Raw genomic sequence first — 277,513 nt, 5'->3', positions numbered from 1 at the left:
ATCTTAACCACTGAACCACCAGGGAAGTCTCACTTCATCAATTTTTAAACTAAGAAGAAACGTGTATATACATACCATATACCAAAAATTGGTTTTCTTTTTATTCTTTTCTTTTGGCTGCACTCCACTGCATGTGGGATCCTAGTTCCCCCACCAGGGATCAAACCCACACCCCTGGCAGTGAAAGCGCAGAGTCCCAACCACTGGACTGCCAGGGAATTATTCCCATGATTTCCAAGCTGATGAATTTTGAAAAAGTTCATTGGAGGAAGAGTTCAACTTCACTTGTATTGCACACAAGGGGTCATTCTTCCAACTGGGAGTTCTGAAAAATGCAAATTTAACCTCTTCCTATTACTAAAGAAAGTCAAATATATAGACAGAAGAATGATAAAATGGTAAGTGAAGAAAGGTAGGTGCTACAAAGAGAGAGTTAAGGAGTGGCCAGTGGGACTAGAAGGAAAAATAGACACTCAACAGTAAGGTGGGTAACTCTAGATGACTCAGAAAAGCTAGCTGTCAAACAGTTCCAAGTCTAAAATTAATATGTTTAGTTAAATAATTCATAAAATGAAAAAAGGCAGCAGTAAAAGCACTAACACTTTTACCTTGATACACAGCATTCAAAGCTTGAAAAACACTTCTTTTCATTTAAGAAACTATTTCCTTTTTCAGACTTGAGTACTTCACATAAAAGGGTGACACAAATCGTTTTGTAAAAGGCAGATGTGAAAAAAAAAAAGCAGATGTGGAAGAATAAGACTGAAAATAAGATCACTCATAGTGACCTTAACAAAACAAATGTATGTTTAAAATATTGAAATCATTCAGTCATGATGTGAAATGTAGTTTTTTTTTTAATTAACAAAAATAATAAACTGTGTTGGCCAAATCACCTTGAAACACTTAAAATATTAGGTTACCAGGCTAACTCAGTTTTCACCTTTCTCTTCCTGTTTATTCACAGACTAAAGAGAAAGATAACCTTTCCTGCTTTTTTCCTTTTTAAGATCCCAAAGAGATCTCAATTTACAGAGGTAGATAACATTCTTTCCAAACCTAAAAAGCATCAGTTTCTCTGAAAACTGGACTCACTTCAGGACTCTCCCAGAACTCCAGGCCTTCACATGTCCTTCAACATATCAAGAACAATCCACTGCGCCTTCTTCAAGTTCATCATTAGTGACTCAAATGAATTTATTACAGCCAATCATAACTTTTTCTTGAACTACAGCAGTGTAATTGAATTTTTGAAATACAGGAAAATAAAGTAAAATTTTAAAAAGATGAAACTCTTTCAAAAAAAGCGCCCAAATAAAAAGTATAATATTTTGAAGCAGTAATTTTCCTACACTTTTCAAGGCAAGGAAAAATTCCTGTCTTACAGTTCACATGGCCTCCAGCCAGTAGATCTAATTGTAGGCTGGGAAGGGTGTAACTCTGTAAACTAAAAGGGAGTTGGTCACCTTCGGCTAAAGTTCACTCTGATCTCAAACATCTTATCCCATTATCCATGTAAGTACACTTGGACTTGTCAGATCACTTGAGGAAAATTTTATTTCAAATATATGACCACTGAACCTTTGACATGTGGGCCACTAATGACTTTTGATATTGCTGGAACAAGAATTCTGAAAGAGATGGATTCCTAAGGCTCAATTATGAAACATATTTATCAACCCTCCCATTTTTCCTCCCTGTTTCCAACACTTGTCATGGTTTTGACTCATAATTGAGGTGTTAGCTGAAGAAGTCTTAAACATTGATCCTCCCAGGGATATTTTTATTTCCCTGAAAAATATTTCTTTTTTTAAAAAAAAATGCCTTCAAGAAATAAGTAAAAGAAGCAGTAATAGTGGGCTACTATAGAAGATAGAGTTTGCCAGGCCAGCATGATAGCTCCAGACCTTTCCATCTTTCCTGATAGGAGGTGTGAAGCTTGGTGCGAGTCCCGTAGAGTAAGTCCCCTACGTATGAGCGAGTTCCCATCCAAAAGCATGTTCATAAGTCCAATTTGTTTGTAAGTTCAACAAAGTTAGCATAGATGCCCAACTAACACTATACTGTACTATAACACAAACAATATTCTTCACACAAATAATATACAAAAATCAAACACGCACAAAAAACCAAGGAAACATTTTTAATCTTACAGGACAGCACCTTGAAAGTCCAGTAGTACAGTACAGCAGCTGGCTTACAGGGGCCGGCATCCAGTGAACAGACAGGAAGTGCTACTGACCAGAGGGGAGAGGAGGTGGGGGATAGCATCGTTGAAGGATGGTCAGCAACAGGAGGTGCAGGGCAAGCCACAGTTTCACTCACGCCTGACGCTGATGGAATGCACATTTGCATCTTTGAAAGCTCACAACTTGAAGGTTCGTATGTAGGAGACATTCTGTACTGCAGTAACCCTCTGCCAACCTCCCCTTTCCCTCTGGCCCCTTTTTCTTCCCCCTCCCCCAAGTTCCTGCAGCTGCTTCAGTGTCATCATGTGTCTTAAGTTCCCACCTGAGACTGAATACATGAAAGACATGTTCCTTTGAAGAATGATGGCCTCTGTCCACGACATAAACCAAAGACCCAAAATATCAGTCTAAGTGACCAGCCCCTCATTCTGTCGTTGATTAAGGTTTCAGTTCATGAATTCTGCCAGGCCACTTCCTCTCATTCACTCTCTGAGTGTCTGCAGAAGTGTCAACCTGCCCACAGTCCACAGCAGGCACCTTCCCTTTCTCCAAAGGCTTGGGTGGATGATTTGTGTCAGCTTGACCTCCTACCCCCACCCCCAATGGCCCTCCGCCAAGAATGACTCCAGCAAATTGAGCTCAGAGTATTTAACTTGTATAAATCCTGTCTTTGGGGGACCAACGACTCTGCTCCTGAATAGTTACAACTGATGCTGCAGTACCAGTTGCTCTTCAGCTGCTTCCCCCCCACTCCTTCGACAGTCTTGGTAGCAGCATCCTTTGCCCTTGGGCTGCTAGTTATTATTTTCTAGACCTTACCCAGAGGTCAGGGTTCTCACCTTCATTTCAGTCATGACCCCTTCCAAGAACATAAGGAAAAATGTATACTTCTTCCCCTAAGACACAACACTCACGCGCACACACACACAATTTCACATGATTTTTGTGTGCTCATGGACAGTTTGGTGATTTGGGTCTTATCTTCAGAAACTTTGTATAGACAAAGTTGCCACAATATATTAGAGACAAAGAATATGCTGCATTTATGAAAACTTTGAAATGCATGGCTCAACCCATCTCAGTTCACTTCATTAGGGGACAGTTCAGAAACCCACTCTATCCGAGCCAGCCCAAGATGTCTGCTTCTTTTCAAGGTTTACAGAGTGAAAAACTCAGGTCTCGCTTATTTTAGCTTCAGGAATGCCAACCAGTCTACAGATTTTTGCCTAAGGCTCTATTTCTATTACCAAAACAAAACTGGAATTAGTTCTTTCTTTTGCAATATTTCCAGAATAGTTTACTCTTCCTTGCCCAACCCCATACTCTCACCCTGAATCATATTTTTTTTAGAGAGGAGGAAGAAGGAAATATGATCAGAATAAGAAAATCAAATAGAGTTTGTTAAATATCTATGGTGTCACCAGTCATGAGTTTCAGAGTGCGATTATGTAATAACCCGGGTTGTTGAAGGATAATCAAGTTACAATCTTTCTCATGTAGAACAAATCTTGAGACATGACGAGCTTAATGGTGCCATTATAATTACTGGGGATTATAACTACTTTTGGATTTTGATTGTCCGTTAAGTTGACAGTCACATTTTAAGTGCAGTTTGGCACTTTATGGAGACATTTTTACATTTATATATTGAAATATAAGTATAAGGAATATAGTACTTTAAAAAGCACTTTCAAAGTCTTCTTGATAACATCTATTATAAACCCCCAAACCACTATTTTAGCTTCTTTGAACCTGAAAATTCCTGAGTAAAAGGAGAGTAGGTGGAAAAGGAGAACAGTAAGTAGGAAAAAATGTTCCAACTTTATTTAAAAAATGGTATTTTTGTTGTTCAACATTTCCGAGCATGCATACACTCTTCCTAAAGAACATGAAAAGAGACACAAGTTTGAGCAACTTTTTCATGGGCTCGGTATGTAGCCAGTCTGAGTACAATGCAGCATACAGCTGCAGGACATACCTCTGGAACCAGATGAAGGGCTGCAGGCCTATCCGGCCCATCAGTCTCATCAGAGCATTTCTGAAGGCCGGATGAGTGAGTGGGCTGATGCCTTAAGGAATGAGGGATCAAGGACCCAGGGCTGCTATAGATTCTGTTTAAAGAAAGGAGGCTCTGGCAGTGATCTGGTCAGATGAGGGCTAGGGGACTTTCCCTGAAGCTGCTTCCAAAGCAAGCCTGTGGGGGTTTTGTCTTATACTATAAAAGTGCTGGTTCTAGACTGTACTTATTTGGAGCAGCTTGGGGAAGGCTGATGGTGCTGTGGCGCCAGGGTCTTCGAAATCCCTCTCTCGAGCTTCTCCTGCATGTGCCTTCCTGCTTTTCCCACCCTCTCCACTCTTCTCTCAGAATAAATTGCTAGCCACCCCCATCCCACCTCTTGCCTGAGCCAGGCAAGGGTTCCCATTGAATATTCCCAAGAATACTGGAGTGGGTAGCTAATCCCTTCTCCAGCAGATCTTCCCAACCCAGGAATCAAACCAGGGTCTCCTGCATTACAGCCAGATTCTTTACCAACTGAGCTATCAGGGAAGACCCATACTTTCATTAAGGCTGAGCTAAAAGATAAAAAAGAAGAAGAAGACATTTAGGTTTGAGATGACTTGTTTGTGATTAAGAGTAAGGGAATTCTGAAGGTGTTCTCTTGACTCCCTGAAGTCTTAAGGTGAAGACTAGATCTTAAGAAAGAGATCTTGGGAAAGCAGATAGAAAGAAGTCTTCAGAAGCAGAGGTCATAATATTACAGGATGGGAAAAAAGAAAGAGATCAACTTCTAGGTAGGAGTTCTTGTTCTCCGGAAGCTAAGCTTCCAAGGTAACTTCAATATCAACTGTTTTTTAAATCTTAGAGATCATCTTCTCAGAGTTGTGTGCTGAAGATCAGCTCTGAATGTATCTGTTTCATCCAAGCTTTCTCTAGATGTAGATAAACTGACAATTCCTGGCTTAGAAATTTGGAGAGTCAGCTTTAGCCAAAGCAGGTTTGCTTTGGAAACAGCTTCAGCAGGATTATCCCCTCTAAATCTAAAGTCTTACTACTTTGACCGTGATGATGTGGCTTTGATGAAATTGACCAGATATCTCCTTCACCAATATCATCAAGAGAAGGAATGCACTGAGAAACTGAGGGAGCTACAGAATCTGCCGTGAGGCGACTGGATCTTCTAATCAAGAGAACAGAACATGGAAGTTTGTTTATATTCTTCTTTTTTTACAGAAAAGAACAAACAACATATCCTCATTAAGATGTCAAGAGAAAATGTATAATTCTCTTTATTCTAGCAGAATTTGCCTCTTGTTCAAATTAAACAAATATTTATTAAGCATTTATTATGTGTACTTTCCTGCAGTAAGTCCCACAGGAATATAAAAATAAGTGAGAGACATTTCCTCCTATTAAGACACTTATTATTGGGAAGAAGGGATAAGTCAAATTACAAATTCATAAATAAATCTGTGGAAGATGAAGACTATCAGAAAGAGACTCCCCAAATGGTACAGAAACAAAAAGGAAAGGCAAATCAAATCAAGTTCAGAACAGAGGAAGGACTTTGTGGAGGAGCTGGTAATAGCATTGGCCATGAAGGATGGGTAGAATTTTGATAGTAAAGATAAGACAGAGACTTCCCTGGTGGTCCAGGGACTAAGACTCCATGCTCCAAATGCAAGGGGGCCCAGGTTCAATCCCTGGTCAGAGAACTAGATCCTGCATGCAGCAACTGAAGATTCCACACGCTGGAATTAAGACCTGGAGCAGCCAAAACAAATAAATAATTTAAAAGAATACAAGGATAGATAGAAGAGTGTACCAAATGAAGAAAACAAGGGCAAGTACCATTGGGCTTACAAAAGAGAAATAAGTTTTCTAGTCCCTCCTTGCGGTCCCAGTATACAGGTCAGCAGTCTCGTTCCAAAAATATTTTGTATTTACCTACTATATTAGCTTGCTAGCACTGCCATAATAAAACACTACCAACTGGGTAACTTAAACAACAAAAATTCATTTTCTCACAGTTTTGGAGGCTGGAAATCCAATATCAAGGTGTCAGCAGGTTTGGTTTCTCCCAAGACCTCCCTCCTTGAGTTGCAGATGGCTGTTTTCTGGCTCCGTCCTCACATGGCCTTTTCTCTGTGTGGGCACATCCCTGGTGTCACTCCCTTTCTTGTAAGTACACCAGTCATAATGGATTAGGGCTACACACATGACCTCATTTAATCTCTTTATAGGCCCTAGCTCCAAATACAGTCACGTTCTAAGGTACCAGGGGTTAGTGTTTCAACACAGGAGTTGTGGGCAGAGTACAGTTCAGTCCTTAACATTTATTTAATAACCTTCTCCCGCTTAGTCTGAGAAAAGAGGTCTGGTTTTGTTCACCTCTTTACTCCATGTGCCTTAGTCTGACGCTGGGGTGTTAATATTTCTTCATCCACTTTTTGTTAATTTAGAGGTACAGTACAGATTTGTAGGCTGAAGTCAGATAATGGAGAAGAGCTTTCAACGCTAAAGAGAGGTTTAAATATGTTCGAATAAGGAGTGAAGGTGGGAGTTATATGATGAAGCACTCTTCAAGAAAATCACTCTGGCAACAGTGTAGAGGATATGTTGGAAGTAAGAGGGAAAGGAGACAGGAAAGTCAGTTAGGAGTTTTTCACTGTGGCCCAGGCAAGGGGGACTGAAGATCTGAAAGCTGGTGACTTTGGAGAAGGAGATGAAGGGGGAAACCTCTTTTCAAAACTTAGATATGACAGTCAATTTGGCGTGGGAGGAAAAAAGGGAAAAGTGAACTTTTTTGAGCTTGATATCTTGGCAGAAAAGTTATAGCCCTATTCAAGTCAAGAGATGGTATTCAAGCTGAATATGATGAGTTTGAGATGCAGGTGAGCTACATGATGCTACGGAGGGAGATCTGCAATGTAGGACCTAGAGAGACATGTGTGTTTGTTTAGCTCATTTCCCAACAGAAAGTTGAAAATGCGGATCTGTTGTCCAAGAAAGAGCTGTCAGAGTTAAGTTGCATGAGGGATGAAACTTTTATTTATTTCTTGTATCTGCAACTCCTAGTTCAATGCCTAGCCTATATACAAGTGAAAAGTGAAGTGTTAGTTGCTCAGGTGTGTCTGACTCTGCAACCCCATGGACTGTATGTAGCCCACCTGGCTCCTCAGTTCATGGAGTTCTCCAAGCAAGAATACTGGAGTGGGTAACCATTCCCTTCTCTGGGGCATCTTCCCCACCCAGGGCTCAAACCCAGGTCACCCACATTGCACACAGCCTATATATAATGCTCAATAAATATTTGTTGAATGAATGAAATAGGGATTGAGAAGTGATCTGCCTGGCAGGCAGTGCAATCAAACAGATCATTGTTAAACTCAAGAATATGAAAGGAGGAAAAAGAGAACTAAAGTCTAAGGACATTTTATCTCCCCCATGTAATTTTGAATGATTGCACTGTAAATTATGTGAAATAAAATGGGTTATACTCAAAATAACATAGAGGAAAAGCAATCTCAGTATCTGAACAACAACAACAAAAAAAAAACAGGCATTTTGGAACCAAGGAGAAAAGATTAGTAATATGTTATCTTAACAAATAGCAACACCTAGTGACCAGTTCCAAAAACAACATGGAGACTTATCAGTGCGTTTCTTAGTGAGGCTTTTTGCAGCCCTTTCCCATGTGGGAATTGACCAGTTCTGCTGGTGGTAGTGACAATAATATTGTTTGTATGGCACTTAATAATTTTCAAAACACTCTCCTAAACTTTATCTCATTTGGTAATTGAGATATTTGGTAATTGAGATAAATTGAGACCGATGTAGAGAAGAGGATCATCAGTGTCTGGGATGCTTGGTGTGGTTGAGTACCCTTTGATCTTTGTCACAGAAATGGTGCATGATAAGAAGCGGCAGACAGGAGAAAGGGGATGACATACAGCAATGCTTCACCACTATTGGAATAAATATTAGTTCCAAGGTGAGCTAAACAGCTACACGCACATACACATACACACACTCAAATACGCCCAGCCATGTGATTGCATACTCACATATGCACATACACATACACATTTTTTCCCTTTAACCTTAGGTGGAAACTTAATCTAATTTGTTAAGCCCTCTGTTGATTTCTGCTTGAATTCCCCCTGGCTATCTTTCTAAACTTTTTCTACTCTAAAGCTCTGGACTGCCAGTTTGCTATGGGGTTTGAACACCTGCCCCAAAACTTCTTTGATGCATGACCTTGGTTGCTTGATCTCTCTGTGTCTCATTTCTATCATCTGTACATTGGGAATAATTATAGAACATAATTTAAAGGCTGATGGTGCGGTTTAAATGAGTCAATGTATCTCAAACTCTTAAACATGCCTATCCTATAATAAGGTTTAGCTACTATTTTTTCTATCATTGGATTGCAGTTTTTAATATTTACTTACATTTTCTTTCTTTTCTCCTGGTATGGTTTCTTCGAGTGTAGAGTTTTGTTCACCTCTGAAAACCCCAACAAGTATGGATGGCATGTAGTAGGTCAGGGTAAAGAAGTTAGTCTTCAGGATTTTGGAGGAATAGCAGGATTTTGGAGAAGAAGGAGGAACAGGGGATGACAGAGGATGAGATGGTTGGATGGCATCACCGACTCGATGGACAAGAGTTTGAGCAAGCTCCAGTAATTGGCGATGGACAGGGAAGCCTGGTGTGCTGCAGTTCATGGGGTGGCAAAGAGTCGGACACGACTGAGTGACTGAACTGAACTGAGCAGGATATCTGAACACGTTTCTAGAACATGATGATCTAGAAGGAAATCAGAATATATCTCCCCCAAATGTGCCACTTCGCCCTGAGGATTATTTTGAACTGAAGGCAATCAAGAAGCAGATACTAGAAAAGCTCCTGGCTTTCCCCCCATTTGCCTAAACACAGAACATAAATCTTCAAAGTTGTCCCTTCTCCCTCTCTATCAGGGAAGACAAAAGGCAATGATCATAAGAGGCAGCTTTAGACTCTATCTGGACATGGCTGTGGCCTCTATCTGCATACCCCTTATCACTGGGCATGACTCTGCATGTTGCTTATATGCATCCCAGTTTTCCCAGGACTGTCCTGACATAACTGTTAATAACTCATACTTTTATGTTCATAAGTGGCCCTATTTGGACAAAATTACATGAACATTCTACTTCCTGCTCCCAAGCTCCAGCCATACTTGTCTTCTTTTCATATCTTACCTTTTGCCACTTCAGGGACTTTGCAATGCTGTTCCTTCTGCCTTAAAAGATCTCTCCCTCCTCATTTTTCTACATAATGATCACAGCATAATCAGATTCTTTACACCTTGTTTTCATCAGGTAATGGTCCTACCCTAGATCGTTGGAAGACTTCCATTACCTGTGGGATCAAGTACCAACACTGCATTCATTTATTTATTTTAAAGACAGTAATTTTATTTATTTATTTACTGGCCGCGCTGTGTGGCATGCAGGATCTTCCTGGCCAGGGATTGAACCCATGCCCCCTGCAGTGGAAACGTAGAGTCTTAACCACTGGACCACCAGGAAAGTCCCAAGCACCAGCACTTTAGACTGAGCATTCACCCAGACTAGTCAGCTTACTGTGCCCTCTTCATCCCATTTTAAGATTCGTGCCCACTGCCGAGTCTCCCACCTCACTGTGACCAGAGCTGCCGTATCTGTGTGTATAGGTTTAGCCCTATACAAGCATCCAACCAAGGGGAAGCAGAGTCAGAAGGACAGACTGGCCTCTACACACCACAGGCTGCCTTTTTCTTGTTCATGGAACAGCCCTGAAGAGTCTGAAGGCCCCATCTGTGACCATTCCATCTTAGGAAGTTTGGGCCCTTAATTATCAGTGGTTCCCAAAGGTGAGTCCATTGTCCAGCACATCAGAATCTCTTGGGCCACTTACATCAAGAGGTCTCTGGATTTTCTGAATTAAAACCTCTGAGTGTAGAGACCAGGGATCCATGTTTTTAGCAAGTCCCCTTGGGTGACTGATGCACACTCAGGTCTGGAAGGCATTGGTGTCAGCCATTTCTCACCCAGTTTTCTTGGGCTACCATTTAGTCTGTTGTGTGTACCAGACTTGCTTCTCTGTCTAGAGCATGGCTCCCCTGAGGATGAGGACCCCATCATAAAATACTTGCTATTCATTGAGCACTTAACATGAAACAGTGTGAAGGAATGCATAAACCACAGGGACTAATTTCCCAACAAGGAGAGTTCACACAACATGTAATAAACCCACTTAATTAATACTGCTTGATATGGAGGTGCCTCGGAAAATGAAAAATAGAATTACCATGCAATCAAGCAGTCTCACTCTTGGGAATATATTCAGGCAAAACTAAAAATCAAAAAGGCACATGTACCCCCATGTTCATAATAGCACTACTCACAGTAGCCAAGACATAGAAACAACCTAAATATCCATTGTCAGATGAATGGATAAATAATATGGTACATGTATACAATGGAATACTACCGAGTCATAAGTGAGGTAAGTCAGAAAGACAAATACCATATCACTTATACGTGAATCTAAAGCATGACAAATAAACCTATCTGTGAAACAGAAAGAGAATCATGGACATAGAAAACAGACTGATGGCTGCCAAGGAGGAGGGGGTTGGGGAGGAATGGAGCAAGAGGTTGGGGTTAGCAGATGTAAGCTTTTGTATACAGAATGGATAAACACTAAGGTCTTACTGTATAGTACATAGAATTATATTCAATATCCTATAATAAACCATAATGGCCAAGAAAGAAAAAGAATGTGTGTATACATATATACACACATACACATATAAGCTATATGTATGTATATAAACTAAGTCACTTTTCTGTACAGCAGAAACTACTACAACATTGTAAATTAACTATACTTCAATTAAAAAATATTGAAACAGGGAAAAAACTACAGCTTGAGACTTACTGAGGGCCGGCCTTATGCTAGAGACGGAGGAGACAGCTGTGTCTACACGGTGTTTGGGCTTCTCTCGTGACTCAGTTGGTAAAGAATCCGCCTGCAATGCAGGAGACCCTGGTTCGATTCCTGGGTCGGGAAGATCCCCTGGAGAAGGGACAGGCTACCCATTCCAGTAATCTTGGGCTTCCCTTGTGGCTCCGCTGGTAAAGAATCCGCCCACAATGCGGGAGACCTGGGTTCAATCCCTACGTTGGGAAGATCTTCTTGGGAAGATCCCCCGGAGAAGGGAAAGGCTACCCACGCCAGTATTTCGGCCTGGAGAATTTCATGGACTGTGTAGCCCGTGGGGTCGCAAAGAGTCGGACGCGATTGAGCCACTTTCTCTTTCACTTTCACACGGTGTTTGCTGACGGGAGCACATGGATAAGTCACGCGGCAGTGCCAGTCGGGTGTGGTGGTGCAGAAGGCAGACTCCCAGAGCCTTGAGAGCACAGGGCAGAAGTCACTCAGACGTGCGAGGCCAGGGTTGCTCGGAGGTGATGCGAGTGAAATGGGAAAACAGCCATCTGGGCGGAAGAAACACGTGCAGCGGCCTCGAAGTCAGGAGCTGGTTTGTTAGGGGAGGGTGGAGAGAAGTCAGGAGGGAGGGGGAGGATCTTGGAGAGAGAAACAGAAGCCAGCTCGTGGGGGCTTTGTATGCCGAAGAGGGGGCAGAGGTGGGAGTGGGGGGTAGGCTTGGCCTCAGCATTAGGTGTGAATGTCCCCCAAACACATCAGACCTTTCACATCGCGGCTTGTTGGAAAGAAAAGCCCCCACCTCAAAGCTCCCTGACTCATGCTCCTGGGGTCAGAGGAAGAGCATTGCGCTCTCAAAAGGGCTTCCCGACCCGTAACAGCCCCTCCCGATTCCGTCACTCACAGGTAGAGGGCTGGGATGTCGACCAGCAATGAACAGTCTCGGAGCTCGGTCCTTGCATGGGGTAAGGAAGCTATGCTGAGGATTTACGCTGGATTTAAGTGAACTGCTTATTCTGGAAATTGCCAAGGGCGAGGAATAGAATCTTGGCACAGGACCAAGAACACCAGATTCCAGGACAATTGGAATGATTTAGATTAGGCTCTGAGCTAGGAGATACTATTGATTCAAACAGTATCTTTTTTCTTAGGAGACAGATGTTGAAGTGTTTAGGGGTAAATTGTCATGATTTCTGCAACTCATATATATCTATATCTTTGTGTGTGTCTGTCTGCATACCCGTATCTGTATCTGTAGCTAGGAGAGAGAAAGCAAATGCAAGGCAAAATGTTAACAATTAGTGAACCAAGTTAGATGAAGGCTATAGAGACACTTATTTTGCTATTCTTTCAATTTTTTCTGTAAGTGTGAGACCATCCACTCACTTTTTGATGGACTGCTCACTTGTGCATCTTGAAGTTCCTAGAGGACACAAAATCTTGAAAAATCTGTTTTGAAGTTATAAAAGTACCATTCTTCAAAACCAAAAGACACACACCAAAAGATTAGGAAATTGTTCTGCCCTCCCTGCAAGATTCTGTTGCTCTCCTGTGCTGGAAAATGATTTGTGCAAACAAGCTAGTCAGCAATAGATTTGAAAATACCACATGCAGGAACTGCATCATGCTTTATGTTTTATGTTTCTTGGGATTTTGGGTTTTAACCACCCATCGAATTCTCATTTTAAGCACTTGTGATGTATGCTGCTTTAAATAATTCATAACACAATTCTGTCATCTGTTACCACCATATTCCTCACTCCAGAGATTTACAAAATGTGTTTTCAGATGATTGCATGTGGGCTTAAGAAATACAGCAAGGGTTCTTTTGGGAGAAGAGGAAGAAAGTGGTTTATAACTAGTGAATGTAATAAATGACATGAGTATGGGTGTAATTAGTGAAGAAAAGCTATATGCTTAAACAATTTACGGCTGAGCTTCAACAACTGGCATGTGATATGCACTACTCAGGAAAGTGATTTTATAAAGGAAAACGCAGTTGAATCAGAAATCTTTCAGTTTACTTATCCTTTATCATCTATTTGTTCTGTGGGTATGTTTGAAAATATCCCTAAAGAAATATACCAGATAATCCCACCTTTCAACAAGATTTTATCACACATAATTCAGGTTTTTTTTTACTAAGATATAGTTGATTTACAATATTATATTAGTCAGATAAATCTTGATTCAAAATTTTTATAGATTATACTCCACTTAAAATTTTTATAAAATATTGGCTCTATTCCCTATGCTGTATAATATTTTCTTGTAACTTAATTATTTTATGCATCGTAGTTTGTGCCTCTTAATCTTATGCACTATTTTGCCCCAACCCCCTTCCCTCTACACTCTGGTAACCACTAGTATTTCCCTAGGTCTGTGAGTCTGCTTCTCTTGTTACACACATTCCTTTGTTTTATTTTTCAAATTCCACATATAACTAATAACATACAGTATTGTCTTTCTCTGTCTGATTTACTTAACGAAGCATGACACTCTCCAAGTCCATTTATGTGGTTGCAAATAGCAAAATTTCAGTTTTTCATGACTGAGAAGTATTGAATTGTATGTATATACCTCATCTTCTTTACCTGTTCATCTGTTGATGGATATTTAGATTGCTTCTATATTTTGGCAACTGTAAATAATGCTACTATGAACATTGGGGTGCGTGGATCTTTAAAAATTAGGGTTTTTCCTTTTCTTCAGATATATACCCAGAGTGGAAATGTTGGATCATATGATAGTTCTATTTTCAGGGTTTTTTTTTTAAGAATATCTATACTATTTTTCATAGTGGCTGTACCAATTTACATTTCCACTAACAGCGCACAAGCGTTCTCCATTCTCCACATCTTTGCCAACTGTTTTTATTGTGGCCTTTTTGATGATAGTCATTCTGACAGGTGTGAGGTGATATCTCATTGTGGTTTTTATTTGCATTTCTCTGATGATTAGTGATTCTGAGTATCTCCATAATGGATGTTGAATTTTGTCAAAAGCTTTTTCTGCATCTCTTGAGATGTCCCTATAATTTTTGTTCTTCAATTTGTTAATGTGGTATATCACATTGATTGATTTGCAGATACTGATTTATCCCTGGGATAAATTCCACTTGACCATGGCTTATGATCCTTTACCATGTTGTTGAATTCAGTTTGCTAATATTTTATTAAGGCTTTTTGCATCTATGTTAATCAGTGACATTGGCCTATAATTTTCTTTTTGTGTGGTGTCTTTGTGTGGTTTTGTTATCAGGGTGCTGGTGGCCTCATAGAAAAATTTTAGAGGCATTCCTCCCTCTGCATTTTTTGGGAATAATTTGAGAAGGAAAGGTGTTAATTTTTCTGTAAATGTTTGGTAGAATTCACCTATGAAACTATCTGGTCCTGGGTTTTTGTTGGTTGAAAAGTTTTAAAATTACTGATTCAATTTCATTGCTAGTAATTAGTCTGTTTATATTTTCTATTTCTTCCTGATTCAGTCTCAGGAGAGTGTACATTTCTAGGAACTTGTCCATTGCCTCATAGATTTGATATGTCTACTGGATGGAGACCACCATATGTTTAAGTGCAAGGAACTAGATCAGTGTTCTTCAAATTTTTAAAGCTTGACCCAAAGAAATACATTTTCCACTGAGACCCAGTATACACACATGCCTGTAAAATTGAAACAAAAATTTCATGAGACTACCTATCTTTATTAACTGCTTTCTGATATTTTCTCTTTTTACTCCATTTCTTTTTAAAAAAACTTGAAGTGTAAGACTCATTTAATCAATTTCAAAACTTACTGGGTCCTGACACTGATACTGAAGAACTCTGAAATAGATAACTACTTTTGAGGATGCATCTTTTTAGTGGAGAAATAAAACACTGAAATGGAAGGAAGAAAATGTTTGTACATTGTTTCTTGCATAGACTTTTGGACAAAGGATTATAGTGTCATAGTGTGATGATTCAACAGTGGAAGTTCCTGACACTGTGCATTCCTCCAGCACACAGTAGGCTCTTAACAAAAGTTAGCTAATCAATCAGTGCCTGCAGTGACAGCATTTTCTGCATGATGTTCAGGGCCCTCAATCCTGAGAGTTTACTTTTCCTTCAGATTGTGTTTCTTAGTCTCTTCTCAGAATTGTCATTGTTAGGTATTACCATAGGCAGCAGTTTTGTTCCAGTTTTATCTTTTTCTCTTCATGCATCAAGAATCATAGACCTAAGATTTAAAATATATTTTAAAAATGATACATTGGCTTATAAACCAAAAGACAAAATGTTCTCTTGCTCTTCAAGAGAAGGAAGGCATTGTCATCTCCTAGTCTCAGTTTATGGAGAAGGAAATGGCAACCCCCTCCAGTATTCTTGCCTGGGAAATATCATGGACAGAAGAGCTTGGCAGGGTCACAGAATTCATGGGGTTGCAAAGAATGAGACACAACTTAGCAAGTGAACACACATGTATGCATGCAGTCTTAATGTAATTCTACAAAGATAACTGGAAATTAACCTCTAGCCAGTAACACTCATATCTATTCCTTTTATCCCCCTTTCCTTCTTTTTGGAGATTTGTGGAGAGTAGTTTCCCTGGAACAGCCTTCACTGGGTGTGCCAATTAGATGCTGAAACTTCTTATTCCTCACACTCTGGGAAGAAAGTTATAAGATCTTTAAATTGTCAAAATGACATCAAAGACTTGTGCGAATCCTTACCTTGTTCTGAGACCAACCCTGCCTAGGATGAAAGATTAGATCTCTCAGGATTTTAACAACACAATTAGATGGGAATTCTCTCAACTTACCTGGATGAGTCTAGACTACTTAGTCCTCCTCTGCCATCTTTCTTTGTATATGAAAATACGTAAGTACATATACAAAATACATTTCTTGAGAAAAACCTGTGAAATTAAATCATTTTTATACTCTGCATTATTGTGATGTATTTCCCCATCATGTTTCCTTAGTATTTCTCTCTTGAATGATTCATTATAAGCATTATATAGTAGAAAACAAAAATAACTCGAAACTGTATAATGGTTAAAATAACCCTATCAGTGTTTGCCCAGTGATAGCCACGCTGAGTGAGGGCGTTCTTATGAACCCACTAAATATTCATGTTCCGGTGATTCTGCTTAGAGGTGCTCAAGCTAGTCTCTTCGAAAGGAATGGGGAAATTCCTTAGTGATTTGTTTACTTACTCTTCCCTCTTTAACCAAAGTTTACCACCTAGTATCTATCCTTTCACACGTCCTTCGATTTCATATAATTACATACCATCTATACATACATAAACTTTTTCAATTCACATTTTACAAAAATGAGGTCACATCACATATATTATTTTGCATCTAGCTTTTTTCACTTATAGATACATCATGGAGATTTCCACAAGTCAAATGGTTTAAATCCAACTCATTCTTTGCAATAATCTCATGTATTCCTTGACCTAATCTTAGCACAGTTTATTAGACTATACTGAAGGGAAATTCCTCTGTTTTTGCCACAACAAAAGATGCTGCACTAAAATATCCTTGTACATGTTTGCATGTGTTTACATGCTAGTGCTTTTATATTTAGCACATAGATTTCCTGAAAGATTTATGGTCAAAGGGTATACATATTGCAACTTTTAAAGTATTTACAGATTACCTTCCATAAAAGCTGAAATAATCCAAATTCCCACCAACAGTATGTACAGAAAATAATTTTCTTCGTATCTCCATTGACAGTAGGTATAATTTTCATTGTCTGCTAATCTGGTGGATAACTAAGGATATCTCATTGTTACATTAATTGGCATTTTCTCCACATTAGAGAATATTTTTCATTAGTTTATTGGAAATTTGGATTTCTCATCTACAAATTTCCTTTTCATATTATTTGTCCCTATTTCTGTATTTGTGTTTGCTAATCAATTTGTGAGAGTCTTTTAACTGGTATAGATATTTTTTCTTCTTTTATAGAAGTCAATTTGTGGCATATGTTTTTTCCCAAACTACTGTTTGTCTTGTGCCTTTGTTTTTATATCTTGTTACATAAATTTTTTATTTCATATAACCAAGTATATTTATTTTATGCTTTCTAGATAACATTTGAATGTTTCTTTGTCAGTTTAAGAGTGATATATAAACATCTGGCCTTTGCTTTTGCTTTCTGCTCCACCAGAAATTTTCTACAACTTAATTGATTAGATTATCCTGTTTACACATAGTAAAACAACTGATGCACTTCTCATTACTTTCATTTTTATTTTTTATTATTTACTTTGTCATTTCTCTTTTTTCCTTTTCATTACTATTTAATTCATGTTTCCCCTTTTCAATTAGAAAGTTTACTATACTTTTTCATTTCTAAAAGTCATCTTCTCTCCTGAAATTCACAATAAAATACCTATATTTCTTGATTATTTCATGAAAATGAGTGGTCAACTAGTTCCACCACACACACACCCCTGTCACTACCCAGGTCCTCTACTTACCACTGTCCCCAGATAGAATCTTTACAATATTATTAATTTCTCATTCTCCATACTCACCCTACCCCCAAATAAGATGGACTCAAGAGTTTCTTTTACTTCCTTTTTTTTCTCTACCCTCCATTCCTAGGTTTTGCTGAGATAATTCAATACCTTTCATTCTAATCTTTTATTAGATTTTTGCCTTGCAGAAAATATAGTCTATTTCAAAAACTCAAGTTCTGCCAGTCTTTCAACCATTATCCATCTAAATTTTAGTATGTTTTAAAAGTCTTATTTATCATCATTATTTTCATTTCCTCTTTATCTTCCTCCTCCTGAGGTCTCTATTTTGGTTCTTTTCTACTTTGACTTGATTTCTTTCTTAAACATTTCCTTCACTTGAGGTACCTGGGATGTTTTATTCTCTAATAGCTTTTGTTCCCCCTAATAACTATGTGTTCCCCCATGTAGAATGGGGAGCACCATTCTATCTTGGGAAATAGACACCATTCTATCTTGGTAATAGAAATGGCACTCAAATACTTAAACAGACACTGACCACCTAATAAGAAAGCAGAACCTCTGGTGTGCCAGAAGAAGTTTGCAGGACAGGGATAGGAGAGGTGGAGGAAGAGAGAGAGATGCTCAGGGCCTGAGCTATGTCCTATCCATCGTGGAAGTATTTCAGTATTTTAACAAATGTGGCTAAACAACTGAGTTCTGGCTGTGTATTAATAGAAGCCTTGGGTATCAGTCTTTTTCTTTCAGGAAATGGGATGTTATTTTACTCTCCTTCAGTTTCTAGGAGCAGCTGATGAAAAATCCAATGCCAGTCTAAGATTTTTTTAAACCACTGTATGTCTAGGTGTATGTCTATTTTTTTTAATAAAGTCTTTATAAAACTTGGTGAACTTTTGAAATTTTCATCCTCAAGTATTTGTTTAGGTCACAGAAATTTTTCTCTGTTATTTAATTATTATCTTCCTTTGCTCACCTGTTTTTGAGGCACTTTAAAAAAATAGAGTTTTTTTTCATTTGTTTTTATTAGTTGGAGGCTAATTACTTTACAATATTGTAGTGGTTTTTGCCATACATTGACATGAATCAGCCATGGATTTACATGTGTTCCCCATCCTGAACCCCCCTCCCACCTCCCTCCCCATCCCATCCCTCTGGGTCATCCCAGTGCACCAGCCCCGAGCACTTGTCTCATGCATCCAACCTGGACTGGCGATCTGTTTCACACTTGATAATATACATGTTTCAGTGCTGTTCTCTCAGATCATCCCACCCTCGCCTTCTCCCATAGAGTCCAAAAGTCTGTTCTATACATCTGTGTCTCTTTTTCTGTCTTGCATATAGGGTTATCATTACCATTTTTCTAAATTCCATATATATGTGTTAGTATACTGTATTGGTGTTTATCTTTCTGACTTACTTCACTCTGTATAATGGGCTCCAGTTTTATCCATCTCATTAGAACTGATTCAAATGAATTCTTTTTAATGGCTGAGTAATATTCCATTGTATATATATACCACAGCTTTCTTATCAGTTCGTCTGCTGATGGATATCTAGGTTGCTTCCATGTCCTGGCTATTATAAACAGTGCTGCGATGAACACTGGGGTGCACGTGTCTCTTTCAGTTCTGGTTCCCTCAGTGTGTATGCCCAGGAGTGGGATTGCTGGGTCATATGGCAGTTCTATTTCCAGTTTTTTAAGGAATCTCCACACTGTTCTCCATAGTGGCTGTACTAGTTTGCATTCCCACCAACAGTGTAAGAGGGCTCCCTTTTCTCCACACCCTCTCCAGCATTTATTTTTAAAGGGGTGTCTTAGGTTCACAGCAAAATCGAACAGAAAATATAGAGCTCCCATATGCCTACTGCCTTCACTATGAACATCCTGCACCACAGAGGTATTTTTGTTACAACTGATAAATCTATATTCATGTAGCATAGATACCCAAAGCCCATAGTTCACATTAGGGTTTGCTCTGGTGTTTGTGCATTCTATGGGTTTGGACAAATGTATGGTGAGATGCATCCACCTTTATAGTATTATATAGAATAGTGCCTGGGGGGGTGCAGAAATCTTCTTCTACCCTTTACGGGTCTTCTAACTTGTCTAAGAATTAAATTGACATGAAACAGATTAGCAAGAGAAAATCAAACAAAGGTTTAGCAACATGTGTATGTAAGAGACTCCCAAGAAAATGAGTAACTTGTCAAAATGGCTAAAGTCCTCAGCTTAAATACTATCTTTTGCTAAAGACAGAAAAGGATGATAGGGTAATGATTTAGGACTTCAAAGGGGAAGAAGGCAATTCACATGGAGATGGAAAAGCAAATGTTTGGTAAGCAAATATTGTGCAGACAATGGGATTCAGAGAGGAATTTTAACTAACAGGCTTTGCTTGATTCCTCCCTGTCTACATACCTAGTTCATACTATAGTTATCTATAGTGATGGCGCCTTTCTGGAACAGGTCCTGTATCTACATTTTCTTAGGCATTCAAGGGGTAAGTCAAAGTTTTTTCCTACGTCTTTGGGCCTTGATTGTTTTCAGCTCAAAATAATCGTCAAGCTAAAGAGCTATTTTGGGAAGGCAGATTTTGCTCCCCCTACAATAGTTGCATTCACCAAAAAATTCTCTGTGCTTTGCCTACTTATTCCTCTCCTCTAGCCCTCCTAGTTTTCACAAATAAGATCTCTTGGCTCTGTCCTCCAAATCTTGAATTCTTTCCTAAACACTTTTTGTACCATATTTTGATCTCTTTGTATATTCAGTCATATTTTAGTATGTTGAGCTATTGCTTCTACCTGATCTTCCAGGAAATATATTCAACAGTGACTATTTCCCACTATAATTTTGAACTTAAGATATTCCCTTTTTACTCCAGAAAGTACTTTGCATCCTGTACTTTTTTGTACAGGTTCTAGTAGTTCTTGTACTATTAGAAGGAGCTGCCTGTTCTATGTATTCTTCATGTTTTTTGTCTGACTGCAGAACTCCAGGCCATGCTCATGTCCTCCAGACCTCACCAGTTTGCAGGACCAATAAGTGATTTACTCAGGAGGGGTGCTTGGTAGCTAGATTGGGGTTCAAAGGAGACTATCAGGTACAAAATGATATTCAGTTTCCTGCCTTCCTGCAAAAGAAAAAAAAAAAAACTATTTAAATGATTCTTTGATTTACTCATTTTTTAAAAATCTACTTTTTCAACACTGGAATATAGGCATTTATTCTTTTTTAAACTAAGATGACCAATAAGCATAATCCAGTCCTAGGAAAATACAGGTATGGCGGCTATGGAGGTGTGCTGCTTAATTCCCTGTAAGAGAGATGCTACCACAGGGAATACAGTTAGCTAACCGCCCCCAGGTATACATGGCTTCAGGATCTGCCTCAGCTTTCAGGTCAAGGTCACCTGCTTCCTGGGGTCCCAGGCAAGGACTGGTCCAGGTTACTCCCATTTTGGGGTCAGCAAGAGACTCCTATAGGATCCATCTCTGATGGAGAGCTCCTTATTGATTGCTCATCAGCACTGCAGGGATGCCTGAAACTCTTCTAGCCAATCCTCTTTCCTCTCCCTCTCCCATCACAATCAGACTTGTGCCATGGTGTGCAGGTTCTCCCTGCCTTCCTTCTCCCCTCACCGTTTACAGGTAGAAGCCTCAATAGATCGTTTGCGCTTCTAACTCTGTCTTAGTGTTGGCTTCCTGCTGACCCATCTACACCAACTGAGAGAAATTCTTGCACACAAATATCAGGAAACGTGCATAGGAAAGTTTTTGGCAGTACTGTTCATAACAACAAAAACTGGAAGCCACACAATTTCGCAGACTTCCCTGGTGGCAAAGAAGTATCACACATCATTATTGACTTAACTGAAGACAAAGAACCTGAAAGCTGAAAGGGATCTTCGGCCAAAGATTGCAAAGTGGCAGCTTTTGGGAACAAACAGCCCACAAACACGTTATGTTTGACAGGCACAATGATATTTGAAAAACTGAATGTGTTGGGACTTCCTGGTGGTCCTGTAGTTAAGAATGCACCTACCAAAGCAGGGGACACATGTTAAATCTCTGGTCTGGGAAGATTCCATATGCCTTGAAGCAGCTAACCCCGGGCGCTCCAGCTACTGAGCCCATACGCTGGAGCCTACATGCTGCAACTCCTGAGGCCTGCATGCCGAGAGCCTGTGCTCCACAACAGAGGAAGCCACTGCAATGAGAAGCATACACACTGCAACGAAGACCCAGCACAGTCCCCTCCCCCCCCAAAAAAAAATTGAACGTGCATGACTCTAACAAGGCTTAGATTTTATCTAGCTTGCTATGGTGTGTCTCACATGTTATTGCTACACTGCCTAGTTGACCCATTTATGTTACAAATTTGGACCCTGTAGACATAAGAACTCACCTGATAGTCTGGGCTTCTCAGGTGGTGCAGAGGTACGGCATCTGCCTGCCAGTGCAAGAGACACAAGAGATGTGAGTTCGATCCCTGGGTCAGAAAGATCCCCTGGAGGTGGAAAGATCCCCACTTCAGTATTCTTGCCTGGGAAATCCCATGGACAGAGGAGCATGGCTGGCTACAGTCCATGGGGTCACAGAGTCAGACACAACTTGGCAATTACAATAACCACCACCACCTATGACTGCCTAGGCAAAGACTTTCATCCTTGTTTCTGCTGTGGCCCATGGAAAGTTTTTTCCCCACCTTTTCTGAAACACGTGTCCAGATGTTCACCAACAAGAACCAGTCTGTGGCAGCTTCCAATGAAATGATGTGTAGTATTTTTGTAGCTTTAGTTCCTAGACAAAGACAAATATTATAACACACTTAAATGAACTGGGGAGAGTGGTAAGGGAGTCAGATGAACCACTGGAAATGACTTGCTCCAAAAGGTTTTACAGGTAGATCTGTGTGTTGTTTTCCCCTTTAGAGTAATACGGACCATTCTAAGTTACTCCCTGCAGAAATATCAACTCAGAGCAATATTTGTTTCAGCTCTTTGGGGAACTAAGAATGACAATGTATGAAGAAAGCGCCTGCCTCTGCGTAATAGGCAGCTCACTAGATTCCGTCTACTGGATGACTTCCAAGTGGCTGTATCTTCAAAGATAAGTGACGAGAAGGAAAAAATTAGCTACTGATGATAAAGAATTAACTTATGGTAGGATATTCAGAGCCGTGGGAAACTGTCAAAACTTTCATTCCATATTAAACAAGGTAGAAATAGTCCCCACCTACTCCTCACCTCAAACCCTTGTTGTTGTTCAGTCCCTCAGTCATGTCCAACTCTTTGTGACCCCATGGACTGCAGCATGCCAGGCTTCCCGTCCTTCACTAATTCCCAGAGTTTGCTCAAACTTCATGACCACTGAGTTGATGATGCCATCCAACCATCTCATCCTCTGTCACTCCCTTCTCCTTCTGCCCCCAATCTTCCCAGCATCAGGGACTTTTCCAATGGGTCGGTTCTTTGCATCAGATGGCCAAAGTATTAGACCTTCAGCTTCAGCATCAGTCCGTCCAATGAATATTCAGGGTTGATTTTCTTTCTTTGAATTAAATTCTTTCATACACCTGCTGTTTGCATGGTCTTGTGCCAGAGGTCATGGATGCTATCTATAAGCATGAACAGAGCAGGATTGCCTTTCAGAGCCTGAGTGGGAGGGGAAAGGGGTTGAAAGCAGACATCAACATAGCTATATGTGTAATGTCTTTATGTTTGCTTTTTTTTTTTTTTGGTTGCACTGGGTCTTGGTTGCTGTGCACAGGCTTTCTCTAGTTGTGGTAAGCAGGGGCTACTCTGTTGCAGTGCGTGGGCTTCTCATTACAGTGGCTTCTCTTGTTGCGGACACAGGCTATAGGTGCTCACAGGCTTCAGTAGTTGCAGCTTGCAGGCTCTAGAGCTTGGGCTCTTTAGTTGTAGTGCAGGGGCTTTGCTGCTCCGCAGCATGTAGGATCTTCCCAGACCAGGGATTGAACCTGTGTCCCCTGCATTGGCAAGCAGAGATTCTTATCCACTGCACCACAAGAGAAGTCCTGCGTTTGCATTTTAAGTGATAGAGAAAGGAGAGTTGAATGAACAGTGGATGGAGAAAGAGAAACGAAAAGCAAGAAGAGCAAATTGAGGAATTTGCTTCCACTTGGAAGTCACAACTAGAAATAAGCCACCAAAAACAGATCTGGTTAAACTCACGTGAATTTTCCCCTTTTCATCCCCAGCACTGCCTTTCATGTGGAATGAGAGTTCCTGAGCTGAAAGATACCACAAATGACCATGCTTCACCTCCTTTGACTTGCTTGTTTCCATGCTGCTGGCAGGAGCCATCATCACGTCATCACCTCCATCACTTTGTCCAGCTTTTTTTCTCAGTGTGGTAACTGCTGAGCAAGGAAGGGCTCCAGAGGATGCTTAAGAAAGCTGTTGTGATGGACGCTCTTCACTTGGGCCCATTTAGGGGACAGAGAATGTCATTCCTTGTGGTGGCAAGTCATAACCTGGGGTTCCTATAAAACTTACATAGGGAGCATTTAAAGACACAGATACCTGGAATCAGAATTCCAAGGTTGTGCCCCTGAGATGTGGAGATTTTTTAATTCCCACAGGGGATCCTCCTGGAGGGTAGGGATATACTCCTTGGATTAGGAACCACTGCCCCACAGGAGTCCAGGGACTTGATCCTATGCTAGGACCCTACGGAGATGCACAGTCTTCAGAAGAGAGTGCCGATGTCACTCACACTGTTTTGGGGACATTGTGTATACTTTCCACTCCGCCAAATTTTATTATGAAATAGAGTCAAGTTGGAAGAATAGGACAAGTAATGACCCTGACCCACCATCTAAATTATACCATTAATATTTTACTATACTTGCTTTATATCTATCTACCTCTTCACTCCTCTATCTATCCATCAGTCCATCTTATTTCTGATGCTTTTGAAAGTAAACTGCAGACATTAGCACACTGCCCTCTAAGTACTTCAGGATGGCAGATGATTGCCTAGAGTTCAATATTGGTTTGTTCCATCTAGGGTAATAAAAATCTTAAGGGGGTGTTACATAGCCCAGTGACTCCGCCTACACACACGATCTAAACTACCATCAAGGTACGGAACATGATCCCCAAAGTTCCTCATGCCTCTTCCCAATCAATCCCCTCTCCTACTTCCCAGAGGCAACCATCATTCTAACTTTTTCCACCATAGATTAGTTTTGCCTGTTCTGATCTTTATAATAATGGAATCATATGGTATGTACAGTACTTTTTTGTTTAGGCTTCTTGCATTCAACATATCCTTGAGATTTAATTTTGTTGTGTGTGTGAGCATTCCATTCCTTTTAATTGCTAGGTGGTATTTCATTTTATAAATATACCAGTTTGTTTTTCCATTTTTCTAGTGTTGTCACATTATATATTCTTGAATAAGTAAATATTTGTATCAGACTGTATTTGGGGGGGAGATTGATAGTCTATACTAAGATCTTTCTTACAAATATACCTCACTCAGTTACCTTATAGTAGGATTTTAAGTCTTACAATATTGATGGGGAGTAGTAATTCATAGAAAGAAAATATAGAGGCAACTGAAAGGATGGAGGGAAATGGAGTGCTTCCAGTAGTCCTTTGAGTTTGTTTGTTTTTAAAGAAAACCGTCCTTCCCTGTGCATCCTGTTCTAATGATTCTATCTTTGCTATAACTACATTTTATTATAATTAACTTTTTATGTATTTGCCTCTTCAATTGACTTGAAGCTCCTTGATAGCAGAGGCTGTCTCTTTTGGTTTCCCTAGCACGCAGCCCAGAACCTGACACATAGTAAGTATTTAGTACCTGTTTCATGAATGAATAAATGAGTGAATGAAAAAAAAGCATTCACTGAATGACTTCTTTAGCCCAAGTTTCAGCCTCAGTATTTCTCTATATAATATAGGTAATATTTTATTATATGGGCTGATCTATAGTTGTGGAATATTTCAAATGTTGTTTCAGTCATGTGTGCTTTTATTTCTAACTAGACTCTAAAATCCGAAGGCAAGGGCAGGGATGGATACTGAAGAACAGAGTTGGTGTCACCTGAAGGCAATGGCACCCCACTCCAGTACTCTTGCCTGGAAAATCCCATGGATGGAAGAGCCTGGTAGGCTGAAGTCCATGGGGTTGCAAAGAGTCGGACACAACTGAGCAACTTCACTTTCCTGTATTGGAGAAGGAAATGGCAGCCCACTCCAGTGTTCTTGCCTGGAGAATCCCAGGGACGGGGAGCCTGGTGGGCTGCCATCCATGGGGGCACACAGAGTCAGACACGACTGAAGCAATTTAGCAGCAGCAGCAACAGCAATGCTCATTGTCTTCCGTGTCTTTCAACATAAAGGTAGGATGGAATACTGAAAAACAGTATTCTGCTTGCATGAAAAATGCTGTTTGCATGAAAGATCTTTTTTTTTTTAAAGATCATATTTGGAATGAGAAGCCTCAAGTCCTGGAAGATGCTTAGATCATAGCATCCCACTTTCTGATTCTTCAAAAAGACCAGGAGCATCCAGAGGACAGAGAATGTTTTTTGTATTTTTGTGTCTCCAGGATCCAATAGATCACCTACCAGTAGTTGTCACTGGATAAATTTTTAATAGAAAAAAAGAAGGAAGGAAGGGCAGATGGGAGGTGGGTGGGTGGGTGGAAGCAGGGAACTGAAGCTAGAGTTGAAAAATGATTTTGCCAAAATTTGCATCAGAATCCAGGTCTCTTCTTTTCCAACACAGCTCTGTTTCCACTAGCTGGTTCACATTGTAAGCATTACGAGCATCGTCAAAAATGCCTCTATTTTCCTGTTACTGATGGCAATTTAATTATGAGAGCAGTCGCTTTGCTTCACTGCATCTGTTTCCACCAGGGTACCTGAAATGCCAGTGCCCCAGCTGTCTTGATTGAGAGGCCTAGTTTGCAGGAAAACAAGACAAAATACTTTGCTGCCTTAATTCTAGTGGGAACTTAATTTAATTAGCATCTGATTTACACAATGCACTTCTGACAGCTGTGTTTGTGGAGTATCCGTGGAAGCAAGAAATTATCATCTATTGAAACCATCATCAAAGCTTATTTATCTTCCTGCTGCATCTTCCCAGCCTTCAGCTTTGGGGACTTCTGCGTGTTTATCGCGCACTTCATGGAGGTTACAGTAAATAAAACTGTAGTTCGTGCATAAGGATTTGCGGAGTGTTTAGTGCAGGCATGTTGCGGGGCCTTAATAGGATGAATCCGAAAATGAGACTTTGGCGGGTTGATCAAAAGACAGGTGTTTTTTTAATGTTAGGTTCTAAGGATCATTAAGGATCTCAAATGAGAGAATCTTACCACCTGGGCCAAAGGAGCAACCCCAGAGGCAGCATTTGGGGCTTGCGCTTGCGCAAAGCGCTCTGCTCGTCGCTGCTCTGGAAGGACGTGGTTGATCGTGAAAGGGCTGAGCGCTGGGGCCTCTGCATGAGCTCCTGGAGCTATCTTGGGGGAACAAGAGACTGGTTTCAGGACCTTACCACTGCTTATATTACCCAAAGCCCGGCACACAGTAGATAGTTGGTGAATGAGAGAACAAATGAATGTGATCAGGTATAACTGAATTGGAGGCAGAATGATTAGCACGATTTTACAAATCACAATAATACTGGCAGGGGACTAAACTAGATAAAGGAGGTTCTAACCAGGTACAGAGAAGGGAGCTCACACATCTAAATAAGGGCTCAGGAGTGGGTTGGGAGGGAGGCTCACGAGGGAGGGGTATATGTATACTTACGACTGAGTCACCTTGTACAGCAGAAACCAACAAAATACTGTAAAGCAATTATCCTCCAATTAAAAATAAATTTAAAAAATAAAGCCACAGGAAAGTTTCAAAGGAGAGGTAGAAATAGAGATGTTTTGAATCATACAGATATTTTATAGGAGACAAATGTTTTTTGTTTTTTCGACAGTTGTTTATTTATTTATTTGACTGTGTCAGATCTTAGTTCTTGCACTTGAAATCTTCGTTGCATCACTCAGGATCTTTCATTGTGGTGCACAGACTCTAGTTGTAGTGTGTGGGCTCCAAAGTGTGCAGGCTTCAGTAGTTGTAACAGACAGGCTTAGTTGCTCCACGACATGTGGGATCTTAGTTCCCTGACCAGGGATTGAACCCACGTCCCCTGTTCTGCAAGGAGGATTCTTAACCACTGGAACACTAGGAAAGTCCTGGGAGACAAACGTTTTGATAACAAGAGATAAGAGGTGGGAATCCCAAAGAGAGAAAATTACATTAACAGAGTTGAAAAGGCATGAAATAAGATGATTTTAAGGATAAGGGAACTTGGCTTATAGAGATAGGATATGTTTGGTTAAGTTAGGAGTAGGTTATGAATGACCTTCTTGAAGAATTTCAAATTTTACTCTGTAACAACTGTGGGACTTTTGAAGATTTTTGAGAAAGGGGGTGACCTGACTAGATTCATGGCTTAGAAGAAAAAACTCTGGCATTGTGGTAAAGAATAAATAAGAGGAGAGAAGGAAATTTTTCATGCCATCATGAGTTGGAGAGAGTTTCAATGTTTCCACAGGTGAAGTAACTATGAAGAAACTGGTCCATCAGTAAAGCCTGGAAGCTTGGTTGCTGACTTGGAAATGAGTTTCAGACATAACACAAAGGGTAAATTGTCAGGATTTAGCAATGGATAGCTGAGAGTCACAGTTGCCCCTTAGGTACCAAAGTTGCCAGCTGGGCTGAAAGCAAGAAAGAGAGAAAAAATCTAAAAAAGATATTGGTGAATATAGCATATGTTTCCTACTTTAGCATGTCGTTAATATACCTGATGTGTGTGCTCTATTGCTTAGTCATGTCCCACTCTTTGTGACCCCATGGACTGTAGCCCACCAGCCATTCCCTTCTCCAATATACCTGATACATGCCCATTTTTTAAAATACCATTTCAGCTTGATAGAATAGGAATATTAGAATTAAAAAACACTAGTTAGTGTCTATATTCCTGGCTTTCACACACTTTTTTTTCCCCCCACTCTGTCATGTACCATGTAGGATCCTAGTTCCCTGACAGGGATTGAACCAGAACCCCTACAGTGAAAACACAGCGTCTTAACCACTGGACCACTGGGGAAGTCCCTGTCCTCCTGACTTTTGAATACTCACTAAGCTTTCCTTTTAAAGGCCAAGATATTCTCCCTTCCCATTCACTTGAATCCTCTCTGTTGGGATCTGCTGGGTATTTCATCCACTCATTGTCCCCCAGTGGAGGACTTGTAGTTCTCAGTCATGCAGTTTTATGTGATCACAATTAACCGTGAGAAGAGAGAACTCCAGCCCAGGTACTTCTTCATAAATATTAGGATGTTGAACTTTTTTTGGAAACAGTGGGTAGCCAAGATGAAAGGGTTTTGCATAGCAATGTAAGCAGTTAGGTGTGTTTAAATCAGGACAGGATGAAAAATGTGAAGCAAAGAGAGCTGTCACGCACATTGCATAATGGAAACACGAACCTACCTATGGGCAGTGTAATAGTTTGCTAAATATGGTAACAGTAACTTCCAAACTGTATGCTGGACAATAGCTGTATCAGTTGAGGTTCTCCAGAGAAAGAGAATCAACGAGATTTGTTTCAAAGAGTTGATTGTCTTTCACAATGGTGGGGACTGACAAGTCCAAAATCCACAGGGCAGGCCAACAGGCTGGAAACTCGGGCTACATTTTTTTTTTAATTTGTTTATTTTGGGCTGCACTGGGTCTTTGTTGCACATGCTTTCCTCTAGTTGTGGTGAGTGGGGGCTACTCTAATTGCGGTGCACCAGCTTCTCATTGTGGGGGCTTCTCTTGTTGTGGAGGGGCTTCCCAGGTGGCGCTAGTGGTAAAAAACCTGCCTGTCAATGCAGGAGCTGAGGAAACCTGGGTTCGATCCCTGGGTCAGGAAGATCCCCTGGAGAAGAAAATGGCAACCCACTCCAGTATTCTTGCCTGGAGAATCCCGTGGACAGAGGAGCCTGGTGGTCTACAGTCCACGGGGTCGCACAGAATTGGACACGACCGAAGCTGCTTAGCACACACTCTTGTTATGGAGTCAGGCTCTAGGGCGTGTGGGCTCTAGTAGTTGGGGCTCTTGGGCTCTAGAGCGCAGGCTCAGTAGTTGTGATGTGGTCTTAGTTGCTCTGCAGCATGTAAGATCATCTCAAATCACAGACTGAACCCAAGTCTCCTGCGTTGGCAGACAGATTCTTTATGACTGAGCCACCAGGGAAGTTGGGCTGGATTTGATGTTACAATCCTGAGGTAGAATTTCTTCCTTTTTGAGGAACCTCAGTTTTTCTCTCATAATGCCCTTCAACTGATTAGATAAGGCCCATCCACATTATTGAGAGTAATGTCCTTTACGCCAAATCAACTGATTTTTAGATGTGAACCACATCTGCAAAATACCTTCATAGTAACACCTGGATTAATGTTTGATTAAATAACTAGGCATTAGAGCCTAACCAAGTTGACACATAAAACTATCACATCGGCCAATGAGGAAGACTGATATTTCAATCAATTGCCTAAAATTAACATTCATAAAGTTTGTATATGAAATTTCAGGGGGCTTTATGCTTGTGATTAAAAGCCCACCTGCCAGTACAGGGGACATAGGTTTGATCCTGGTCTGGGAAGAGCCCACATGCCAGGCAGCAACTAAGCTCACGCGCCACAACTGCTGAGGAGTGTGCTGCAGCTCCCGGGCCCCAGCGCCTGGAGCCTGCGCTCCAAACAGGAGCGCTCCACATGTGGGCGCAGGAGAAGTCGCTGCTGTGAGAAGCCTGCCCACTGCGCCGAAGGGTAGCCCCCGCTTGAAGACACTAGAGAAAATCCGCACAAACCATGAAGACCCAGCACAGCAAAAATAAATAAATAGAAATAAAGTTTCAAGAACTACCTTTCTTTGAATTTGAAGATGTACGTTCCCCACCATCAAGGGCATTCTTGGGAGACATCTTGTCCTTGGGGGTCATTTTTCTCTGTCACTGAAACTTTTCCCCCAAGACCACTAAAGACAACCATGAAACATTTATCTTAGAAGACATTTTATATAGAAATCCACTCAATTCTAAACAGAATTTTGTTTCTACCACTTTGCCCTGATTTATAAAGCTGGTTGGCCTGAGGCCATCTTGAAGATGACAAAGTAAATGTGTCAGGTAAATTGTGTCCACTTCCTTTCAAATGATTTGTTGGGGAATCTTACTCTTCTTTTTCTCAGTATAAATCCTGTCCACTCAAATTAAATTCAGACTGATGTCACTCCCACTCTGTCCCCAACATAAATGAAATCATATACAGAAAATTTTCCCTAAAGAGATTTCAGCATTCTTTTTCCTCTTTTGCCTGAAAAGCTGACAACTATATTTGCTAGCTCTTGGCAAGCCTTCATAAGTTGCCTGAGAAACAGAATGGTTAAAGGTGTGGTTGACTTCATTTTGCTGTAGGTATAATAAATAATTATATCTTGTGGTTGGAGATGGTGCAGTTTGGCAGAAGACAGAAACTTTTACAGGAATAATTGAAGGGTATCATCTCCCACAAGTCTGCAAAGATGAAAAAGACCCAAACAATTCTTGGCAGGCTGTTTATCCAGAGGAAGATGCTCAGATGATGTTTGGAGGTATGGAGATAAAGGGTAGACGCCTGTGTGCATTTGCCAGACAACTTCTCTCATCACTTCAGACTTCTTGACTTTCTACTCTCAAGGTTAAGGTTTAGGGTGACTCCATCATTAGAAAAGAAAGATAATAAAATTAACTTTAATTTGCCTATATTACACACAATGAAGTGTGGTGGCAGTAACCTAAAACATTAAGAAATCAGAATGATCATTAAAATTTAGTTGATTGATTAAATCAACAAACTTTTGCTCCTTAATTGGTTAGTTGGGGATTATTTTTGGCTGGCAAGAATCTTGGGTTTAAATATCTCTGGAAGGAGAAGTTAGTTAGCCCTTTCCCGATGTATCTTTGCATCTTGGAAGCTGCCAGATAGAGCTGGGTACATACTGTTTAGCATCCATCAGTCTCCAAAAGGCAGAGATGACTACTGGGAGGAAAGTGACTCAGACTGGAACTCCTTCTCCAAGGTTCAATGATAATAAAAATGAGGTAGAATGAACTGAGATGTTACTGACCAAGGTTAGGTGTCATGGAAGGAGATAAAGACTCAAGAGGAAACCATCTGTGAAAAGAGGTGGGGTCTGGCATGGTGACAAGTACTATTTCTTTGTCTAGATTTTTGGTAGGGAGTGTTCCAGTTATAGTTTATGACTAATGGTAGAATCTCTTCCTACTAAGTCAATCTGACATTATGATTGTGTTTTGGGGAAAGTGGCCATGGGTCTGTAATATCACCGAAGACTTGTACTTTCAAGGAGGCTCATTCTTTTTCTTTTTTTTTTTTTTTTGGCTAGGGTACTCATGATTAATATATCAGAGAAGTGTTTTCCTGGTCCATTGATGACCCATCTGGGTAAATAAATCAGTGGAAAATATAGGAATGGATAATGGTGGCAATAATTTTGGTCAGTCATCTGATGCAAACAGCCAACTCATTGGAAAAGACCCTGATGCTGGGAAAGATTGAGGGCAGAAGGAGAAGAGGGCGTCAGACGATGAGATGGCTGAATGGCATCACTGATGCAATGGACATGAACTTGGGCAAACTTCAGGAAATGGTGAGGGACAGGGAGGCCTAGTGTGCTGCAATTCATGGGGTTGCAAGGAGTTGGACACAATTAGGTGACTGAACAACAACAATGGTGGTAAATGAGACAGCCAGACTAAGCTTGCAGGAGCTGATTGCTTGGATAGGCCCCAACACAACACAATAAGGCAGGAGAAATAACTGGTACAACTCAGCATGATCAGTCTAGCCTTGAGGAGGAAGGCAGAATTCTGGCACTTTGGGAGCATTGTGACTTGAAGTCAGCTGGCTCCTGAATGAGGTTCCCTTAACCTGAAGCCATCCATTCCAGGAACTCTGAAACCTTAACTGAGGGGAGCAGGGCTTCCAAGAATGAAAGTTAATGGAGAGTCCAAGTTCCTAGAGAGACCTGGGGCCCCAATGGCAGCAAGACCAAATTAGGAAATTACTGTTGTTACCTTAGCAGCCCATCTCAGATGCATTTCAAGTGGGCACCCTTCAAAGAGATGTATATCCAGGTGATTAGGCCAGGCGGTGGCGTCAGAGGCCTGGAGGGCCCCAGTTTCCCAAAGCATCCTGAAACAGTGTATACCATCCATAGACATTCCAGGAAAGTGGAACAGGAAAACGGTATGGAGAGTCTGGGACATGGGGTCTTGGGAGACAAGCCGTATGCCTAATAGCAAACCCTAACCTACCCAGTGGGGAACAGAGCCCAGGCTTCCCTGACAGCCTTAGGGGTGGGGAGCCGGCAGGCTGGCTAGGGTTTCCTCCAACTGAGTCACCACGGAGCCCCAGTTGCTGGAGAAGCCTAGAGCTAATCAGGCAGCAAGTTCAAATGTGGACTGTCACCCACTCAGAGTGATGGGAGTAGGGGGTTGCTATGGTCTCTTGATGTGGCCTCATATCATTCAGAAATCTAGCCCAAGCTTCTTTACAACATGAAGCTTTCTAAGAGGACAAGTGTCCAGGTGCAAGTGCTTATCAAGCATCCAGTTGTGTCATATTTGCTACTCTCTTTGCCCAAGCAAGTAACATAGCCAAGGCCATAGTCAATGTAGGTGAGGCTATATGAGGACATGAATTCCAGAAGGCATTGTTCTTTGGGCATCTTCAATGTAACAGTCTGGGCTCAGTCACATTAGTCATGTCTGACTCTTTGCAACCCCATGGACTGTAGTCTGCCAGGATCCTCTTTCCATGGAAATTTTCAGGCGAGAATACTGGAGTAGGTTACCATTTCCTCCTCCAAGGGGATCTTTCCGACCCAGGGATTGAACCCACATTTCCTGTGTCTCTTGCTTTGGTAGGCAGATTCTTTACCACTGAACCACCTGGGAAGCCTATAACAGTCATTAATTAAGCATTAACAACTAATATTCACAGTTTTTAGAAGAGTTTTCACATTTACTATTTCAGTTTGTTTAACAATAACACTTGAGAAACAAATAAAACCCCTATTTTACAAAGAAAGAAGCAGAGGCTCAGAAATTAAGACATCTAAAATTATATAACTAGTAAGAAGCGGAACTGAAGCTTGAACTCAGGTCTTATTACTGCAAAACCTGTAGTTTTGTATATCATAGCTACCTTTGGCCAGCACACCCTGTGTTATGCAGTTATGATTTCCATGTCTGATCTTTACAGTTTTCGAAAATTTGTTGACAAGTTAATGAGAGAGTCATTCACTTTTTCCAAATACTTTCTGTAGAATTTAGATTGCCATTTATTTTTGATGTGTTTGGAGAAAAATGCACCCAAATATCAAAGACTGCTATGTTGTAACAGAGTTATTAGCAATGTTTGCTTATTGGGGAAAGCAAGCCTCAAGTAAACCAGTACAGCTGTAGGGAAGGACATCTCTTGTATCAAACCCCGAAAGAAAGTTTTATTTAGACTTTATCATGCCCAAAGTTTCTTTTTAGGAACAGAGGGTTCTTTTCTATACCCTAGCCACCTGAAAAAGAGTTTTAGCCTGAAACTCCCATGCCCAAGTTCCCTAAGGCATTTATGTGCTGTGCTGTCCTTAGTCACTTCAGTCATGTCCAACTCTTTGCAACCCTATGGACTGTAGCCCACCAGTCTCCTCTGTCCATGGGATTCTCCAGGCAAGGATACTGGAGTGGGTTGCCATGCCCTCCTCCATCAGGCACTTACACTATTATGCAAATATCAATACTAACAACCCACAGCTGATGGACAGGACTTGCATCACTGGGGTGGAGTTGGGTTTTAGGGCTTATAAATAAAAATGTATATTGAGAAAGAAACCACAATTGTTCTCATGATGGCTTGCAATTCCTGGCTAACGGAGAATAAATCACAAAGACATTAAGATCAGATCTGGCTCAGAAGCACCACCTGTGGTGCTATTGCCATGGTAATCAATGACCAGGGAACAGAAATCCGGGGAAACCGTTGCCCACCCCCCCCCACCCCCTCACCCCCCCCAACCCCCCCCCACCCCCGCTGCCCATCAGGAGCTGGAATCCGCCATCAGGCCCTCCTTGGGTGAGGCACTCCACTGAGAAATGCCCTCCACAACATCTCGTAGTCTTGTTCCATACTCATGGCCCCTGGCCTCCAGGTGACATTTCTCATTAGGAACATTGGCTGGTTGGGCCTTTGATCCATTCTCTTCACTTCTCTTGTTGCTTTGCTAATATAAAGAGAAATAAGGAAATGTTTACCTGTAAACCCAATACCTCTGACCTCTATATCTTATAGAGACACCCTTCTAAGAAGCTTCTCCTTTAAGCAACCTCAGGTTTCACACCACTTTCTACAACCTATCTCATGATGTTCTAACTTCACACCAGAGGCAAATATTAATAAACTTCATGGGGTGAGGCACCTTAGAAAAATAAGTCAGTCTGACCATGGGAGCTCAGTGAAACTGCAGTACATGAAATACCAAGTGGGAAATGCTCCTCTTTATGGGCCCAGATCAGAAACACCCAATATTCCATCTCAGGGCTCTTGCTGTCCCCATCAGGATGTCATATACCTTACTTCTTGTTCTGCAGTACTCATTTAACATATACTGGTACTTGGGCTGATGAAGACCAAAGAAGACAGCAAATCTTTCACCAAGGAATTCACAGGCTAGAAGAAAGAAGAAGCACTTTGGTAATCTGAGTTAAGAATGAAAGCTTAAAGTCTGTGGAGATGCCAAGAGTTTCATCTTGCCCACAGATTGTCTACTATTACACTTACCTTCAAGGCTGACAAGATATTTTAATTGCTGTAGACTCTCACAAATTTTAGGACTCAAAGAGAATTTGTTAAATCTTGTATCTAAACTATGGATGGCTCCTAAACTATCCTTTTCAGGTGAATATATCAAGAGATCTTCAAAATAGCTAATAACAAGTACAGGTCCTAAGCAATCAAAATAGATGTTGTCCATCTGCATGTATGTCATCTGATCATCAGCTGTTGAGTACATTGCAAATTATACCAAAAGTTAAATCCAGTATTACCAAGACTCATGTCAGAAATTCCTCCATGCATAAAAAAACAAAACAAATAAACAAAAAAACCCCCCAAAACTCCCTAAGCAGCAATTTAAGGCTTTCTTTATCTGCCTTCACTTCAGTAACAAGGTGGCTTGACACCTCAGGGATTGTTAGAGTCAGGAGTAAAGGGTTAGCATGAATAATGAGTGGTTTCCAGAAGGTCTCTCCTAGAGATGTTTTCCCTTAAAAGTACAGAACTAAGACTTCCCTGGAGGTCCAGTGGTTAAGACTTCTCTTTCCGATTCAGGGGGTGCAGGTTTGATTCCCAGTGGGGGAGCTAAGATCCCACAGGTCTTGTGGCCAAAACCCCAAAACATAGAACAGAAGCAATAATGTATCAAATTCAATGAAGACTTTAGAAATGAACAACATCAAAACATGTAGGACTTCTCATGCACCTCCTCCCATTAGAGGACTTTGTGATTCCCACGATTCATTCCACTTCTAAAGATACCACTCATACAGTACATCAAAATGACACTCTGTTTTTTTTTTTTTAAACATGCTTTATCCTTTCAGAAATACTCTAGCTCTTTAATCTTTTTGTTTGCCACAGTGCCCAGTACTTGTGCATAAGAGAAGTTTCTAAAATGTTTGCATCTGGAGAGAGAGGTGGGATGGGGGACCAGGATGGGGAATTCGTGTAACTCTATGGCTGATTCATATCAATGTATGACAAAACCCACTGAAAAATAAAAAATTTAAAAAAAAATGTTTGCATCTCAGGATGTTTTCCTGTTTATGACCTACTAGAATTTTAAATTGGAGAAATTAATTACCAGTGTCATCTGGGTTCTAGTTCTCACCAAAGTCTCTGTGTAGAGATCAGGATACTGACTGTTGGCATATTTATGCCTCCACTATATTCTGGCACCCCCAGGCGGAAGCTCTTTAAGATTACAGTTCTATTTGGAGCCCAGAGACGGATAGATTCCCCGTGTATCCTATCCCTGTCATCTGAAATCAAAGCCCAATGTGGAAATCACTGTGGTCCCTATTCTCCTTCACACTCTCATATTGCTGTGCTGAGTTTTGCTTTTTTTAACTTGATCTAATCTTTTAAGTTTCCATCCCTCAAGAACATTTTACATCTTCAGTCTTGGCCTAACTAAAACATAGAAGTCTCTAGAAGAAGCATTTCTTCTGTCAATGTGTTTTGGCCAAGGTAAGTCAGTATTGGGGGTTTCCCAGGTGGCACTAGTGGTAAAGAACCCTCCTGTCCATGTAAGAGATGTAAGAGAAGTAGGTTCAGTCCCTGGGTTCAATAATCCACTCCAGTATTCTCGCCTGGAGAATCCCATGAACAAAGGAACCTAGTGGGCTATGGTCAGACACTGACTGAAGCAACTTAGCAGGCACACACAAGGTCAGTATTCACCTGAATCTCTAAAGTAATTTCCAAATTACTAACCCTCTACCTTGACCTAAAAGTTCTTAGGGCTCATACCATCTGACAAAATCACCCTTAATGTAATTTAAAGACTCCCACTGGTCACTTTCATGGTCCCCAAGCTGGCATTGGCCAGACATACTTTCAGAACTCTCTTACGGTGTCTCCTCCAGAGGTCACCATTCCTGAGTACTCTAGTCTCTAGTCCCTACACTCCTCCTACCCTGGAAATTGTAACAACAAAGTATCATTATAAGCATGTTTACTGGCCAGTATTAGTCATCGAATATTAGGGTCCTTGAAAGCAAATACTGTCATTTGTCTTTGAGTCCCAGGGTTCTGTGCAGTGCTGAACATATGAGTATTCAGTGAAAGTGTATTTGATGAATGACTGGAAATCAATTCCTAAGAGCTATGCTTTCTATTTTCTCAGATTTTTAAAGTCCACCCCCCCCCCCCCCCCCGCATCGTATACACGTTTGCTTAGTTGCTCAGTTGTGTCCAACTCTTTGCAGCCCTGTGGACTGTACCCTGTCAAGCTCCTCTGTCCATGGGATATTTCAGGCGAGAACACTGGAGTGGGTTGCCATTTCCTCCTCCAGGGGATCTTCCTGACCCAGGGATCGAGCCCACCTCACATTGCAGGCAGATTCTTTACCCACTGAGCCACCAGGGAAGCCCATCATATACATAAGTATATATGAATTAGAAGGAAGTGAGTAATTAGATGTTGCCAATTGTGTTTTTTTTAATTGGTGAAAGTCAAACAAAACAAGATTTACTATTCATCTCTTATAAATAAATAAATACAGGAGCCCTAGTGGCTCAGAAGGTAAAGGGTCTGCCTGCAGTGCGGGAGACCTGGGTTCAATTCCTGGGTCGGGAAGATCCCCTGGAGAAGGAAATGGCAACCCACTCCAGTAGTCTTGCTTGGAGAATCCCATGGATGGAGGAGCTTGGCAGGGTACAGTCCATGGAGTCGCAAAGAGTCAGACACAACTGAGTGACTTCACTTTCATTTTCTTTTATAAATAGCCACTTAGGCCATTCATTATCTCCTTGAGAGGGGTCAATAAAATTCTTGCTTATAAAAGAATGATTATGACAAGGGAACTGGGAACTGTGTCAGATAACAATAGTTAAAATCAAGAAAGAACTTGGAAGTTTATTCCTGTGAAGAGTCCACTCAGTGAGGACTGACTATTGTCTTCAAATGTTTGAAACTCTGTCCAATGAAAGAGGAATCTCGATTGGTTTTGTCTGGCCTTTAAAAGAGACAACTAGAATCAAGGGGAAAAACTCTAAAGGAAGATTTAAAGGAAGATAGAGTTTACTGACAAGAGTTGGGGAAAGACAGCAAGGTCTTCCTGAAGATGTGAGGTTCTATGCCTTCAGGAATGTTCCAGTGTAGATCTGGAAGTGGATAGATCTTCAGAATGCTGTGGAGTGGATTAAACCACTTCAAGTCCCATCTAACTCTGAGGGTCTATAAGCCTATATTTATGACAGAAAACAAAACAAAACAAAAAAAACCTTATCAGTACTTACTAGAAAATGAGGTTCTTGCTATTTGCCCTGCACAAAACCATAGGTAGGGCCCCCAGGCAAGTTTAGACTGAAAAAGAACAAGAAAGGGAAACCAGGTGAGAGTAATTAATAACAGAAGTGATGACTGCAGAGTCTGCAGTGTAAAGGCTTCAAAATGCTTTGTAATAGGTTCCATTTTCTCTCTTATAGATGAGAAAACTAAGATGATCAAAATTATAAGTTGATTGTACACAGCTCCAGAAAGTAAACCAAAGAGAACAAGGAGTTAACTTAAAACTATTTTTGACAAAACTTGTTGGTTTTATCTCTCATTCACTCAATGCCCATGCTCACTAATGATAATCTAAACTTACAGGATCCACTGAAATGTTGTGAAGTGATTGGCCTCCAACTAATAAAATAATATTTTATTAAAAATAACTAAATAAATAAATAAAAATAAAAAGTCTATTAAAAAAAAAAGAAAAAAATAAAAATAAACCTACAGGATCAAGTGTTGAATTTGTTCTCTGTTCTTTAGGTTCCTCTTCCTCCTCCTCTGTGCTATATTCTTCCATGATGTCTCCATCAGCAAAATGGATAATTCTTCTGGGAGTTGTCCTTTTGGAAGGTCGACTCTTCTCTAGTTCTAACTGCTGGAAATTGTCTTTCTCCATAAGGAAACAACTAGTAAGTGAAAATCAGGACAGTTTAGAATAAGTTGTCCAGTAGAGTGGTATATAGCAGAGACATGTCTAGTCATTTTCTTTTCCATTTTTGGCCATTTTGTGCAGTGGGTAGTATCTTAGTTCCCCAGCCAGGGATCAAACCCGCACCCTCTGCAGTGCAAGGGCAGGGTCTTAACCACCAGGGAAGCCGTTGCTGATTATTTAGTTATTTTTGATGGATTGTGAAGACAAAGAGTTCACAGGTAATCACAACCATGATCTCATCAATTTTTCAAATCCAGTGGGGGATTGTTTAGCTTGGTACAAAATCTCTGTACCAAAAGATTTAATTAGCAGTGAAAATGTGAACTTCACATTTCTTCAAACAAATATGTCAGCAGGGTTCCCTTTACCCCTTATTAATTGCAAAATCCACAGCTACTAGTAGGAAGTGTCCATCACCCTGTGGAAATTCCTCAGTCATTTCAATAAATATTGAGGAGCAATACAAGTAGTGGTTAAGAGTACAGTCTTTACACACAAGAGCTGAAGATATTTGCCAAGTATATATCTGATAAGGGACTTATTTTCAGAACATATTTTTAAAAACCACTGCAATTTATAAAATATAAACAACTCGATTTAAATAGGGGCAAAGAATCTGAATAGACACGTTACTGAAGATTTATAGATGGCAAATAAATTTAGGAGAAGCGCTCAATGTCATTAGTCATTAGAGACATACAAGTGGAAACCATATGTCATATCACAACATAGTCACTGGAAGGCAAAAATTAAAGACTAACAATACCAAGAGATGAGGAGTAAATGAAGCAACTAGAACCTTCATACATTGCTTGCTAGTGGGACTGCAAATGGTATGGCCACTTTGGGAAACAGTATGTGTTAGGTGTGTCTAACTCTGAGACCCCATGGATTATAGCCCGCCAGGTTCCTCTGTCCATGGGATTCTCCAGGGAAGAATACTGGAGTGGGTTTGCCATTTTCCTCCACCATGGGATCTTTCCAACCCAGGGACTGAACCCGATCTCCTGTGTCTCCTGCATTGAAAGTGGCTTCTTTACCTGCTGAGCCATCAAGGAAGCCCAGAAAACCATCTAGCAGTTTCTAAAAAACATATACTTACCACATAATCTTGTAATTCCATGTCTAGATATTTACTCAAGAGAAACAAAAACATATGTCAGTCTAAAGATGTATATGTGAACATTCTTAGCAACTTTATTTATAAGAGCCCCAAACTGAAAACAATCCAAATGTCCATCAACTGGCAAAAAGATGAACAAAATGTGGTATATCTGTGCAATGCAGTACTGCTCAGTGATTAAATGTTATTGGACAACAAATATTTGTAATACTCTGAAGCAATCTCAAGAGTGTTATGCAAAGTAAAAGATGCCAGATACTGTATGATTCTGTTTATTTGAAATTTTATTAGTAGAACACAGATCAGTGTTTGCTAGGACTGAGAGGATGGAGGAGAAGATTGACTACAAAGGGGCCAAGGGAACTTATGCAGGTGAGGGGACTATTCTCATAAATTGCATGATTGTAGTGGTGGTTACTTGACTGCATATATTTGTTTAAATGAATCAAAATCTAGACTTAATATGAATTTTATTATATTTAAGTTAAATCTTAACACAACTAACAAGCTTGGAGCCAGAGTTCCTAGGTTCAAAATGTTACTACTTAATATTCTGATGTCTCAGTTTCTTCATCTATAAAGAATAATATAGCTTGAAAATGTGTGTAAACTTATTACTGACCTTGTAAAATTAAGGAGTAAATGAGGAAAGACACATACAGGAGTTGGTACAGTTCTTAGCAAATAGAAAGCATTTAATAAAGTCTAGCTGTTGTGAAGTACTTAAAGGTGTGTATATATCAGGCACTGCTCTAAAATAGTAAGTACACTATTTTTCTTATCTTTTTTTGAGAGCAAAACACCTAACACTGCTTTCTTAATCTTTCATATATTTTAAGATTATATCAGCAAACATGGGAGGCTGAGCTGATGTGGAAGAATTTTCCTTCCTGTTCGAAACATACAGAAATGCTGGATAAAATTAAACAAACAGAACATTAAATCAGGCTGCCCTTAAGGAAGTAATAAAGAGAGAGAGAGTCAGAGAGAGAGAAAGGGAAGGATTAAGGGAGGTAGGAAGGAAGGAGGAGGAAAGGAGGAGAAAAGGAAGAGAAAAAGAAATCCAGGTTAGGTGTCAGGAAAAGAGAGGAAACTCAAAATCATATGATGAGCTGAAGCTGAGATGGTTCCTGGGATTTCAGAATTAGATATAGGCCTTGAGGCTAGGGTTTTAATACTGGTGTAGAGAGGACAGAGTCTTAAATCACAAATCCCATGAGTGTAAGGGGATGAAATGAAGCAACCTGCATAAAACTAAGATAATAAAGTACCATCTTATTATAAAATATGGAGGAGAAAAACTATCTGCTGCTCTATAAAAGTGGCAAAATAATTTATCATCTCCCAAGGCAACATTGGTAGAAATAGTCACCTGAAAAACACTATGGGCCATGTGAGCCCCAGGCCAGGACAACATACTGGCTTGTGGCCCAAGTTCATAGTCTCATCTGGACCTGAAATGAAGTTGAGTGACCTGAATTCATCGCAGTTCACAGAACTCTCAGATGCAAATGCAAATAACACTGAAGGAGAGTTCAACCAGACTGGAAACACTGGACCTCCACTGCAAAAAATGCCTTAAGGAGGCACTGCAAATACTTACAAACCATATGACCAAACCAACCATCAGGGGGAGGGTTCAGCAAATGAAATGGAAAAAACTTGGGAGAGCCCTCATCCAAGAATGAGGAACGATAAACATGAAACTTTAAAAATGAAGGACAAGTTTTCAAATCTTTTAAAAAGCTTTAAAAATGGTGGAGATTCAGTGATCAAGACTTCACCTTCCAAGGCGAGGGGTATGAGTTTGATTTCTGGTTGGGGCTCTAAGATTGCCCATGCCTTGGGGCCAAAAAACCAAAACATGAAACAAATTCAATGAGGACTTAAAAAAAAAAAAATGGTCCACATTAAAAAATCTTTAGAAATGAGTGTGTTTAATATGTTCCAAAAGGTAAAGGAAGCAAAACATTCTAAAATCCAGAAGGAGCAGTTTGATTTGAAAAAAGAACCAAATAGAAATTCCAGAAACAAAATATACAGGACCATAGGATAGGTTGGATGTAGATGGAACATAGTAAAGAAATTGGAGGAAATCTCTCAGAAAACAGCTTAAAGATATATATATATATATATATATATATATATACACACATATACATATATATTCTGTTACCATGAAATCTGAACTTCCCTGGTGGCTCAGATGGTAAACGCATCTGCCTACAATGAGGGAGACCTGGGTTTGATCCCTGGGTCGGGAAGATCACCTGGAGAAGGAAATAGCAACCTACTCCAGTACTCCTGCCTGGAAAATCCCCTGGACAGAGAAGCCTGGTAGGCTACAGTCCATGGTGTTGCAAAGAGTCGGACATGACTGAGCGACTTCCCTACCATGAAATATATATTAAAATATGTATATATTCTGTTAAGATGAAAGCAAAGTTTTGAGCTAAAGAATAGATGAGAAAGTTCAGTATACATTTAATAGAAGTTCCAAAAGAAGTGAATAGAAATAATGGGGGAGGTGATGTTTGAAGAAGTAATGGCTATGAATTTTCCATATTTGAAGAAAGATACAAATCTTCAAATATTAGTAACATGAGAATAATAAGATGGATAAAAGAAAATCAAATCTGATCATAGAAATTATAGAAAATCTTGGAATTCCCTCATGGTCGAGTGGTTAAGAACCTGGCTGCCAATGCAGGAGACAAAGATTTGCTCCCTGCTCTGGGAAGCCTCCACACGCCATGCGGCAGCTAAGCCTTTGAGTTACAACTACTGAGCCCACCCTCAAAAACCTGTGCTCTGCAACTAAAAAGAAGTCACCTGAAATGAGAATCCCAAGCACTGCAACTAGAGAAAGCTCTCATGCAGCAATGATATGCTGTGTAGCCAAAAATAATAAATAAAAATTTTAAAATAAATAAATAATAGACATTATGGAAAATCATAAATTTTATAATAGATGGGTAGATTAGTCTATAGGCTAACTTAAAATCAGCATCAGTTGAGCTCAGAAACAATTGACTATTGCTGTAAAGAACTCAATATCCACAAACAGCAAGGTCTGACTATATAGCACAAGGAACTATATTCAGTATTTTGTAATAATCTGTAAGGGAGAAGAATCTGAAAAATTATGTAAAAAGATGATGCTGTGAAAGTGCTGCACTCAATATGTCAGCAAATATGGAAAACTCAGCAGTGGCCACAGGACTGGAAAAGGTCAGTTTTCATTTCAATCCCAAAGAAAGGCAATGCCAAAGAATGCTCAAACTACCGCACAATCGCACTCATCTCACATGCTAGTAAAGTAGTGCTTAAAATTCTCCAAGCCAGGTTTCACCAATATGCGAACCATGAAATTCCAGATGTTCAAGCTGGTTTTAGAAAAGGCAGAGGAACCAGAGATCAAATTGCCAACATTTGCTGGATAATTGAAAAAGCAAAGAGTTCCAGAAAAGCATCTATTTCTGCTTTATTGACTATGCCAAAACTTTTGACTGTGTGGATTACAATAAACTGTGGAAAATTCTGAAAGAGATGGGAATACCAGACCACCTGACCTGCCTCTTGAGAAACCTGTATGCAGGTCAGGAACCAACAGTTAGAACTGGACATGGAACAACAGACTGGTTCCAAATAGCAAAAGGAGTACATCAGGGCTGTATATTGTCACCCTGCTTATTTAACTTATATGCAGAGTACATCATGAGAAACGCTGGGCTGGATGAAGCACAAGCTGGAATCAAGATTGCCAGGAGAAATATCAATAACCTCAGATATGCAGATGACACCACCTTATGGCAGAAAGTGAAGAACTAAAGAGCCTCTTGATGAAAGTGAAAGAGGAGAGTGAAAAAGCTGGCTTAAAGCTTAACATTCAGAAAACTAAGATTGTGGCATCCGGTTCCATCACTTCATAGCAAATAGTTGGGGAAACAGTGGAAACAGTGGCTGACTTTACTTTTTTGCCTCCAAAATCACTGCAGATGGTGATTGCAGCCATGAAATTAAAAGATGCTTCCTCCTTGGAAGGAAAGTTATGACCAACCTAGACAGCATATTAAAAAGCAGAGACATTACTTTGTCAACAAAGGTCCATTTAGTCAAGGGTATGGTTTTTCCAGTAGTCATGTACGGATGTGAGAGTTGGACTATAAAGAAAGCTGAGCGCTGAAGAATTGATGCTTTTGAACTGTGGTGTTGGAGAACACTCTTGAGAGTCTCTTAGATTGCAAGGAGATCCAACCAGTTAACCCTAAAGGAAATAAATCCTGAATATTTATTGGAAGGACTGATGCTGAAGCTGAAACTCCAATACTTTGGCCACCTGATGAGAAGAACTGACTCATTTGAAAAGACCCTGATGCTTGGAAAGATTGAAGGCAGGAGGAGAAGGGGTTGATAGAGAATGAGATGGTTGGATGACATCACCGACTCGATGGATGTGAGTTTGAGTAAGCTCCAGGAGTTGGTGATGGACAGGAAAGCCTGGTGTGCTGCAGTCCATGGGGTCACAAAGAGGTGGACACATCTGAGTGACTGAACTGAATGTGCATTTCTCCCTTTGTTTTGCTTTTTTTTGGCCAATGATTTATTACTTGCTGCTTATTTTATATGTATTTTCAACTATGGAAATGGTTAGACAAAAAGCAAATTCAAGCAATTCCCTTTTTTGAGTTCAAAATGGGTCATAAAGCAGCAGAGACAACTCACAATATCAGCAATGCATTTGGCCAAGGAACTGCTAATGAATTACAGTGCAGGGGTGGTTCAAGAAGTTTTGCAAAGGAGATGAGAGCCTTGAAGATGAGGAGTTCAGTGACTGGTCATTGGAAGTTGATAATAACCAATTGAGAGCCATCATTAAAGTTGATCCTCTTAAGGTGCTGAAGAATTCAATGTCAGCCACTTTATGGTTGTTCAGCATTTGAAGCAAATTGAAAAGGTGGAAAAGCTCAATAAGTGAGTTCCTCATGAGCTGACCACAAATCAAAAAAATCATTGTTTTGAAGTGTCATCTTCTCTTATTCTAGGCAACAACAATGAACCATTTCTTGATCAGATTGTGACGTGCGACGAAAAGTGGATTTTATATGACAACTGGTGACAACCAGCTCAGTGGTTGAACCAAGAAGAACCTCCAAAGCACTTCCATAGTCAAATTTGCACCAAAAAAATGTCATGGTCACTGGCAGTCTGCTGCCGGACTGATTCACTACAGCTTTCTGAATTTCAGTGATACCATTACAACTGAGAAGTATGCTCAGGAAATCAATGAGATGCACTGAAAACTGCAACATTTGCAGTCTGCATTGGTCAATAGGAAGGGCCCAATTCTTCTCCAAGGCAAAGCCCGATTGCACGTTGCAGAACCAACACTTCAAAAGTTGAACGAATTGGGCTATAAAGTTTTGCTTCATCCGCCACATTCAACTGACCTTTTACCAACTGACTACCACTTGTTCAAGCATCTTAGCAACTTTTTGAAGGGAAAACGCTTCCACAACCAGCTGGATGCAGAAAATGAGTGTTTGTAGAATCTTGAAGCATGGATTTTTACACTACAGGAATAAACAAGCTTATTTATTGTTGGCAAAAATGTGTTGATTGTAATGGTTCCTATTTTGATTAATAAAGATATACTTGAGCCTAGTTATAATGATTCAAAATTCGTGGTCTGAAACCACAATTACTTTTGCACCAACTTAATTGATTAGTCTCAGGTGTACAGCAAAGTGATTCAGTTTTATGTATATATATTGTTTCAGACTCTTTTCCACTACAGGTTATTACAAGATATTGAATACACTACACTTGATCTTAGCCAAAAGGCCGAGAAGAAATAAGATATTGAATATAGCTCCCTGTGCTATAAAATAGGTCTTCGTGTTTATTTTATATATAATAAAGCGTATATGTTCATTTCAAACTCCTATTTACTCCTCCCCCCTCCCCACTTTCCCCTTTGGTAACCATATATTTGCTTTCTATGTCTGTGAGCTTATTTCTGTTTTTTAAATAAGTTCATTTGTATCATTATTTTTAGATTCCTCATATAAGTGATATCATATGATATTTGCCTTTCTCTGTCCGACTTACTTTACTGAATATGATAATCTAGGTCCATCCATGCCAGCTTGAGAGTGAAATGACATTTTATGACCTATAAAAACTTAACCATTCCTGCATCTTCACTGAATGAATAATTTAAGATTATACGTCAGTTAGAAGGAAAGTGCAGAAGCAAGAAATGCGAGAAACAAATGTAAATAAGTGAGTAAACAAAGTGGCAAATCTTAATAGTGACTCTTAAAAACTCAAATTTGGTTTGGCATATATAAAAACAAAGAAGTATTAAGTATTAGACAATAATAACAAAAATATGAGGGGCTGACCTCTTTAAGTATTGTTTTGAAATAGGAGAGGATTAGTATGCATGTTGACAATTTAAAGGCAACTAGAAAAATAATGGAATTAGAATATATAGCTCAAAGCCGGTAGAAAAAATTAAAGGAAATAAACATCCAACAGAAGGCAATAAAGAGGGAAGAAAGAGAACAAAGGAAAAGCATGAAAAATTAAAATACTAGAAATAATTTCCAATAAAATTTTAGAAATAATTCCAAATAAGTCAGTAGTCATAATACATATGAGTAAGCCAATTATCAGCCACCTATCAAAATGAAAAACAGCAGATAGAATTCTTTAAATATTTTATGGGCAAGAAAATAATATTGAATACACACATACATATATATGTTTATGTATGTATGAATCAGTCACCAAATTGGTACGGTGCTGAATTTATGCCTCTGTCAGAGTTACCAAAAACCTGCCAAGGGTTAAATTTGTTATCTAAACCAAGTTGAGGTGAGACCCTCTCAGCCCAGGGTCCCCTGAGGAGTCTCAAGGATGCGCAGGGTGTTTCCTGACTGAGTGGCAGTATATCACATAAGAGTCTTGCTAAGGACTAGGAAGAGTTGTTATCACTTAGTTTCTGATGCCAAAGACCAGCAAAAAAACAAAACAAACAAACAAAACATTGTAACTTGGTGTTTAAATATGCTGAGCCTAATACTACTGCAAAACTAAATATTGTCAGTGCTATGAGAAATAAAATGTTCTATACGATCAGAAGAAATTTAAAACACTTTCAAAAAACAACTCACCAATGTTATTCCTCTGCTTTTTCTTTCATCGCTCTAACTGGTTATGTTTGGTTTTGAAAGCCTTGACTGTGCTGACGTGGAAAGGTTCTCTTGTGTGCGTCTTACAGGGCGGAACATATTTGAGTTGTGGGAAGGTCAGATGTATTTACACATTCGACATTAAATAAACCCTGTGGCTCTCAACCTTGTCTGCATGTTAGGATTACCTGGGAGTCCTTTTTTAAAATTTCAAGGCCGGGACACACATGAGACCCACAATCTCTGGAGGGGGACATGGTCTCAGTTATTTTCGAGGCTTCCCTGGTGATCACAACGGGCAAGCCAGCCTGGGGACCAGCTCCCTAAGGAGAGCAGGAAGAAATGTGACTTCTAAATTGAACAGACTTGTGATTTAGTCATGTGGTGCACTGCAGAAAGAACCAACAGCAAGCAAAGACGTCTTGTTTGTTTTTTCAAGAGATTTTTTTTTTTTTTTTGCTTTTCGCTTTCTCAGGCCTTCTTGCCTTGCCCCAAGCAGAAAAGCTTAAGCATCAAAAGTTTAAGAATAAGGAAGGCCCAGCCGTCTCATAGTCAATTTACCCCCTTTCCAAATCATCTCCCAACTCGGATCTATTTCCAAACCAAACGAAGTTGTTCATCCTTCCTTTACCTGGCTCACCCTTGTTATATTACAAACAAATGATATCATGGCATCTGGTCCCATCACTTCATTGCAAATAGAAGGCGAAAAAGTGGAAGTAGTGACAGATTTTACTTTCTCGGGCTCCAAAATCACTGTGGAGAGTGACTGCAGCCATGAAATTAAAAGGTAATTGTTCCTTGGAAGGAAAACTATAACAAACCTAGACAGCATATTAAAGAGCAGAGACATCACTTTGCTGACAAAAGTCTGGATAGTCACAGCTATGGTTTTTCCAGTAGTCATGTATGGATGTGAGAGTTGGACCATAAAGAAGGCTGAGCGCCAAAGAATTGATGCTTTAGAACTGTGGTGCTGAAGAAGGCTCTTGAGAGTCCCTTGGACAGCGAGATCAAATCAGTCAATGCTAAAGGAAATCAACCCTGAAAGGACAGATGGTGAAACTGAAGCTGCAATACTTTGGCCACCTGATGTGAAGAGCCAACTCATGCTGGGAAAGATTGAGGGCAGGAGGAAAAGGGGACAACAGAGGATGAGATGGTTGGATGGCATCATCAACTCAATGAACATGAATCTGAGTGAACTCTAGGAGACAGTGAAGGACGGGGAACCTGGCACGCTGCAGTCCGTGGGGTTGCAAAGAGTTGGACGTGACAAATGATACCTGTTGGCTTTCTGAAGAAAATTGTAGTTTCTGTTTTTCAAAATACTGTTATGCATGAAATAGACATATTCATCTTTAAAATCAGAGTGTTCAAAGGCCATGGTATTGGTGAGAGAGAACGAGGGAGGGAGGTCTAGTTTATAGTCTATTTAGTGAAGTTTTCTGCCACCTAATGGACACTTCAGAATATGCCATGCAAAATTCATCTTTGTAACCACTGTGTCTGTCGTGTAGAGGGGCTCAATATTGAAGTGTGGATTATTTACCAAAATCTTGGGAGCACCACCACCTTCACACCAAGTACCTAGACTGAGATGTTTTGTAAGTGATATTGCTGTTTAGTCGCGAAGTTGTGTCCAACTCTTTGCAACCTCATGGACTGTACTTAGCCCACCAGGCTCCTCTGTCCATGGGATTTCCCAGGCAAGAATCCTGGAGTGGGTTATCATTTCCTTCTCCAGGGTATCTTCCCGACCCAGGGGTAGAATCTGTGTATCTTCATTGGCAGGCAGATTCTTTACCACTGTGCCACCTGGGAAGTGATATTTTGGAGGGTCAAATATTTCCTACAATATACTTTAATTCTTATGATAACCTCTAGTTTTTTCTTAAAAAAAACAACAAAAAACAAAATCCAGTTTATCAAGGATTGCTCCCAAGAGTATTATGTAATTAACACACCCTTTGGGATTCCTGATCTTTCAATATTGGAGTACTCCAGGACTCAGCCACTAGACTCATCCCGATTTTTATCTACTCCTCATTTGGCCCTATGGCTTTAAATACTATCTACACACACATTTATATCCAACGTCTTTATCTCCCTGAATCTCAGATGCATAGATCCCACTGTCTACTTGCCATCTCTTCTTGGAGGTCTAACAGACGCCTCCATCCTCATGTCTAAATCTGCTCATACTTTCAGTGCAACCTCTCCTTCCTGAAACCACCCCCCTCCTCCCAGCCCCCACTCACACATTCCCATCTACTCTTCTGGCATTCTTCCCATTTCAGCAAATGGCAACTCTATTCTTCCAGATCCTCAGACCTAAAACATTGGAGGCATTCTGATTCTTCTTCTATAATCACACCTCACCTTAAATCCATCAGGAAGTTCCCTGGACTATTGCCAGGGTCCTAACACCATCAACCCCAGTCTAAGCCATCGTCTCACCTGGATTACTACAGTGCCTCCTAATTGGCTTCCTACTCTGTATACTCAAAAACAGTGTTAAATACAAAATCACACGGTGTCACTTCTCAACTTGTAACTCTCCAGCGGGTTCCTGGCTCACCAAGAGTAAAAGCCAAAGTCCTTACAAAGGCCTCAGAGATGTGGATTTGGCCCCAGTACTTTTCTGGTCCTATTTTGCTCTACTTTCTCTCCACTTCATTCTGGCTTCATTCTGCTTCATTCCGGCTGTTGCCCTCTTAACTGCCATGCCCTGACCACCAGGCTCTGTCCCCCACGGGGACCTTGTGCAAGCTGTTCTCTGGACCAGTCCCTCTTCTCAGAGGCTTTGTTCCCTCCCTTCCTTCAGATCTTTGACTCAAAGGTCAGCTGACAGAGTTCCTAACTGAATTCCAGAGCACCCGCCCACTTCCTTCACCACCCCCACTCCACAGCTTACCTCATTCTGTTTTGTCTCATCACTTATCAACATTTAACACAATCTGTATTTCACTTACCTCCTTTCTGTCTTCCTCTCCCCTTCCTTCTCCGCCCAGCCTTCCAGCCAGGGTGGAAGGGGTCTTACCTGTGTGCGCCCCGCTTTATCTCCTGCCCCCTACAGTACCTGACAGGTGGAGCTCAGTATTTGCTTAATACGTGAGTCATACACTCAGTTCACTTTAATGGGTGGGGGAAGGTTCCACATGAGATTGGAAAAATAAGGAGAGCAGCTTTATAATTATTTCCTGATGTTGAAATGGCTACCTTATTTTTCATTACACTTACACACTCATTACGTTTCAATTAACTCCTTCACTGAAACACAGCATGCTCAGCTGTAGCAACAAAATAGCACAATACTTCTACATCTTGACATTTAACTTTGGGAAGGTATAATACCTTAAATTTCCTTGAGTTCTTTCAGTTTCATTAATCCAAAAAAAAAAAAAAAGTTTTCAAATGAATCTGGTTAACGCAGCAGAGAACTGGCATTGGGTTAGCTACCAAGAGTTTATCAGCCCTGTTCATAGGGGCCTGCGGTGACCCCAGCTCCCTTCCCTTCTTTTCCTGAGGGGGTCAGGAGAGCAAGCCTTGAAAGGACAGGGCAGTTGAAGCCCCACTTCACGGGGCAGAGGGCAGTATTCACCCCAGCTTCTCTATGCCATTTCACCTGAGGACACCAGCCCTCTCCAATCAATGACTCACTCAGGCAGGCAGGAATATTCTGAGGAAATATGAAAAAACCAACAGTATGAACAAACCACTGCTCCTCCTTGAGAAATGCTGACAGAACATCACCTGGCAGAACTTTTCCATTTATTTTTATTTTCAGTACTAGACCCTGTATATGCACTCAAACACCATGAGTAAGTGACATTACTGATATACCTGTGCTATTGGGGTATGTTACCTGTCCTACTGGAGTATTTGTCAACTTTTCTTACATCATAGCAGATGATCTAGGAAATTTGTCCAAAATTCTGAAGGCGACCAGCCTGGGAGCTCCAGCCACCTGAGGCCCTGCCCAGCCAGCCCCAGAAAGCTGAGAGGAATAGTTTGAGGCAAACGACTAGAGATGCTTTAGACAGTATCAAGCCAACAGGTGATCTGACATTTTCTCCGAGACTCACCTCAAGCGCATCACAGGCATCAGATACACTCAATTGCATGATAGCTCTGGCCTTTTGGATAAGCACAGTCCAATGTGGTTTCTTCTTCTTTGGTTCACAGTAGGTTCTCCCTCAAGATTAACTATTTTAATCTCTATAGTTTACTACAAAAAGTTTGTCTTAAAACAAGAATGTAAATTCTAAGCAAGTAACTCATTCTTTAGATAGAAAATTACAGTAAACCAAATGACACTTTTATTTTTATGTACATACTGATAAAATATGCCTTATTTTCTAACCCACAATTACTCTAGAAGGCAATACTTCTGAGTATGATTTTGAGTACATTTATATAGTACTGAAAATGCCACCTCAAAGCTCCCGAAGTACAAAGTTCTCCGCAGAATATTGTATAGTGATAAGGTCCCTAGCTTAGCTCACCACGGTACACAAGACTGCAGAATGCTGGGTAATAATGTGAATAAGATACATGTAGGATGGAGACTTCGCTGGTGGTCTGGTGGCTAAGACCCCACACTCCAAATGCAGGGGGCCTGGGTTCGATTCTTGGCCAAGGAACTAGACTCCACAGGCCCCAACTAAGAGTTCACATGCTGCAACTAAAGATATCTCATGCCACAATGAAGATCAAGGATCCTCCATGCCTCATCTAAGACCCAGTGCAACCAAATAAATAAATAAATAAATATTAAAAAAGAAAAAGACTATATGCAGGCTGATTGAAACCTTACTTCGAAATTAAAAGATAAGTGACAGTAAGCTAAAGAAACCGAAAAGGTCAAGGAGCACTGAGTATTTTAATGAATTCATGTAGCATAAAGTAACAGATACAAATGCATCTGTCATTTTAAAATATAACTGTAAAGAATTATGATTTTACATGTATGAACCTTGTTATCAGCTTAATAAGCATGAAAAATATTTATTGAAAAACAAAAAATTCCAATGAAACTGTAAGTAAAATCACTTTTATTTTCATAAATAAAAAGATAATTCAGTGTATTAACAATATCTTTAGCAGGATGTTAGCTGTCATTATCTGGTTTAAACTAAGTATGCAACAGTTAACACAAATAGTTACATCTCTCTAAGACATTCATGCAACTTCGTTACATTTGTTAACTTCCCCAAATTTCCAACACCATTTTCAAAGGACAGTGTGTATATACATATATATATATATAAAAAATGGGATAGTTTAGTCACAAAGTGTCACATTTGCTGAGTCAACAGAATATTTACTATCTGCTTATGTTGAAGTTGCCAATTGATTAAATGTTAATACCAGTATTTACTGCATTTTACAGAAGCACTACGCATTTATTACACATTTTCATTCCATATATAGTAGTAGGACCCATAAAAATGTCAATGTGAAAATTTAGTAACTAGGCTAAATAAGCACTAGTTCCTAAAATAAATAGATCTTAGGCCAAGAGTAATAAAGCTGGCATCAAGTACTGTTTAAAGTTTTGTCAGTAAATGGCAGAAAAGCACAGAAAATATAGTGAAATTAAAGTGTCTTTTTCTATAAACAACAAAATAAAACTAAATGTCTGCCCAGTTATTACTTCACTTATTCTGGAAACTGCAGCTTCAAATATTAAGTGTAATACAGTAAGGAGTAATTAGCATTTCCATATGTTAAAAAAACAACCCCTCACTGATTCTATATAGCTTTTTTCCCCAAGAACATAAACTATGATTTAAATAATCATTTATTTGAACAATACTGATTCAGATAGGCATAATGTATTTATTCTTCCTAATGTAATGTTTATTCCTATCTCAATACTTTGTGCAGATTTTACTTGTATCTCACAGAATTGCTATGTAGATTCAAAGGTTTATCTATGTACGAGCTCAGCACAGTGCCTAGCATGGAGTAAGCTCTTAACATACACTACTGTTTCTATTATTTGAACCAACCTGTCATTTATAATAGAAAAATTAGCTAACGCCCTAGGAAACTCAAAGGAAGATAAATCTACATGGGTGATTCTTGTTAAAGTATTAAATATCCACTATTTCCCAGGATTGTGTATATACTAAACTATTTCAAATATTACAAGCTGTTTTTTACGATATACTATATCTATTGGCTAAGTTTTTGCTATGGCCTTTGACCTAAAGCATTACAATTCTGAGTGTAAGTGTTATTAGAAAACTATATAAATATCACTTACACAGAAATCAGGTAACAAAGGCAATACTCTAACTTCTGCAACAAAGAAGTAGAGATTTACCAGTATAATTCAGGAAAACCTATCTTGTTTAGGTTTCAAGTTCCTTCTTTTCATCATGCAGTATATGACTTCTACAAAAACATTTCACTGTCCTCTCACATAGAAACACTAAGAGCTGTTATAAAGTTCTGCCCCTAAGTAAAAAAAAAAATCCATTAGAAAAACTACTTTAAAAAATATTGTAGGTTTGTTTATTGAGGCTGAAATGAAGTGTAGGGCTACCAGCAGAGGAGTTACATTTTTGGATGGTCTTAATATGCCTATAAATACTAATGAATTAGTTACAGACTTCAACATGTGTGTGTAAGTGATTTGGTATGAAGATTTTTTGATCCTTAACTGAAAGTAATTTTTTTCCCCACCAGAAAAGGTAACTGACACGGAATATAACAAGTCTGTGCTACCAGCTGACATAATGGAGAGGGGAAAAAATCATCTGTTAAAAACTGACTCTTGTCATTCTTCTGGTATCAAATAAAAGGAAAGAAAATAAATTCTTCTTTGTGAAGGTAGAAAAACACACCTGAAACCACATGATTCTGGCCTATAGTGTTTAACCTGAAACTGACTACTACCCAGATGTTTGGAGGAAAAACCCAATCCCCAAGCATGCCCTTTAGAGGTGCAATAAAAATTGTTCACAGGTTGTCCTGATTCAAAAGGAGTTTGGAAACAAAGCAGAAAACATTTCTACTGTGTTAGAAATCAAGAATAAACTGAAGGAAGATTCCTTCTGAATGTACTAAATTAATCTATAGGCTTTAGAGAAATCATTGCAAGATACATGAACTTCCATGGTTTATCCTATCTACTGGTAGAGAAATTCAAAGTGCATACTGGATCAATGTAGTTTAGGAGATGTAGCAGCCAGTGTCCTTTTGAGGTTTGATATCTGGTTCTTTCACAGGTTTCACCACTTCTTCTGGTTTGGGTTTAGCCTAGGAAGAAAGAAAAATACAGTGTAAGTACATAAACTAAGATCTGGAAAACAAACACTAGGTCTATTCTATTTCACACTAATACAGAGGAGATATATTAAAATGTATCACTGAGACTACCAAAGCTGTGCCAGAAGCTGTGTACCAACCAATTCAACTAAAGACAAAACAGGAACGCAACATTTTCACTGAAGATGAAAACCTGGATGGGTGGGCAAAAATCAAAGTAATGGTATTCTTAGTCTTCCTGAGGGGGAAACTGAGTGATCAATCTATGAATGTGGAACCCTTAAGTTCAAAGATTACTTGTGACACTAACAGGCTACCTCTTAGAACTATTTTAAAAGGCTGAACAGGATGCAAAAGTTGCTATTTTTAGGAATAATGGTTTTAGTATGGGTAGAAAATTATATATAAAAAACAAAACCAGGAACTTCCCTGGTGGTTCAGTGGTTAAGAATCTGCCTTCCAACGAAGGGGGGCATAGGTTCAATCCCTTTTCAAGGAACTAATATTCCACAGGCCTCAGGGCAACTACGCCCACATGCTGCCAACTACTGAACCAGAGAAGTTCGTGGACCCCAACAAAGACCTAGTGTGGTCAAAAACAGTAATACAATTAAAAAAAAATTTTTTTTCAAGGAAGGGGCTATGTCTGCAAAGTAATTCCTATCCCTTTTCTTCACAGACCTCTTATCTTTTGGTAGCCAAACCTCAAAATTTCCACTTAATCTACCATTTTATTTAGCACACTAAGATACACTTAGATATAAATGAATAAAAGCAGTCTTATTTTGCCCCTGAATGATTTCACAGAATGTTGAAATTAGGTCAAATCTTCAAATAGCAGGCACTATGCTAAATCAAAACCAACACTGCTATAGCACTATAAACATTGGATGAGGCATCCTTTTAAGACCTGTCTTCACACACTCCTCCTAAAAGAGGCTCTGACAAACTGTAAAATGGCAAGATAATGTGTTGAAAACATATCAGTCAACTATGTAAGAAATCAGAAGACAACTGAGGCCTAGAGGTTTATCTCTGAGAGTTAGTTCTACAACAGATTTTACACAAAGCACTGTTATTAGCTAACGTAACATTTAGACAAACATATCTATTTAGAGAACAACATCAAACTGTGAAGTCTGAATTCTCTTAAAATTTTGTGAATGAATGGAAACAATCCATCTCATACACTGTCATCCTTGGGTCTTTTGGTGAGATCAAAAGCAGCCAACGTTTCTGGCGTCCAGTGTGCACTTGGAGGAGGAAATTCGAAAGGTACAGGTTCTACGAGACCATAATTTGCTTTGAGTTCCAGTTGTGGGGCTTCTGTTGGAACTTTTTGAAAGTAACTGCAAAAGAAATATAAATAGCAATTCATTCATTCATTCATTTTTTTTTTAAACTATTTGAGTGTCTACCTGTGTCCAAGAGCCTATGCAAGAAAATGACAATTTAACATAGATTAACATAGAAAAGAATTTCTTGTCTCACAGAGCTTACAGATGAGTAGGTAACAAAGTCAAGAAACCCTGTCAACTACAGAGCAATGTAATTGAAGCTATGAGGGATGTAGAGCGCTGTGAAAACACAAAAGAGGGGCAATTAAACCCATATTTGGGGGGTCACGGATGCTTTCTGAAGCGATGAAAGTCAAACTGGGCATGTTCAAGAAGTGGAAGAGCACAGCATGACCAGAACTAGAATATTAAGGGAAGAATGCAAGAGACAAAAGCAGGGACAAAATTCATCCTGCCAGCTTACAGAGGTGCTCATCTACAGCCTGAACAGCACTGATTTAATAATAGAAAACTGCCTGACAGAACTAGACAGGACAGATAGAAAACTGATTTCCCTTCTTTATACATGACCAAAACTAGAAGAATGTATCAACAGAAGATACGTATTCATATGTGTGTAACAGATAGAGAAGAGATGGCAGAGAAACAAAGGTAAGAGGAAGTTAGGACAGTAGAAGTGGGCTGAAGTTAATAATTCATGTGCATTTAAAAATCTGCTTTAATAGGTCATTATCAGAAGTAGAATAAAGTTAGGTCCAACATAAGTGAATTCTATCAACAATTTAAATGGAAAATTAATGCCCAACTTAAATGCAACTTGATATGATACATATAGGAATAGACATAACAAATTGGTATTATTAAAACAATATTACTATTTAAACATTATAAATATAGTCATCCCTTGGTATCTTGTGGTGGATTGGTTCCAGGATCCTCATGAGATACTGAAATCCACAGATGCTCAGGTTCCTTATATGCAATGAAGTAGTATTTGCATATAACAAACACATCCTCCTGTAAACTTCAAAACATCTCCAGGTTGAGATATTTACTAGGTATTACATTCTTATAATATCTATTAGAACGTAAAGTGAAAGTCATTCAGTCATGTCTGACTCTTTGTGACCCCATGGACTATATGAGATTCTCTAGGCCAGAATACTGGAGTGGGTAGCCTTTCTTTTCTCCAGGGGATCTTCCCAACCCAGGGATCAAACTCAGGTAAATATTATGTGAATAGTGGCTGGCCTGCAGCAAACTGCAGTTTTGCTTTTGAGGACTCTCTAGAATTGTTTTCCCCTGAATATTTCCGATCAGTGGTTGGTGGACTCAGAGATGTGGAACCCACAGAGTACAGAGGGCTGACTGTATACACTATACCATTATATACTAAATGGTATACTAAAATCATATACTAAAATCATATACTAAGTTGTACTAAAATCATATTACTAAAATCATATACTAAGTTGTACTCACATAAATCCATTTTCTCGCTGACATTTTTCTAGAGTGTTCTTCACAAGATTTCCAAGTTTCCTAAAGAATAAGTGTCCCGAAGGTTTGACTGTTGGTCCAGGTCCTTTGGTTTCTCCATATTCTTTGCATAATGCTTCTGCCTTTGCATAAACTGAATGTGAAAGGATATAAAGTTATTTGATTATAATCAATTATTATCTATACTAAAAATGCTATTCTTTTTTTTTTCTTTTTTTTTCATTAGTTGGAGGCTAATTACTTCACATTTCAGTGTAAAAATGCTATTCATCAAAGATGCTCTTTAACTAGTATAATAGCAGTACCAACAATAGTGTTAAGTGATAAGTAGGTATGTTCTAGAAGTTAAAGGTTTTTGAAGCACTTCTTTCTTTTCTTCATTACTTCACTTAATCTCATTCCCTTTCATGATCTCAGCCAAAATCTTTTAACTGCCTATTCCTCTTTCTGATAAAACATTAGTTTTTAAAAGGGGAGTTAATATTCTGGTGGGATACTTACATTTTTCTGCTTCTTGGAGCGACCTGATTGCTTCACCACATTTATCACTAGCCAACAAAGTCTGACCATGATAACAATAAGCCTGATTAAAAAAAAACCAAATTTTTATTCATTCTCTCCTCAAATGATGCTTTCCACTGTCACTGTTTTCTATATGCATTAGATAAAGAAATGCTTTTGTCCATTGTTGGAAGAATCAATGCAATCCCTTACACTTCTTTCCTTGAATAAGCTAACCCTCATCTCTGTTGGTATAAAAAGTGGAATTACATCAAGCCTTGAGCCAATCTAGTCATCTAACCATGGACTGAGAGCAAACAGTATTTGCTGAAACCTGTTTTTAAAATTAAGGCAGAACAGGACTTCCCTGGTGATCCAGTGATTAAGACTCTGCTGTTCCAATGGAGGGGGCCTGGGTTCAATTCCTGGTCAGGGGACTAGGATCCCACAAGCCACATGGTGCAGCCAAAAAAAAAAAAAACAGGGCAGAGTGAATAAAGGAGGGAACTTACTACGCTAATGCAGAGGGGAGAGGGAAGGAGGACTTTGAGATTAAGGCCTAACCAAGTTTTAAGAAAAAGTTACCAGCCTGGATTAGGCCATTTACTCTTCAAATGTCTACATCAAACCAGGGATTGCACGTGGTGCCAAGCAATGTGTATAAAGCAGATTATAAGCTATAAGAAATTTTATTAATGATTCTTCACCAACCCAGGTTGATATATTGCATGGTTAAGTCTTAAGATTTTAATTAGTAAATATCTTTCCCAATGAACAGGACAAAATTAGAGAGAATTCTTATGAAGTTTGCAGAAGGTTGCAGCTTAAGTGGGTTTGAATCAAACAGCAATTCCATTGCTATAACCCAGCTCTACACCATCTCCTTCCACCCACTTTACTCCACAATGGCTGCACTGACTGTCAGGGAACATTTACTGAGAGCTGTCCATTATTTGTAAAATGCTAACGAAGAGCCTGGAGAAATGACAGAATTGGCACTCAAGGAGCTGAAGAGACAGTAACTCACATTGTTTTGGGTGAAAAATACTTACATAAGCTGTGTAGAAACACATTTTCAAGTGAAGATATTTTCTCCATTTAGCAGAGTATGCAGGCTCCAAACTGGATAAAGCATGATCTAAAGTTACATTTTAAAAAGCAAAATATAATTTCACCCTGATTCACTAGAAGACTTTCAGTTCATGTGTTCAGATGCTAAAAGCAGAATGCCATTCACACCTAAAACTCAAGCATTTACATTTTAAAAGCTTTGCTTTATTTACAGTGATTTATTTTCCCATAACCATATTTTAACTACACAGTAAGACAGGTTAAATACCAGGGCACCTCTTTGATTTGATGATTCATGTAATTTAAGTTGGAGATAATGATAAAATTAGAAATGACTGAGAACTTCAAGAGAAATATGAATACTATTAGAGTATCTCTTTTAAATATTTTATATAAACAGCAATGCAAAGAGTAGTCTAGACAGCCAAGTCAGAAACAAGGATACTCTCCTAACCCTTATTCACCACCCCACTGCTGCATCTTGTATAAACATGCATTATCATATCTCCTACCCGACACCTCTCAAATCTATTTCTTCCTCTCCATTTCCTGCTTTGCTGTCTTTGTCAAAGCTTTCATTATTTCTTCCATAGTACTTAGGAAGAAGTGATTATGGTCAGCCTTACTACTCTTTCACTAGCAGGCCCATTTTTCATCTTGCAATGATAGGGCTCTTAAATTCAAACACAATCAAGTCACTTTTACTTCTTTTAAGGAGTTTATCAGTTCTATCTTTTAAGGAGTCCCAAACAGCTACTGAACAAAGGCCAAACTTCTTACGTAGGTTTACGAATCAATCTGTAATCTCACACATGCATACTTTCCTACCCTTTCCTACCACTCATTCTGTTTCAGCTAAGAGCATCTGTCTAAAGGTTCCAGAATGCACTAAGTTCTTTCTTATCTCTGTATGTACTAGAGAATTTTCTACTCTTTCCATAAGCTGCAGCATCCAAGCAAACCTAGAATTTCTATTTACATTTCAAAATCAGGCTAAACCACCAACTTCCTTTAGAAAGCTCTCTCTAGCATACCCAGATCCTTTAGGTTTTTATTTCACCCCTGTGACAACACCTTTTTTATGCTAAAATAGTGTGGTTATATGTTTTTCTTCTTCCCCAGGCTGCGAATTAGTACACTCAGCAACCAAAAGGGTAACCATCCCATAAACAGAAAAATATGCATGTTTCCCAAATAAGTGACTGAAAAGAAAACCAGGTTGAGAAGACCTGAGCACTAGTCCCACCCTCACACCTGCAAGCTGTTAAATTACAAATTAGTTATGCTAATTCTCTGGATTTCAGTTTCTTGTCTAAATAAGGACAGTAATATAAAGTTGTTATAAAGATCAAAAACACTTCAAAAGAAAAACAATTGTTTAACTATCAGACATAACTGGTTAAAAAGTACAGCACTGTCCTTTTCATTAGAAGTCATGGAGCCTATCAACTGTGAACGTCTGTTAATTTTTTAATTTTCTTTTAAATAAGAGTAATAAAATAATAAAATAATGTAGGTATTATTCCAGCTTTGCAAATGATGAAACAATCTGAAAGTCCTTTGGTTTTGCTTGTTGCCTACTAAGCCAAGAGCTTACTGTGAAAACCTAAAGACTAAAAAACAGAACTGTAAACTTACCAGCTTTCTGATAGAAATTGGCTGTTTCATATGCCAGAGCAGCAATTAGTCCAGGAGCATGTTTCAGCTCAATTGCTCGAGCAATTGTTACTATAGCCAAAACACAATGAAGTGTATTGTATGATTAAGTTCATTTGCATTCACCTTAAGTTCATTATAAAAGAAAAAGACAGTCTCCTATCTATCAGGATTTTAATCCATTTAACTTCTTTGTTAAAAGTTTTAACATGAAAAGTAAGCTACAGAAAATACAAATGTAAACAAACCAAAAACAATGAGTTTGTTGGTTCTGATACCATTTCCTTACATAAATCACTAGCTACTTACTACTCACAGAAAACCACTACTACAAAATTGCATGATGTAAGAGGAAACAAATACTTTCAGGGCACTAGAGTTTGAAATAAAGAACAACAAAAGCCTACGAAGTCTCATTATTTTCACGTAACTCTTTATTTCCAGCCATTCAAAAGTGAAGATTTCAAGGTAAGCCAGGTAAGTGGAAGAGAAAAAAAAGTTGGTGAGGCAAAGATGAGTTACAGACTTAATTTTATGCTGCCACAAATGCATGAAATCAGAATCCTCTTAAGGCATTAAACTGTAAGTCCTTTCCTGTTAATGAGACATGGAGGCAAATGCTAAAAGTAAAAGTCATCCCTCACTATAAATTTCCCAAATTCTGAAACTTAATTCCAGCTAACTGATTTTTTAAAAGGAAGAGTAAAATGCTAATTCTTCAACAACAACAACAACAAAAATCTTACAATATTTAGGATACCTTCTTGAGCTTCAGCCTGACACTGGATGATGTAAGCTTCTATGAGTCGTGCCTCTAAATCCCGCCCCTTTTCTGCAGGTGTAATGAGCTTTGGGATATGACTTTCCTGAGAGAGAAAAAAAAAAACAAATAACAAAGAAACCAAATTTTAACTCAGTTGTTAGACATAAAGAAAATGGAAGTTATGGGACACCTGATTTGGGGATTTATCAGAAATTTAGGGTACAAATAAAAATTGTGTAAAAAGAAGCAATATGAAGCTTACAGAAAATAAAAGTTCCTATACACTAAAACTTTTAAAGTTTTTTAATAAACTTTTGTAAGATAAGAAATTCAAGAGCAAAATCTGGGTCATAATAAATTGCTTAGATATGCAAGTCATATCCTCAATTTAGAAAATGTTTCACTGACATGGTAACCTAATTCCCTTTTACATGAGAGCCAGAACTGTTCATTAACATTACTACTAATAGATACAAAGAAGCTCAATTCTGTAGCACACTCAGGATCACAGCTTTTTCCATCACCATAAAACTATCTCATCATGAGAAAGTGCAACACTGGCTTCCAGGAGGCTTCAGTAAATATTGGTTTAATTAGAATGAGGTGGGGGTAATTCTGGTTGGAAAACATTTTAGTCTTTTCCCTTATTCCCATCACAGCTCCAGGAAATTTAATATAATTAGTGTGTACTGACTGACCTGCTAGCATTTTCACTCTGATACAGATAATATACTCAGAAAATTCCATTTTGCAGAATCATGAATACTCCTGGCAAGTGCGGCAGACAGCAAGGAGAAATGCTGAGAACTATCAGTTTTTCTGTTTTGCTTTCTCCTATCTTTTCACAAGAGACAGAAAAACAAGCAGTGAAGTACCATCTGCGTCATCTAATTGTAAAAGTCACGGATGATTTTCTGAAGTGGAGACAATATTGTTAATTGGCTGCACTCATCAGCAAGGTACTTAACGTAAGGAAAACAGAACACATACTAGTCCTTTTTACATGATTAAATAATTCCTTCACCCAAAGAAGGAAATAAAAATTATTTCAATAAGTATTGAGAATATATTTTATTATTATGTTACCTTTATATGTTTAAAAATCCCAGCTGCAATCTTTAAGCTTCGATGGACTTCTTTTGCTTCATCCTCTGTTATGCTGAAGGAGAGAGGTGACATTAGCTACAGGATGAATCCTGCTTCTGGAATTAAAACCAGCAACTAGAATATTCTCATAAAACTGCAAAAGTCAATCATTTGTGTTTTTCACTATGTTTTCTTCCTTTTAAAAAATCTGATTTAACACTTAGAAAACTAACAAATGCACATGAAAAATATCCAAACAGAAGAGATGACAAGTGAAAAAGAGCTCCTGTCTAGGGGTCTGGACAAAGGCTTCTTGCTTTTCCTTCCAGATAATCTTTCATACATAAACAAGCATAAATCAGTACACATGTAAAGCATGCACATACCTGAAAAACACACACATACACAGTATTCACTCTCCTCTTGTTTTAATCACCTACATTACTTCAGACACTATTTTACATCAGCACATACAATTCAACTCTGTTTTTAAATGGCTGCATATTATCATTCCCCCGTTCAGGTATACCACAGTTACTAGTTACCAGTTTCCTGTTGCTAACATTCACCTGCACTATTGTAAAAATTGTGTCTCATTTTATTTCACAATCCCTTAATCCTTCAAAACACCTTTCACATACTTATAAGCCTTTGTCTTTTTTGGTGAATTGCCTGTTTATGTCCTTTGCTTATTTTCAGTTGATTTGTTGGTCTTTTCCCTGTTGATTTGTAACAGCACAGATTATGAAAACAATTTGTCAGATGCACTACAATTTCTTAGGCCCAATCTGTCATTTGTTTTTAAACTTTGTTTATGGTACTTTTATGTGGTCTTTCTCTTTTCATAGTTTGAGGTTTTAGTTAGAAAGACCATCCCCAAGACAAGATTATTAAAACTGTTTTTGCTTGTAACAGCAGGATCTGTGATTCTGGTACTTAAAAATACCAACATTATGAGGCAACTTTACATTTTTCAGAAGTGGTACTTTAATCAGTAGGCTTTTTAATCAGAGGCCTGAAATATTTGAAAAATAGTACATATGCATATAACCCTCTCCTTTTAACTTACTTTTCTTTCCCAGCCAGTCTTGAAGCATATTTGGTATACCATAAAGCAACATTAAATCCCATGGAAATTAATTCAAAAACAGCATCCTGCTGGGCACTAGAATGAGAAACACAATCATTAAGCACTGTCCATGGTTGAGACATCTCTATATGAGCCTGCTATAAATCCTACCCAAAATCACAGAGCTAAATACACACTGAAAAAAATGAAGAGAGTCCTTGTATTTAATATTGGTGGGGAGATAAGACATAAGCACACATATAACTAGCAATAAATGACTATGGAGGGTGGTGAGAGAGAAGCTCAAGAGGGAAGGGATATATGTATACTTACGCAGGATTCACAGTACTGTACAGCAGAAAGCAAGACAATACTGTAAAGCAATTATCCTCCATTAAAAATAAAAATTCAAGAAATGACTAAACATGAAGGTCCAGTGTATACTTCGTAACAGTAAATATGAGAACAGTAGTTCCCAAAGGTTACTGTACACTGAATAGCTTTAAAAACAGATTTCTGGAACTTATCTCACACACAAAAAAAAGTCTAGGAAGTGTGCAGAATTTGCATTTTTAACAAGTATCCCGTTGCTTCTGGAGCAACTACCATATTTTAAGAAAACAGATTTCAGAGGAAAGATCACAGGCTAGAATGACTGAAGGCTTACTGGTACAAACAGAATTTGAACTGTGCCTTGAAAGATGTCCAGAAGGGAAGCAGAAAGACATCCCAGATGAAGAACGACACTGTTAAAGCACAAGAAAGGATAAAGATTTTTCTGACAGCAGTGAAATGACCTAACCAGCTTGACTGAAGTTGCCAATTTATAAAGAGAAATACAGGAACAAGAGAACGAAAAGCCAGGATGTGAACCTGCAGAAGATTCTGAATACTGAGTCAATCAGTATATTACAATAAAAAAGGTCTTAAAGATAAGCATATTTTACATCTTATTTCCTTCAGATTCTATCACTAAACACAACACAAAGACGGTAAAAAGCTTATGAAACAAAGAAGATAATATTTTTACTCACTACTGTTAAGATCCTGAAAATTCTTCATACATTACTGCATTTCTCTCAAATGTTGAAGTAAAAAACCAGAATACCTTTATATAACCTGAAGTAATACCCTTATATACACACATAATACTAAAAATACAGAAAAATTGTCCAAAGGGAAGAAACTAGAATTGTGACTCTGTTTTCTATGTTTTATTTGTTGTCTCCATCTTAAAATGAACAGAGACACGGGGGAAACTTTTTAGATTAAAAAAAAGATTCGTTACAAAACATATAATTCAAAAATGACTTATAAGTGATCCTGTTTGATGTAACATCAAAATATGACAGTTATGAACAAACTCCTTAAAATAGTTTTTCATGCCCCAAAAAATGTAATGCATAGTTTAAGAGCTTATATTTTTCAGCACTGAGACCTTTCCAATGAATTATGTCTTGTAACTACACCTAGCAATTCCAGCAATGGTGACCTAGGAGGCATACCAAATTTATAACTTTACCTTTAATAATATGATAGTTTGGTTAATTTATACTAAAGCCTCATGAAGAACTTTCTCTTGCCCATCCCTTGTTTCTTTCAATCTGCCTTGCTCCCAAACACTCTCTATTGTACCACATCTAGGTAGTAGTTAAGAGTGTGTATATTTGATAAAGATATTTTTCAGAACAGATACACTCACAGCACACTTTCCATTGAATAAGCAGCAATCAAGGATAAAATAACTTAAAAATCTCAGATGTACCGAATAGTCAACATTATAACTTAAGACCTTTATCATATAATTAATTCCTCACTGTATCATAAAACTACGCTGAGAAATGTTGTTAGAAGGAATAAAAATTTAGCACAGTAGGAAAAAGTGTCAAATTTATGCAATGGGAAACACTTTAGAATCTGCCAAAGTTCTGTAATTTAACGATAGAGCTTTGATTCTTTTAAAGAAAAAAGTTTTTAAGAAAAATATTCCTTCAAGTTTAAATGAAGTACAAAGGGGTACATAAAGAAAAACAGAAAATGAGAACTTACTCAGAAAACCTTGGTATCCCAGAATATTAAAATTTGGAAGGGATTCATGGTCCCTAACTTCCTACCCAGTTTATGAATTCCACATACAATATTCCAAAGGAACAAAGGAAACTAACATTTATTGAATGTCTATTCAATGTCTGACATTACATTAGTCCCTTAACATTAAGATTTCCTATTTTGCTGCTCACAGAAGCCCTTTACCTATAACCCCAACATATAGCTGGGGAAGCAAATATTCACATGAGAGAAGCTCCGAGGTTGCATCTCCATGTGTATGAAACCAAATTCCACCCTCTTTCCACTGTAATGCCTGCCCTGGCTGTTCAGCAAGCCCCATTTTCTTCCCTTCTGATTTTATAAACTGGTAATTCTAAAGCAAACTGAGACACAGATATGATCATTTAGAGAACCCAGCGGTGAGTCTGGGGAAAGAACGGACACATGCACAAGTATGGCCGAGTCCCTTCACTGCTCACTTGACACTACCACAGCATTGCTAATGGCTGCACCCCAACACCAAACAAAAAGGTTTTGGAAAAAAACCCATAACTCAAAGGTGTTTTTTAAAAAAAGGTAGTTAAAAATTCATCACTATTATGATCTGCTTCCTGTTACAATCGAACTAGTCTCAGGTGACTGAAAGTTTTGAGGGGAAGTTTTTAGAAAGAGCAGAAACACTGAAATTAGGGAAAATTGAACACAGTACTGTGAGTCAAAAAAGTATGGAGCTGGGGTGGAACTAGGGAGAAAGAAGAAAGGAGAGTGACCAAAGACCTCTGAGCTCTCCATCAGAAAAGAAAAGTAGTGGAGAAACTAAAACTCAGCTCTGCTTGAATGGAAGCAAGGACCAATTTTGGGAATTTGGACTTCAAATTCCCAAACCATTCTTTGTGTATTATTAAAAGTCAAGGCTGTTAAAATGGATAACCAACAAAGACCTACTATATAGCACGTGGAACTCTGGGGCGGGGGTTTGAGGGGGAAAGGATACATGTGTATATATATGGCTGAGTCGCTTTGCTGTTCACTGAAACTATCATTACCATTGTTACTACCATTACCACTGTTAATTGGCTATGCCCTAATACAAAACATTTTTGGTGTTAAAAAAAAAAAGCAAGGCTTCTCAATTCTAGTTAACATTTACACTGATTATCTCAAAAATAGATGTGGTCCAGGAGAAACAAATTTTGCTTTTACTTAATAGACTGTATTAGCAGTTTAGGTCAACATTTTTTCATTAATTTCCTGATAAAGGAAAATGCTGACCAGATTTATATTTTATTTCTTTAATACCAAAGCTATCAGTTAAACCACTATCTAAATCGTTACAAAAATGGTTTCAATTTAGTATCGTTGGTGCTGCTCACCTTGGAACCTGTCCCTGTAATGTATCAGTCCACTTGAAATTTTGAATGTATCGTAACTTGCTTTCTTGGGTAGATTCATCCAATGAATTAATGAAACCTATAAAAAGGAAGACAACATTTTAAATTTTACAAGAATGATCGAGCATTCTCTTTAGAACATTTTCCAGATGACTTTTTCAGGTACCTGAATGAAAGTCCCAACCCCTCTCCCCTTCTCCTAAGGTAACATAAAATGAAATATGCACACATTTAATTTCCAAAATGTTAGAAAGACCAGGTACCACCCCTACATTTTCACATTTCTGAAACTCAAGCATACCACAGAATATAGCCTAGAAAACTACTTAAATTTGGATTTCTCCATAGCTGATTTTTAAAAACTTAGAAGTTCATTTGAATAAACTAACCTTGTAAAAGTGAAAAATACGAATCTGCTGCATTTTTCATCATTTCTGGATTACAGCTCAAATCAGTGAACAATTCAAGCAGTCGTGCTCTGGATGATCTCAGGTCACTTATATGAGACAGAAAGAGATGGTAAAGCAAGCTGTATTACAATGAATCTATGTAAATATGGCTAAAAAGTTTCAATCGTAAAAGCTTAAACACAGGTACACACCCCTCCTCTAAGACCCTTCTAAGTATACAGGAATGAATTTAATTATGACTAACACTAGAGATAAGTGAAATTTCTAATAAAGACTGTTTTAGAAATGACACTAAAATATGCTCAGTCCAATTAAAGGGGTAAATCATGAATATAATTATGTAATAAAAAATGCACAGCAAGTTTTAATTTAAAATAATCAAACTAACACAAGCATTTAAGAAGGGAGGAAGGAATTAAGAATAAATACATTAATCTGACCAGTTCACAATAAAAGTTTTTTGAAAAACGAAAATTTAACTTTTGTGCATAATTTTAATATCCTTTTAAAATTTCAAAATTTGACATTATGTCAAAATATATTTAATTATAAAATCACATTTTAAAATTGCATTCTATAATACAACACATGTAAATATGCAAAAAAATGAGATGAGGCCACTAGATATTTTTAAAACGCTCTCTCATCTCCCGGCTCCTCTGATTCTCTGCAGCAATAAATGTGGCACACACTTATTGTTTCTTTCTAAAATTCTTTTCTCGCTTGATTCCAATAACACTAAAATTTCCAAATTCTCCTCTTATCTCGACAAGTTACTCCTCTGTTTTCTTCCAAGTCCCCTTTGTATTCCCACCTCCAAAAATGTTCAATCTTTGATTCCCTGCTCTTCATTCTTCTGAGGTCTCATCTACGAGGACAACTTTATATCTAATACTAGATCTACATCGTCAGTTCTAACTTCGTCCTGTTTTAGTTCTCCATCTAATTTCAGAAGGCAGTTTGCTTAGTGAGGGATCCAGAAATCATATTACATAGAGAAGGACTGAAGACAATTGTGTGTGAATAACTAAAGAAAGACTAAACTATAAGCAGCAAGAGGAGGGACTGTATACCCAGAACTTAGTAAGTGTCTGGGATAAAGCACATACTCAAAATTCTTTTAGAGTGAAATAATACTAACATTTCAAACGCTTTTAAGATTCAGAAGAATGTAACATTGCAGTAGTATTTAGAAGGGAGCACAAACTTAATCCTGTATGATCCAGATGGAGTGTTTATCCATTGGTACTAACTCTAAGGAGGCTAATTCAAGAAAGCATATACCAACAACTATATGCAGCTGACCAAAAATGGGATGGGCTACCTTATGAATCTGTCATTGTTGACTTATTTAATTAAAGGCTGGGAGGGAGTCATTCTGGACTACGAAAACAATTTGAATCCTTAAGGCCTACTCTAGGCTCAAATATTTTGCCAGCTATTTCCCAGTAGGCATTCAGTCATTACCTGAAAACCAACTTGTGTAAAGTTAAATTCATTTTAAAATGACAGAATTTGAGAAAAGTGTACCTTAGAAGTATCTTATTTAGGTTATTATGTTTATAGACGAGTAATTAGACCCAAAGGAGCTAAGAGACTTGCCCAATGCCTCAGATGAAACAGTTAAGCTGGGACCAATGTCTAGCAGGTCCATATAGACAAAGCTATGGTTTTTTCAGTAGTTATGTATGGATGTGAGAGCTGGACCATAAAGAAGCCTGAGAACAAAAGAACTGATGCTTTTGTGCTGTGGTCCTGCAGAAGACTCGTGAGAGTCCCTTAAACTGCAAGGAGATCAAATCAGTTAATCCTAAAGGAAGTCAACCCTGAATATTCATTGGAAGGACTGATGCTGAAACTGCAGCTCCAACATTTGGGCCACCTGATGGGAAGAGCTGACTCACTGGAAAAGACCCTGATGCTGGGAAAGATTGAGAGCAAAAGGAGAAGAGGGCAGTAGAGGATGAGATGGTTAGATAGCATCACCGACTCAATGGACATGAATCTGAGCAAACTCCACGAGACAGTGGAAGACAAAGGAGCCTGGCCTGCTAGAGTCCATGGGGTCACAAAGAGTAGGTCACAACTTAGCAACTGAGCAGTGGTCTAGAAGTCCAAGACTAGGGGTTGGCAAACTACAACTTATAACTTGTTTCTATATGCCCCACAGCTTATTTTTATAAAATAAAGAATAATTTAATTGTGATTATGTATAGCTCGCAAAGCCTAAAATACATACCAATATATATGGTATTTAACCCTTTACAGAAAAAGTTTGCTGACTCCTGATCTAGATCAATAAGTCAGTTTTTCTACCTTCTGCTCTGATTACTTCTTTCCACCAAAAGCAGAGATTCTTTTAGTTTTCCTTTAATGGTACCACCAATGTCTTGATCATCTAGGTTCTGAATCTCATAGACTGAATTCTTTTCAACTTTTCAGAGCAAATCAGTCAATCTGGCTAGTTGACACCTCCTTCAAAATCTCTCTTATACCTATCTCTTGTATCTCTCTGTATCTCTTGTATCTATCTCTCAGTGAAACTGCTCTATTCACATTCACTAGAACAAAGGTTTTCCTAACAGAAATGACTTACTCCTCAGCCTTCTTACTGTCTAAGTCAGGGATCAGTAAACTCTTTCTGTAAATGGCCTGAAGATAAATACTCTAGGTCTTGTGGGCCATAAAGTCTCACTTGGCAGTACTCAACCTTACTGGAGAGAGGGAAGGCACCCAAAGACAATGTGTAAATGTGGGGGGGGGGGGGGTTGGCGGCTGTGTTCTCATTAATAAAATCTTATTTATAAAAACAAGCTGTGGGCCAATCTAAAGGACACAGTCTGGCAACCCCGATCTAAGGCATACAATTCATTTAAACCCCAGCTCAAGTCCTCTCTCCTACTGAACAACCTGAAGGCTATTTCAGGTCAAAAGGAATCTCTCCCTGCTCAGAACTCGATTAATTTACTATCTGGCCAATTAACAATGTCCAAATATGACTTTGTGGAGTCTCTTGTACTGTTGTAACATACGTCTTAACTCTCTAATTGTAATTGTTTTAGCCTCTCCAGGACTCACTCACTCATCTAAAACTTAGGACCCAGCTTAAATAATCTATGACTTAACTCTCCACACATCATTTCTAAGTTGTCAGGCAGGACTTCAGGACTAAACAAGAAGTCTAGGGTTAGAGACAGTGTGTTCCATACTTCTGCACTGTTCATGGCCCCATTAAAAGGACCTTGTATCTAAGGGTGGCTCAATCAATATTTGTGGAGATTGGCTAACACTTACCTGCAAATTTTTGAAGCAGCAGGGCCAGTGACTACACCATAGTAGTTAAAAGAGACAGGAGCCGTGGCTTTTAATGGGTTCCTATGAAACCAATGTGTCATTTTCTCCAGATGTTTCCTATTGACAAAAAATAAATGTATAAAAACTAAAACATTTAATAAGCAATGTAAATAGTACTAAAATATTTTTAAGTAAAAATTTTAAATTACCATAGGATATATATTTTCATATAAAAATATATAAAACAGACATGTATATAAAATACTTCACTGTTACAGTCAATCTTGTTTCAATTGTCTATTTATAGCAGCCTGTTTATTTAGGTAAGGCCTATAAAAAAAAAGCATTTGGAAATATGCTCACAGTAACTGCAACGTTAAACACACTGGAGCAGTAACGATTAAAGTTTACTGTATACAGAAATCACCTTGGGACAAGGGGTGGGAGTTCTTGTTAAAAATGCAGATTCTGATTCAACAGTCTGGGGTAGACCTCGGAAGTTGATGCTGCTGGTTCCCAAACTACACTTTTGAGTAGCAGAGCACTGGACTTCGGTTGCACAGCTGAAAACGTAACAGGCATAGGACCAGGAAAATGTAATTCCAAAACAGGTTCAAATGGTGACCCTTATTTAGACTGCTAACGTTACTTGAAAGAAATAGGTCTTAAATTAACTGTATTTCCCATGTGATACTGCTGAGGCCAACTGACTGGTTATAGCATGTGTTCTGTAATAAAAAGACTTTTGACAGAATAGCTAATAAGAATCAATGTGTGCATGTGTGTGTGCTCAATTGCTCAGCTGTGTCCAACTCTGTGACCCTATGGACTGTAGCCCACCAGGCTCCTCTGTCCATGGGATTTTCCAGGCAAGAACACTGGAGTGGGGTGCCATTTCCTCCGAGATCTTCTGGACCCATGGATCAAAACCATGTCTTCTGTGTCTCCTGCACTGGCAAGAGGGTGCTTTACCACTGAGACACCAGGGAAGCCTAAACTAGTATACAGGATGGATAAATAACAAGATTCTACTGTATAGCACAGGAAACTATGTTCAATATCCTGTGATAAACTGCAATGAAAATGAATATATGTATGTATAACTGAGTCACTTTGCTGTACAGAAGAAATTAACACAACATTGTAAATCAACTATACGTCAATAAATTAAAAAAATATAGATTCTTAAAAACCAAGACATTTTAAAAACTACCTAAATGAAATTCCAACTTAAAAAAAATTAAGTTTCACACCTTTCCGGTAAAAAAAAAAAGTGTGTCCCACTTGTTAAAAGTCCTTGTGTAAATAATGAAGATAATACAGGAAGGCAAAGCTGAAGACTTAAATATGGCAGTTAGATTCCAGTAAGTAGAAATTCGATAAGACTTAATTAATTTGAAAGCATTATACAATGTTGTCCATTAACTTTTCTTATTTGGAAAAAAGTGTGGGCTGCTCAGTGTAAAAAAATACCTACTTTATGCATCTCCCTTACTATATTTAGTTATTCATGGCAAAACCACCTTTGGAGAGCACCAGATATTTAAGAAACAGAAAGTGCATTTTGTACCCAGTGAAAAATTGAGTAAGTTCACTTATGACTCAACCCAATTAACAAGGGCTTCAAAAATATATAACCTTCTAAACATCACCCATTTAAACCTCCTTTATACCGTATGTAAACTAACACAGCATCTCTGTACATATAAACCAAGCCTCCTAGAAACTATGGCACACAATATATACTTGTGAGTTTAAATTTTTCACAAATACTATTTTAGCGCGCCCTCCCACTTTGTAGCTGAAATGTTTTAAGTTACGTACACCTTTAGTTTAGGAACGAAGAGGGTAAATACTGTGTCCTCTACCCCTGCCCGATCTGTCCGGTGAGACTGGCACTCCGGTTTTCGAGAATTTGAAGGGTGGGGTAGAAAGACGACACACCCACCTGCAGATGCAAGGAAGGGTGTCTTTTAAAGCCACGCAGCACAACAGTCGGATAGAGCCTGCGCCTAAACTGGCTGCCACAAGAAAAGTCTGATTACCGACAACGTTCCCCGACTCTGGAGACCCTGGGTCCCCGCGTCAACTACCGCCACCAGTGCTTCGAAGGTCTACTTCCTGTTTACTACCCAGCCTCTTCCTCCGGTGCCCAGTCCAGTTGAACGCCGTGACCTTGCGCAGGCGCACATCCTAGCGTGCCCCTCCTGAACAGACATTTTTGTGGAAAGCCGATACTATCTAACCGGGAGAGGCGGACAGGGGTGCCTAAACCAACCCCTAGGTATAGCTTATGAGACAGCCCGAATGCTAGTGGAGACCCGGGCAAAGGGATTCAGCGAACCTAGCTTGTTACTACCCTTGATTCGTGGGGCTAACGTGGATTTTCTTTCTCTAATTTGTTTGAAGGCTCTAGGAGGAGGCTTTTGTAGACCACTTATCCGGGAGTCTATGGAACCTGTTGTAAAAAGGCTTGATCCTATTGCTTGGAACTCTGGGGAGACGACAGGCCCAGCCTCATAACATACTTACCAGATTCCTCGGAGTCTATACAGCAGTCCTCCTGAGGGAAGAAAGGAAATGTCCGACTCCTCAAAACGAGAAAGGGAGGGAGTCGGCAAGCCGGGACTACAGAACCAAAGCGATGGAACCAAGCCTGCGCGAGCCGCGGTCACGTGCCCCTGGCGGCCATGACAGTTACCGAGGCTCGGCGGTGTGCGCCGCCTCGGTAGTGGAGGCTGCCGCCTTGTCGCAGCCCCCTTCAAACACTTCGTTCCTCAACCCTTTTAAAGATATTCCCCCACAGTCTTTCCCCGTGAGCTGCGGTCTCCTCTAGAGACAAAGAGCATGACTGGCCGGGCCTCCTAAGCCGAGGAAGAATTCCTCAGTAGCAATGGCAGCCAATTGGGGGAGCGGGGCGGCCTCAACCTAACCCGGGGCGGGGCCTCGGGGGCGGAGCTTCGGCGGGGCGGCCGCTTCAGAGCCGCAAAGTTTGGCTGTGGCGGCAAATGGGCTTGGGCGGCTCCTTGGCGGGTGGCGGCGGTGGCCGTAGCGGTTCCTCCTGGCCCTGTTAATGTCGGGGCCAGGCCCGGGGAGGATGGCGCCCTAGAGCCCGGCCTTTCCTGGGGGTAGGGGCGGGAGGGGACGGGGTGGGGACCGGCCATGTCGGAGGTGACCCGAAGTCTGCTGCAGCGCTGGGGCGCCAGTTTTAGGAGAGGCGCCGACTTCGACTCTTGGGGCCAGCTGGTGGAGGCGATAGACGAGTATCAGATGTGAGTGACTAACCGCGGGAGCGGGCCAGACCGGCTCCAGTCGGCCGCCTCCCCCCTTCTTTCTGTCGGTGTCTCTCATCAGTGTATCTGTAGCCAAGGCTTCTCAGGGTGGGGCCCCGCAGGCACTGGGGTTGAGATCTCACTGGCCCCGGAGACAACGGTCCGCTCTCTGGGGTTTTTCGCCCTCCGCCGGGCCAGTTCCAATGCAACAGGTAGCACTTCTTTCCCGGGGCGCCAGCCCATTCAGGCTACTACTGAGTTCCTTGCCACCGACTCCCGGATCCCCCGCTCCGCATTCAGTTTCCTTTTCCCCTCTCCTCCGCCTCTCTCACGTTGCCGCCCCTCAGTTTCTCTTTTAGAATCTCTTAGGAATACTTCTGGGTTCTCCGCCCACGTTCCAGGGATGAGTGGCCTTGCTCAGTGGACCGTGCCTTCCTCCAGCCCTGCGTAGGACTGGAGGGAACGGGTGGCGATTGAGGGGAGGGGTGCCCTCGGGAAGCAGCGAGACCGGAGGTCTCATCAAGCCAAAAGAAAGGTCCCCTCTCACGCCCCTTCTCCACCCCTCTTTCTGGGGAGCCTTGTTTTCCCAATTCACCTCGAATCCGTTTCGGTTTCTAGGACTGTTATTTGCTAGGCTGGGTGAGTCCCACCCGCCCCTCGCTCGGTTGCTCTGGGTGGAGTCCGCGCAGGATGTGAACAGAAGAGAGCAAAATGTGAATTAATAGACCAGGCACAGGAGCCACCACTCTCCTCGGGTCCCTCCTCCTTTTCCTGTGTATAATGTATAGCCGCCGGGTACAAGTGAGCACCAGGTTCTTTGATCTACCCAAGTCCAGTTTCTTTCCTTTTCTGGTTTCCTCCCAAAACTTCAGGGATGTTTTTAAAATTATAAGGCCAGGTTTGCGTATATATAAAAGCTTGCTTGGTTTCTTGCACGTTTTACTGAACTGCCTGCTAAAATGCTATTGTTTGCAAACTATTGACATTAATTACCTCTTGGTTTAAAGTAATTGTTTGAAACCATGTGTTAGTAAAACATTTTTTTTTCCTCTCAAACGTTTGTTGGAAAGAATACACGATTGGTCCTTGAAAGATCTAAATCCTGTATTCTTCTACAATGGTTACTTGTTTTTATCTGACCATTAAGGTAATTTAAATGCGTAGATGTTTTTAAAGATTTTTTTTCTTAATGTGAACCGATTTGAAAATCTTTATTGAATTTGTTAAAATATTGCTTCTGTTTTGATTTCTTGGCTGCCAGGCATGTTGGAGTCCAGCTCCCCAATCAGGGATTGAACCCACACCACCTGTATTGGAAGGTGGAAGTTTTAGCCACTGGACCGCCAGAGAAACCCTGCATGGATGTTTTCTATCTCACCTTACTGACTTTGAATTGCTTACCATTTTTTCAAAAGCCCTGAAAACCACCGTGCTTTGGGCCATTTTGCCATGTGCGATAACTTCTGGCTTTTGTTTTGCATTTTCACTTAATTTCACTTACTCTTGCAACTGCTCAGTAAGAATATTATTATTCTCATTTTACAAGTGAGGAAACTGAAGCTCAGGTTAATAAGATTACCTGGAGTCACACAACTATATTACTGAAGTCTGGGATTTTTTTTTTTTTTTTAAATTTCAAATCCTGTTTGCTGTACTGTGTAGGGTTTAAGACATTTTGTTAAACACAAATGTCTTGATACATTGTGTAAGTGAATTGGACACATTAGGAGACTTCCTTCATTACCAGAGAATGTATCCTTCCATTCTGTAGCCAGTTAGTGAGCACTGGGCATCCTCATTCTATGTTAACTGAACTTGCATAGTCTGAAATCTAAAGCTGCCTTTCACTTGTGATGGTGGGACCTTGCAGCTGTTGGCTCTCAGCAGCAGACCTTACAATGGAAAGTGAAGAATACCATGTCCAATTGAAGTTACAAGGGAAAATTGAATATGCAAGCTGTTTAGCTGGAATTTCTAAAAACATCTCAGTAAGAGAGTAATAGGCACAGACAAATCTATTGTTGAACCTCAGTTACTAACGTTGAGCATCATGATTCAGAGTAATTCTCAAATTATTATAAAAACCACCAATGTCAAATTTGAATAGAAATGTGTCGTGATTGGCTTAAACTTTGTAAACATACAGGCTACATATAAAATGAAGTTGAATTTAAAATTAATATACTCACAAATTTGAGGCCAGATGTCTGTTTTATTTGAATTATCTGTGAGAAAAACTGCCAAAAAAGAGATTTGGGAGCCACTAAGTGATGTGAAGAAGAATGGACAGGATTTGGCCACTGATTAGATACTGAGAGGAGGAGGAGGCCTCTGGGAGAACTGGCCTTTCTGATGAGGAAGCCAGCAGTGCTTTTACAACCCTACAACATACAGGAGTGTGTTCATGGGATGTTGATGTTGAGGGAGGAAATAAGCATGTTTGTACTTATTGCAAGGTAAGAATATCATAGCTTGAACAGTTTCATCAGCTGTTCAGTCAGCAAGTGAGAGCTAAGCATATAGACATGAATAACATTTGATCTTCACCCTCATAGTACTGAGTCTAATGGAGGATTTTAGAACAAATGGTATTTCTGTCACAGGAATAAGAAAAGAGTAAGTGCTACCACTCTTCCTTGCTGTTTCCTGAAGCCTGCCTCTGCCTTAGGCCATTTGTCCTTTTTCTGGAACACTCCCTGTTGTCTGGGTTGCTGGATCGCCTCCTTCAGGTCTTTGTCCAAATATTTTCTTCCCTGTGAGACCCTCTCTGGCCACCCTATTTAAAACTGCCAGGTTAAAGGGGGGTGGGTGGGCTGAATGGGGAGCCTGAGATCGACTTGTGTACACTGTTAATGCTGTGTGTAAAATAGACAGCTAATGAGAACCTACTGTGGGGCACGGGGAATTCTGCTCAGTGCTCTGCGGTGACCTGAGTGGGAAGGAAATCCAAAAAAGAGGGGATATGTGTAAACATACAGCTGATTGGCTTTGCTACAGCATAAACTAGCATAACATTGTAAAGCAAGTATACTCCAATAGAAATTAATTAAATAAAAATTGCTCGGTTAAGTCTGCTATCTCACTCCCTCTCACCTCATTCTTGCACATCCAACCCCCTAATCTTGGTTTTCTTCCATAGTGTTTACCACCATTTAAAATACAATGTACTTTCTGTATTCATTTGGTTTGTCATCTCCCTCTCCACTTGAATGTCAGCTCTTTGAGGACACAAAACGGGGAGCTGTCTGTTTTGTCATCTACTGTATGTTTAGTGGCCAGAGTAGTGGTGGGCTGGTGTGTGTGTGGGTGTTAGTCGCTCGGTGGTGACCAACTCATTGCGAGCCCATGGACTGTACCCCACCAGGCTCCTCTGTGCATGGAATTCTCCAGGCAAGAATACTGGAGTGGGTTGCCATTTCCTTCTCTTATCTAGATATTATGTAATTGTTGTATTCTAGTGAATGGCTTGATTCAGGAGTATGCCATAGAAGCGTTAAGGAGTTGATGCCACGATACTATTGGAAAATCTAAACAAATTATGTCGAAACTAAAATTGCTCTCCTAAATATACATGGTCAATTAAAAACAACTCTTATCTAGCAGGTTACCTCTCTCAGCAGCCTGGGGGTGGGCACCTGCCCCCTAACTTAGGGTAGAGTGGCATGGACTCTCTTTTCCCTATTTCATAGAATCAGTCTTAAGGTATTGATCCAGCACATGGATGTTCAATAGATATTTGTTAAATGAATGGGTGAGTTTGAAGATTGGATACCTATTAATCGTCTTTACTATGTCTGATATCAGTGCCTCTCAAGGTGTGGTCCCAGATCTTTGCTGGCCTGCAAACTGTTACTGGTATGCAGTGAGATAAGTAAAGAAATTGGGATTTAAGATTTAGGAACTTTATTGCAATTTGACATCTTCATGATAGTTTTTATTTTATTTTACAAAAGCATTAGGCTAGAACAGATTGGGAGCAAAAAGCTCATCCTTCACTCTAGACAGTTTGAGAAGAGCTGTCGTAGATAGCTGTGGGACTTCTGTAGGTCACTTGTTTATGTTCTTTTAAGTATATTTAAAACTTCCCCTTGAGGATAGTCCTGTATTAACTGTGGGCACCCTTGTAAACTGAGGTTATTCTCTAGAGAAGGACAGTTGGCAGGTTTCTCTCCTTTACTAATAGAATGTCAACTCTTACCTGCTCTTCTGATACCTAGAGCATGTGGGTTTTTCCTCAATGGACAGATTTATGTCTCATTTTGTCTTAAAATGGTGTAGTCGTTTATGGGTTTGGCTTTTTTGTCTAGGTTTTTAAAAAAGTTTTTAAAAATAACTATTGAGATTTAATAATCTACAGTGAAATTCACCATTTTACAATTCAGTGAATTTTTAGTAAATTTACCAAGTTGCACAACCATCACTACAATCAAGTTTTACAGCATTTCCATCACCCCACAAAGATCTCTGCATATTTGCAGTCATTCCATATTCCTGCTTTAGTCCCAGGCAACTGTTAATTTACATTCTGTCTCTAAAGATGAAATGATCTTTTCTGAACATTTTATGTAAATTGAATCTTATGGTCTGTATGTGGCTTCTTTCATTTAGCATCCTGTTTGAGTTTCATCCATGCTGTTGCATGGATCAGTCTTTTGTTCCTTGTTACTGATGAGTAACATTGCATTGTATGGATATACCATATTTTGTGTATCCATTCACTAATTGATGGACATTTGAATTCTTTCTAGTTTTTAATACCGCTGTGAACATTTACATGCAAGCCCTTGTGTGCACCTGTATTTTCATTCTTAGGTAGAAACCACGGAATGGAATTGCTGGCTCATATGGTAAATTTATGTCTAATTTTTAAAAGGAAACTGCCAAATGGTTGATCAGACTGGGTGTACCATTTTACATTTCTACCTACAATATATGAGAGTTCCTGTTTATCCACTTTGGCAGCATTTGTTACCATGTGTCTCTCTGATTATAGCCATTCTAGAGGGTATATAGTGTATTTCCCTGGTTTTAATTTGCCTTTTCTTACAACTAATGACACTGAGCATCTTTTCTTTGATGCTTATTTTCCTTGTAAATCTTGTTTGTAACATGTCTTCAAACCTTTTGCCTGTTTTTCAATTGAGTTGTCTTTTCCCTATTGAGTTAGAAGGGTTTTTTGGTATATTCTGGATATAAGTCCTTCATCAGATAGGATATATGATTTGCAAATATTTCCTATAGTCTTTCTTCTGATAGTGACCTGCTTAGGTTAACAGTCACTATTGGCATGTTGTGTGGGCGTGTGTGTGTGCTAAGTTGCTTCAGTTGTGTCTGATTCTGGGTGACCCTATAGACTGCAGCCCGCCAGGCTCCTCTGTCCATGGATTCTCCAAGCAAGTGGAACTAGTCAAATAAAGAAACTGCCACACTGTAGCTTGCCTGAATTCAGGGATGTACAGTTGACATTGTTAAGTGTAGACTGTGATTCCTAAAGAGAACTATACTTAGATGGTAGACTATCAATAGTTAGAAAGTAAATGAAGTACTGTACTGAACTTTGTATGGGACAAGTATGGCTTTGACTATTTCTAACTATACTTACTCCTGCTTAAAATCTGCAAAGAGTGCATCTAGGAATGACATTTTAGGAAAAATATTCTGGGATTTCCAGTTTGGGAGGAAAAGAAATAAATGGATGGAAACATTTTAAGTAACATAGTAGAACTATCCTGGTAAATGTTATGATTTCATGTAGGAGTTTCTTGCATTATGATAAGAAGAATGCGAACCTTTCATAGACTGAATAGAAGTCATCAAGTGAACTTTATGCCTGATCTTTAAAGATATGATTACATAGAATAGAACTTCCATCTAAGGCTTTTTGGAAACATGGTGAACTTCTTTTGCTGTGGCTTGGTAGGAAATCCAGCAGATGCACCTCTTGTATCCCTGCCTCCGTTCCCCACCTGGGATAGTGTAGTATGCTTGGGAATTGTAGTTTCAATTTCTTTAGCCAGTTATAAAATGTTTCACCAAAAAAGTCCTTTTGGTTCTTTGGTTCCCCTACCCCCTGCTGCCCTGCAAATTTTAAAAATTAAAATAAATATCATATAACATGAGATTTATCATTGTGAGGTTGTACAATTTGGTAGATTTTAGTCTATTCATAATGTTACGCCAGCATCACCACTATCTAATTCCAGAGCATTTCCATCACCCTCATAAGAAACCCTTTACCTGAAATGGGTCACTTCAGTTCTCTCCTTTCACAAGCCCCTGACAACCACTAATCTGCTTTATATCTCTATGGATTTACCCATTCTGGATATTTCATGTAAATGGAATCAGGTAATACATGATCTTTTACGTCTGACTTCTTTCATTTAGTTTAATGTTTTTAAGGTTCATCCATGTTGTAGCATGTATTAGTATTTTATTCTTTATGGTCAAATAATATTCCTTTGAATGTGTGCACCACATTTTGTTTATCTGGGGTATTTTCACTTTTTGGCTATCATGCATAATGCTGCTACTGTGAACATTTATGTACTATGTGTGTGTGTGAACATGTTTTCTGTCCTCTTGGGAATATACATAGGGTTTTGAAACTGCTGGGTTATATGCTAACTCTATGTTTAACTTTTTGAGGAGCTGCCAAATTGTTTTCCACAATGACTGTACCATTTTACTTTTCCTTACTTCAGTGTGAGGATTCTAGTTTCCACATCCTTGCCAACACCCATTGTAAGTTTTCTCCCCTCTTTTAAAAGTTATACCCATCCTGGTGGATGTTAAGTGGTATCTCATTGTGGTTTTGATTTGTATTTCTCTAATGACTAATGATATTATATTCATGTGCTTATTGGTCACTTTTATATCTTTGGAGAAAAATGTCAGTCAAGTCCTTTACTCATTTTTAAATTTAGTTATTTTGTCTTTTTATTGTTTAGCTATAAGCATCACTCCTTTGGTTTTTGGTGTCTCAAAAATAGTCCTGGATTTTTATTGTTGAGCTTAGACTTGTAACACAGATCCATCCTTGAAAATTCATCCAAGGCTAGCTGCTGTTTATAAGTATGATGATAACTGGGCAAACAGTGATTTCCGTGTCTGATCGGTAGGGAATTTTCTTTGTTTGCCTTGAAAGATATGTTCAAAAGTATAATTTGATAGAGTATCATCACTTTGTTACAGCTGTAATTTGAACTAGTCTTATCAGCAAATTAATGATAAACTGATAAAATATCTTCGGTCAGTACTATTATTGGTGTTCACTGGAAGTGTTTAAGCTGAATCTAGACAGCTGCTATTGGTTTATTGTAGAAGAAAATCATGTGTACTGAAGAAAGTTGAATTAGATGTTATTTGGAATTCTTTCCAGCTCTGTGATTCTGTTTTTATGGTCTCAAGCTGAAATTTATCCCAGTGAAATGGTTTGAAAAATATTGTATCTTATTTTCGTTGTTGCACAAAGTTAAATTCTAATGATAGTGTAGATTTATACTTTGAAAACCGAAGAAAAGTGTTATTGTACTTCACTTTTTTAATATTTAAATTGTTTTACCTTGTACTTGAAATACTTTGCTGTCCTTCACTTCTAAAGAATGTTTGTTTCTTCTTACAGATTAGCGAGACACCTACAAAAAGAGGCCCAAGCTCAACACAATAATTCTGAATTCACAGAAGAACAAAAGGTACCATAAAATAATCTCTAGATACATCAGATTCCAAGTGAAAAAGGGTCTGTCTTTTGAGTCCATTAAGCAAAAACAAACAACAAAAGCCATTATACTTAAGTACAAAGAATGATACTGATAATGCTTTGCTGGTCATTAAGTAATCAGAGATACCACATGATTTACCATGCAGTGAATTTCTCACTTAATGAATTTCTTTTCTCAGTCATTTAGACTTTAACTTTAGTGGAGACCATCCATTCTTTGGTTGGGAGGAGTGGGAACCAGAAACTGGAGTGAGATTGTGAGTAATTGCATCCCACCTCTTAACTCTGAACTCCCTTAACTCTTTTTCCACCTCCTCTCAAAACAGACAAAAACCAAACAAGCCACCCCTGAAAAAAATTAGTTCAAGTCAAAAATTTGGCATGAGTCCATCAACAAAATAAATGCATAAAGTTTCAAAATGTTTCAAGAGTGTCCTTTCTCCTTGAATTAAAATTTTAATGTGTCGAGTTGATTCCCTGTACTGCTGAAGACTATGAAAAATGGGTTATTTTACGAAGCTTTGCTTTAACAGAATAAGAAGAAATGGGAGGAGACAATCCATATTTTCTCCTAGCTCAAGGGGTCCAATGTTAAGTCAGATTTTAATCTCTTAGATAATGAAGAAAATTAATGTCAGTTTTCCTCTTATTAAGAAAAGACATTGTGAAAACTATGGCAACTTAATTTGCTTTTATCCTTTTTTTGTACAAAGAGTGGGAATGACTCTTTGAACACTTCTTAGGCTTATACTCATTTGATTCTTCATTATAAGAGTTTGAAAAGAAAAAACTCCCAAAGATTAGGGTCAGTCATATTTCTTACACAGGTTAATATGTTTGCATTTAAAACTGTTTAGAGTCTGTATTATCTAACATATCTTTATTTTGTATTTAAAAAAGAAATAGCACTTTTAAAATTTAAAAGTGTAGTTTTCTTTTTTCCGTAATAATTGCTAGTATCGATGATAGATAGATGGCATCACCAACTCAATGGACATGAGTTTGAGTAAACTCCGGGAGTTGGTGATGGACAGGGAGGCCTGGTGTGCTGCAGTCCCTGGGATGGCAGAGTCAGACATGACTGAGCGACTGAACTGACTGATGATAGATTTAGGAAACTTAGGATTTTAGCCCGGGAAAATAATTAGGTCAGAGGAAATATTTGGTTTGCAAAAGGAAAGGGAAAAGGACTATATGCTTTATCACGTCCAAGATTTGTGATATCTGTCTAGGAATGACTAGGATGTGATCAGCTGACATCACAGAATCAAAGGTTAAAACATCTACATTTTGAAACAATCTTAACTGTCTGAATATGTAACTTTAACAGCTAACAAAGCATGTCATGAATATGGAATCAAAATGAAAGCTTTGGAAATTAAAAAGTTTGACAGCCATGTTTTAATCACCTGTTTGCCTCGAGTTACTTATATGCCTCATCTTCAACATCTACTGCTTAGGTATAGGATCTAATATGAATTCAAATATAAAGTGATTTGACCTAAAACATACTACAGTTTTTTAAAATGTTATCAAGAAATGAGCTTTGGCATTTGATGATGATTAGACTAATGAGGCAAAATCAGCTTTTTCTTAATTTTCTTTAACTTCCTGAGGCTTAAGCTGGTGTTTGATAATGCTGTTTGTTTAATCTTTAACTTATACCTGTTTATAGTAGGTGCCCAGCTGCGTTCTTTTCAGCTTACACAGATCCACCCCTCCATGAGGCCCAGGAGGCAGCAAGACCGAGAGAAATGAGCCTGAGATCTGAAGTGAGAAGACTTGGTCTTGAACCCTGGCTCTGTCTCTGGGCCTTAAATCCCTTGTGTACAAAGTGAGGGATGAGATGACCCTAAATGATCTTGAAAACCATCTCCAAATCTTCCAATGACCTCTGCCTTTGAGGTAGTCTGCTCCTCCTCCTTTTCTGGAGACCTGATTTCTGAGGTATTTAGTATTTAAAAACCTGCCTAGGAGGCATATGTGGCTGCCATTTGTGTCTCCAGAGAGAGCTTGTGCCTGCCTGCCTATTCCTTGGGCTTGGGAGAAAGACCTGCCGCCATCCCCCATTACTCTGTACTACATTATGAATACAAGGCAAATCAAGGCATTTAAAAATTTAACTTTCCTCACAAATACAGATAAAACATTCACAGTGGGCAAAAAACATCACTTTGGCATATAGGCTTTATTTAATGTCACGTAAGGAAAAAGTTCCACAGTTTGTTGTGACTGTGTGGATCACAACTGTGGAACATTCTTAAAGAGACGGGAATACCAGAGCACCTGACCTGCCTCCTGAGAAATCTGTATGCAGGTCAAGAAGCAACAGTTAGAACTGGACATGGAACAACAGACTGGTTCCAAATTGGGAAAGGCTGTATATTGTCACCCTGCTTGTTTAACTTATATGTAGAATACATCATGAGAAATGCTGGACTGGATGAAGCATGAGCTGGAATCAAGATTGCCGGGGGAAATATCAATAACCTCAGATAAGCGGATGACACCAACCACCCTTATGACAGAAAGCGAAGAGGAACTCAAGAGCCTCTTTATGACAATGAAAGAGGAGATTGAAAAAACTGGCTTAAAACTCAACATTCAAAAAATGAAAATCAGGGCATCCGGTTCTATCACCTCGTGGCAAATAGATGAGGAAACAGTGGAAACAGTGACAGACTTTCTTTTCCTGGGCTCCCAAATCACTGCAGATAGTGACTGCAGCCATGAAATGAAAAGACACTTGCTCCTTGGAAGAAAAGCTGTGACCAACCTAGACAGCCTGTTAAAAAGCAGAGACATTACTTTGCCAACAAATATCCATTTGGTTAAAGGTATGGTTTTTCCAGTAGTCATGTATGGATGTGAGAGTTGTGCTATAAAGAAAACTGAGCACGGAAGAATTGATGCTTTTGAACTGTGGTGTTGGAGAAGACTCTTGAGAATCCCTTGGATTGCAAGGAGATCCAACCAGTCCATCCTAAAGGAGATCAGTCCTGAATATTCATTGGAAGAACTGATGCTGAAGCTGAAACTCCAATACTTTGGCCACCTGATGTGAAGAAATGACTCATTGGAATAGACCCTGATGCTGGGAAAGATTGAAGGTGGGAGTAGAAGGGGATGACAGAGGATGAGATGGTTGGATGGCATCACCGACTTGTTGGACCTGAATTTGAGCAAGCTCCGGGAGTTGGTGATGAACAGGGAAGCCTGGCATACTGCAGTCCATGAGATGGCAGAGTTGGACACGACTGAGTGACTGAACTAACTGAACTGAAGGAAAAAGTCAGAGACTCCAAGTTAATAAATGATTAGAAAACAAAGATTTCCCAGACATTATCTGGAGAACATTGACTCAGAAAAATTAATAGATGTTATATCAACAGAGCTTGTGACTTTTCAGGGCTTTTAACATGCTAATGTGTATGTTGGATATTTAAAGAGTTGGGTAATGGAGTATTTCTTAAATTTGTTTGCTTTTGGAAGCCTCCCTCCTCTTCTCTTTATAATATTTCATTGGGTCTAAAGAACATGTTATGGGAAATTTTGAAACCGACTGTTAGGTCTGCAGAATTACTTGAATGCCAGACCTGGCATGTAAGCCAAAGGAGAAGAAACTCGATTGTGTTTCCTTAAAAGAGAAAAACGGACAATGTTCTTTACATTAGTTTATGCAAAACTATTCTGTATGTTTTCTATTTTGAATTGTATTCTTTGTGCTTTTACTATTTTAAATGTATTTGTAGCAGTGACAGATTTTAGAATTATGCCAACCATTCAACAATTTGTAGAACTTTAAAAGAAGATTTTTTTAAAAACCACCATATTTCTTTTTTTTTTTTTTTCATTTATTTTTATTAGTTGGAGGCTAATTAATTTACAATATTGTAGTGGTTTTTGCCATACATTGACATGAATCAGCCATGGATTTACATGTGTTCCCCATCCTGAACCCCCCTCCCGCCTCCCTCCCCATCCCGTTCCTCTAGGTCTTCCCAGTGCACCAGCCCTGAGCGCTTGTCTCATGCATCCAACCTGGGCTGGTGATCTGTTTCACTCTTGATAGTATACTTGTTTCTATGCTATTCTCTCAGAACATCCCACCCTTGCCTTCTCCCACAGAGTCCCAAAGTCTGTTCTGTACTTCTGTGTCTCTTTCTGTTTTGCATATTGGGTTATCGTTACCATCTTTTTAAATTCCATATATATGCGTTAGTATACTGTATTGGTCTTTATCTTTCTGGCTTACTTCACTCTGTATAATGGGCTCCAGTTTCATCCATCTCATTAGAACTGATCCAAATGAATTCCTTTTAACGGCTGAGTAATATTCCATGGTGTATATGTACCACAGCTTCCTTATCCATTTGTCTGCTGATGGGCATCTAGGTTGCTTCCATGTCCTGGCTATTATAAACAGTGCTGTGATGAACATTGGGGTGCACGTGTCTCTTTCAGATCTGGTTTCCTCGATGTGTATGCCAAGAAGTGGTATTGCTGGGTCATATGGCAGTTCTGTTTCCAGTTTTTTAAGGAATCTCCACACTGTTCTCCATAGTGGCTGTACTAGTTTGCATTCCCACCAACAGAGTAAGAGGGTTCCCTTTTCTCCACACCCTCTCCAGCATTTACTGCTTGTAGACTTTTGGAAAGCAGTCATCCTGACTGGCATATAATGGTACCTCATTGTGGTTTTGATTTGCATGTCTCTGATAATGAGTGATGTTGAGCATCTTTTCATGTGTTTGTTAGCCATCTGTATGTCTTCTTTGGAGAAATGTGTTTTTAGTTCTTTGGCCCATTTTTTGATTGGGTCATTTATTTTTCTGGAATTGAGCTTCAGGAGCTGCTTGTATATTTTTGAGATTAATCCTTTGTCTGTTTCTTCGTTTGCTATTATTTTCTCCCATCTGAAGGCTGTCTTTTCACCTTGCTTATAGTTTCCTTTGTAGTGCAAAAGCTTTTAAGTTTCATTAGGTCCCATTTGTTTATTTTTGCTTTTATTTCCAGTATTCTGGGAGGTGGGTCATAGAGGATCCTGCTGTGATTTATGTCAGAGAGTGTTTTGCCTATGTTCTCCTCTAGGAGTTTTATAGTTTCTGGTCTTACATTTAGATCTTTAATCCATTTTGAGTTTATTTTTGTGTATGGTGTTAGAAGGTGTTCTAGTTTCATTCTTTTACAAGTGGTTGACCAGTTTTCCCAGCACCACTTGTTAAAGAGGTTGTCTTTTTTCCATTGTATATCCTTGCCTCCTTTGTTGAAGATAAGTAAAAACCACCATATTTCTAAAGTACTTTCTTTATGAAACTTTACTGTTGGCTCACAGTAATATTTCAAAACTATTTGGTAAATAAATGCTTTGTTAGATCTTAGATTATTGTTATTTATTTATATTATTTTAAGATGAGAGGAATCATTTTTTTAGAGAGTAACTTATATACTTCTCGTTATTTATTTTAAATGTGAAGAACTCTAAAGCCACACCACTGATCTCTCTTAACTTTATTAGTTGTGGTAGAAAATCTTCATATGGATTTTCTATTCATAATCTCAAAGATTTCTGGTGGAAAATAAGAAAGTTTATAATTCTTATTTGATCCTCCCTCATGATCAGTTGACTTAGCTTTCATTTCATTTCTTAATAGTTTTGTCATTATAACAACTGGGTTTAGTTGCCAAAAACTAGCTGCCAAAAGCTTTCATTCCATTAAATTCCCTACTTTGGTGTAGTAGATTTTCTCATGTAAGTTTCTGGACAGAGTAGAACATCCTGTCTCATGATGCTTAGAAAGTTTTTCCCTGTTTTGAATCAGATTTCGTGGTGATGAGAATTCCAGCACTATATGCTTGTTTTATATTTTACAGGTCTCCCTTTCCACTGCCTCCTCCCTTGCTTGCTTTCTTCTCTGCCTCCCCCCAGCTAGAAGAGAGATGAAGGGCTGTCTGAATCTAAAAAATAGTCTGGATTGAGACTATACTCCTTTAACTCTGTCTATTTTTGTAAACTATTTTTTCCTTAATATGTTTTGGCAAAATTACTGTAGCTCTTTAATTGTTAACTGCTTTTTTCCTTTAATAGCTCTTTTGGAGTTAACCATTCCCCTAGCTAATGGCAAAGTAAAACAGCCAGTATTCTGAAAATGACAACATTTTCCGCTTATATATCATGTTAGACATATGTAATTAATTTGAATGAAATGCTAATTATTTAAATTTTTCTAAAATTAAGTTCACTTTCCTTGAATGCTTAGTCTTTATGTATATTAGTCAGGATTTATGTTCTGTGCTTCTTAATTTTTCTGAACCATTTCTTTCTAAGAAAGGTGGAATAATGACAGTAGCAAGCACTTGATTTTGACGTCAATAAATGCTACATGTTTTAAAAGTCATTGCTGTGGCTGAAAAATGATAGTGTTTCACTCTTTTTTTAATACTGATGTTGGGTGTGGTCCCTTAAAATAGTTATGAATAATGCCTATTGGTATTTTGCCATAGTTTCAATAGACTCTGTAAAAAACTGTTGCTTCTTAACTTGAAGAAATGTTTAAATTTAAAATAGGTTATTAGTGGACTTATAGTTGTTAAACTAGAATATATTTTACCTGAAATGTTAAAAACATCAAGTGGATTGTATAGTAAAGAAGGAAAAGTAGTTAACTAATATTTTTAAAGACTTAGCTCATTGATACATGTCCCTTAATACAGACAGCCCTTTTTCAAAACCATTTTTCCAAAAGAACATAAGTGTGACCAAATGGTATTAAAATAAGTGTATTGCTTTGTTGTATATATTGCTATTGTATTGAAGACATTGATGTCCAGGACAAGTTACTTAACCTCTCTTTGGTTTTCACATCTTATAGATGTGACATGGTTGTATCTAGTGCATAGCGCTATAGTCAGGATTAAATGAATCAATGTGGGTAAATCACCTAGGAGAGTCTGTCACTTAATAAGTGCTCAGTAGGTTTTAGCCATTACTAACTATATTAAAAATCAATTGCTAGTTTTGTCAGATTTGAGTGGTTTATATGAACACCACTGATTTAGGGATATTAGATTTTATATAGAAAAGATTGTTTCTGGTTCCCCTCCAACAGCTGTTTCAGAGGGTAAATAAATCTGTATCTTGAATCCTTTTACAGAAATTATATTAAATATAATACTTAAATATAAAATTTCAGAATAAAATTTGACATTTTCTAAACTCACATTAAGATTAAAGGAAATTTTAAAGATTGTGGAAATAGTTAAATATTGTTACTAGTTCCTTGACCAAGAGTCATATCTTTTGCTCAGTAGTAGTTTATTTATTTTTGAAAATTTTTTATTGATGTATACTTGATTTACAATGTTGTGTTAGCTTCTGGCGCACACCCAAGTGATTCAGTTATACATATATATATACATATTCTTTTTCACTTTCTTTTCCATTATGATTTGTTGTACGATAGTGAATACAGTTCCTTGTGCTATACAGTAGGACTTTATTGTTTATCTGTGTTATATATAGTACTTTGTGTCTGCTAATCCATGCTCCTAAATTATCCCTTCCCCTTTCCCCTTTGGTAACCGTAAGCTTGTTTTCTTTGTCTGTGAGTCTGCTTCTGTTTCATAAATAAGTTCATTTCTGTCATATTGTAGATTCCAAATGCGAGTGATATCATACAGTATTTGTTTTTCTCTTCTGACTTACTTCACTTGGTATGATAATCTCTAGGTCTGTCCATGTTGCTGAAAATGGCATTTCATTCTTTTTTATGGCTGAGTAGTATTCTGTGTGTGTGTGTGTGTGTGTGTGTGTTTTTTATTCATTCATCTGTCAGTGGACATTTATTTACCTTACTTCATGTCTTGGCTATTATATAAGTGCTGCTGTGAACGTTGCAGTGCATGTGTCTTTTCAAATTATAGTTTTCTCTAGATATGTGCTCGGGGGTGGGATTGCTGGATCATATGGCAACCCTATTTTTAGTTTTTTAAGGAACCTCTGTACTGTTTCCATAGTGGCTGCACCAGTTTGCATTCCCACCTGCAGTGTAAGAGGGTTCTCTTTTCTCCATACCCTCTCTAGCATTTGTTATTTGTAGAATTAGTGTTTTATTTTGTGAATTGCTATCCCAGCTATATAAAGCCTGAATAATTGCCTAGCCCTCACTAGCCCGAGTGCCAGATACCAGGACAATACTTGTTACTCTTCTTTGCTCCTCATTTATCTCCCAAAGAAAATTGACATAAGAGGAAACCACCAAATCTAATTGACTGAACTTTTGCAGGTCATCAATATGTGTAGAAAAACATCACTTTTCCCCAGAATATTGTATTGTGAAGGCATTGCAAATGTTGTACATATATACTTCACTTTTATGGTCAGGGTTTATTTCTAACAGAAAGTTAAGAAATTTTTTTTTTGAAGGATTTCAAAGTCTTGCTTGTCATAATTTAGCTGCCTGCTCTTGTGCATATTTGTTTTTTTGGTCTCCTTTTCAATTCAACCCTAGTCATTCACGTTCTTTTTCTGACTACTGATTACCTGGTCAGTTGAAATAACCTGATCTAACTGTTAGTCTTTGCCCTTCTCTCCTTTACCTTAGGGACACGGTTATCACAACTGTTTTCTTAAAGGGTAAATCTGATAGCTATTCTTCTGTCCAAAAACTATCTGTGTAATTTATTGCTAAAGTAATAACAGATTCATTCCTCAGCTAGTCATAGAAGGTCCCCTTCATAATAACCACCCCCCCACCCCTGCAACGCACACACATTTCACATTTCAAACCTATCTCCCTATTTTTAGTTCAGGACTGAACTATGACGTTTTTCCAAGTTCTTTAGTTTTAGAAACCCTCCCAGTCACTGGGGCTTGATTCCTAATTTTGATTTCTGTCCTATTTCTTCAGGGCATATTTGCACTTACTTTACTGACACCTGTAAACCAAGTTCCTCTGTTTTATGTTACAGTGATTTTGTATGTGTCTTACATGTTTAATAGAAACATGAGCTTATTAAAGGCAAGGACTATGCCCTGTCATTTATATCTGTTTGATAACTATGATCTGACTATGAAGTTTGCCACCATTTATCACAAGTATTGATTTTGCTTAGCATTGCTGATACATTTAATTGAACAAGTTAAGATTGAACTTGAGTCAGCATTAAATTATACCATTGTGCTAACTTTCAGATATTTTTGATTTTAAGTCTTTTAATGAATATCAGGCCTTATGGAGAAGAAGAGAAGGCAAAGCTTGGAGAGAAGATGTTTGATGTCCTTTTCATTGCCCTTTAAGTCATATAGAAAGCTATCATCAAAGCAAATGATTTAAAATCGGTTGTGGCACGTTAGACCAGGAGTGAATATATGCTCATCTTCTCTGCATGTTCCCAGCTCTTTGCCTCCTGCTTTTCATCTCCAGAGTCTGCAAGATGCTAAAAAGAGATAGAATTTAACCTAACTTTTAAAATCATAGATTGCTTATCAATAAAAAATTAACTCGATTTTTGGCAACTAACAGTTATAATGTATTTGGTATTTATAACTTTTTCTTTTTCCTACAGAAAACCATAGGCAAAATTGCAACATGCTTGGAATTACGAAGTGCAGCTTTACAGGTAAATAGATTCCCCTCCTCTCAACTTCTTAATGTAAGGAAAAGGAATTAGTATGAATTATTCTGATAAAATGTTAGGCATTCGTGTCAAAAGCAGTATAGTCTCAAAAGGATTTTTTAACAATAGGAATTCATGGATTAAACTCCTATTAAAAGATCTGTTAGTTCAAGTTATATAAACTATAAAAATAAAAGATATGGCTTCAATTTTTTTCTTCAATATTTTTAGTCAGAATGTTCCAAAAAAACAAAAACTAATTTGGCATTTTTAATTTTTCTTTTTTAACCTTGAAAGCAAGAAATGGATTCTTTTATTTTGGCTACTTTTTGAATATTTTGTCAGTCATAATAAAAGACATAGGGTACAGTGAAGTCTTTGTATTAAAAATATGTAATTTGCATATTTTAAATTCAGTCCACACAGTCCCAGGAAGAATTTAAACTGGAAGATCTGAAGAAGCTAGAACCAAGTAAGCTTTATTTCATATTTTTTATTGATACTGCTTTAGAAAAATGTTTACACTATTATGGATATTAAGATTATTTAGCAGAGATGCTAATTTGAGTCTTTTCTGTTTCTATTTAATCCTATGTAATTTTTCATGCTTTTGTAATTCCTATGATATTTTTAGTAATTATTGTCTGGTTCATCTTGTGTGCTCAGCCTTGTCCGACTCTTTGCAACCCCACGGGCTGTAACCTACTAGATTCCCCTGTCCGTGGAGTTTTCCACACAAGAATACTGGAGTGGGTTGCCATTTCCTATTCCAGGGTACCTTCCCAACCGAGGGATCAAACCTGCATCTCCTGCATTGGCAGGTGGACTCATTATCCCTGCTACCTGGGAAGCCCTCTCACCTTCATTACAGAATGTGAAAAATTATTTGACTCTATGTTGTACCTCACCTATCTGTTTTAGCCTTTGTTTTATTCAGTTTAATAAGACTACAATTAAATTACTTTAGTAAACATTTACAGTAGATTCTACTGGAAAGTATAAAGTTATAGTCATTGATGCCTATTTGTAATGAATGTCACTGAAAACTGCAGTCCCGCTGTTTGAACTGCTCTATAAAATATTTCCTTATTGTCCCCATTTTCCTTCCTAAATGTTTTTTTTTTTGAAGTAAACAATTCCTTCAGATATTTTGGTGGTTAGGATGTGCTAGATGAAGCTTTTTTGCTGGTTCAAATGAATGTTCTCTTAGAGGAAATGTTTGAAATATAGGCAAGGGCGCAAGTATTGAATATCACCACAGTCAATTTTAGGACATTTTTTATCACCTCATAAAGAAGCCCTGTATCCATTAGCATTCACTCATTTCCCTCTAGCCTCCCCTGATTCCCAGCCCAAGGCAACCACTAATCTACTTTTTGTCTCTATAAATTTGCCTATTCTGAACATTTCATATAAATGGAATCATACAATAATTGGTCCCTTGTAAATGCCTGTATATCAGATTATTTTAAGAAAAACACATTTGTAAAAAAAGAAAAAGAAAAACACATTTGTGCTCAGTCACTCAGTCATGTCCGACTCTTTTGTGACCCCCATGGACTGTAGCCTACCAGGCTCCTCTCTCCATGGAATTTTCCAGGCAAGAATAGTGGAGTGGGTTGTCATTTCCTCCTCCAGTGAATCTTCCCAATGCAGGGATCGAACCCACATCTCTTGTGTCTCCTGCATTGGCAGGCGGGTTCTTTTAAAAAAAGATTTCAGCTGCATTGAGGATGTCTGAGTTATATTATGTTTCTGAAGAAAATTAGAAATGTTCAATTTTAAATGATAAGAATAATTAGGATTTGGGATCCTCATTTAGTAACTGTTTTCCATCTCTTTTTAATTTGTTTCCAAATAAAACTTAAAAATATATAGATTGGATGCATGAGACAGTGCTCGGGCCTGGGGCGCCACCGGGAAGACCCAGAGGGATCAGGCAGAGAGGGGGGAGGGGGCGGATTGGGATGGGGAATACATGTAAATCCACGGCTGATTCATGTCAATGTATGACAAAAATCACTACAATATTGTAGAGTAATTAGCCTCCAACTAATAAAAAAATAAATAGAAAAAAAAAATATGTAGGTTCACTGTAAAGACTGTAAACACAATCAGATGTTTATTATCTCTTTCCATGGACACACTTGATTTTTCCTCCTCTTGCCTCATAGACTCTCTTGTTGGTAATAATGATCACCATTTTTTAGAGTAGCAGGAATGTGCCAAACACTCAGATAGTCTCAACCACATTTTGCTGACACTTGCCCATGATTTTACAGCTTGTAAATGTTAGAACTGGGTTGAGTTCGAAGTGATCTCAGAGCCTACATTTCTACCATTACACTCTGTTATTAATAATATATAATCATGCAGTACTGACATCAGTCCTTGTTATCATGATTCTTCAGGTCAAACTCCTGAGAGATTATTGACCCATGTGTTTGTGGAAGATGGAACTGAAATCTACATTTGTTTTCTGATTTGTTTGTTTTTACGACTTGGGGTGGGAATAGAGAGGAAAGAGTGTAATTTGGATTTGTTTTTAATTATATTTTGATTTTATATAAAGCTTCTCATTTGGACTTCTCCCTTCCTGGTACTTACTATATTTTTAGATGATTTTAATTTGCTTCTTGCCTCTTAACCATAAATGTGTATGTTGTATCTCAGTAGGCTATGCCCTGTAATTAAGTTTGAATTTATAAAATCTAGGTGCTTGTTTTGAGTTAATTATTTTATCAGAATTAAACATTTTCAATAAATTGGTATTTGACTATATTTCAGATTAAGTGTTCTTAGTCAACCTGGCCTCTGCCTCTTCTAATAATGTAAGGAAGGGAAAATTAACAAATGACTGTGTCTTTCAACTTGTTGGTCTTAGTTGGTTTATTTTGCTAATATATTTTTCCTTCGAGATTTTTAAAATCTCTTTGTAATCCTATCTGAAATTCATACTAAAGCTAAGATCTTGAAAGCAATAGTTATTTAAATTTCTTATGTTAATCCTTAGTAATACACTACTTCTTACTCAAACATATCCTCCTATTACCACCCCATAAACTGTAAAATTCCCTTCCATTAATTAAACTTTCAAGGCCCCAAAGAAATCCCACCTTGCCCTGAAAGCATCCTCTTCTCTCCTTAGCAGTAATTAGACTCTGTCTCATGTTCTTTATAGGAGCACTTTTTATAGCCACTGTCATAGTCTGCCCTGTACTATTCTCACTAATATTTATTTATTCTCTCAAGAATATTGTGAATAACCTTTGTATTTTCCCCACAGAGCCTCAGTCAATGCTTTGCCTATAGTATGAACTTGGCAGATTTTTAAATTAAATAGAGTTAAATGTCTACAGGGAATTGTTTCCCATAATTTAAAATAAACTTTCAGATGAGAAGCACTTGCTCATTTTTCCTACCACAAAAATGAAAATTAGCTACAGAGAAAAAAAAAGAAATACATTTGGGGTGTGTGTGTGTGATTTTTAATGTCAGATTCAAGAGGGTGGCAGGCCATGCTCCATGAGAGTAGGCTGGGGGTGCTGAGTTCTCACCAGTAGAGAGTATACCATCAAGTCAACCTTCAGTGGGCCTGTATGCATTATTTCTACTGAATGATCCAGTTAGTCCCCAATCGTGGTGGACTCCACACTCATGGTCACCCCTTCCATGAAATTATAAACTAGCTTTTCCTCTTCTCTACAACCTCCAGAAATATCAAGATTCATATTAGAAGAAAAATCCTATGTTAAGTTTATGTAGAATCTTATTTTAAAAGGACATTAGAATCCCTGTTATTCCCCAGTTGGTGAAAATGGAAACCCATCCTACAATTACAGAAAATGAGAAAGGTGCTGTTATTTTTCTTTCAAAATTATTCATACAAGTTAAATATCTGATATACTCTATACTTGTAAATACAAAATAAAGAAGAGGCTATTATGCCAAAACAGACATTTCCTTTTCAAAACTTTGATACCTAAGAAAAGAAAATACTGTTTAATTCTTCTATTATAATACAAATTCAGGATATTCTTAGTAAGTTATATGATTTTTAGGTGTTTTATTGACCTTTTGTTTATATTTTAAGGGTTGACTTTTCCCTTTTTGCTATTAAAATGTGGTCATTGCTGATATAAATATGCATAATCTTGTCACCCAGTTCCCATTCTCAGCATCTAGCACAATACTGTGTGAATATTTGATGTTTGAGTTGAATAAATAGTTTACTCACAATAAACAGTCAAACACCAAGTTTAGAGGTGATATTCTTAAAATTTGAAAAATAGTCCTTCTTAGTGAGATATAAAATAATAGGATTCTAGTCAGCCAGATAGGAATAACTATGGAGAGAATAAACTACCATATAATAATGTAGACTTTTACTTGAATGGTACTTTAAGTGTTCCTATGAAATGTCATATATTATGTTGTTAAATTTAATTCTCTCAACAGTCTATGATGAAAGGTAGAATATGATTTTGGAACTGGGGAAGCCAAGATTCATAGTAGTTACATGAATGCTCAAGTCATTAACATCATGGGAGGGCTAAGATCTGATTCAGATCTTTTGCCACTTGTCCTTTGCTTCTCAGACTTCAGCTTTGTGGTCCTTCCTGTTTCTTGAACAAACTCCTGCTGCAGAGCCTTTGTTGTTGCTCTGGCTTGTTCTCTAATATTTGGAGAGCCCTTGCCCAGAGCTGCTTGTGGACATTTCTTCTCATCCAGGTCATTCATGGCTCAAACATCTTCTAATAATTCAGGTTTGAGCAGCCTACTCTGTTCACTTTAGCTGAAGTAATCCCTCTACTCCGCTGACACATGCATCCTCTGGGTCCTTCAGTCACAGTCTTAACATCATTGTGTTCATTTTGTGGCTTGTTATTGTCTGCTTTTCCTGACTAGGGTCTAAGATCCGTATGAGGGTGAGAACCCTCTGTCTTGATCACTGCTATATCTTAGAACTCAGTGCACATTTGTTGAGAAGAAGAAAGAGAGAGGAAGAAGGAGGGTAGGAGTTGGAAGGAGAGAGAATAAGAATGAGTGAAAATATAGACACAAGTCTCAGATTTCTCTCCCTGAAGGGCTTAGTAGGAGTGTATATATTAGAAGTATGATAAACACATTTGACTCCTGTGGGAGTAAGGCATGTAATTGCAACCTGTACTCAGGGATTTCCTTTTTGAGGATGACAACATCCATACCTTTTCATTTCATTTTCATTTCATTTCATTTCATTTCATTTCATTTCATTTTCATTTCAGCTCCAAACTGCAGGACTCCAAAACTAGAATGAATAAGTTGAGTATAAACTCACAGAAACATTTTGGATCATACAATTAATGCCTTTACTTTACCTTCATATAACTGCAGGTAGATACTGGCAATCCATAAGAACACATAAGAACACATAAGAAGCACCTCTCCAAATGTAGGTAGAATTGTAGAGCATCTCTCTTTTTAAGTTTCCTTGCCTGGATATAATCACTGACCACAACCATAATACAAGAGGTTGTAATATAGGAGATTGTTTGAAGACTTCTCTTGAGGATAAATCCCTCTTTGTGTTTGTGTATGTATATATATGAAGAAGAAAATGGCAACCCACTCCAGTTTTCTTACCTGGAGAATCCCATGAACAGAGGAGCCTGGCAGGCTACAATATCCATGGGGTCTCTAAGAGTCAGATGCAACTGAGTATGCAAGAGCCTGTATGTAAGCATATATGTACGTATATATTACATATGTATAATAAACTATGGTAAAAGTATATGAGAATTATAACCTCACTGCTATAAACTTTACCAGTTTTGTGGAGTTGAGGGGAAGACTAATCAAGACATAGAATAAGATAGGCTCATATCCCTCTCATTGGTTATCTTTGACACCAATCTTTTAATTAAAGTACTCCAGGGAGGAGTTGTTTTTCTCAGGTGCCCCATGTCTCACCTAGGATTTTGTACAGAGAACTATTTTGGAGTTCATTTCCCATAAGCACTCGGAGACTCTGGAAGTTACCTTCCTTGGAGTTCTTTCAGTACTCTGAAATTACTGGTGCTTAGAGTGTGGATATTTTCATTTTGCTAAGATATTCAATGCAAGTGCATTGTGGCTTTGGATGATATGATTGGGAATTTTTTAAGTATTAATAGACACCCCCGTGGCTGAGCGGTAAAGAATCTGCCTGCAATGCAGGAGACATGGGTTCCATCCCCGGGTCTGGAAGATCCTCTTCAACCCACTCCAGTGTTCTTGCTGGGGAAAATCCCATGGACAGAGGAGCCCGGTGGGCTGTGGTCCATAGGGTCACTAAGAATCAGACACGACTGAGCGATTGAACACAGACACAGACACACACACAAACACACACATGTATACACACATATTAATAGGCATGGTAAAATTGACTAAAATCAGTCACTTACAATAAATTTTTTTATTCTGATTCATGACATAATTCATGTCTTTCTCTTTTTATTCTAGTCCTAAAGAATATTCTTACATATAATAAAGAATTCCCATTTGATGTTCAGCCTGTCCCTTTAAGGTAAAATAAATTAGCACCAGTATTTGTCTTCTTATTTTATCATCTTATTTTATACCTATTTTTCAGATATTTCTGGATGTATCATATCAATGTTGGTATCATTGATATCATTAATCCAACATATTAACATTTTATGTCAGCATTTTTTATATCAACATTTTACCTGGGAAATGAGTAGCTATTTGGCTTCTCTCGTATATTTGGTTTTGTAGCTCACTGTTTTTTCTGTCCTTTTGCATGTAGAAGAATTTTAGCACCTGGTGAAGAAGAGAATTTGGAATTTGAAGAAGATGAAGAAGAGGGTGGTGCTGGAGCAGGGTCTCCTGATTCCTTTCCTGCCAGAGTTCCCGGTGGGTATCAGTTGTTAAAAATATCCATGGCTTAATTCACAGTCAAAGTTTTTGGAACTTACTTTAGTATTTGCTGGTGGGAGTAAAACCTCTCCAGGGTGCATGTCCATTTTAAGCAAAATTTTATGGTCATGTTATGGGCAGTAACTGTTTTATAAGTATAGCCTGGAATTATCTTACTATCTGTGTTGGGATCCCAAAGAGCACCCTCAGGTTCCGAGTTCGCTAGGGGGCCTCACTCAGCATGTTGCTGTACTTACAGCTGTGCTTTATCCCAGAAAAAGAATTATAGGCACAGAACCAGCCAAGGGGAAATGTATGTGAGTGAAGTCCAGGGGAAACCAGGTGCAAGCTTCCAGAAGTCCTCTTCCAGTGGACACAGCTTGCACTTGATTCCTCTAGTGGCAAATTCTAACAACACAGGTGAAATGTCCCTTATGGAAGTGGGAAGCACATAAGAGACTACGCCCAGAGCTGTTACATAGACACCTTCTGCCTAGCACTGACCAAAATTCCCGACTCCCAGAAGGAAAGCAGATAATTCAGCATAAACCATATTGTTTATAGAAAGGATATAGGCATAGTGACCATTCTTATCAGGGGTAGTAGCAACCCTCCCAAAATCCAGATTCCCAGATGCTAGTCGGGGGCTGACCTTGTAGTCGGACCTTTGTAAGAGTGACCATCTCAAACCTGCTATGTTAACTCTTTTTCAGTTCACTATCAAATTTGGTCATTAAAAACTGGACCCAGGGAGAATGGCTACTAAGCAAATGCCTTTGTCTTCCCATCTGTTTTAAAGAAAGCAAATAATGGTGAAGCTTTTTGTTTACAGCTGATCTTCCCTGCCTGTCAATAACCTAACCAGGCATGCTGGATAAGTTTCTTATTTCTCCCTTCACTGTTTTACTCTGTTCTGTTCTTGTACAGCACACAGTTTTCATTTCTGGTCAATTAGTTCACTTTAGTGTAATATGCTGATACATTGTGATGTATTTTAGAATAGACTCCAGAAGCTTTAAAATACAGCTAGATACAATTTATGTGTTATCCTGATAACTTTCTTGGTAACAAAAGTACAGGCAGACCTTGGTAACAGGTTTAGTTCCAGATGACAATAAGGTAAGTATTGCAAGAAAGTGAGTCACACGAATTTTTTGGTTTTCCAGTGCATGTAAAAGTTACATGTACAGTAGTCTGTTAAGTGTGTGATAAGCATTATGTCTAAAAATTTTTTTTGTATTTCATTATATTTTTTGTTGAAGTATAGTTGATTTACAGTATTTCAGGTGCACAGCAAGGTGATGCACATATATTATTTTTCAGATTATTTTCCATTATAGGTTATTACGAGATATTGACTGTAGTTCCCTGTGCTGTAAAAAACACTTTGTTGCTAAAAAATGCTAACCATCATCTGAGCCTTCAGCTAGTCATAATCTTCTTGCTGTTAGAGGGTCTTGTGTTGATGGCTGCTGACATCAGGGTGCTGGTTGCTGAAGGTTGGAGCAGCCGTGGCAACTTTTTAAACTAAACAGCAGTGAGGTTTGCCACCTAGGTTGACTCTTCCTTTCAGTTTCTCTGTAGCATGCAGTGCTATTTAATAGCATTTCACCCATCATAGAACTTCTTTCAAAATCGGAGTCAGTTCTCAAGTCTTGCCACCGTTTATCCAACAACTCTGCATAACATTCTAAATTTTTTGTTGTCATTTTAATAGTCTTCATGGCATCCTTACCAGGAGTAGATTGCAGCTTGAGAAAACACTTTCTTTGTTCATCTATACAAAGCAATTCCTCATCTGTTAAAGTTTTAGGAAATTGGAACAATCCAGTCACATCTTGAGGGTCCACATCTTATTCTAGTTCTCTTATTATTTCCATTACATCTGCAATTAACAATAGTAACATCAGAGATCACAGGTCACTAGTCACTGTAACAAATATAAAAATAATGAAAAAGTTTGAAATATTGCAAGAATTATCAAAATGTAATAATATTTTCACCATGAGGTGAACAAATGCTGTTAGAAAAATGGCACCAGTAGACTTGCTTGACACACGGTTACCACAAATGTTCGGTTTGTAAAAGATGCAACATCTGTAAAGTGCAATAAAGTAATGTAATAATAATAGTAATATTCCAGTGTTTATTATGCCCCTTGGGGTGGAGGCTTTATGGGGTTGAAGCAACATAGGTTGAACCAACAGACACTGGGCTTGAGTCTAATCTTAGTACATTACCAGTTGCACCTGTTCTGTTTCTTTTTTAAAAATTTTTATTATTTATTTATTTGGCTGTGTTGGGTCTTAGTTGCAGCATGCAGGATCTTTAGTTTTGGCATGCAAACTCTTAGTTTTGGCATGTGAACTCTTAGTTGTGGCATATGGAATCTAGTTCCCTGACCAGGGATCAAACCTGCTCCCCCCACCCCCACCCCGCACTGGGACAAAGGAGCCTTAAACAATAGACCACCAGAGAAGTCCCAGTTGCACCTATTCTTAAACCAGTCTGAACTTCAATTTCTCTTTTATTTATAAATGAGTTGATAATCATGCCTACCTCATAAGGTTCCTGTGAAGATTAAATAAGGTACTGCATATAAAGCTTTTAGCCCAGTCCCTATGATATACTAAATATTAGTGAGGTGGTTATTCTCATCATCACCTTTCAATGGAGGTAACAATACTGCACTATAGGATTACTGGGAAAATTACTGTAGATGGTAGCTATTGTTAATAATGTGTCTTCAGTATAAGGGCATTATTCCTAATATACCTTACTTCATGAAGAGAGATGTATTTTTCTTGCTTTTGTTATATATGTAGAAAATGTCAAAATTGCTGAGATTGTGAGAGAAATTTTCTTGCTGTTTTACTTAACTAAACAGCTGTAATTCTGTTTTCAACGCATGTATTGTAATTGCTAAAGCTTCCACTACTATAAATTTCTATCTGATTTGGTTGTCCACATATTTGCTATACAGACAGATCAAGACTTTTATGGGTTTCAGATTGCTGAGTTGAAAGAAACTTTTACCATAAATTAAATCCATTTGCTATGTAAGGTTAAACCTAAACCTAATAGATTTTTGTATTCTGATATAGTATTGTGATAATTCATTTTCGAGGTAGAGAAAGCTTATTGAATCCTTCTAGTCTCTGAATTTCTTTTTTTTAAAAGTATATGTAGTTTAATTAACTATTTAGTTTGGGATCATTATTGTTCAGGCCCTATGTGTTAGTTGCCCAGTAGTGTCTGACTCCTTGTGACCCCATGGCTTGTAGCCTCTGTCCATGGAATTCTCCAAGCAGGAATACTGGAGTGAGTAGCAGTTCCCTTCTCCAGGGGATCTTCCTGACCCAGGGATTGAACCTGGGTCTCCCACATTGCAGGCAGATTCTTTATCATTTGAGCCATAAGTGTCATTAAAAAATAATTTTTAAAATAATATTCATCGAAGTAGCAAGATGGCATTTAACTTTTTACTTAACTGGAGAGCAGGAAACATATTCTTTTCCTTGTTACACTGAGAGAATCCAAGATTTCAGTGATGCCCAGGCTGTGTCTGCATTTTGGTAGCAAGATGGTTCTAGAAATTGTTGTGATTTTTTTTCTTTTTATTTATTATCTTTGTTTTTATATAACTTATTGAATTATAAGTTTCTTGTGACTTGTTTAAAAAGTCAAGTTTATGAGATTCCATTTATATATACAGAATTCACTCTTTTTAGTGTGCAGGTTTATGCTTGTTGATAAATGTATACAGTTGTGTGAACCAACACTGCTGTGAGGCTAAAGAGGAATAAGGAATGGTATGTAGATGTTGTGACCCAGAATAATTTTTTCCCATTTCAAATGGAAAGTGACTTTTTTTTTCTTTTTTTTTGCGGAAAGTGACTTTTTAACCAGCCTTTAATTGGGGTAGGAGGGGAATAGGGGGTAGGTATTGTCATTCTTTTTAATATTCATCTCTTTCCTTTTCAAAATTTTAAAAACTCATGTGGAAAACATAAATTTTTGTTAAATAATTGACTTGAGCCAAAATAGGGTTTAATTTTTCTAAAGGTAGGCTTCAGTTCAATCACTCAGTCATGTCTGACTCTTTGAGACCCCACAGACTGCAGCATGCCAGGCTTTCCTGTCCATCACCAACTCCCGGAGCTTGCTCAAACTCATGTCCATCAAGTTGGTGATGCCATCCAACCATCTCATCCTCTGTCGTCCCCTTCTCCTCCCGCCTTCAATCTTTCCCAGCATCAGGGTCTTTTCAAATGAGTCAGTTCATCACATCAGGTGGTCAAAGTGTTGGAGTTTCAGCTTCAGCATCAGTCCTTCCAATGAATATTGAGGACTGATTTCCTTTAGGTTTGAAAGGTAGGTTTGGTAGATTTTAAATCAAGGATGTAAATGTACAACCTGTTTTATATGGCCTGAAAATTTGCCACTATGAATATAAAGCTATTAAAATCATAAGCCCAAGAAATATGAACAGACCAAGGCAGAATTTTCAAGATTTAAAACAAAACAAACACTTTCTAACTGAATGACATGATTAAACTCAAATATAGACCTAGTTTCAAAACTTTCACAAATGTGTTAGTTTCTTTAGCTCAGTTTCTTTAGCTCTTAGATTTAATCATGCATAAAATGTGTTTATTTTTGAAGGTGAAAATAATGAAATTTACCTCTTCAATGTGAAACCTGTGCATGGTTTTTGCTGTACAAATACTCAATTCTGAGTTGAACTCAAGAGAGAAGCAAACATGGATTTCATTTTTAGCTGAAATGAGGTTTTTCTTGCTCAGAAGTATGAGAAGTTGAAATTTGTAGCAAAGTGTTCATTGCTTTCTTATAAATATCAGGGCATCCTTCTTTCATAGAAATCCAGAAGATGCCTTGGGGCACAATGGTGAATGTCATCTTAAGAGTATGGTTAGGTCAGAACTCACTAAGTTCCTTTTTCTTCTCCCAGAATCTCAAGTTCTCAAACTGGGCAGAAGAATCAGAGAAAGCATTCCTCACCCAGGCATGTATTTGTTTATGTGTGTGCTAAGTCTATTCAGTCATATCCGACTCTATGCAGCCCCCTGGACTGTAGCCCGCCAGGCTCCTCTGTCTGTGGGATTCTCCAGGCAAGAATACTGGAGTTTGTTGTCATGCCCTCCTTCAGGGGATCTTCCTGACGAGGGAGTGAACCCATGTCTCTTCTGTCTCCTACATTGCCAGGTGGGTTCTTTACCACCAGCACCACCTGAGAAGCTCTTACTTATATGTAAAGGAAAAGAAAATACTCTTTGATTTTGTTCTCTAGTTCTCTAGGCTTGTTTTTAATAAGATTTGTGACTTACTGATATTAATATTTTTTTCTCACTTTCAAACTTAAGCAGGTTGGGAAACATTTCAAGATTTCCTTTTACAGCTTTTTTTTTTTTCTTTTAAATGCAAGAATCCTGTCACTTTAAGTTAAAGGGTTTTCTTTAGAACTTTGCAGAGACCCCAGTGGTCATGTATGGATGTGAGGGTTGGACTGTGAAGAAAGCTGAGCACCGAAAAATTGATGCTTTTGAACTGTGGTGTTGGAGAAGACTCTTGAGAGTCCGTTGGACTGCAAGGAGATCCAGCCAGTCCTTCCTAAGGACTCCTAAAGGAGATCAGTCCTGGGTGTTCATTGGAAGGACTGATGTTGAAGCTGAAACTCCAATCCTTTGGCCACCTCATGCGAAGAGTTGACTCATTGGAAAAGACCCTGATGCTGGGAGGGATTGGAGGCAGGAGGAGAAGGGGATGACAGAGGATGAGATGGCTGGGTAGCATCACTGACTTGATGGACAAGAGTTTGAGTAAACTCCAGGAGTTGGTGATGGACAGGGAGGCCTGGCGTGCTGTGATTCATGGGGTTGCAAAGAGTCGGACATGACTGAGTGACTGAACTGAACTTGCAGAGACTAGTTCATATGAGATGTCTGTTAAGTAGGTTACATTTTGCAGCCCTCATCTTCAAAGCACCCAGCAAAATCTAGCTTACTCTTTCTTAAAAGTACTCTACAGTTCAACCTTTTGACTCAGACACCTGTGAGGAACTCGTCCTTGCTTCCTGTAGGGAGTGATGGATTGCCCTTTTTAAACTAGCATTTCTAACATGAAGCACACGCCAACTGGCTCCTTCCAGACTTTGTAGATGTGTGTTTATTAAATAATTTTTTTTTCAAAATTAGGTATAGTGACAACTGATATACTCTTAATGTATGTGAACAACTTCAAGCAGATATGATTTTATTTTATTATTTAAATGATAATGGCCATTAAGGACTTTTTCCCAAAAAATTTTAAAGCAGTTTTAAAAATGAACAAACATCTTACAATTTTTCAAACTCTTTTTCTTTTTTGTAAATTAATTAAATATTTGTGGCTGTGCATGGTAGGCTGTCCTCTAGTTGCGGAGAGTGCGGGCTTCTCTCTAGTTGCAGTGTGCAGGCTTCTTACTGCAGCGGCTTCCCTTGCTGTCGCGCACCGGCTCTGGGCCCTGGGCTCAGCAGTGCGGCTCCTGGGCCGCGGGGCACAGGCTCCACAGCTGCGGTGTGCGGGCTTAGTTGCTCCGCAGCATGTGGGATCTTCATGGATCAGGGAGTGAACCTGTATCCCCTGCATTGGCAGGCGGATTCCTATCCACTGAGCCACCAGGGAAACCCCAAACTCTTTTCCTTGAAAGCTTAAAGGAACCTATGTTCCTCAACTGCTAAACAATAAATTACTCGCTAAAAGAAATTGTGTATGTATTTTAATATTTTACCACAGTTTCCATCTCTAAACTGAATTCGGCATTTCAAAACAAATAAGTGGCCCCTCCATAACTTTTTTAAATCTATATCCCATATCAGTTGTGAAGATTATCTATAGCCAGAATTTGAAGACACATTTAATGTGTTTCTACCTATCTACCAAATATTGTGGCCAGTTTGATCAATATTGTTACCTTAAATTGTGTTTAAGATTATCCTCAAATAACTAAATCATTTTTCTCAAAAGAAGAAATGCTACTTAAATGCAAAATATTATCATAAATGTCCTTTTTTGTTTTTTTTTTTTTTAAAAATGTCCTTTTTTAAATTATACTTTAGCAGCACAAAGAAATGTGCACTTAAAAAATTGGATGACAGAGACTCTATCAATAGTACTAGATATGTGAATTTAGTTACAAGTATGATAAATCTAAAGCAAAGTAAACTAAGATTAAATGTGTTATCACATAAGTATATGATATTGCTCAGTCTACATTTTGAACACTTAATTGAACTCTGCTCTAAGTGTGGATAAAAATTTAATCTACTTTTTGCTAGTGATATTTAATTTCCAGAGCACCGAGGCAAAATAAGGACCAATTCACCTCTCATTGTAGAACCAATGCCTGTAGGAACATCTGTACAATATGACATAAAATGTCAAGCAAGTAAAATGAACTCAATAAACACATTGAAATCATCATGTGTTTCAAAAGATGTAATCCTCAGTAATTTTCTAAAAAGGCATCACCTCTTTAGGATTCTTGTCTAGGTCATGATGTACTACTTTTTTGGAACAAAGACCATCACGCCATTTTCTGTTTTAGACCAGAAGGAAAAATCGTATGAGGACGGGGTCTTATGGAGTTTCACTGACTTCAGTTTCCTTGTAACCTTTGTTTTCTTCTGTGGAGTTAACCACACAGACTCCTGGTCCCTGGGCAGGCAGTCTGTTCCTAGTCTGGTTCTCCATAATCTTTCTTGTCCAGAGTGTCTTGGCCCCTCACAGAGAACCACTCTACGTGAGGAGAGCCTCCTCGTGCCAGGATCTGCAGTGTTATCATTTTCCCTTGGAACAGAGCAGTTGTAGGTGTGGGATGAGGGGCCACAGCTGCTGCCCCACTTCTCCTGGTGCCAGCTGCAGGTGGGAGAAGGTACCCATTGCTGGGCACTGCACCAGCAGTCTGGGGATTCGATGCCTGGCACACTGCCGCCTCCCCTACCCCCGTACTGAGGCTGTAATCTCAGCCTGTTAGATCAGAGCTGTTAGATCAGACATTTTCACCCGTTTTTTGTTTGTTTGCTTAATTCTGGAGTGCATTTGTCTTTGTTTAGTAAACTTGGCTATTTTTGTGATATCCTCCACAACTACTTTACATTCATCTGCCAGAGTTTGGACAGCAGCCTCTCTCTGTGAAGAAAGCCGTGAGTTGTGACATGTCAGGGTGTTCTCCTACAGGAGGGGGGCCAACTGTTAATGGACACCTCAGAAAAGCTCTTCAGAGACAGAGATGAAGGCTGGACATTGAATCCATTTGACCTTGACTTGTTTGGGGCCTTTGCAGCAGGAGTTTTCTTGACTTTCACCACCTTTTATAGAACTCACAAATGCTACATGACATTGATTGACTAAACCTGTAGACTCAATAGAGAAGTTATGTTTGTCACAAAACCTTCAGTATCACATGAAATGTCATCAACATCAGCTTATTATTGAAGTAATTTAAAAAGTAGAATATTTTTAATTTCTTACCCTGAATCTTGGGCTTCCCAGGTGGTGCTAGTGGTAAAGAATCCACTTGCCAGCGCAGGAGACATAAGAGATGTGGATTTGATCCCTGGGTCAGAAAGATCCCCTGGAGGAGGGCATGGTAACCCACTCCAATATTCTTGCTTAGAGAATTCCATGGACAGAAGAGCCTGGCAGTCTATAGTCCATGGGGTCGCAAAGAGTCGGACACAACTTAGCTATTAAACCACAACCATAGCTGCATTCGTAAATTATTTTCCACAGTTGATGCACAATGGAATAGGACAACTTGGAATACCAATCCAGATACAGCCTACTGATAAATAGCTTTCGTCACCAAGATGGACTTTGGGGCTCTAGTGTAATAAAATGACCCTGGAGCTTATGATTCACTTTCGTTACCTTACCAGAATTGTCTGTAAGCTTAGGCTTGGATCCTTCCTTCTAACTCATAGCTCTTCAGAAGCCACACTGAATCAAATAATTCCCTCCACGTTTCTTTGAAAGCAGTAGGACACGTTTGCTCCAGGTGGAGGTCGGGTGCCAATCAGAAGACACTGACATCATCAGGCTGCCTTCTTCCTTGCAGAGTGGCGCTCACCAGCTGCCAAAGGCTCCCCCTTTCTCACATAAAAAGCTAAAAATGGATCCAGCCAAAGGAACGTGATCTTACTGCCCACCACCATATGAGGCTCAAAGACCTGGAATAAAGTTGCTGTAGGGACGGCCCAGTCTCTGACCATCACCGTGAACCTACGTTATTCAGTGTGCAAAGTTTAGATAGTGCTCACCCTTGATCACTGTCTTTTATGGAGCTGCTAAGCCACAGCACCAGCACTTCCCTGGCATTCTGTAGAACCCTGGTTGAGAAATCCTGCTCTAGACAGTTAGCTGCAGCACACAAGAGTTTTCTGTGTTAAAAAGTGTGAGGTGGAAGTAATGGCCCCCCAAAGACGTCCATATCCTAATCCTCAGAGCCTGTAAACATGTTCATGGCAAAGAGCTTACGTTAATGACCTTGAGGTAGAGACTCCCGCAGTACCTTTTTAGGCTGTGCTGTGCTTAGGTGCTCATGTCTGACTCTTTGCGACCCCATGGACTGTAGCCCTCAGGCTCCTCTGTCTATGGGGATTCTCCAGGCAAGAATACTGGAGTGGACTGCCATGCCCTCCTCTAGGAGATCTTCCCCACCCAGGGATCAAACCCAGCTCTTCTGCATTGAAGGTGAATTCTTTACAATCTCAACTACCAGGGACACCCAAGAATACTGGAGTGGGTAGCCTATCCCTTCTCCAGGGGATCTTCATGACCCAGGAGTCAAACTGAGGTCTCCTGCATTGCAGGTGGATTCTTTACCTGCTGAGTACCAGGAAAGCCCCTCTTTTTTTAGCCTTTATCGGCTTTATGGACAATTAAATTACAAAAATGGCAAATGGGACAAGGTGATTAAAAACATGGACTCTAGGACCAGACTGCTGTGTAATAGAGAACAGATTACTTAACTTTTCTGGATCTCAGTTTCACCTCTAAGTAAATGGGACTGACATTAACACCTATGTTATAGAGTTCTTATGTGGATTAAATTAGTTGATACATACAAAGAATTAGAACAGTGCCTGGCACATAGTAAGTGTTCTGTAAGTGTTGAATATTTGTTATTTATGTAGCACTTCCACATAGAAGAATATTTGTTATTTATGTAGCACTTCCACATAGAAGAACATTTGTTATTTTTGATCCTTGCTGTGGAACTAAGAGCAAATTTTTTAGTACTAGTTGGAAAAACTTAGTTTATACCAGATCATGTATGGTCATTTCTTATCCTGATTATAGTCTTTGTTTTATGTGTGTAATTACTTGTTCTCATATTACTTTATGTAGTTGAATATTTCAATTGTACATTTAGAAATCTTTTAATGTAGTGTCTAATTTAATTTGATGTTTAATTATCATATGGTTTTACTTTTTGTACACAAACATTGCTACCTTTCTCATGTAACCCAGGAGCTATAGCTGGTTTGGTATTATCCTATTATTTTATCTTCTTTCATGCAGATGTCATGTAAGACAGTGCATCTATATATATATATTGTTTAGCCATTTGTCTACTAGAACATAATATAACCTTTACAGCCGTGAAATTCAAAATTTATTCATAAAAGATCTGTATATTACTAATGCCACACAATTCAATAATGAACCATTATCCAAACTTGTCTTTCAAGATGCTTAATATGCAGTCAACAAGACAAAGCTGACAGTACATAATTATGATTAGATATGTTGTTGTAGAGTTGCTCAGTCATGTCTGAATCTTTGCGACCCAATGAACTGCACCACGCCAGGCTCCTCTGTCCTCCAGTTTCTCCTGGAGTTTGCTCAGATTCAGGTCCATTAAGTCAATGATGCTATCTAACCATCTCATCCTCTGCTGCCCTCTTCTCCTCTTGCCTTCAGTCTTTCCCGGCATCAGGGTCTTTTCCAGTGAGTTGGCTCTTCATATCAGGTGGACAAAATATTAGAGCTTCAGCTTCAGCATTAGTCCTTCCAATGAATACTCAGGGTTGATTTCCTTTAGGATTGACTGGTTTGATCTCCTTGCAGTCCAAGGGACTCTCAATAGTCTTCTCCAGCACTGTAATTAAAAAGCATCAATTCTTCAGCACTCAGCCTTTTTTATGGTCTAACTCTCATATCTACATGACTACTGGGAAAACCATAGCTTTGACTATACAAACCTTTCTCAGCCAAGTGACATCTCTGCTTTTTAAGACACTCTACGTTTGTCATAGCTTTTCTTTCAAGGAGCAAGTGTCTTTTAATTTCATGGCTACAGTCACCATCCACAGTGATTTTGGATCCCAAGAAAATAAGTCTGTTAATGTTTCCATTGTTTCCCCATCTATTTGCTATGAAGTGATGGGACTGCTTGTCCTAATCTTCATTTTTTGAATGTTGAGTTTTAAGCCAACTTTTTCACGCTTCTCTTTCACTTTCTTTTTTTGTTTATTTGTTTGTTTGTTTTTTCTCTTTCACTTTCATCAAGAGACTCATCAGTTCCTCTTTGCTTTCTGCCATTAGGGTGGTGTCATCTGCGTATTTGAGGTTGTTGATATTTCTCCTGGCAGTCTTCATTCCACCTTGTGTTTCATCTAGCCTAGCATTTTGCATGATGTGCTCTGCATGTAAGTTACATAAGCAGGGTGACCATATAGAGCAGCCTTGTCACACTCCTTTCCCAATTCTGAACCAGACCGTTGTTCCATGTCTGGTTCTAAATGTTGCTTCTTGACCCACATACAGGTTTCTCAGGAGACAGGTAAGGTGATCTGGGTGTCCCATCTCTTTAGAAATTTTTTCTTAAAAATTATGGATGAGCAAAAAAAAGGCTAAGGGATTTCAGCACAGGTAATCTAGCTGAAACTGAGACTCAGAGTGTGTAGTAGTTAGTGATACAGGGAGAGAGCATCTTGGAAACCATCATTAAATAGCTTGAATAGTTACCTTTCTATATCATCTGTAGTCTTCAGTTATAGTCAACTTGCAGATAGTCTTTATTAAGGTATAAAGAGGGTAATGGGCTTGCAAAAGAGCTGGACATGACTTAGTGACTAAACAACAACAACAAAGAGGGTAAAACTGAATCTTCATGTGTTGGAGTGTTTTCACCCTACCTTGAATTACAGAATAATTAAGCTAAATCAATTAATTATCTTTCAGCTTGAATTCACTGACTTTGTATTGCTTTGTTAGAAATATATTTAATAGTTAAATTTTAATGTGGTCTGAGGCAAAAAAGTTTGCTGATAACAAGGAAAGAAATGTCATCCCATTGACTCACTTCAACTAAAAGAGCTACATGATTATAGATTATGAAACTAATTCATCCAAAGGTAAAACTAGTTTTAATGTTCAGGTAGGAAAAACATGGTGACTGCAATCCATAAAATTAAAAGACACTTGCTCCTTGGAAGAAAATCTATGACAAACCTAGACAGCACATTATAAAGCAGAGACTTTGCCGACAAAGGTCCATATTTTCAAAGCTATGGTTTTTCCATTAGTCATGTATAGATGTGAGAGTTGGATCATAAAGTTGAGTGTGGAAGAATTGATGCTTTTGATCTGTGGTTTTGGAGAAGACTCTCGAGAGTCCTTTGAAACCAGTCAATCCTAAAGGAAATCAGTCCTGAATATTCATTTGGAAGGACTGAAGCTGAAGTTGCAATACTTTGGCTACCTGATGCCAAGAACTGACTCATTGGAAAAGACCCTGATGCTGGAAAAGATTGAAGGCAGGAGGATAAGGGGACGACAGAGGATGAGATGGTTGGATAGCATCACGAACTCAATGGATATGAGTTTGAGTAAGCTCTGGGAGTTGGTGATGGACAGGGAAACCTGGCATGCTGCAGTCTGTGGGGTCTTAAAGTATCGGACACAACTGAACTGAACTGGGAAAAACATTGTCTCATAAAAAGAAAATCTATCATTGGCTTTGAATATTGGATAGGAAACCACCTTTGACTGTCAAAAAAGAAAAAGTCATAGTCAAAAAAGACAAGGGCCTAACATCGTTAATATAGAAGTAAAAATTTTGAGTTGCATCAACAAAGACCACAGGTATATTAAAAGTTTGAGCAAAAAACATGACCAGACAGTGCACACACACATACAGACAAAGATGTACAAATAACTCTTAAACATATGAAGAGATACTCTAGAACTACTTTAACTGAGGCTGACAGATGCTCATCCACTGCTGGTGGGAGCACAAAATAATGCAGTCCCTTTGAAGGGGAGTTCAGGATTGTATAACAATAACAACAGAAATACACATTTATTCTCAGGTCCAGCAATCTCACTTCAGGAATGTATTCTCAAGATACACCTCCAGTAATATGAAGAAAACATTTGCATATATACCAGGTTGTTTATTTCTGTATAATCTGTAATAATAAAATATTAGCACCAACTGCCATATGTAGGTTGGCTGAGTAACACTCTAGTATACTATAGATAATAGGAAAATCTCCATGAACTGATGATCTTTCAGAATATATTGTTATATAAGTATATCAAGGCAGTTCACATTGGCAGAATAAGGAGGAATGTCTCATAATTTTCTGAATAAATCTGTTCTTGGACTTGCCTGGTGGCTCAGTGTAAAGAATCTGCCTGCCAGTACAGGATCCCTGGGTCCAATCCATGGCCCAGGAGAATCCCACATGCCCATGCGTCACAACTGAGCCTGTTGTCTAGAGCCTGGGAACCGCAACTGCTGAAGCCTGCGTACTCTCGAGCGTATGCTCCAAAACTAGAGAAGTCACCAGTGAGAAGCCCTCACACCACAACTAGAGAGTAGCCTGCACAGCAGTTAAGACCCAGCACAACCAAAAATAAAAATATTAATAAATAAAAGTTATTTAAAAATTCCTTTAAGTCTCTTCTTGACTTTTAAAAATTCTGGCAGGCCGAAAACAGAACACTTCACTGGATGTTTTCTAAGGGATGCTTTGAGCCAAAATCATACTTTAGCATTCCTTTTTAGATCAAGAACAAAATGTGTCTACTATATCCTCTTTCCATCAACATTCTAGAAGTCTTAGCCCGTGCACTAGGACCAAAAACAGAAATATAGATAAAAATTATTTGTAGGTTTTATGAATATGTATGTAGAACATACAAAAGCACCTTTTGCATAGAGATCAATAGAAATAATAACAGAGTTCCTGGATGTAAAATCTGTACATAAGAACAGATTCTATACACTTAATGTGATCATTTTGCAATATACAAATATCAAATCATTACATTGTGTACCTGAAACTAATGTATGTCAGTCATCGCTTGATTTTTGAAAATTATGTAGCCATAAAAGGATTTTATGTCTATAAGCAAGCAGCAGTTGCTTAGCAAATGAGACCTACTTTTAATAGGAGGATAATCGCTTTACAGCAGTGTGTTGGTGTCTGCCATACATCAGCATGAGGCTGTCATAGGTGTACACACGTCTCCCCCTCGTGAGCCTCCTCCCGTCTCCCACCCACCCCACCCTCCTAGGTGGCCACAGAGCGCAGGAGTTGAGCTCTGCATCGCACGGCAGACTCCCACTGGCTGTTTTACAGGTGGTAATGTGTATGTTTCCATGCTACTTTCTCAGTTCGTCCCCGCCTCCCCTTCTCCCGCTGTGTCCATGAGTCTGTTCTCTACGTCTTTGTCTCCATTGCTGCCCTGCAAATAGGTTCATCCGTATACCATCTTTCTAGATTCCATATATATGCATTAATATACAATATTTATTTTTCTTTCTGACTTACTTCACTCTGTATAATAGGCTCTAGGTTCATCCACCTCATTACGACTGACTCAGATGTGTTCTTTTTATGGCTGAGTAATATTCTTTTGTGTATATGTACCACAGCTTCTTTATCCATTTATCTGTCAGTGGACATCTAGGTTGCTTCCATGTCCTAACTGTTGTAAATATGTGCTGCAGTGAACACTGGGGTATATGTGTCTCTTTCAGTTATTATTTTCTTAGGATATATGCCCAGTAGTGGGATAGTTGGGTCATATAATAGTTCTATTTCTAGTTTTCTAAGGAATCTCCATACTATTCTCTATAGAGGCTGTATCAATTTACATTCCCACCAACAGTGCTAGAGGCTTCCCTTTCCTCCACACTCTCTCTAGCATTTATTGTTTGTAGATTAGAAAATGAAATATTTTGACATTTATAATAGTATCAGAAAATAGCAACCTAATTTAATAGATCCAACAAGAGAAGTATAAAACCCATATGAAGAAAACAGTATAAATTTATTGAGAGAAATTAAGAAGTCTTAAATCAGTGGAGAGATATATTCCATGGGTTGGAAGAAGCAATTTGTAAAGATGTGACTGTTGTCTAAAATTGAGCTGAACTTCACCATAGTCCTAACAGTGTTTTTGTTGTTCGCTTTTTTTTTTTTTTTTTTTAAAGAATTTGACAGCTCTTGTGTTATAATTTACATGGACATGCAAAAGGCTGAAAGTAGTTAAGACTCAAAGAATAATGTCAAGGCGGGAGAATTTGATTTACTAAATGTTGAGACTTTTGTAAAATTATAGTAATCAAGATACTTGTGGTAGTGACGCAAAGATAAGAAACAGTCCAGTGAAAGAATGGGGAGCCTGGAAACAGACACACATTTGATTTATTGTCAGTGCAGATCCATGGGTAAGGTGATAGTCTATTAAATAAGTATTGCTGGGACAATTGAGTGTCGATGTGAAATTGAATGAGATTGGACTCCTACCACATGCCATAGTAAAAAATTAATTCTACCTGGATTATATAATTAAATGTGAATGGCAAAACATTCTTATAAGAATACCTTCATGACCTTGGAGGGGGGAAAGATTTCTTGGATAGGACACAGAAAGCACTGACTATAAATGAATTTAGAGGCTGAGAGATTTGAGCACAATAACATTTAGAATAAACAGAAAAGGCATTCTAAACATGTAGGACTAATATTGGTGTTAAAAGTCGAGAATAGCTGTTGTCTTTTTGGGAGAAAAAGTGATCTGGGTGTGTGTTGGGGGCACAGGTCAGGCTCCTAGGACGGTGGTAAAATCTATCTTTCCTGAATATATTACCATTCAATATAAAGATTTTTTTTTTCCTTAAAAAGGAAAAGCTCTGAAAAATTATGTAAATTAAAATATCCAACAAAATGCTTATATCAGAATATTAGAGAATATTCTCATATATATATAATATATAATATAATATATATTATATATTCTCTTATATATATATATATCAGAATATTAGAGAAATTCTCTGATATTCAGAATATCAGAATATTCTCTTACAAATCAGTAAGAGAAAGGTAAATATTTCAATAGAAAAGTGGGGAAAATAATTGAACAGACACTTCAGAAAAAGGGAAATCCAAATGCTTATTTTTAAATGAAAAGGTGTTCAACCTCATTAATCATTGGAAAAATACACTTAAAACTAGTTTGGGAACAAATTGAGACAGTAACATAGGCACATATATATGTATACTGTCATGTGTAAAATAGCTAGCTAGCTGGTAGGAATCTGCTGTATTACATGGGGAGCCAAGTCTGCTGCTCTGTGATGACCCAGGGGTGGGGGGATGGGAGGTTCAGAAGGGAGGGGATAAATATATAATTATGGCTGATTCATGTTGTTGTTTGGCAGAAACCACACAACATTGTAAAGCAATTGTACTGCATTTTAAAAATGTAAAAAAAAAAAAAACCAAACAAAACTAAATTGGTGTTTCTCCACACCTGAATTGGCTAAAAAGAAGAATCTGACAACTCCAAGCATTAGTGAGGATGTGGAAAAATGGGAATTGTACTAGGAGTAGAAACTGGCATACCCATTTTGGAAATAGTTTGTAATTACATAGCAGACATGGAGGTACTGCACCATGTGACTCAGTAATTCCTCCCTTGGGAAATGTGTGCTTATGTGGAGCAGAACCATGTGTCCAGGAATGCTTATAGCAGCAGCATTGTTAGCAGTTTCCAAAACTTGAAGCATCTCAAATGCATATCATCAGAAGAATGGATACGAAAACTGTGGTATGTTTATACAACTTATATACTATGCAATTATAAAAATGAACAAATTACAGCTGCTGACAACAGTTTGATAAATCTAAAGTTCCAAAGCAGGCAAAACATAATTATACAGGGATGCTTTTTAGTAGTGATTTTTAAAGGCCAGGGTGGTGAGGAGGAATTCAAAAGAACATTTGATGGGGAGAGAAGGGAGCTCCTGAGGTCATGCTTTATTTTTTGACCTCAGTGGTGGTTACATGGATGCTTGCTTTCCAACTTTTCATTAAGCTGTGCACTCATATTATGTGCTTTTCTGAATATGTGTTAGGTTCACAATTTAAAAAATTTTAAAGAATGGTTAAGTGTGTGCAATAAAGACCTTTTATCTCTAGTGTAAAAAAACTTGCGAATATTGAAAGTATGTTGAAATATGGCAAAATATCCCATGTGAGAAAGTTAATGTTACTTCTGAAATGGTATTAAATACTGGTGTGAATGTCCCATTTTGGTTTTTTGCTTTTTATCTTTCTACCTTTTCATTAGCCAAAATTTTCTTTAACCAAGTATCACCAGTTAAGACTCTTGGATTTCTTTAGTAATTTTCATGTCATAAATTCCCTCATTGTAAGTGTACAGTTCAGTGACTTGATAAATCTGTAGTATTGTGCATCTATCAGTTTGCTCCAATTTGAGAACATTTTCATTGCCCTCTGAAGTTCCCTCAAGCATGTTTGCAGTCACTAAATGTATTTTGAATGTGGTAAGTTGATTGATTCATGTACTTCAAATACTTAATCATTTAAAGTAGGATAGGACTTCCCAGGTGGTCCACTGGTTAAGAGTCTGCCTGGCAATGCAGAGGACACGTGTCTGATCCCTGGTCTGGGAAGATCTCTCGTGCCATGGAGCGCCTAAGCCCATGCACCACAAGCTGCTGAAGCCCACACACCCTAGAGCCCGTGCTCTGCAACAAGAGAAGTCACTGCAGTGAGGAGCCCCCACACCGCAACTAGAGAGTAGCCCCTGCTCCCACAGCTAAGAAAGCCCACACGCAGCAGTGAAGACCCAGCGCAGCCAAAAATAAACAAATAAAAAAGTTTTGATCTTTAAAAAAATAAAAGCAGGATAACACATTGTTGGATAGAAATGTGAAGAATGTCAGCTAATGTCCTTTATAAATGTTAGGTTGTATAATTTGCGGTACTATATACATATTAAAATCAACTTTTGTTTGCATTTGTTGTTCGTCAGTTATTTGAAATAAATGAACAAACTGTACAGGTGATTTCTTTCTTCATATTATTTTCTCGGGGGGAATGCTCTTATGTGATTCTGGGTGGTTTTTGAGTTTTAAAAACTTTAATCAATTTATGGAAAAGATTTCAAACATACAGTTGCTCTTTTGGTTTTATGTAACATTCTCAGCAGGACTGATTTCTGACCAAATAGATCATAAAGAATAGGTTGAAGAAAGCAGTGGGAAATGAGACTGTCAAGTTATTCAATTAAATATATAAATATTAAGTTATAAGTAATTTCCTGCATTTAATAGTAAATGATTTGTTGATTGATTCTGGTATTTTTCAAGCTTTTTAGGAAAATGTAACATGTTTAAAATGCTTTTTCTGTCTTGTGTTCTACCACTTCATATTGAAATATGGGGTATATTATATATATAGCAATAAATGTGAAGTGTAAATATTGTATGAATATATTACATAGATTATTGATTACATGGTAATTTGTAATTCAGTTTCCTGGAGTGGAATTTTTAACAAACTTGAGTTAGTAATTTATGCTTTTGTGTTAAATATGGAGTATGGAAGTATAGATATATTTTATGTATAATAAAGAATTTGTCTGAAAAGAATAACATCAAGTATTTGGGAGTTTTGGTAACCAGAATAATATCTGCCTACTTACTAAGCCAATTAAGAGCAAAGCAATATCTTCTCTATGTTGTTAAAATATTTACCCTGGAATGATTGGTGGAACTCATTTTTATTGCTGTTTCTGTGTTGCCAGGTACTTTATTACCAAGGTTGCCATCAGAACCAGGAATGACGTTACTCACTATCAGGATTGAGAAAATTGGCCTCAAAGATGCTGGGCAGTGCATTGATCCCTATATCACAGTTAGTGTGAAAGGTCAGTAACTGCATATACCTATCTTCTCTCTGGTGAATTTTAAAATGTTGCTTCTCGTTTGGGACTTTTTGGGGGTTCGTGAGGGGGTTTTATCTGTGACAGTTCATTTTAGTTCATTTTATAGTGAGGCAAAATCCTGGGAGGATGCGGTCATCATTCCTTCTCCAAACATTTCATGGAAAATATTTTCTTATCGATAACTTATACTCACAGTTACTTTGGGTTTTTTCTCTGTGTATGTCTTTTTATTCTTCCAAATCCCATCAGGGGTGCTGACTACACAGACACCGCTGTTTTTTATAGTAGATACATCCTTCAGGAAACAAGTTAAAGAGAGGTCCCCCACTTTCCAAGGATGTGTGGTGTTCTTTGCAAGGCCCAGTGTTCTCTGTTTTCCTCAGCCTTCACTTCAGGCCAGGTTTGTACATAGATCTCTGCAGAGGTGAATCATGAGTGGAAATAGGGAAATAAGATGCATACATAAACTCTGCACCCTGAATATATCCTGCAGGACATTAGACAACTGATGTATTTTTTAATTCTTAACTATGTCACTGTCATCATTAAGCATGGTTACTCTTAGGATTTGTTTTTTTCTACTATTCAAAGTGGCAAACTGTTTATTTCTTGAAAACAACTTTTTTGACTGTTGGTTTAAGAGGGAAACTGCAGTGGTTGTATTCTTTTGTCATTGCTAAGCTTTTTATACAGCACTTTACTTATAAGGCACTCAACAGTCTTTTAAAAATAATTATTGGGTAACTGGGAATGAAACTGTCATACTATTATTCAGAAATAACTGCACAGTTAATCCAATCTACACTTAATAAACCTACAGTTTAAGACAAATCAAATAGATGCGGACTAAAATTAACTAGAGGGAACGCTTACCAATTATAGAAACATTCAGACCCATGGGTTCATTACTACCAAGTAAAAGAAAAAAGGATTTTGGCAACAAAGAAGAATTTTGACATGAAAACACCATGATCCTCAGCACTGATGCTGTGATGCTTTAGCCTCTGGTTCTGTGGGCTCTCAGATCTACTGGTCTACTGCAAAGTATTTATATACTAGGTTATTTGATAGGCCATTCATAAAACTGCATCTCTCAGGAATGAACACTTGTAAAATACAAAAAAAAAAAAAGGTAATGAAATGTAGATATTATATTACCTTTGCATATGGTTGAACTGAAACATGTTTTATGTAAATATCTTCAGGAACTGAAGTAGTCAAACATACTCTCTTGTTTGAAGGTCCCTAAGATGGGTCTGTTGAATAATACATAAACAGTTGAGTGGTCATTAAATGAATCTGTGTTGGATTTGATTACACTGGATGATTCCTGGCTCCAGAAATTACACCCATATATCCTATATCGTATGCCATCTGGTTACTGTAAATCAGCTTATGTTGTAGCACGTAGCTTCAGAATTTAAGTAATAGACATAAGAAGTGTTCATTCCTGGCAAGGTTTTGTTGGCAGCTGTCATGTCCACTGTTTGGTCCTCTGACATGAATACAGCAGGGTAATGCTGCTAATGTTCGATTTCCATGCCTTCACCCAGGGAAGGTTGGGAAGTAGGGGTAGGGGCACCATTGTGGTGTATTACATCCCCTAATGTAAATCACAAAAATACACTGGCCTACTCCCCCAAAAGACACCTCTTAGCCAGAAGGATCCAATTCCATGATCTGTAAGGAGGCTTCCTTCTCCACCCACGGGGTCTCCCACCCTCTCTGCTCTGTGCCCTCCACATGACCTGGGGAACCAGCTACCTTCAGGTACCTGCTCACCCCAGACATGGGTTTCTGTCAGCCTGAGAATCTCCTCTCAGCTCTCACCTCTTCAGGAAACACAGCCCATTGTGGTTCCTTTGCAGTTTTTAAGTCTGTGTGTTTGAGGGCTCTGAGCAGAAACTTTATTTCTTCTCCAGATCTGAATGGCATAGATTTAACTCCTGTGCAAGATACTCCTGTGGCTTCAAGAAAGGAAGATACGTATGTTCATTTTAATGTGGACATTGAGCTCCAGAAGCATGTTGAAAAGTTAACCAAAGGTTTGTGATGCTAAAAGTAGACTTTGTTCAGAATTTGACTCTACCTTTTCTCCGACTTTGAATCAGTTGTGTACAGTGCTGTCATTTTAACTGAAACTAATGCTAGTGAGCATACTTCATGTTGATAAGCATTTCAGTTATTCTTCCTATAGGCTGTTCTCATTTTACATCTTGCTCTTACTTATAAATGCCATGAAGTATAGAGCATACCAGAAAGTATAGTGCATACCAGAAATGCAGGAAATATATTATCTAGAGATGATGCAGATGAATAATGAATTTTTTAAATGATGGTATCATATTTGGACTTTAATGTTTTCAAATGTGACTTTACTTTTGCATTTATTCAGACCTCAGACACAATCACAGGGACAAGGAGATAGGTCCATAGCTGAAGAAATGTGATCTGCTATCTTAAAAATCTGTGAGGTTTTTTAAATAATAAAATGCCTCTATTATTGCTGTGGAAGGGAGAAGAGAAGCTACTGTTTTGTGGACATGGCAGAGTCATGCACCTGGGGACAGAAGGTCACCGGTAACCTAACAGCTGTAACCTTTGTGTGTTGGCAGTAGGTGCTAAAGACGGCCGCCTAGGGAGTTCCCTGGTGATCCAGGGGTTAGGACTTACTTGGCACTTTCACTGCCGGGGCCTGGATTTCAATCCCTTGTCAGGGAACTAAGATCCCATAAGCCATGTGGTCCAGCAAATAAATAAGCAAGCCCATCTTCCCCTCGATCACATCCCTTTGCTTCCTAAGTGATAGCTTTTTCTTTCCTTCCTTCACATGCAGAGTGCTTCATTTGGACCCAGGCGCCAGAACTGCATACACATTTCTGAACATTGTGAAACTTCTAGTCAGTTGGTAGTTTTGTCTCCATGAAAGTGTTAGATGTCTATTGATTGTTTATAAAAGCAAAGCAAGACCCAGCATCCCTCTGGTTAAGGCCGTGTTAGTAAGGAGTTGGTTAAGAATGAGAGCTAGGCATCCTTCTGTCGCTTTCCTTGCCTTCTTTAGAAATTAATTGTTTTTGGCTGTGTGGATGAGGCAGCTTATTCTGTTTTTAGCATTTTTCTGTAGGGAGGTGGAGAGAGCTTATCTGTAGGACTTTGGGGAGAGAAAATTGTTTCATCACCAGTTCCTCATTGTGTGTGTGTGTCTTTTTTGGTGGGGGGTGGGTGGGAATAGGTCTGCTAGATTCTATGCCTTCATCTTGCAAAGTGCTATCTTTACAGAAGGACTTGTCATTCCAGGAAAAACAAAACATGGCTTTGGACGCTGAAAAATGTATTAGGAAGTAGTTAACATTTAAAAACTGAACCAGCGCATGATTTATGTTGTTCAAACTTAAAAACACCCCAGATACTGAGTTTTTTGAGTTTTTATTTTGGGTGGGGAGAAACTAAGTTTGGATTTTTTTGATGCTCTTTAATATGCCTTTTCTCCTTAATGAGTTTCTGTGAGTAATGTTCATACTTAACAAGTATCTTCTGTGTTCTTTTTTGTAGTATTTAGTGTTTTCTTAATATCTTATAATTCTATCTGTGGATAAACTTACATACATTCTTGAGTTTTGCTTAAAGTTTTGCTCTACTGTGTAGAGTTGGATAGTGTAGACACATGCCCCTTCTTTAGGTACAGAAGAGTTTGGGGGTGACACAGTCAGCTGTATCATCAGAGAGACATCAGTTTGACAAAGGTTACTTTGCTGTGACCGATTATGACAGTTGTTGCTTGTTCATTGGCCTCTGGTGGTCAGAGAAAATTTATTGAAACACTAGAATGGGCTGTCTGTGGCTAATGTGTTTTGCTTTAATTCCTTAGGTGCAGCTATTTTTTTTGAATTCAAACACTACAAGCCTAAAAAAAGGTTTACCAGCACCAAGTGTTTTGCTTTCATGGAGATGGACGAAATTAAACCTGGGCCAATTGTAATAGAATTGTAAGTGATGCACATACAGAATGAGTACTAATGAATGGTGGCTAGTATCTCGTCTTAGTATGTGATACCTTGGAATCGATCACTTATCAACAGTTTTTCTGTTGTGGTTACAGATACAAGAAACCCACTGACTTTAAAAGAAAGAAATTGCAGTTATTGACCAAGAAACCACTTTATCTTCATCTGCATCAAACTTTGCACAAGGAATGACCCTGACATGAGTATCCTGGAACTTCTGTGAATCTCACCACTCCATAGAACCCATCATTGCTCTCCGTAGCATAAGCACCCATCAACAGGCAGGAAGCAACCTGGACCCAGGCCGGCAGGCCAGCGCGAGTCCATTAGAAGCTGTAGCACAGAATTCAGAGTCCAGCACCACTGACATAACAGACTCTTTGGATACAGGCTTATTGTAGATCTTGAAATGTTTTCACTTTCCTATTAATTGTGCAATTAATAGTCTCTTTTCTAATTTACCACTACTCCTGCCCTACTTCCTGGAACAACACTGTTGTGGGTGGGATGTGCTCATCTTCAAATGTAATACAGCAATAAGAATGTGCTAGAGTTTACACACCTGTCCACTTCTGCTCCAATATGCTCTTTAGCTTTCCGAGTTAATGTCAAACTTTGGGTTGATGTGGGGAGAAGAGCATGAGACTGCTTTAGAGGAAATGGGACCAATTTTGCTGCCCAAGGTCAGTCTGGAAGTTTATAGGCTGCTTCTTAAAGAGATAGCCTCAGTTCATCCCGATCTCATGGTTTTCCTGCCTAGAAATCGTGTGCCTTGGCCAGTCTTCCACATGGGAGTGTTTGCAGGTTGTAGCTGGGATTTTTCCAGATGACCAGGTTCTTCTGAAAGTGAGCATATTTTTAGTCACGTTGATTAGCTTTTTTCCTACATCACATTGTTACTCTTTCTGATAGTGATTCTAGGGTTAATGAAACCATCTCAGAATAATTACAAATTTTTGGTGGGTTTATAGTGTCTTCTAAATCATGTAATCTAAAAATAATGAGTCAGATGCTAATGAGATACTGCAGGAATAACTGCTGTTTTTCTGACAACTGATTGTGAAACCTTAAAACCTGCATACCTCTTCTGTAGTGATGAGTATGCAAATCTGGAGATATTCTATTTTTTTTTTTATATAGGTAGATAGGATTGCCATTTATTTCCTATTTAGATATATTGACATTCATCCATATGGAAATATGCAGGTCATTAGCTTATTATAATTTGACTATTTACATTCTTTTGACTTAATAATGGGGCCTAAATAAAACTTTCATAGTACATACACGGTGGATATTTGATACACAGAACATGAAGATTTGGGGTGGGCGTTCTGTGGGTTAGATGTGGAGCCCACATATTTAAAATTCACTATTTTAAATGACCAACACTAGAATGAGCAAAATGCAGTGCCAGTACTTGGCCTATTTTTAAACTAGTATAACAAGCCTATTCATACCATTCAGTATGTTTGCTTTTTAAAATAAGTAACCATAATTCAGTTCCAGCTGTTACACTTCAGAAGACCTAGTCTCCACTTTCAGTTGTCTGTCGAGTCAGTTCTCTTTACTATCATAGATTTAAGAATTCTCAACAAAATTGTCTTGCCTCTCATCTTCATTAGATTAAATTCAAAATCATTTCACTGACAATTATTTTGAGGGGATGAAGAATTTGCCTTAATAAATTACTTTGTGTTCATGCAGCTCTTATATAGACTGTGTGTTGTCAGCCCACCCCCACCCCTACCCAGAGTGTAAGCTCCCCAGGGGGCAAGAACCACATTTTCTCCACGTCATGTACATTTTCTAAGGTGCTTGGCAGCACTCTGTACCCTGTGGAGTACTCAGTACCTTTTGTTTGATGTTGCTGACAAGACCTAAAAATAATCCCTTAAAAAAATCTACCATTAAAGTGTAGCAAAACCAATATATATTGTTCTCTTTTCTCACAGACCATAAAACATGAATATCAAGGTGTGATCCTTTATGTCACATCTGCTGTCATTCACAAAAGTATGGTTTAGATGAACTACAAATGCCTCTCATCAGTATTAACAAAAAGCTTAAATGGAACAGAGTGATTAGCTTAGCTTTGTAATTCAGATCTGAATAACAAAATGAATTGACACAGTAGACAGAATACATCCCACAAATTCTTCTCAATGAAAAAAATCAGTTATTGAACAATAACCACAACTATAGGAGACTTTCAGGCTGAAATATTGCTGCTCCATAAAAGATGATATTAGCAACTAAGCCAAGAAAACAGTTAGCTGGAGGTGACTTCTGAAATAGATGTCATTTTCAAGATTGGCCAAGTCTGATGGAGCTGAGGAACGATGCCCCCCACTCTCTAAACTGGCAGCTTGTCTGGGCCGTGCTGAAGAACTGGTACAAACAGAGGGTTCTGGGAGGCAGCAGTGTTGGCAGGTTCAGGGCCACTCAGGCCACACTTAGAATTTCTCTACAATTTACCGATTTTTCAATAATATGAAATACAAAATGAACACCAAAAAAGGCTTTAGAGGTAAAGAAAAAAAAAAGACTCCAGATTTGATTTTTAAAATAGATTTAATGTACCTTTGCTACTTTATTATCTTCCTAACTGGTATAATCTATATTTAAATATTAAATTCTGAAATTATTATTCACCATTATTTTGTGTCCTGAAGAGATCGATATACTCAAAAGCTGTATTTGTGACTTAATCTATTTTACATGGTTAAAAATAACTATGGAGTTTTCCTCTTAAAATTTCTATTTTTGATATTAAATAGGACATAGAGATGGAATTTCCTTTTCTGAAAAACTTCTTATATACTCATGAATTTTGGAAGACTTGTCTTTCTTTAAAGGCCTTTTCCCTTAGTATTAAGAAAAAATGTTTCACAGTGAAGAATTTACTTTTAAGGTATTCTTAGTAGATTACTCTTAATGGTGGCAAGTCATGGTCTAGATATCATTAGGTTCATCACATTATAGAACTCGAGAGAATGGGAGAGTATGATCTAGCTGTGAACAAGAATGTAAACCTTTTGTAATTTTGATTTAAAGAAATCTTATTCTTAAAATGTACTTAGTTACTAGAGTTTGAAGTGTCTGATAAGTTAGGACTTAGAAATATTGTTCAAAAGACATTGTATAGTAATGAATCTAGTAATTATGGTGCATTCCTAGATTCTCAGATTTATTTACTTTTAAATGTAAGTGCCAGGATTCAAATATTAATTTTGTAGTAGTGTCAGTCAATGAAAAGAACTGAGTTCAGCCCATGGTTGCTGACCTAGGGCATGTTACAAATCTTATGATCCTAAATCATTCTTTCTCATAGTAGTATATATGCTTTGGTCTTTTTTTGCCATATTCTTTGAAAGCCAGTGGCAAGGGATAGGAGAAATAATAGACTCTACATCTTTTAAAAGAAATTTTCTTACTTTATGGTCGCAACACATCATTTTCATTTTTCTGTTACGCACCCTTAACATAGTAACAGTAAAAGCAACAGAACATCAGGTTAAACAACTCTTGTTACATGTAAACTCACACTCAGAAAACCAGTCTTCAGTCAAAACCAATCAGAGTCACGAGAAAGCACATGAGTGCTGTCCAAATAGGCCCGCTGACTTCCCTGAAGTAGAACAGGCATCAGTTGTGATGCTTCCCGGTGACTCTGAGGTTGAATGCCTAAGCAATGGGTCACCATCTTCAGTTTTGGGAGCTTGAGTTTACGTGTTTCCAAAATGGTATAAATCTCAGGAGAAAACAATCCAATGAATCAACAGACACTTGGGAAACATTAATAACCAAATTTTTATGAACTATTACTACAAAGAACTTAAGCAAGAGGGGAGATAAAATTTTAGTGATCTTTAAGTAAACATTTTTAGCCTAACAGCCTTTGCGACCAGATATTTTTTAAAAATCAAGCTTATAAATACCATTGCTCTATATTCAACTGGTGTACACTAAAAATAGGATAATAAATGGAAATACATGTTCTTATAGCATTTCCACAGGAAATGTTCATACTTTTCACAACATTCTAAATCATTTCGCAGTAACATATGCTACATGAACTAAAACACAGGTATTTTTTTATTGCACATTTCAAAGTTGGAAGGAGGCTTCAGCTTACAAGGTGGTTTTTTATTTTAGGGGGGAAATGATTTTTTTTAATTGTTTGGCTCAAAAACGCACACTGCCAGGGCAGCTCAGATTTAAAAACAAACCTTTTAAAATCAGCTTTTGGATTCTGAAGCCAATGAAAACCTTAACTGTAACGAATAGTGCACAGTCCACCTTCTCTCAGACTGAATGTCCAAGGTCAGTTATGGGCTCTGTTTTAAAGCCGGTGAGCAGTCCTGGCTAGAGCCCTGAGGGGCAGGCGGGGGCTCATCTCTGGAGCCGGAGGATGGTAAGTCTCTTGCAGCAGAGGAAGGTGGATAATCCTGGGGCCCATGGGTGGGGGGTGGTAATCGGGGACCAGGAATAAAGTACTCTCTTGGGCTAAGAGAGTCTAAAGGTCTAAAAGGTGCATGTCCTGGAGGTAAAAATTCTCGAGGATCAAGAAGCGGGTCCCGTTTTCCTGGTGGTGGAACACCTGGTGCATATTCTCTTAAGCCTAGTGGTGGACGCAAACCAGGACCTGAAAAAATTAAGTCATGTAACTACGTATGAACACACCTAAATTTAGACAGTTCCCAGTAGGTTAATCCATTTCTCATACCCCTGGAAGTCAGGTGGTGGCTCCCGACTTTACAGATGAGGCAAACAGGCTCAGCAAGTTTAAGTTACATGCCTATGGCCAGCCAGTCACAAAGCAACAGAGGCTGGATTTCAACATGGCTCTACCTAGCTTGTGTTTTTTTTCAATTATACAATTCTGCTGTCTGTATCTCATAAGAGCTTGATTTGTACTCAGAAATACTATGCATCATACCAAGATGATAGATTATGAAATAAGGGTTTCACTGTAAGTAAATTTTGATAAAGGAAATCCCAGTTACTATGTCAATTAAAAATGCACACAGGCACTCAGCATGGACCTATACATGCCATCAAAATCAAGGTGTCTGCCCTGCCGGGAAAGGCCTGCCAGCTCCACCTAATTGAATTCAACAGCTTTCCACCTATTAGCTGTTACATCCTACCTTCTCTTCAACACTTCCTTCCTATTTATTCCCAAGGTGGGTAGTGATGGCTTCGTCTTTCCTTTTATACTCTGTGACCCATTGCTTATGCTTCTATTATGGTGATTACAAGTTTTATGTTGTATAATGTATGTATGTGTGTCCTATAGGATCCCTTAAGCTCGTGGAGTTAGGACAGTTAATTCTATCCACTACAGAGCCTAGTATGAAGCCAGAGATGTTCAAGCAACATAGGCAGAAGTAGTATTTCTGACGTTCTATGAACAGTCCCTTTTCCCTGTCTACAAGAGATTCCTCCTGTCCATCTCAGTATAGGGAGATGATCCAGCACCCGTTGTGTCCTAAGAAACTGGTGGAAAAGTTCAAACGTGTCAGCCAGCTTTACCCTTTCACTGCACAGCCCTGTGACAGCAACTGTTAACATTTTACCAAGGATTAGAATGAAAAGATGAGTACACTTTACAAGTCCATCACTCCCATTCAGTCGTCATACCAAAGGGTGGAGGAAGTGGCCGAGGTCCGAAAGGCCCGCAGAGTTGAGGAGGTGGTCCGTATCGGATGGGCGGCAGGAGCGGGCCTCCCACGGGGGAGCTCATGAGGGGTGCCCCTGGAAAGGGAGGGGGCCCTTTTGCAGCCATACTAACCTGCAAAGCAGAAGTAATGAAAGTTCTGAAACACCTGGATATAACAGATAAAAGCACCAACACCATAAGAGCTAAAACCCACTGAAACAGATGTCAGGCACTTGTCCAAAGAGCCAACTAGTGCAACAGAAGTCCACGGCTCCTATCCATCCCCCTGAGAGCTCAGCCGGGTTAAGAGAATGTTAGAGGAAGGAACACTTTCACCGTAATCATATTGCTTGTATGTCCAAACAGAGAGGAAGCAAGAGGACTGTCAAAGGATATTAACAGAGGCGATTCCCAACTGAAAAAACCACCATACCACACACACTATAACCTGTGTCTAGGGCAGCCCCTCCCTCCCTTCACCACAAGAGCTCCTTTTTCCATATTAAGAATGGAGAGAACAATAAGGAATGAAAAAACCCATTTTCACACACATATGATAAAAGCTACTATACAGAGTACCTTTAATTTCCTTTCATATGCTGTAAGATCTCATCTTGTTTTAAACATGAGGGAAAAGAGGCACAGAGAGTATTAGATAGAAGGCCACAGAGCACAGAAGAGGCTGAGTTAGAATTCACTACAGGGGGTCTGACTCCAAGCCTGCATTCCTCCTCTGCCTCCCCTCTGTCAAAGGAGGCTCCCCTCTCTTTCAAGTCTGCCACTCCAAAGGGGTCTTGGGTCTTCTCCAGGTTGCCCCGGGATAAAAAGAGCTCTCAAGCGATGTGTCCTCCTAGAGTCCTGCCCTGGAAGTCGAAGGATTTCCACACAGAGACAGTGCTATATATACACGAGTTCCGCAGGCACAGCTCTAACAGCCACCCTTGTTCCCCAGTAACGCCATCCTTTGCACTATAAAGCACTAACCTGTACTTCCCTATGGCAAACTGGGTTGGAAATTCTCAATAATGAAAATATGTATCTTGATTTCAACACAGTAAAGCACTCTGAGTTATAATCACAGGACTCAGCAGCTGTCACAGCTATGCAAGGTGCAAGAGAAGACCCTTATGTGAACATAATTTAAGGCTGTTGCTGGGAAATGGCGTAATGGGTAATTAAAGATTTCCACTATTCAGTATTTCACTTACAGCAATCAACCTCTGTTACCAATCTGTAATTTCAGATTACTCACAATACAGCACAGGGCTTGTCTAGTATACCACTGGAGATGTTCTTAAATAGCATACTTCCAAATGAGTACATAATAATGATGAATTTATGCAATATATGATGAACTGATTTGCCTTAGAGCTCTCATCATTGAAGCACACACCATATAGCGTTGGAGAGATGAATTTTTCACATTTTTTAAGGTTATTTACAACAGATGTTCTAAAGAGATCAATCACTTAACCAAAACAGGAAAAAGGAGTAAAAACCAACCAACTAGACTTCAGCAACCCAGAAACACTTCGAGGTCATAAGGTCAGTATCGCCATGCAATTTTAAGCAAAGCAGTTAGTGTCATGCTCCTTGGAACTTTTCTAGAAATACACCAAGTAGAAAAGGCAGTGTTGCTCTCAACCTCTAAGTACTTACTGATACTGGATGCTCAGCCAAAGAAGGAATGCTGGGAACTGAAGGGCCTTCAGGCTCTTGGGGAACAGTTTGCTTTTTCAAAAAATAAATGAGATGGTACAGATAGAACACATAAAAGGGAGATGGATGAGGCAAAGAGAGGATGTTGTAGAAAAAGTTAAATGTGTCTGGAAATACCTAACAACAATTCAAAATGACTGCAGATTTTACCTTGCCCTCATCCATCACCTTAGACGGCGAAGAGCTTCTGGAGCTGCTGTTCACCGTAGGAGCAGCGCCGGATTCTGGATCTGTGGGAAGCCAGAGAGCGGACTTAGGCTTGTTTTGACTTGTATATGCGCTCTGAAGGACTACAAAGGCCTCCGCCCACTTCCTTCACAATCTGAGACTCTGTGAACATACTCAGGTCCCTTACCAGAGGCAGAGGGTTTCCCAGATGCCTCAGAGGCCCATCGAGATCGAGGGAGAGGCCCATCCACTGATCCTTGAGAGAGAGGTAACAGAGCCCTTGCATGAATTTTTCAGAATAAACCAACTGTGGACAGGTCAGGGTTCAATTCTACGTAAAGCAAAATTTAAAACAGGTTTCCCAATACATGTGAGGAGAAATCACTTACACTTTATGCACAAACCTATAGAATCAAAATAAGAACTACGTTGGATTGAAAGACCTGCACATTAATAGCACCAGCACCAGTCAGGTACTTCAAGCTACCACCAAATGTTTATAGACTTTTCAGTCTATATGTAATCTGATTTCTATATCTTAACAAGTATAAACACATTTGTGATTAGAACTAGACTTAAATAGCATTTCATATTAAAGTAATGAAAAGTAGATGTACACTGCATTAACTATAAAGTTTTAAGGCTACTTTTATAATATTCAAGAGAGGATCGCAACAAAAATTTAAAGATAAAGGTTTACACTTCACAACAAAAATCTGAAAAGAAACAATAATCAATGATATTTATATATATACTGTTTATAAATATGTTTACATTTGTTTACATATATGTTCACATATAATAAATACAATAGTATCTTAATAGTAAGTAAATGCTTTTTGTTCTAAAGCAGATCTAAAGTAGACTATTTACTCACCAAGACAAATTAATCCCTCTCTATATTGGACAGACCCAAATTCTCAACTGTTGCTTACATTAGCAACAGAATTCTCAAAGAAGGAAAGAACTCTTGAAACAGTTTACCACAAAGTAACATGGCAAGGCTCACCAAATTCACTTCGAGGCATCTCTCTTCGATTAAGTGTAGCAGACAGAGGTCTTGCGGGTGGGTCTGCTGTCAGTGGTGGGGAGCATTCTCCACCGCTCACAGGAGATGGGCCAAAAGAGCCATTCTGGCTCAGGGGACCTGCAGACAACGGGCAAGAGTTGCACTTTAACCTTTCTTTCTTTAGTTAAGTTCTTGGGATTATTTCTAGGGCATCATAAATATTAGACACATATTACAGAAATTAAAAAGTAACTTAAACACATTTTTCACCAAAATATAGACTGCTGCCATTTAAAAGTACTCCCTACCTCTCCGTGGAGGGTTTTGTGTGTTGGGCCTTCCTGGCATTGGTTTTACAATCACAGGTTCTTCTTGCATCATTACCATCTTTTGGGTTAGTTCCAATAATCTTGAATATAAAGAAAAAATAGACTTAAATATGAAATAGAAAATTTCTTACTGGATATCATGGTACAGCCTTTAAAAACTCTTAAAACACACTGAAAATGTAAGTTTTAAAAAAACATACTTATGTCTCAAATTGGCAGCTTCTCTTTTCTCTTCAGCTATAGCTCTTTCTGCAGCACGTGCTTTGAGCTATTGGGAGGAAAAAAATCCAAAATAAGCTGTGATTGACCACATAAAATAAAGAAAAGGGAAAAAAAAAAAATCTCACCCAGTTATCGTGAGCTTTCTTCTCATGAGTAGCAATCTGAAAAAGACAACCCATCAAGAAATATGTTCAAGGATTCCCTACAATAGCTACTGTAATCGTCTGTATCAGACAGCAAAGAATTCTGCCCTGCAGGGCAGTATGATTTACCTGGTTTTTAAATGAGCGCTCTGTTTTCTGTAGTTCCTCCTCCATTTCTTCAATTCTCCGCCTAAGGGTTAAACTTTCTTTTATTATTTAAAGTACAACTGAATAAAATTTTACACAATCTTACCATGTTCCCTTTAACAACTGTTCCCTTTCAGACTTCACTCATACATACAAAAACACATTTTGCATGGTTATAGGAGCACACTGTGATCAAAACTAATACTACATAATTTCCTTTATTATTTAAGAGCTGGAGATTCTGAATTGATACACTTGTAATTTCCTTAATTGCTCTTCATATGTTCTCAAACAATCCTGCTATAAATCTTTTTTCAGAAAGCTGTTTCTTCTTTTAACTATATCCACAGAAAATCTTCCAGAGCTATGACTACTATCATTTTAATGATTTTCAGATACATCATACAGCAAACTGCCTTCCAAAAAAGAATTTCTCCAATATACAAAACCACTCAGAACTGCTGGCGTGAACCAAGCTCCCTCAGTCTTGCTAGTATTGGGTGTAAGGGAAATTTCTGTTAACTTAACATTTTTTCCTTTGTTAACTTAAAATTTATGTTTTCTCATGTTAATTAAATGTTTTGATCATTTATTTCTGCTTTGGTGCTATTTTTGTTCTACACAGTGTAAAAACAGTTTTGTTCTGAAAAAAAGCCTACAGTAGTTTCATCAGCTACCGACACCCTTCTCAGAATCTGAACTCACTTGTAAGTTTTCACTTCCTCTGCCGCCAAAACCGCCTTTTCATCTGCAGCTGACAGCCGCTGCTCTCTTTCTTGCCGCTCATACTCTTCTTGACTCAATTTCCTAAGATAACATCAGTTGTCAAATGAAAGTGCTTCTCTTTTTTCCCATCATTCTGTCTAAATGTCCCTAGGTTACTTCCCATCCTTTCCAAACATATTCATACAAAGTCACAGGAAGGAATTCACACCTGCCACTTAGGGATAAAATCAAACTCTGCCAGTTGGCAACCCTTGCATTTTTTAACTTTTCACAATTGTCTACTCAGTAATAAATGAAACCAATAAATGGAAAAAAAATGCTGCACCCCATGGGCAAGTTTCTTGTGTTTGAGACAATGAGAGCTCCTTTTACTTCAATATGGAGAGCCAGGGCTGATCAACCTAATACAATCAAGCTTATTAGGATAGAGCAGGGGATAATTACGGCTCTTATTTCTACCATGGAAAGACCTGTAATTACTTCTCTTGTTTCAATCTTGGAAGGACTATTTCTCAATCCAGACTGGCACCATGATAATTGGTCCTCAAAAGCCTTTTAGAAAGTTTTCCAATTGTGCAATTAACCATAGAACACTTCCACACTTCAGAGGTGGAACTTCTACTGCCTATGTCAATGGAACTGTGGTTAGAGGAGAGAAAAATCTTAGAATTGGCAGTGTCTACTGGATAAAAAAAGAATCTAAACTGTCCCATAATCAGAGTACCACCTACTAGAAACTGGTTTTAACTTTCAAGTTCAAGATATTAATATAACAAATTGTAATGGTATCAACATGTGATAATGGTTTTAAAATGCTATTTATTTTTTTTACCTTTCTATTTCTTTGACTATAGTTCTGATTCAAAAGAAACTTGAAACTTAGTTTCTATGAATAGGAAGCATAATCAGAAAAACCACAGTAAAAACAGTAATCACAGAGAAAAAGAGTTATATATTCTTTTGTAACTGTCCATTCAATACTTCAGCAAGTGTCTTATGAATGGCTAAAATATACTGGTTACCTAGTAAGACGCTAAAGATACAAAATGCGTAAAGTACTCTCCCTGTACTAACAGAGTGCACAGTTGAATGCAGTTTAACAATGCACTTAACCACAGAACAATCCCCTAACTCTGGTACAGGAAGAGAAGTGAGAAAACTGGGTCTTGAAGAAAGATCAGAAACAATTTTCCTTCCAGGAATGAATTAGTGTGAGAACATTAAAAACATTAGACAAATAGAAAATTAGGCAAAATATATAGAACATTAGACAAAAATATAAAGAACGTGCTGGAAGGCATCAAGCTAATACATGAGGTCACAATCCAATAAAAAAAGGAATTTCAGAATTACAAGTAAGCCTGCCTATAGCCACTTTTCCCCTAGGCTTGACCTATGCACTGAAGACAGTGAAGAGATACAAGGAGGCTGAACAGAGTTCAACAGATTCCCGGGTGCACGGAAAACAAAGCAGAGCTAAGGGGTCCCAATGAGGGGGTCCTAGTAAACGTCTTGGGCTATGTCGAGACTAGAAAGAATTGTGTCCTTGGAGTACCAAACAATGCAGTGTCTGTCCTTTGAATGAACTAAGTCATCTCTGAATGATCTTTATTGCTGACTAAAGTAACGGCCACCTGCTAGAAACAAACTGTTTTTTTTTCTTTAGGAAAATATCATCATCCTAGGCCTCCAATTCCCCCTACAGTGCTCTCCACTCAATCAAAAATGCCCAGGCACCCCATAAGACACTGTGATTAAAACCTGAAAGACAACGGAAATGACTCATTGAGGATCCACATAATGGATTTATTACACAGGCTTTAAAATAACTGTGCCTTACATATTCACGGAAGTAAAGATTACGAATTTCAGCAAAGGATCAGAAATATAAAACTAAAACACAGTAACTGAAATTAAGAACTCAACGAATGATTTTAGTAGCAGATTTGATAACTGAGGTGAGATGCTAGCACACTAAAAGATATGTCAGAAAAAAACATCCAGAATGAAGCAAATACAGGTGACAATGTAGGAGACACAGGGGGAAGTAATTTTTAAAGATTTAAATGGAATCTCAGAGAATGAGACAAAATTAATATGTGGATTAAAACCCCCAAAATTCAGGAGGTGTCAATGACCTCAAACAGCATAAATGCAAAACAGATTGGGGAGAGGGGGTGGAAGGAGAAGAGAAATAAAAACCAAAAACACCCATACCTAGGCAGCTCCTAATAAAACCGCTGAAAAACCAAAATAACTTTTAAAGACCACAAAGGAAAGGGTGAGACATTTGAACAGGGAAAATAAGAGTGATACTGGATTCCTTGAAGAAACTTTAAAAGCTGGAAAAAATTGGTTATCTTTAAAGTGCTGGAATTAAGTAACTTCAAAAATCCCAGTGCCAGCAGAAGATCCTGAGAAAAAGGACTCTAAATAAAGATGTATTCACACAAAGATAAATTGGCCAAATCTGTCATTAAAGGATGTTCTTCAAGTAGAATGAAAGTGATCCCAAATGAGAGACACCAAAGGTGCAAGGGAGAAGGAAGAACTACAGGCAGACCTCAGAGATACTACAGGTTCAGTTCCTGACCACCACAATAAAGAAAGAAAGAAAGAGACTTTTGGAACATTTTTAGTCTCCCAGTGCATATAAAAGTTCTGTTTACACTCTACTCTAAGTAGTCTATGATAAAGTGTGCAACAGCATCATGTCTGAATACCACATACAAGCCTTAACTACCGAACACTTTACTGCTAAAATATGTAACCATCATCTGAGCCTTTATGATCATATTGTAATAGTAACATTAAAGATCACTGATCACAGATCACCACAGCAAATACAGTAATAATGAAAAAAGTCTGAAATACTGTGAGAATTACCAAAATGTGTCATAGAGACATGAAGTAAGCAAATGCTGTTGAAAAAAATGGTACTGACAGACTTGCTTGACTCAGGGTTGCCACAATCCTTCAATTTCTAAGAAATGTAGTATCTGCAAAGCACGATAAAGCAAAAGACAATAAAAGGAGGTATGCCTGTAAATTAAGTGACTGCTGGCAGGAAAGCACTATGGTGGACAATAGAAACAACTTATGGAGTCCAAATATACAAAGAATTAAAATGCAGGAGCATCTAAGTCAGGATGTCTATTAATTTAATAAATCTAGGATACATGCTGTCATCTTTAGAGTAATTACATGAATACAATTAAAGCAACCAATAACTACCTAACTCACACAGGGGAAAAGCAGAATTCTGAAAAATATTCAAACAACCTAAAAGACAGAAAGAAGGAAGAGAAAAAAGAACACAGAACAGGCCACCAAATACAAAGAAAACATCAATATGCAGACTTAAACCTTAAGAGGTTTAAATACATTATATTAGGAATGACATATAACAAGGAAAAAGAAGGAATTACATTATAAGGAAAAAATAAGTACTCTTGAGTACTCACCTACTTATGTCATAACTTACTCTAGAAAAGATTTTAAGGCACATAACCATTTGAATAGGCAGGAGACTGCCAGGTGGAAATAAAGTAAAAGGATATTTTTACTGCAGAAAAGGCCGTATGTATAACAGAGAAGCTCAGAGTGGCATGAAGGAACTGTGGTCAGGCTGCAGGAAAGGCAGCATCAGGAGTCACGGGAAATCCACCTGGAGAGGCAGCTCAGGACAGCAAAGGGGCAGTGCCCTGTGTGCCTGCTGAAGGGTTTGAAACTGATCCTGAAGGAATGGAGCCTCCTTGACAGATTTTAGGCACATGACAATATAAAAGGACTCGTATTTTGGGAAGTTTGTTCCAGCAGCTGTAGACTTTGGAAGAGGCATAAGAGAAACTGGAGACAGGTGAGTGGTTAAGGTAAGGGGTGTCAGAAGAGATGATTCGAGTCTGAGCACACACGATGGCTTTGGGGATGGAGCGCAATGTGTACCCTGGCACGGTGACTGAGTGGATGCTAGAGAGTGCCCGATCATACTGACTTTACGTATCATAAAGAAAGGCAATTGCCATTCAGGTAATTCAAATGACTACTAGTGACTACTAGTGGCAGAGAAGTGCTTTAAAAAAATAATAATAATAAATAATGAAATGAGAAATATTTGTCTAAAGCAAACCAAGTACTTAGAGCTGGCCTGAATAAAACTCAGAAAATCTAAACTGATTTCTTGGTGAGCAAAGAATTAAGAGAAGTCAGTGGTATGGTTTCAATGTTTAATGGCATCTAACAATAGTAACCAAAGCATTTGGAAAAGATTAAATTTCCTTAGCAAAAGCAGCTTTCTCACAGACTGCTATCAACACCAAAGAGTGAACTACAGGAACAAACACAATTAGCAACTGCCACCAATAAACTGCTTTTATAGAGAGTTCAGATATTTTTGTGAAGAAAATTTAAAATGAACTACAAAAGTGTATCTTTCAAAAGATATCTAACTCCTAATTTGAGATATGTTTCAAAAGATTAATACCTAAATATAAACACCAAACAGGTATTTCTAAATCCAAAACTCCCAATAACCTTGCCATATTTACGTATTATATATATGTATACTCTGAATATTTGACCGTATTAAGTCCAAAAATTTACAATACTGTCAATAACTAAATACTCTTTTTAAAGTATACTGATTCTACTAAAAATCATGTCTCGTAAATTACTCAGGATTTTTAAAGGCCATATTAAGAACTAGAAGAACAAATGTGAGAACATTAAGAAGGATGTAAGTGACAACAAAAAAGAAAAGTGAAACAAGTGGTAGAGCTGCAGAAAGGGTACAGACCATAAAAAAAGCACTTTCAGAACGGCAACTGTTAGCACCAATAACTACCACCCTTCAGGTAAATTACAGGCAATCACTGCTGACAATTAGTCAAAATGGGAAAAAAGATTCAAGTTATGGGAAACAGGGAAGAAAAGGAAGAAAGCCAAATTTATACTAATTATAGATAGAAAACACAATGAACAATCTTTAAAAAGGACAAGATTGTATACAGTAGTGCATGCATTCATTTAGATGACAACATTGTTAGCAATGAAGCACAATAATCTTACTTCTGTAGAGCCATCTCTTTCTGCTGATAGAGTTCATTTAGAATCTCTACTTTCTGCCTTAGTGTTCTGCATTCATCTTCCAGCACAGTTTTGGCAGACTGAAGTGAGCTGCGATCCTCTTCTAATTTCTTTATTTGGTCTACAGGGGATAAAACATTTTAATTTTGTGTGTGTGCACAAGAACTGGAGAACTCGCTGGGGGGGGGGAGGCAGTATTAAAGGGGGTGAAAAAGATGGAAAGATGATTTCTTTCTCAAACAGAAATTTCTTTTTAAGAAGCAACTTACCTTCCAGGTTACATTTAGTGGACATGGAGGCTCTGAGTTTACACTGTAAAAGTTTTAGATCCTCTTCAACTACCGATATTGCAGTCTGTGTCTAAAAATTGCAGAAGAGAAAAATATTCTTAAAGTAAGAATTCTTGATAGTAAATAGTCTTATATTTACTATTCTTAATAATAAATACTCTAATTCTAAATATTCTTAATAGTAAGAATATTACTATCACAGGCACTTAGAGTGGTGCTGGTTTAGTGGCTTAGTCATGTCTGACTCTTGCAACCTCATGGACTGTAACCCGCCAGGTTCCTCTGTCCATGGGATTTCTGAGGCAAGAATACTGGAGTGGGTTGCCATTTCTTTCTCCAGGGGATTACAGTACTCTATAAAAAGGATTATACCCGAGAAACGTCCATCATCTGCTTAATCTGATTTTTCACCTTCTCACTCCGGTCACCTAATAAAAAAAAAACCAACAAAAGGGATTTCATTGCTCTTTCCTTCCTTACTGTTTAACTATATGTCCTTGATTTCCCCCAGACAATTATCATGTTCAAACATTCAAAGAAAAAACAAACTAACCAAAAGAACTGATTAGCCTATTTAACTTCCAAGAGATTTGCAAAGTTAGATTGAAAAAATTAATGAATTCCCAGTCTGTACAGTAAAAACATCCATGTAGTTCTTAAGCAAGAAGAGATATGTGAAATAAAGCTTTTCTTCTCTCTTGGACCTACCTGCCTCCAAATATCTTATTTAGAAAGATGCACTCCTCTTCTCTCCCCCTGAAGCCGCTACCAGGTGTAGTTTTTTTTTTTTTTTTCAGGTGTAGTTTAAAACACTCCCAATATGGGCAACATTCAACCTGGGATGTATTGTCTAGAAATACCTCCCTCATCAGTAAACACTGCTGCCCTTTAGCTTCCACTCTCGTTGCTTAGTTTACAGCTCCTTCCAGCTCAGTACTTTTAAAACTGGTCACGGCCCTAAAACCACAGAGCTACGGATACAGTACACATGCAGCTGAGAAACAAGTTTCTCCTCCTGAAGAGTGTTCAGGATGCAGAGAAGTGAGACAGGACTGACGCTGCTCTGGCCCCAGTGCACACACCCAGCTCTCAGGGGGATGGAAAAGCCACGTCAGTGTTTACTGCAGGCCTGGCTGTACTACAACCCAGCATCCCACCTTGGCCCAGCGCACAAAGACCTGGAGTCCCTCAGTGTCCACAGGAGACTGGCTCCAGCCCTTCTTCCCACACCTTCCCCCACAGGAAACCAAAACCTATGGATGCTCAAGTACTTTACATAAAACAGCACAACATTGGAACATAACCTACAAAGACCCTCCCACATATTTCACCTCTAGGTTACTTATAATACCTTATACAATGTAAATGCTAAGTAAACAGGTGCTGGCATGAAGCAAATTGAAATTTTGCTTTTTGGAATTTTATGGAATTTTTCTCCTCCCAATATTTTCAAAATGCAGTTGGCTAAATCTGCAGATGCAAACCCACAGATTTGGAGGGCTGACTGTACAAATTCAGTGACAGGCATCTACAGCTGTAACCCTTAATAGGAAATTCAGTCTGCTGAAAAAAGCATCTGTGTACTTAAAGACAAGAAGGCAGAAAGAGGTCCAACTGCCCAGAAACCAATCGTACCTCCCACTTCTCCATTTGCTAATTCATCTGGTTCATTTCCTCCTTTATTTTGATCCTCAGATTCAGATTCACAATCTAACCGATTCAACTGTGTAATGCAATTAGTCAAAGCCTAGAAAACAAGCAAAAGGATATTTATTAGAAATAGCCTCTCAATTTCAACTGCACAGATTTTATGAGAATTAAGCATGTACTCAGGAAAATGAACTCACATTAATATTGTCATCTTTGTGAGTGAGAGCCACTTCTAGATCTTTCTGAGACTTCTCATACGACCTGATTTGCTCACTGAGCTCAGCATGTGATTTACTCCAGTCTTTGATTTCTTGCTGCAACTGAAAAGTTAAAATACATGAATTTCCAAACATTACGGCTTCTGCAGAGGAGGCAGCAGGACCACATGAACGAGACAGGGAAGCAGGGAGCTGGCTCCTCTCTGGCTTGTCACCATGGGCTACGGCTTTGGGAAAGGGAGAGGAGAGAGTGGCTCCAACACTCAGAACTGCACTGAACACCTAAGAGCTGTCACGACACTGGTCTAGTGTACTGCATCCTCCAGAAAACTGTCGCAAGTTCAAATAACTCACTTCCAGTAGGAACCGAAGGGCACATATCTCACTGCCTACCAAGTCAAGACTCCATATCATGTAACCTTCTCTTGGTCAGAGAGGCAGTACAAAGAAGGGTAATAAACACCTAATTCTTTGGTCTAAGAAGCAAATCCATCGCCCCCTTGTGGCTACTCAAGTTAGTAACTGCTTGGTGCAGGATGAGACAAAGACTAAACATTCTGATAGCTACAGGGAATTGTATAAAAGAGAAAACCCAGAACAGATGGAGAATGTATACATGCACTCAATCTGGGAAGCACAGTTTATACTTTGCATACCTAAAAACAGAACTCTGCATACATACTTCATTTTCTTAAAAACATATCCAAAAAGTGATAATACTTGGTTTTCTAGTTTAATCTATGATGCTAACTTTCCTTACCTGCTCTTTCTTCTTCTTAAGTCTAGCATTTTCTTCTTGAACCCGATGGCATTCAGACTTCACTTTCTCTTCACTAAGTTTAGCTTCATTAAGGGCAATTTGAACCTAATGCAAAATACTGCTATTAGTGCAGTAGTTCTAATGAAAAACACACAAAAAAGTAACACTTTCCCAATTAATTCATATGGTTTTGGTTTTTTGCATTTCCTAGCACACATCAATGTTTGCTCCTCAAAATATTAAGATAACATATTATTATCTTGCAGGAATTGTAGAGCTTTACCTCTGAAAATTCTGAGGCATTCACTGAGATAACATCCTTTAACTTCTCTATAGATTTCTTATTTTCTGATATCTGCAATGGGGAAAAAAAGGGCACAAAAATGTTTTAGGATTGCAGTAGAAATATTGGGATATATGATAAAAGGAAGAAACAGTAACAAAACACATCCCAGTGCTATCCCCGAGGTACTGAATAAAAACAGAGGATCTAATTTTGGCTGACGAGAAAAGTCAAGAATGTAGAAACATAAGGAAAGAAAATACTGAAGACACAAACATTTCATACCATTCAAAACTTTCCTAGTTATGACATAATGTGCTACATGATGAGACTAAAAAAGTCAAAGTAAAGAAAATGAAAAAAAAAATCAATTAAATCAGTTCAAATCAATGAATTTTCCTAGTGGTCAAGAAAAAAATCCCAAAGTCACTTAAAACTTCTCTTGCTAAACTAAAAATGACTGCACTTAAGGGAGAAGAGCCAAATCTCACAAACAGAATTCCAAAATTTACAAAGATACTCTGCCTTGTCAAGGAGATGGAACCTAACTCTTCACACTTTAACTGTGGGTTGCGCACAGTAACTTTCTTCCAAACAGTATACTATGCAAAGGATGGAGAAAGGGTTAATTTCATGGCAGAGAAACCTGTCAAATACTACCTCAGTCAGGTGATCAAGCTTAACTGGGTATGCAATATACAGGAACATTCTCTACTACTTTTGCATCTTATATGTAATTTGAAAACTGTTCAAGCATTTAATTTTTAGAAACAAAACATGCAAAAATAAATCAAAACAAAGTACAAAGACCGTACAAAGACCATACAAATGGGCAACTATTTCTTCGTTGCTCTACATGTTTCAAAGGGCAGGGCCAAGCAATGTGAAAATTACCCAGAGCAGAGGACAAAAAATGTTTTCTAGGCCCATAAAAATAGTAACTTGGGGTATTAGTATTTAAAATCCCACAAAAATGCACAGTAGGTTCCACTTCTCTGACTTTCAATATGACTCTAGTTACAGCACAGGAAAATGCAGAGTTCACCTCACCCAACCTACAAAATAGTTCAAAAGTCAAATTATAGTAACATTTAACAGCAAAACTCTTACCAAGTCCTGATTCTTGGCATTCTGTTCTCTCTCAGACTCTAACATAGCGCGTAAACTTTTAGCTGTGTCTCCCAGAATTTCATTCGTTTCTTCAAGGTTCTTGATTTTATCCTACAAAAATATGGATTAAAAACAACCATTCATTATTTTTCTTTTGTTTTTAGAATGTAATCTCAAAATGAAGAAATTTTTACCTTAAACTTAATTGCTTCATCAGAAAGAATCATGTTTTGTTTCTTGGTTTCTTGAACATGTTTCTTTGATTCCTTGATCTATATAAAATAAAGCATTCAAACTTCAGAAACATAAATTATAGTACTATCAAAACTTACCTCCAAATAGGAGATTCCTGAGAGAAGAAAGCAATAAGACATGGATGATGACTGCTTCATATTTGAAGAGTTTGTAGGAGATAATGAATCTTAAAACTATGATTTAAAAACACTGTAATAACTGAACTATAAGACAGGAGGAAATAAGACAGAACCACAGAGGGGGAGAGGAAATGAAAGAATAATACCTTCTGCTCATAACTTGACAATTTTTGTACAAGTTCTGCGTTTTCTTTCATGATATTCTTCAACTTCTCAGAAATTTGCTGTTCAGTGACTAAAAAGGGTGGGAAAGCCATAAAATTATCATGATCACTAAAAACTAAATTACCCAATGTATTAGCAGCAGACATGTTATCCAGCACTGTGAGGTAAATGAACTTAGCAGAACTATTACGCTGTTAAAAAGAAATCTGTGTTTAACAGCAATAAGGGTATAAACATGTCATTAAAATTTAAGGAAAAATATAATAATAACCCTTATTTCAAAGAGATTCCACTTCAAATTTATTTCAACAAAAGAAATATAGTAAAATGTTTTAGCTCAGTATCTTTCCCCTTTGTGAACATCTTTTTTCTCAGAAAATGTGATCATTTCAAATATATTTCATTTGAAAATAGAAACAGAAAATGCAAGCATACTGACTTATATCTCTCTTCCTCAAATTATCTACGTAAATATTTACTGTACTGAATAAATCATTAGCACAGGAACATGTTCACAGGTAATAAGTTGCATTACATCAACATCCAAAGTTGCTCAAACTGAATCTTCTCCCTACACTCACAATTTGTTCCACCTCATTACCTCTCACCTACTAGCATCACCATCTACTCTGTCATCTAAGCATACAACCCAGGATTAGTAAAATGTTCAGGAATTAATCAGAAATCAGATGTCGCCATTTCTACTTTTAGCTCACATAAAACTCAGATCAAATATCAATACTGAGGGTATAGCACAAATAACAAAATAAGCCTGAATATTTACCTTGATATACTCTACTCTTTACCTAAAAGAGAAAGAAATAAGCTTGATGTCAAGACATCTTATTAATAGAATTATTATAGTTCTTAACAGTCAAATCATAACCAAATGAAAATTTAACAAATGGTTTGATTAAGCATAAGGATCCACAGGATTAAAAAATAGGAAAAGGCTAAAAAAAACATTTCAAATGTAATTGGTAGTGATACTTCATAATAGTTCCTGAAGGATAAATGCACTAAGGTAAATACCTTATTTTTGCAATGGAAGACACATTCATGTATCCTTTAAATGAGCACCAATCTTAGTAAATGAGCACTTAAGTTCCATAATGGAAAGGGATTATTAGATATTTGAAAACTGCTAAGAGAGCAGCTCTTAAAAGTTCCCTCAAGTCTTTTAACTATGTATTGGTGATGGACTATCAACTAGACTTTTGGCAATCATTTTGCAATATATACAAATATCAAACCATTACTTTACACACTCAAAACTAGTATAATATTACTTGTCAATTATACCTCAATTTAAAAAAAGTGAAATGGAGTAAGTAACACTTTCCTGTTAAATACACTAATGCTTCATTTACCCAAAACCATTTATTTGACAGCCTCAAATAGCCAGAATGAGATCTAGAAACAAAGATAACTGAAAAAGACTCTGAGGAAACAAATTAAAGGTATAATCAGGGAACTAAGATATGCTTCTTCCACCAGAAAACATCTTACAAATCCTAATCAAAGTTGGCTACTGGGTGAATTTAGAAATCTAATAAATTAGACCATCTGATTTTCCCAACTCCCTAAAAATGGAGGTCATAAATCTAAAAGGGAAAAGACTGCTGAGGGAAAAGTCGGACAAGACTTAGCAACTAAACAACAAAAGGAAAATATACAAGCAACAAGAGAAATAACAATCAGTATCTTCTAAATCATCCCCTAGATGTTCTGAGAACAGCATTGAAACAAGTATACTATCAAGGGTGGAACAAATCACCAGCCCAGGTTGGACGCATGAGACAAGTGCTCAGGGCTGGTGCACTGGGAAGACCCAGAGGGATCGGGTGGAGAGGGAGGGAGGATCGGGATGGGCAACACAGGTAAATCCATGGCTGATTCATGTCAATGTATGGCAAAAACCACTACAATAAAGTAATTAGCCTCCAATTAATAAAAATAAATGGAAAATAAATAATAAAAAAATAAATGATCCCCTAGAGTCAGCACTGAATTACAGAATAAAAGCCAACAAACAGTACTCAATTTTTTAAAAAGCGTTACTAAATGTCTCTGTAACCTACTCCCTTTGTCAAACATCATAAATAGTGATGAGATTCTCAGATCAGTCCACAAATCATCCATGATATCTCAGTATTATTATAATATCTAACATCATTTTTAATGATGCTCTCCACAAGAAACTACATTCAGTTTCAACAAAGAATTAATGACAATTTCTCTAATGTCACAGTCTTGCTAATGAGAAAGTAAGCTTCCTTTATCCTCTCACCCAAAGCAATAGGTAGGAGAAAGAAGCAAGGAGGAAGAATCAAGAAGCAGGCAATGAGAGTACGGAACAAGATCCTAAATGTTGAGACTGTGGGGCGGCAGTTAGCACATAAAGCCTGCATAACCTTGTGTCAAACGTTTTGAGATGGGAGAATCAAGACTGGAAAATAGAAAATGGTCTCGCTGTCTATTCTCTCTTTTTCCCTTGTAGCTGAGGAAAAGCCTCATGAGATTTAAGGGGTCTTCACAACAATCCAGGCAAAAGATCTTTGTTTTTAAATCATTTTACAATCACTTGTGCAAGGAGAGAAAGCTTATTAACAATGATATGAGTGAGTGAATTAGGAAATCAGAAGACTCAATTTTAGAAAGATGCATGCATCATAAAGTGGCTTCTGACCACTTTACCTGCTAAGTTTCAACTGAAACCTTTTCATCTGCAAAGCTCATTTATACAGAATATCTTTTCCCCCAATTACATTAGATGACGGTGAAACAGAATCGTTAAGTATGTATCTGTACAAGAATACATACACCTATAAGCATGAAAGAAATTACGCAAAGGAAAGGACTCTAAGGAATAAAAATATTAACGGTGTCTATAGACACTACGCAATCTGTATTTCCAAATAAAAAGATATTTTCTGAACACAACAGCATATGATCAAACAGAAAATATGTGAAACATATATGTAAGGAAAAAGACTGAAAAATTATTTTTGATATATATTTTTACCATTTGCAGCATTTCTTCTGTGTGTATATATGTTTTTACGTAATAAACAGTTTATCTACACTTTAAAGTCTTGGTTGTGACTTTCTTCCACTTAACATTAAATTGTGAGCATTTTCTGTGACCCAGTATCTTTGTAAGAGCTGCCTAATATCTCAATATATGGATGTACAATAATAACCTGCCCCCACAACAGATCATTCAGGTTCTGTCAAGTTTTCACTGGAATTAATATGGTTCCATTTTTAACACCCCATTTATCTTTTAATTTATGACTGGTTATTTCTTTAGGATAGATTACTTGACATGGTATTATACTATACAAAAGGACATGAACATTTCTAAAGCTTCTGATTTGTAAACTAAAGTTTCCCCACTGAGATTATACACATGTCATCTTGTTCACCTAAGTCTTTACCAACAAAGATTACACTGAATTATTTTATAACGTTAGCTTGGATTAAAAGCATTCATTTGAGTTCAAGTCAGTAATTAAAAGAAAAGCAAAAGGGCCAGTGATATTCCTGTTTTAGTGAGTCTAAAGGTATAAATTAATTTACTCACAGCAAGGACAGTTCTCCAGAAGAAAACGGCAAATGAAACAATTCCTAAGGAGGCAGTGATAAGTACAGGCTTCCATGGCAGTCCATAAAAATCAGGCCCAGGTTGGACATCCTCAGGCAATGTAGCAAGGAGCTGGAAGAGAAACATTAGAAATAGTGGGAAACCTGAAAGAAATTTATGATAAAGTATCACAGAGAATCATCCACAGAAATCTAATTCAATCTCCATTAGACAGCGATCCCCTGAACGTTCTTCATTATTTCCACTGCTTAAAAGAAAAGAAGATACTGGCAGCCTCCTCTTTCCTGTTTGGCTTGAAGTCTTTTTAAACATTATAAATCTCAATCTCTTTATGTGGAGCATATATTTCCATTTTGCAACAGTCTCCAAAACACCATTTTGTCCAACACAACGGCTAGAATCCCTCTGGATCACCCTTTTTCTCTGAGTTAATTTGTATGACTTGAGAAGCCACATTAAAAAATAATTGAAACATTACTATAGAAGCTTTTACAGCTGCTAATAAAACCAGAGTGATAATGAACACCACAATTAGCTTTTCCTCTGAGATCTGATATCTTAACTGTTTTCTACTTACATAAAGACAAACACTGAGAAACCAGACAGTTCCCGATAACTGGTCTAGACAGACCGCTCTTAACTGGTTCCTAGAAATCCTGTTTCATTACAAACTGGGCATTACATTCCTCTCCGCTTCTACATTCTTTACTGTTGTACCGACCCCATCCCCCAACGGTGTCATGGGTGAAGTGAAAAGGACCCGCAGGGAGGTGATACTCGCTTATTTTGACCGTGACTGTACACTCGAAAGCAACACACTGCCTGCCACATCATAAGAACTCAATTAAAAAAAAATGAAAGCGCCACAAAACCTTCTCAAATACACTCCCACCATCTCCTTAAACAGCACCGGAAAGTCCTGCCGCTTCCGGCCTGACACACACTTTTATTTCTCCTCCGCCCGGTCAGGGCACCCACTCCGCTCAGAACACGTCCACCCGCCTGCCAGAGCTGAGGGTGAGGGCCGTCACCTCCAGAAGCCTGGCTATCAGGGCTGCGTAGAGCACCGACAGGGGTCCCAGAAGCTCTGGGTCCCCCGGGGAGGAGGTAACAGAAGGCACCGTGGCAGGTACTGAGTCCATCGTGACGGGACAGCGGAGCGCGGCCGACGCTTCCCTGCTGGACGGCACCAGAGCCCCTCTCTATCACCGCTTCCTCCTTCGGAAAAAACCCGGCTCAGGGGGCGGAAACTCGGACTGAACTTCGCCTTCCTCGGCCTCTGGCACTTTCGCCCCGCGCCTCCTGGAAAACACGTCATAACACACGGCCCCTGGCGCAAGTACCGACGCCTACGGGGGCCGGGCCCGCGGGGGGGCGGGGCCACAGCGGAAGAAACCAATGGTCGAGCGCGTCGCGGGGAGAAAAGCAAAGACTCCGAGTGACAGCAGGGGGAGACGGAACGCCTCAGCAAGAGGGCGAGAAGGCGCGATTCCCTGGGCCCGGGAGTTTCGAGGACAATCAGCGGAGGCTGGGGGAAAGGCAGAAGGTGGCCCACTCACGCCTGCCCAGAGCTGGACCCTTTTATCTCCAGGTGCTGAGACGCCAGCCGCTCCCGGTGCCTCTGATGGACCGCCCTCCGCCTCGGCCGCGACGCAGGGCCAGGTTCCTTCCCGGCCCTCTGCGGTCCCCGGCTTACTTTTTCCCTGCCACGCTTCCTAGTGTTCCTACTGCCCCCACGTTCTCGCTGATGCCCCTCTAAGAAGTGTAATTCTACGGAAGCTTGTCATTTCTACACTTATGCCAGTGGGGTCAGTTTTGAGTCCCACATTTTACGGTTTTAGGATTTGTGGAAAAGGACAAGGAACAGTCTGGAAATCACGTTTTAAGGGTTGAAGATAATAAAAAATATTTAACCCTGGGGGCGGTGGAGTGACTGATGTTTTTAGACGTCTAAAGGTATGTATGTTTATGAGTTGAATATGACCCAATTCAGAAGAACAATTAAGCAGGGAAAGCTAGAAATAGAAGGGGGGTGGGGGGAGTAGTGGGCTAAGTCATGCTCCATAATTAAAACAGTATGGTAACTGACCCAAGAATACATACAGACAGACCATGGGACAGGATAGAAAAATCTAGAAATAGACCCAACTACATTGGCAATTTAGGGTACAGTAAGAGTCAACTGTGAGAAAAACAGACTTTTTAACAAGTGGCGTTGACATAACTAGATAATCAAATGGAAAATAATAAAAATGGGATTTTTTTTTCCCCCTCACTGTCCAAAAGGATAAATTCCAACTAGGTCAGAAACCTGAATGTAAAAATGAGAACAAGTAAGTACTAGAAAAAATATGGATGAATTTCTTGATTATTCAGTTCAGTTCAGTCACTCAGTCCTTTCCGACTCTTTGCAACCCCAGGGCAGCTCGCCAGCCCTCCCTGTCCATCACCAACTCCTGGAGTTTACTCAAACTCATGTCCATTGAGTCGGTGATGCCATCCAATCATCTTATCCTCCGTCATTCCCTTTTCCTCCTGCCCTCAATCTTTCCCAGTATCAGGGTCTTTTCAAATGAGTCAGTTCTTCGCATAGGTGGTCAAAGTATTTGAGCTTCAGCTTAAGCATCAGTCTTTCCAATGAATATTCAGGACTGATTTCCTTTAAGATGGACAGGTTTGATCTCACAGTCCAAGGGACTCTCAAGAGTCTTCTCCAACACCACAGTTCAAAAGCATCAATTCTTCGGTGCTCAGCTTCCTTTTATAGTCCAACTCTCACATCCATCCATGACTACTGGAAAAACCATAGCCTTGACTAGATGAACCTTTGTTGGCAAAGTAATGTCTCTGCTTTTTAATATGCTGTTTAAATTGGTCTTAACTTTTTTTCTTCCAAGGAGCAAGCCTCTTTTAATTTCATGGCTGCAGTTGCCATCTGCAGTGATTCTGGAGACCAAAAAAATAAAGTCTGACACTGTTTCCATTGCTTCCCCATCTATTTGCCATCAAGTGATGGGACCAGATGCCATGATCTTAAGTTTTCTGAATGTTGAGTTTTAAGCCACCTTTTTCACTCTCCTCTTTCACTTTCATCAAGAGGCTCTTTAGTTCTTCACTTTCTGCCTTAAGGATGAGGCTACTGATATTTCTCCCAGCAATCTTGATTCCAGCTTGCACTTCATCCAGCCAAGTGTTTCTCATGATGTACTCTGCATATAAGTTAAATAAGGAGGGTGACAGTATACAGCCTTGACATACTCCTTTCCCGATTTGGAACCAGTCTCTTATTCCATGTCCCAGTTCTAACTGTTGCTTCCTGACCTGCATACAGGTTTCTCAGGAGGAGAAATCTGTATTTCCCATATCTTTCAGAATTTTCCACAGTTGTGATACACACAATCAAAGGCTTTGGCATAGTCAATAAAGCAGAAATAGATGTTTTTCTGGAACTCTCTTGCTTTTTCGATGATCCAGCAGATGTTGGCAATTTGATCTCTGGTTCCTCTGCCTTTTCTGAATCCAGCTTGAACATCTGGGAAGTTCACAGTTCACATACTGTTGAAGCCTGGAGAATTTTGAGCATTACTTTACCAGTGTGTGAGATGAGTGCAATTGTGTGGTAGTCTGAGCATTCTTTGGGATTGCCTTTCTTTGGGACTGGAATGAAAACTGACCTTTTCCAGTCCTGTGGCCACTGTTGGAGTTTTCCAAATTTGCTGGCATATTGAGTGCAGCACTTTCACAGCATCGTCTTTTAAGATTTGAAATAGCTCAACTGGAATTCCATCACCTCCATTAGCTTTGTTCATAGTGACGCTTCCTAAGGCCCACTTGACTTCGCATTCCAGGTTGTCTGGTTCTAGGTGAGTGATCACACCTTCATGATTATCTGGGTCATGAAGATCTTTTTTGTATAGTTCTTCTGTGTATTCTTGCCACCTCTTCTTAATATCTTCTGCTTCTGCTAGGTCCAGACCATTTCTCTCCTTTATTGTGCCCACCTTTGCATGAAATGTTGCCTTGGTATCTCTCATTTTCTTGAAGAGATCTCTAGTCTTTCCCATTCTACTGTTTTCCTCTATTTCTTTGCACTGATCACTGAGGAAGGCTTTCTTCTCTCTCCTTGCTATTCTTTGGAACTCTATGTTCAGATGGGCATATCTTTCCTTGTACCCTTTGCCTTTCGCTTCTCTTCTTTTCACAGCTATTTGTAAGGCCTCCTCATACAACCGTTTTGCCTTTTTGCATTTCTTTTTCTTGGGGATGGTCTTGATCCCTGTCTCCTGTATAATGTCACGAACCTCCGTCCATAGTTCTTTAGGCACTCTATCAGATCTAATCTCTTGAATCTATTTCTCAGTTCCACTGTATAATCGTAAGGGATTTGATTTAGGTCATACCTGAATGTTCTAGTGGTTTTCCCTACTTTCTTCAATTTAAGTCTGAATTTGGCAATAAGCAGTTCATGATCTAGGCCACAGTCAGCTCCCAGTCTTGTTTTTGCTGACTGTATAGAGCTTCTCCATCTTTGGCTGCAAAGAATATAATCAATCTGATTCTGGTATTGACCATCTGGTGATGTCCATGTGTAGAGTCTTCTCTTGTGCTGTTGGAAGAGGGTGTTTGCTATGACCAGTGCATTCTCTTGGCAAAACTCTACTAGCCTTTGCCCTGCTTCATTCTGTACTCCAAGGCCAAATTTGCCAGTTACTCCAGGTATTTCTTGACTTCCTACTTTTGCATTCCAGTCCCACATAATGAAAAGGACATCTTTTTTGGGTGTTCGTTCTAAAAGGTCTTGTAGGTCTTCATAGAACCATTCAACTTCAGCTTCTTCAGCGTTACTGGTCAGGGCATAGACTTGGATTACTGTGATACTGAGTGGCTTGCCTTAGAAACAAACAGAGATCATTCTGTCATTTTTGAGATTGCATCCAAATACTGTACTTCGGACTCTCTTGTTGACTATGATGGCTACTCCATTTCTTCTAAGGGATTCTTGCCCACAGTAGTAGATACAATGGTCATCTGAGTTAAATTCACCTGTTCCAGTCCATTTTAGTTCGTTGATTCCTAAAATGTCAATGTTCACTCTTGCCATCTCCTGTTTGACCGCTTCCAATTTCCCTTGAATCATGGACCTAACATTCCAGGTTCCTATGCAATATTGCTCTTTATAGCATCAGACTTTACTTCCACCACCAATCACATCCAGAACTGGGTATTGTTGCTTTGGCTGTGTCTCTTTATTCTTTCTGGAGTTATTTCTCCACTGATCTCCAGTAACATACTGGGCACCTACCAACCTGGGAAGTTCATCTTTCAGTGTCCTAGCTTTTTGCCTTTTCATACTGTTCATATTTGAGGTTCCCAAGGCAAGAATACTGAAGTGGTTTGCCATTCCCTTCTCCAGTGGACCACATTTTGTCAGAACTCTCCACCATGACCCATCTATCTTGGGTGGCCCTACACAGCATGGCTCATAGTCTCATTGAATTAGACAAGGCTGTGGTCCATGTGATCGGATTGGTTAGTTTTCTTGATTACTAGGAGTGAGGAAAACCTTCCTAATTAGGTCTCAAGATCTAAAGGAAAAGATTTGTAAACTTGATTACTTAGAAATAAAAAAAAAAAAAAGTGTTGTCCAACTCTTGGGACTAAAATAAGCAGAGTTTGACAGTGAAAACCTGAGGGAAAAAATATTTGAAATTTGTTACAAAGGGTTAATATTCCTAAAGAATAAAGAACTTTACAAATAGAGAAGTCAGCCAGCAAGCCTACAAAATATGAGCAGAAAAAAATGAAGATAGTCCTCAGGAAAGCAGCAGGAAGAGCTCACAGACATAGGGAAACATGCTCTATCTCAATCGTAATAAAAGAAGTACAAATTAAACCTATATTGAGATACCATTTCTCACTTCTATTGGCAAGATCCAAACATTTAACAACACACTCTTTTAGTGAGAGAATGCAGAGGAAATGGGTCCTCATACATTACTGATCATTATACAAAACGATACAAACCCCTATGAGCAAAAATCTAGCAACATCTCCCCAAATTACTTGTGTAATAACCTCTGACAGAACAATCCCTATATATATATATATATATATATATATATATATATAAAAATATATATATGTATATATATATAGAAAGTTCTAAAGATCTGTCTCAAAGATATTAGAACTAGAATAACAAATGCTAGAAAGATATATGTACAAAGCCTTGTTATAATAACAAAAGATTGGAAATAACCAAATCGTCCAATGATAGAACAAATGTTGAATACATTAAAATATACAGCTGACCACTGAACACCACAGAGGTTAGGGGTACTAACCCTTGGTGCAGTCAAAAATCCCCACATATTTTACAGTTAGTGGGCTCTCCTTAGACAAGAGTCCTCCTGCCTTCGAGGATTCAACCAACTGTGGATTGTGTAGCACTGTAGTATGCATTTAATGGGAAAAAAAACCAAACATGCATAAGTAGGGATCCAAGCAATTCAAACTTGGATTGTTCAAGGGTCAACTGTAGTATGAAACTGGAAAAAAGAAATGAAATAATTTTATATACCGCTAGGGTTTTACTTCATATACATATATATGTATATGTATATATATATATATATAGGAGAGAAGAATCTTACAGCTTCTAGGTAAAACTGACATGCAGTAAACTACACTTACTTAAACGCACAATCTGATAAGTTCTAACAGATGAATACATCTGTGAAAACATCACACTCACAATAATGAACATACCCTTCACCTCCAAAAGCCTCATCATCCCCTTGGTAATCCCACCTCCTGCCACTTGTCATTCCTCCCTGCCCCCTAGCAGAATTGCTGTCTTAATAGATTAGTCTGCATTTCCTAATGTTTTATATATATGGAATAATTCGCTATGTATTCTATTTTCTCTGGCTTCTCTCACTCAATATAACTTGAGATTAATCTGTGTTGCTGAATAGATCAACAATCATTACTATTTTACTGCTGAGTAGCATTTCATTGTATGGATAAACCACAATTCATTCACTTACTAACCACCTGATGGATATTTTTGTTTCTCCACTTTTTGACTTTTGCAAACTGAGCTGCTACAAACCTTGATATACAAGGCCTTCTATGGATGTATAATTTGTGCTTGGTAGAAGAATGGCTAGATCATTTGACAGGTGTATGTCTACCTTTCTAAGAAACTGACCAACTATTTTCCAAGGTGGTGGTACCATTTTATATCCCCACATGCAGTGTACGGTATTTCCAGTCCCTCCACATCTTCCCCAACACTTGGTCTTTTTAATTTCGGTGTTATTTAGTCATGATGGTTTAAATTTGCATTCCCTCATAATTAATGATGTTCAGTTTTTTATTTTTTGAATGTGCTTATCTGCTATCCACATCTTTTTTCGTGAACTGTTATTTTACTGGCTTATGTTTTTTCTTAGTGAATTTTGAGAGTTCTTCATATAATCAAGATATAAGTCCTTTATCAGATATATGCTTTGTAATGACTCCCTCTTAGTCTGTGGCTTGATATGGTTAAGTTTAAGCCCAGCATTTTTTTTTTCTTCTGTTTATCCCATCTGTTCTTTGTTCCCCTTTTCCTCTTATTCTACCTTCTTTTGGATCATGTCTTTTTAATGATACTAATTTATCACCTTTGTTGATTTATTAGGTGTAATTCCTTGTTTTGTTATTTTAGTGACTGATTTACAGTTTATACTATACTATATGTGTGTGTGCTTAGTCGGTTGGTTGTATCTAACTCTTTGTGACCCCATGGGTTGTAGCCCACTAGGCTCCTCTGTTCATGGGTTTCTGCAAGCAAGATTACTGGAGTGGGTTGCCATCCCTTTCTCCAGGGGATCTTCCCTATCCAGGGATCAAACCCGGATCTCCTACATTGCAGGTGGATTCTTTATTGTCTGATCTACCAGGGAAGCCCATACTATAATACTATACATCTATACTATTATACCATACATCTTTAAATGATCAATGATCACAGCCTACATTCAAGTGATACTGTACTACTTCATGTATGCAATAAGACTTTTACAAGAGTTATCACCTTTCTCCCTCTCCTGATCAACAGTATAAATACTATTGTCATATATTTTATCCTTTACATATTTTGTAAACCCCATTATACACTGATAATATTTTTCTTTAAACAGCAAATTAACTTGTAAAGATATTTAAATAATAAGATAATGGTTTTATATATTTAGCCATATACCTACCATTTCTGGCATTCGTCACTACTCTGTGTAGGTCCATTGTATCCATCTCTTGTCATTTTTCTTAAGCCTAAAGGTCTTCGCTTAACATTTCTTACAGTGCAGGTATCCTGGTGAATTTTTTCAGCTCTTGTATGTTTAGGTGGGGGGCGGGGGGAAGAGTCTTCATTTTTGAAAAATATTTTACGTGTATAATGTTGGAGATCAACAGTATTTCTCAAGTATATTAAAAGATATTATTCCACTATATTCTCCCATGCCTTGTTTCCAATAAGAAATCTGATGTCAATGTAATCTTAGTTCCTAAAATATCTCTTTTCTCTGGCTGATACTGCTCTTTATCACTTACTTTGTGCAATTTGATTATGATATATGTCCATTTGCTCCCTGGGTCAGGAAGATCCCCTGGAGGAGGAGATGGCAACCCACTCCAGTATTCTTTCCTGGGAAATTCTATGGACAGAAGAGCCTGGTGGGCTACACTCCATGGGGTCCCAAAATGTTGGACATGATGAGCAACTGAGCACAAGCACATACCTTTGTGTAGTTTTCTTCGTGCTTCTTATACTTGGGTTTCATTGAACTTGGCTCTGTAGGTGCAGCTTTCATAAAGTTTAGAGATTTTTCATCCTTTATTTCCTCAAATAATTTTCTGAACACCTCTCTATCCTTTCCTCCAGGGATTCCAGTTAAATGTACTAGACTGCTTGAAAAGTGTCCCCACAGCTCACTGATAATCTGCTCAGTTTTCTTTTTTCCCCCATATGTTTCCTTTTAGATGTCTTCTATTGCTATATCTTCAAGTTCACTAATCTTTTCATCAACAGTGTCTAGTCTAGCATTAATCCCACACAGTATATTTTCACCAGAGGCGTTTCATCTCTAGAAGTTTGGATCTTTTCTAAAAAATATTTTTCACGTCTCTACATTAGCTTTTTTAATATCTGAAATATGGCAGTAGTATTACCATCATCTAATTCTAACATCTCTGACAGTCTTTTTTGGCTTTGGCTGATTTTTCTCATTATCACAGGTCATCTTTTCTTGCCTCTGCATGCCTGATAATCTTTGACAGGATGCCATACTTTGTGAATAAATGTGATGCTCAATTTTTTACATCAGTTTGACTGATGCTAGGGCACCCAGATTAAATGTTATTTGGGGGTGTGTCTTTGTGTGATTCCAGATGAGATTAGCATTTGAATTGATACAATAAGTAAAGCAGATTGGCCTCCTCACTGTGAGTGGGGACCATTCAATCCATCGAGGCCCTGAAGAGAACAAAGGGCAGAAGGAAAAAATGTGTCCCCTCCTTCTTGATTGCTCAAGCTGGAACATCAGTCTTCTGCTCCTGGTGCTCCTGGTTCTCAGGCCCTCAGATCTAGGGGAGAATCAGTTCCCCTGGTTCTCAGGTCTTTGGACTTGGACTGATTACAACCCAACTTTACAGGGTCTCCAGCTTGCATATTGCAGACTGTGGGACTTCTCAGCTCCATCTGTAACTCAATTCCTTAAACTAAATCTCTTCTTGTATGTATATCCTACTGCTTCTCTAGAGAACCCTGACTAATACACCAGATATTCTTAAGCTTTGTTCTGGGACGCAGGTAAATTGCTGGGGAACAGTTTGGTTCTATTGGGTCGTGCTTTTAAGATTTGTTAAGGAGGACAAGAACAGCATTTAGGCTGAGGCAAGACCCTTCTGAGACTCTACCCAATTCCCTTAGAATTACGAGGTACTATTCCTGGCCCTGTGTCAGCAATTGTCGCTTCTACTCACTAGATCAAGGTCACTCTCTGACCTTGAGTAGTCTGTCACCCTCACGTGTGATCAGTGCTCTGGTGAATACACAGGAGCCTTTCAAAAATCCCCAGGGCTCGCTGTCTGTGTAGCTCTCCTCTTAGACTTCCACCTTGGGAATCCGAGCTGCTTTGCTTTTCCTGGCCTTTCAGCTCCACCTCCTCAGTTCAGGGTCCTCCTCTCTGTGCCACAGCCTGGGAGCTCTCTCAGTGCAGCAAGACGTGACAACTGTAAACCTCATGGCATTTGTTCTCTAGCTTTCAGACACTACTGTTCTTTGTTGCCTGATGACTTGAAAACTGCTGTGTCATGTATTTTGTCTCAGTTTGTTTCTTTTTAGCTGTTTTAGTTAAGAGAGTAAAGCTGGTATCAATAAATCTACCTCGGCTAGATGCAGAAAAGTGGAAGTCGCTCAGTCGTGTCCGACTCTTTGTGAACCCCAAGGACTGTAGCTCGTGGGGCTCCTCTGTCCGTGAGATTCTCCGGGCAAGAATACTGGAGTGGGTTGCCGTTTCCTTCTCTAGGGGAATCTTCCTGATCCAGGGATTGAACCTGCATCTCTTATGCCTCTTGCATTGGCAGGCAAGCTCTTTACCACTAGCACCACATGGAAAGCCCAGATGCAGAAATCATTTGCTTATTTTTTAATGGCAGGGTAGATAATGAAATTAATTTTTAAATTACCTATATAGGAACATATCAACAGGTTGGGTGGAAATAGGACAAAAGTTAGACTTCTCTGAACAGACTTTGTTTTACAAATTGACTTTGGCTCTTGTAAATTTGTTAGATAATTATAAAATTTAAAAATCTTTAAAAAAAAATCCCTAAAAATTGAAAGCAAAAATGAAACAACTAACCTAACTATGTCAATTTAATGGCAGGACAACATAAAAGGATTACTTTCAAGCATACCCCAGTAGGATACAGGTTAAAGATTTTAAAAAGAGCTGCAAAATATCCTTGCAATATTTTCAGCAACACATTGTGGGTGGTAGTGTTGATATGGCATTTTTAATACTGTTATGTGAATATTGTAAAATAAGGTAAATAAATAATTGTGTTGATGTCATTAAAAACTGGGACTTCCAACATCGGAGAAAGAAAATACAATGTCAGATAGACGTAGTTAAGTAAAATTCCATTAGCACCTGGAACTCTGATTGGGAATATCCAAATGGCATCGTAATGAACAGTCACATAAAAAAAATCCTCTCTTACATCCTAGCTTTGTCCTCTGAAAAGGCCTAGAAATGATGGCCAACTCTAAAGCAGTAAGTGATCTTAGTATCCAGAATGTTGCCTCTGAATACCATTTCCCAGTAAAAGGAAAAAAGACTCTTTAGAGAAATAACTCCTTCAAGATCTGGGCAGGAAATGTACATAATGAGCTTGGAACATCTTGTTACACTAGAAAGCAAGGAAGGTCATCAATGACCATGAGATGATGTCAAAAGAGGCCAGGAGCCAAACTGAAGAGGCTCCCAGTAACCAAAAACGGGAGAGACTGAGCATTGATTAGAATAATAACTACTATGGATTATAACAAACCAAATACTTTAAAATTCATACATCCTAATGATTTTTAGAAAAGAGTTAGAAGAAACACACCCATAAACCTTTGGGGCACCTTTGGATAATGCTAAGACAACTCATTATTTTGAAAACTATTTAAACAGAAAGAATCAAATATTTATACTGCATTAAGTATACAAACCAATACTCAGTGTAAAGAATAGTTGATTATTAAGTGTCTCTTTATAGAAGTGTCCCAGCCTTTAAATGATGTGGGAACACTGTAAGTAGACAGTTACCATCCTACAGCCTATAATGCAGACATTCTAATCAAGGTCACCGATTGCTAGGAATGTCAAGAAGAGGGACATCTAGACAACAGACGCCTCCTGATGGAAGTAGGACATCTTCTATTAAGTATTCCTGCCAAACAAAAATGAAACTGAATCTGGACTTCCAATATGACTAAGCAATTACCAAGAAATATAAGCAACAAGGGAAAATGTTCAATTGTACTAGAGGAATGCAGTTAGCAAAACCCACACTATGGTACTTCCTAGCAGCCAAACAAACCTGTCTCTTCAATGAATACACTGAACAAACAAACAAACAAAATACAACAAACAAACAAAAAGAAGACATGTATAGACTGAGTTAACTGATCTGATACTCGCCCTCCCACTGAAAATAACTAGAAAACTGGACAAAATTTATGAAAAAAAAAAAAAAAAAAGTTGTTCGGGTAGAGAACAAGAGGCAGCACCCAACTGCGACTCCTAAGGAAAGGCTAACAAATTAGTTGCGCCCTGTGATCACCCGGCTTTTTACCTGGAGGCACTTTCTAGACCACAATACAGGGAAGATAAGCAAAATATACCAATCTTGCCAAGGAGGCGGAGATCAGAGTTCAGGGAGGCTGAGGTGCCTGCCACATGCACAGACAGTTACCGGAAAGATGAGAACTACAAAGAAAAAGAGTTCGAGGAATCTGCAAGGATGTCTCCTTCAGTCGTGGGCTGAATTCAAAGCAGCACCTGTATAAGCAAGATTCCTTCAGGATCAGCAGAGAACAACTACGGGCAAAAAGAACAACTTGCAAGGCGGCTGGAAGCTGAACAATTTCCAGTTAATGCAGGGCTGGGAGACATCTGTAATCCAGCTAGTCAGCATGAACTGACCTTAATGAATGCTCAGGGCATTTAGTAGATTCCAGAAGAATAACATCATCGTAGTAGGGAAACACGAGCCCTGGAGTAAATACTACTATACACACTATACCTCGCAACAAATCTTAAAAACAGGACTAGAAAGGATCAAGCTGATCTTCAAGTAACTTAACAGTATAGAAAAACAAACTTCAACACTTCTTTAAAGGAAGCCACCAAAATCCAGGCACCCAACATTATATTCCCAGTGCCTAGTATGCAAAAAGAAACAAAATCAATCAAACCAAAAAAAAAAACCCAAACACAAAACCTCTAGACGTGAAAAAAAGCAGAAAAATGTATCCCATATAAGAGATAAGTCAACCTACAAAAATAGACCAAGAAATTGCAAGAGATGACAGAATGTTAGCTTTAAGGGGCTTTAAAAGAATCATTTAAAAATATATTGAAGAATTTTTTTTTAATGACCATAGTGAGGAGAGAAATGGAAGATATAAAATAAAACTAAGTGGGACTTTTAGAGCTAAAAAATAAAATAGCCAAAATGAAAATTTCACTTGATGGCTTAAGAGCAGATAAGATACCAAAAAAGAACAACTTAAAGATAAATAAACTTAAAGATAGCAACAGGAAGTACTTAAATTGAAGCTAAGATATAACAAGACTAATAACAACAACAAAGAACAGAGCCTCAGTGACCCGTGGAACTACATAAAATGAGCTAACATAAATATAGTTAGAGTCCTAGAAAGAGACGCAAGGGTGAACACAAAAATTTTTGAAAAAAATGTGAAAACACAGAATTGCATACAGAAAGGGTAAATTTTACTAGATGTAAATTATGCTTTAATTAATCTGACTTTTTAAAAAGGTGTTTATTCATAGATGCCATGGTCATCTACACAGAGAATCGTATGAAATCTACACCCCCCCTTAGAAATAATAGATAATTTAAGAAAGATAATAAGTAAATTTGATAAGATACAAGGTCAGTCCAAAAAATTCAACTGTATTTCTAGATATCAGCAAAAAATTGTGAACAAAATGTAAAAAAATACCATTTAGAACATCAAGAACCATGAAATACCTGGCATACATAAACAAAATATGCATGAAACTTGTACACTGAAAAGTACAAAGCCCTGTTGAGAGAAATTATAAAGATCTAAATGAATGCAGAGATGAACTCAGTTCATCTCAATTAGAAGCCTTAATATTTGTTGATACCAGTTCTTCCCAAATTCATCTATGGATTCAGTATAAGAACAATCAAACACTCAGCATGAGTTTTTGTAGAAAGTCATTCTGAACTTTATGTGGAAATGCAAAGGAAATGCAGTGACCAAAACAATTTCACAAAGGAACTACCTGATTGCAAAACCTACTATAAAGCTATAGTGATCAAAACAGTGTGGTATTGTCTTAGGATAGGATCAATAGAACAGAATAGAGTCCAGAAAAGGGACATATATGTGTTCAACTGATCTCAACTCAAGGTGCCAATGTAATTTAAAGGGGAAAGAAATGGTCTGGGAGCAAATGGATATCCATTTGGGCGGAAAAAATGAAACCTGATCTCTACCTCACAACATTCACAAAAATTTACCCAAAATGGAACAAGGTCTTAATCATGAAAGGGTGTAACAATAAAACTTCTAGAGGAAAATATGAAAATATTCACATCATTGTAATTGCCTATGATTCCTTAGGCAGGAGACAAAAGGCACTCACCATAAAAGTGAACATTAATAAAATGGTGCTCATCAAAGTTAAAAATATGCTCTTCAAAAGACAATGCTAAGAAATTGAAAGGCCAAGCCAGAGTCTGAAAGAAATGATTTGCAATATGTATCTGACAAAGGAGCTGTTTCTAAATTATATGAATACAAAGAACTCTTAGACTTTAATATTTAGAAAAAAAACAAATGCCAGTTTAAAGAAGGACAAAAGATTTAAAGAGCTATTTCACACATTAGCCCATGAAAAAGGATGGCCACTTGAAAAAGTGCTCAACCTCATTAAGCATCAGGAAATATAATTAAAACCTCAAAGGCATGCCCACTAGAATGGCTACACTTTAAGGCTGATAATACCAGAAGTTAGCAAATATGTGACCAAATGGAAGTTTTAGAAATTTTTAGTGGAAATATAAAATGGTACAGTCACTTTTGAGAGCAGCTGGGCAGTTTCCAAGATAAAATAAACTTACCATGAGGCTGGGCAGTTTCACACCTAACTATAAATCCATTTATAACTATAATTCTACAACAGGAAAAGCTAATGTACAGTGAGGAAAAGTTTTGTCAATGGTTGCCTAGAACAGGTGGTTTGGGAAAGATACACTGAGAAGGTATGCAAGGGAACTTTTTCAAACAAAAGAAATGTTCCATATTTGGTTATGGTTGCTTTTACATGAGTGTTTACATTTGTTAGAATTCATTCCTAGAATGGGTACACTTTGTTATATGTAATTTACATCTGATTAAAAGGTTGATTTAAGACATGTATGAACCCCTTAAACTTTTGAACCTCAAGATCCTGAACTGAGTAAAAACAATTTTAAAAGGAAGGGAGGGGATTCTGAAATGTGTCAAAAAATGGGTATTAAGGAATTACTGTTAAGTTGAGTGATGGGCCCGTAATTTCATTTTACTATTCTCTCTTTACTATTACCATTTTGAAATTTTCCATGCTAAAACACTAAAGAAAAAAAATGAAAGCATAACTTCAAATATTTAAATGATTACTATGTAAAAAAGGAATTCGATTCTAAGAGAAAAAAATCATATGGAGAAAAATTTGGAGTCAATATAAGAATAAACTAACCAACAGAGCAATGTGTGGTCTTATAAGACAGATGACTCACACTAGGAATTGTTGATGCCCAGACCCCATAACTACTAGTCAGGGCTGGAGTAGAGGAAATTAGTGCAGTTTGTGAAAAGCTGAATTAGTTGCTCTCTCAGATCTCCTCTAGCCTGGAGATTCCATCAACTGCTGATCTATGCATCTGACTTCTGGTGCAGTTTTCCCAAACAAGTCAGCACCCCATTATTTCCCAGCACTACAAAGAGTTATCTATACCACTTATCTGATGCTTTACAAGAGCTATTTCATGTTTCTCATTTTTCCAATTTCCATATATATTTGATATATCCTTTTTTAAGCCTTTCATAAATTAGAATTATCCTTTATGCCTCTTAGACTCTTCTATGCCTAGCATAATACTCTGTACATATTGGGCCATCCAAATACTTTCTTGACGATACCTTTCAAGTCACTGTTACTTTGTAATATGCACCCTTTTCTCTTGCCACTCATGTCTGTGTCTTCTCCCGTTATCCCTCAAGCAGAAACAATATCCTCTACCACATCTGTGTCCTCCATCCCAGTCCTAGAACAGGGCTCTGTGCATACCCACCAATAAAATGAACTCCTTCCACATCTGGAGGCTGTTAAGTTTTAGACGTGATGATGATTCATGCTGATAACCAAATTCTAATTCTGAGATCGCCTTCATCACTGAAAATTTCCTTCAGAATTCTAATTGAACAGGGCATACACATTCACTGGGGTGGCTGCCACTACCACAAACATGCAGAAAACTGAAAAACGGTTTGGTTTTCCTCCAACTTTCCCACCCTGGCAGCCTTTCTCCTGAATTCCCTGCAGTATCCAACGTTTTTATACTGCCCTCTCCGATCATCCAAATAAGCAGCAGGCAGGGGATGAGATCTTATAAAATGCCAGGCACTACACTATATACTTGATATTATTGATTCACTTAATTCTTACAACTGGGGTAGGTATTATTTGCATTTTAAAGATGAAAAAGTTGAGATTCAAACTTAAGTAACCTGCCCAAGTTTCTAAACAACGAACCTGGGATTTGAAACCAGATTATCCTCACTCAAAGCCCATGTGTATAACAGAACAAAATAATAACCCCTTTTCCTTATAAAGTCTTGAAATTACCGAACCTGGAGGATAGATATTTTTGATGCAGAGTATACTTTATAGCTCCAAGGGTAACTTGGCCTCTGAATTCTGAAAGCTTGCTCATTCCCATCATTTACCAAGAAGAATGTCCAATTCCAGAAAATACCACAAGGGGGCGCGAAGCCCTAGAAAGCTTAGATAACATTCAATGGACAGACTAAATGTCTCATATGGATCAGAATTCCTTAGATGGTTAAATTTGAATAAATAATTCTGCCATAAGTGACTCTTTCTAAGAACAAATATGACCATACTTATTTCCTGCTTGAAACCTTCAACGGATCTCTAACACAGCCTACCGTGACATACAACCTCCCGTACCTCTGTCCATCTCCCTCCACAAGACCACACACGCCCCTCGAACTCTATACTTGGACAACGCCAAGTAACCTTTTCTTCACGTCCCATTTCTCCAAACTTACTACTTCTGTGTGATTGTGCACTCCACCCATCCACCTCCCCAGGACTATTCAACAACAAATTACACATCAAACTCACACGGATCCTACAACTCTGCTCAGAAGATATCTCAGCTAACTTCTGACCTCCTCTGCCCATCCTCACACCTCAGTGAATCAATTTATTTGACATACTATCACACCATCAGGTAAATACGTCTCTTCTTTCCCACATCATGTTGTGTCTCAAGTGAATTTCATTCTCTCCCTGTTAGGCTGAAAGATCCCTGAGGGAAGGACAGGTGTGCCGGTGCTCAGCACTGGCTGCAACGCTATCTCCAAGTGCTGACCTGAGCCAAGAACCCACCACCATCACACACCTGTGGCTTATTTCAGAGGCTGCCTACACAGATACAGGAGTAATTTTCATAAAGACATTTTAAATTCTTCACCTCATGCTTAAAATCCACTTGAAAACTGTAATAATTAACATTCGATTTGAAGAATTACATGTCAAACTTACCGTCTTAGTTAAATGAAACATGAGTGAGTATATGAAAACAACTGCATTTTCCAGGGGCGTAACACTTGCTGGTTCTTCAGTATTTGTTGCCAGCTGCTTTGGGGCATCAACAGCATCGACAGGAGTGCCTTCTGGTGTAATTATCCCTAAAGCTGAAGGAGAATGCAAATATTTTATTTAAACTTCAGGATAAGTGTTTCTCTTCATTTTAAATATTTATCAAGTGCCCATTGAATATTAGTCTCTCTGCCTGGATATGTGCTTCTCCTGAAAATACTTATATATTTTTAAAAAATGTCAGCACCCTCATTAGAGCCATCACATCCTCAATTATAAAATGAACACTATCTCCAACCCAATCTACCTGCCGGCAATTCCTCCATCACATCGCTGTCAATGCAACTGCTGTCTGAATAATACAGATTCACGGTGATTGAGGAACACAGAATTTTATGCTTTTCCTATAGACACACTATCACGTTTAACAAACAGTTATTTAGTGCTGGTGACGCACTGTATTAGAAACTTCGGGCAAACAATGAGAAAGAGAAGAGTGTCAGCTTGCAGACTTGCACCCATGCTCAGCGCAGCATCTGGCACCTGGGAGGCAGTGAATGCATGAATGACAGCTACACAAGGGAGGATGGCAAACGCCGAGACGGAGGGGACCTGCTCACAGGCGGGGGCCTGGTGTAGCTCTGCAAAAGAGGTCGAATTCTACCTCTCCCTGGAAGGATCTCTACGTGAGATGGTGGTAGGGAAGGAATTTCAGGAGTTTTGGGGGTCTGGGGTGTTTCTTATAAACAGCTAGGAGTCCAAGAAGTAACTAATGAGAAGCAGGATTAGTTGCCACGCAGATGTCTTCCAACCCTAAGATTCCACTGCCACTGACCTATGAATCTGACCACTGGTGAAGTTTTCCCAACCAGGTCAGCACCTCATCTGAGATGTATGAAGGGAGATTTGGGAAGATCATCTTCTAAAGAAGGGCATGGCGACCCACTGCAGTATTCTTGCCTGGAGAATCCCACAGACAGAGGAGCCTGGTGGGCTACAGTCCATGGGGTCGCAAAGAGTCGGGCATGAAAGAGCAACTAACACTTTCACTTTCACAGTTCAGTCTCTAAAGGAAGCTGTGTCACTTTGTGATGCAACTTAAAGAATGAGGCAAGACATCTGGTTTTAATTCTGCAAGCAAAATCTTTCCTAACTCTGAAAGTTTTCGAGCAAGAAGGTATCAAGTTTATTGGTATGTGACTTATTCTCAACAAAGAGAACATTTTTGAGTTATAAGAGTTTAAAAGTACAGAGTATTGTATATGAACTCAATATCCTCTGGAACACAAGAGACCTCTGATATGCTATCTCTTCTCAAATTAGCTGAATTCCTCTTCCTGCTGTGACCTCTCCTGTATTTTGAAGGGCTGAGGTGGTCAGGGAGGCAGCCCAGTGCCGTTAGGCCTGTGGTATCATAGGGTAAGATTCTACCTATGGTTAGAGACCACAACCTCTAAAAACACAAAATGATAATGATGTTGTATCACAATACTGGATAGACAAAATAAAACAATCGGCTGTTCTGTTTTATCAGTAAAATGAGTGAGCTACACAAAAGTTAGAACGTTGTTGATACTATTATTGGGGTTGCATTTTTAAAAACCTTATTTTGGGTGGGAGGGAGGGGACACTTGTATACCTATGGCTGATTCATATTGATGTATGGCAGAAACCAACACAACAGTGTAATTACCCTCCAATTAAAAATAAATGAATCAAAAAAAAAAACTTTATTTTGAAAACACCTTTCTCAATCCAAATGAAATTTGTCACTCTCCCACTGGATGTTTCCTGTGCTCGGTGATTATGTAGTCATACTATTCCAAGGTTCTGTCCACATTGGGCTGTTACATTCTGCAAAGTTCTGCACTGTTTCCTCTAATCTTATAGTATAAGGACATCTAGATGTAAATATCCCCTTCACTGTTTTAAAAGAAGTTTTACCATGACTAGGTAGCATGTTAACAAAAGGCCTGAGCCACCGTGTACTCCGTGGGGAGCGGGGTGGAGCAGGGACAGTGGGAGCCAGAATTTGAGACACAGAGCGGTGGTTCTCAAACCTGAACGTCTAACAGGTCGGAATTCCCTGCAGGGACTGTTAAACAAGACCGCTGGTCTCCACCCCCAGAGCTTCCCCACTGCTGGTCTGTCTGAAAACTGCTGTTGTTGAGCATAAGACTTAAAGAACAGTATTTTAGATTTCCATTACTCGCATAAACTAATGCCCGCCAAGCACTGGTTGGTAGATTAGTTACGGTCTCTGACCTGCTTGCTATTTAACTCATCTCCATCTGTTCTGACTCCTGCTTTTCTCTGCTAGTTCCAGGACTTCTTACTTTTTAAATGCATTTATGTCTGTGTTATGGTCCCCTCCATTTCCTACTTTTATCAATAAATCTCTTAGGAGGTCTTCTCTAGAACAGGCTTCTACTTTGTAAAGAAAAATTAGCAAGTGTTACCTGGGTCTCCATCTTCCTCAGTTTTCGGCTTCTGGGTGACTCCTGAGGTACCCATGTCCCTGGTCATGGGTTGATCCAAGTGGCCGGGCTCTTTGGGAATCTGCATCAGAGGAACTTCCGTGTCCTCCTGTGGGAAGTTCTCCTCCAGTGGTGGCTGGGTGTCTACAGGAGAGAAGGACACCCTGGGCTGGCAAAGCTCAATGACAAGCCCCCCTCCAGCACGCCCCCAGCACACAACTCCGTGGCCCCCCACCCTGCCCTCCATGCGCTGGCGCCCCACAGGGCAAAACTGGGCAAGGAAAGAAGAGTTTCAATTGCTTTTCTCTCACATCACAGATAGCTAATCTACATGATAAAATTTATGGAGAAACCCTGATCCCAAAGCATTTCATAAATATCTTTCCTGTAGGGACTTTAATGAACCTAACTTCCCTCTGCAAACCAACATATGCCCACACAGAAAAATGTGGAAAAGGGAATTCTAGTCAATAGCGGAAATAGGAAACAACTACTCCACAAGGAAATAACAGATCTCCTCCACACAGAAGCGGGAGTGCTTCATAGAGCTGGCACAGGGAAGGGCATGACATGCAAAGGCAGCTCGCCGAGGTGCCTGTCAAATCTCTTCAGAGTATACCTAAGAGTCTGTATACCTTCCATCTGAGAAGCACGGGGACAGAGGAAAGAGCACGGAGCTAGGAATCAACTTTTCTAGGGTGCTGGCTCAGGGTTGGTCCAGTCGCTATTTACAGAATGGCTTCTATGTCAAGTGCTATGCCAGCAGGCTCTGCATCCTGGTTCCATTCCTTGGCTGGAAAGGAATCTGAATGCAAGAACTCAAGGGTTTGGTAGAATTTTACTGACCGAAGTTAAATTCCTGCCTTAACAGGGCAGGAAAGAACATGTCATCCACTGAAGATGAAAGCTGGGCAGGGGGGTGACTACACTGGAAGTCCAGTAGTTAAGACTCTGCATTTCTGCTGCAGGGGGCTTGGGTTCGATCCCTGGTCAGGGAACTAAGATCTTGCACGTCGCTTGGTGCGGCCAAAAAACAAAACCAAACAAACAAAAACTTTCTTAAAAAAAAAAAAAAAGAAGAAGAAGAAGGTTAGAGGGCCAGAACTCAGGCAAGGCATCAACTTAAAAGTTAATGCCAGTCCATCCCTGGACAGACAGTAGTCATTTTATGATGAAGAAAATGTGGTCAAAAAAGCGCTTTCATGAAATTGGTACTCTGTTACCAGGTCTACTTTGTATACCATTTTCCTGCTGGAGTCTTTTTCTTTTTATAAAGTTTCCTGCAGAGGATGCTATCGCTACCGGTCTCAACTAAGTGAAAAGTGGATCAAGAAATATTTATCTATACTCCAGCCTCCAAGAGAGAAGGTGGGAAGGGCCGTGTGGACGTCCCTGTACTGCCCCTCCCCTCTGGGGACACTGGGACCTGCGGAGAGAGCTTCAAAGATCAGGCACGAGGCACCTCAGCAGCCCCCGGCCCCCACGCCTGTTTCTCAAGCCCAGCCCTACAAGGCCACAGTGGGTACCTCACCTTCCGCTGGTCCATCCCAGCCTCCCTCTACAGGCTGTGCCGCTGCCGGGGGAGCAGTCTCCTCCACCGTGGAGTGTTTGTACCTGACGAAATAGATCAGGTCTTGAACATCATCGAGCACCGCCGCCTCCTCAAAGATGCTACTGTCCTTCGTTTCCAGGTCTCTGTTTTCCGTCACGCGAGCATCAAGCATGTTCTCTGCCTCCGTCAGAATGTGAGACTCCCAAGCACGAAAGACCTTATCGAGGACTTTCTCCACGTTATAGGGCAGGCTCTCGCGCTGCGCTGACTTCAGCTTGGATGACATGTCCTGGAACATGGCTTCCAGCTTGTGGATGTCAAAGTACTTCTGGAATCGCTGCAGAGACTGCTGATCTTTAAAGAAGCTGCTGATTATGGGCAAGTCCTCCGAATGGACACTCTCCTCAGGCTGCGCGGGGGCACGCGGAGCCCAGGGGAATGAGTCATCGTCATGGTCCTCAGAGGCAGACCCCTGGCTTCCCGGGTCCATGAATTTCTCTACGTCCTCCTCGTCCTCTTTCGAGGGTTCTACCCCAGGCTTCTCCGTGAGCCCGGAGGCCTTTGGGTGGCCCTCATGGTTGTCTTCTTTAAGATAATCGGGATCTTTCTTCTGAGACGCTTCACCTAACTCTGGAGTCTGATTTTCTTTCTTGCCAGGAAAATCACTTCCTTCAGAGGGTCTCTGTGCCTTCTGATGCAGAGGAGAGCTTCCTTCTTTTTCCACCACCAGACCACCTGGGTCCCTGCCCAGACTGTCTACCCCTTTACCTGCAGTCTCATTTTTTCTTTCATTTTCTGATATATGACTAGCTGCTTCTTTGTTTTTTTCAGTTTCTGGATCAGTCTTAATGGCACCTGAAACAGGTTTTTCAGGGTTTTGCAGGTCAACATCTAACCTCTTATCCTGAATCTCAGGGCTTTTTTCTTTAGACTGCTTCGCACTTATAGCATTTTCATCCTCCAGGAGTTCTTCAGGGCTGTAATCGTCATCTTCTGGGTTTGGTTCTTTCGGGTGGAAGCCTCGTCCTCCTGTGCTATCGGTTAGGCCTGTTTTTCCTACTTCCTGCCCTTCATCCGAGGCATCCTTGGTGACCCTGGTGACCTCTTCCTCAGAGGCATCCTTGGTGACCCTGGTGACCTCTTCCTCAGAGGCATCCTTGGTGACCCTGGTGACCTCTTCCTCAGAGGCATCCTTGGTGACCCTGGTGACCTCTTCCTCAGAGGCATCCTTGGTGACCCTGGCGACCTCTTCCTCAGAGGCATCCTTGGTGACCCTGGTGACCTCTTCCTCAGAGAGCTTTCTCTTCTCGCTCACTTGCTTATGAACTGCGGCAGCCACATCCCCTTGTTGCCAGGAGAGATTTCTTTCCAGAACGGGACCCTCTTCTTCCCGGTCTCCCAGCAAGCCAGTGTCATCTGGAGAGGAGGACCTAGTCTGATTTTGAAGTTTAAGAAGCCGATCCTTTATAAGTTCTGGGCTCGGATGCTCCCCTGAAAGCATATGTGGTTTAGGCCCACTTACTGAACCGTCTACTTCCTCCACGCCGTCTCTGGAAGCGTTAGGCTGATGACTGCCCGAGGGCGCTGCCACACCCGTGGATTCCTGCTCAGTCTTTCCTTCATCCCCTCGATTCCCTGCCACTTCTGCTTGCGGTACTGAGTCACTCTCGGAGGCACCTTCCAAACTCCGCCCTGTGGGCTTTTCTTCATAAAGCATTTCTTTTGAGACGTGAATGGCTGCTCCTTTCAGGACAGTCTCTTGCTTAGCAAAGTCTGATTTTAATGTTTCTGTACTTTTTTCAGCAGCTGGGAAAGAGCTGAGGTGGCCACTGTGAGAAGAACCATGCATAGTCTGGTCTTCTTGCATCTCATCCTCTAGCCCCACCTCATGCTGCACCAAGCCCCTCTTGGGTTCCTCAACTTTCCGCCCCTTGCCTTTAATGTGAAGTTCTGCGCCCACTTCTGGGTCGTTGTCACTGTCTGCTTTAGGGACTTCTACATTCACAAGGCTGTCTGCTGCCTTTTCAGGGTCAATATGATCTTCTGGTCGTGGTTTCCCCAATCTGTTATCCACGACTAATGGGTCATCCTCTTCCTCTGAATCGGAACTCTCTAAATCTGTGTCTGTGTTTTCTTCCCCTTCCGTAACATCAGAGAAGATAATACCTTCCTGGGGTTTTGGTATCTTCTTGTCACCCTTTTTGATGCCTGGGGGCTGAGTTTCCTCAACTTTATGCTCTTTGTGTGAATTCTGCCCTTTCTCTGTCGGGTGTTTCTCAATTCCAGAGTGCCCTGGAGTTTTTGTATCTTCTCCATCTGTAAAAGTTAGTAACGGCAGCTCATCAGAGTCTTCTTTACTCTCCTCTTCTTCCTTTCCCACTGTGTAATACTCAGGATCCAAATCCTCAACAAAATCGTCCTCTAACGAAGTAACAAGTCTGGTTGTCTCATCATCAGATACAAGTGCATCGGTAGTTGAGCCAAATTTGGTTTTCAAGTCCAGAGTCATTTCTGTTTTCAAAAGTTTATAAGCATCGATCTTCTCCTGCTCACGCGAGACCTGAGAACTATTGCTGGTTTTGTTGTTTTCACTTTCTGGCACTTTTAACTTATCTTGCAGCATTTCTCCAAAAGATTCAAATGAAGTTCGCTCGCCCTGAGCATGACCTGTTTGACTGTTTAACTGGGGGTGGCTCTTCTGAGCCTCAGATCTCTCCCTGAGTTCCGCAGTGTTTTCTGAGAATACACTTTCATCTTCCTCTGAGTTGGGTTCTCCTGGCTCAGGTTCAGCGTCACTTTCATTAGATGCTTCAGGAGGTTCTTCCACATGCTGAGCAGCTTCTTCTTTAACTTCAGAATCCTCAGTAGCAGAATTGTACAATTCCAAAAACCCTAAAAGTTCTTCGACATTATAATTATCAAAATCATCTCTTCCCCCATCAAAACAAACGAAATCTGTCTCCTGCAAGGCAAAGAAAAACATTAGCGTGTCACTAACCGAGCGTCACAGGAACAAGCGCTTGCCCAGGCTGACAGAGACGGCTGCAAACTCATGTTTGGCCCTGGAGGGGCTTTTGTGCCAACCCTGGGGAGTCAGGAGAGAGAAGGATGGACCCCACCTTTCCCTTGGCTCCCTATTTCCATGAGGAAGGGCTCCTACCCAAGTGATGTTCCTGGCTTCCCTTCACTCTTTCTCCCTGAGGAGCAGTGACTCCGGTCGCTGGTGGGTTTGTCCTGCACCGCCTGGTCTCTGCTTCCACACTGTCAGTTTTATAAGGGACAGTCCACTAGGAGAGCCCCCTAGTTGGCTAGCTCTGCCTGTGGCTGGGTAAGTCTGTCTCATTCTAGACTGCCATGTTCAAAAGCCCATTAATTTCTGCACACTTGAGCTGTGTTCTCCAACAAGTTTTATCAGTAAGTGATGGTGACATCCTGGTCTCCAACCACCTGCCTGCTGGGTTTCTCAGTCTGCTCTGGGTACAAGTAGGGAAAAGTAGGGCATCATTTATTGGTCCTCCCACCTTCCAGCATCTATGCCTGATGCTCTGGGAATTTACCCCACAACAGTTTGTCCAGAAGAAACTGGAAGACCACCCAGCATCACCATCATCCTCCCCTCTAGGCTGTACCTTCCTGCTTCCCTAACTGGAAACAGGCAGTACAAGCTTGCTGACAGGCTCTCGGTCTACAACAGATTCCTGACTTATACCTTCCTTGGACTGGGAAAGCTAAATCAGCTTAAGGAGCATCTTACTGAAATACAAGTAAGTGCAGGGGAAGTAAAAATATTGAGGGACAAAGAATGGTGTCAAGGGGTTCCCACTTAACCATCACAAGTACAGCTTGAAGACAAGATTCAGTGAGGGATACACTCTACTCTAAATCAGAGTTCTGATTACGTGTCAAAGAGATCTGCTTTCGGACTACCCATAAACCTAATACTTTTTTTTGACCTCTGCTAGTAAACAAATTGACATAAAAGGGGTCATTAAACAGAGTCAGTCAGTCAGTTCAGTCGCTCAGTCGTGTCTGACTCTTTGCGATCCCATGAACCGCAGCGTGCCAGGCCTCCCTGTCCATCACCACCTCCCGGAGTCCACCCAAACCCATGTCCATTGAGTTAGTGATGCCACCCAACCATCCTCTGTTGTCCCCTTCTCCTCCTGCCCTCAATCTTTCCCAACATCAGGGCCTTTTCAAATGAATCAGCTCTTTGCATCAGGTGGCCAAAGTATTGGAGTTTCAGCTTCAGCATCAGTCCTTCCAATGAATATTCAGGACTGATTTCCCTTAGGAAGGACTGGCTGGATCTCCTTGCAGTCCAAGGGACTCTCAAGAGTCTTCTCCATCACCACAGTTTGAAAGCATAAATTCTTCGGCACTCAGCTTTCTTTATAGTCCAACTCTCACATCCATACATGACCACTGGAAAAACCATAGCCTTGACTAGCCGGACCTTTGTTGGCAAAGTAATGTCTCTGCTTTTTAATATGCTGTCTAGGTTGGTCATAGCTTTCCTTCTAAGGAGTAAGTGCCTTTTAATTTCATGGCTGCAATCACCATCTGCAGTGATTTTGGAGCCCAGAAAAATAAAGTCAGCCACTGTTTCCCCATCTATTTCCCACGAAGTGATGGGACCAGATGCCATGATCTTAGTTTACTCAATGTTGAGCTTTAAGCCAACTTTTTCACTCTCCTCTTTCAGTTTCATCAAGAGGCTCTTTAGTGCTTCTTCACTTTCTGCCATAAGGGTGGTGTCATCTGCATATCTGAGGTCACTGATGTTTCTCCTGGCAATCTTGATTCCAGCTTGTGCTTCCTCCAGCCCAGCATTTCTCATGATGTACTCTGCATAGAAGTTAAATAAGCAGGGTGACAATATACAGCCCTGACGTACTCCTTTTCCTATCTGGAACCAGTCTGTTGTTCCATGTCCAGTTCTAACTGTTGCTTCCTCACCTGCATACAGATTTCTCAAGAGGCAGGTCAGGTGATCTGGTATTCCCATCTCTCAGAATTTTCCACAGTTTACTGTGATTCATACAGTCAAAGGCTTTGGCATAGTCAATAAAGCAGAAATAGATGTTTTTCTGGAACTCTCTTGCTTTTCTGATGATCCAGTGGATGTTGGCAATTTGATCTCTGGTTCCTCTGCCTTTTCTAAAACCAGCTTGAACATCTGGAAGGTCACGGTTCACGTATTGCTGAAGCCTGACTTGGAGAATTTTGAGCATTACTTTATTAGCATGTGAGATGAGTGCAATTATGCGGTAGTTTGAGCATTCTTTGGCATTGCCTTTCTTTGGGATTGGAAAGAAAACTGACCTTTGCCAGTCCTGTGGCCACTGCTGAGTTTTCCAAATTTGCTGGCATATTGAGTGCAGCACTTTCATGGCATCATCTTTCGGGATTTGAAATAGCTCAACTGTAATTCCATCACCTCCACTAGCTTTGCTCATAGTGATGCCTCCTAAGGCCCACTTGACTTCACATTCCAGGATATCTGGCTCTAGGTGAATGATCACACCATCATGATTATCTGGGTCATGAAGATCTTATTTGTACAGCTCTTCTGGGTATTCTTGCCACCTCTTCTTAATATCTTCTGCTTCCGTTAGGTCCCTACCATTTCTGTCCTTTATTGATCCCATCTTTGCATGAAATGTTCCCTTGGTATCTCTCAAGAGATCTCTAGTCTTTCCATTAAACAGAGGGAAAAGTTTAAAAACCAACAAAGATAGTTTCCTTCTCCTAACTAAACTGTCACAGTCCTTGGAGAGACCTGACAAGTGTGGCAGGAATGAATGATTCCTCTGCTCGCCACGTGCCTTTCTAAGCCATTTCTTCACGTTGAGGGAAGCATGGAGTGAGAGGTGCAATGAGAAGGTGGAATCCCTAACAAATGAGGTCTCTGTGACCCATGAGCTGCTGTCTAGTGTGTATTTCCCTCCCAGCAGTATCCTCATTAGGAGCAAGGACTAACAGGCAATCAGGCTGATTTCATGACCCTTGGGAAGACAAAAAGTTTCGAGAATAGCAATGGCTCTGTGACTTCATCTATTCAGCAGAGCTCGGCTGATACCTGCCCCAGGCCAGCAGCCTGCATGCTCTAGCAGCGACTCCAAAGAGTTGCTTGAATATTTCTGTTTAAAGGTGGGTTTCAATTCTTATTAATTTTAAAACTCCAGAAAATAATCAGCTGGAGTGAGGATCCCAGAACACAAAATCCTTGTCATCACAAAGCTACAAAGTTAGTGCACCCTGGATGAATGCTTTCCAGATTGTGCAGTCAGGACCTTGCAGATTTGAGATTTTGACTGAGGCTGGATCTTGTGTGAAACATTCAGGTTCCCTTTTCCAGAATCCATCCCATAACTCTAATCCCTTAAATCATTAGAGTCCAAAAGAAAACTTTATGGCCTAATACATAATTTAGGGTTTGATTAATTTAACCTGATTTCTATATACTTGAAATGTCTAAAGGCTATTCAATGAGTATTGAGACAACTTCTCATCTTGCTTGAAGTAAAAAAAAGAAAAAAAAAAAGAAAATACTTCAAGTAATTTGAAGTAAAAAAAGTAAAAACAAAATTATTTACTTCCTAAATTTAATAACTAAATACAAAGATTATTTTTTTCTCATATCAAGTAGCAAATAAAAATCCTGAATAAGCATACACAGCCTTGTACAAGAACACCTGCTTCAACATAGAACTATTGGATTGTGATACAAAGTCTCCCATAAATTATTTTCCAACTTCTCTTTAAAGGTAGTCTGATAAACTAAAGTCTGATACATAGATGTTAACTTGTTTTCCCTTTTCTGATCAAAACACATTCAGAGACTTTCAAAATTAGCTAATTAAGTGTAACTGATGAATTTATAAGTCAATTTATAACTGAGAACAACAGAATCCACAACTTACATCTGTTGGAATTTGCAGCTCTTCTTGAGTATATTCATGGACCACTTGGATTAAATCCTTTGGAAAATATCCAAAAGTACGCCCAACCTACATTAAAAAACAGCAGAAGAAATGAGTATCAATCAAAATTCTTTATGAGAAACATAAACGAGAGACTTCTAAGTAGTGAGAGGAAACATACAGATAGGTAGATATAACCACAAGAGATAGATAGTTGCTATTATGATTACAGAGATTATTATTCCAACATAAATTAAGTACAAAATGTTGTAAGGACAAATTTTCTAAAACCACTGAAATTTTCTTTCAATATTCAACTTAATTCTAAACATAGGGCACATACAGTGAGATTTCTGAAATAGCTAGAAGATCTGTACAAGAGAAAGTTAGTGTATATTATGCAATTAAAACTATGTAAATAAAAGTTGGGTAGAAAGAATTTCAAATACCCTCTAACAAGAATTTATCTGCACACTTCACAGCATTACTCGTAAACCAGGTCTTAGATGTATTAATAAGTAAAAAAAAAAAAAAATTCTGAAATGCATGACCAGTACAACAAAAGGCAAGTATTGAGTGATACCATGGGCTGCACTAGCTTTTTCCAAACTAGATTTTCAAGGTTTGTGGGAGAAAATAAAACTCATACTAATCTACACAGCAAGATTAGTTTCATGCAAGTAAAGACAGAAGATAATCCCATTTATCTATAGCACTAACAGCTTTCCCAACAAGAATACTGGAGTGGGTTGCCACTTCCTTCTCCAGGGGATCTTCCCGATCCAGGGATTGAACCACCCGGGACTCTTGCATTGCAGGTGGTCTCTTGACTGAGCCACCAAGGAGACCTAAAAGATATTATTATCAATATATTGTGTGTCTTCTTGAGAAACACACACTGTCTTTTACTAACTATAGTCTGAAAGGGAGTAGCAGATCTCTTCCCAATCAATAAAGGAGGAGACTGACACGCAGATCAAATGCATAGAAAGAAAAAAAAAAACAGGGTATCTTATCACTAACTCCTAAAATATCCGCATTATGAGAGCTTTTGTTATATCTGGCAACTCTGTGAAAGCCAGTTTTACTAGAACACTGCCTTTAAGATTAGATAAGACAGTGCAATTGTAAATTGCTACACTGCAATTGTAAATTGCTACACTGGCAGTTAAAGTATAAAATTCTAAAAAAAACCAAAAAAAAAAAAAACCCCTGCAGAATGAAAACTAAGAAGTAGAAGCAAGAACCATCTTGAAAGCTCAGGAGACAGAGTTTTTAATCATGAAATGAGAGGGGAGGCTGAGAGAAAATACAGTTTTTCTCTTCTCAGGAACAGTTTATTAAGAGAATCTAGAAAAGGGAAAGAAATCAGAGCTATGTGAAAAGGAAATACATTTATCTTGGTGTGATCTTTGTCAACTGAGACCACAGGTCGTAAAAAACTCCATAAATTTTTACATCGAGTGGGTCCTGTTTCTTAGGATCTGACAAAAAGATGCAGAATCATAGGCCCTCATGACTGAAGGTAACTTTTATATCTAATCTTGCTTCCATATCTCATCTCTGCTGATTTGATTTGGGAAAAGAATATTGTTTCAAGAGAACAAATTCTGCATAAGCTACACTTGGGAAAATGGAAACAAGTGCTGCTCCCTGAAAGGAAATATTCACAAGGAAAATGGCTAAGACACATGCCCCATTATAGAGTTTCTGACTTTGCTGGATCTAAGACAGTACACATTAACTGCGATACAAGGCAGTAAAAGGAATGCCACACGAGCGGTGCAAACAAAGCGCCACCTCAACAATCAGGAGACAGCACAGATCCCTTCTGGCTGAGAGCTGAGGGCAGGGTTTCCCTGCAAGGGCAGGGGCACGGTCAGGAACCAGAAAGATTGGTGGGCTCTCTAGGATCATTGGAAGGACTGATGCTGAAGCTGAAACTCCAATACTTTGGCCACCTCATGCGAAGAGCTGACTCACTGGAAAAGACCCTGATGCTGGGAGGGATTGGGGGCGGGAGGAGAAGGGCATGATGACAGAGGATGAGATGGATGGATGGCATCACCGACTCGATGGGCATGGGTTTGGGTAGACTCTGGGAGTTGATGATGGACAGGGAGGCCTGGCGTGCTGCAATTCACAGGGTCGCAAAGAGTCGGCCACGACTGAGCGACTGAACTGAACTGAACTGAACTAGAGGTGAAAAGTCAAGTTCACTTATCCAAATGCTCCAACTTCACCACTTTATCAAAAACGGTATGGGCTTGAAAAAAAATGTCCCAAGAGTAAAGACTATCAAGAAATCTCATGCAATAGACTTGAAAGGAACAAAACAGATTCTCTTCTGAATACAGTGATTCAACCGGTGTATGTGTGTTAGTTGCTCAGTTGTGTACGACTCTCAGTTGTGTGACCCTATGGATTGCAGCCCGCCAGGCTCCTCTGTCCACGGAATTCTCCAGCCAAGAACACCAGAGTGGGCAGCCATTTCCTTCTCCAGGGGATCTTTCCCACTTAGGGATCAAACCCAGGTTTCCTGCATTGCAGGCAGATTCTTCAGCATCTGAGCCATTCAACTGGGATTCTGCCTAAATAGAAAGGTTGTACCTGACCAGTTGGTCTTACTGGACTCCTCCCTAAGAATCTGGACTGCCAACAAAATAAATCTGTTTTTACCGACAGGGGATCCTTAAGCTTTCTTTTCTGTTGTTTGATTTACAGAGAGTGAAAATGTTCACCTTTGGGACTGAGTGTTTCTGTAAGTTTGGACAATCCTTAGGGTATTCAGGACTCTTACTACTTTCAATAAAGAATCAGGCAACACATCACACAGAAAGGAAAGGACAATAGCTCATAAGCCTCCCAATCAGGTCACTTCCAGTGAATCACCTCATTAAAAATATCAAGGCATGACAAAGTCATTGATTTCCATGTCTGCCATGCCTGCACCCACAGAGCTGACTGGGAATAGACCTGCTGGGAAGAACCTGTGGGAGCAAGTGTCCAAAGAGCAGGAAAAGGTTGCCCCAGCAGTTGTAAGCAAAACAAGCAAACAGGAAAGCACGCAGCAAAAATGACATCTTGCTTTTTTAACAGGAACAGCACACATGATTAGGTATGTTAACAGTTTAGAAAATAATTCTTTTAAAAAATCAACTCTTAACAGGAATGCCTAAAACACTACTTTGCCCATATTTTACAGGATTAAGTCTGATGCTCACGAATCCTTCCTTTTTGAAACAATGAAGTTAAGTTTCAAAGTGAAGTTTCAGGCTTCACTATTGGTAACTAGCAGTTTGTTTTCTGCATTTGTGAGACTGCTTTTGTTTTGTTATATTCATTTGTCTTACTTTTTAGCTTCCACTTAAAAGTGATAACGTACAGTATTTGTCTTTGCCATATTTCACTAACACGACACCCTCCAATCCACCCATGTTGCAAATAGCAAGACTGCAGTCTTTTTATGAATGAATAATACTCTATTGCAACTCAATGGACATGAGTTTGAGTAAACTCTGGGAGTTGGCGATGGACAGGGAGGCCTGGTGAGCTGCAGTCCATGGGGTTGCAGAGTCGGACACGACTGATGGACTGAACTGAACTGAATACTCTACTGTGTGTGTATATATATATATATATATATATATACACACCATGTCCTTATTTGCTACATATGGAGCACTCGTGGCTGGTGAGGTCGAGAACTTGACTCAGGAGCAGCAGCTGGAAGCAGTTCACTTCTGTTGGAGACCCTCTTCTGCACTAGGGCTAAAGCCAGGAGGGGACACACAATGAGCCCCATTTCCACAGTCAAACAGAGGGGACAAGTTAACTCCATCAAAGACCCCCAGAAACTGTGGCTACTTAAATCTACAGTGCTAAACAAGTCAATAAAAAGGCAGAAAATTATGTCAAATTTTTACTTACACTTCCAGCCCAAACTTCAGGCGATCCCCCTGCCAGTTTATAGTAGACATATACAGAGTCACCTTTTTTAAAATTCACAAAACGACAATCCGGGCCTGTAAAATCTTCTAGAGCTTCACCCCGGTACATTAACACTGTATAGAAAGAGAGGGGGAAAAGAAGCGGGTATCAGGATTCAACTTTCAAATACCGATTTATCAGGAAACGTGACAATCCACTGTAAATACCAATCAAGCTTCTCCAGTACTCTCTGAAACCAATCACCCTCAACTCATGCTCAGAGCACCGATAGGGCTGGATCGTTATACATTACACATTCCCCTGCAAGTAGCCAGGAGAGAGGTCAACTTGCCCTGTTTTTCTCGATGGATAATGCAAACAAAGAGCAATGCGTCCACTGCCACACATGGCTGGTCTCGAGTGAAACTCTTGGTCCCCTCTCTAACCATCCAGTTTTCAGTCTTTGCTGTTTCATAATTATAAAAAGCTTCATTTTGCAGCTGGATAAATTCAAGCACAGATGCAACTAGTGTAAGCATGACTACATGCAGTGGTAATAGGTAACTGGGGAGAGCACCCAAGAACCCCCAGGAGGTCAATTAACTTGAACTAACCACTAAAAGGCCCTATCTTTAAGTGGCTATAACTGCTACTGTGCAACAGTAAACACCGTCCACTTCACTTGCAGTCAAGTTGTTCTGTCAGTATCTGGATAAATTAATGGGAAAGGATATCATACCCAATTATGGATCCAATCACCTAAGATAATATTTTCTGAAAGCATATAATGTTGAATGTATCCAACATTAAGGATGTTTATTTATTTCTATAAACAAAATCAAAAGTGGGCAAACAGGTTTTGTTTCTATAAGCAAAATCATACATGGCAGGGACAAGCAAAACCGTGAGAACGGTCCAGTAGTTACCTTCAGTCTTAAAATGCAGGACTTTAAACTATATTCGATCTAGAAATTGGTAGAAGTGGTATTTTTCTTTTTGTTGGCCAAATACACAGCTTCTCGTCAAATGAAATGGACAACAAATGCAATTAAATAGCAGAGAAAAGGAAGGATGAAACGGAAATAACACTTGTTCTAAAAGCCAACTGGCAATAAGCACCTTAAGATGTATTTTCACATACATATTTGAGGGACAAACACGGATTTAAAGGGGGTTATTTGGATTTTGAAGCTGACTATTTTAATACATGTCAGCATCCTAATTCAGATATAATTAAGTGAGAGACAAAGTTGAAGGTGATGGACAATTCTTAAATTGATAGGCTGGGGATCCTATCAGAATTGGAAATAGGAAGATCACTGCAGAGGGATAATAATAAATCAGATGAGGACATAATGCATGCTGTGGGGCAGCTATCTGAAAAGCACACAGGACAGCTAACATGGACATACCTTACTAAACAAACACTTTATGCAACACAACACGGGACCAGACCCTGCTCTAGCTTCTGGCTATCGCCTCCGGCTACATTTGTTGGACACATGCCATTCTTCCAGCTATGTGACACCCAAGGGCCCTTCTAATACCATGTCTCCATACTGAGCAAGTATCAGGGATGTTATAATTTTCCAGATGACTGGTTTTGAGGTACCCAGGCAGGATAGTGTTTGAAAGCAAAGCATAGCCAACACTGGCCATAACCAACACTGCTTGCTAATAACCTGGACTTACTCTGAGAAAACTGCAGGAGAAATTCATGGAAGTTGCTCCACTTTTGTAGCGTTTATTTACATCAGTCTTAGGGTTACCTCTAGGAATAGCTTAAAGAGATCCAAGACAGCCTCCTTTCTTTCCCCTAATGATGTGGCAGTGCTACGGTTCTTCCGATTGTGAAATCTGTTTTTGAATAACACTGATTTCAATCTAAATAGCTAAACTGTAGGCTTTGGCCTCAGAAGGAACGCTTTTCTACACACACTGATTACAACACACGAACAACCTTGTGTGAAATGGTTGTCAGTAAGTTACAAGGTTATTTGAGACCACAACGACGATAGGGGGCCAAGGCAAACAAACAGGAAGAGAGCCCAACAATGTAACTGACCAAGGCTCAAGCTGGCTGGATTTATAAAACCCCTGGAGTATTTATTATTTTCACTGTTAACAATCTTCTTCATCTGAGTCTGGGGATCTCTGCCCTTCTCACTACCCCAGCCCTCCCCGAATTCGCGGTCAGGGAGCAATTCCGCTTCCTGCGCCCTGGAGACAACTGGTACCAGGTGGCCGACGCAGAGTCTCGGCCTCTTTCGAGAGACACATTTTGGCCTTCCCGGTGCCCTCCCTGCCGGGCTATTTGCGGGAGCCTTCCAAGCACAGAAATGACAGGACTGAGGCAGAGCCAGGGAGGAGACCTCGGAACACACCGCATGCCCGGACTCCGGGCTCGTCCCAAACCTCGACTCCGATGCCTGTGGAAAAGGCGGTCCGAGCCCCGAATCTGACTGAAGCAGAGGGGCGAAGGGGCTGCGCCAGGGAGGCTTTTCCGAGCCCTAGCATCCTGCGGCAGGGAAGACGCCCACCGAGTCCCTGGCGCATCCGCCCCCGGACTGCACCCAGCGAGGACCCGGCGACGGGGGCAGGAAAGCGCTCGCAGGCAGCGTGCGGAGCCCGGGGCGCGCGACGCGCAACCCCATCTCCCCTCGGAGCCGGGGCGGGCCGGGGGAGCGGACGTTGTGAGCGGCCCCCGGGGAAACCGGGGGGCCACCTCCGAACCCCCCACCCCATCCCCCGCCTCCGTCCGCGAAGGAAAAATGAAAAGCTGGCAACAAGTGGGAGGCAGAGACCCCACCGCCGAGGCCAGCTGGCCCCGGCGCCCGGAGAGCCGGAGGGGACAGACGCAGGAACCCGGAGGTCGCCCTCCCCCCGACCCGGCGCTCCGCCCTCCCGGCCTGCGCCCCCCTGGTCGGCTTGCCGGGCGGCCGAGCTCCCGCCCCCGCGATGCCCCGGCGCCGCCGCCGCCGCCCTCGCCCTGCCGGCACTCACTGCTGCATTCTTCGTCCGCGCATAGTTTGAGCTGCGAGAAGCGCCGGCCGGGGTCCTGCTCCGGGTGGCCGGGCACCCGCCAGGGCGGCCCGAGCAGGAGCAGCCAGAAGAGCAGCCCCGGCGCCGCAGCCATGTTGTGGTCACCTCGCGGAGCCGGTGACGCGGAGGACGCGGCCGGGGCGGGCGCCGGCGGGCGGGGCGCGGGGCGGGGCGGGGCGCGGGGCGGGGGCGCGCGGCGGCGGGAGGGGCGGCGCCCGCCGGCCTGTGAGTCCGCGGCGGACACGTCAGCGCGGCCTCGGGCCGGGGACCGCGGGGGTCCCGGAGGAGGAGGACGCGCGCTCCCACCTCCTTGCCGAGGCCTCCTCGTCGGGTGGCTGCCTTGGCAACCGGGACTCTCTCTTCCTCCTCGTCCAATCTCGTGCCTTTGCCTGGGTCCCTGCGTAGTCGACCCTCCGCGAGACTCCATGCCTCGCTCACTTTGCTCTTCCACCTTGCATCCCCCACCCCGCGCCATCCCAACAGCAGGTCTTCTTTGACCCCTTTCTTGCAGCTTCAGATATCTGGTCCTTCCCAAACTGGCTCATCCTCACCTCCCATTCTTGGTTTGGTACTTCCTTTTGCTAACTACCAAATCCCACCCACGATTTTCCACTGCTAGTCCCCAGTTCGAGATTCCCTCTTCTGACTCCCAGGAGTTTGGGGGGGCATCCCCATCCCGTGATCTCCTTATAGGAAAAGGAGAGGTCAGCAGAATGATGGGTCGGTGGTGTATATTAGAGCCGGTGGCCTGCTTGGCCTTTTTCTGCACCCCTCGTCCGCTAGCCCTGGGGGATGGAGGTGGGCAATGGGTCCCCATGCTGAGATCTTCAGATTCTGGGGGTTTTATCCATAAGAAACTGAAAATGTTAGTTGCTCAGTCGTATCCGACTCTCTTTGACCCCATAGAATGTAACCCGCCAGCCTCCTCTGTCCAAAAAGGATACTGTCAAGGCAAGAATGCTGGAGTAGGTAGCCATTCCCTTCTCCAGGGGATCTTGCCCGCTGAGGGATCGAACCAGGGTCTTCTACATTGCAGGCAGATTCTTTACCGTCTGAGCCAGCAGAGCAACTCTTATCCATAAGGAGAGAATAATTTAATTCAATGCCAATATGTTGAAATTCCATTTTATGCTACCATTTTAGGCCAGACACTGGACAAAACACTAGGGTGGTGAAGGCAAACATGTAGATCAACAGACAAGATATCAGGGCTTTGTCTAAAGAAGCCCACAATTTAGGGGAAACTAACATCAAAACGACAATGAGCAAAAGTTGTTAGGAAGGAAAAGCTAGTTAATACTGGCTTAGATTTACTGAGTGTTTTCTTTATGTCCAGGTGGTATTCTAAAGTCCTCATATGTATCAATTTGTTTAATCTTCACAACAATAGTAGGTCCTATTACTATATTCATTTTGAAGATGAAGACATTGCCTTTGTCTGTGACCAGGGGCTTCTCTCTATAGTCTCTGCCAAGGCTAATCATCAACCCCAAATGCCAATCAAACCCATTAATTAGTTTCCCAAACTGATTGGATTCCTTAAAAGCAAGAGGAAAGAATGTCATCCATCTATGCAAACCATAATGTTGAATAAGGAAAAAGACAAGAAAGAGTTCACAGTTGTTTATCTACAGGGACCATGAGATGTCCCACTGGTCCAGTGTCGTTCCCATGCTGTCGGGAGAGACTATACAACAGATTAGGTGACTGTGGAAATAGTATTGCCATGAGGAGTTCTTAATTTCTTTTCTATTATGTGTTTCTTTGCTTTAGAATCTTAGGTTTGTCTATTAGGCATCCCCAACTTAATATGTTGAAAACCAAACTTCTTATTTTCTTTCTCAAGCCATGTTCCTTTCATTATTCCCTATCTCAACAACTAGTCATTTAATTCTATTTTCTAGATGTTCAAGTCAAAAACTTACAAACTATTCTGACTCCTCTTTGTCTCATACCCCAAGTCCAATCCATCAGATAATCCTGGGCATCCTTTATTTAAATTACTTTATTGAGGTGTAGACAGATAGGCAGAGATTTCCTCAATTGTGTCCAACTCTTTGCAACCCCACAGACTGTAACCTGCCAGGCTCCCCTGTCCGTGGATTTCTCTAGGCAAGAATACTGGACTGGGTTGCCATTCCCTTCTCCAGAAGATCTTCCTGACCCACGAATAGAACCTCGGTCTCCTGCATTGCAGGCAGATTCTTTGCCATCTGAGCCACCAGGGAAATCTGTTTGAGATATAATTGACATACAGTAAATTGCACATATGTAAAGTGTACAATTGGGGCTTGCCATGTAGCACTAGTGGTACAGAACCTGCCTGCCAATGCAAGAGACATAAGAGACTCTGGTTCAGTCCCTGGGTTGGGAAGAACCCCTGGAGGAGGGCATGGCAACCCACTCCAGTATTATTGCCTGGAGAATCCCATGAATAGAGGAGCCTGGTGAGCTATATATAGTCCATGGGGTTGCAAAGAGTTCGACGTGATTGAAGCAACTTAGCATGCACACGCACACAGACTCTACAGCTGGATAAGTTTTGACATGTATACACTCATGAGACTACTACCACAATCAAGGCAATGAACATATCCATCCCCCTGAAGAGTCCTCATGCTCCTTTGCCATCCCTCCCTCCCCTCTTGTGCCTGTCTCCAAAAAACCCTGTATTACTCTGTCAGGAAATGTTTAGCAGTAGGATTCCTGTGTGCTGTTTCCTATCTCTCTTGAGCCCTCTGTTCCTTATCAGTTCGCTCCCAGGACTGAAACCATAGAGATGGGATGCTTGCATAGGATTTCCTTCATTAGCTTTTCCATTTGGTGAAAAGGATTATGTACGAGCCTCTTTTATATGGATTGCCTTTTGGCCTTATGGCCTCTATTGCTCCTTGTTTCCTTGGTAACTTGTAAAGTCAGGTCTTTTGATCTTTATCTGAAGAAGCTACCTTGTAATACGGTATATATACTCTTACAGAATTCAATAAAGCACCCTTGCTCCACCAGAGACTTGGGTCCCCGTGTCCTTCTTTCTCTCTCTCTCTCTATTTCTGGCTGATTCCCTGGAGCGCGAAGGCCGGCTGTATAACCCAGGGAATATTAGCCTCTTGCCTTCTTTTACTTTCTTATCGTCGACTCCGGACCACCAGGTTCCAGTCCATTAAAGGACCCCAACATTACTCTAGATTGATTTGTAGTTTTTAGAATTTGATATAAGTGGGATCATACATTATGTATTTTTTTTTTTGGTCTGACTTCTTTCACTCAGCATAAGCATTTGAAATATGCCCAGAATCTGACCACCTCCTATGTTAACACTACAGGCCAAGCCACCATCATCTCTCACCTGAAAGACTGCAATAGCCTCCTTACTCTTCTCCCTGCTTCTGCCCTGCCTTCCCAAAGTCTGTTGTCTCAGCAGCAGTCAGAGCAATCATTTGATGATATAGATGTGGTCATGTCTCTCCTCTGCTCAGAATCTTCCTCTGGCTTTCCACTTCCAAGTACAACACAGTGACTCTATTATGGTCTGCACTGCCTTCTTTGATCTGACCCTGCTCATCCCTTTTACCCCCACTTCCTAGCACTTTCTCCTGGTTCTGTTAGTTTCACTCAAACACACCAAGCCCACTCATACATAGAAGCATCTGCACTTGCAATTTTCCCTCAACTTGGAACAGTTCCCCTGAACAGTCTGCTGGAGAACTAGTTCCCTCACTTCATCAAGGGTCTGTATCAATAGCACATCTCATTAGAGATGCCTTCCCTGACCACCCTACGTAAATAAGAGTTCCCTCCTTATTATTAGCATGATTATCTAATCCACCTTACTGCTTTAGTTTTCTTCAGAGCAGCTACCACCTGCTTTATATTTGTTTACCTATTTGACTGCCCCCCTACCCCAAATATAAGCTTCATGGAAGAAAGGAATTTGTCTATTTTGTTCATTGTGTAACATAAGCCCCAAGGAAAATGTCTGGAATATATGAGGCACTCAACCAATGATTTGATGAGCTCGTAATTCCTCACATATTATAAATATGCTATACTATTTACCTACATAGAGCTTCCATATATAAATATGGAATATTTATATATGAAGGGAATATGCCATGAGAGCAAGGCATCTCTGTTTTCCCTTCAGCAGCATCCTCAACACTAGAAACAAACTTGGAACATATTTACTGTTGATTGAGGACATATTTGTTGTGGAGGCAGTGAATGAAATTGTACTGTACTCTCTTCCTGTATCCTACCAGAATATTAAAGCAGATAAAGAGATCGTTTTAACTTGTTATTTCTATTTAGAGTGGTATTAATAACAATTCATTGGTGGGAAAAGCAAATTTCAAAATGATCTAATTAAATATTACTTCATTAATAATTATTTTGACTGATTTTCACATGTGCTTTTATATGAAGAGTGAGAGTGCCCAGTTACTGAAGAACTGACTGCTTACTTTGTAGATTTTCTACGGATTTGATATCTGCATTATTTTTTTTACTATTATTATTACCTTAAAAAGATACTAACAATCGTGGTGGGTAATCAGAAAAAAACAATTCTCTGCTGACCACAGTGAGAGCGGTAGTGGTAGATCTTCCTGCCTGCATATATATAACTATGGTGGATGAATCAGCATTCATTTTTACTCATAGCATTTAAACACTGACGCTTGACATAAACTCTCATCCCAAGTGTATTATCTGTTAACACTTCAGATGGAATTTTCACTAAGTAAAGGCTGAGTAACAGTCAAGAAATAAATGTGGCAACTTCCTCGGTAGTCCACTGGTTAAGAATCCACCTGCCAGGCTGGAGATGCAAGTATGAATTTGGTTGGGGAACTACGATCCCACGTACCCTGGAACAACTGAGCCCATGTGCTGCAGCTGCTGTGCCCATGTGCCTCAGAGCCTATAGGCCACAGCTAGATTGTCCCCATGTTCTACAAGGAAAGACCCCAAGTGATGCAACTAAGACCTGATGGAGCCAATTAAATATTTAATAAATAAACAAATGTGTCTAGTTTGGTGGGGGTTTGGGATAAAATATAAGGTATGGAGGGTCCCTGACCTTAAGAGAACTTGCAATCTGATTGAGAAAACTAGACAAGTACATCTGAAACAAACAGAAGACAGCATAATATCATATATCACTATAAACCTCCCATGGTGCCTAACACTGGGAAGTTTACAGTGGAGGAACATCCAGAAGACCTAACATTGAAGTTATAAGAAATAACCCAGCCTATTCCCAATGATGAAACCACTCAGAGTGGAGAGAATGGGATAAAACATTTCTTAAAGACTATGGCTACCAGTCTAGATGGAGTAACAGGGACAAGATTTCCCTCCCTCTGTGCTTCAGTTAAATATCTAGAAAACTAGCAAAAATATATGAAATGATCACTTTTAGACGTTGGACAACAAACAGTACAGGATAGTGATCCCTAAAGTAAGTGGAACAAACGAAAATAGTGCCATGATTATCCCAACTTACTCCCCAGATAAAGTTTCCAGGCCACAACCAGAAAAGGGGAAACTCAATCAAGTGATCTCCTTGAGCTGAAGAGACAGATTTGAAAGTTAGGGGAGGCAAACACAGCTGGAATGCATAAGAGAAAAGTACAGGAGAGAAGAGAACGGCATGGAGAAAACAGAATTTTGCAGAGAGAGCTCAAGAGATCTGTAGAATGTTCCTCTCAAGTCTTCAGCTGACCAATGATGAAGAACTGCATATGAGGAACTACCTTAGGCCAGGGAAGAATCACCAGAGAGGACAGGAAGAACAATTACTGGAGTAGAGAATAGTTTGTATTTTCACTAGCCAGAGTGGAAAACCTATAATTCAGTGCATCAGGTAGATCACTCAGTAAAGAGGAATCAGCCTAAGATCTAAAGCTGCTCTTATTCTACCTAACAAGGCTTGAAAACAAGTCTTGAAAAGATCAAAATGAAAAAAAAAGAAAAGATCAAAATGTTTCCATTTTGATGTTCTGCATTTCAGAACAGAGCTCAAGATTATTTAAAATAGTAAAAAATATGTAGCACTTAACAAGGTAAATTCACAATATCTGGAATACAATAAAAATTATGAAGCATGTAAAGAAGTGGGAAATACAACCCATAGGGGAAAGAAAAATCAACTGATAGGAATGTTCCAAAATAACACAATGATGATACAATAATTACACAAGAATATTGATGCAGTTATATTTCATATATTTCAAGATTATGTAGAAAAGCATAACATAGATTATATAAAAATGATTCAAATCAAGCTTAGGTGAATAAGTCAATGGCTGAAAAGAAAATACACTGGACAGGATTGACAGCATACTAGACATCAGAGACAATGAAAACTCACAGATCTAAGAAGCAAAGCAAACCCAAACTTAAGAAATGTGAGTAAAATGACATGAATGCACATCAAATTGCTTAAAACCAGTGGTAATGAAAAATAGTCATTAAGAGAAAAAAACAGATACACTATATACATGGTGGTGGTGATTTCGTTGCCAAGTCGTGTCTGACTCTTGTGACCCCATAGACTGTAGCCCACCAGGCTCCTCTGTCCATGGGATTTTCCAGGCAAGAATACTGGAGTGGGTTGCCATTTCCTTCTCCCAAAGATAAATTTCTCCTTGGGAATATGCAATCCAGAAAATGGAAGATCAATATATCTAAAGTGCTGGTGGAAAATATGGCAGTCTGGAGTTTTACATCAAGTAAAAATATTTTTCAAAGATAAGTTGAAGTCTTTTCAACACATGGCGCAGGGATAACTGGGTATATATAAGCAAATGAATGAAATTGAACCCTACCTTGTTCTTGCTGTTCAGTTGCTAAGTTTTTTCTGACTTTTTGTGACCCCGTGAATTGTAGCATGCCAGGCTTCCCTGTCCTTTACTATCTCTTGGAGTTTGTTCAAACTCATGTCCATTGAGTCAGTGATGCCATCTAACCACTCATCCTCTGCCGCCCCCTTCTCCTGCTCTCAATCTTTCCCAGCATCAGAGTCTTTTCCAGTGAGTCAGCTGTTTGCATCAGGCAGTCCAGGTATTGGAGCTTCAGCTTCAGCATCAGTCCTTACAATGAATACTCAGGGTTGATTTTCCTTTAGGATTGGCTGGCTTGATCTCCATGCTGTCCAGGGGATTCTCCGGAGTCTTCTTCAGCACCACAATTTGAAAGCATCAGTTCTTTAGTACTCAGCCCTCTTTACAGTCCAACTTTCATATCTGTACAAGACTACCAGAAAAACCACATCTTTGACTATATGGACGTTTGTCAGCAAGCCATATACAAAAATTAACTCAAAATAAATCATAGTCCTAAATGTAAGATCTAGAAGTATAAAAATCTTTAAATATATATATAAGGAGAAATCTTAGAGTAGGCAATGATGTCTTAGGTACGACACTAAAAGCATAAGCAACAAATTAAAAATAGATAAATTGGACTTCATCAAATTAAAACCTCTGTTCTTCAGAGGATCTAATCAAAATAATGAAAATGCAGCCACACAGAGGGGTATAAAATATTTGCCATTCATGTATCTGATAAGGGACTTAGATCTAAAATATACAGGGAACACTTTAAGTTTAATAATAAAATGACAAATACCTAGTTAAAAATGGGTAAATAATTTGAATAGACATTACCCCAAAGTAAATATACAGTGGTCAATAACTAGGTGAAAAGATGCTTAACATGGCTAGCCATTAGGAAAATGGTAATCAAAACTACAATGAGCTATCACTTCATATCCACTAAGAAGACTAATAAAAGAGACAGATAATAACAAGTGTTGGCAAGGATGTAGACAAACTAGAACTCTCATGCATTGCTAGTAGAAATGTAAAATGGTACAGCTCCTTTGGAAAACAGTATCTCAGTTCCTCCAGAGTTTAAACATAGAGTTGCCAATTAACCCAGAAATTCCAATTTTAGGTGTATAACCAAGAGTAATGAAAACAAGTATCTATACAAAATCTTGTACACAAATATTCATAGCATCATTATTCTTAATTGCCAAAATGGAAACAACTCAAATGTTCACCAACTAATGAATTAGTAAATAAAATGCTGTATATCAACACAATGACAAAAAGAAAAAAATGGAGAAAATAAAGTACTGATACATACCACAACAGAAACGACCCTTGAAAACACTATGTTAAGTGATAAAAATCTAGCTACAAACGACCACATATTGTATGGCTACATTTACATGAAAAGTCCAGAACACACAAATCTATAGGGACAGAAAGTAGATTACTGGTTGCCTAGGGTTGGCAGAGATGGGGGAGTTGAGGAAGGGGATTTCATTTTGGGGGTGGTGATAATGTTCTAAAATTGACTGTGGTCATGCACAACTCTGTGATTTTACTAAAAATGATTGAATTGCTTACTTCAAATGGGTGAGTGTACACTTACATGATTTATATGTCAATGACATTATTACAAAACAATATGATTCCTATGCCAAAAAGCAAATTTCTAAATATGTAAAACAAAACAAAGCAAAAAGATGGTGAAATATATTTCCAGACACACAAAAGCTAAAAGAATTCATCAGTACCATATCTACACTGCAAGAAAGGTTGAAGTCTTTCAGCAGAAAGAAAATGTTAGATGAAAATCTGTGGTGGTTCAGTTGCTAAGTCGTGTCCAACTCTTGCGACCCCATGGACTATAGCCCTCCAGGCTCCTCAAGTCCATGGGATTCTCCAGGCAAGAATACTGGAATGGGTTGCCATTTCCTTCTCCAGGGGATCTTCCCAATCCAGGAGTAGAACCTGGGTCTCCTGCATTGCAGGCAGATTCTTTACCGACTGAGCTATGAGGAAAGCCCTTAGATGAAAACCTGAATCTGCACAAAAAATTAAGGATACAAGAAATGTATGTGTGCATGCTCAGTCATGTTTGACTCTTTACGATCCATGGTCTATAGCCTGCCAAGCTCCTCTGTCCATGGAATTTATCCTGGCAAGGATACTGGAGTGTTTTGCCATTTCCTCCTCCGGGGGATAATGCTGACCCAGGGATCAAACTCGCATCTCCTGTATCTCTTGCACTATAGGCAGATTCTTTATTCCTGAGCCTCCAGGGAAGCCCCCTATAAGAAATATACATATGTGGGCAAATGTAAAATATATTTGTTTAAAATAAACAAAATATAAAATAATTTTTCTTAGTTCAAAAAATCTCTGTAAAAGGTAATTAACCATTTAAAGTAAAAATAGTAACACTATAGTGTGATGTTGATACATATGTACAAGCAAAATGGATGACCACGAGCATATAAAAGCAAGAGAGGTAAAATGGAAGTATACTGTTGTAAAGACCTAAAACTATAAGAGAAGTGATAAAATATCATATGGAGGTATACCATAATAAGCTAAAGATGAATATTATGAACTTTATAACAACAGCAGCTTCCCTGGGAGCTCAGCAAGAATCCACATGCAATGCAGGAGGCCCCAGTTCGATTCCTGGGTTGGGAAGATCCTCTGGAGAAAGAAAGGTTGCCTACGCCAGTATTCTTGGGCTTCCCTGGTGACTCAGATGGTAAAGAATCCACCTGCAATGCGGGAGACCTGGGTTCAATCCCCAGGTCGGGAAGATCCCCTGGAGGAGGGCATGGCAGCCCACTCCAGTATTCTTGCCTGGAGAATCCCCATGAACAGTGGAGACTGGTGACTACAATCCATGGGGCAACAAACAGCTGGACGTGACTGAGTGACTAAACACATTATAAACTTATAACAACAATAATAATAGCAACAAAACCACAAAGAGGTATAAGTAAGCCAACAAAAGAGATGACAGATTCTCAGTTAATCCAGTGGGAGACAGGAAAAGAGAAAAGGAGAACAAAGAACAAATGAGACAGATGCAAATATTAAGGCCATAGATTTAAATCTAATCATCAATAATCACATTAAATATAAATAATCTAAACATGCCTATCAAAAAATACAGATTTTCAGATTTAATTTAAAAAAAGCAAGATTCAACTATATGCTTGTTATAAGAAAACACACTTTAAGCAGAGGGCACAAATAGGTTCAAAGTGAAAAAAAAAAAAAAAGATGAATCAAGCTAACACTAATCTAAAGGAAGCTGGAGCAGCCACACTATTATCAGACAAAGCAGATTTCACAGCAGAGAATATTACCAGGCGTAAAGGAAGTTGTTTAATAATTTTAAACCAAGCTAACTCATCAAGAGGATATAATAATTTTAATTGCTTACCTTAATAAGAAAACTTCAAAATATATAAAGCAAAATCAGAATTTATAGGAGAACTGCACAAATCTATAATTATTTTTGAAGATTTCAGAGGTCCTCTCTCCCTCAATGATAGGCAGAATAATTAGACAGAAAGTCAATAAAGATATAGAAGACTTACCCAATACCATCAGTTTAGTTGACCTGAATGATATCTATTTATGGGGGCTAAAACACTACCCCAAAACAGCAGAATATACATTTCTTCTTCAAGTGTTTGTGGAATTTTTACCATGATATTGTGGGCCAAGGAACAATACACTTTAAAAAATTTGAAACATACAAAATATGTTTGTTGACCACATGGAATTGAAGTATCAAAATATAGAAATTAAATATAGAAATCAATAACAAAAAGTCTCCAAATTCTGGAATCTAAATAACAAACTTTAACACGGAAAATAACAAGCTTTATTGCATTCATAGTATTTCATAGTGAACAAAGTATTTCATAGTGAACAAAATTGAAACCACAACGTATCAAAATTGGTGAAATGTTACTAAAATACTGCTTAGAGAGAAACTTATATCCTTAAATATTTATGTTAGAAAACCAGAAAGGTCTCATATCCATAACTTCACCTTCTACCTTAAGAAACTTTAAAAAGAAGAGCAAATTAAAGCCCAAGTAAGCATAAGAAAGGAACTAATAAAGATAAAATCAGAAATCAATAAAATAACAAAAAGAAAATAGAGAAAATCAATGAAACAAAAGCTGACTCTGAGAATTCCAATAAAACTTAGAAACCTCTAGTCAGATTGATCTGAAAAAATAAAGAAATGACACCAACTGCCACTATCAGAAATGACACAGAAGATATAACTACAGATCCTACAGACATTAGAAGAATATCAAGGGAATACTATCAACAACTTTATGCCAATAAATGATAAAACCATAATAAAATGCATGAAGTCTTTGAAAAACACAGAGTACCAAAGCTCACTTTAAAAAAAGATAATCTGAGCAACCCTGTATTTATTTATTAGAGAAATTAATTGCTATTCTTGCCTGGAGAATCCATGGCCAGAGGAGCCTGGAGGGCTGCAGTCCATGGGGCCACAGTCAAACACAACTGAAGTGACTGAGCACACACACGAGGAAAAATGCTTTCAACAAAGAAAACTCCATACCCATATAGCTTCACTAGTGATTTCCACCAAAAATTAAAGAAAAAAATAATATCAACTCTATACTACAAACTTCTTCAGGAAACTGAAGTGTGAAATACGTTCCAATCCATTCTACATAATTTAACATATTAATATCAAAAAAAGCAATATGATCATCACAATAGATACCAAAAATATCTGATGAAATCTTATATCCATTCTTGATAAAAATTCTTAGCACCTTGGAAATACTGGTGTTCCTTAGAGATATTGTGGGTTTGGTTCCAAACAGTGGCAATAAGCAAATATCACAAAGAAGCAAGTCACACATATACAAGTTTTATTGGTTTTCCAGTGCGTGTACAGCTTATGTTTATACTATACTGTAGTCTATTAAGTGTGCAATAGCATCATGTCTAAAAAATGTATATTACTTTAAAAAGGCTTTATTGATTAAAAACAATAACCATCTTATGAGCCTTCAATGAGTCATCATAATAATAGCAAAGATGAACCACGTGAACTGCAGCACGCCAGGCCTCCCTGTCTATCACCAACTGCCGGAGGCTACCCAAACCCATGTCCATTGTGTCGGTGATGCCATCTATCCATCCAACAATCTCATCCTCTGCCATCCCCTTCTCCTCCTGCCTTCGATCTTTCCTAACATCAAGGTCTTTTCAAATGAGTCAGCTCTTTGCATCAGGTGGCCAAAGTATTGGAGTTTCAGCTTCAACATCAGTCCTTCCAATGAACACCCAGGACTGATCTCCTTTAGGATGAACTGGTTGGATCTCCTTGCAGTCCAAGACACTCTCAAGAGTCTTCTCCAACACCACAGTTCAAAAGCATCAATTCTTCGGTGCTCAGCTTTCTTTATAGTCCAACTCTCACATCCATGCATGACCACTGGAAAAACCATAGCCTTGACTAGATGGACCTTTGCTGACAAAGTAATGTCTCTGCTGTTCAATATGTTGTCTAGGTTGGTCATAACTTTCCTTCCAAGGAATAACTGTTTTTTAATTTCATGGCTGCAGTCACCATCTGCAGTGATTTTGGAGCCCAGAAAAATAAAGTCAGCCACTGTTTCCACTGTTTCCCCGTCTATTTCCCATGAAGTGATGGGACCAGATGCCATGATCTTTATTTTCTGAAAGTTGAGCTTTAAGTCAACTTTTTCACTCTCCTCTTTCACTTTCATCAAGAGGCTCTTTAGTGCTTCTTCACTTTCTGCCATAAAAGTGGTGTCATCTGCATATCTGAGGTTATTGATATTTCTCCTGGCAATCTTGATTCCAGCTTGTGCTTCCTCCAGCCCAGCATTTCTCATGATGTACTCTGCATATAAGTTAAATAAGCAGGGTGACAATATACAGCCCTGACGTACTCCTTTTCCTATCTGGAACCAGTCTGTTGTTCCATGTCCAGTTCTAACCGTTGCTTCCTCACCTGCATACAGGTTTCTCAAGAGGCAGGTCAGGTGGTCTGGTATTCCCATCTCCTTCAGAATTTTCCATAGTTTATTGTGATTCACACAGTCAAAGGCTTTGGCATAGTCAATGAGGCAGAAATAGATGGTTTTTCTGGAACTCTCTTGCTTTTTCGATGATCCTATAAGCAGACCACGTAGGTCCACAGGACAGAATATTCTAGAAATAAACCCACACATATAGAGGCAATTGATTTTCAACAAACATGGCAGGGTAGTTCAGTGGAAAAATGTTAATCTTTACAATAAATGGCGCTGGAACAATTGAATAGCCATTGGTTAAAAAAACAAATCAAACTCAACCCTTACTACATACCATATACAAAAACTGATTGGAAATAGATCACTGAACCTAAATGTAAGAACAACTTCTTGAAGAGACTATAGGAGAAAATGTTTGCGACCTTGGGTTTATTAAGACTGAAAAAATGCACACAAAACCCATAAACTCTAAAATAAATAAATTAATACAGGCTTTAGAAAAATAAAAACATTTATTCTCACTTCTATTAATACATCCTCAGTTATTAAAATGGAAAGGTAAACCACAGACTGGGAGAAAATATTTGCAAAGCATGTATCATGTATTCAACAGAAGACTTGTATCTAGAATATATAAATATTATAACATTAATAAGAATAAAAACAACCCAATTTGAAAAATGTAGGTCAAGGGTTTGAACAGATACCTTACTAAAGAAGATACAAATGTGGCAAATATGTATAAGAAAAGATACTCAATATCACCAGTCATTGTGCTTAGTAGCCAGTTTCAGTTGCGTCTAAGCCTGCAGGTTCCTGTGTCCATGGAATTTTCCAGGCATGAATACTGGAAGAGGTTGTCATTTCCTTCTCCGGGCTATCGTCCCGACCCAAGAATCGAACCTGCAGCTCCTGCATTGGTAGGCAGATTCCTTACCAACTACACCACCTGGGAAGCCCCATTAGTCATTAAAGTGAAGTGAAGTCACTCAGTCGTGCTAGACTCTTTGCCATCCTATGGACTGTAGCCTACCACGCTCTCCGCCCATGAGATTTTCCAGGCAAGAGTACTGGAGTGGGTTGCCATTTCCTTCTCCAGAGGATCTTCCCGACCCAGGGATCGAACCTGGGTTTCCTGCGTTGTAGGTGGACGCTTTACCGTCTGAACCACCAGGGAAGAGTCTCATTAGTCATTAGGGAAGTGCAAATTAAAACCATAATGAGATATTACTGCACATCCACTAGATGGCTAAAATTAAAAAGACTGATCATAACAAATGCTGCCAAGGATGAGGATAATTGGATCTCTCATTACATTGCTGGTTCTAATTTAAAATGATTCAACCCCTTTGGAAAACAGTTTGGCAGTTTCTTTAAAAATTATGTCTATCATAGAAATGCAGTCTTTCCACTCCTGGGTATTCACTCAAGAGAAATAAACATATACATCCACACCAAGACTTGTTCACAAATATTCATGGTGGCTTCACTGGTAACAGTGAAAACGAAAACAACCAACCAACCCAGCTGTCCTTTCACAGGTAAATAGATGTTAAAGTTCGGAATATTGCTCAGCAATAATAAGGAACTATAGATACTAGCACCAACAAAGAGATTCTTTCTTTTTTTTTTTTTCAACAAAGGGATTCTGAGTGAAATAACCCCAATCCAAAAAACAATACACATTGTAAAACTGCATTTATATAAAATTCTAGACAATTCAGACTAACCTATAATGACAGTGGGTGCTTGGTGCTAGAGCAGGGAGGGTAGGGATGGGAATAAAGAAGCATAGGAGAAAAGAGGACAGTGATGAGACCTAATCTACTGGATTGAAATGATGCTATTAAAAAGTAGTGGGATTGACATATATACACCTCTATACATAAAATAGATAACTAATAAGGACATACTGTATAGCACAGGAAACTCCACTCAATGCTCTGTAATGGTCTAAGTGAGAAAAGAATCTAAAAAAGAGTGGATATATGTATATGTATTACCGAATCATTCTGCTGTATATCTGAAACACAGCATTGTAAATCAGCTATACTTCAAAAAAATTTTTTAAAACAAGAGTAGTGGGAGATAATCTGGGTGGTGAGGGTAAATCAGATTATTAAAGATTATTAATTAAGCATAATAATTTAGATTTAGAGTGAAAACCCAAAGCTATCAGACTTTAAGTAAATGGATCATATAACTGAAATGGAATTTAAGCAGTATCCTGTTTGAAAGCCAAAGAGAATTGAAGATTTGCATTGGGAACGGCCAGTCGAGTTAAATTATCTTCCTACAATTGAAAAGCCACGTCAAAGTCCTGTCAAAGGGTATATTCTCTTGGGAGTGAGTCATATACAAGGCAAGGTCTTCTATCAGCATGTACTATTTGTCTAGTCCTGACAAATATTATTACCATTTCTACTGAACAAAGAAAGAAACTCAAACACATGAAATTGCCAGGAGAATATAGGCTTATATAGAAGTTCCTGTTTCCGGGTCTGCCTAATTTACTTTGGCACTATTTTCATAGAAGTCAAATATTTGGTGCTTTGAACAAATACCAGGGTGAGGCCTGTACAACACAATTTCCACAGTGTAGACTGTTTGGCTTTATCTATTTACAGTTTTCAGATAGGGATTACTTCCCTACTAGGACAATTAGCAGACACAGAGAATAGAGTCAAAAGCATTAAAATAGGTATCAGAAGTTTAAGTATTTGACCCTAGGCAAGCTGCTAGCTTTTTTGAGTCTTAAGAGTTCTTGTCTATAACATTGTGGCTCATGGTAAAACCTCATCGTTTCTATACGAAGAAATGAGATAATATATTATAATGTTGTCAATTTATGTTGTTTAAATAAACAGCAGAATCTCAGGCTCTTACAGCCAATAGGGATGATTGATGATACAAGAAAGTGAAGTTGCTCGGTCATGTCCGACTTTTTGTGACCCCATGGACTGTAGCCTACCACGCTCTCTGTCCATGGGATTTTCCAGGCAAGAGTACTGGAGTGGGTTGCCATTTCCTTCTCCAGAAGATCTTCCCAACCCAGGGATCTAACCAGGGTTTCCTGCATTGTAGGCAGATGATTTACTGTCTGGGCCACCAAGGAAAAGTCTCAGCAAATCAGTGACTTTGTCACAGAGGGGACACTTTTTGATAATACCTACCCTGGAAACTCCTCCTTTGTTACTAAAAGATAGCATGGAGGGTTATAATTCCCTCCAAAATATGCTTGTGAGGTCAAAAGTGTCTCCTGGAAGGAGACACTGAGAGGGCGAAATATGGTCTTGATGAAACATACAACCACAGCAGACTTGTTACAGATCATACATAGTAATTTCCAAACTCCTCTTGGTAGAAATGGTACTAACCTCCCAGTCCAGAAGTATTGCTTGTAACTTTTGCTAAAATCTGACCAGTTAATAAATCACCTGTGGTTGTGAAAATTCTGTATTTCATAGTTTCTCTTAGCTGTAAAATAAAAAACTATAATATCAATCTAAGAAAAAAAATATATGTTTCTCTTAGCTGTAAAACAAAAAAAATTATAATATTAATCTAAGAAAAAAAATATGTTGTTGTTTAGTTGCAAAGTTGTATCCAACTCCATTGCGACCCCATGGGTTATAGCCCACCAGGCTCCTCTGCCCATTGGATTTCCCAGGCAAGAATACTGGATTGTGTTGCCACTTTCTTCTCCAGGGGATCTTCCTGACCCTGGGATCAAACCCATGTCTCTTCCAAGTCTCCTGCATTGCAAGTGGGTTCTTTATCACTGAGCCACCTGGGAAGCCCTATATATATATCATTAAAGCAACTTAGCAGCAGCAGCAGCAGATACACTACCTTAGTAGATAGCTTACACGTCTGAATTTGTATTACCCTTCTCTGAGAGGGGCCTTATATTGTTCTGCTTCCACACTCCCACATTTATTCCCTCTTCTGTACTATCTTATCCTGAATTTAAAACTGATTTTTTTTTTCCTTTGTATTAGTCATCAAATCATGGATATATTTAAATTATTGGGAATACTGTAATTTTCCCCCTGTATTCTTAACAAAAGAACATATTTCTCAACTAAAACTTAGGTAAATGTAGGTTGACAGGCAGTAGGTAAAATTATTTGTATAATAATTAAGTGGGAATTCACTGGTGGTTTAGTCGTTAGGACTCAGCACTTTTACTGCCATGACCCAGGTTCAATTCTTGGTCAGAGAACTAAGATTCCATGTCAAGTCCTTTAAATCATGCAGTCTTGTTGCATGTTTTCCAGTTGACTTGATCCCTTTTGAATGCCCTGATGTTTCCAGTGCTTAGAGGAAGTGCTCACCAGCCAGCTGGTTTTGTGGAAACTTCCATCTCTATCCTACTTTCCCACAGAAAACTGACACAGAGATAACAGCTCCTGATTGGTTCTGTCTCTCATTATTGACTTATTTTCAGCAAATATGTTTCTTCAACTTGTGTAACTGGTAATGGAAATAATCTGGTAGTCTGTCAAAGAAAAAAGAAAGATATAAGTTCCTAACTTTCTCTCTTTTATCTACTGTTGCCTTGAGTTGACTGATAACTTTAAGTTGTCAAAAATTTCTTCCCCATTTTTGTGGGAGCACGAATTTCCAGCCAGGTAAACCCAATTTTAGGTTGGTTTTGGTGACATTATACATCAAAGCAAGGGAAGAAATGTAGCCAAAGCAAATCTTTATATTAGAAACTTACTTTGAACCCTTATTTCTTGGTAAGTTCGTTAGCACTCGTCATGAAAAGTGACTCCAGACAGGTGCAAAGAACCACCCTCGCTGACAGGAAAGATATTCTCCCCTAAATTCAGGGGAAACAGTCAGTCATTTCAATTCAAAGCTAAACCTTAAATAAAAGAAAAAAAAAATTTCAAGGACGCAATTAAAAGGCTATGCAGATTTATCTTGTCAGGGCCACGAGCCACGCCTCCGAGGCTCCCTGCGCGCACCCGCAAGCCAAGCAGTAACTGAAAGGTCGTCGTACGGGGAAGTACTCCGATAAAGCGACGTTCTGCTTTTTTTGACTGTTACCCTCATCCAGCCGGCCTCCCCTTGCATTAATCTTCTTTTGCAACTAAAGTCTCTCATTTTTCCCGCTGAGACAAACTAAACTGTAAAGCTAGGGCCCATCCAATGGGAAAGCGGCAATCCACCCCCACTTCCGGGTCATTTCCGGGGTCGAGGCTCCTCCAGCGCCCAATCGAGAGTTAGGGGCGGGGCTGCGTCTGCGCGTCTCCAGAGCGCAGGAGCCCAGTTTTGCAAGCTTTTTCTCGAAACTCGCTTGTTTCGCGTTGTATGAGGGTTTCCTCCCGCTGGTCCGGAGTCAGGAAACTTGAGTTTGGTGTCACAGAAAACTGGCTTCAGGCAGGTAAGTCCCGCGGTTGTCGTCCATCTTTTATTGCCTGCGTTCACGTGGAAGAGGAAGGCCTACCCTAGGCTTCACCAGTGTGCTTATATTTTCTCTCTTACTCTGAAACCTCGCGCCTGAAGGAGTGGAGCTGCTTTGGTTACCGTGACAACTACACGACGCCTAAATGGCTTTAGAATTTGGGTTGGGAGAGCTTCTTCTGGAAGGACTCTTTAAAATAACGTGTGAATCGGGTTCAAAACTCATGTTATTTCAAACACGTGCTTTTAATCTGATTTTGAAAGGTTTGTTCGGTTGGTGATGTGGAGAAGCCAAATTTGAGGCAAGATTACTATTTGGAAAGCTGATGCAGTAATCCAGACACAGTTTGCAGGAGTCCTGAGCTGGGGGAGTGGTGTAGAGTTGCGGAGCTTGGCGAAGATGAGAGAAGTAGTAGCAGGTAGTACCAGCAGGACCTAACTTGGATATGTGGAAAGAAGGCTAGGAGTCCTGAGCATCTTGAGGATTGAGTCCAGACTCAGCTTGGCACAAAGCTGTTTTTGTAGATTGTTTTCCTGACATCTGCTTCCCGTCTCCCTCTTCCAGGAACAACCCAAACTCTGATCATGTCAGTTGTGTTTGGGAACACAGAATATTGTTCCCAGAATATTGTCCTCACTTTTTTGTGACATTGGTCCAGGTTACATAGTTTCACTGAGCCTTTCAGTTTTTTCAACATACAAATGGAAGAACATAACAGTACTCACCTCCAGATTTCTGTAAGGATTAAATTAGATACTTTGTAGGCTTGGTGTATAGCGAGGACTGAATAAGAATGATAATTACTACTGTTGTTATTGTATTTCTCATATTGTCTTATTATACATCATTTGTGCTTCCCCGGTGGCTCAGCAGTAAAGACTTTGCCTTGCTTTTGCAGGAGATGAAAGAGATGCAGGTTTGATCACTGCGTCAAGAAGATCTCCTGGAGTAGGAAATGGCAACCCACTCTAGTACTCTTGCCTGACATCCCATGGACAGAGGAGCCTGGCAGGCTATACTCCTTGGGGTCCCAAAGAGTTGGACACCACTGAGCACTCACCTTTACCTTATACATCATTTATATGTTTCTTCCTCTAGATTAGTTTTTCTTTTTTAAAGAGTTAGTATCTTATCTATCCTTGTATCTTCTTGAAATATAGTAGTAGTTGAAGTAGTCAATAGTTTTTAAGTGGGTCATTCATTTCGGTTGCTGCTGACATAATTAAATTAATTTCTTTAAAGGAACTACCAGGTGCAGTTAATTTTGTTAATCATTGATATTTATTAGATAATAGTGGCTGTCTTTTTGTATAACTCAGAAACCTGTGGATTAAGATGTATAGAAAGTAACTGATATTTTCAGTCTGGAATAGATATGAGTGATTTCAGTGAAGAATTGGTAAGACCCACGACAGAGGATGAACAGGGGGAACCGTGTGTGCGCTCTGGTTCAGGAATGTGTTTCCCTTGGCTCCAGAATCATATAGAATCCATAGGTAAGTAAAATAACATATAACCATTTCAGCTTTAATGCAAGTAGATGATAAGATTCAATATGGATACAAAATTGGATAACTAAGCTGGTTCAATTTTCTTTTTTTTTTCTTCCATTTATTTGTATTAGTTGGAGGTTAATTACTTTACAACATTGTAGTGGTTTTTGTCTTACACTGACATGAATCAGCCATAGATTTACAAGTATTCCTCATCCCGATCCCCTGGTTCAATTTTCAAGATAAGAATATATGAGGATTTTTTTTTAAGGCAGTTAATAAAAAAGAAACATGAAAATATAGATTCTTTTTTTCTCTTAGAATTCTTTGAATTAATAACAGTCTATATTGTGGTAGATACACTTTTTTTTTTCTTCCCGTAACTCATACTGAGCATTATACTATATCCCTGGCATTGGCTTAATATTGGGGACAGATTTGTTGAAGAAGATATAGCCTCTGCTATTGAGGAATACATACCAGAAATTTCTGTTGAATTGCATTGAAATAAGCCCTAATAGAATTGATCTGTAGTAAATTTCAAGAAAAGACTATTTTCTTCTGTGTTCCTCTAGTGTAGAAATAAACAAGTTGTTCTATGGGATAATTCCTTATCAGAGTATATTTTTAAAAGATCAGTTATCTGTGTGTTGTCATGAACCAGCACTTTTCTAGTTGCTCACAAATATATCTTTCTTAGCCTAGCTTTCTTTCCCCTTGACTGGCTCCTAAAATTTAGCTCTTATTTCTTTATTTTTTAATTTGAATATTATCTCATTTAATTATCTCAGTAAATTAATTCTCGGTAAATATAGGTATCAGGCATTTTACAGATGAGGGAACTTAATTTCAAAGAAGTTAAAATTCTAAATGCTGGTATCAGGAGTCAAACCCAGGCCTATCTGTTCTCAAAACCTTCTTTGAGATACATATATTTTAAAAAAAGGTAAAAGTGCCTAGCATAGCCTTGTGCATAGTGAGTGTTGAAAATTTAATAATTTATTGCCTCTTTCCTCATTTTATTTTTACTGGATTAATATACATGGTTTGAGTCAGGTTTCAATGAATGGAACTTCAGAGAGGGTGTTTCCTCGCCCCTTGTAGGGAACTATTTTCTAATCTAGTTTCTAGTAATCTAGTTTCTTCTAGTTACCGCATACCTGGGCATGTATCTGTCAACAGTGTTCTATGGAGAGCTTGAGTCAGTCCATAAACAAGTAGGTTTAAGACCAGAATTTACATACTTAGAAATGTTTCATCTTTTATGGATAGCCTGTTAAGCCCCAAATATTAATACTTTCTGTTTGCAGTGAGAATACAGTTGTAGATAATATTGATGTTTTATTGGTAATTAACCACAATAGGAAAACCTAGTTGCCTAACAATTATTTATTTTTTATTCTTTTAAATTTCTTTGGGTGTTTTGAAGGGTATGTCCCCCAGAATAAAAACTTGGAAGGTGGGTACCAATTTGGAATAAAGTTCTATGTTGAGTACCTAGACTAGTGCTTGACCATGGCAGTGCTCAAAAAATACTTGGTGACGGGCTGACAAGTTTCTAGGTTCTCGCAAGGGAATTAGAAATTAGGTTGATGACACTGGTTCTTTACTGTATCTCATTCCATCAAATATATTTTCCTTGACAGTTATTCTTCAAGTTTATCAGCAACAAATGAGATTATGTTTTGCTTACAAAAAATGCTATTCTTTGAGCTATTCCTGAGATAATTAGGCTCAGGTGTAAGATAAGAGGGGCATTGTCCAAGGATTTCTGTATCCTTGTCTAAAGTTGATTTACAGTCTAAGCTGTGAAAACTTTAAAGGTATAACAGAAGGGAGTTTGGCCTGAAATCAGTTTACCTTTAGGTGAATAAATGAGGTTTTAGGGAAGAGGCATTTTGTCAGTTTCTTGGCCTAGCTGCCTGGTGTTGCTGCTGATATCCTAGGAACTTGGCTGTAGATCCTGTTAAATGCAGCTTCTAATTCAAAGAGGTGGACAGGGCATGGTATTCTGCATTTCTAATAAGCTCTCTGGTGGTACTAGGACTACATCTGGATCCCTGGGTGATTTGTATATACATTTAAAAAGTTTGAGAAGCAATCCATGACTGATTCATGTCAATGTATGACAAAAACCACTACAATATTGTAAAGTAATTAGACTCCAACTAATAAAAATAAATGGGAAAAGAAAAAAAAGCTTGAGAAGCACTTGTCAAGAGAAATAGTCTACTTTTTTCCCCCTAAAAAATTAGGTACTATCTTGCACAATTTTAATGTGCCATCTAAAACTTGCATCATAAGTTTGGTAGTTCCAAAAGGCATAATTTTCAGCATATATTGGCACTTTCAAATGAAGTTATTATTTGACTTAAACAGACACATTTGATGAGACTTCCTGGGACCAGTGGGTAAGACTCCATGCTTCTACTTCAGGGGTGCATGTTCAATCCCTGGTGGAGAACTAGGATCCCACATGCTGTGGAGTGGCCATAAATTAAAAAAATAATTGATAGTCTCTAAATAGTTAAGGAATATGATATCTTTTGTCATCCATTTCGTGTTTATGAAAAAGCTTTTAAATAGATTGAAATTTTATATTTTCCCTTTATTCTTGCCATAAAGTATGAATCCACATTTAACTTTTGCTAATATCCTGTAAAGTTTTTAACTATTAAAATTTCTTCTGTATCGAGACATTATTATAATTAATTTTTTACACAGCTGATTAATGTATTACTTTTTTTTGTTAAATTTTAAGTGTTAAATGTAAATTTTTATTGCTTATTTATCTCAATAAAATGGATAAGGATTCACTTTTTTCCATATTTTTATATCTATGGATGAATATTATGTATTTCTAGAATGAGAAAAGATTTAGCTTCAACTCTATTGTATATTTTTAAATAATTTTATTTACTTAATTGATTTTTGGCAGTGCTGGGTTTTCATTGCTTTGTAGGCTTTTCTTTTGTTGGGGTCAGCAGACTTCTCATTGCGATAGCTTCTCTTGTGGCTCCCGGGCTCTAGACCACAGAGTCAAAAGTTGTGGTTCACAGGCTTAGTTGCTCCGCAGACTGTGGGATCTTCCCGAACCAAGGATCAAACTTGTGTTTCCTGCATTGGCAGGCAGATTCTTTACCACTGAGCCACCAGGGAAGTCCCTGTATTTTGTTTTAATTGGTGGAAATTCTGAGAAACTTTAGTCACTTTAGTAAGTAGCTGGCAATGGATGGCATTTAATTTTAGCAGTGTATCAGGTCTTTGACTCCTTCTCACTTACTTGTGAAAAAATTACATAGTGTTCTAAAAAATTATTAGATTCTTCTACACTTTTGATATGCAAAGAACTAGAAATCGCCTGACTTGCAAATGGATGTTAGATTCGTTCATTTTCTCAACACTATAAACACTTGTGTTTTCACCTTAAGGTAATATCAGAATTATTTTGATGATGAAGCCTTGTCTACAGACACAGCTTTCTAGAAGATCAATTTTAGGAAAGAGTATGTGAGGAAGTTGAAGATGTGCAAGTTGATTGCTATAAAGCTATTTTTGCATGATCCTACTTAATCTCTGTGTATTCCCACGGGTGGGATCTTCCTTGATGGCTCAGACAGTAAAGAATCCTCTGCAGTATGGGAGACCTGGGTTTGATCCCTGGATAGAGAAGATCCTCTGGAGAAGGGCATGGCAACCCACTCCAGTATTCTTGCCTGAAGAGTCCCCATGGATAGAGGAGCCTGGTAGGCTACAGCCCATGGGGTTGCCAAGAGTCAGACACATCTGAGTGACTAAGCACATTCCCAGGGGTCAGGGCACCGCAACTGGAAGACTGCTGGCCCATAGGAGTCTTTAGTGGCGTGAGAAGGGAGGAAGAGCTGGCAATATGCAGCCTGTTATCATAGATGAGGTTGTAACTAAGCCCAAGTCCTCTTTTTTTTCATTTTTAAACAATTCTTTTGGCTGAGGCACATGGGATCTTAGTTGCCCGATCAGGGATTGAACCCATGCCCCCTGCATTGAAAGTGCGAGGTCTTAACCAGTGGACTGCCAGAAAAGCCCTAACCCTAATATCCTTTTTTTTTTTAAACCCTAATATTCTTAACATGAAGATTGTCAGTATTTTAGAGATAACAAATGCTAATGTCAAAATTTTATAATCTCGTGTACATTTACTAGCTTTGAGTTACTGGGAACTCGGTCCGTGAAAAATAAAAGTCCATCTCTTGGTGTTTTCAGAACATAAGTAGGAAAAAAGACAGTGCTTTCCTAGGATGACCCTGATGATTTTTACCCATTCTGAATGTTTGGTATTTTGCACTGGGGGCCCTCTTTGAGAGATTCTTCCCAGATTGTTTAGTGCAAGGATGAAAGGATAGTTGAATCAGATTTGAAGGAACTGGTGACCTTGATAGCCCAAGAACATCAAATTAGACATCTCTTAAGTAGAAGTTTTTTTTTCATTTGCCACAACTAGTTAAAATGATGTGAAAGAGTTGGTTTTAAGTGAAACTAGCTTTGGTATTGGGGATGGGTTGGGTTAAGTAATACCTACTTGTTAAAACTGTGCTTATCAGAAGTAAGATTCTTGAATTGTTGATTTGAGGTCACTGGCTCAAGACTTTCCTCTTTAACCTTTATAGCCTCTGGAGGAAAACAGGAGAAGGATTTTGCTCAGACAACAAGCGCTTGTTTAAGTTTTATCCAAGAAGCTCTGCTGAAGCACCAGTGGCAGCGAGCTGCAGAATACATGCACAGTTACCTTCAGATTTTGGAAGATACAGATAGCAACAAAAGGCAGGGTGCACCCGAGGTAAGTAAAGTGTGAGGCCCCTGGAAGATAGTACAGAATCCTGGGAGTTTCTGCCTCTTAAACTCCACCCAGAACACCTTTTGCAAGATTTCAAATTGAGTTTGTATCAAGACCTTTTTTTGCATACTTCATTTTTCTATTATCATTTTAAGGAGACGAAGAATACTTTAACTCTGAATTCTCAGATTCCCAAATGTTTATTCATTCATTTAAGTAATTCTTCCATCTTTCACCATGTCCTTATCGTCCCCTTTCTATAGGATGGTTCCCATCTTCATGCAAACATGTCGTTCTCTCTCCCACTTAATATCATCTCTTGACTTCTACTGCTTCCACAAGCTGTGCTCATTTCTCCACTCTGCCTTTCAGCAAAACTCCTGGGAAGAGTTTATGTATCTATTCGTTCCAAACCCTCTTCAGTTAGACTCCCCCACAAATCATCATTTCTACCAAATTGCCTTGTCAGAGTCAACAGTGATACCCAGTTTGCTGAATCCAGTGGCTGATTCTCAGTACTCCTCTAACTTGATCATTACCAATGTTAAGCATACCAGGTCGTTCCCGTCTGTGTGATGAAGAAACAAACAGAATTCTTTGTCTGGCTTCCAGGACTCTGCACTCTCAGATTTTTCTTCTACCACACTGGCCATTCCTCAGTTTCCTTTTCTGATTGCTCTTCGTCTCCTTGGCCTTCTGACGTGGGAGTCCTTGAGCACTCCAATCTTTAGGTGTTATTGTTATCTGAACTCTCTTGATCTCTTTCAGTTTCATAGCCTTTCATTCAGTCTGTATGCTGTGATCCCCCACTGTGTATCTGGGGCTCTGACATCTGTCAAGTCCAGATCGCTGTACCCAACATTCTGTTCAACCTCACCTCTTAGCATCTAATATCAGCTGGTACGATATGTCGTATCATACAAGCAAATATAAACTGGTTCTGGTATTCCTTGTCCTTTCTAATTTTCCTCATCTCAGATGACGGTTCCCTTATCTAGTTTTGAAGCCTAATCTGGATTTTTTTTTTATTTTGCACCTCATATCCAAACCATCAGAAAATTCTGTTGGCTCTCCTTTGAAAACCTGCTCCCTGCAATCTTGAGTACTTCTCACCACGTCCTTTTTGCTACTTCCTTGACTCAAACTCCCATCACCTCACTTAGATGACTGCTTACCGTCCTCTACCTCCCAGTGTATTTTCAGCATAATAACCAGACTGAGCCTTTAAAAAAAAAATAGCCTTATTGAGCTACATTAAACACCATACAGTTCGCCCATTTAAATTGAACAATTCAGTGTGTTTTCATATATTCACAAGAAGTGTGCAACTGTCACCACAATCTAAATTTAGAACATTTTTTGTCACCCCCTCAAAAGAAACACTGTACCCACTTGTCCCTCTTCTCCAGACCCCAGGCCTTGGCATTAATCTACTTTTTATTCTGGACATTTCATATAAGTAGAATCATATATGTCTTTTTATGAATGAATTCTTTTACTGAACTTAATGTGTTCAAGGCTTATTATACCATATTGTAACATATTAGTTCTTCACTGACTTTTATTGCAAAATAATATTCCAGTGTAAGGCTTTATCTCATTTGATGAGATAAAACTGATAAATCAGTTTTTAGATATTTGAGTAGTTTTTCTTTCTGTTACTATGAATAATGCTACTATGAACATTAATGTACAAGTTATTTTTTTTCCCCCCCATGTACAAGTTTTTATGGGTGTTTGTTGTAATTTCTCTTAGGTGTATATACCGAGGAGTAGTATGCTGGGCGTCTGATAAATATATGTAACCTATTAAGGAACTGCTAGACTGTCTTCCACATTGACTGCACTGTTTTACATTCCCACCAGCAACATACAAGGTTTCCAACATTTGTACATCCTCGCCGACAGTATTATTGTCTGTCTTCTTGATTACAGCCACGCTAGTGGTTGTGACATGGTGTCTCATTGTAGCTTTGATGGGCATTTTTCAAATGAATAGTGATACAGCACAGTCCTTTTAAACCATGAGTCAAATCATGTCACTGCTCAGCTGAAAACCCTGCAGTGGCTTTCCTGTTTCACTCAGAGTGAGGGCCAGTGTCCTGATCACCTGCAAGTTCTCCTTGCTCTGCGCATTCCCTTTCCCCTTTGACCTTATCTCCTGTTACCATCTAACTTGCTTTTCTTCTCCAACCTCACTGGCCTCCTTGCTCATCCCTTGAACAACCATGCTTCTTCCTGATTGTCTTTGTGGTTTCTTTGGCTATCACTCTGGTCACCCTCCTTCACATCACAGTTGCAGTGGGGCCTCCCTTCACTATTTAAAGTTGCAACTGCACACCCACCCCCTTCACTTTCCAACTGGCCACCCTGGTCTTCTGACCCTGCTTCATTGTTTTTCCCATAATACTTGCCAGTTTAATTATTGTATTTCTTGGTTATTGTCAGTCTCTCTACAACAGAATGTAAATTCCACCAGGGCAGGCATCTGGAACAGTGCTTGGCATGTACTGTTAAATTTGTTTTGTAAAAGACGGTATGTCCACAGATAACTTCACATGGATATCTCAAGTAGCTTTTACTATTAGAGTAACCATTGTGTCAATTAGATGTCTAATAGAACCAAAAAATATGAAAAAAAAAATTTAACCATTGATTGAAAGTTTAGCTTATGGACTAAAGTTAATCTAGATCTATAAAACATTGAACAAATCACAGTCCCTTTTTGTCCAGAGTTTGTTTTGTAAATTGAAAGAATTGAATCAGTGGTTACCAGATGCTTGTTTGAGCTCTGTTTGAGTCACGTAGAGCCTTTGTTGATAGTATAGATTCCTGCCCTCCACCCCAGTTTTACTGAGTCCAGGTCTGAATCCCTGGAATATTTATTTTTAACTGGTGTCCCAGGTTATTCTTACAAACATACAGATTTAAGAACAACTGTGGTAGGATTATCTCCACATTTTCTTTAAGCTTCAAAATACTGCAATTTGATTATCTGTAAAAGAACTCTATCTCTTTCTGAGTATTATGATTATACTAAACCAACATTATACCAAACAACCAGTTTACTTTGAAGATCGGTATCATTGAAGTACTTTAAATGGAATAAGAGAAATAGAGGTTTTCCCTCATGCAAAAGAAGAGCTGCAAGTACTGTCATCAAAGTTTTGGTGCTCTGGGGAGAAAATATTTTTATTAAAATTTATAATAAATGAAGTTGATGCAGATTCTTAAGTTGAAGCTCTAAAGATAGACTAACCATAGTCAATAGTCATAGAACCTGATGAAATGTGAGGAAACATTGAGTCCATAGCTCTCACTTGGTAGATAATAAAGATGAGGCTGAGAGCAGTGAAGAAGCCAATGTTAATGGTACCAGAGTTTTCTAACTTTAAAGTTTTTCTCCTATACTAATTAAAAATGTTATCTTCAATATGTATCTTAGCTGCTCACCTTCTTTAGACTTTTGGCTCACAATGACACTGTTAATGACACCTGGTATTTTAATCAACAGGAAAAGCTTCTAATCACACAAAATGTAATAATACTTCCATTGGGTGAAGTACAGTAAAATGTTGACAGTAGTGGTATCTAGAAAAAGGAATTATAGGTTGTTTTTTAATGTTGTTATCAGAAGAAAATAGCTTTCTCAGACATTGGTTAAGGCAGGGGTTTTACAGTTTTGTTAGTAACTTCTGTTTTGACAGATTATTTGGAGGCTTGGAAGTGAAATTCTTTATTATCATCCCAAAAGCAACGTGGAGACTTTCAATACCTTTGCTGACCGGATGAAAAATATTGGCATCACGAATTACTTGAAGGTAGGCTTTGTGAATTTACATCTGCAGCATTCATTTTTTAAAATTGCTTGTCTCAGTGATAAGGTAGGTAAGAATTTAAAAAAGAGGAGAAAGGGGGTAACACACCTGGGTCAATAAGAGAAGCTGAAGGAAAAATCACCTTGTGAGAGCCATTTACTTCTCCATTTCCTGTCACCTGCCATGTTGTGCAAGTGAAAATATCTTCTCTTTGTGTATCTCTGGCTGCCAGAACCAGGCTTTCAGAAACGGCACTTGTGCATCACTGTGATGATGGGCCAAATTCTAATGTTTGCTTAAGTCAGTTGAGCTCGCTAAGAATTGGTGTTTTTGGAAAAGGGAAAGAGCTAAGCAAATTGGGAATTTGAATACTTGAGAAAAGGTTTCCAGCTTTGTTGAGATATAATTGACATATGATTTTATTTCTTTTAAGGTATACCATGTGAGGATTTGATAGCATGTATATATTGCCAAATGTTTACCACAATGAGGTTAGTTAACATCTCCATCCCGTCACATAATATCATTTTGTTGTTGCCGTGTTGAGAATGTTGAAGATCTACCCTTGCGGCAGCTTTCAAGTTAACAGTGCCATAGTCACCATGCTGTACATTAGATCCTCAAACTTACTCATCTTATAATTGAGAGTTTGTGTCCTTTGACTACTCCAGCCCTCAGCCTGTGGCAACCAGCATTTTACTCTGTTTCTATGGGTTGGATGTTTTTAGATTCCACCGGAAAGTGAGATGAGACAATATCACTCTTTTTGTATGACTTATTTCCCTAAGTATAATGCCCTCAAAACTCATCCATGTTGCCACACATGCAAGATTTCATTCTTTTGCATGACTGAATAATACTCCAGTGTATATATGTGTGTATACAATATTTTCCTTATCCATTCATTCATCATTGCTCACTTAGATTGCTTCCATGTCTTGGCTCTTGTGAATAGTGTGGGCATGGAAGTGCAGATATCTCGTCCAGATAGTGATTTCAACTTTGGATATATATGCCAATGTGGATTGCCAGATCATGTATTAGATCTGTTTTTAATTTATGAGAGGAACCACCATACCACCATTCTCCATGGTGGCTAGACCACTTTACATCCCAAAGGGAACATACACCAGCAGTATACAACGGTTCCCTTTTCTCCACACCCTCACCAGCACTTGTTATTTCTTGTCTTTTGTTTTTTTCCTCTTGGTTGTGCTGGGTCTTTGTTGCTGTGCGGGCCCTTTCTCGTCGCGGTGAGTAGCAGCTGTTCCTCCTTGCAGTGCACGGGCTTCTCATTGCAGTGGCTTCTCTTGTTGCAGAGCACAGGCTTTAGGTGCACGGGCTTCAGTAGTTGCAGCATCGTTTTTAGTTGCTCCATGGCATGTGGAATCTTTCCGGATCAGGAATCAAACCTGTGTGCCCTGCATTGGCAGGCGGATTCCCATCCACTGTACCACCAGGGAAGTCCTCTCTTGTCTTTTTGATGCTGGCCATTCTAGCTCGTGTGAAGTGGAGGAATTCCTTGGCTATCCAGTGGGTAGGATGCAGAGCTTTCACTACTGTGGCCCAAATTTAAATTTATTTATTTATTTTTAATTGGAGGATAATTGCTTTACAATGTCGTGTTGGTTTCTGCCATACATCAACATGAATCAGCTGTAGATACGTATACATATGTCCCCTCTTTCTTGAACCTCCCTCCCCCCACCTTTTTTTTTTTTTAATATTTATTTATTTGGCTGCATCGGGTCTTAGTTGCAGCATGCGAGATCTAGTTCCCTGACCAGGGATTAAACCCCGGCCCTCTGCATTGGGAGCATGGAGTCTTAGCTCCATGCTGAGGGACCACCAGAGAAGTCCCTCTTCTGCCCATTTTTAATTATAATATATTTTTTGTTGTTCTTGCTATTGAGCTGTATGAGTTCTTTATATATTTTAGGTATTTCTTATCAGATACATGATTTGAAAATATTTTATCCCATTCAGTAGACTGCCTTTTCATCCTGTTGATGGTTTCCTTTGTTGTGCAGAAGCTTTTTAGTTTGATGCAGTCCCACTTGTTTATTTTCACTTTTATTGCTTATGCTTTTGGTGTCATACCCCAAGAATTCATTGCCAAGACCAATAACAAGGAGTTTTTTTTCTCTGTTTTCTTCTGAGAACTTTAGTTTCAGATCTTACCTTTAAGTCCTTGATCCATTTTGAGTTATTTTTTGTGAGTGGTGTAAATTAAGGGTCCAGTTTCATTCTTCTGCATACAAACGTCTATAGTTTCCCCAACATCATTGAAGAGACTGACCTTTGCCCTTTCAGTATTCTTGGCTCCTTTGTCAAATACTAGTTGACAACATATGGATGGGCTTAGGTCTGGACTCCCAATTCTGTTCCACTTGTCTGATGTGTCTGTTTGAAGGCTATGCTGCTGCTGCTGCTGCTGCTAAGTCACTTCAGTCGTGTCTGACTCTGTGCGACCCCATAGACGGCAGCCCACCAGGCTCCCCCGTCCCTGGGATTCTCAAGGCAAAAACACTGGAGTGGGTTGCCATTAGTTTGGTAATATCGATTGAAATACAAAGTGTGATACCTGCAGCATTGTTCTTTCTCAAGATTGTTTTGACTATTCACAGTTTTTTTGTGAATAATAAAATTTTTGCATCCAAATTTGAAGATTGTGTTTTCTATTTATGTGAAAAATACCAGTGGTATTTTGATAGGTATTGCACTGAATCTATAGATGGCTTTGGGTAGTATGGGTAGTATGGACATTTTCACAGCATTAACTCTTCTGAGCCAAGTGTGAAAATGTTTCATTGTTTCTCATGTTTAGGTGGAGCTCTATCCGTTAAAGTGTCCTTTAGTAAAAGTTTATCCAAAAGAATTGACATCCGCCAAAATGTTATGATAATATACCTCTCCTTGGTATATATTTGACTAAAAGCACTTTCTCAATCAAGTTTTTGCATGCTTTGCTTTTTAATTTTTTTCCAGTGCTTCTAAATAAAGTTTTGTTGGAACATTGCCACACCCATTCATTTCCACACTGCCGGTAGCTACTTTTAGCCAGACAATGGCAGAGTCGAGTAGTTGTGACTGAGACCAATAGGCCTGTGAGGCCTAAAATATTTACCCTCCTATTCTTGTTTTATTTTTACTTTCTCTAGTTGTCAGATATTTTTAAATTGTTGCAAAATGTATGTAATGTAAAGTGCGATATTCTAACCATCTTTAAGTGTATAATTAATTCAGTGGCATTAATTATGTTTCCATTGTTGTGCAGCCATCACCAGTATTGCCAAAATTTCTATCACCCCAAACAGAAACTCTATACCCATTAAGCAGTAACTCCTCATTCCCTCCTCCCATCCCCTCATCACCTCTAATCTACTTTCTGTGTCTATAAATTTGGCTATTCTAGGTATTTGTTATAAGTGGAAGCATATAATATTTGTCCTTTTATGTTTTGGTTATTTCACCTAGCATCATATTTTCAAGATTCATCTGTGTTGTGGCGTGTATCAGATCTCATCCCTTGTTATGGCTCAGTATACTGCAATATTCTGTTGTATGTATCTATCACATTTTCTTATCCTTTCATCTCTTGTTTGGTTGTTTCCATCTTTTGACTGTTGGGAATAACACTTCAGTGAATGCTGTCATACTGGTATCTGTTTGAGTCTCTGCTTTCAATTTCTTTGGATGTCTACCTTTGAGTAGAATTGCTAGGTCATGTTTTATGTCATGTACATACATATACACATATTTGTTGTTGTTCAGGCACTAAGTTCTGTCCAACTCTTTGTGACCCCATAGATTGTAGCACGCCAGGCCCCTCTGTCCTCTACTATCTCCTGAAGTTTGCTCAAATTCACGTCCATTATTGAATCAGCAATACTACCTAATCATCTCATCCTCGGTGGTCCCCTTCTCCTTTTGCTTTCCAACTTTCCCAGCATCAGGGTTTTTTCCAGTGAGTTGGTGTTTATATATGTGTATTAGAAAAACATGTATGTGTAGACATATAATTCTATGTTTAACTTCTTTAGGAATCACTAAGCTGTTTTCCATAGTGGCTGTAGCATTTTATAGTCCTACTGCTTTCTAATTTTGAAAAAAAATTTTCCCTAGTTTAGGATTCTTTGCAGGTTTTATTAATTTAGGAAAAAATTTTTGTTTCTCTTATGTGCCAGGTTCTCCCTTAGGATCTTATTTTCTGGTAGACCATGTACATTATAAGCAGAAACAATGGAAGCAGCATATGGTTCCACTTAAAGAAGAACTTTCTCAGTGAACAGTTGGATAAAGGGGATAGCCTGCCCTGGTGTTGGGTCCTTCTCTCCTTTCAGGGAGAAACTGGATAGCCGTTTAGGGAGGGAAGGTAGAGTTTTAACTAAATTATTGGTTAGTTCCTTTTAAGCTCATAGAATCTATTCAAGTGAAGTAATCTGAGAGAAATCTGAGAGAAACTTTATTTCATACTCCAGAGTCTGAGGGTGGTAATTAGGATAGACAAAAGACATTTTTTAGTAACACTTTTAAAAACACCTGCTGCTGTTTCCCAGACAATCTGCTGAATATGGTTCTTGCAGTAAAGGGAGACAGGTATGTAAATGAAATAAATGGTTATGGTTGCCATGGTAGAAATGCAATTACAGTGAGAAGACAAAGTAGAAAATGGTTGGCTCTCTGGAATTGGAAAGGGCTAGGATTGAATGAGTTAGGGGAATTGGGCAAAGAAGGGATGTGATACTGGACAAGAGTCTGAAGAAGCTAGTGGGTATTCACTCTGCATACTGGAGGAAATTGTAGTCTAGCATGGTAGGGGATAATAAAGAGTCTGATACCTCTGTGTCTAATGTGTCTTTAGTTATTCTAAAAATCACATAGGTAGAAACCAGGGGAAGTAAGCTGAGCTCTGTATGCCATCTCTATAGAGCTGAGATTTTTATTCTGTAGGCAGTGGGAACTGTTGAAGAATTTTACACAAATGACTAGTGAGATTTCTTTGGTGGTCACATGGAAGATGGATTGTAGGGGGACAAGACAGGAGACACGAGTTAAGAAATCATTGCAGTAGTTGAAGAGGAAGGTTTGAACTCTGACTCTGTTCACATAATTAACTGTATTTCCCATTATTCTCCTCCTTAATGCTCTCCCGATTTGTATTGCTCTTTCTTTATGTAATTAATCTTTTTTTTTTTTAATTGAAAATTTGACATATAGTTGATGTATGGGCTTCTCTGGTGGCTCAGATGCAGGTTTGATCCCTGGATTGGGAAGATCCCCTGGAGAAGGAAATGGCAACGCACTCCAGTATTCTTGTCTGGAGAATCCCATGGGCAGAGGAGCCTGGCAGGCCACAGTCCATGGGGTTGCAAAGAGTTGGACACGACCTAGTGACTAAACAACAACAATTTTTTCATGCATCTTTCTGCTAGGTTGAAATTTTTGATCACGGGGACAGTGTTCCATCGTTTGTGTTCTCCCGAGGTCTTAGCCCAGCGTGTATCATATATTTACTGAATTTTTAAACTAATGGTTATCTAATGACCTGCATGACAGTGGGCTTTTCTTAATGTTTCAGATTTCCTTACAACATGCATTATACCTTCTGCATCATGGACTGCTTGAAGATGCAAACAGAATTCTCACCCAGGCAGAGACATGGCGATATGGTGAAAAGTCTTCTTCCCAGGAAGTGTTAATCACCCTCATTCAGGCCTATAAAGGGCTTCTGCAGTATTATTCTTGGTCTAAAAAGAAGATGGAATTGTCTCAACTTGGTGAGTAAATATGAGTGATGAGTGGTAAGACTGTCAGAGGGACAGAAGGAATCTTGAGGAGTAATCTAATTCCCCTTCTTCCAAGCCTGGCTTTATCCAGATAGTACAGAGAACAGAGATTGCTATGTTTATAAAATTCTGCTTCATCCTTTATAAAATTTCTGATATTTAAACGAAAGACTTTTCAGACATAAATTAGGTAATTCATAGGTTAAGTTCATGACCATTTTAGATTTGTTGCTTTTTTAAAATTTGTTTTTGGTTGCACTTGGTCTTCATTGTTGTGAGCAGGCTTTCTCTAGTTGCAGCAAGCAGGGGCTACTCTTCATTGTGGTGCCTGGGCTGCTCATTGCAGTGGCTTCTTGTTGTGGAGCCGGGGATCTAGGGTGTGTGGGCTTCAGTCCTTGTGGTTCTCTGGCTTGGTGGTTGTGGCTCGTGGACTAGAGCACAGGCCCAGTAGTTGCGGCACATGGGCTAAGCTGTACAACATGTGGAATCTTCTTGGACCAGTGTCCGAGGGGACCGAGAATCCACATCCCCTTCATTGGAAGGTGAATTCTTATTCACTATGCCACCAGGAATAGTCCTAGATTCATTCATTTCTTGGAAACCTGATTTCCAGGAAAGGTCACCAATTTTCATCCATGGGCATTATCGCATAGAAGAAGCATTTCTTCCTGTGTGTTTATAGTGGAGTTTAGTTTGTTTTGTAATGTGGTTTCTTAGGAAAATATGTTTAAAGAATAGGGCAAGATAAAGTTGTTTCACTTCTGTACAAAGGTCATAACAGACAATTTTCTTGACTCACTGGTCACCCCCAGAACTGACTTATGTGTTCTTCTCCAATTGCCTTCTCTTTCTCTTACTTGCAGTGGTGATGTTGTTCTCTCATGTCCCTAAATTTGTGTTCTTTGAAGCTGTATGATTCTCTGCACCTTTTTTCCCTCATGGAGTTTTTGTCCATAACTTCTCTAGGATTAACCTTTTTCTGTTTTCACTTCCTTCATCCAAATCCCAGTTCTGAGATTTATCACTTCATTTCCTCAATATCCTTAATTGATAGTAGTATTTTCTTGGTCTCTGGGCGGGTGGGTTCACCAGTCGCAAATTCCCTTCCTGTTTCCTGTCTTTAACCACCCCAAGACACTTCTGAGATACTGCCTTCATCATGATAATCTTGTGAGGCCTCTGTGCATCCTCCTGCTCCAGTATGGCATCTGTCTTCAGGACTCATTAGACCGCTCCTCCTTTTACTTTAAACCCAACACACCAGCTGCATGTTCAGCCTATATCATTTGACTCTTCACCTTTTGCTTTTTTAATCACTCTGAGTTTTTTCATGTGTGCGTTGTGTTGTGTCTCCTTGTCTAGACTCATCAATCTTTTGAGGTCACATATCTGTATTTCTTTCGTTAACCTTGCTGAAGGACTTTCCTGGTGGCTCAGACAGTAAAGACTCTGCCTGCAATGCGGGAGACCCAGATTCAATCCCTGGGTTGGTAAGATCTCCTGGAGAAGGAAGTGGCAGCCCTCTCCAGTATTCTTGCCTGGAGAATCCCATGGACAGAGAAGCCTGGCGGGCTACAGTCCACGGGGTCACAAAGAGTTGGACAGTACTGATCGAGTAACACAATACAACAATAGACCTTGCTGAAATGCCCACTGTAATGTTCTTTTTAAGAAGACTAACTGATACTGATTTAGGTAAGTTTTAAAATCACTATTTCCTTTCCTTCTCACACACTTAGGTAGAACTCAAGCAAATACATGATGATTAAAGCAGTTGGAACGTGGATTTATACCATCACTTTCATGGTTAGATAATTCAGTACCTTATGCAGCTGGCACTCTTCTGGAGCAACAAGAGATAAAGATGGGATAAAATGTGGAGTTCTTTAGATGACCTTTAACCTCACATGGCTATTTAATGGGAAAAAAACTAGGACTAGTTTTATATGACCAGACTTACGGAATGTAACACATGAACGTGTGCTCAGTTGCCTTGGGATTTTTCCTTTCTGCTGTGGCCTGTGCTGGTTGGCTTTGATGCACTTGGTAGCTGGGAACCCCCTTCCATGGTAAATTCACACCCAACTTATATTTACTCAGGGATCTGCCCTGCTTTCTTTCTTTTTTCTGATATCCTTTTACACCTGCTTTCCAGTTACCATTTCATTTCCAAGTTCATATTGATATTTATACAGTAGATCCACTGGGAAGAGTGTACTAATCTGTATATTGGGTGAAAGGAGGCTACTATTTTGGCCAAAAAGAAGCATTGGAACCCCAAAATGTTTTGTGCTTCCAGCTGTTTGTTTCGAAGGACAGATTTTCTTTTGAAGCCTTTAAGATTGTGAAATATATCCTGAAGAAGCGTGTCAAACAAATGTATGATAGAATGAATTTATAAAACAAACATCCATGTAACTACACCCAGATTAAGGAGCACAGCATTGCTGTCCCCCTGAAAGTTCTCCATATGTTCTTTCCTGGTCACATCTCTCATTCTGTCTCAAGGAAACCACTGTTCTGACTTTAATGATAATTAGTGTTCAGAGCTCAGTCATGTCCAACTCTTTGTCACCCCATGGACTGTAGCCCACCAGGCTTCTCTGTCCATGGAATTCTCCAGGTAAGAATACTGGAGTGGGTTGCCATTTCCTTCTTCCCAACCAAGAGATCAAACCCACATCTCTTGGTCTCCTGCATTGCAGGTGGATTCTTTACATCTGTGTCATCTAGGAGGCCCCTTAATGATAATAACTCCTTTGTTTTTAAAGATACCTTTACCACTCAAGCATGCATCTGTAAGGGCTTCCCAGGTGGCTACCGTCCATAGGGCCACGAAGGGTTGGAGAGGACTGAAGCGGCTGAGCACAGCATTGCACACACATCTGTAAACGATGTAGTGTGGTTTTGTCTATATTTTAGTGTCATATTTGGATCCACACTGTACATATTTTGGGGGACCTTGCATATTTTGTTCAACATTTAACATGTGATTGTATGGTTGAATTAGCTCTAGTTTATTCATTTTTGTTGTTGTGAAATAATACATTGTATGATATTCTTGCAATTTATTCCTTCTATATATTGATTGTCATTTAGGATTTAATAATTTAGGGATATTATAATTAACGCTGCTTTGAAATTCTTGGGCACGGATAGTGGTACACATATGCGTGTGTTTCTTGGAGTAGAATTGTTGTCACTAAGCATGTGTATCTCAACTTTACTACATAATAGGCTAAACTCTTTGCAAAGTGGTTACTAATTTATTTCCCATTAGTAGTCTGTTTTGAGTTTTCTTTATTGTCTCTTCTCCTCATTGTTTATTATTATCAGAAGTTTTCATGTCACCCAATTTATTATGTGGTATGGTAATCTCTCTTTTTTTAAAATAACAGCTTTATTGAGAATTGAGATATGATTCTTGATATGGTTCACCCACTTGTTGTCATTGTTGTTCAGTCACTAAGTCCTGTCCGACTCTTTGCAACCCCGTGGACTGCAGAAAGCCAGGCTTCCCTGTCCTTCACTATCTCCTTGAGTTTGCTCAAACTCATGTCCATTGAGTCAGTGATGCCATACAATCATCTCATCATCTGTCATCCCCTTCTGCTCTTACCCTCGGTTTTTTCCAGCATCAGGGTCTTTTCCAGTGAGTCAGCTCTTAACATCAGGTGGCCAAAGGATTGGAGCTTCAGCTTCAGCACCAGTCCTTCCAGTGAACATTCAAGGTTGATTTCCTTTAGGATTGCCTGGTTTGGTCTCCTTGGTGTTCAAGGGACTCTCAAGAGTCTTCTCCAGCACCACAGTTCGAAAGCATCAGTTCTTCGGCACTCAGCCTTCTTTATGGTGCAACTCTCACATCCATGCATGACTTCTAGAGAAACCATGGCTTTGACTATGACCATATGGGCCTTTGTCGGTAAAGTGATGATTCTGTTTTTTAATACACTGTTTAGATTTGTCATAGCTTTTCTTCCAAGGAGCAAGTGTCTTTTAACCTTATGGCATGCAGTCACCATCCACATTGATTTTGGAGCCCAAGAAAATGAAATTTGACACTGTTTCTACAGTTTCCCCATCTGTTTGCCATGAAGCGATAGGGCTGGATGCCGTGATCTTTGTTTTTTGAATGTTGAGTTTTAAGCCAGCTTTTTCACTCTCCTCTTTCACCTTCATCAAGAGGCTCTTTAGTTCCTTCACTTTCTGCCATTAAAGTGGTATCATCTGCATATCTGAGGTTGTTGATATTTCTCCCGACAGTCTTGATTCCAGCTTGTGATTAATCCAACCCAGCATTTCACATGATGTGCTCTGCTTATAAGTTAAATAAACAGGGTGACAATATACAGCCTTGATACACTCCTTTCCCAGTTTTGAACCAGTCCATTTTTCCATGTCCAGTTCTAACTGTTGCTTCTTGTCCTGCATACAGATTTCTCAGGGGGCAGGTCAGGTAGTCTGGTATTCTCATCTCATTATTCCACAGTTTGTTGTGATGCATACAGTCAAAGGCTTTAGCATAGTCAGTGAAGCAGAAGTAGATGTTTTTTGGAACTCCCTTGCTTTTTCTATATTCTAGCATACGTTGGCAATTTGATCTCACTTAGAGTATAATAAATTCAGTGTTTTGTAATATATTCACAGTTGTTCAGCCATTACCATCATCAATTTTAGAACAGTTTTGTCACCCCAGAAAGAAAGCCTGTACCCGTTAGCAGTCCCTCTTGACTCTTCCCCAGTTCCTGCATTGCTAGGCAACCAGTAATCTACTTTCTGTCTCTGGAGATGTATTCTGGACAGTTCATACAAATGTAGTCCTGAAATATGTGGTCTTTTGTTACTGACTTCTTTCACTTAGCCTAATGTTTTTAAAGGTTCACCCATGTTGTAGCATGTAATGTCACTTAATTCCTTTTTATTTATTTATATTTCATTGTATGATTATACCACAGTTAAGTATCCATTATCAGTTGGTGGACATTTGGGTGTTGGCACTTTTTCACAATTTTGAATAATGTTGCTGTGAACTTTTGAGGGACCTCCATAGTGTTTTCCAAAGTAGCTGTGCCATTTTCCATTCCCACCAGCAGTATATGTGAAGGAAACTGATTTCTTCATGTCCTTCCCAACACTGGCCATTGATAGGACTATCCCAGTGGGTGTGAGGTAGTGTATTGTGGTTTTGATTTGCATTTCCTTAGAGGCTAATAGTGTTGAGCATCTTTTCATGTGCTTATGGGCCATTCGTATGTCTTCTTTGGAGAAATTTGCATTCAGATTCTTTTCTCCTAGGAGATTTTTAATTGAAGTACTTATTTTTTTTTTATTATTGAGTTATAAATCTTTATATATTCTAGGTCCAAGTCCTTTATCAGATAGGTGCGGGATTTGGAAATGTTTTCTTTTATTCTGTGGGTTACCTTTTTCACTTTCTTAATGGTGTTTTTGAGACACAGAATGTTTTAATTTTGATGAAGTTTAATTTATCTGTTTTTTTCTCTTGTTGCTTATGCTTTTGGTGTCACATCCAAGAAACCATTGCCTACTCCAGGGTCACAAAGATTTAGACTAGTGTTTTCTTTTAAGAGGTGTGTAATTTTACTCCTACATTTTGGTTTTTTGATTCATCTTGAGTGAATTTTTGTATATCATGTGAGGTAAGTAGAGGTACAATTTTGTCATTTTACGTGTGTATATTCAGTTGTTCCAGCACATTTATTGAAAAGACTAATTTTTTCCCACTGAATTGTCTTGGTACTCTTATCAAAAAATCACTTACTCATATATGAAGTTTTATTTATGACTGTAAATTCTCTCCCATTGATCTGTATATGTCCATTGTTGTTGTTTAGTTGTTAAGTCATATCCAACTCTTTGCGACCCCATGGACTATAGCCCACCAGGCTCTTCTGTCCGTGGGATTTCCCAGGCAAGAATACTGGAATGGGTTGCTGTTTCCTTCTCTAGGTCAATCTTCCTAAGAAAATTAAATCCATGTCTCTTGCATTGGCAGATGGATTCTTTACTGCTGAGCCACCCTGGAAGTTGATATATGTGTATATATATATACCTATATCACACAGTCTCAGTTACAGGAGTTTTGTAGTGACTTCTGAGGTCACACTGTGAATCCTCCAAAAATTTTTTAAAAATATTATTTTGGCTCTTCTTGGTCTTTTGCATTTCCATATGGATTATAGGAATAGCTTGCCAATTTAAGCAAAAAAGCCAGCTGGGATTTTGATAGAAGTTGCATTACAACTATAGGTTAATTTAATAAGTCTTCTAACTTTTGAACATGGGATGTGTTTCCATTTACTTAAGTCATTTTTAATTTCCTTGAACAATACTACTTTTCAGATATGATTTTTTATTCTTTTGTAAAACTTATAGCTAAGTTGTTTCTTGTTTTTGATGCTATTATGCTATTGTAAATGGTATTATTTTCCTGATTTCATTTTTGGATGGTTTGTTGACTATTGTATGTTGATTTTATATTATACAACTATGAACTCATTAATTCTAATAAATTTTTAGTGGATTCTTAGGATTTTCTATGTAGAAAATCATGTCATCTTCAAGTAGAGATAGTTTTAATTCTTCCTTTCTAATCTGAACATTGTTTATATCATTTTCTTGCTGAATTGCCTGGCCAGAACCTTCATGAGGGTGTTGAACAGAAGTGGCAGGAGAGGAATTCTCCCTTGCATGCAGTCTTTCATCATCAATTCTGATATTAGTTGTGAGTTTTTCACAAGATGCTCTTTTTCAGATTGAAGAAATTTCTTCCATTCCTAGATATTGAGTGTTTTTATCATGAAAAGTTATTGAATTTTTATCAAATGCTTTTTCTGCAACAATTGGGATGATTATGAGGTTTTTGTCATTATTCTGTTGATTTTATAATATTGTATTAATTGATTTCAGATGCTAAACAACCTTTCATTCCTGAAATAAATTCCACTTTATATGTTGCTGGGTTCAGTTTGCTAGTATTTTGTTAAGAATTTGTGCATCTGTGTAAGAGATGTTGGTCTGTAATTTTCTTGTGTTGTCATTGTCTGATTTTGGTATTTGGGTAATACTGATCTCTTAGGTAAGTTGGGAAGTGTTCTCTCTGTCCTTTTTTGGGGGATAGTTTGTAAAGAATTAGTACTCTTTGTTAGAATTCACCAGTGACGCCATTACAGTCTGAGCTTTTCTTATGTGTAGTTTATCAGTTACTGATTATGCATTTTAAAGTACTGACTACTTTAAAAAATATTTTGTCTGTGGGCAGATAAAGACGATTATGCTTACAACACAGCATCCCAGAATATGCTTAACCACAGCTGGAAGACATCTATAAACCTTTGCGCATTGATTCAAATTCCTGGAGTTTGGGACCCTTTTGTGAAGAGTTATGTAGAGGTAAGTAGACTTTTCATAAGTTTTCATTAGTTTCATTTTGTTTTAAGCTTAATCTTTATTAGTCAGAAGGCAAATAATGGAAAAAAATATTTTTTAAACAATAGGATACCCTTTTTTTGTCTGAATAACTTTTGCTTATTTTACTACTGTATAGTAACTGTTACTGTGTTTATTTTCACCACTGGATAACCTGTCATGGCCAGATGCAGGCAGCCCTCAGTATCCATGTACACTGAAGTCCCTTATATAAAATGGTGTAGTATTTGCATGTAACCAATGCATGTCCTCTTGTATACTTTAAATCATCTCTAGATTGCTCTTAATAGTTAACACAATGTGAATGCTGTGTAAGTAGTTGCCTCTGTGCAGCACATTCAAGTTTTGCATTCTGGAACTTTCTGGAAATTTTTTTTTTCCAAATATTTTCAATCTGTGGATGGTTGAACCCCAAGATGCAAAACCCAAGAATGTAGGGCTCATGGATGGTGCAGGGGTGATGGACTATATTTATGAATAAATAGCACAATAGTTGTAAATGTCAATTCTATATTGTTCTGATTGAGCTTAAAAGAAAAGCAGGAAGATCTTTTATGATATGGTGGGATCTAGAAGGAAAAGGGGACAAAAATCTGAAACTAGGTCACAATATGTGAAATGAAGAATGGCTTTTAGAAGTTCTTAAGGACATCCTGTTATCTCAGAGTTATTGCAAAAGGACAGAGGACTAGGGATACATCATCAAAATACTTTGCTTTTTGAAAGTTTCACTAGTGCTAAAGTGAGAATTACGTTGTCAGAAGATAATCTCTGAAACTGGATGCCAGTGAATCTGGAAACTCTTGTGTCAGGATGGGAAAGAATGAAAGGAAAGGAATTATAATTCCTATGCTCTCCTTTTGTGGCTGGAGTTTGTAGGGCACTGAGGTTAGTGGCATCATATGGTCTTTTTTTGGTCCTTAGTTTGCCCTATTTGAAGCCTTTATTTCTCACAGGAACAAATCTTTTGTTGAAGTTGCTATATTTTTCAGTAACAAAATATGACAAGGAAAAATTGGGAAACTGTAGGCCTTTGATGTGATCTTCTGTGTTCCATGGAGGTTGTACAATACACTGGTGGAAGCAAAAACTAGCATCACTATTGTTCCCTATACAATAAATGCTATTTTTACGTTGTATGATTTTCTGTGCTCATCAATGAGGTTGTACATGATGTTTCATATAGTTATCTTACAGAATCTAGCTAAAACAGTGTCACTTATTTTATGCAGATGCTGGAATTCTACGGGGATCAAGATGGTGCCCGAGAGGTGCTTAACAATTACGCCTATGATGAAAAGTTCCCATCAAATCCAAACGCTCATGTCTACTTATACAATTTTCTAAAGAGAGAGAAGGCACCCAGAGAGAAACTGATAAGTGTGCTTAAGGTAGGGAATTCTTACGTCAGTGTGTGAACAGGGTTGGGAATCAAATACTTTAAGACATTCTTAGGTCACTACTTTCCAACTTTCATGTTCTTGCACCGAGAGAAAATGACAGTGTATGGATGATACACTGAGATAAAGACCGGAGGCCGTGGGCTTCAGGCAGATCCTCCTCTCATCAACTACTATTCCCCCATCCTCTGCCCAAGTGAGACTGAGGGGAGAAGATCAGTATTACAGAAACCCTTTGTCACCCTGGTTGGAAAGTTCTGCATTGCTATTTTTGTTTTTAATTATTTAGTTTTTGGCTGTGCTGGGTCTTTGTTGCTGTGTGTGGGCTTTCTCTAGCTGCAGCGAGTAGGGGCTCCTCTCTTGTGGAGTGTGGGCTCTAGGGACGTCGACTTCAGTAGTATTTGCTCCTGGACTCAGTAGTTATGGGCTTAGTTGCTCCACAGCATGTGGAATCTTCTCAGACCAGGGATCGAACCTATGTCCCCTATATTGGCAGATTTCTTAACCACTGGACCACCAAGGAAGTTCCTTGACTTTTGAATACTCTTTATAGAGTGTGTTCCTGAACACAATCTTCCAAAATAACTAGCCTTGCTTTTTTGTTTTATATACTTTGTGACCTTTCGTGATCAGTAAATACTAAATATCTTGTCTGTGTGATACTCTTTTTCTTTATTTTCTCCTCAGTCCTGGGTGCTGAAAAGAAAGTAAACTTTTCAAGTGTGGTCAACAGTATAAATATGGAGGGAAAAAAAAGTATTTGTTTATCCACACCGCCCACCCACCCAACCAGCTATCTTGTTTTTAGCAGGGATTTTTTGTTTTAAATATCTTTGCATAGAATACATTTTTATACCAAAATTAAAACTGGATAAAAGCAAAGTATCTTTTAAATCTTTGATTCATTTTCTGAGAGCATATTAGATAGTAAGAATTTTATCTGAAAGTATACTAATGCCTTTGGAATGGGTAATAATTACAGTATTATTCTTTCTTCCAGATTTTGTATCAGATTGTACCATCTCATGAACTGATGTTAGAATTCCATAGGTTACTGCGAAAATCAGGTAAGTAGTTCTTGTTTTCTGTCTCTCCGTGCGACAGCCTGTAGACTAGGGCCCAGCCAGCTGGGGCCGTGGGCCCGATCCAACTCTTGCCTGTTTTTATAAATCAAGTTCTGTTGGAGCACGGCCGTGCCCATTTATTTACATATCACCTGTGCCTGCTTTTGCCCTGCAACAGTAGAGTTGCATAGTTATGACAGCTTGTAAGACTTGCATAACTTAAATGTTTAGTGTCTGCCCCTTTACAGAAAAAGTTTGCTGATCCATGCTGTAAAGTATTAGGCAATGGTTGCAAAAGAAAAACGGCTTCTATTTGTATAATTCAGCTCATTTTAATCTTTACTTTTATTCAGCTCCGTATAGGAAAGAACATTTCTTCATAGGAGGAAATCTGCTTAAGTCCAATAGGTACTGGGACTGCCTCTGTCCCTCTCCTAATAGAAAAGACTGTGTATGAAATGCCTCAATAGAGCAGGTACTTTAAATAATATTCTGAGTAGTATAAACCCACGCAGAGGTCAGACTCACCACCCTGCTCTCATTAGCATGGACTAAGTTATTGAATTTCTCAGGTGCATCACAGGAGTGTATGTTGATAATAGTGTGATCACGTGAATTGTTTTAAGCTGTTAAACTTTAAGGCTTATGTTCAGTGGCATCTTGTCAATGGAATGTAAGCTTTTACTTTTGTGCTCTTCAGTGCTGTCTGTAAACTCTTAAATTGTCTTGACCATCGCAGACAAGCAAGAACACCATAAACTGGGATTGGAGGTATTATTTGGAATTTTAGATTTTGCTGGATGCACTAAAAATATAACTGCTTGGAAATACCTGGCAAAATATCTCAAACAGACTTTAATGGGGTAAGTAAGAAACACACAGTGTTTATTACTAGATCAGCATTAATAACACTTTATAAAATTTTAGCTAATATCTGTCAATTTTTAAAGTTCTTTGTTTATGTTTTTGGATTTCTTGAACTGTGTTTTTAGCTGTTTTCTTCTGAATACATCAGAAGACAGGAAGTAGGAAATCACAAGTAAAACATAAAAAGCTCTATCAAGATTTTTTGTGCTATTAAAATAAATACTGTCAGTTACCACTACTCTGCTAAGGAGTAACTGTGTACTTTCTTTTCGAAAATAAAGATTAAAATGGGTCACTTCTACTCTTGACGATATTCTTTGTAAAGCTTTTTGTAATTTGTGTCATCTGCTTGTAAGATCACATAGAAAGCGGCTTTTCTCCCAGCTATTTCAGTGGGTTTTTTTAGGACCTTTTAAAACCATCTTGGTTATTCATTCAAAAAATATGAAGTCCCTTGTGAGCTGGGTATCTGAAACTACACCTTTGATCATAGTAATCATCAATGTCACATTTCGAATATAAGAAAAGAAGTGGCCCTTATCATTTTTACCCTGTGCATGAAAATAAAGGTTACCATGGAATGAAATTTTTGTTGAGTTATTATATCCATTTTAGTTTGTTAGGAAATTAATTATCAGTGGAAACTTGCTTGAGGCTTCAGACCTGACTTGACCTTAGAGATAAAATAGTCTGATCATGAAGTGTTTTTGGTGCGATATGTTGGTGTGCTCACTGAAAGCCACTTTCAGAATCTCAATCTAAACCCCTACTAACCATAAGGTTCTTGAAGGCAGAGAAATGTGCTGTTCACTTCTCGAACCACTAGAAGTTTTGCCACAAGGGCAAATAGGTGCTAAATACATCTTTGCTCAATTAAATTGTTGATGAACACTTAGCATTGCCTGGGTTTAGCTGTCAAACCCATGTGTTCATGTAAATGTATAATAATGGCATCTCGATTTGGATGGTAATTCTTTCTAGCCTATAAAATTTAAAGTAAGGTTTTAAAGAAAGTTTTAAAGTAATGAATAATAATAGCTAACATTTATTGAAACATTGCTTTGTACTGGACAGCAGTCAAAGAGTTTTCTGTGACACCTGCCACACTATGGACCAGTTTAATCCTAATAACAAAGCTGTGTGAAATGGGTGCCATTAATGTACCCAAGGAACCTGAGGCTCAGAGAGATTAAGCAGCTTGCACAGGATCACATAGATAATAAATGGAAGATGCAGGATTTGAATCTGAGACTTTGACCTCAGAGTCTATGCTGGTAACCACTGTGCTGTGCTGAACTGGCTATTTCATTAGATGGAAAATGGGATGTGGAGATCAGAGAAGTCTAAAAAGGATTTGCTTTCATGTATGTTCTGTGCCATGGCTGTACCCAGAAGCTAGTTTCAGAACATCTGCTTTGTCATCTTTCCATGGACCCAACTGAAGTTCACATTCTGACCGTATAGGTCTGTTTCCATCACTGACCTTCGCTTTTGGCATTTTTCTTTTCCAGGAGTCATCTTGCCTGGGTTCAAGAAGAGTGGAACTCCAGGAAAAGCTGGTGGCCAAGCTTTCACTTCAGCTACTTTTGGGCAAAAAGGAATTGGAAGGATGATAAAACTTTGGCTTGTGAGAAAGCTTTGGTAGCTGGGTTATTGTTAGGAAAAGGTACATGTTTTGTTTTCCTTTTATCTAGCCATAGCTTTTAGGTGATTTTGAAATTACAATGTGGGCATTCATGCTGGAGAAATAACTGATGAATAGAAAAATAATCGAGTTGGGGGGGGGCCAGTGATCTGTTGCTAGGGAACTGTGGATTAGAAACAGTGATTTCATACTGTTGATTGTCGCTGGTTTTTATGCTCTGATTTGAGTATCTTTTAAGAGCCATTAAGATAAACGATGCAGACTGTTTTCACAACAAATGACCATTTGGCTGTGCTATAGAGAAAGTTGACTGAGATTGTCTACAAGAAATAGAAAAATATTCTTTATTGATTTCATTTTTAAATGACACTTTTATGTTCTATTAACTTCCCTGTTCCTGTAACAATGAGTCATTTCTTCCCTTATGAAAAGAAAAACATACCTCCTATTAACTTAGCTAAAAATTTTCTTAAAGTGAAATTGATCTTTTCTTTGGGGAGTATCTTGGCTGCTAAAACTCTTACCTGCTTTCTAGCACTGGAATATGGAAAGGTGGCCAGTACTGAAATGAGACTTGTCCATCTTGTCCAGAGATGAGGAAAGGAACCTCACGGTGGCCACAAGTAAGCACTGTGTGGCCAGGGAATTTAAAGTACTCTAAAGAGATTCTTCAGGTCGGTTTAGATATAGTTTGTGCTAATTTGGAACTTGCATTAGTATTCTCAGTTAATGTTTCAGATGGTTACTAAGATTAGCCAGATGCTGATTTTGTGGGAGGGAAGGGGTTAATAAACACAAGTATAGTTTTAAACATTTCTCCCTGATATACTGACAAGACACAAAAATGTGATTTGGACTGTGATTTCCAACTTTATGAGTATAAAGGTTTCTAGTACAGATACCAAAATGTACCTGTGTTTGAGCGGGGTCTGAAGGTCTTCAAGAGATTAAATTTTAATCTCTTGGGTTAACTAAGACCTGGGTTAACTTTCCAATTCTGTCCCTTACTCGCTGCATCACTTAGGCCAAGCAGGTAGCCTTTGGGAGCCTTCTGTGTGAGATGGGCAGTGTAACAGCTGCCTGATTTGCTTACAGGGTTGTTGTAAGCATCACACGAAGCTCACGTTAAAGTGCTACGTGAGTTCTAAAGGATCCTGTGAATATCAGGCATAAAATGCCTGAGAGTGGGCTCACTGCTTCCATCTTTCAGGGTGTTAGTGTGGGGGTTAAGTCAGTCTGTCGGGAGCTGAGCTGGGTTTTGTTCTTGGTCTGGTTACCCTCATTACACCCTGGATTTGAATTCCCGCCGTCATCTGCCTTTGCTCCGTGCTCGGAGTAGGGTGTAGGGGCTGCACTTCCTCCCATGGGCCACTCCTCCCTGGAGGGGCCTTTCTCTCCTGGCTGTCCAGGCGGCTTGGCTGTCATGTGACTTCAGCTCTGATGGGTTTGAAATTAGGAGATTGTAGTTTATTTGGCTTTTTCTCTGTGTTACAATGGGAGCAAAGTTCTTTCCAGCTTTCAGTATTCTAGACAGAAACAGAAATCTGTTTTTTGTTTTTGCTAAAGTGGCAGATACACTTAGAAGCACAAATTATTAACACTGCATACACCACTACTTCCCAGCTAACAAAATATTAGCAAGTCTCACATACTATTTTCAGGGATAATAAACTCATTACCCTAGGTACAATATATATCCTAGCAATTTCCAGGAAAGAGGAATAGATGTAAGCTGAGACTGTAATAATGTTAATTTTTTATATGTGATTTATGGTCTCATTTATTAAATAGAAAATCCCTTATAATACTCAGCTTACATTTTTCTTACAGGAATTTGACTCATGTCTCTCAGATACTTAACTAGTAATCCTGTTAGCACTGTTAGAGTATGAAAAGCAGGTAGAAGGTCTGATGAGCACCTTTAGCAGAGCTCCTTGATCACCTCTGGCTGCCTGCTAGATGGTGAGAATAAGAGATAATTTTTAATCTCTTCTAACCTAGAATTTGTCTGTCCTAATTCTTCACATCAAGGTTTTCTACAGAAGACTTTCTAATTGTTACAGATACCTCTGTGACTGTTTCACCAAGTTGTCATTGAGAAGGAAGCTATTGTACTTTGCTTCTGGAGAAGGCTTATTTAATATATGAATGTGATATGCATGGGCTTCCCTGGTAGCTCCTGCAATGCAGGAGACCCTGGTTCAATTCCTGGTTTGGGAAGATTCCCTGGAGAAGGGATAGGCTACCCACTCCAGTATTCTTGGGCTTCCCTGGTGGCTCAGACGGTAAAGAATCTGCCTGCAATGCAGGAGACCTGAGTTCCATCCCTGGGTTGGGAAGGTCCCCTGGAGGAGGGCATGGCAACCCCCTCCAGTATTCTTTCCTGGAGAATCCCCATGGACAGAGGAGCCTGGCGGGCTGCAGTCCATGGGTTCGCAGAGAGTCAGACACGACTGAACAACTAAGCAGAGCACAGTGTGATATGGGTATCAACTTAACTGAGGTTGGGGAGGGAAGGTAGAAAACAAGCTGAAGTATATGCTTTAATCATGATGGATCAGAAGTATTTTGTAGGTAGGAAGCAGTCCATTTCCCTGGCGACAGTGCTGAGAGTGAGCTTAGACATATCTGCATAGATAATACAAGTCCATCTGTTTATATAACCAGCAGTGTGCCAGAGTTGAAGCAGAACTTTTACAATGTAGAAAAGCACCTGAAGAATTTGGTTAAGTGTTAAAACTTTTTGTTTAATTTGCCTTGATTTTTTTTTTTTTAGGTTGTAAATATTTTCGGTATGTTTCAAAGCAAGATCATCAAGTGTTAAAGAAGAAAATGAAGCAGATGAAGAAATCAGTGAAAAAATACAGCATTGTAAATTCAGGACTCTGATACTGAATTTTAGTTATTTCAGATTAGTAGCTACAGAGTAGTAATTCAGTGATAGTTTTAAGTGTATTTATTTATTTGGTATTTTAAGGAAGTAGTTTATTTGACTACAAAAAGTTTGTATATTTTTTTATATATTTTTTTACTATCAGTTATAGCTAGAGGAAGAGTCTCATTTGTTCTTTGTAAATACATTTTTCCCTTTTGTACTGTTAAATGTAACATTAAGTAATAATTCAAATAAAAATATATTTGTTTAATCTGAGAATATAGCACTACAGCAGTTACTGCAGTTTGCAGCTAATTTGCCTCTGACAATTGTGTAATAAAATATAACTTGTGGGACCATTAAATGAACTTGTATTCTTCTAGATGTTAAATGATCCACGTTAGGTTGAACACCATGGAAAATATATTGGTGATCAGTTCTGTTGAGGAAACAGAAGAATTTAGAAGAGGACTCCTCCCCTTTCTCTTGGTAATGAGACACGGCAGTGTGGGGCTAAGTGACCTCTGGTAGAGAGGGACCTTTGACTCTAGAGGACTCGTTTGGGCCAGAGAGGGTAGAAGGCCTGCTTGCTTTCAGCTGGCACTGGCCTAACTTTAAAGGACTCCAGCTCTGTTGGGCCACTTGTTTCCCCGGCACAGCAGTCAGACATGCTCTAGGACTCCTGTGTCCCTCTGCTTTCTCTTAGAGACCAGCTGCAGCAGTGGCTGACTGGACAGTGGAGAAATAGTGTGTGAGCATCATACAGGAAGCCCAATGGGGAAGCTTCACTCAGGTGCCAAGAACGAGTTTCCTGGAATATGAGTGTTTTATAACACGTAGTAATCGTTGGAGTAAGTGCTTCTTCAAAACTGTCTTGGCTCATGTACATTTACTGTTCAGATAACTAGTATTTGAGTTCCTCGAAGGCTCCCTAACCTCAGGGCAAGTCCGATATTCAGATGGCAAACCACACATTTCTCCCATTGGCTTATGTGTGTGATCATATACTCAAAGTCCTGTTTTCTGCTGCTATTTCCTCACTAAGCTTGAAAGCGAAAATATTAGTCTCTCAATTGTGTCTGACTCTTTGTGACCCTATAGACTGTAGCCCACCAGGCTCTTCTGTCCATGGGGCTTTCCAGGTGAGAATACTGGAGTGGGTTGCCATTTCCTTCTCCAGAGGATCTTCCTGACCCAGGGATTGAACCCTGGCTCTCCTGCATTGCAGACAGATTCTTTACCATCTAAGCCACCATGGAAGCCCACTATTGGCTTATATTCCTACTAATTTCAAACCGACCATGAGAAAATTAGGAGACAAATTACACTTTGTCAGTAATTTAACTTGATATTTTATACTTCATAAATAAATGACCATCAACAAATAACTACCCAACCTTATACTATATATGTGAGACAAGCAGGTGCCCAACAGAACCAAAGTAAAGCAAGTGAAAGCTACCAGTGACCAGGGTTGGCTTTACCAGTGGGAGGCCATGCTTGGGTGGTACAGAAGTTCCATATAAGATTAACCCTACAGGGATGTCCACATTCCATCTACTCCCTGACACCTTGAGTCAAAAGCTCTGAAATAGCATTTATGAATTCTGATCTCTAGTAGGATGGAGGTGAGAATGAAAGAGAAATGAGTACATATGGTTATCAAATGTTTGTATCTCATTATGCAATGAGAGCAGTGTGAATCAACTGAAAATTTCTTAAGCCCACTAAAAGCCAGTTTCATGAATAGTAATGGCTAAAGTTTATCAAGCACTTTGGGCTTCATATTTTATCATCTCATCACTGCAATCCTATGAACTATCTCCTGTCTTACCAAGAAGGAAAGTGGGGTAGTCAGAGATTAAGTAACTCACCCAAGGTCACAGCTAGTAGGTGTTGGCATCAGGACTCTAAATCAAAGATTTAGTTCCAAAGATCATAGACTACCTGTGGTATGTGTACCACCTACCAGGTTAGTCAGTGTTTATAGTAACCTGCAGAGCCCTGAGCTAGGGATCAGGGAAAAGAATACAGGGGAACCATCGCCTTTCCCGTCTCCTGGGCATGGAAGGGTCCCTCTCTGTCCTCACCAGTCCCTCCCCTGCAGCCTTTTGTCACATCACCGCATTGTTTGATGATCTTTGTACATCTGTCGTTCTCAGTAGTATGTTATCTGGGCTTCCCTGGTGGTTCAGACAGTAAAGAATCCACCTGCAATGCAGGAGACCTGGGTTTGATCCTTGGGTCTGGAAGATCCCCTGGAGAAGGGAATGGTAACCCACTCCAGTATTGCCTGGGAACTCCCATGGACAGAGAAGCCTGACAGACTACAGTCCAGGGGTTGCAAAGGGTCGGACATGACTGAGCGATTAATAATCTCCATATCACCAACACCTAACAGAATTTCTGGCTTATTAAATATTGAATAGAACTGAATGAACACTTACGAAAGTTATTGACTGAGTGTGCCTGTCCCATAGGCAGCAATAGTTTGGTGAATTTCTGCCAAGTGCAGAAACTCAAGAGACTGTTAGGTTTGAATCCTGGGTTTAACATAAGCTTTCATAGTTTCTTTACCTACAGAATAGAGACAAGTAAAATTATTGCTATATTAAAAAAAAAACCCAACTTTTATACATCATGATGGAGTGAGCAATATCTGGGCTATAACTTGGAACACCTAAATTTTTGTGCCATCTTTTTCCTTCACCTAAAGCATGACCCTAAATGTTTCATAGAATCTGAGACTGAAGTCACTTGTCTGTACATTGGTAATGGAATATCTGCCCTGTTTAACTAATAGAGTTATTGTGAAGATCACCTGAGATGAAGTGAGAAAATGGTTCATACACTATAATACATAATACAAATAAGAGTTATTAATACTTTGCCTAAGCTCAAACACACCTGCTCATTTTCAGATTGTTAGAGAAGGCAGATGCCAGAGAAAGCAGTAAACATTGTATGAGAGGTTACTGAGCTGGAACACTGCTTTTTATGTCGTTTCTATTCTATTCCATGACCTGATTCTGAGATAAACACCAGATTCTTAACCTCATTTTTAAAAGGCACTTGTCTTATGAAATATCATGTGCATGCCAGTGTGTGGGTGCATATATATATTTTATATATATAAAACAATATATTGAAATCCTAACCCTCAGTACCTCGGAATGTGACTTTATTTGGAGATCAGGTCTTTATGGAGGTAATCAAATTAAAATAGGATCATTAAAGTGAACTCTAATCTGACTGATTTCTTTTTTTTTTAAATAGGAAAGGAAGTCTTTATTCAAAAATATTTAAATAAGGGAGTGAGATTGAATTTAAATCTGCTGAAACAAAAAGGAAAGTTTTTAAACACTGGAATGAGCCAGTGAAGCATTGCTGGAGGGTGTCAGAGGGGAGGTAGGTCAGTGGGACGAGACCATCTATGACTGCAAATTAGCACTGATCTTAATCAAAGTTAGACACTACCTTCTCATGGAGAGATAAGGATACTGTCTTTCTTGGTGATTATATTTGTTTTTTTTTGTTTTTTTTTTTCAGTGGGTTTTGTCAAGGGAAATTTGGACACAGACATGCACAGAGAAAGAAAGTCATCTGAACACAATGACAGAAATCAGGGTGATGTATCTATAAAGAATGTAGAACATTGTTGGTAAACCCTAAAAAGCTAAGGGAGGGGCGTGGGCCAGATTCTCCCTCCTGCCCCTTAGAAGGAACCCACCTTGCCGACATCTTGATCTCAGACTTCCAACCTCCTGAGCTGTGAACCAATAAATGCTTGTTGTTGAAGACCCCCAGTTTGTGGTACTTTGTTATAGCAGCCCTAGCAAACTAATACAGTAATTTTTAGAAAATACCATGTTTGCTTCAAAAGTGAGAGCTAAAGTGATTTCAGATACTTGGTCTGGGCCCAGCTGTGGCTCCATGTTTATCTCCTAGGCTTACCTCACAGTAAGACACTGTTGTCCATTCTTCCCCACCTATACCTTCAATACCCTGCTCAACCTTTATGATTTTTTCCTTCATTCCCTCAAGCCTGATGTCATCTCTTCCTCCTTGGAATCCTCTAGCAGTTTGTTCCTTCCTTATTATCTCAATATAATGCACCTTGTAATATTTAGACACTTATTTTAACGTTTCTTCTCAGAGCATAAACTTCTTGAAAAAGTTTACTTCATCAGTTTTCTGTTCAACATTCCTCTTCCAGTATAATCCTTTGCACATAATCATAAAAACCTACCAAAGTGACACTGAGACATTTGTTATAAAATTAATTACTGCATTATTATTATATAACCAAACGTATCATGTAATTATATCTAAAATATTATGCAGTCCCACTTGAAACACTGCATATTTTAATAATCAGAAATTCATGCTGTCATTACTTCTGATGGGACCTGCAAACCAATCTCTCCCTGCTAATTTTATAATCACTGCCCCAAACAGTAAGATCCAACTTGAACTTAATAGATTTGTGTTTAATTATGTATAAGTTTTTTAATGTTTAGCCATAATTCTGTAAATAGAATCATTAAAATTATTTTCCAAAAAGGAGGCATTCCTTTGGACTCAATTTTTTTTTCCTGGCAAAAGGAAAACTGACACAAACATCAGTAAAGAATCAAAAAGTACTCTTAGGTCCTACTTGGAATGAGAGAATGCATTCATTCTCGTACATTACAGGGCAGCTGGTCCCCTCCCATTTCTGAGAAGGTCTCAGGGCTGTGAATTCACTGGCTGAGGTTGGTCCAAGAGCAGTTCCTCCCACCCAAGGCTTCCCAAGTGATGACATTATCTGACTTTTGAGCAAAAAACCCTGTGGAATCAGCACAGTCGCAATGAATTACAGATGTTGTGTTATGTATGTTTTAAAAAGCGACATTCAACAAGGTATGCTACTGAGCCATACCCATGGGAGAGCAGGGCTGTACTGGGGAATCATTCTAATGAGTCCCTCTTCTTGACTTTCCTCATGGTTATAAAAATGTAGTTTAAAAGCTACTCTGAGCTTTCATAATCCCAAGCATCGTGAGCACAGACTTGGCCAGACTGAGGCTCAGTGTCCCTTCTTGGTGATGCTCTGGCAAAGGCTCTTGGTGGTGAAGGGGGTGCCAGGTGGGGAGCCCTCCTCCATCCAGAAGAATCTTTGACTTCATCTGCATTTCAGAGGGCAGTGTTTGCCAGTAAGGACATTTCAGGGTGGAGTGAACTTGTGGAAAAAACCCAAAGGAAAGTGAGCTTAGGTACCAAATGTCTCCTGTGAGCCTCAACTCCTGTTCATGCCTCCATTTGGGGTTGAGTTTTGGATTCTGTGTACTTCATCACACATTCAAGAAATATTTGTCAAAGACCCATTATGTGTAAGGGACATGTATAAGGCAAAACTTGCTTGGTCGCATCCGGCTCTTTCTGACCCTGTGGACTGTAGCTCGCCAGACTCCTCCATCCATGGAAATCTCCAGGCAACAACACTGGGCTGGATTGCCATTTCCTTCTCTGATAAAGCAAAATGTATATTAGTATTCATCAGTGCTAATGTTGAAACACATGCTAAGTGAGGAGGGCTGCCTCCCAAAAAATACAGATTTGGCAAAAATAACCCACATGTTCTGTGCTTCCTGATGAAACCATCCCAGAGAGTCCTTGCTAATGCCTTGTTTACACTAGGTGTGAACCTCTCCTTTTCCTTCACCATCTCCTCTTTTTTTCAGTTTTATTGAGCTATAGAACTATATGTTTAAGGTATACAGCATAATAATTGGACTTCCATATGTCATGAAATGATGCCCACGATAAATTCAGTGATGATCCATCATCTCATATAGATACAAAGTTAAGGAAATAGAAAAAAATTTTTTTCTTGTGATTGAGAACTCAAGGATGACTCTTTGAACAACTTTCATATAAAACATATAGGTGTTAATGTTATTTATCATATTGTACATTACATCCCTAGTATTTGTCTTATAAGGAGGAAGTTTTTACCTTTTGACTGTCTATCCAATTCCTCATCCCCCCATAACCATAAATCTGATCTCTTTTTCTGTGAGTTTGTTTTTGAAGTATATTGATCTACATACAACACTATGTTAGTTCCTTTTACATAACGTAGTGATTTGATATTTCCATACATTCCAAAATGATCACCATGATAGTTATGACTGACTCACCATCTCCTCTTGATTCGTGAAATGTCCTGTCTTCCTACCCCTCAGAATACACACCCTTCTGGGTCTCAGGAACTGCAGGGCCCCACTGCCTGCCCCACCTCGCCTCCGTCTTCCCGGATCCCCACCCCAGTTCCCCGTGTTGCTGTTGGCACGAAAGGTGCGCTGGAACACCGCCTTCCAATGTGCTGTCCAGGACCATGTCCTGTGTGCTGTTCTTGGAGATCCTGATTGCTCGGCTTGGGAACGGGGCTGTAAACAAAGTGGGAATTTCCCATAGGAATTCTTTGCAGTTTTAATAAACGCAGTTCATCTGCCGTGGACTTCACTGTACCTTTCTGCCAGCACCTGGATAACTACACTGCCAGCAGGCTGTACCAGTTTCCTGTTTGGGGGACTGGAAGGGACTGGACGCTGCTCACCGCTTTCACAGGAGACAGCGGTCCAGCTCCCAGAAGGGACATGGCTCAGAAACCACCTCAGTGAACCTTCAGAGGAGAGAAGAGAAGGAAGGAAGAAAAACACAGCGGGGGCGGGAGTGAGGGAACCAGCCCGGAGCAGGAAGCCAGCCTGAGCAGCCAGTAGCCGGAGTGTCCCTGGGGCAAGATGCTCAGAAGGTCCATTCCCAGGGGTGGTTGGAGTTGGAGGACCCCCTGGCTCCTTACCTCTCCTCGAATTTTCTGTCTCAGCCTCATAGTCTTGTTGGGCCAGGTAGGGCTGCTGCAGGGACACCCCCAGTGCCTGGATTACCGGCCCCCCTTCCAGCCCCTCCAGCATCTTGAGTTCTGCTCTGATTATGAGTCCTTCGGCTGCTGTGACCAGCGTAAGGACCACCGCATCGCTGCCCGGTACTGGGACATCATGGAATACTTCGACCTAAAGGGCCACGAGCTGTGCGGTGGTTACATTAAAGACATCCTTTGCCAGGTAGGCCTGAGCAGGAGCCCAAGGGAAGTGAGGGGGCCAGCTTTGGAGGCTGGCTTCCAGCCCCAGCTGATAGGATGCTGGGATGGCTGGTGAGGGTCTTGGGGGGGGGGGGCTCTTTGGGTGCCCAACCCTTGAGAGAGATTCATCTGTGGCTGCCTTCACCTGGAGCTTTGGGCTCTTGACCGGCACACTGAGGTGGAGTTTGGTTCCTAAAGCTCTCCCTCTGGGGTTCTGCAGGCCCTGGTGTATTATTCACAGAGCTCTGGGGACAGCTGCGGTCTGGGACCTCCCTGCAGGGCTCTGAGAGCTGCGAGCTCCCGTGGGTACTCATGGAGCGTGTGGACGGAGTGGTGGTATCCGTTGGGATGCAGTCCTCGGCTGGGTCATTTGCACCACGGGCTCTCTGGTGTGATGAGGGGGGCTCTCCCCAGCTTTCCAAACCTGGCCTGGGAGAGCTTCAAGCCGCTCAGTGGCAATTACTCAGAGGTTCTGCTTCTCCCGGCTCTCTAGTGGCCAAAACCCACATCCCTGGCAGACATCACCTTGTAGGGCTCAGCCTGAACCCATGTCGGATGCTGGCTGCGGACACTGAGTTTGTGGGAAGAGGGGTTCAGGGGTGCCAGGGAGAGTCTAGTTGGAGGGCAGATGAGAGAGGCTGCCATGAGGAGGCGTGCTCCAGTGATGGGTTGGGGGTGAGACAGTAAATCCAGGCAGATTGGAGACCCTCCCGGGCATGTCAGCCCAATTACTTGGCTCTCCCACTATGATCCCAGAGCCAGCTGGCCACCCCACCTCCCCGTGCAGTGAATGGAACAGAACCCAGCCCAGAAGCCAGCCACCTGGGGAGGCATCGCCCCGGGCTGTCCTCTCTCACCTCGGGCTCCACCCTTCAGCTGTTTCCTGGAGAATTAACTCTGGGATAACCATCTGGGCAGAAGCCCGGCTCTTATGAGCAACGCTGAGACTCCATTTCTGGATGAAGTCCCCAGATAAAAATGTCTCCTCCCTCCCTCCTTCCTTCCCCTTCCCTATTGCATGAGGTTTCAGAAAGCCAAATTCAGCAGCTCTCCTCTTTCAGGGATTTGAGGAATAAGAATAACCTACGCATCTCCATAAAGGAAAAGAATATGAAAAAGAATATACGTATGCATAACTGAATCACTTTGCTATAGAGCAGAAATTAACACAACATTGTAAATCAACTATGCTTCAACAAAATTAAAAACAGGGAATACCCTGGTGGCTCAGTGGTAAAGAATCCGCCTGCTAATGCAGGAGACACGGGTCCAGTCCCTGATCTGGGAAGACCCTACATGCCGCAGAGCCGTCTCCACACCACAACTATTGAGTCTGTGCTCTAGAGCTGGGGAGTGGAAACTACTGAGCCCACGCACCCTAGAGCCTCTGCTCTGCAACAAGAGAAGGCACAGCAGTGAGAAACCTGCACACCACAACTAGAGAGTGGCCCCCGCTCTCGGCAGCTAGAGAAAAGCCTGTGCCGCAAGGAGGCCTCAGCACAGTGAAAAATAAGTAAATAATTTAAAAAAATGAAAAGCAAAACAAAAACAATGACTTACATGCATCTATTAATATTTATTAAAATTCACAATTTAAATTTCTTCTCCCTCTTTCTTCCCCAAATTTGTAGTATGTTCCCAGCAATGATTCTGCTGGCAGCTATTAGGACCCCCATTTTACTCATGAGGTTTTTTTAAAATAACATTTATGTATTTAGTTGTGGCATGTGGGATCTAGTTCCATGACCAGGGATCGACCCCAGGCTCCCTACACTGGGAGCGGGGACTCTCAGCCACTGGACTACTAGGGAAGTCCCAGAATTAGGAGTTTTGGTAGCTCAGCTGGTAAAGAATCCACCTGCAATGCAGGAGACCCCAGTTCGATCCCTGGGTTTCAAAGATTCCCTGGAGAAGGGAATGGCTACCCACTCCAGTGTTCTGGCCTGGAGATATTCCATAGACTACTATCCGTGGGGTCGCAAAGAGTCGGACGTGACTGAGTGACTTTCACTTTCACTATCAAGGTCAAAGAGCGTCGCACAAATCCAGAGGCTCAGGTCCAAGTCTCGTGCCCTTTTGATCACACCATGCCAAAGTCGACTTACAACAGCCCTGGCCGGTCCACTAACTGGTTCCCTGACCTGGGGCAAGCATAAGCTCCAGCAGGACAGCGACTTTGGGCAGCTCACTGTCAGCGGCCCCAGTGCAGAGGACAGTGCCTGGCACCTAGGAGAGATTGTTCCTGGGCCTTTGTTTTCTAAGACGGAAATGGTAGTTCCTGAGCTGATTGAGTACAGGCAACTGTGCAGATTCTAAATGATGCCCAACAGTGTGCCGTGCGGGTGGTTACTTGTCCACAGCCTCCTCTGTTCCCGGGTATTTCATCCTCGCTTTTGTCTTCCGTCTCTCTTCTTCTTTCCATTCCCCAGAACTGGACAGGTCAGTCAGGTGGGACTCAGAGCAGTTCATCTGGCTGTTTGTCAGCAGCTCTGATAAGTCTCCTAAATGGAAACAGCTCTGGGAGAGATGCTGTGAATCCCTGGACTCGCTCTTCTGCTCTTCCCGATAAAAGTCTGCTGCTCTGCAAATCTGCAATCAGGGTTGAAATAAGAAAGAATGGGGAACTCAACCTATCTGAGAAATGCTGCTGATCCCTCTCTTAGGTGATGAGAGAACAGACGTGGATGAGACAGCCCTGGGCCGGCAGGTGCCAGGTGAGGCGCCCGTGATCAGAAGTAGGTTCCAGAGTAGACCGTGCCCTACTCCACGGCCCCAGCCACCCCCTTTAAACTGGACTTTCTGGGCTTCCTTGGTGGTCCAGTGGTTAAGAATCTGCCTGCCAATGTAGGGGCATGAGTTCAATCCCTGGTCCAGGAAGATTCCACGCACAGCAGGGCAACTAAGCCCATGTGCCACAGCTACTGAGCCCACGCACCAGCAAGCCCGTGATGAGATAGAAACCACTGCAGTGGGAGGTTCACGAACCACAACTAGAGAGTAGCCCCTACTCACCCAACTAGAGAAAAGCCCACGCGGCGACAAAGACCCAGTGCAGCCAAAAATTAACAAAACAAAGCAAACAAAAACGGGCCTTTCTTACTTTCCTGATAGCAGTTGTCTCTGCCTTTCATCGCTATTGAAAGTTGACTGTCAGCCTACAATATTCTATTTTCCTCCTAGAAAACGCTATGACTTAGGGAGGTCTGACTAATGGGTACTCCTTTGTTCATAGTCCTTGTATATTTGTAAAGAGCAGTTGTATGGCCCCACAGCCACAATTTAAATTTTTGTAGCTCCCAGCATGGCGCTGTGTATAAGGAAAGAAATCACTATATGCCTAATCTCTGGGGATGACACATTGCATGTCATTTTGATAATTTTAGTTTTAAATTATAAAATATTTTGAATGGAACTTCCCTAGTAATGGTTGGGACTTTGTTTTTCCACTGCAGGGGGTACAGGTTCCATTCCTGGTTGGGGAACTAGGATCCCATACACTGCACATCTGCACAGTGTGGGAAAAAATTTTTTTAACATATGGAAAAGCACAGAAAAATTAAATAATTAACATGACAGATTCTGGTGCCTCAGATGTAAAGAATCTGCCTGCAGTGTGTGAAATGCGGGAGACCCGGGTTCTATCCAGCATCGGGAAGATCCCCTGGAGAAGAGAATGGCAACCCATTCCAGTATTCTTGCCTGGAGAATTCCATGGACAGAGGAGCCTAGCAGGCTACAGTTCATGCGGTCACAGAGTCGGACATGACTTAGTGACTCACATAGATCCAATACTGAGATTCAGCAAACGTAAAACTTCTGCCACACTGATTCAGATATGCATAAAGAAATTAAATCTTACAGATACAGCACTTATACTTTAAAAAAAGGGAAAGATGGAGACATTTGGTACTACTTTTTTTTAATTAAAAAATTGATCATTTAACAAAACTCTATATGTCAAGAACAAAGTTAAAGTAAATCCAAGAGAATTTTTCCCCCTTTCTGCTTTCCAGGAGCATTAACTGGGTAGAAAATGTGGGTCCCAAAGAAGAGCTTTCTTTTTCAGTAGTTGGTAACAGGAGCTCCAGGATCCTGGTTCTTCCCCAGACCTGTTTCCCCTCTTTTTGCTAAAAACATAAAGTTGATTAGAACATCCATACAGGTATGACTTTAAAAAATTAAAATAAGTATATTGCATCAAGAGGGAAATTTTTTGTAATAAAATCAAAGTGAAGTCAAGGTTTCAAAACTCTTAGAAAAGAAAAAGGTCAAGTCCTTGAAAAGAGAAAAATTGATTCCAGCCCTACCATGGCCAGTCTGCCTGGGGGCTGAGGTCGCTCTTCTTTTCCAGGAGTGCTCGCCCTACGCAGCCCACCTCTACGACGCTGAGAACCCGCGCACGCCCCTCCGGAACCTTCCTGGCCTCTGCTCTGACTACTGTTTTGCATTCCACTCGAACTGCCACTCCGCCATCGCCCTGCTGACCAATGACCGCCGCCTCCAGGAATCCCCTGGAAAGGATGGCACACGCTTCTGCCACCTCCTCAACCTTCCCGACAAGGACTACTGCTTCCCCAACATCCTGAGGAGAGACCATCTCAACCGCAACCTGGGGGCGGTGGCCGAGGACCCTCGGGGCTGCCTGCAGCTCTGCTTGGCCGAGGTGGCCAACGGGCTGAGGAACCCGGTCTCCATGGTCCACGCTGGGGACGGCACCCACCGCTTCTTCGTGGCCGAGCAGGTGGGGGTGGTGTGGGTCTATCTGCCTGATGGGAGTCGCCTGGAACAACCCTTCTTGGACCTCAAGAGCCTCGTGCTGACCACCCCCTGGATTGGGGACGAGAGAGGCTTTTTGGGGTTGGCTTTTCATCCCCGATTCCGCCGCAACCGGAAGTTCTACATTTATTATTCATGCCTGGGCAAGAAGAGGGTAGAAAAGATCCGGATTAGTGAGATGAAGGTTTCTCGGGCTGATCCCAACAAAGCCGATCCCAAATCAGAGAGGTGAGGCATACGCATGAAAATCTGCAACTGTGTGCTGTGTTGCAAAATATTGCCAGTCGGTGCTCTGAGATGAGACAGTGGAACTTTCCTGGGTTTAGATCTACTAGCTTATAATGATGACAAGAGTCATTGCTGATTAGTGGGTTAACCCAAGTTAGAATCTTGAGTGGATGGTCTTCATAACTATAACCACCCATCTTTAGAATTACCTAGAACCATGCTTGCTTGATTTTATAGAGGGTAAGCAAAGGCCAGAGGCCATGAGGGTTTGAGAAATGATTTTAGATAATATCCACATTAAATATAACAGTAGCCTCTGATTATTGTGTGACCATTAGATCTCAGGCTTTTTATCTTGAACATGGGAATTCCCATCCTCACTGGAAAGCTTGACACAAGGTAATTAAGCCTGGTCAGATGAAGGGCCCGGCTCTAACGAACCCTAAGCTCATGCTCTTTTGCTCCACCATTCCACTCTTTTTTCCTACTCCATTCTGCCTTGTCTCGCTTTTCCCATACAGACAGGTTTAGAGATTGAAAAGAGCATGAAGAAGTGGTAGACTAACCCCTGCTAGATTGTCCAAAGGAAGGGACTGGGGGTTCTTGTAGAGCAGAGAGTAAGACTGAGCACTAGAAAAGGGTGATGATTACCCTGCTGTGTTTACAGCTTGTGAAGTCAGAATGTGAAAGAAAAAATGATCCGTGACAGAGTCATACTAGGAAGCAAGGGGTGTCCCAGAGCTGCTGAGCTACCTGTTTTTTGGTCCTTGGCTGGCTTGGACCAGTCATTTCTGGATGTCTCAAGAGGATGCTGTATCAGCTTTCATCAAAGCATGGTTTCTTTTTCCTTTCAGGGTCATTTTGGAGATAGAAGAACCAGCCTCAAATCATAATGGTGGACAACTTCTTTTTGGCCTAGATGGCTATATGTACATATTCACTGGGGATGGAGGACAGGCTGGGGATCCCTTCGGCAAATTTGGAAATGCTCAGAACAAGTAAGCTGGAAGCAGGCCTTCCCTGGTGTAATGTTTTTGCTGAGATGGAGTTTGCAGAGGGTCAAACCCAACTCATTTACTGCAAGGTGTAGTTTTTTCTGTTGACACAATGGGAAGAACATTTGGTTTTCTTTTCTTGTTTTCTTTTTTTTCCTTAATATTTACTTGGAACATTTGTTTATTTGGCAACCTCAGGTCTTATGTGGGATTGTTCACTGCAACTCTCAGCCTCTCTAGTTGTGGCATGTGGGCTTAGTTGCCCCGTGAAATGTGGGATCTTAGTTCCCTGACCAGGGATCTAACCTATGCCCCCTGCATTGGAAGGTGGATTCTTAACCATTGGACCACCAGAGAAATTCTGTCCTATACTTTTCAGGCATAATGTATTTTTATAATTAATATTATGGATGTTCAACATGACTCTCAGAGGGCCATATAAAGATGAATTCAAGATTTTTAATATATATGAGCAGGACATTATTTACTATGCCATGATCTGACCATCTAGTTCAATTCAGCTCAACAATATTATTGATTACTGTGTTCCAGGCACTGTGTCTCATGTGAAGATACATGAGTAGTTAGTTAATGAGGCTAACAGAAGCAACAACAATGTATATTTGTTGCTTACTGGGTGTCCAATGCTATTCTAAATACCTTATGTTTATTTGAGCACATAATTCTGACAGCCACAAGGGCCAAAATGTTAATCTCTTTTCTTGGTTGATGTATTCCCAGCCCCTAGAATAGTGCCTGGCAATGGTGTCATGCCATAAATACATTTGGAATGAATGGATCCTAGGAAGTATAGGTATTATGATAGCCATTTTACAGACAAGATAATAGAGGCGGAGAGGAGTGAAGTAGTCTATCCAAGGTCACACAGAGAGTAAGTGGCAGAACCAGAATTCAAACTCAGACAATCCAGCGAGGCTATGCCATCTAGAGGAAGGTCACGTGGTCCTTCTGCCCTTTGTACCCAGCAAGCACGTGGCTCTCATTATCCCTAGTAATAAAAATATTAGGGTTGATAATAATAAAGAGCTTGCATTTGTTGAGTGCTGACTGTATGTCAGAAACTGCATGACATGCTGTATGCACACTAACTCATTTAACCCTTTCATCGCAACCACACCGCAAGGTAGTATTACTCTCCCCTGCTTCACAAAGCAGGAAACGGAGGCTCAGAAACCACAGTCATCAGCAGACCTGCTCAAAAGCCTCTGTTCTTTCTACTGACCACGTTGTTACATGAGGAAGAATAGAACCACCCTCCTTTAAAAAATTCATAGTATTAGACCAAACCTGAGAGAAACCACCCCATTATAAAAGCAAAAAAATTGAAGCTGCAACTTGCTTAGTGTCACATGGACCAGGACTACATCAAACTTTTGCCTAGTAGTTCTCCTTGAATCAAAAATTGGAGAGTCCTAACTATACACACACACACACACACACACACACACACATATATATATGTGTATGTATATTATCTCCCCATGTAATTCTTGGTTTTCAGTTGAGATCCACTCTCAGTAGACTCTCTTGGGCCATCTCCTCTAGTTCTGAGATATTTTATTTAGAATACGTAACCTGAGATCCACTCTCTTAAAAAATTTAAGTGTGCAGTACAGCATTGTTAATTGTGGGGAAAATATACAGTGGGTCTCTGGTACTTACTACTCTTGCATACAAATGGCCAACAGGTACACGAAAAGGTGCTCAATGTCATTAATCATCAGGAAAATGCAAGTCAAAACCGCAGTGAGATATCACCTCACACCTGTTAGAATGGCTATCATAAAAAATCAAAGGACAAGTGTTGGCAGGATGTGGAGAAATTTGAACCTCTGTATACTGTTGGTGGGAATGCAAAATATACAGTGCAGCAGCTATGGAAAACATTATGGAGACACTTCAAAGAATTTTAAATAGAACTAGCCTATGATCCAGCAATCTCGCATCTTCATATTTCTCCTGTTCCTGTTTTTGGCCTTCTTCCTTTCAGAAGTTCCCTGCTGGGGAAAGTGTTAAGGATTGATGTGAATGGGGCCGGCTCAGGCGGCAAGCGGTACCGAGTGCCCGTGGACAATCCATTTGTTTCTGAGCCAGGGGCCCATCCCGCCATCTACGCCTATGGGGTCAGAAACATGTGGCGCTGTGCTGTGGACCGAGGGGACCCCATCACGCGCCAGGGCCGAGGTCGGATGTTCTGTGGGGACGTGGGACAGAACCGGTTTGAAGAAGTTGACATCATTGTTAAAGGTGGAAACTATGGCTGGAGGGCAAAGGAGGGGTTTGCATGTTACGACAAAAAGCTCTGTCAAAATGCCTCTTTGGGTAAGTGAGGAGCCCTCATTTCTTGAGTGAATGGAATGAGTTGCGGGTGGAGATGGGAGAATAAAACCTGGGACTGGCTTGCGCTGCAGGTCCTTACAGTGCCTTTGTCTGTCTCCTGTGGAACTGTGCTGTCAGCGTGGCCCTCTAGCCAGTGGCTCCTGAAACTCTGGGCATTTCTCGTTAATGAATTTAGTTTAATGAATTGAATCCTGGGTGGATTGGGGGTGTGGTGGGATTGACCTAGGAATCTATATTCCAAATAAGTTACTCACATGATTTTCAGGCATACAATTTTGAACCATCCTCAGAGGAAAATAGGTGGCTGTATATTTTTATTTGGAACTGCCACTGAAATGATATCCCATATACGGTCCCTAAACATCAGCAATCAAGGTGTGCTTTAGAAACTCCATCTGGCTTAAAATTCTAATTTTCTGACTTTATCACCATTGCTTGGTCTTTTTGTCTTTCTTTTGCTGAACTCAGGTTCGGTTGCTTGTTAGTTAGGAATCCAATACTGAGAGACAAGTGTTGACTGCAAGGAAAGATAGCTTTACTGAGGAAGCTGGCAATCCTGGGGAGAAGGTGGACTTGTGTCCCAAAGAGCCAATTTCCCCTTGTTAATCAGGGGAAGAATTTTAAATGGGAGTTTCAGGGGCACATAGGTGGAGGGAGAGAGCTATGTAGGACAGGACAGCCGTCTCTGACACTTTTCTTGAAACTGGTCATGTGGGGTGGTCTGATCAAAGTTATCTTGGTTGTTTTAAGTATAGTTAATCTTTAGTTCCAGGGTTGCTTTGTTTCCATTTCCTAGACGCCAGTTCTTGGAACTGGAAGATGGAGCAGTTTATGTTATGGCTACAGTCGGGCCATCATGTAGTTAACTTCTTCCACCTGGTGGGAGTTTCATTATAATGCTGCTCAAAGGACATGGCTCAGTATATACCTATAGACTCTGAGGAGGAATTACAGGTCCTTGATTTAGTTTAATGACGGAATTATTTTTATTTTGTTCCATTTGACTATTTTCCTTGCTTCTGTATTTTTTCATTCATCTGATTAAATTTATTCTTTGGCTAGTTTTCCTATAGACAAAGGGTGGGCGGAGGACAAGGGATGGTCTGTCCTGAAGGTCTCATAGGGTCCTGCTCCATTACACTAAGTTTCAAAGCAGTCACCCAGGTCCTCACAATATTCCAAATCCTAAACCTGAGTATCTGCCATATTGACCTGGGGGAAAAATTTAAGGGTGTGGATTTCCAGGTCACTGCCCCACAGGTAGGGGAACTTTAGGTTTCCTCTCTGCTTTCTGAAGCTAGTCACATGGGAAGCTCACAAATATCATGGCTGGTCTGTTGAGAAGATAAACATGATTTACTTGGCTTTCTGTCCTCCCAAAGACCAAGAGATGAAACATTCTACACTCAGCAAAGCAATTGGTTTTAAAAACTTCCTTCTTCCTCCTTGAAGCTCCCAGGTTTAGCTATGACACTTTCTCCTTGTTCCTGGACAGACGATATTCTGCCAATCTATGCTTATGGCCATGCAGTGGGCAAGTCGGTCACTGGAGGCTACGTCTACCGTGGATGTGAGTCACCAAATCTCAATGGTCTCTACATCTTTGGGGACTTCATGAGTGGGTAAGGAAGGATTGATGTCCCCTCTCTCTTTTTCAACATTTTAATTGGAGTACAAATTGCATATCACAATATTCAATGTCTTAACAGTGTGGCTATATAGTTTTACAAATGTACCTTATATTAAGACTAATCGTATCAAGATGAAGAACATTTCTGTCACTGTAGAAGGTTGCTTCTTGCCTATTGCCTGTCAGTACACCAGACCTTTCTCCCCACCGCCCCCACATTAGCCAGAGATAACCCCTCTCATCACAGATGCTTTTTCCATTGAGTAAAGTCTGTGAAATTTGTGAATGCTTTTGCATGTATTAGTAGTTTGTCTCTTTTATTGCTTTGTAGCATTCAACTGCATGAATATGCCAGAGTTTATTCATTTATTTTCCTTTTGATGTATGTTTTGGCTGTCTCCAGTTTGGGGGGATTGTGAATAAAACTGCTGCAAAGCTTTGTAGTTTTCAGTGTAAAAATTCTTGGACATCTAAGTATTTCATAGTGTTTGATGCTATGTTGAATGTTGCTATATATTATATATACATACATATATATATATAAAACAAGTATAGTATATATTCAGCATATATATAACATATATATTAATTCATAACATAACTAATTTCTTATTAGTTCTAGGGACTTTTTTGTTTATTCTATTGTATTTTCTATGTAGAAAATAATTTCGCTATGAATATGGATATCTTTATTTTTTTTTCCTGAATTGGAAGCCTTTTATTATTCTTTTATTGATTTGTTGCTTCATTTTAGCCTTTAGTACAATGTTGGATAGAAGTGAGGGAAAGCATTCGATTTTTAACCAATAAGATAGATGCTGTCAGCTGTATTTTGTGTATGCCCTTTATCAGATTGAGGACATTTCCTTCAATTTCTAGTCTGCTGAGAGTTTGTATTAGGTACGATGTTGCATTTTGTCATATGCGTCTTTGCATCTAGTGAGAGAATCATGGGGCTCTTTCATTTTTAGTTTGTTAATATGGTGAATTGCACTGGTGGATTTTTTTTTTTATCACTAAGACATTCCTGGAATAAAAATATCACTTGGTCATGTTGTATTTGATTAATATATTGTTTTAGTTTTAATATATTGTTGAATTCAACTTGCTAATGTGCTTGGAATGTTTGCATCTGTGTTCATGAAGAAACAGATGAGCTGTAGTTTTTCTTTCTTATAATACCTTTGTCAGATTTTGGCCTCAGGTTAACGTGAGCTTTATAAAATGAGTTAAAGAGTATTTCCTCTTCTTTAATTATCTGGACTAATTTGTGTAAAACATGTTTCTTCCTTCCAAGTGAAGCCATCTAGATCTGATGTTTAATGGTAGATGACCATTTTAATGGTAATTGGACCCTGTTTTTTGATCCATTCTGACAATCTCTATCTTTTAATTGGTACATTTAGACCACTGACATTTAAAGATATTTTTGCTGTGGTTGAAATGATATCTACCATACTCACTACTCTTCTATTTTTTGATATTGTTCTTTGTTCCTGCTTTTTCTTCTACTCTTTTTCTGCCTTTTGCAGATTTAATTGAACATTTTATTTGATTCCATTTTCTCTCCTTTGTTAGCATACTGATCATACTATTTTTTGAAATCTTTTTTAAAGAGTTGCTTAGAGTTTGCCATATACATTTACAACTAAGCTAAGTCCACTTTCAAACAACATTACAAAACTTCATGGGTAGTCCGTATTTTGTAATAATAAAATAATCCTACTTCCTCCTTTTTGTCCCTTATGTCATTGTTATCATTCATTTCACTTATATATAAGCATATATAATAATTATAACAGTGATATATAATAATTATTAACATAACATTTTATAATTTAATAATACTATTATTTTATATATAAGCATACAAAATTAAATACATTGTTGCTATTAGTATATTGAACTAACTTCTATCTGTTAGACCAGTAAAGAATAAAAAAAATAAAAGTTTTGATTTTTACCTTCATCTATTCCTTCTTTGCTACTCTTTCTTTCTTTATATAGATTTGAGTTTCTGACTGATATTATTTTTCTTCTCTCAAAAGAACTTCGTTTAACATTTCTTGCAAGGTAGATGCACTGGCAACAAATTCCCTCAATTTTTGTTTGTCTGAGAAAGTCTTTATTTGTCCTTCATTTTTGAAATATAATTTCACCAGGTACAGGTTGGTGACTTTTTTCTCTAAACACTTAAAATATTTCACTCTGCATTCTTCTTGTTTGCATGGTTTCTGAAGAGAAGTTTAACATAGCTTTTATTTTAGTTCTTCTATGCTTAAAGTGATGCCCCTCCACCCCCAGCTTCTTTTGAGATTTTCTTTTTCTTTATGTCTGATTTTCTGTAGTTTGAATAAGCTATGCCTATAAGTAATTTTTAAAGAATTTATCCTGCTTGGTGTTCTCTGAGCTTCCCAGATTTGTGGTTTGTTATCTAACAGTAACTCTGGGAAATTGTAAATAATTATTGTTTCCAATATTTCTTCTCTTCTCTTTCTTTTCCCTTGGATATTCCTGTTATACTTTTGTTACAACTTTAGTAGTTGTTTCACTTTTCTTGGATGTTTTGTTCTTTCTTTTGTTCAGTCTTTTTTCTCTTTGCTTTCCAGTCTGGAGGTTTCTATTGAGATATTCACAAACTCAGATTCTTTCTTCAGCCATGTCCAGTCTACTAATAAGCCTGTCAAAGCATTTTTTATTTTAATTATGGTGTTTTTGGTCTCTAGCATTTCTATTTGATTCTTTCTTAGAGTTTCCCTATCTCTGCTCACATTGTTCTTGCATGCTGTCTGCTTTGTCCTTAAGAGCCCTTCACAGTTGTTTTAAATTCTGAATCTAATAATTCCAACATCCCATGCCACATCCAAATCTGGTTGTGATACTTGTTCTGTTTCTTCAAACTATGTTTTTTCTGCCTTGTAATCTTTTTTTCTGGTTGCCAGATATGTGCACTGGGTAAAAGAAACTGCTGTAAACTGGTCTTTAGCAAAGCGGTGGTGATGTGTGGGGGAGAGGAAGTGTTCTAGTCTTATAATTAGGTCTGAGTTTTTTAGTGAGCCTGTGCCTCTGGACTGTGAACTTCATCAGTGTTTCTCAGAAGCCCTCCTGCCCCATACACATTTAGGTGGGACAGGATGGCTTGAGTTGGCTAGAGTTAGGTACTTCCTTTTCCCAGGTCTGTGAGGTTCTGATAAAATCCGGCAGGCTAGTCTTTGGTTAGTTTCTCCTGAGGACAGACATTTGATAAGAGAAACAGAAAGCACTGGTGTATTTCAAAATGATTCCTTTCCCCCTCCTCCTGCTGGAAGCACAAGCAGATTTTTCCTGATATTTATTTTGGGAAACTGGTCAAGCTCCTGGAGGTAAAACTCACAGAAGTGTGGGGACCCTGGATGACTGGGCACCCCTATCTAACTCATGCTTTGCCCATATGGAACTTCTAGCAATTTGTCAATTACAGGTTAGGTTTTCCAACCCCAGAACTGATAGCCGTGAAGGTTTGTGCTTGGGGTTTTCTGTAAGTTGTGATTCTCTGTATCTACCTGCTTGTCTCTCCAATGTTGGGGGCAGTGATTTTCCCTGTGACCTCACTTCTCTTATGAATCTAAGAATAGTTGTTGATTTTTCAGTCTTTTGCTTATGTTAGGTTGGTGTGCCAACTTCCAAACTTCTTACTTGCTGGACCAGAAACCAGAAGTCCTCAGAAGTGTTCCTTGTGGAGTCTTTTAAATACAAATTCAGTTTCTTTAATAGATATAGGCTTGTTGTTGTTTAGACGCTAAGTCGTGTCTGACACTTTTTGACAAATGAACTGTAGCCTGCCAGGCTTCACTGTCCATGGGATTTCCCAGGCAAGGATATTGCACTGGGTTGCCATTTTCTTCTCCAGACACAGGCTACTCAGCTTGTTTCTTTCTGAGTGAGTCTTTGTAGTCTGCCTGTCAAGGAATTTGTCAGATCTTTGGGATTTAATTGTTCTTTATGTTTTTCCCATAACTTCTACCCACCATTTCACCCCCACACATAACAGATATGCAGTGATTTTTAATTGAAGCATATGCACTAGAATTACCGGGGTTGAGCATCTCTGTTTCTATAAAACTTTTCAGCTGATATCTCTGGTTACCCAATTTTCTCTCCCTTTTCTTCTAAAAATCTTCTTTTAGTTCAGATAGATGACAGTGGAATATGAAGTAACATCTGCTACTCTACAGACATAATAGTAATAATAGCTACTAGTTTTGAGTCCTTACTATATGCTAAGCACATTGGTAATATACAAATATTTACATATATTATCTTATTTAACCTTAACAATTCTTGCCTATAGTAAATTCTCTTACTATCCACCAATTTATAGATAAGAAAACTGAGGCTTAGAGATGATAAGCAACTAGCCAGTTAATAAAAATTAGTCTTTTGTGGTGGTACAACCTTCACAGGACACCAAACTCCTCTTATAATAGCAAATGAACTTCCCCATCTAGGGCAAGAGGGTGTCAGAAATATCTCGGAAGTAGCTTTTTTGATTCCTAAGGGAGGTTAGTTATTGATCTCCTATGGGAGACTCAGTCCTAGTATTCCAGGATTCCCAGATTCTAGGAGGAAAAAATATATCCTGCCGGGTAGAAATATGGATTCCTAAAATATAAGGTTTTGCTTTTCATCTAGTCGACTTATGGCTTTGCAGGAAGATAGAAGAACCAAGAAATGGAAGAAACAGGACATTTGCATGGGCAGCACTGAGTCCTGTGCCTTCCCGGGGCTGATCAGCGCACATAGCAAGTTTATCATCTCCTTTGCTGAAGATGAAGCAGGTAACAAATGTTCGCCGTTTATTGTCTTTCTGGTTACCGGACCTTAGATAATCACAGACATTGTAAACTGAACATTTATGTTGTTGTTTAGTCGCTAAGTCATGTTTGACTGTTTTGCAACCCCGTGGACTGTAGCTCGCTAGGCTCCTCTGTCCATGAGGTCTCCCAGGCAAGAATACAGGAGTGGGTCACCATTTCCTTCTCCAGGGGATCTTCCTGACCCAGAGATCACACTTGCGTCTCCTCCTTGGCAGGTGGATTCTTTACCACTGAGCCACCTGGGAAGCCCTAAACATTTATGTAATAATTATCATTGCTGTTGCTATTATTACTCTTATTATTTAAATAGAAACTACCACTTCTCCTATTTTCACTATCAGCCACCTTTAATAATGAACTGGATACTGTTCTAGGCACTTCACATTTTAAAATCTTACTTAGTAATCACAACACCCCCATAATGTGATTATTTTGCTTATTTCACCAGTGAGGAAACAGACTGACTATGCCAACTTATCCCTTCTCCGCTGGCTTACAGCTCACTGTGCAAGTAGTCCAAGGTCTGCACTCGGGTCTGTTCAGTCCTTTGACTATGAAGGAGGTGCTTGTGCTCTTCCTCCCTAATTCTGTTCTAATCTGTGATTATACAAACGTAGACAGAGCCAACAGTGGGTATTTATCCTGCTGGTGTTGCCTGGGAGAAAATACCTCTGATGATCAGCCACTGGCTGGGCTGGGCTCTTGCTGATCCTGCCCAGAGTTTGTTAGGCAACTTCTGTGAATAAACAAGGGAGAATTTCTTTCTTGAGAGATCTGGGAAAAGGGTAGACAGCTAGGTAGGAGGCTACACACTAGAGCCATTAGGCATGTGTTAAGGGCATCAGCAGAGCAAGGCGTTTGTGCACATATGCGAGAGAGGAGAAGGGAAAGAGACAGGGATTTAGCGATAATAAATATTCACTCTGTGTTGACTTATATGGGTGGGATGGTAGGGGTGGGAGGAAGATTCAAGAGGGCGGGGATATATATATATACACACACACACATATATATACACATACATACTTATAGCTGATTCACAGCTTCCCTGGTGGTTCAGACATTAAAGAATCTACCTGCAACGTGGGAGATCCGAGTTTGATTCCTGGATTCAGAAGATCTCCTGGAGAAGGAAATGGCAACGTACTCTTGCCTGGAGAATTCCATGGACAGAGGAGCCTGGTGGGCTACAGTCCATGGGGTTGCAAACAGTCAGACATGACTAGGCACCCCAGGCTTTCACTTTCATAGCTGATCCACACCGCTGTGCAGCGGAAACTAACACGACATTGTCAAGCAATTATCTTCCGATTTTAAAAAACATAAACTAAAAGGGATAACCGACAAGGACCTACTATTTAGCACAGGGAACCCTGCTCACTGTGGCAGCCTGGATGGGAGGGAGCTTAGGGGAGAATACATGCATGTATATGCATGGCTGAGGCCCTTGCTGTTCATTTGAAAATATCAATACTATTAATTGGCTCAACACCAATATAAAACAAAAAGTTAAAACAAAACAAAAAAATCCCCATACAAAACAAACAACAAAAAAATAAATATCCTCAAATTTTGCACTCAGAAAATGAAGTTTTAATTTGAGCTTTATATAAGTTATGTGTCATTTTGAAAGTTAAAGGTTTATTTTGTTTACATAAGTGGTGACAAGGCCTGTGATCCTTCCGGTGTTTGGCGTTGCATGTAGCCATGCTCTGAGGCATGGAAGAGAACAAAATGATCTCTTAGGGGTCCCTTCCAGACACAGGACTCTCTACAAGTGTTAACCAGAGCCTTGATGGTTTCTTCAGTGTTTGGTTTCTTTGCACGCTGAGCCACGGGTGGCTGTACAGCAGCTTCACTTGAGTGGGACATAAAGAGAGCCAGTCAGCAGCTGCACCCTTCCTCTCAGCTAGCTTATGTTTTTTTTATTATTAACTAAAAATTTTTTTTGTCCATGCCATATGGCATATAGGATTTCAGTCCAGGGATGAAATCTGCATGCCCTGCATTGGAAGTGAGGAGTCTTAACCACTGTACCACCAGGGAAATCCTCAAATAGCTTGTGAATAGATAGTTTGAGATGAATATTTTATAGAAGCAGATGATATTTTGGAAAATTTAAGCATTCTTAATAGAGAAAAGTCTTTGTGAGTTCCAAACTGGAAGTCCAAACATACGAAAAAGGGGTGAAACCACAGGCTGGCACATTCAGTGGAAAGTGGATGATGTAAACGAATGTCAGCCACAGGCCATGGTGGGACCTCTCCCTTGCTGGTGCCCCAAGGAGGCTGGAGCCCCGAGAGCCTGGAGACCCCTGGAGGGAGCCTGCCCGGGGCCCCTGGGCTGCCACGTTCCGTGGCTTGTTCCTTTTCAGGAGGCCACAGAAAAGCCAGGTTTTGGTGGTTTGGTTTGTTGAGCCCATTGACTTCTTACAGGAGAAAACAAGGCAGTTTTTGAACACCACTCAGTACATCTGGCAAATAAAAGTGTCCTTGGCTGAATTTGATGCAGTGGACTTGCCAAGGTGTTCCCAAGCCAGACTTTGCCCAAGGGCAGCCCTAAAACCAGGGTGGCTGTTCTCAAGGCAAGTTATTTCCTTCAGAGTTGCATGCTTTTATATTTTTGCAAATGATTCAGATTTTCTGCGTGTGTCATAGTCTTTCCCATTATTGACATATTTAGAACTGAGTGTGATAAACCCCATTTTAGTTGCACCAGAGCTCTGCCTTCACTGTTGCTACAGTTATTTCCTGACTCTTCCAGCCGACAGCTGGCACAAATAAACGAGTGAGTAGATGGAGTGAATGGTGGGCGTGGGGCTGTATGGCTGAGTTCTGATGGGCTGGGTTTCTGAACATCAGTCACTGAAGCACATTCCCAAGAGGGCTGACTGAGGTCATAATGATTGCAGTAAATTCATATTGCATATGTTTTGCTTTATATAGCCTGTCACAGTTTTTTGGCGTGTTGTTCTTACCCTAAAATATAGTTCTAAAGGGGCTTCCCAGGTGGCTCAGTGGTTAAGAATCTGCCTGCCAATGCAGAAAACATGGGTTCGATCCCTGGGTGGGGAAGATACCCCCTGGAAGAGGAAACGGCAACTCATTCCACTATTCTTGCCTGGAAAATCCCACGGATGGAGGAGCCTGGCAGACTATAGTTCATGGGGTCACAAAAGAGTCAGACACAACTTAATGACTAAGCAACGACAACACTTTAAAAATGTCAGTTAGACCCTATAGATGAAATTCACTTCTAGCATTGTCTTCTAAAAATATGATAGGAAGCCTATGGCATGTTTAGGATATATAATTTACATAAACTATAGTCATGTGTAGGGAATATGCAGCAACACAGGGTTTCCAATTCTTTTAGACCAGAAATTGCATGGTTTAGAGGGATCCATGCCCAAGAGTGACCTGTGTACATGTTGGTAGACAACTCATTTATCTCATGTCAACATTACCTCGGATGAGGTGATGGTTTTTAATCAGAGGGGCCAACTGGCTCTAGGGAAATGTTTGTCCTAACTCCTCAGGCCCCCACCCCCACCACCGCTTACAAGGGGAAGATTATAGTGTCAGTCCACAAAACCAGTCTATCAGGCAGCTGTTACGTTGTATGCAGGGCTCTGCAAAGAACATTAGCCTCACACTCCGCAGGAAACAAATAATTAGTCACTGTTCACCACAAATTCAAGGAAGAAGATTGTTTAAATAGCCCAGAGCCATTTAAAGCTCTAGGTTTTTCCAATTTGTACCTTGGTAAGATATTTCCTTCCCTAAATTGAGAGAGTTTGCATGAAGCACACAATAGCAAGAGTATTAAATCCAGGGTGGTAGGACAAACATTGTACCAGGCTCAAAAAACTATCGCAGTGAATAGAGACATAAGGAAGTAAGAGGAACTGCCGATGATTGAACACTTTCTCACTTAATACCTAATAATCAGGGGAGGTATTGTTATCTCCCTTTTACAAATGAATGAATAACACGAGGGTTAGCCAGCTGGGGAAGTTGCCCAGGACAATACAGATAGTAACGAGTGTTATCAGAATTCAGACTCAGATTTATCTAGCTGAAGTTGGGCACGTAAACCCTTCACTGTCTCTCATAGAGAACGTGAAACGAGGTGGAATGAGGTACCCTACTCTGAGACGGGAGTGGTGTTTTTTGGAGTTCAAACAGGAGAAAATGGGAGGAAACAGGGGCCCTTGTGAAAGAGGTGAAGGGAACAGTGGGTGGAGGGAGGTGATTTCTGCAGGGTGCGGAGAAGACCAAGTTGAGGGGCTGAGGAGTGAGGGGAAGATCATGGGAAATAAGGAAGCCAGGACTGACGAAGGTGGCGCTGGAGGACAGAGTGAAGAGGGGGGCAGGGAGCGGGGACTAATGCACTAAAGAAGGGGTGAGTGAAAGTCGCTCAGTCATGTCCGACTCTTTGAGACCCCATGGACTATACAGTCCCTGGAATTCTGCAGTCCAGAATACTGAAGTGGGTAGCCTTTCCCTTCTCCAGTGGATCTTCCTGACCCAGGAATCAAATGGGTCTCCTGCATTGCAGGCAGATTCTTTACCAACTGAGCTATCAGGGAAGCCCTAAAGAAGGGGTAACAAATAGTCTGTTGGATTGCAAGGGGATCAAACCCATCAATCCTAAAGGAAATCAACCCTGAATATTCACTGAAAGGACTGATGCTGAAGCTCTAATACTTTGGCTACGTGATGCGAAGAGCTGACTCATTGGAAAAGACCCTGATGCTGGGAAAGACTGAAGGCAAAAGAAGACAGGGGCAGCAGAGTATGAGATGGTTGGATGGCATCACTGACTCAATGGACACAAGTGTGAGCAAACTCTGAGAGATAGTGAAGGACAGGGAAGCCTACCGTGCTGCAGTCTATGGAGTTGCAGAGTCTGACAAGACTTAGTGATTGAACAACACTGGCCAAAATGATTGGATTTTTCTGTAAGATGTTATGGAAAGCCTGAATGAACTTTGACCAACTCAATAATAAGTGGTCTCAGCCTGTAGCTCACCTGTCTCTGGGTTTCACAGAGAATCCTTATCAGTATTGAAGAGCTGGGGAGGGAGATGGAGACTCACTGAGGTGAAGTTTCTGAGAGCAAAGTGGTGATAAATGAGATGGAAAACCTTTGGCTTATGGAACGTTATGGGCTTCCCAGGTGGTGCTAGTAGTATAGAGCTTGCCTGCCAATGCAGGAGATGTAAGAGACGCAGGTTTGATCCCTGGGTTGGGAAGATCCACTGGAGGAGAAAATGGCAACCCACTCCAGGATTCCTGCCTGGAGAATCCCATGGACACAGGAGCCTGGTGGGCTACAGTCCATGGGGTCACAGAGTGTCGGACATCCCTGAAGTGACCTAGCATGTCAGCAGAAACGTGCCCCTGTTGGGTGACACGCCGAGGCGGTCTGGGGGCTGAGATGGACTTTCTCCTTGGGGAGCTCACAGCCCTTGAGGCCTCGCTGTCAGGTGGGACTCTGGGGACCCCTTCCTGGGGCTCATGTATTTCAGGGCCACAACCCTGGTGATGATTTTCTGCGCGTCTAGCTGTCTGGGCCCAGCGTTGTGTCCTGTTCTGATGGCCTGTTCCTGTTTTCTCAGGGGAGCTCTACTTCTTGGCCACCTCTTACCCCAGTGCCTATGCACTGCACGGATCCATTTACAAATTTGTTGACCCATCAAGGTGAGATTGGGGTTCCTTTTCTTCTCAAGTGATTTGAATTAGTCCTTATCTCCGTGGCAGATCAGAAAGACAGTCTTCACTCCCCAAGAATGACTATCAATAGACGTGATCAACAAAGCAAATCTTTGCTTTAGATTCAAAGCAGATTGGACTGATGAAAGTGTAGGACAGTTATGGAATATTTGGGAAATGAGCTCTTCGTGGCTGAAAATGAAGATCTTGAGCCTTTATAGGACGACTAGTTGTAGACCTGTAGCTCCTGTCTTTTTTTTTTTTTTTTGGCCACACTGTGCTGCATACTGGATCTTAGTTTCCTGACCAGGGATTAAACTTGCACAGTGGAAGCGTGGAATCTTAACCACTGGATTGCCAAGGAAGTCCCTTGTTTGTTTGTTTTTTTAAAAATATGCTTCTGGAAACTTCTGTCTGGGATCATCCGACAGTGGTGTACAACTCTGACCACCTGAGTAAATATTGCTGCCCTTCCGTGGCTTGGTCTTTGGCAAATACAGTTGGCCCTCCATATCCGTGGGTCCCATGTCGGTAGATTCAACCAACTGCGGACCAAAAATATTTTGAAAACTTCTGGAAAGTTACAAAAAGCAAAAGTTGAATTTGCCATGCCTCGGCAACAATTTCTGTAATATTTGCAATTGTATTTACAACTAATTGCATAGCATTTGCATTCTTAGGTAACGTGAGTAATCTAGAGATGATTTAAAGTATACGGGAGGATGTGTAGGTTATATGCAAACACTCCATCGTTTTATATAAAGGACTCGAGCATCAGTGGGTTTTGGTATCTGTAGTGTCTTGGACCTGTCCCACGAGAGTCCCAGAAGCAGCTATATCTTCAACTGTTAGGTTTCTCTGTGTCTCCACTTGACTGTTTCTAGAATTCAGGGACAGCACTTATTCACTAGGTGGACCCTATGATGTGTAACTCTGCTTCTCTGCCCACCTCCCTCGGGGACTAACCGACCTCCACTCATCTGGCAAAAGCCAAATTACAGCTTTGCGGGGTTGTTGAATGTGCGTCCCTATCTGTCCCTGGGAGGGTGATGCGGGGTATCCATCCCGAGAGCTCTGGGCAGTGCACTGGATTTATTAATATCTCAAGATTCTTACCCAAAGCAAAAGTCTCTCCACAAATCAGCCTGAAGGTAGACCTGCCAAGGACGACTTCCCTTGAGGCTTACGTTACCTTATCTGGGGTAGTTATTCAGAGGACATTTGGCAGCTCAGTCCAGCTACTGGTGAGGGCTCAGAAGCCTAGCCTAGCTCACTTCCTCTTGGCAGTAGGGCTCCCTTTAGGTGTTCTCAGAAGTTCCTGGAAGGGGCTTTGTCCTTGAGATTGTGCCTGGGGGCTCTCCCATTGGGGGGCAGGGTTGCCAGGGTGAATTAGGGACTGTCTGTCTCCACTGCTGGGTCTCCTCCATGCAGATCTCTGTGTTCCAGGGATGGAGCAAACCCAGGGTCTTTAAAGTGCTTCTGGTGACTGACCGAGACTGTGTGGGGAGTTTTCTGCTCTTTGAATCAACATGTTTCCTGGGTGAATCCCTTCTTTCCTCTGAAAGTTTCCTGATTAGATTAGGGGATAATTTAGCTCACCTCTGGCAGCATGAGAGGTCAGTCATAAAGCAACTGTGAAGGCTGTTCCACCTAGAAGACATTGACATTTATCGAGGCATTTCTGTGTCCCAGGCACCGTGCTGGGGGCCGTGCATGCAGGCTGATATTCAATGCTGACAGAGTCCTAGCGAGGCAGGGTAACACCCTCAATCAACAGATTATGGTAACAGCCTTACTACTTTCACTCGCTTGCCTGAGGTAGAGCTAGTTAGAGGGGCCAGAGGATGGGAACACATCCCTCTTTCTGGATCAGAGTCTTTTCAACACCGCCCATTCAGTTCAGTTATAATGACGACTTGAATTGTAGAGACTTAAAAATTCTGTAGCAATGCATCCCAATTCTGCTCTTTTCATTCTTCAGCCCATCTTCGCACTAAATGCACCCATCCCAGCTGGGTATGAATGCTGAATGCTGGGTATGAATCTTGGCTTTGCTACCAACTAGTTGGAAGTGCTCCTAGTCTGCAAAGCCCCTCTTATTTCAGAAGATGCACTCGGGGGACATCAGTGTAAGAATCAAAATACTAGGAGGCAGAGGGGCTGGCCTTACCTAAGGGGCTGCGCAATGAGTATCTGAAGAGATTTTCCTTAAAGGGAATCGCCACTACCATCAGACCAGAGGCAGAGCATCGTTCTCCTCATCACTATCACTACCATCATCACCCACAGAGCGTTTGTATGTGCCGACCACTGCTTCAAGTGTTTTTTAAAATCTCATTTAAAAAACAGTTTAGGACTTCCCTGGTGGTCCAGTGGTTAAGACTCTGCAAGGGGCATGAGTTCAATCCCTGGTCTCCTCCCCTGGTCCCCAGGTCAGGGAAGTTCCACATGCCACACAGTGTGGTGAAAAAAACAAACCACCTCCCACCCCATAACAATAACAACAAAAACAGAAAATAAGTTATCCATTCATCACTTATGGTGTGCCAAGTACACAGGTTTTAGTTAATCCTCCCCATCTCCCTGTGAGGATGGTGCTGTTATTTTTTCTACGTTAATATTTGTGAAAAGTGAAGCTCAGCAAGGCTTACTTGCCTGTGGTCCCGAGGACTTGAACCCTGTTCTCTGTGGCCACGCCCATGCCCACCGCCTCCCTCCACTGTCCCCCAAGGGCCTGCAGTGTCCCTGTGATGCCCGAGTCCTTCCTCCTCTCCACCTGAGCTCACTGAAGAGTCCCTGCTTCATCTGTCCCATCCCTGTGGGGAGGGGGAGGCTGAGCTCAGTCCTTACACCTCTATACCTGTGGGTGACCCCGATTTCCTGGTTCCGTCCTCAGAGTCTTCTGTCCTCACTTTTTCCATCTCCTTTCAGGAGAGCACCTCCAGGCAAATGCAAGTATAAACCAGTGCCGGTGAAAACCAAGAGTAAGCGGGTCCAGTTCAGGCCACTCGCCAGTGAGTCCACGTTTTGTCTTTAGGCTCAGGCCTTGGCATCACGGCCCTGGCTACAGTGCCCCGTGCAAACAGCTGCCATCCCGGGGTGGCAGGTCCTCTTTTCTCACTTAAGGCTTAGCCTCTGGATGAGGACTATAACCTGCGGCTCAGTCTGTGTGTCTTGGTTGTGCACCAGGGGGAACATAGGCTGCCCTTCATTCATTCGTTCATTCAATCATTCATGTATTCGTTCTTTCATGTAGTACTTTGCAGCAGGCCTTGTGCTATTCCTTGGGGATATATACACCAGTAACTTGACCAATAGGAGTTAAGAGCCAAAGGAGAGGGGGGCAGGGAGTGCAGGCACGTGAAGAAATAAAAGAACACTGAGATTCTGGCTAGAAGGATGTCCAGGTGTCTGAGAGGGCCCCCGAGAGTGAGGAAGGACCTCTCCCTTGGGGTAGGGTGGGGAGTCAGGAAACACTTCTGGGAGAGAGGTGGTGTCTTAAGGGCACTGTTCTACAGGTACGCATTACTGGAGCGACCCCATTACAAAAGTCTTTTATTTAGATCAAGGCCAGGGAATTAAACATATTAATTTCAAAAGAATTTATATTCAAGAACCCTCAAGTGGGCATAGGATTCCTGGGTGGCACTTCCCTTACCGCTGCTTCCCAGGACTCATATTTCTCCTAAACTAATGCTCATTTCCAGAGATGGTCTTGGACTTGCTAAAGGAGCAGTCTGAGAAAGCCGCTAGAAAACTGCCCAATGCGACTTTAGCTTCCAGTCCAAACCGGGCCTCATCTCAGAAAGACTCCTTCAGGAGGCCAGCTTCTCCCACAAGCAGCCGGAAGACATCTCCAAGGCCTGGTGCAAAGAAGAGAGCCAGGGTGTGGTCCCCAGGCTCTCAGGGGAAGAGGAAAGGGATCCCCAAACGCCCTGGTGGCAGAACCAGGCAGGCCGCACGGCAGAGACGAGCTGGCAGAAGTCTCCCTCCGCCTCTTGGGTCAAGGTGGCCGCTCAGGGGACCAGAAGCACCTCACCACGTGGAAGCTGCTGCTGCTGCTGAACCTGACCTTAGACGTGCGGGAAGCCAGGGGTGGAGGTGGGGGCCGGCAGAGAGAGCCTGAGTCGGGTGGCCGGGCTGTCCTCTCCCCGAGTCCTGCCAGCTGAACGGAGGCTCCTCATCTGCTTCTGCGGGGAGACCAATCCCCACCTGGCTGGGGCACCTCGATAATCATGTGCACTAATCTGTAAGCCTGCTTCAGATCCCGCTGCATGTTTCCGTCTTGCTTTGTAAGTGCCTGTAGGCAGCAGTGATACATCAACACTGGCTCAAATGGACATAGATCCTTTGAGCTCCTTGATGTTTGTCTGGCGTTAAGAAATCTGACGTGCCTCACCAATTAGCCTTAAGAACCATGTCTCTCCCATGCTTCCTCCCAGCTCTAAGAGGAGGCCTTTAATGGCAAGTTTCCAAGGAGAACCTCTTCTAAAGTGGTCATCTCCTTTGCCCTCATTGAAGCTCAGGGTCTGAATAAGGGCAGGTCCTATTCTGTACCTCCACCTCCGGCAACTACTGTTTTGCTCTGGCAAATAGCATAATAAAGGTGATTCCATTGTGCCTACCTGTTGTGTGCTAAGTTTATATACACTTTTTGAAACCTCAAAACTTTGCATCGTGTGTGTGGCCATATAACTTATGTTGAAGATGAGAAAAGTGAGGCTTGGTGAGGCTAAGCAGTGTGCCCTAGACCATAGCAGTGAGGAGATAGTCAACTGTTCAGCTGGACTTGAACCAATGCCCCGGTCTGCCTCCTGTGAACTTGCCTCCCTCTAGGGCCCCCAATGAGGATCGGTGACTTTTAACCAGGTATTTGAGGAATGAAAGCACTAAGAGAGGAAATGATCCCTGTCTTCAAGAAGTTCTCCAAGTTCTGCAAAGCATCCAGAACAGTAAAGACAATTTGACTTAAGCAGAACAAAACCAAAAACGCCAAGGTTGTTAAGGACTTTTAGAGGTCATGCAATTCCTGCTTCAGATGAGGTTGAACATACCCCAGACAGATTATTTTAGGCTTCCAAAGAAATAGATTCCATTTTTTTTCTTTAGCAATCTCCATTCGTAGGGTAACCTAACCTAATATAAATACACCAAACTTCTCTTTGAGTCTCTTTCTCTTTTTTCTTCTTTATTAAAGATGCAAAACGCTGGTCATCATTTTCTGAAGACCATTTTTAGATCATCTCTTAGCTATCTCAGCTTCCCAGTTGACTCAGTGGTAAAGAGTCTGCCTGCCAATGGAGGAGACACAGGAGACATGAGTTCGATTCCTGGGCCAGGAAGATCCGCTGAAGGAGGAAATGGCAATTCACTCTGGTATTCTTGCCTGGGAAATCCCATGGACAGAGGAGTCTGGTGAGCTACAGTCCATGGGGTCAAAAAGAGTTGGACACAACTGAGTGACTGAGCATGCACCCACGCATGGATCTACCTGCCGTTACCCCATCTCATGGTTTTGCTTTGCTTTACTTTCGCTTACCTTTGTAGCTCTTACAAACACTCTTGCTGACTGAAAAAAATTGCACGGATGAAAGTTGAGAGTTATATTTTATTTGGCAGGCTTACTGAGGATTATAGCTCAGGACAGCAACCTCTCAGCTCTGAGTGACTGTTCCCAACAGGTAAGGGAGGAGCCAGGGTTTATAGGAGTTTTTGCTGAAAACAGACGAACAACATGTGGTTGAACATCAAAAGATTAATGCTAATCCCAAAGAAAATGGACGGGTCATATTAAAGATCTCAATGCTTTTCTATGTATGGGAAGATGCAAAAGGGTCTGGGTTTATTGAAATTACTCCTTAGATATGCATCTTAACTATCTAGAGCCAATATCTTGTTTTTCTTCATCCTGAATTCCCCTGAAGGTGCGCCGTCAGGGTTGGCTTTAGTGACTAATGGCTGGCTGGCCACAGCATCGCTTGTTTACTGAAATGGTGATGTTCTTTGTATACACTCTCTAGGATATTTGTACACACTGTCTAGGATAAAAATTAATTTCAGGGTCTGACCAACCCTGACATTTTGCACTTTTAGCTTCTCATATGAAGACACCAACGAAACAATGGGAGGGCTTACACTCTGCATCATTTTGTTAAAAGATGGCTGAAAATCTTGCTTCAGTTCAGGGAGACTAAATCTAACCTTGGGAACAAATATATGTGCTCACTCTGCCTCACTTTTTCCCCTGTACAATCTTTCTTCAAAGACATGTGGGTCTGACCCTATTTAATGAATATGAATGCAAAAATGTTCAACAGAATTTTAGCAAACTGAATCCAACAATACATAAGAAAGATCATACAATAGGATCAAGTTGGATTCACTCCAGAGTTGTAAGGATGGTATAACACATGCAGACCAATCAATGTGATATACCACATTAATAAAAGAAAAGACAAAAACCATGATTATCTCAGTGCATGCTCAGTCACTCAGTTGAGTCTGACTCTTGTGACCCCATGGACTGTAACCCCCCAGGCTCCTCTGTCCATGGGATTTCCCAGGCAAGATTGCTGGAGTGGGTTGCCATTTCCTACTCCAGGGGATTTTCCTGACCCAGGGATTGAACCTCTGTCCCCTGTATCGGCAGGCAGATTCTTTACCACTGAGCAACCTGGGAAGTCCTGATTATCTCAATAGGTGCAGTAAAAGCATTTGATGAAATTCAACATGGCTTCATGATAAAAATCTCTCACCAAAGTGGTTATAGAGAGAACATATCTCAATAAAAGCCATTTATGACAAACCCACAACCAACATAATAATGTAAAAATCTGAAAGCCTTCCTGCTAAATTCAGGAACAAGACAAGGATGCCCACTCTAATCACTTCTATTCAAGACAGTATCGGAAGTTCTAGCCACAGCGGTCAGGCTAGAAAAAGAAATGAAAGGTATCCACATTGGAAGGGATGAGGTAAAATTGTCATTATTTACAGGTGACATGATCTTATATACACATAACCCTAAAGACTCCACACAAAAATCATTAGAACTAAGAAATGAAAGGGGGAGGGATAAATTAGGAGAATGAGATTAACAGATACAAACCACATAAAACAAAAGTGTATATATACATATATATCTGAATATATATATGTTTCTGTGTACCTGAAAATAAAACAATATTTTAAATCAACTAAAATTAAAACAAAAAAAGGTCTGAAAGTGTTTTGGGTCTTGAGGGAAAGGTGTTCAAAGTTCATGTGTCTAAGTACAGGACCACATCCATCAAATTCAAGGCCTTCTGAACACAACTTTTCAACAGGAGGACACTGGGTCTAGAGATGGGAGCTGAATAGGTACCCTGAAATGCTGGGAACCTGGGGAAGGGGCAAAGTATTCCTCTCTGGCCGAGTGGCTTTGTTTTCTGGAAGATGACTGGCAATGCCCATGAACTTTCACCAAGGGGTAAGTAAGTAAGCGTCAGTCACTCCGCCGTGTCCGACTCTTTTCCACCCCATGGACTGTAAATCCATCAGACTCCTCTGTCCGTGGGATTTCCCAGGCAAGAACACTGGAGTGGGTTGCCATTCTTGTCTCCAGGGGATCTTACAGACCCAGGTATTGAATCTTGGTCTCCTGCATTGCAGGCAGATTCTTTACTGTCTAAGCAGCCAGGGAAGTCTAAATAACCAATAAAAGATGAGTGTGTTTTTCCAGAGCTGACATCTTGGGAACCAAGATAGAAATTCTTACAGTTACATCATTCTCAAAATGAACCCAGTTTAAGAAATGCATTTTCTTATTTTTTGTGGAGTTTAAGATTATATTAGGGAGGTATGTAATTTCAGCTCAACCAATGCCACGGTTACTGCTTGCCAGGCACAGTACTGGCTCTGGGAGACCCAGAGATGAAAGGTTTACCTGGCATGAACACAGGTTAAGAATTAACTTGAACTCAAGGTCACAGGATTGTGCACCATCCAACAGAAATGAGAGCTGCAAGTGGAAGCCACACATGTAACTAAAAATTTTCTGTTTCTAATTTTTTCCAAATTTTTCATTAAAAACAAGTAAAAGTAATGCAACTATATTTTAGTTAACCCAATATATTACATGGACATGCGTTTAAGCAAGCTCCTGGAGATGGTGAAGGACAGGGCAGCCTCGCCCGCACCTGCTGCAGTCCATGGGGTCGCAAAGTCAGACACAACTGAGCGACTGAACAACAATACATGACAGCTTTGTACCAATACATAATCAATGAAAAATTACTAACGGGATAGTTCTCTTTTTCTGTACTAAATTTTCTAAATCCAATGTGTAATCTATTCTTTCAGCATATCTCAGTCCGAATGTCCACATGTCACGCACTCAGTCAAGGGCCACAGGGGGCTAGTGGCTTCCTTACAAACAATCCTTTATCAAGAAATGCTGGGTGGAGAGAATTCATATAGTCAGAAAAGGCTCTCGCGACTTTAAAAGTCATGTGGTATTCTGCAATTCAGGGGAAAAAAAACGAAGACATAAGACCGGCTGCAAAACTTGGCTTCCAGAGCAGCCCGGGACTGTTTATTTTTGGGAGTCGCTCCCCCTTCCTCTCCAAAGGGTAGGGCCTTGGAGCCAGGCTGGGCTCCGAAGCCCGAGCGGCCACGTGTCATCACGGCGCGGGCCTCGGTCCAGGCCACGCTGGCCAAACTCGGAGTCCGGGAATCGGCTCAGAACGCGCAAGCCGGCCGCGGACAGGCGAGTGGGCGCTTGGCCACAGCGCCTCCCGCCGGCTGTGTGGCGCAACTGCAGGCGCAACACCGCCTCCGCGCGCGCCCCGCCCGCGGCGCATCGCCGGGCGCCAGCGCCCCCTCTGCCCTTTTGTGGCTCAGTGCAGGGCGTGATTTTGCAGGGCGTGGGAACGAACCCCTGGAGCCTCGCGCCTCCTTTTCGGGAGCTTGGGCCCCAGGTCCTGGTAGCGCCGCGTCGCCGAGGACAGCTTTTCCTTTTCCTGCTGTTTGTTGCATTCCGGTATTTTTCTCTTCCGGGTCATTTCTAAAGCACAGTAAAGCGTATCAGGAGCAGTTACTTTTAATCCTGCAAGAAGTAACGTTTTCAGAAATCATTTTGTATGTTGGGGCATATTTACAACGGGACGATTTAAAAATAGAGAGAAGGAAGAGGCCCCAGCGAGGATCGAACTCGCGACCCCTGGTTTACAAGACCAGTGCTCTAACCACTGAGCTATGGAGCCTCCTTGCTACCTGGCGCGCTCTAATTCAGGGACATTGGAAACAATATTGCTTTCTGGCAGTCGGATAAGAGTTTAGCCTGTGCATCCTCTATCAATGGCAATTACGAAAACATCATAAGTAGAAAAAACCCGTTCTGAAAATCGTATATTTGTGATTATGAATCACTAAATCATACCTATGATAAGTTACAGATACAGATAAGTGCTGGAAGGGAAAAAGCAAAAATAAAAGTGTTCTGATATTACTAGTGGTATACTTTTACATCTTAAAAGAGTCTCCAATCTGTTTATATGACAATTTGCATCATGTTTCACACAGGGAAGTTGTAGGGTTCTTATTAATTAAGTTATTGATTATGGATGAATTAATTGATCCAACACTTATTTATTATGTACTTACATTCTATTAGACGTTAGAGTGAATAAGTAAAGCTTGTCCCTGCTCTTTTTTAAAGTGATTTGGATCATGAAACGATGCCTTATTTCCTTTTGCTTAATTAACTATTTACTGAAGGGATGAAATTATGCCGGCAGCAGGAGCTAGCACCACGTGAAGGAGAGGGTGAGCATCACGCGCTCCCAGTGGTCTGCGGACTTAACCTCTCTTACTTACTTTCTTCAGGTGTCTGCTCACGTTACCTTTCACAACAAGACCCTCCCACCCCTTACTTAAAGCTGCGCCATCGTCCTTATCTTGCCCTTTTGCCCCATGCTACTTACCTAACCTTTCCTACTAGATAATGTGCTTACTATTATGTCTATTATTTCTCCAGGTTAGGATGATGGTTCTTTTGAGGCCAAGGGTTTTTGTTTTATTCCCTGCTGTATTCCCAGCACCCAGAATAGTGTCTAGCACACAGTAGGTGCTCAATAAAGGCTGTGAGCCAGCAGAAATCAGGAAGACACTTTGGGAGATCAGAAATAAAGTCTGGGAAATCAGAAATAAAGGCTGTAAGCCTGCAGAAATCAGGAAGTCATTTTGGGAGATGCCTTCTCATCATCCTCCCTTACTTCCAAGGCCTCTCCATCCAAGTTGGAATTTTGTAACATCCTTTATTTTCCTGTGTTTCATCCAGCCCAGCATTTCACATGGTGAACTCTGTATATAAGTTAAATAAGCAGGGTATCAATATACAGCCTTGACGTACTCCTTTCCCAATTTTGAACAAATCCCTTGTTCCATGTCTGGTTCTAACTGTTGCTTCTTGATCTGCATATAGATTTCTCATGTGGCAGGTAAGGTAGTCTGATATTCCCATCTCTTGATGTTTTATGGTTGGCCTCAGAATGTTCATGGCACTGGTGAGTGTATAATGAGGCTCAAGGTCCACTGGAAGTTGAATCTTCCACAATCTTGCACCTAGTTGGTTCTAACCAGTTTTTGTCATGTCCTGTGGCTGTTTCATTCTTTTCAAGGCTGTGCCTTGCCTCCTTCCCTCCTGTTTCACCTCCATTCCCTTGATCCTGTGCTGTCTCTGACAAGTGGAGCTTCACCAGCAATTTTCACCTGCACCAACCCTCCTCACAGCCCTGGTGAACAGGATGTGCAGGCAGTTGCAGTGGGATGTGATAGAAAAAAGGCCCCTCTCCTCTCTAACTTCTGAGCTGTAGGATAAAGGACATAAAATGAAGGATGAGATGAAAAGAAGGATCAGGAGGGTGGGCATCCTGTAAAGAGTTTAATTAGCTCATAAGTAGTCTGGTGTTAGAGAAACAAGTGTAAGGAGGTTTTATATTTAATTTTACATCCTCCTTTACTTCCTCCTTCTCCTGACTCACTTTATCAAGCCCCTGGTGTCTCATTTGGTAAAGAATCCCCCTGCAACACGGGAGACTTGGGTTCAATTCCTGGGTTGGGAAGATCCCCCGGAGAAGGGAACAGCTACACACTCTAGTATTCTGGCCTGGAGAATTGCATGGACAGAGGAGACTGGCAGGCTATAATCCATGGGGTCACAAAGAGTTGGACACAACTGAGTGACATTCACTTTCAGTCTGGTGTTAGAGAAACAAGTGTATGGAGCTTTTATATTTAATTTTATGTCCCTTCCTCCTTCTCCTGGCCCCCTTTATCAAGCCCTTTCACCACCTGTAAAATGGAGTTGATTATTTCGGCTCCATCTTGGAGCACTTTGGGGAATTCAGCACAATTGAGAACTTGACCCTGGGCAGTGAAGTGCCAGCTACAAACATGACAGACGATGTGCTTCATGGGCTGAACATTCCCTCCCAGTCTAGGGTCGACCCAGAGTAGAACATCTCAGGGGGAGAGTCCAGCTTGAGGCGCTGGGAAGTAGGGGAAGGCATCCCAGGCCCAGTTGGAGTGGAGGGAGAGGAGGAGATGGAAACGGAAGTCCCCAGGCTGTGCGCTGTGTTCCTCCTGCTGTAGGCAGCACTTTGCGCGGCAGGCGGCTTGCCTTGCTCGCCCATCTGCAAGCTTGCCTTTCTCTCCAGCTGCGCGGGGCTGAGTCCCTGGCATTGTGGTGGGGGGAGGGGGACAGGACCGAGCCCGGCGGCCCACCGCCTGCCCGGGCATCCATCGGCTCTTCTGCACTGTCCTCAGCATCATTGTCTCGCACCCGCTGTCCCAGGAGCAGGCCTTATTCCAGTGCATCCACTGTCAGACTCGAGGTCAGAGCATGTGTGGCTCAAGGGTCAGGGTGGACTTTCAAGCTCATTTAGCCTGCACTTCATTTTGAAGACGAGGAAGCTTCAGGCACTGGCAACAGCAGGTCCAAGATGAAAGGTAGGCTCTTGAGTGGGGACCCCCAGGATCAGGGTGTGGAGGGAGGGAGGGAGTTGGGGGGGGGTCTTCCCTGGGATCTGGCCCCTCATGACACCCATCCACAACTGAGTGAGGGGTGGGAGGCCGGAATAGGACCCCTTAGCTGGGAGAACCCCAGAGTCTGGGCATGGAGGGAGAGAGGAGCAATGCTAAGGAAGGGGAGGGCCGGGAAGCCGGGGACCCTGTTGCTTTATAAACCCCATACAGATTCACAACGCACGGTACCCTTGTGTCCCAGGAAGCACAGAGCGTACAGTTGTCTACTTTCAGGAGATTCAAAATCAAGAGGATAGGAAATCACTGCCTTCCAGGTGTCCACGTAGTGTTGAAGAGGAGGGACAGATACCTGAGTGCATTGCCACGTTCTTGGTGTCCAGTCAAGCTGGCTGCCTGGCTCAGGTGTCTGAATTCTGGCCTACCCCCCTCCCCAAGTTGGTAGGGACTCAGGACATAAGAGGGGCTCAGGGGCTCAGAACCTGGGGGCTGGGGTCAGGGGCCCTGAGTCCTAGCTGACCCTGTCCTCTATTTGCCCAGCTCCTTGCTGGGAGGAGGATCTGTCACATCCTCCACAAAGACCCAGGGCACGCAGTCCTTCTCACCATCCTGGGCCCACACCCCTTACAGCGGTCCAGAGTTCAGAAAGAGTTCAGAAAAGAGCCAGGAGTAATACCAACGAGGGCGTTCCTGATGGCTCCATGGTAAAGAACCCAACTGCCAATACAGGAGCTGAGGGTTCGATCCTTAGGTTAGGAAGATTTCTTGCAGAAGGAAATGGCAACCCACTCCAGTATTCCTACTGGGAAATTCTGTGGACAGAGGAGCCTGGTGGACTACAGTTCATGGGGTCGCAAATGAGTCTGACATGACTTAGCGACTACATAACAACAGAATCAATGAACCACTGAAGCAGTAAATAGAAAAGTATTGTGCACACACCAAAAAAGGACAGTTTGTAAATGGGGAGCAGTCAAACTGAAACATGGAGTGAGGCTCTGAGGAATATCGTTATGAAGCAGCTTATCCAGTGTGGAGGTGCTTCTGTTGATTCTTCACGTTCTTCTCAGTTACCGATTTAGAATTATTTACAATATTAGAATTTTCTGAAATGAAAAGGTATCAGTGTTTTGGTTACCTCGTATCAGTTTGGGGGAACAATTGAAGCTTTGCATATGATTTTCAGCAGCAGAAGGAAGAAGTGATCCAGGTCAAGTTAACCTTGCTTGTCTTGCAAAAGAAGCTAAATTAAGCTTTGCTTGTATAACTAAACTGAACTTGTCTGCTCAGGGGATTTTTGAGTCTGGTCTCTGTGTTTGATTTTAACAGGCCAGACGTGTCTAGCTCGTGGGTGGGCAAGGTCTGACCTCCTGGGGGCAGCTTGAGCCTAAATGCCTCCCTGTTCTGTGAGGATCTAATGGAATGCCCCCGCTTATTAAAATCATTGTAACAAATTCACCTCCTGGATGTTGGTCCCATCTCACACCAAACAGACCTCTCCCAGATAGGATTTTAATTGGCTTGCTGGACTTTTGGATGCGATTGATGGATGGTTCGGCTCCAGTTCTGAGTCTGGAGATAGATGTGAACCAGCAGTGCAGGGCTGTCAGCGGGTCAGGGTGCACAGCCAGTTAGCCTAAACATCAGTTAGCTGCTGGTGTTCAGTTGTTTTGGGAGGAAGGAGCCTGGAAAGGCAAAGACCAAGGAGGATGGGGAAAATGCTCCTCTAGCCCCCAGGTGGCACTAGCGGCAAAGACCTCGGCTGCCAATGCAGGAGATGTAAGAGACACAGGTTCCATCCCTGGGCGGGGAGGATCCCCTGGAGAAGGGGATGGCAACCCACTCCAGTATTCATGCCAGGAGAATCCCACGGACAGAGGAGCCTGGCTGGCTGTGGTCCGGAGGGTTGCAAAGTCGGACATGACTGAAGCGGCTTGGCGTGCACACACGCAGTCCCACCGCGGTGATGAATTAACTTGCAGTGCTAATTTCCTAACTCGGACAAACTCTCATTTGGTGGGCTCCCCTGACCCTGGTGCCTGTTCCTGAGCTGCTGAGCCAACAAAGACTCACTCACACCGGGGAGGTGAGGGCTGACCACTTGCAGATCAAAAGGCAGTGGGAGGGCAGGGCAGTGGGAAGACCAGGGACTTGGGGGATCTGGTTGACTTGGTTCGAAGCTGGTGGGACTCGGTCCTGGTCACCTTTTGCTGAGGGTGTCAGGCTGCAACCACAGACCAGCTCAGGCTTCAGTGCCAGAGGGACCTGGTGCCCAGCCAAGCTCTGCCCTTTGCTGGCTGCATCAAAGTCACCTAATTTTTTTTTCTTAAACCAAACCTTTCTTTTCTTTGTTTTAACCAAACTTTAAAAAATTTATTTTATTAATATTTTTTGGCCACACTGTGCAGCATGTGGGAGTCTGGTGCCCTACCCAGTGATTGAACCCACACCCCCTATGCTGGAAGCACAGAGTCTTAACTACTAGACTTACCAGGGAAGTTCCTGAAGTTATCTAATTTTTGAGGATCCGTTTCCTCACTTGTGCAGAGGGACTGGCTGAGCATCCGTACTTCCCAGGGTGGTCATGAGGATAGAATGTAATTTTGGTGTAAAGATGCCAGCCTCAGTCCCCTTCAGGTACCTTCCACTTGGATCTGCAGGTCCGATTGGCTTTGTGGCCTTCCCTCTGACTGTGGCAGAGACAGCCGGGAACCTGCAGTCCTGGCAGAACCTCTGCCCTCTGTCCCTCAAACATTTCAGCCTCTCAATCTCCGCTGGACACCTCCCATCAGCTTGTAACATGCTCGAGTCTCTCTTACGGAAAGCATGGTAAAACAAAGCCAAACAAATCAAAACAAAAGTCTCCCTCCACTCCAGGGAGTTGTCTTCACTCGTTCTGTAATAGAGAAGAACCTTTTTACTCTAGTACAAGTTAGTCACTAAGTGGAGTGTTGCCTAGAGCTTACATTATAATGGCCCATCTCTGGACACCCTGCCTCCCAGGTCATGAGCATTAAGTTAAAATATGTTTAACTCACAGGAAACCTCCTGACCAGGCCCATATGTGAATGGCTGCAGGGAGGAAGAAATGAATACATCTCCTTTGGAGCCTGGCCAGAATTAGGACTTTCCCTTCTCCCCTTTTAGGATAAAAGGAGTCTGAACTCTAACTGGGGAAGGATGATGGTTCTTTGGGATACTAGTCCACTGTCTTCTTGGGCTGCTGGTTTTCTGAATACAGTCTCTATTCCTTCCCCAGCAGCCTGTCTCTCCATTTATTGGTCTGTTGTGCAGAGAGCAGCATGAGCTTGGGCTAGGTAGCTGTTCTCTCTGTTCTTCATCTCCCACTCATTCGACTCACCGAGTCCCTTCCATCCCATGGCTCCCATGAAATGACCCTCCCTGGCCCCTTCATGGATAAAACCTTGGTGTCTTGGTAGCACTTGACCACACAGACCATATCTTTTTCGATATGCTCTTCTGTGTCCTTTATGGTTCACATCCCGAGAGCCTGCTCAGCACTTTTTTTTTTAGTTGCACCATGCGGGGTCTTTAGTTGCAGCATGTGGGATCTAGTTCCCCGACCAGGAATTGAACCCGGGCCCCCTGCATTGGAAGCGCAGAGTCTTAGCCACTAGACCACCAGGGAAGTCCCTCTCAGCCTTCTTTATAGACTTTACAGGCACATAGGGGCCAGCCTGCATGAGTTTGAATTCTGGCTCTTTTTCTGCCAGTCTGGGAACCAGTGGTGAACCAAACCGGACATGGTCCCTGCACTTGCATGGACCAGTGGGAAACCGCCATCATTCAGATAGTTGGTGGCATCATGGGGACCAAGGCCAAGGAACAAGAACAGTGAATGCAGACATTTGTAAAATGGGGATAATAATGATGATGACGTTAATAACAACAGTACCTTCTCAGGAGGGTACTTGCAAAGAAGAAATGAAACAGTGCATGTAAATACTTTACCCAGAGGCTGGTGTCTCAGAAATGCTTCATCCATGTAAATTACTTTTATTACTTCTTTTGTACCTAAAAGTATTGCGTGAAGCTCTTCCAATGTAGTGGGGTCGCTCACAGAAATGGAGGTGGTGGGAGGCAGAGGAAAGGATGAGGCTGTAGTTCTGTAGCCAGAACTCCTCTCGGGCACCTGCTGAGTGAGATGTTATCACTCGCCTTTGGGCTGAAATGGGAGGCAGTGAGTCATGTTCAGAAAGGGGAGCTTCTCTCACCTCTTGAAAGACCACAGATTAGAATTAACCTTATTAAAGGCAGACAGGGCAAGCGCTCAACGAGGCCAGGAGGGGGATAGTCTTTCAGTGGACGCAGCTGTCTTCTGTCATGTTCCCTGCTCTTTGCAGCCTTTTGTGGAAGGAGTTGCCACCCCCAGCTGCCATAGACAGTGGGGTAGGGTTTCCAGACTTTTGGTTGGTACAGTGGGAGGCTGGAAATGATTCGTTCAGGGACTGGAGGGCAGTTGAGACACTGAGGCGGGGAGGTCCCAGGAAATTGTTCAAGGCTTTCGGGACAGTCTTTGGAGACAGAGAAACCAGGTACCCCTACACCAGCTTTGTGTATCATGGAAAGGGGAAAAGAGGACCTCCTCTCTAAGGGGAACTGGGTCCTATAGTAGAAACACAAAACTTGAGGGGCTTAGTCCTATTTGTCTCAGTTCTGACTGTACATTGAGTTCCCAGGGAGCTCAGAAATGTTATGGTCCAGGTCCCAGAAATTCTGGTTTAATTGTTTTGGGGTGACCCCTAGGCTCCCCATATGATTTTTTTGCTGCCCATCACGATCCCCATATGATTTTAGTGTGCAGCCAGGGTTGAAAATCTCTAACTCATCCTTTTTTATATTGGAGGTGACTAAAAAGAGACTTTGAGAGCTTAAATAACTGACCCCAAGTAAAGGTCATACAGTGAATTATTGGCCACTGTGTCTGCTCTCAGGCCCAGAGCTCTCCCTTGGAGCAAGACCTTGGCTGTAACACTTTGGATTGACCTTACAGAGAAGAGCTACAGTCTTTATGTCTTTAAACCTAGATCTGGATATATTATTTGAATAGTGCTAAGCATACTCTTGGAGAAGGAAATGGCACCCCACTCTAGTATTCTTGCCTGGAAAATCCCATGGACAGAGGAGCCTGGTGGGCTAAAGTCCACGGGGTCGCAAAGAGTCGGACACGACTGAGCAACTTCACTTCACTTCACTTCAAGCATACTCTAGGATTGTGGACAATCAGGGCTATTCATAAACATTTGTGATCTGTGGTCCCAGAATCTGGAGGTGGTGATGAGCTCAGGGTGTGGAGTCACAAAAGCCTGATTTTAAACAGTAACTCTGCCACTGCTGACTGTGTGGCCTTGGCCGTGTTACCGAACATCTCTGAACTTAGGTCTCTTTATGTGTATTTATAAGTATTTCCTTAGAGAGTCAACACAGACTGGTTTCTTGGTTGCCAATATTAAATAAGATAGTATCATCAAGTTCTTCACATGCAACTTGTGCCTTTCAAATGGGAACAGCACCAGCAACTGTTGTTAGTATTATTGTATTTATATTTCTGTGTACTTGCCTTCTAGAAGAGTGGTTCTCAACTAGGGGCAATTTTGCACCCCCAGGGAATGTTTGGCAATGTCTCGAGATATTTTGATTGTTATAAATGCGGAGAGGGAGGCCACTGGCATCTGGTGGGAGAAAACAGTGATGCGGCTAAACATCCACAGTGCACGGGAATGTGTCCCCCTCCCCCGGGAAAGAGTTATCCAACCCAGTGGTGCCAAGGTCAAGAAATTCTGTGTAGGTACTGGAAAAAATTGGGAGCTGGGGAAAGAGTTATCCAACCCAGTGGTGCCAAGGTCAAGAAATTCTGTGTAGGTACTAGAAAAAATTCGGAGCTTGAAGGCCAGAGTGATAATAGGATGACAGATTTCAGTTCTTGCACTGGCAAGGAAGTAGAGGGTGGTGAGTTTAGGGGGCCTGTGAACAGCCCCATCTCTGGGTAGCCACCACAGAGGTCGAACTTAACACCTCCTTATGTATGAGTTCCCGCGGTAACCTGCAGGTAATAATAACAACCCTGAGATTTATACTCCTCAGGGGGTGCTGTGAGGATCATCCTGCACCCAGAGCTTAGAGACGCTGGTATGAAAGGCTAAAAAAAGTCAAGACGATTGCATCAGGTCCCGCGGGAGGGCTGCCATTCTCCACGGTCGTGCTTTGGGCACCTGGGGGTTGCATTAGCTCTCTTCTCTCATGAGCTCATCGTTTATAAATGACAGCCACCCAAGTTGGAAAGTATGACCCTGAGCTGGCAAGTGAAAAACTTACTCAGCTTTCTTGCTGGAGCCTTGTGTCTTAACTTATTTATCTTAAAAATAAGACAAATATAATCCTGCCAGGAAAGCTCTGTTATGTAGAAGAGAAGAATGTGTGTAGAAATTCTGGTTGAGAGCGCAAAACTTTCTCGTTTGTCAAGGTTACCGCTATTTATTTTGGCTGCCGTTGAGCGAGCGGACACTAGGTGGCGCTACGTTCTCACTAGATGGAAACTGCCCTCCGTGTAAGTTATTAATGTCAGTCTTGAGTACATACACCCCAGTGTGAAAAATAGAGTAGCAGCAAAGATTTAGTTCTTAAAATAAGTCAGCAGCCCAGTGAAGCAAATGGTACCATGGCAGGTACATTTTCTTGCTTGAACTGATGGAAAAGGGCATTTATCGCCTACAGGCATCTGGCTACAGATATCAGATGATAAAAATACACAATTAAATGAAACCTCGCAGCAGGCCTGGCTTCAGAAGAGAATGAGAAGCAGCTGGTCTCAGACACAGGCCTGGGATCTGGCACCGGTGTTTCTGTCACGACTGTGGCATAAATGTGCAGTTTTCATGAGAAGACCCTTCGGATTGTCTGGTGGGCTCTTCCTGAACTGTGAGGGGCTTGGCCCTGCACTTAGGCAGTGATGCCGCTTTCTTGAGCTCAGATTTTTACCCGT

General features: G+C 40.0%; 6 protein-coding genes, 2 non-coding genes and 1 pseudogene across 20 annotated transcripts; 3 read left to right on the top strand and 6 right to left on the bottom strand.

Annotated features, from left to right (window-relative positions):
* Positions 1-34,816: 34,816 nt before the first annotated feature.
* FAM177B (family with sequence similarity 177 member B) lies at positions 34,817-50,872 on the bottom strand. Its single transcript, XM_065937124.1, has 5 exons — positions 50,786-50,872; positions 39,282-39,462; positions 38,797-38,863; positions 35,348-35,445; positions 34,817-34,999 (listed from the first exon to the last, which is right to left on the bottom strand). The coding sequence occupies exons 2-5, from the start codon at positions 39,450-39,452 to the stop codon at positions 34,817-34,819; spliced, it is 519 nt and encodes a 172-aa protein (XP_065793196.1). The 5' UTR covers positions 39,453-39,462; positions 50,786-50,872.
* LOC136170184 (U2 spliceosomal RNA) lies at positions 46,305-46,467 on the bottom strand (annotated as a pseudogene).
* Positions 50,873-52,676: 1,804 nt separating the features above from the next.
* Positions 52,677-74,049, bottom strand: BROX (BRO1 domain and CAAX motif containing). Of its 7 annotated transcripts, none has more exons than XM_065938382.1 (14): positions 73,712-74,049; positions 71,607-71,742; positions 71,180-71,296; positions 67,865-67,971; positions 67,458-67,554; positions 64,036-64,131; positions 62,967-63,039; positions 61,878-61,983; positions 61,100-61,189; positions 59,443-59,528; positions 58,391-58,472; positions 57,872-58,022; positions 56,281-56,440; positions 52,677-55,082 (listed from the first exon to the last, which is right to left on the bottom strand). In XM_065938382.1, the coding sequence occupies exons 3-14, from the start codon at positions 71,278-71,280 to the stop codon at positions 54,996-54,998; spliced, it is 1,236 nt and encodes a 411-aa protein (XP_065794454.1). In that variant the 5' UTR covers positions 71,281-71,296; positions 71,607-71,742; positions 73,712-74,049; the 3' UTR covers positions 52,677-54,995. The 7 variants fall into 7 exon arrangements, with proteins under 7 accessions (XP_065794454.1, XP_065794451.1, XP_065794452.1 ...); XM_065938379.1 differs by lacking the exon at positions 73,712-74,049 and adding an exon at positions 73,128-73,297; XM_065938380.1 differs by lacking the exon at positions 73,712-74,049 and adding an exon at positions 73,004-73,018.
* Positions 74,050-74,309: 260 nt separating this feature from the next.
* On the top strand, positions 74,310-123,908 carry AIDA (axin interactor, dorsalization associated). The gene is made up of 10 exons (XM_065938385.1): positions 74,310-74,451; positions 82,076-82,145; positions 91,742-91,795; positions 92,210-92,264; positions 98,279-98,342; positions 98,586-98,692; positions 117,836-117,958; positions 119,899-120,021; positions 121,845-121,962; positions 122,076-123,908. The coding sequence occupies exons 1-10, from the start codon at positions 74,342-74,344 to the stop codon at positions 122,170-122,172; spliced, it is 921 nt and encodes a 306-aa protein (XP_065794457.1). The 5' UTR covers positions 74,310-74,341; the 3' UTR covers positions 122,173-123,908.
* A 1,488-nt stretch (positions 123,909-125,396) lies between these two features.
* Positions 125,397-181,396, bottom strand: MIA3 (MIA SH3 domain ER export factor 3). Of its 6 annotated transcripts, XM_065938371.1 has the most exons (29): positions 181,250-181,396; positions 178,247-178,380; positions 174,317-174,403; positions 167,370-170,352; positions 165,821-165,982; positions 163,305-163,456; positions 145,630-145,761; positions 142,828-142,849; positions 142,025-142,113; positions 141,699-141,776; positions 141,505-141,615; positions 140,395-140,466; positions 140,112-140,216; positions 139,331-139,453; positions 139,119-139,230; positions 137,856-137,911; positions 137,463-137,553; positions 137,176-137,314; positions 132,088-132,189; positions 131,365-131,425; positions 131,218-131,253; positions 131,071-131,138; positions 130,850-130,950; positions 130,542-130,679; positions 129,720-129,788; positions 129,515-129,594; positions 129,305-129,376; positions 127,627-127,777; positions 125,397-126,628 (listed from the first exon to the last, which is right to left on the bottom strand). In XM_065938371.1, the coding sequence occupies exons 1-29, from the start codon at positions 181,380-181,382 to the stop codon at positions 126,312-126,314; spliced, it is 5,976 nt and encodes a 1,991-aa protein (XP_065794443.1). In that variant the 5' UTR covers positions 181,383-181,396; the 3' UTR covers positions 125,397-126,311. The 6 variants fall into 6 exon arrangements, with proteins under 6 accessions (XP_065794443.1, XP_065794445.1, XP_065794444.1 ...); XM_065938373.1 differs by lacking the exon at positions 129,305-129,376; XM_065938372.1 differs by lacking the exon at positions 129,720-129,788.
* An 18,033-nt stretch (positions 181,397-199,429) lies between these two features.
* TAF1A (TATA-box binding protein associated factor, RNA polymerase I subunit A) lies at positions 199,430-231,588 on the top strand. 2 transcript variants are annotated; one of them, XM_065938369.1, is made up of 13 exons: positions 199,436-199,569; positions 200,489-200,710; positions 200,954-201,086; positions 205,730-205,899; positions 209,604-209,717; positions 215,296-215,494; positions 222,786-222,916; positions 224,185-224,343; positions 225,353-225,419; positions 226,156-226,279; positions 227,795-227,949; positions 230,705-231,292; positions 231,510-231,588. In XM_065938369.1, the coding sequence occupies exons 3-12, from the start codon at positions 200,966-200,968 to the stop codon at positions 230,815-230,817; spliced, it is 1,353 nt and encodes a 450-aa protein (XP_065794441.1). In that variant the 5' UTR covers positions 199,436-199,569; positions 200,489-200,710; positions 200,954-200,965; the 3' UTR covers positions 230,818-231,292; positions 231,510-231,588. The 2 variants fall into 2 exon arrangements, with proteins under 2 accessions (XP_065794440.1, XP_065794441.1); XM_065938368.1 differs by lacking the exon at positions 200,489-200,710 and having other exon boundaries at positions 199,430-199,569.
* Positions 231,589-237,588: 6,000 nt separating this feature from the next.
* HHIPL2 (HHIP like 2) lies at positions 237,589-267,536 on the top strand. The gene is made up of 10 exons (XM_065937122.1): positions 237,589-237,909; positions 242,278-242,930; positions 243,785-243,928; positions 245,937-246,268; positions 247,782-247,908; positions 252,588-252,733; positions 258,396-258,477; positions 261,421-261,503; positions 262,197-262,590; positions 267,098-267,536. Exons 1-10 carry the CDS (start codon positions 237,589-237,591, stop codon positions 267,534-267,536), a joined length of 2,721 nt encoding a protein of 906 aa, XP_065793194.1.
* Positions 267,537-267,658: 122 nt separating this feature from the next.
* On the bottom strand, positions 267,659-267,731 carry TRNAT-UGU (transfer RNA threonine (anticodon UGU)). Its single transcript has one exon. It is a non-coding gene; the product is annotated as a tRNA-Thr (tRNA).
* A 6,355-nt stretch (positions 267,732-274,086) lies between these two features.
* TRNAG-UCC (transfer RNA glycine (anticodon UCC)) lies at positions 274,087-274,159 on the bottom strand. Its single transcript has one exon. It is a non-coding gene; the product is annotated as a tRNA-Gly (tRNA).
* Positions 274,160-277,513: the final 3,354 nt, after the last annotated feature.

The sequence above is a fragment of the Muntiacus reevesi genome, chromosome 5, assembly GCF_963930625.1.
Source record: "Muntiacus reevesi chromosome 5, mMunRee1.1, whole genome shotgun sequence".
NCBI lineage: Eukaryota > Metazoa > Chordata > Mammalia > Artiodactyla > Cervidae > Muntiacus > Muntiacus reevesi.
This window is presented reverse-complemented; position numbering and strand designations above follow the sequence as displayed.

What these genes read in the sequence shown, in the direction of transcription:
- FAM177B (XM_065937124.1), bottom strand. Translation starts at nt 39,452, where the DNA reads ATGGAGAAAGACAATTTCCAGCAGTTAGAACTAGAGAAGAGTCGACCT. An exon ending in CAAATTCAACACTTGATCCT is followed by an intron (nt 38,864 to 39,281) that starts GTAGGTTTATTT and finishes GTTCTTTTTCAG; the next exon opens with TCTAAACTTGCCTGGGGGCC. An exon ending in ACTGCAGAACAAGAAGTAAG is followed by an intron (nt 35,000 to 35,347) that starts GTATATGACATC and finishes TCTTTATATTAG; the next exon opens with CAAAGCAACAAGAGAAGTGA.
- BROX (XM_065938382.1), bottom strand. Translation starts at nt 71,280, where the DNA reads ATGACACATTGGTTTCATAGGAACCCATTAAAAGCCACGGCTCCTGTC. An exon ending in TGTGTTTCTACACAGCTTAT is followed by an intron (nt 58,473 to 59,442) that starts GTAAGTATTTTT and finishes TTTTTTAATCAG; the next exon opens with GCTTATTGTTATCATGGTCA. An exon ending in CAGCGAGAAAATGGATTTAT is followed by an intron (nt 56,441 to 57,871) that starts GTGAGTACAACT and finishes TTTCTTTTGCAG; the next exon opens with TTACTTTCAAAAAGTTCCAA.
- AIDA (XM_065938385.1), top strand. Translation starts at nt 74,342, where the DNA reads ATGTCGGAGGTGACCCGAAGTCTGCTGCAGCGCTGGGGCGCCAGTTTT. An exon ending in CTTTCCTGCCAGAGTTCCCG is followed by an intron (nt 98,693 to 117,835) that starts GTGGGTATCAGT and finishes CTGTGTTGCCAG; the next exon opens with GTACTTTATTACCAAGGTTG. An exon ending in TGTTGAAAAGTTAACCAAAG is followed by an intron (nt 120,022 to 121,844) that starts GTTTGTGATGCT and finishes TTAATTCCTTAG; the next exon opens with GTGCAGCTATTTTTTTTGAA.
- MIA3 (XM_065938371.1), bottom strand. Translation starts at nt 181,382, where the DNA reads ATGGCTGCGGCGCCGGGGCTGCTCTTCTGGCTGCTCCTGCTCGGGCCG. An exon ending in AGCTGCAAATTCCAACAGAT is followed by an intron (nt 170,353 to 174,316) that starts GTAAGTTGTGGA and finishes TTTGCCTTGCAG; the next exon opens with GAGACAGATTTCGTTTGTTT. An exon ending in GCTGCCAATTTGAGACATAA is followed by an intron (nt 130,951 to 131,070) that starts GTATGTTTTTTT and finishes TTTATATTCAAG; the next exon opens with ATTATTGGAACTAACCCAAA.
- TAF1A (XM_065938368.1), top strand. Translation starts at nt 200,966, where the DNA reads ATGAGTGATTTCAGTGAAGAATTGGTAAGACCCACGACAGAGGATGAA. An exon ending in GAATCATATAGAATCCATAG is followed by an intron (nt 201,087 to 205,729) that starts GTAAGTAAAATA and finishes TAACCTTTATAG; the next exon opens with CCTCTGGAGGAAAACAGGAG. An exon ending in TGGGTTATTGTTAGGAAAAG is followed by an intron (nt 227,950 to 230,704) that starts GTACATGTTTTG and finishes TTTTTTTTTTAG; the next exon opens with GTTGTAAATATTTTCGGTAT.
- HHIPL2 (XM_065937122.1), top strand. Translation starts at nt 237,589, where the DNA reads ATGCTCAGAAGGTCCATTCCCAGGGGTGGTTGGAGTTGGAGGACCCCC. An exon ending in GCCGATCCCAAATCAGAGAG is followed by an intron (nt 242,931 to 243,784) that starts GTGAGGCATACG and finishes TTTTCCTTTCAG; the next exon opens with GGTCATTTTGGAGATAGAAG. An exon ending in CTGTCAAAATGCCTCTTTGG is followed by an intron (nt 246,269 to 247,781) that starts GTAAGTGAGGAG and finishes GTTCCTGGACAG; the next exon opens with ACGATATTCTGCCAATCTAT.